Source organism: Pristiophorus japonicus, chromosome 7, assembly GCF_044704955.1.
Source record: "Pristiophorus japonicus isolate sPriJap1 chromosome 7, sPriJap1.hap1, whole genome shotgun sequence".
In the NCBI taxonomy this organism is placed as follows: domain Eukaryota; kingdom Metazoa; phylum Chordata; class Chondrichthyes; family Pristiophoridae; genus Pristiophorus; species Pristiophorus japonicus.
Window position 1 is genome coordinate 191962775 of NC_091983.1, and position 283286 is coordinate 192246060.

Consider the following 283286-nt stretch of genomic DNA (forward strand, 5'->3'; position numbering starts at 1 on the left):
CCCACTTATTGAATGCTTACATCTTGTGTTTATAATACCGATGATTACGAGCGACGTGATGATTATATAATTGCTGCTCTTGAATCGACTTGCTGCTTTGTTCATTATGCCCCATCTGCATGGTGAGTGTTAATAAATCACAATAGATACTTCGGACATTAACCACCACCATCAGTGCTACTTGTGTCCAGTACAGTAGATCCCGCAAGGACTGCAGAATCCATATGCCAGTTATTTTAGAAACAGATATACAAGAACTGTATTTAACCACAGTCAACTGAGCGATTGAGAAACTCGGAAATTCGTCCCTGGTCATTAACTCGACACTGAGCTCTTTTCTCGAGTGCGAGTCTAAACCACCCATGATGAATTGCAGACACAGAAAAATAAAAAATATATTGCACTACTCTACAATATTTCATTCAGAGTCAGTGGCAGGCAATTCTGCTTTACTCGCGGGACATGCAGACACGTCCAGCACAAGTTAATGCAGGTCGCTGATCTGCCGTTACCGCTGCTGCTGTTCAATTTGTAACCTGAATTACTTTGCAGACCTAGTCAGTAATGACACAGCTACATTGCGCTGACAATACTAATCATGTTCGCAACAAAACTCCATGCATTTTTATTTTAAAACAAAATAAATGTTTTTTTTACATTTACAAAATCTCACACAAAGTTGGCAGGAATAGTCGGAGTTGGCGATAAGAAGAGCTTGGGGGGGGAGACTAAGAGGTGCCGATGGTGGGAGGGACAGGAACAGCCGTGACCCAAGGATTATTCACAGGATCCGGTGAAACACTCCCGTCTTCCTGGACCACAAACCACAAAAATCTACTTACCAGGGCCTTTTCGGGTACTCGAGCCTACCTGGTGCCAACATCCAGGCCATGAACATGGCGGGAACTCTGCGTCCGCCCGTCCGCAATATTAACTGTTCCCGCCACAGCACGGCCGAGTTAAAATCAGGCTTAGTAATTCAAATTCCAAAATTCCAGCACTAACATCCCTCACCATGATGAGCACAAAATTCACCAAGAAGAAAGTATTTAGTGGTCTGACCTTTCGTGTAACAGCTTTGTAAAGTCATTCATTATACATTGTACTTCACCGAGTGCTCAATAGCTGATGCTACAACTGTGGCCACAAACAATTTAAACCAGGAACAGCTTAAGAACATAAGAAATAGCACCAGGAGAAGGCCATACGGCCCCTCAAGCCTGCTCCGCCATAAATAAGATCATGACTGATCTTTGACCTGAACTCCACTTTCCCTCCTAATCTGCATATCCCTTGATTTCCCCCTAGAGTCCAAAAATCTATTTCAGCCTTAAATATACTCAACAGCTCAGCATCCACACCCCTTTGGGGTAGAGAATTCCAAATGGCTGGAACACATTTCCCTACTTCTTACTGGCGATGCACAAACAAACCCAGTTTCCCCCCACGATGAGAAAACGTTACATTTCATAGAATTTGTATCCAATTGCCTATGATGGGCAGCCTGTGAAATTTCTCCATATCAACTGGAGTATGATATGGAGAAATTCCCTTCCTATTGCCGAGTGCTCCATCAATGTTAGTTAGCATCAGACTGATGAGGGACAAATTTAACTCTGCCCACCTGGCGGGAAAAGGGACAGCGGCCCAGAAAACGCAGTGTTGCATGAACCGCCCCACTTCCCCACTCCGATCCCAGCTACCACCATTTTCCCAAAGATCTTTATATAGGTGACCCAGGCCCCCGCCTGAATCATGGCGGGAGGCTCGTTGCTATCAGAGTCCGATGAATACATGGGACCCTAACCAAATTTCGAGAGGCGTCTAAGCAGAGCGGGAGTCCTGCTCACTGCGTCCGGTTTTACCGAGACAGTGATGCAGAAAAGGCAAGTTCAGAATGGTTTTTGTGTGGCCAGGTGGAGCAGGGGTACTCCTCTGAGCTCCACAAGAACACTGTGGGCCACTGCCACCGCCCCCATTTCTCCCCCCCTGCGATTGATAACCTCCCCTGGGCCTAGCTGCCTGCCGACCTGGAGCCTGCGAGCTGCAGCAGGTTGCCTGTTTAGGTCATGGTAATGAGGCCAGGCCCTCAAAATGCCTCGAGCCTCACAGCTGCCCATCCGCTCCACACCTGGAGTTAAAATCTCGCCCATCGAGTAGGCCTGCCCAATGAAGCACGTGAACTAGTAGTGGGCTGCTGAATGCAAGGCTGGTTTCAACTATGATAATCTTTGACCATTTAACGCTTTGAGAGTAGGAAGCTAACAAGATCATAACACACGAAAGCACAAAAGGAAATTCGGGTAGCTACAGACAAACAAACTGAGCTTGTCCGATTATGGCAGATCCCAGCCCTTCAGGTCAGCCTCTTAGCGGATTGCCCGGGTGCACCATACCGCTCCAGTAATGGGCCGACTAATCCAGCTATAAGCTGATAATATTCATTGATTGAGTTCCAAGAACAGCAGGAGCTTAAAATTATCTGATGTGTTGAAATCGGTGGTGTAAAATACAGTACCCATGCCTACTGAATGAATGTAAAGTGCTTTTTGCGTACCTTTCGAATTAATGCTGTCTCTAAATGATTCTTTGCTACAGTTGCTCCCTCAACTTTACTCACCTCAGTTTTATAACTCCTTCATGGAATGTGATCGTTTCTAACTAAATGTTGTCCGCTACACACAAGTTGCGTCACCGTTTAGAGGCTGAAGGACTGATGTTGCTCTATTGGCAGATTTTTTTTCCCCAGTTAGGATCTGTCTCTGGAACATAGTCCTTCACAAACACCAGCAGCCACAACACGCCCTTGCCAGCCACGTGGAAACCTCCATACTGCTGCAGAATGTATGAGCGGAACTTTCAACTGCAGCGGGCGTTATGTAACGGGCAGCAACGGATCAGGCGCCTGTTATACACCCCGCCTGATTTTCCCTTCCTCTTAATCGAGGAGCACTAACTGGCAGAAGGGATCCTAAAGAAACGGCAACAGGCCGATAATAAAATTTGCCAACAAGGTTAAACAACACAACACAGTGGAATATAATTTGCTATTGGGCATCTGTATAACATTTACCGATGAATAGAAAAAGGAGTGGGGAGAGGGGAACTTAGTTTTCAATATTACGTGGTTTGACAATGAATTGTAGCAGGCAGCAATTTTGAATGGGCCGTGCATTGGGGGAGACAGCGCAGCTTACGGGGGATGTTGATTCACAAGAGAAACGCTGCACCAGTAATGGAACTGCTGAGGATTTTATAAGCACTTTGCATATGATGTGTAGCTCCTGTGTCGGCTACAGGGCTTCCAAATGCCTTCTACTTTAAACTGAAACCCATTTCTAAACGTGATGGGTGGATCATTCAACTTTCGGTGGGGGGTATCGGAAAGCGGGTGCTATGGGATTGGCCACCCGTTATACAACAGTCACCTGCCCATTTTGACAGGTTTATAGTGGGCACCCATTTTACACCCACTGAAGTTAAAAGTTCCGCTCAATATTTCACATAACTCACCAATTTTAATCACATGTTGTGCCTATTTGATGCTACAAATTATAGAAAGGCCACTAACTAGTTGATACCAGTATATACCCTGACTAATTCCACCAAGTTCCAGTATATACCTCATTGGTTACAGGCTCCAGTAAAAACTGACCAGTTACATCTAGTCCCCAGTGTACACTGACTAGTTAAACCCACTCCCCAGTGTACACTGACTAGTTAAACCCACTCCCCAGTGTACACTGACTAGTTAAACCCACTCCCCAGTGGACTAGTTAAACCTACTCCCCAGTGTACACTGACTAGTTAAGCCCACTCCCCAGTGTACACTGGCTGGTTAAATCCACTCCCCAGTGTACACTGACTGGTTAAACCCACTCCCCAGTGTACACTGACTAGTTAAACCCACTCCCCAGTGTACACTGGCTGGTTATCCCACTCCCCAGTGTACACTGGCTGGTTAAACCCAGTCCCCAGTGTATACTGACTGGTTAAACCCACTCCCCAGTGTACACTGACTGGTTAAACCCACTCCCCAGTGTACACTGACTAGTTAAACCCACTCCCCAGTGTACACTCGCTGGTTAAACCCACTCCCCAGTGTACACTGGCTGGTTAAACCCACTCCCCAGTGTACACTGACTGGTTAAACCCACTCCCCAGTGTACACTGGCTGGTTATCCCACTCCCCAGTGTACACTGACTAGTTAAACCCACTCCCCAGTGTACACTCGCTGGTTAAACCCAGTCCCCAGTGTACACTGACTGGTTAAACCCACTCCCCAGTGTACACTGACTAGTTAAACCCACTCCCCAGTGTACACTGGCTGGTGACAACTGTTGTATTTTTTTGTATCCTGGTTCAGTTTTGACTTCTCTTTTACCCCTCACTGTTTGTTTTTTTAAATCAGCCTGATGGGTATCAGGACTTCAATTGGCCTGTTCTGTTGAATGTTAAGAGAGCTCGAGAAGATTACCCATTTAAAAAAATCCACAGAAATGTATCTCATCAGTTTCAATCAAAGCCTGTCACCTTGTGTTTCGCTGTGTTTTGTGGTGTTTTATAAAGCTACAGTCAATGCTCTTTGCTTGAGTTTGTTCCCAGCTATCCCGGATTCAACCCAGAACAGCTCAAGTCCTTCAGTTCAATAAACATATACAGCTATATACCTGCGTCCACTCTTCATGTATTATATACACAACATACAGAGTGTCAAAGATACACTTCTGGAAAATAAGATACAAACTCTATTTTGGCATTTTCTGGAAGCTTCCAACACTTAATCGTTTTGTAATCTAGACATCACATACAGAGTTTCATGGAGTTTGTTAAGTAAAACATTAACCTTTCAGTAGCAGAGGAGAATTATACACTTATTTACACAGTTCAATATAACTTCTTAAAGGCAAAGCCATACATCTTAAAACTCAAATTAGATTATGCTTGTACTGTACACGTTACATAAAGGTTATTGTTTCATTCAGTCTGGCATTTGTACAATAATGATTTACACCCACTTACTCAATGCTACCTCCAGATAATTTAGTCCATAATGAGGAGACGGGGTCAGACAAAAGATCTACACGGATTATACCTCAGGTATTTTCTCTTGAATCCCGGGTATGAAAATCGCAATACTGACATTTGTTAGGTTTTTTTTGTGCGCGCGGAAAGAAACAACAAATGAAATCACCCACAAATCAGCCTTTGTGTGTGGTATTGCTCCAGGTGTCGAGTTACTTCGAGCTCCTCTTTGCCACATGTACCAGAAGAATACTGAACTACTTCAGTAGGGGGAAGTGTTTCCGAGTGCTGGTGCACCTTCACAGAAAGAAAGCAAAAACAAAACAAAAAACAAAATGACTTGTCATCCGTTTGTACTGTTCATGTTTAGCCCTGGGGTTAGTATTTGCTCTGCTTCAGTTTATCAATGTGGTAGCAGAGCTTCAGGGCTGGGCCCAGCTTCAGTCCCATGTACTTCATTATCATGTCACTCTTCAGCAAGATCAAAGCATTGCCATCAATCTCCTGAAAAAACGGGGAGGGGGAGAGAAGCACATCAACTAGTGAAAAAGTGGCTTACTTTTACCAAATGTGACTAATACACCACTGAAGTGAAAACAGGAGATGTTTCCGAGTACAAGGTAGGTCCTTCAATATGTTTGAAGAGAAATGAAGAGTCTGAGTTCTAATGATGGGTCCAACCTGAAACACTGATCTATCGTTTCATCTTACAGAATCTAACAGACCCAGCTGTATATTTGTGCTTTCATTCAGATTTCCAGCTTTTGCAGTTTTTTTTCTTTCCTGCCTTTTGTATATTTTCAGTGTCCCATCCAGGTTGCTGTGATCACAACCCCCAAGCACCATTGAGTTTAGATCTGCCAACACAGCATTGCTATTGAGTCTACTGGCAGGAGGCACAAGGTGGTAGCCTGTCAATGGAATAGCCTTGTGTCGGTCCCAGTCTAATATCAGAGGCTGGCACAGTGCCCTATTGTCCATTGTGTGCCATTGCCACCATGTACCTAGATAACAGAAGTCCAGTTTCTTGGGTCAAATCTGATGGTGCGCTCACAGATAAGCTTCAGGTTGGCCAGCAATACAGGCAGCACATTCAGACGTGTTGCACTGCACATGTATGTGCATGAGCACACACAGTAGTGTTCAGAACAAGGAGAGGCGTATGCATTGAGAGTATTGACTTCTCATTTCAAGTTAAATATAACAGCAGCTTAAATTCATCTGATTGTAAATCAGGCTAACTGCGAGCAAACGTGACTAACCACTAACAGCACAAGTCATATTGTAATCATTAACATTGCTGTGCATCCTACAAATGAAATTACCATGTGTCTTTAAGGGGCCTTTGCCACCTCATTAAATGTCATGCAAGCCAAGTGGAGTCTGTGAACTTAGATGGGCCAAATGGTCTTCCTCATCTGTGCCTAGCTTGTGAAAAATTAAACAGTGGTAGGTTGACACACTCAGATGTTCAAACCCACTACTGTAAAGACTTCTGGAAGCTAACAAACTAAATGAGTTGGCCTTGTTTTTGCCTGATCAGAAAGGAAAGCTCGGCTTGATGTATGGTTACAGAAGCGAAGCCAAACATTTATGTTTGTAGCCACCTCACAGTCTTACACTTACATGCTTCCTGAAAAGCTCAGCATGCGGACCCAGAGCCTGAGGGTCAGATTCCCTGACAAACCGCATTACATCTTCCACAGTCCAGGTAGATGGATGCCTGCTAGACGATCGTAGAGAGTCCTGAGAAAGCATGTGTCGGTCAGGGCCTGAGGCAGGACTCGATGCTAAAATGATGCAAGAAAGACTTTTTTTTAAAACAGCAAAATTATTTCAATATTAACCATTAAGCAAATGATTTTATTTTACCAAAAGTTAAAACAAAATAATTAAAACCATGATATCTTTAACATATACAATTAACAGAAATACTGGGCCTGTTCTGAATTTTGTCGCTTTTTAATGGCATTTCGAATATTTATGCTATTTGCTATTAAAGCCATGTTCTTCAATATGAAAGCTTGACGGTGTTATCTTTCACTGTAAGCTTCTGCAATGGACAAATCCTCACTACCTTTGTAACAAACTAACCACATATAGGCAGAAGATTTAATACCCAATAAACTAATGATGGATATTGTTCAAATTGGCATATATTTCTTATTCAGTTCTTCTATATCTGTGCTTAGGAGCAACACAGTCCTTTAAATTATTTTCCTGTATTACAGACTCCCCCACGCAGTCTCTTTTGTCTGTCTCTTTCCCTCCTCCCCCAGCTCCAATTTAGTGGGTAAACAGAAATGTTTTCCTCTCCTTACGTGCAGACATTCGAGGGTATAAAGATGTAAACAGCAAGACAAGTCTGCCAATGTTGTCTGAAATGCAGATTCTGGTTTCCTCTGTAATCTAACATCACAACAACAAGCTGACCCTTTCTCCCAACCCCGACAACCAAAACCAAACTGAAACACTGAGGCCTTGTTCTCGGCAGCACCAATGAAAACCTCAAGAAAACACGAACTTCCTGCTCTCCGCAGCAATCAGAATCAAACAAGGCTGACCTACAGTGTGGACACGTTCACAGATCTAAAAATACATTGCTTTTTTTAATTTAACTGCATACACAGCCCAGACTGCTTTTCCATGAGCTCTAAAAGATGTTTGTGTGCAGCAATGCATAAGATTACATAGGATATACTGCACAGAAACAGGCCATTCGTCCCAACCAGTCCATGCCGGCGTTTATGTTCCACTCAACCTTCCTCCCGTCTTTCCTCATCTAACTCTAAAGCATAACCCTCTATTCCCTTCTCCCTCGTATACTTATCTAGCAGCGCCTTAAATGCAGCTATACTATTTGCTTCAACCATTCCCTGTGATACCAAGTTCCACACTCTCACCACTCTCTGGGTGAGGAAGTTTCTTCTGAATTCCCTATTGGAATTCTTGGTGACTATCTTATATTGATGGCCTCTAGTTTTGCTCTTCCCCACAAGTGGTAGTACTTATTAAAAAGCCTGTCTGGAGGAGGGCACAGTTTGGAGCAATCTGGAGTTCTGATTCAGTTACAGAAACATTCAAAGTTGCAGTGAGGCAATGTGGTGGCGAACCATTCTACTGATGGTGGTGATGGGGGGGAACGGGCAATGGGGAACTTGGGTTCTATCCTTCATGCCGTCCACTTCCTAATCTCAGCAGCTCTGGTATTGGGAGGCCTGGGGTTTTATGGCGAAACCAAATTGAGAAAGAGTCAATGATGAGGCTCTGCCACTTGACAGCTCACAGCGAGCTCAGGTAGAGAAAATGCTGGACACTCTCGGCAGGACAGGATTTAAGCTGGAATCCATGTGGAATGAGTCAGAGCCGCAGACAGTTGCTGAGAAAAAAGATGTGGCTGTGACAGTGAGTATAGGAGCAGGAAGGTCTTACTGCAGTTGTATAGGGCCTTAGTGAGGCCTCACCTGGAATACTGTGTTCAGTTTTTGTCTCCTAATCTGAAGAAGGATGTTCTTGCTATTGAGGGAGTGCAGCGAAGGTTCACCAGACTGATTCCTGGTGTAATGTCCTTACTCAATGGCACAAAACCCACACGAGGCACATTCTATGGACAAGGTCACTCTATGACCTGAACCTTTATTCACAGGACCAAGAAGTGATGATCCTGCGTGGGACCTCCCTTTATATACCTGGATGACCAGGTAAGGAGTGTCTCTCATAAGTTCACCCCCTGTGGTCAAGGTGTGCATTGCTTAAGTATATACAGTATACAGTATTGCAGTGGTGTTACATAGAGGTTACGTACATGACATCACCTCCCCGCCAAAGTCTTATTGGGATTATAGGTTAAGTCTTTCAGGTGGCTTCATCGCGAGGGGATTTGAATACAAGGGCAGGGAAGTGTTACTACAGTTGTACAGGGCCTTGGTGAGGCCACACCTGGAGTATTGTGTACAGTTTTGGTCTCCTAACTTGAGGAAGGACATTCTTGCTATTGAGGGAGTGCAGCGAAGGTTCACCAGACTGATTCCCGGGATGACGGGACTGACATATCAAGAAAGACTGGATCAACTGGGCTTGTATTCACTGGAGTTCAGAAGAATGAGAGGGGATCTCATAGAACCGTTTAAAATTCTGACAGGTTTAGACAGGTTAGATGCAGGAAGAATGTTCTCAATGTTGGGAAAGTCCAGAACCAGGGGTCACAGTCTAAGGATAAGGGATAAGCCATTTAGGACCAAGATGAGGAGAAACTTCTTCACCCAGAGAGTGGTGAACCTGTGGAATTCTCTACCACAGAAAGTTGTTGAGGCCAATTCACTAAATATATTCAAAAAAGAGTTAGATGTAGTCCTTACTACTAGGGGGATCAAGGGGTATGGCGAGAAAGCAGGAATGGGGTACTGAAGTTGCATGTTCAGCCATGAACTCATTGAATGGCGGTGCAGGCTCGAAGGGCCGAATGGCCTACTCCTGCACCTATTTTCTATGTTTCTATGTCTACGCTCCCTTGTGGAGTGCCGCAGTTGGGGCTCTGGTTGTTGAGTGTCTGTCACCTGTGGTGATTCCGGCCTGTCCGGGCTGACCGCCGGGACTGTGCATGCTGCTGAATGTTCTTGTTGCTCGTTCACTGGCGGTGGTGTGAGCACCATCTCATGATCTTCCTCTGGTTCATCAGTGTCCATGCTGAACCTTTTTTTAAAACTTGGTCCAGATGCTTGCAGCATATCTGCCCATTGTTAAGTTTAACCACGGTGACCCTGTTCCCCTCTTTGTCTATTACAGTGCCCTCAAGCCATTTTGGCCCCACGGCTTGATTGAGGACAAATACGGGGTCATTTATTTCTATACATCTCCCCCTTGAATTTCGGTCATGGTACTCGTTTTGGGACTGGCGCTTGCCCTCAACTATGTCGGTCAGGACTGGGTGAATGAGGGACAACCGAGTTTTGAGTATTCGTTTCATAAGTAGCTCAGCAGGCGGGAGCCCCGTGAGTGTGTGCGGTCGGGACCTGTAGGCCAACAAGAGGCGCGATAAGTGGCATTGAAGGGAGGGTCCTTGAATCCTGATCATGCCTTGTTTAATGATTTGGACCGCACGTTCCGCCTGGCTTGAACGATGCTGTCCTGACATGGTTGATGCCATCTCCCGACATGAACTTCCAGAATTCGTAGCTCGTGAAACATGGGCCATTATCGCTAACAAGGATGTCCGGCAAGCTGTGGGTTGCAAAGACACACGTAGACTCTCCACAGTGGTGGATGGCGTGCACAAATTCAAAATGATGCACTCGATCCATTTTGAATATGCATCTACCACAATGAGAAACATTTTTCCCATGAACGGGCCCTAGTCTACATGAATACGTGACCATGGCCTGGTGGGCAGGGGCTGAGCGGGGCCTTCCTGGGGGCATTACCCAGCTGGGCACACGTCGTGCACCTACGAACACAGTGTTCCAGGTCTGAATCAATTCCCGGCCACTAAACATGTGACTGGGCAATGGCCTTCATCAGAATGATGCCAGGATGCTCGCTATGGAGTTCCCTGATGAATGCCTCCCTGCCCCGCTGGGGCTTGACTACCCGGCTGCCCCATAGTAGGCAGTCGGCTTGGATGGAGAGCTCATCCATCTGCCTGTGAAATGGTCTGACCTCCTCAGGGCATGTTCCGTGTGCTGGCGCCCAATCCCCAATCAGGACACATTTCTTAATCAGAGATAGGAGGGGATCTCTGTTTCTCCAGATTTTGATCTGGCAGGCTGTGATGGGGGAGCCTGTGCTGTCAAAGGCATCAACGGCCATGACCATCTCAGCGCTTTGTTCCGCTGCCCCCTCGGTGGTGGCCAGTGGAAGCCTGCTGAGTGCATCAGCGCAATTTTCGGTGCCATGCCGGTGCCAGATAGAGTAGTCTTAAGCAGCCAGCGTGAGAGCCCATCGCTGTATGCGAGCTGACGCATTGTCATTGACAGCCTTGCTGTCTGACAACAGGGATGTTAATGGCTTGTGGTCCGTTTCTAATTCGAACCTGCTGCCAAAAAGTACTGATACATTTTTTTTACACCATAGACACATGTGAGTGCCTCCTTCTCAACCATCCCATATCATCGTTCTGCTTGAGCGCGCAACCTGGAAGCATAAGCCACAGGTTGTAGTTGGCCCTCAGCATTACTCTGCTGCAACACACACCCAACCCCATAGGATGATGCATCACATGTCAGAACCAATTTCTTACAGGGGTCGTACAGGGTCAATAACTTATTTGAACAAAGTAGGTTCCGCGCCCGATTGAAAGCCCGTTCTTGACAGTCCCCCCAAAACCAATCATAACCCTTATGCAGGAGCATGTGAAGTGGCTCCAACAATGTGCTCAAGTTCGGCAGAAAGTTCCCTAAATAGTTCAAGAGTCCCAGAAATGAACGCAACTCCGATGGGCGCTCGTCGAATCGCCTCTGTTTTGGATTTGGTGGGCAAAATCCCATCTGCAGCAACCCTCCCGCCCAGGAACTCAACCTTAGGAGCCAAAAACACACATTTAGACTTCTTGAGTTGCAGGCCTACCCGGTCCAGTCGGCGTAGCACCTCCTCCAGGTTGTGGAGATGTTCCTCGGTGTCACGACCCGTGATGAGGATGTCGTCCTGAAATACGATTGTTCCAGGAATGGATTTGAGCAGGCTTTCCATGTTTCTTTGAAAAATCGCGGCCGCTGATCGAATGCCAACGGGCACCTGTTGTAAACAAACAGTCCCTTGTGCGTAGTGATGGTGGTCAGTAGTTTAGATTCGTCGGCCAGTTCTTGGGTCATGTAGCCTGAAGTGAGACCCAACCTGGTGAACAGCTTGCCGCCTGCCAGCGTGGTGAAAAGATCCTCTGCTCTCGGGAGTGGGTATTGGTCTTGTAGGGACACCCGATTGATAGTGGCCTTGTAGTCGCCACAGATCCTGACAGAACCATCCGCTTTTAGGACGGGAATGATGGGGCTTGCCCAGTCGCTGAATTCAACGGGCGAGGTGATGCCCTCTCTCAGCAAACAGTCCAATTCGCTCTCAATTTTCTCCCACATCACATACGGCACCGCTCTGGCTTTGTGGTGCACTGGTCTGGCGTCCGGGGTGATGCGTATCACTACTTTGGTACCTTTGAACATCCCGACGCTAGGTTGGAATAGTGACTCAAATTGTTATAGGACTTGTGAGCACGAACGTTGCTCCACAGATGACATTGCGTGCACATCCCCCCATTCCCCCCATTTCCAGTTCATCTCAGCTAACTAGCTCCTCCCCAACAGTGCGGGACCATTGCCTGGAACACTCGCTCTCCAGAGTAGCAGCCAGTTCACTGATCCATTGTGTGCGACAGCCAACATTGCACTGCCTAGTACTGGAATGATTTCTTTGGTATACGTCCGTAGTTGTGTCTCAATGCATTCTAGTTTGGGTCTACTGGCTTTGAGTGGCCATAGCTTTTCGAATTGTTGAACGCTCATGAATGACTGGCTGGCCCCCGTGTCCAGCTCCATGCGTACAGGGATGCTGTTTAATAAAACCTTCATCATCATTGGTGGCGTTTTGGTATATGCGCTGTGACTGTTTGCCACATGAACCCACTGAACTTCAGCGTCCATTGATTTGCCCCAAGAGTCATCCTGCCTCACAGACCTCTCTTCTGGTCCATCCGCCTTGTAAATTAGCCTGGTTACAGGCTTCCTGTACATTCGAGCTAAATGGCCACTGATGTTGCAATTTCTGCAGGCAAATTGTTGAAACCTGCAAGTTCTGGCAGAGTGTTTACCCCCACACCTCCAGCATGAGCTGAGATTCCCATTGTTGTGAACAAAGGAGCTATGACCCGGCATTCCTTGCTGATTGTCCCTTTGACTGCTCTTGAGTACCCTGTTAGTGGGTGTCAATGGCACCATCTCGGACCGCATTGTCCACTGGGATGGCATAAATGTCCGTTCAGCCTGCCATTGTCTCTGTTGAAAACCTAATCTGGGGTCTATTGCTGCCTGGGGTGTGTCGAACTGACCTTGCCTGCCTGCGGGGCTCTGAGTCGCGTTTATGATATTGACTCCCTGATCCCCCGCCTTGTTGGAGGCAGAATTGCGCGCGTATATTGTTTTGGTTTCCTCCTCCCCCACCATGAAAGTCTGAGCCATCAGCGCCGCAGCTTCCAAAGTCCTTGGTCTCAATTAACTTTCGGAAAATCCCCGCATGACCGATGCCCTCAATAAAGAAATCCCTTAACATCTCCCCCCTACAGGCATCTGTGAACTTACAGAGGCTGGCCAAAAGCCAGAGGTCCGCAACGAAGTCTGGTATGCTCTGTCCTTCACGACGTAGGTGGATACAGAACCTGTGTTGGGCCATGTGTACGCTGCTCGCCGGTTTGAGGTGCTCACCGATTAGTTTGCTGAGCTCTTCAAAGGTTTTGTCCGCCGGCTTTTTGGGTGCTAGTAGGTCCTTCATGAGCATGTAAGTCTTAGGTCCGCAGCTGGTCAGCAGATAGGCCCTTCGCTTGTCGGCCGCTGCTCCTCCCAGCCATTCTTTCATGACAAAACTTTGCTGGAGCCTCTCAATGAAATTGTCCCAGTCCTCACCAACCCAGTACCGTTCTTCTGTGCTACCGGTGGCCATTCTCGTGGGTTGTTGATTCCCGTTTCTCGTCGCCAATGTAATGTCCTTACTCAATGGCACAAAACCCACACGAGGCACGTTCTATCGACAAGGTCACTCTATGACCTGAACTTTTATTCACAGGACCAAGAAGCGATGACCCTGCGTGGGACCTCCCTGTATATACCTGGATGACCAGGTAAGGAGTGTCTCCCACAAGTTCACCCCCGTGGTCAATGTGTGCATTGCTTAAGTAGATACAGTATTGCAGTGGTGTTACATAGAGGTTACATACATGACACCTGGGATGGCAGGACTTACATATGAGGAGAGATTGGATCGACTGGGCCTGTATTCACTGGAGTTTATAAGGATGAGAGGGGATCTCATAGAAACATAGAAAATTCTGATGGGACTGGACAGGTTAGATACAGGAAGAATGTTCCTGATGTTGGGGAAGTCCAGAATCAGGGGACATAGTCTAAGGATTAGGGGTAAGCCATTTAGGACTGAGATGAGGAGAAACTTCTTCACTCAGAGAGTTGTTAACCTGTGGAATTCCCTACCACAGAGAGTTGTTGATGCCAGTTCATTGAATATATTCAAGAGGGAGTTAGATATGGCCCTTGCGGCTAAAGAGATCAAGGGGTATGGAGAGAAAGCAGGAAAGGGGTACTGAGATGAATGATCAGCCATGATCTTATTGAATGGTGATGCAGGCTCGAAGGGCCGAATGGCCTACTCCTGCACCTATTTTCTATGTTTCTATGTTTCTATAGCAGAGACCTGGGAGCAAGACAAGGCAATACAGTGTGGATCATCTCTTCAATGCTTTATTTGGGACATTACTTCAACATATAGATATTTACTATCCTCAAATCACTAAATTGATTAAAAAACAAATGCCCAGGAAACCCTAGTTGCAAGCACTGATTCCAGAATCACATGGTTTCACTCTTCATAGCTTTAGAGGATGTAAACAATGTTGGACCAAGTAGCTCCACCTCAGAGGTAAGACCGAACAAGAAAAAAATTATTTGGTCCAACAATCCATTCCTGCTGCAAACCATGTAAAAGAAAGGAAAAATAACTTACATTTATATAGCGCCTTTCATGACCTCAGGACGTCCCAAAGTACTTTACAGCCAATTAAATACTTTTGAAGTGTAGTCACTGTTGTAATGTAGTGAAATATGGCAGCCAATTTGCGCACAGCAAGGTCCCACAAACAGCAATGAGATAATAAACAGATAATCTGTTTTGCTGATGTTGGTTGAGGGATAAATATTGGTCAGAACACCGGGAAGAACTTCCCTGCTCTTCTTTGAAATAGTGCCGTGGGATCTAAGAGGGCAGACAGGGTCTCATTTTAATATCTCATCTGAAAGATGGCACCTCTGGCACTGCAGCAACCTCAGTACTAAACTGAAGTAACAGCCTAGATTTTGCACTCGAGTCCTGGAGTGGGACTTGAACCCATAGCCTTTTCACTCAGAGGCGAGAGTCCTACCACTGAACCAAGGCTGGAACCTAATGTACATCCCACTCCGTGCCCTGGGGGTCCTTGGTATTTTTAAAGTCCCTGGACAAGGAATTGCTCAGACCCATCTGGTGTTCTGTCTGTAGTGTGCTCATCTAATCATACGAAGGACATTATTACCCTTGAGTGGTACAGAGGCAGCATCAAAGATGATTTCAAGTATCAGAATGTAAGTTATGAGGAAAGGTTAAGGAAGTTGTGCTTGTTTTCTTTGTAAAAGATGTGATTTTGAGATGATCTAACTGAAGGTTCCAAGTTTGTCGGTGGTGCCATCTTTCGGATGAGGCATTAAACCGAGGCCCCGTCTGCTCTCTCAGGTGGACGTAGAAGATCCCATGGCACTATTTTGAAGAAAAGCAGGGGAGTTATCCCCGGTGTTCTGGCCAATATTTATCCCTCAACCAACGTTTAAACAGTTTATCTGGTCATTATCACATTGCTGTTTATGAGAGCTTGCTGTGTGAAAATTGGCTGCCACGTTTCCTACATTACAACAGTGACTACACTTCAAAAAGTGCTTCATTGGCTGTAAAGCGCTTTGGGGCATTTGGTGGCCATGAAACAAGCTACATAAATGCAAGTCTTTCTTATCTGAAAAAGCTGAGCAGGAAGCAGCACAGAGACACTGGGTGTTACAGCCTCTGGTTCATGTCTACTCCATGCCTTTTCTGATCTGAACTGTGCTGCATCAAGAAGGGCCTGTTCCAGCAAGGGTAGGAAGGATTAGAGGGAAGATGTACAACCGGGCAGCTTGAGACGTCTTCTAGCATCCAGTTACAAGGCGTGTTGTCGACAGCTTTGGAGCAGGTTGTACATCTGAATTGCCCTCTCGGTCACATGGTGTCAGGGCAGGCAGGCAGAGAAAAAAACAAAAGAGGGTAAAGATAACACGAGAAGAGAAAAGAATGAAAATATCCCCAATGGATTTGCTATTTCATAGAATCACAGAAGGTAACAACAGAGAAAAAGCCCATTAAGCTCAGTACGCCTATGTCAGTTCTAATTAGTACTGCGGGAGCAACGCGAGCGGACTTTTGAGGGGGGGAAAAAAGAAAAACAAATCAAAGTGTGACGTCACAGGAAAGCAGGTAAGTGATTGGTTGGTGAGTATGAGGAAAGTGAAAAGAGTGTTTGAAGACCAGGCCCTCAAATCTGCCACCAAGCTCATGGTCTACAGGGCTGTAGTGATACCCACCCTGCTGTATGGCTCAGAGACGTGGACCATATACGGTAGACACCTCAAATCGCTGGAGAAATACCACCAACAATGTCTCTGCATTATCCTGCAAATCCCCTGGGAGGACAGATGCACCAACGTTAGTGTCCTCGATCAGGCCAACATCCCCAGCATCGAAGCACTGACCACACTCGACCAGCTCCGTTGGGCGGCCACATTGTTTACATGCCTGACACAAGACTCCCAAAGCAAGCGTTCTACTTGGAACTCCTACACGGCAAGCGAGCCCAAGGTGGGCAGAGGAAATGTTTCAGGGACACCCACAAAGCCCCTTTGATAAAATGCAACAACCCCACCGACACCTGGAAGTCCCTGGCCAAAGACCGCCCTAAGCGAAGGAAGTGCATCCGGGAGGGCGCTGAGCATCTTGAGTCTCGTCGCCGAGAGCATGCTGAAACTAAGCGCAGACAACAGAAGGAGCATGCGGCAAACCAGACTCCCCACCCACCCTTTCACTCAACGACTGTCTGTCCCACCTGTGACCAACTCTGTAATTCCCATATTGGACTGTACAGTCACCTAAGAACTCATTTTTAAAGTGGAAGCAAATCTTCCTCGATTTCGAGGGACTGCCTATGATGATGATTTCTCTCTTTTTTTCTAAACTTGGGGATTGGTTTAAATTACAAGCCATGATTACAGATTAAAAGCTACACATAGGTAATTGATATTTCAAAACTTGAAAACCTAATTAGTTAAATAAAGTACAATTAAGATGGCAGTTCAGATGATGTGTTGCAGCTGTAGTATGTGGGAGCTGATGGACACCAGTGTGATCCACGGCGACCACAACTGTATTGGACGCTCGAGGAACTTCGGCTTGGAGTTGATGAGCTGGAGCCCGAGCTTCAGACACTGCAATACACCGGGGAGGGGAAGAGTTACCTGGATGCTGTGTTCCAGGAGGCAGTCACACCCCTTAGGTTAAATACTTCAAATTTGGTCAGTGTCAGGGACAGGAGGGTGTGACCATGAGTGAGGCAGGTATGCGGATCTAGAAGGTCGCATTGGAGGAGCCTCAGCCCTTGCACTTGTCCAACAGGGAGGATGAGTAAACTGACCACAGCACCATTGTACAGGGGGCCATTCAAGTTGGGGGAATAAAAAGAAACGTAGTAGTGGTAGGGCGATAGATACTGTTCTCTGCAGCCGAGAGCGTGAGTCCCGAAGGCTGTGTTTCCTGCCCGGTACCAGGGTTAAGGACATCTCCTCTGGGCTAGAGAGAAACTTAGAGTGGGAGGGGGAAGATTCATTTGTCGTGGTCCACGTAGGGAAACTGTGGTTCTCGTATTGGACTGTACAGCCACCTAAGAACTCATGCTAAGAGTGGAAGCAAGTCTTCCTTGATTCCGAGGGACTGCCTATGATGATGATGAGTGACATAGATCGGACAAAGAAAGAGATTCTGCTGAGGCAGTATGAGCAGCTAGGGGCTAAATTAAAAAGCAGAGCCACAAAGGTAATAATCTCTGGATCACCACCTCAGCTACGAGCAAATTGGCATAGGGTAAATAAGATCAGAGAGATGAATGTGTGGCTCAAAGATTGGTGTGAGAGAAATGGGTTTCAATTCATGGGGCACTGGCACCAGCACTGGGGAAAAAGGGAGCTGTTCCGTTGGGACAGGCTTCACTTGAACCATGCTGGGACCAGTGCCCTGGCGAATTGAATAACTAGGGCTGTAGATAGGGCTTTAAACTAAATAGTGGAGGGGGAGGGTTCAGGAGAGGGGAAATTTACAAAATCAAAGAGAAAGGAGAAGGCAATAGAGCAGGGTAGCGATAGGGGAAATGATAACCAGAGTGTGACAGGAAGGGGCAGAATGTATAAACATAAGAGTGTCTCAGAAAGTGGGATCAATGCAGGGAAAAATGGTAAAAAGACAAAATTAAAAGCTCTTTATCTGAATGCACGCAGCATTCGTAATAAGATAGATGAGTTCACGGCACAAATAGAAATAAATGGGTATGATCTGATCGCCATTACAGAGACGTGGTTACAAGGTGACCAAGGCTGGGAACTGGGTATTTGACATTTCGGAAGGGTAGGCAGAAAGGAAAAAGAGGTGGGGTAGCTCTGTTAATAAAGGATGAGATCAGTACAGTAGTGAGAAATGATACTGGCTCAGAAGATCAAGATGTAGAATCAGTTTGGGTGGAGATAAGAAATAATAGGGGAAGAAGTCACTGGTGGGAGTAGTCTATAAGCCCCCGAACAGTAGCTAGAACAGATTATAAATCAAGAAATAATAGAGGCTTGTAAGAGAGTAACAGCAAAAATCAAAGTGATTTTAATCTTCATATAGATTGGACAAATCAAATTGGCAAAGATAGCCCTGAGGATGAGTTCATAGAGTGGATTCAGGATGGTTTCTTAGAACAATACATTGTGGAACCAACCAGGGAGCAGGATATTTTAGATCTGTAATGAGATAGGATTAATTAATGATCTCATAGCGAAGGATCCTCTAAGGAAGAATGATTATAGCATGATAGAATTTCAAATTCAGTTTGAGGGTGAGAAAGTTCGGTCTCAAACTAGTGTCCCGAACTTAAATGAAGGCAATTACAAAGGGATGAAGACAGAGTTGGCTAAAGTGGACTGGAAAAATAGATGAAAGGGTAAGATGGTAGACAAGCAGTGGCAGACATTTAAGGAGATATTTCATAACTCTCAGCAAAGATATATTTCAGTGAGAAAGAAAGACTCTAAGAAAAGGATGAACCATCTGTGGCTAACAAAGGAAGTTAAGGATGGTATCAAATTAAAAACAATGACATAAAATGTTGCGAAGATTAGTGGTAGGCCAGAGGATTGGGAAATTTTTAGAAACCTGCAAAGGACGACTAAAAAAAAAATAGAGAGAGAGAAGATACATTGAGAGTAAACTAGCAAGAAATATAAAAACAGTCAGTAAGAGCTTCTACAGGTATATAAAAAGGAAGAGAGTAGCTAAAGTAAACGTTGGTCCCTTAGAGGATGAGACGGGAGAATTGATAATGGGAAACAGGGACTTTGAACAAATATTTTGTATCGGTCTTCACGGTAGAAGACACTAAAAGCATCCCAATAATAATAAGATAATCAAGGGGCTATAGGGAGGGGGGGAACTTAAAACAATCACCATCACTAAAGAAGTAGTACTCAGTAAAATAATGGGACTAAAGCTGGACAAGTCCCCTGGACTTGATGGCCTGCATCCTAGGGTTTTAAAAGAAGTGGCTGCAGAGATAGTGGATGCATTGGTTGTAATCTACCAAAATTCCCTGGATTCTGGAGAGGTCCCAGCGGATTGGAAAACCGCAAATGTAATGCCCCTATTCAAGAAAGGAGGGCGACAGAAAGCAGGAAACTATAGCTAAGTTAGCCTAACATCTGTCATTGGGAAAATGTTGGAGTCCATTCTTATTTAGTAGCCGGACATTTAGAAAATCATAATACAATCAAACAGAGGCAGCATGGTGTTATGAAAGGGAAATCCTGTTTGAGAAATTTACTAGAGTTCTTTGAGGATGTAATGAGCAGGGTGGATAAGGGGGAACCAGTAGATGTAGTGTATTTGGATTTCCAGAAGGCATTCGATAAGGTGCCACATAAAAGGTTACTGCACAAGGTAAGAGCTCACAGGTTTGGGGGTAATATATCAGCGTGGATAGAGGATTGGCTAACTAACAGAAAACAGAGTGTCGGGATAAATGGATCATTTTCAGGTTGGCAAACTAACTAGCGGGGTGCCACAGGGATCGGTGCTGGGGCCCCAACTATTTACAATCTATATTCATGACTTGGATGAAGGGACCGTGTGTAATGTAGCCAAATTTTCTGATGATACAAAGATGGGTGAGAAAGCAAGTTGTGAAGAAAACACAAAGATTCTGCAAAGGGATATAGATAGGCTAAGTGAGTGGGCAAAAAAATGGCAGATGGAGTATAATGTGGGAAAATGTGAGGATGAATAAAAAAGCTAATTATTATTTAAATGGAGAGAGACTACAAAATGCAGCGGGACAGAGGAATCTGGGGGTCCTTGTACATGAAACACAAAAAGTTAGCATGCAGGTACAACAAGTAATTAGGAAGGCAAATGGAATGTTGGCCTTTATTGTAAGGGGGATGGAGTATAAAAGCAGGGAAGTCTTGCTAGAGCTGTACAGGGAGTTGGTGAGACCACACCTGGAATACTGTGTACAGTTTTGGTCTCCTTATTTAAGGAGGGATATACTTTCATTGGAGGCAATTCAGAGAAGGTTCACTCGGTTGATTCCTGAGATGAAGGGGTTGTCTTATGAAGAAAGGTTGAGCAGGTTGGGCCTGTACTCATTGGAGTTTAGAAGAATGAGAGGTGATCTTATTGAAACGTATAATATTCTGAGGGGGCTTGACAGGGTAGATGCAGAGAGGATGTTTCCCTTTGTGGGGGAATCTAGAACTAGGGGGCATAGTTTCAGAATAAGGGGTTGCACATTTAAAACGGAGATGGGAAGGAATTTCTTCTCTCAGAGGGTCATGAATCTTTGGAATTCTCTACCCGAGAGAGTGGTGGCAGCTGGGTCGTTGAATATATTTAAGGTGGAGATACGCAGATTTTTGAACGATAGTGGAGTTGAGGGTTTTGGGGAGCAGCAGAAAGTGGAGTTGAGGTCAAGATCAGATCGGCCATGATCTTATTGAATAGCGGAGCAGGGTCGAGGGGCCAAATAGCCTACTCCTGCTCCTATTTCTTATGTTGTTATGTTTTTTGCCCACTCACTTAGCCTATCTATATCCCTTTGCAGAATCTTTGTGTTTTCTTCACAACTTGCTTTCTCACCCATCTTTGTATCATCAGAAAATTTGGCTACATTACACACGGTCCCTTCATCCAAGTCATGAATATAGATTGTAAATAGTTGGGGCCCCAGCACCGATCCCTGTGGCACCCCGCTAGTTAGTTTGCCAACCTGAAAATGATCCATTTATCCCGACGCTCTGTTTTCTGTTAGTTAGCCAATCCTCTATCCACGCAGATACACTGCTTTGGGTACTGTTGAGGGGGATGACTCATCAGGGGAGGGCAGCAGCAGCCAAGTTCATGGCACCGTGGCTGGCTCTGTTGTACAGGAGGGCAGAAAAAAGAGTGGGAGAGCGATAGTGATAGGGGATTCAATTGTAAGGGGAATAGATAGGCGTTTCTGCGGCCGCAACCGAGACTCCAGGATGGTATGTTGCCTCCCTGGTGCAAGGGTCAAGGATGTCTCAGAGCGAGTGCAGGACATTCTAAAAAGGGAGGGAGATCAGCCAGTTGTTGTGGTGCACATTGGTACCAATGACATAGGTTAAAAAAAGGGATGAGGTCCTACGAAACGAATTTAAGGAGCTAAATTAAAAAGTAGGACCTCAAAAGTAGTAATCTCGGGATTGCTACCAGTGCCACGTGATAGTCAGAGTAGGAATTGCAGGATAGCGCAGGTGAATATGTGGCTTGAGCAGTGGTGCAGCAGGGAGGGATTCAAATTCCTGGGGCATTGGAACCGGTTCTGGGGGAGGTGGGACCAGTACAAACCGGACGGTCTGCACCTGGGCAGGACCGGAACCAATGTCCTAGGGGGAGTGTTTGCTAGTGCTGTTGGGGAGGAGTTAAACTAATATGGCAGGGGGATGGGAACCAATGCAGGGAGACAGAAGGAAACAGAAAGGAGGCAAAAGAAAAAGACAGAAAGGAGATGAGGAAAAGTGGAGGGCAGAGAAACCCAAGGCAAAGAACAAAAAGGGCCACTGTACAGCAAAATTCTAAAAGGACAAAGGATGTTAAAAAAACAAGCCTGAAGGCTTTGTGTCTTAATGCGAGCAGTATCCGCAATAAGGTGGATGAATTAACTGTGCAAATAGATGTTAACAAATATGATGTGATTGGGATTACGGAGACATGGCTCCAGGATGATCAGGGCTGGGAACTCAACATCCAGGGGTATTCAACATTCAGGAAAGATAGAATAAAAGGAAAAGGAGGTGGGGTAGCATTGCTGGTTAAGGAGGAAATTAAGGCAATAGTTCGGAAGGACATTAGCTTGGATGATGTGGAATCTATATGGGTAGAGCTGCAGAACACCAAAGGGCAAAAAACGTTAGTGGGAGTTGTGTACAGACCTCCAAACAGTAGTAGTGATGCTGGGGAGGGCATCAAACATGAAATTAGGGGTGCGTGAAATAAAGGTGCAGCAGTTATAATGGGTGACTTTAATATGCACATAGATTGGGCTAACCAAACTGGAAGCAATACGGTGGAGGAGGATTTCCTGGAGTGCAGAAGGGATGGTTTTTTAGACCAATATGTCGAGGAACCAACTAGGGGGGAGGCCATCTTAGACTGGGTGTTGTGTAATGAGAGAGGATTAATTAGCAATCTCGTTATGCGAGGCCCCTTGGAGAAGAGTAACCATAATATGGTGGAATTCTGCATTAGGATGGAGAATGAAACAGTTAATTCAGAGACCATGGTCCAGAACTTAAAGAAGGGTAACTTTGAAGGTATGAGGCGTGAATTGGCTAGGATAGATTGGCGAATGATACTGAAGGGGTTGACTGTGGATGGGCAATGGCAGACATTTAGAGACCGCATGGATGAACTACAACAATTGTACATTCCTGTCTGGCGTAAAAATAAAAAAGGGAAGGTGGCTCAACCATGGCTATCAAGGGAAATCAGGGATAGTATTAAAGCCAAGGAAGTGGCATACAAATTGGCCAGAAATAGCAGCGAACCCGGAGACTGGGAGAAATTTAGAACTCAGCAGAGGAGGACAAAGGGTTTGATTAGGGCAGGGAAAATGGAGTACGAGAAGAAGCTTGCAGGGAACATTAAGACGGATTGCAAAAGTTTCTATAGATATGTAAAGAGAAAAAGGTTAGTAAAGACAAACGTAGGTCCCCTGCAGTCAGAATCCGGGGAAGTCATAACGAGGAACAAAGAAATGGCGGACCAATTGAACAAGTACTTTGGTTCGGTATTCACTAAGGAGGACACAAACAACCTTCCGGATATAAAAGGGGGCGGAGGGTCTAGTAAGGAGGAGGAACTGAGGGAAATCCTTATTAGTCGGGAAATTGTGTTGGGGAAATTGATGGGAATGAAGGCCGATAAATCCCCAGGGCCTGATAGACTGCATCCCAGAGTACTTAAGGAGGTGGCCTTGGAAATAGCGGATGCATTGACAGTCATTTTCCAACATTCCATTGACTCTGGATCAGTTCCTATGGAGTGGAGGGTAGCCAATGTAACCCCACTTTTTAAAAAAGGAGGGAGAGAGATAACAGGGAATTATAGACCGGTCAGCCTGACATCGGTAGTGGGTAAAATGATGGAAACAATTATTAAGGATGTCATAGCAGTGCATTTGGAAAGAGGTGATATGATAGGTCCAAGTCAGCATGGATTTCTGAAAGGGAAATCATGCTTGACAAATCTTCTGGAATTTTTTGAGGATGTTTCCAGTAGAGTGGACAAGGGAGAACCAGTTGATGTGGTATATTTGGACTTTCAGAAAGCTTTCAACAAGGTCCCACACAAGAGATTCATGTGCAAAGTTAAAGCACATGGGATTGGGGGTAGTGTGCTGACATGGATTGAGAACTGGTTGTCAGACAGGAAGCAAAGAGTAGGAGTAAATGGGGACTTTTCAGAATGGCAGGCAGTGACTAGTGGGGTACCGCAAGGTTTTGTGCTGGGGCCCCAGCTGTTTACACTGTACATTAATGATTTAGACGAGGGGATTAAATGTAGTATCTCCAAATTTGCGGATGACACTAAGTTGGGTGGCAGTGTGAGCTGCGAGGAGGATGCTATGAGGCTGCAGAGCGACTTGGATAGGTTACGTGAGTGGGCAAATGCATGGCAGATGAAGTATAATGTGGATAAATGTGAGGTTATCCACTTTGGTGGTAAAAACAGAGAGACAGACTATTATCTGAATGGTGACAGATTAGGAAAAGGGGAGGTGCAAAGAGACCTGGGTGTCATGGTACATCAGTCATTGAAGGTTGGCATGCAGGTGCAGCAGGCGGTTAAGAAAGCAAATGGCATGTTGGCCTTCATAGCGAGGGGATTTGAGTACAGGGGCAGGGAGGTGTTGCTACAGTTGTACAGGGCCTTGGTGAGGCCACACCTGGAGTATTGTGTACAGTTTTGGTCTCCTAACCTGAGGAAGGACATTCTTGCTATTGAGGGAGTGCAGCGAAGGTTCACCAGACTGATTCCCGGGATGGCGGGACTGACCTATCAAGAAAGACTGGATCAACTGGGCTTGTATTCACTGGAGTTCAGAAGAATGAGAGGGGACCTCATAGAAACGTTTAAAATTCTGACGGGGTTAGACAGATTAGATGCAGGAAGAATGTTCCCAATGTTGGGGAAGTCCAGACCCAGGGGACACAGTCTAAGGATAAGGGGTAAGCCATTTAGGACCGAGATGAGGAGGAATTTCTTCATCCAGAGAGTGGTGAACCTGTGGAATTCTCTACCACAGAAAGTTGTTGAGGCCAATTCACTAAATATATTCAAAAAGGAGTTAGGTGAAGTCCTTACTACTAGGGGGATCAAGGGGTATGGTGAGAAAGCAGGAATGGGGTACTGAAGTGCATGTTCAGCCATGAACTCATTGAATGGCGGTGCAGGCTAGAAGGGCCGAATAGCCTACTCCTGCACCTATTTTCTATGTTTCTATGTTTCTATGTTCTAATTATATTCCGATGTCACACTTCTAACAACAAAAGTTAAATATGTATCTAAAAAATGCAGCGGCTAGCGTAAAATGTACCTGCGTTACCGCTTCCTTTCCCTTCATAAAAGCTTCCCACTCCACCCGGGCTGGATGAGAGCCGCCGCAAGCCTGCTGAGGGGGGCCCGCTGGAAGACTGGTAGGACGTGCGATAGTTGTAGGTGGTTGTCCCTGAGCTTCTGTACTCTCCAGAGTTACGCCTTGATGGACTAGGGGGGTTCATTGAGTGCAGAGGAGAATCCATCGAATCCACACCATATCTGTTTTCTACAGCTCCAATGAGGTCATCTTCTGGTATCACAGTTTCTGCAGTGGAAATCATTATAGAAAGGATGTCATACCATAGGCTTATATTTATACGTACGTTTTTATTTCGATATTCTGTGACATTGTATAAGAATCATAGAATAAAACCTGTGGTGCAGCTCTGCCAGCAGCGGTAAGTATGAAGACCTGCAAAAAAGGTAAGTTGGTAAGGGTTTTGTGAGTGGTTTTTTTTTGTTGCAATTTTTTTGTTGCTTTTCCGCCCTCAAGGCCTCGCTTGCAGCGCTACCAGCCCCGGACTAAAGTTGCCAAAATTCACAGTTTGCGCCGTGAATCCGCGTGCAACGCCGATTTTTACTGCTGCGCAAATTAAAGGTCGAAAAGCGGGCCTAAAAACGGTAGCGAAGCGAAAATGGTAATTTTGGCGCAAAACTACCGTTTTCAACCGAAATTCCAGCCCTGACTCTTCAATAATTAAATATGAACTTTAAAGAAATTGAATTCATACCACAGACTAAGTCTACTTTGATTTCTCCATCGTTTCAACCAGTATGTCCTGGTCTTGTACTGCTGCATTGGGCAATGGGAAGTTCCAAAATGTTACATAAATTCTGGCATACACGAGCCAGAAATTTATGTCGTGAAAAGTAAACTAGGAAGACCCCTGTAAATGTCCAAAGTTATTGCAGAACATGTAGCCACCAACCACATGTCACGTCCCCACATAAAATGTTCAGGAGTGATTTCTACGTCTATGACAGCAATCTGGTTAAAAAAAAAATGGTAAGTTATAAAGCTTCTCTGCTGGGATCATCTACATAAGAGTGGATGCATTGGTGATCATTTTCCAACAGTCTATCGACTCTAGATCAGTTCCTATGGACTGGAGGGTAGCTAATGTAACACCACTTTTTAAAAAAGGAGGGAGAGAGAGAAAACGGGTAATTATAGACCGGTTAGCCTGACATCAGTAGTGGGGAAAATGTTGGAATCAATTATTAAGGATGAAATAGCAGCCCATTTGGAAAGCAGTGACAGGATCGGTCCAAGTCAGCATGGATTTATGAAAGGGAAATCATGCTTGACAAATCTTCTGGAATTTTTTGAGGATGTAACTAGCAGAGTGGACAAGGGAGAACCAGTGGATGTGGTGTATTTGGACTTTCAGAAGGTTTTTGACAATGTCCCGCACAAGAGATTGTTCTGCAAAGTCAAAGCACATGGTATTGGGGCTAATATATTGACGTGGATAGGGAACTGGTTGGCAGACAGGAAGCAGAGAGTCGGGATAAACAGGTCCTTTTCAGAATGGCAGGCAGTGACGAGTGGAGTGCCGCAGGGCTCAGTGCTGGGACCCCAGCTCTTTACAATATACATTAACGATTTGGATGAAGGAATAGAGTGTAATATCTCCAAGTTTGCAGATGACACTAAACTGGGTGGCGGTGTGAGCTGTGAGGAGGATGCTAAGAGGTTGCAGGGTGACTTGGACAGGTTAGTGGGCAAATGCAAGGCAGATGCAGTATAATGTGGATAAATGTGAGGTTATCCATTTTGGGGGCAAAAACACGAAGGTAGAATATTATCTGAATGGCGGCAGACTAGGAAAAGGGGAGATGCAACGAGACCTGGGTGTCATGGTTCATCAGTCACTGAAAGTGGGCACGCAGGTACAGCAGGCGGTAAAGAAGGCAAATGGTATGTTGGCCTTCATAGCTAGGGGATTTGAATATAGAAGAAGGGAGGTCTTACTGCAGTTGTACAGGGCCTTGGTGAGGCCTCACCTGGAAAATTGTGTTCAGTTTTGGTCTCCTAGTCTGAGGAAGGACGTTCTTGCTATTGAGGGAGTGCAGTGAAGGTTCAACAGACTGATTCCAGGGATGGCTGGGCTGTCATATGAGGAGAGACTGGATCAACTGGACCTTTATCCACTGGAGTTTAGAAGGATGAGAGGGGATCTCAAAGAAACATATAAGATTCTGACGGGACTGGACAGATTAGATGCGGGAAGAATGCTCCCGATATTGAAGAAGTCCAGAACCAGGGGACATAGTCTTAGGATAAGGGGTAGGCCATTTAGGACTGAGATGAGGAGAAACTTCTTCACTCAGAGAGTTGTTAATCTGTGGAATTCCCTGCCGCAGAGAGTTGTTGATGCCAGTTCACTGGATATATTCAAGAGGGTGTTAGATATGGCTCTTACGGTGAAGGGGATCAAGGGGTATGGAGAGAAAGCAGGAAAGGGGTACTGAAGGAATGATCAGCCATGATCTTAGGGCCGAATGGCCTACTCCTGCACCTATTTTTCTATGTTTCTATGTTATAGTATGGAAAAAAGCCATTTGACCAGTTGAGCCTGTGCTGGCTCTCAGCTAATCCCATTCCCCTGCCCTTTCCCCGTAGCCCTATGATTTGTTTTCCTTGAGATTCTTATCCAACTCCCTTTGGAAAGATAAAATTGAGTCTGCCTCTACCACCCTTTCAGGCAGTGCATTCCAGATCTTAACCACTCGCTGCATGAAAAGGTTTTTTCTTACGTTGCCTTCGGTTCTTTTGCCAATCACCTTAAATCTGTGTCTTCTGGTTCTCGACCTTTCTGCCAATGGGAACAGTTTCTCTCTTACTACTCTGTTCAGACCCCTCATGATTTTGAACACCTCCATCAAATCTCCTCCCAATCTTCACTGTTCCAAGTAGAACAACCCCAGCTTTTCCAGTCTATTCACTGAACTGAAGTCCCTCATTCCTGGAATCATTCTTGTACACCTTTTCTGTACCTTCTCGAGCCTCCACATCCTTCCTACAGTATTCATGTTGGGGCCAAACCAGTGTTTTATACAGATTCATCATAATTTGCACACTTTTGTACTTTGTACCTCTATTTATCCACTAAGCCTTTTTAACCGCTTTCTCAAACTGCCCTGCCACCTTCAACAATTTATGCACACATACCCTCAGGGCTCTCTATTCGTGCACCCCCTTTAGGATTGTACCATTTAGTTCATATGTCCTCTTGTCATTCCTTCTACCAAAATGCATCACTTCACATTTTTCTGTGTTAAATTTAATCTGCCACCCGAAATGGGGTGCATCTTCTGTTTTTTAAAGTTTTTCTCTGTTGCAACCCATGTGACGGAGACGGCCTCGATATTCGTCACTTTGAGGTTTTTTTTATAGCTCGGGGTGGAAGTCGTGGCGGCTGAGGGGCAAAATGGCCATGCAGCAGGCCTGCTGCCCCGACCAGTCATCAGCATTGCGATGCTGCGTCACAACATCGCTCCCCTTCAGTTAAAGGGACAAACCGCTGCGAGCTCTACATACTTTTAAGTTAGGTCCACCGGGCCACCAGTGTGGGTTTCGGCCAGGCCAGCGGCTTGCCACCCAAGAAGGGGTGCTAGGCTGCCTGTTGGCGGCCCAGATGAACCTCGGACTGACTTGGCTGTTGGCTGACAAAAGAAAATAACATGGCAGCTGCAGCAGTGCACCCTCCCCATTAAGGGTAGCCGGGCCGCCATGCCAGAGAGAGAGTACCGACAGCGGGGCAATACCGGGAAAGGGGCCATTTCCCCAGGGGCAATTTCTCGAGAGGGTTCTCGCCAGTCAGTAAGGGGTTAACGCATGCACTCTGCAGTGGGAAAATGGGCGGAGTGGTCCCGGGCACTGCTCCAAAGCTCACCAAGGGCAATTTACAAAATGCAGGGAGTCGCCAGCCATTTCCCATCGCTCCATGGCCGACGCTTTCAGGCAGCCAGAGGCCTCATCGGGGGTGGGGGGGACAATTTTGGCCCCATGTCTTCCTGAAGTCGATCACTCTCCTCATCACTGTTCACTATACTTCCAAGTTTTGTGTCATTTGTAAGTTTTGAAATTGTGCCCTGTATGCTCACATCCAAGTCATTAATATATATCAGGAAAAGCAGTGGTGCTAGAACTGACCCCTGGGGAATACCACTGTATACCTTCCTCCAGTCCGAAAAACAACCGTTCACCACTACTCTCTGTTTCCTGTCACTTAGCCAATTTCATATCCAGGCTGCCACTGCCCCTTTTATTCCATGGGCTTCAATTTTACTTGCAAGCCTATTATGTGGCACTTTGTCGAACGCCTTTTGGAAATCCATGTACACCACGTCAACCACATTACTCTGATCAATCCTCTCTGTTACCTCATCAAAAAACTCGATCAAGTTGGTTGAACACAATTTGCCTTTAACAAATCTGTGCTGGCTTTCCTTGATTAATCCACCTCTATCCAAGTGACTGTTAATTTTGTCCCCAATTACTGTTTCTCAAAGCTTCCCCACTACTGAGGTTAAACTGACTGGCCTGTAGTTACTGGGTTTATCTTTACACCCTTTTTTGAACAATGGTGTGACATTTGCAATTCTCCAGACCTCCCTCGTATCTATAGAGGATTGGAATATTATAGCCAGCACCTCCGCGATTTCCGCCCTCAATTCCCTCAGCATCCTAGGATGCATCACATCTGCTCCAGGTGATTTATCTACTTTAAGTACAGCCAACCTTTCTCAGAACTCTTCTTTATCAATTTTTATCCTATCAAGTGTCTCCACCTCTTCCTCCTTCACTACAAGGACATAGCCTTTTTCAAATACTGATCCTGTTCCTGTTATTATGGATTCTGCTTCCATCGCTGTTTTTGGTAGGGAACTATATGTCCTAATAGCCCACCATGTAAAAAATATCTTCTAATTTATCCATTTGTTTTTTGATGATGATCTTAAAGTATGTCCTCTCGGTGCTGAGTCACTTCCTTGGAGAAATAGTTTCTCTCAAATTACCCTATCAAAACCTCTCAGAATTTTGTTTGAACACTTCTATTAGATCTCCACTCAACCTGGTTTATTCTAGTTCTAATTCTAATTCTCCAGTCTCAGGTCCTTGGTATCATCTTCTGAATTCTCCCCACAGCTTTGACATCCTTCCGAAAGTAAGGTGCCCAAAACAGGATACATTATTCTAACTGCAGCATAACCAATTATTTGCACAATATGTCCATCCATTTAATCTAATAAAACAGCAAACGTACACATGTTGCACTCATCACACTCTGGGTTTCATACTTTGTTACAAAGAGGGAACTTGTTTTAGTGCTGGATACTTCTAACCTGAAGCCAATCTCCACAATCCCATCACCAAACAACTAAATTCTTATTGGCCTGAAGCTGTAGTATAGATACAAAACAATCTTGGGGAAAAAAGTCAGTCATTTAATGCTGGTTGCTACTGGCCTGGACCCCAACAAAACATTAACTAAATTCTGATTGACCTGAAACTCTAATCAACAGTTGTGGTGGTTGGAGGCCAATCATCTCAGCCCCAGGACATCGCTGCAGGAGTTTCTCAGAGCAGTGTCCGAGCCCAACCATCTTCAGCTGCTTCATCAATGATCTTCCCTCCATCATAAGATCAGAAGTGGGGATGTTCGCGATGATTGCACAGCAATTTTGACACCTGGTCATTAGAGCAGCTCAATACTATCCAGGACAAAGCAGCTTGCTTGATTGGCACCCCATCCACCACCTTAAACATTCACTCCCTGCACCACCGGTGAACCGTGCCTGCAGTGCATATCAACTAAAGGATGCACTGCAGCAACTCGCCAAGGCTTCTTCGACAGCACCTTCCAAAGCCGCCACCTCTAGCACCTAGTTTGATGAGCATAGTTGTTCATACATACACATAAATGGAGCAATCTCATCCTCAAAGATAAATAATATCCAATTTGAAACAGAGGCAGTAAATCAGAAAATTTGCAAGTCATTAAATAATTCCAAATACCATCAGCTGTAATGACCAATCAGCACTCATATCTATCAGGGATTTACCATGGTGACTGAAATAAAAATGACAAGAGTTTAACTGTTACAAATTGTTTTGCCTGCATTAGACATCGGCTTTGTATATCAAGAATGATGTTTCACTCCCTCGCCCAGCTAATTTAAAATGAACAATGTTCTAAAATAGTGGGTTTGTTAAAAATGATTAAATAGAAAGCAAACACATGCCCTTAACTACATAAAATACAGGCAAAATAAAAGATCTATTCTCAAGGCTTGCAATGTCTGTTGTGCACCAAGCCACAGAAGAAGCATAACAAATACACAGTGTTCCTATAAACCGCCAGTGTTTAAAAACTGTTAGGGAAGTTGACAGTGTTTGCTGAGCCACTGCCACCTCAAGAGCAATGACATGTTGGGCTTGTGTTAAAGAGCATCAGATGTTGATCAGGATCACCGGACACCTGTTACAAAGGAAGTGGCTGGCATCTCTGCAGTCAGCACAGCGCCCTCTGCAGACTCCTGCTGGCTCAGCCAGTGATGAAAGCACTGCCACAGATAAGGGCCGGATTTTCAGCTTTCGGGGTTTTTTGACGAAAATGGTAGCGATACATGAAAATTACCGTTTTCGCTGCACTACCGTTTTTCGGCCGAACTTTTGGCCTTTGGGGTCTGCCGGTAAGGGAGGTGTTCCACGATTATTCGTGGCACAAAACATGAGTTTGGGCAACTTTCGTCCAGGATCGTTTGCGCTGCGAGAGAGGCCTTGGGAGGGGGGAAAAAAACATTGCAAAAACATTACCAACATCCTTAACTAATTAATTGCTGCAAAAAATTTAAAAATAAAAACTTTAACTTACCTTTTTTGCAGGTTTTCTGACTTACCCCTGCTGGTAGGCGGTATTCTGGGCGCGGTGTACGGGTCAGGACAGTGCCGAAACTCAATCACAAATGCAATTCGAGTCATTGCACGTCAGCGCACCTCTCGACAGTGGTACTCGGAAGCGCCGCCGCAAACAGATACCCGAGGATCCCGCCCGGGCTTTGTGACCGGGTTTGTGCCGCGGAGGGTCAAATCGCGGTGGAAAGCCGGTCACAAACCTCTCGAAAATCCACCCTAAAAATGTAAAGTGGTAATCACTGGGTTTCAATATATGTAATTAGTTATGCAAAGCAATTTAAGGTATTTTGATATGATTGCAGATATCTTTTTATTTTTTATTATTAAAGTTGCCTTTCTGCAGATGAAAATTGATCTTTTGATCAGTGTACAGTATATGATTCAATCTCTGCTTTGCCATGTGTAAAGTGCTGTATTTATAGAATCATAGACTGTTACAGTACAAAAACAGGCCTTTCAGCCCAGATTCCTTAATTGGGTGTCGTCAGCAAACCTCAACCCTTCTTTGGCCTGATGTCCATTTTTACCCTTTACACTTCTGTGATGCGCTTTAGAATGTTTTTACTATGTTTAAGGTGTTATATAAATGTAAGTTATAAATGTTGTTGTTTCCTTTTTTATGGCTTTGTGTACTTATTCTGTCACCTTTAGTGACCTGTGTTTTTGCTTCTCTACTCCATTTGAAATCTTACAATTTAAGGTGCACTTCCTTCCCTTATTCTTACTTCCACAATATATTACTTCACACTTTTCTACATTGAACTGTATCTGCCAGCTATTAGCCCATCCCACTAGCCTATGTCCTCCTTCAGTCTTTCACATTCTTTGCTACAATTTGCCATATTCCTCCATTGGATGCCATCAGCAAACCTCAATATTGTTCCCTCAAATCCCAAGTCCAAATAACTCACATATGCAGTAAATAAGAACAACCGAGGTGGGCCCCATTTGTGCTGGCCAGGAAGCCAACCCAGTGATGAGGGACCTCAGTTATGTGGAGAGACTGGAGAAGTTGGGATTGTTCTCCTTAGAGCAGAGAAAGTTAAGTGGAGATTTAATAAAAATGTTATATATTATGAGGGATTTTGATAGAGCAGATAGGGAGAAACAGTTTCCACTGGCAGGCAGGTCGGTAACTAGAGGACACAAATTTAAGGTAATTGGCAAAGAACCAAAGAGGAGAGGAGGAGAAATTATTTTACGCAGCGAGTTATTATGATCTGAAATGCATTTCCTGAAAGGGTGGAAGCAGATTCAATAGTAACTTTCAAAAGGGAATTGGATATCTACTTGAAGGGGTGAAACATTGTAGGACTATGGGGAAAGAGCAGGGGAGAGGGACTAATTGGATGGCACTTTTAAAGAGCCGGCACAGGCACAATGGTCTGAAAGGCCTCCTTCTGTGCTGTAAGATTCGATGATCTCCTTTCACCCAGCAAATCCCAGGTCAGATAATGAGGAACTTCCCAGGCTGGGGTGGCCCTCCCCTGGAGGCACCCCCTCTAAAACAGGGAACCGTTTTTGAGGCAGATGCATGTTCTCAGCCAGACCAGATCCCATGGAGAGGAGCAGGGCAGGTTGGGACTTGGTGTACTTGGGCTCCAGGCTGAGTGATGGCAGGGGGATGGGAATTTATGCAGGGAGACAGAGGGAAGTAAAATGGGGGCAGAAGCAAAAGATAGAAAGAAGCAAAGTAAAAGCGGAGGGCAGAGAAACCCAAGGCAAAAATTAAAAAGGGCCACATTACAGCAAAAGTCTAAAGGGACAAAGTGTGTTAAAAAGACAAGCCTGAAGGCTCTGTGCCTCAATGCGAGGAGTATTCGCAATAAGGTGGACGAATTAACTGCGCAGGCAGCTATTAACGAATATGATATAATTGGGATTACGGAGACATGGCTCCAGGGTGACCAAGGCTGGGAACTCAACATCCAGGGGTATTCAAAATTCCGGAAGGATAGACAGAAAGGAAAAGGAGGTGGGGTAGCATTGCTGATTAGAGAAGAAATTAACGCAATAGTAAGGAAGAACATTAGCTTGGATGATGTGGAATCTGTATGGGCAGAGCTGCAGAATACCAAAGGGCAGAAAACGCTAGTGGGAGTTGTGTACCGACCACCAAACAGTAGTAGTAAGATTGGGGACAGCATCAAACAAGAAATTAGGGATGCGTGCAATAAAGGTACAGCAGTTATCATGGGCGCCTTTAATCTACATATAGATTGGGCTAACCAAACTGGTAGCAGTACGGTGGAGGAGGATTTCCTGGAGTGTAGGAGGATGCTTTTCCAGACCAATATGTCGAGGAACCAACTAGAGGACTGGCCATTCTGGTGATGTGTAATGAGAAAGGACTAATTAGCAATCTTGTTGTGAGAGGCCCCTTGGGGAAGAGTGACCATAATATGGTAGAATTCTTTATTAAGATGGAGAGTGACACAGTTAATTCAGAGACTAGGGTCCTGAAATTAAGGACAGGTAACTTCAATGCTATGAGAAGTGAATTTCTTCTCCCAGAGGGTTGTGAATCTGTGGACTTCTCTGCCCAAGGAAGCAGTTGAGGCTAGCTCATTGAATGTATTCAAGTCACAGATAGATAGATTTTTAACCAATAAGGGAATTAAGGGTTACGGGGAGCGGGCGGGTAAGTGGAGCTGAGTCCACGGCCAGATCAGCCATGATCTTATTGAATGGCGGAGCAGGCTCGAGGGGCTAGATGGCCTACTCCTGTTCCTAATTCTTATGTTCTTATGTTCTTATGAATTGGCTAGAATAGACTGGCGAATGATACTTAAAGGATTGACAGTGGATAGGCAATGGCAAATATTTAAAGAGCACATGGATGAACTTCAACAACTGTACATCCCTGTCTGGAGTAAAAATAAAACGGGGAAGGTGGCTCAACCGTGGTTAACAAGGGAAATTAGGAATCGTGTTAAATCCAAGGAAGAGGCATATAAATTGGCCAGAAAAAGCAGCAAACTTGAGGACTGGGAGAAATTTAGAATTCAGCAGAGGAGGACAAAGTGTTTAATTAGGAGGGGGAAAATAGAGTATGAGAGGAAGCTTGCTGGGAACATAAAAGTGACTGCAAAAGCTTCTATAGATATGTGAAGAGAAAAAGATTAGTGAAGACAAGTACCTTGCAGTCAGAATCAGGTGAATTTATAATGGGGAACAAAGAAATGGCAGACCAAATTGAACAAATACTTTGGTTCTGTCTTCACGAAGGAAGACACAAATAACGTTCTGGAAATACTAGGGGACCAAGGGTCCAGCGAGAAGGAGGAACTGAAGGAAATCCTTATTAGTCAGGAAATTTTTTCAGGAAATTGATGGGATTGAAGGTCGATAAATCCCCAGGGCCTGATAGTCTGCATCCCAGAGTACTTAAGGAAGTGGCCCTAGAAATAGTGGATGCATTGGTGGTCATTTTCCAACAGTTTATCAACTCTGGATCAGTTCCTATGGACTGGAGGGTAGCTAATGTAACACCACTTTTTAAAAAGGGAGGGAGAGAAAACGGGGAATTATAGACCGGTTAGCCTGACATCAGTAGTGGGGAAAATGTTGGAATCAATTATTAAAGATGAAACAGCAGCGCATTTGGAAAGCAGTGACAGGATCGGTCCAAGTCAGCAGGGATTTATGAAAGGGAAATCATGCTTGACAAATCTTCCAGAATTTTTTGAGGATGTAACTGGTAGAGTGGACAAGGGAGAACCAGTGGATGTGGTGTCTTTGGACTTTCGAAAGGCTTTTGACAAGGTCCCACACAAGAGATTGGTGTGCAAAATTAAGGCACATGGTATTGGGAGTAGTGCATTGATGTGGATAGAGAACTGGTTGGCAGACAGGAATCAGAGAGTGGGGATAAACGGATCCTTTTCAGAATGGCAGGCAGTGACTAGTGGTGTGCCGCAGGGCTCAGTGCTGGGACCACAGCTATTTACAATATACATCAATGATTTAGATGAAGGAATTGAGAGTAATATCTCCAAGTTTGCAAATGACACTACGCTGGGTGGCTGTGTGAGCTGAGAGGAGGATGCTAAGAGGTTGCAGGGTGACTTGGACAGGTTAAGTGAGTGGGCAAATGCATGGCAGATGCAGTATAATCTGGATAAATGTGAGGTTATCGATTTTGGGGGCAAAAACACGAAGGCAGAATATTATCTGAATGGCGGCAGATTAGGAAAAGGGGAGGTGCAACGAGTCCTGGGTGCCATGGTACATCAGTCATTGAAGGTTGGCATGCAGGTGCAGCAGGCGGTGAAAAAGGCAAATGGCATGTTGGCCTTCATAGCTAGGGGATTTCAATATAGGAGGAGGGAGGTCTTACTGTAGCTGTACAAGGCCTTGGTGAGGCCTCACCTGGAATATTGTGTTCAGTTTTGGTCTCCTAATCTGAGGAAGGATGTTCTTGCTATTGAGGGAGTGCAGCGAAGTTTCACCAGACTGATTCCCGGGATGGCAGGACTGACATATGAGGAGAGACTGGATCAACTGGACCTGTATTCACTGGAGTTTAGAAGAAGGAGATCTCATAGAAACATATAAAATTCTGACGGGACTGGTCTGGTTAGATGCAGGAAAAATGTTCCCGATGTTGGGGGAATCCAGAACCAGGGGACACAGTCTGAGGATAAGGGGTAAGCCATTTAGGACCAAGATGAGGAGAAACTTCTTCACTCAGAGAGTTGTTAACCTGTGGAATTCGCTTCCGCAGAGAGTTGTTGATGCCAGTTCGTTAGATATATTCAAGAGGGAGTTAGATATGGCCCTTACAGCTAAGGGGATCAAGGGGTATGGAGAGGAAGCAGGAAAGGGGTACTGAGGTGAATGATCAGCCATGATCGTATTAAATGGTGGTACATTCGAAGGGCCGAATGGCCTACTCCTGCACCTATTTTCTATGTTTCCACCAGACACCCTCCCAACTTACAGTGGGAGTGTGCCGGGGGGTCTATGAGATTTTGGGGTCACATTGTTTTACTGAAATAAAATTGTTTCACTTTAGCCACAAGCAACTCTATTTCCAGGACTGAAAAGATTTTTCACTTTGACACAATGAGCACACAGGCTGCAGCATTTTTCAGAATTGTTTCTTCAGATGCAACAGATGTGCTTATTTTTTTAAATTTAATTAATGTTGTTTTTGAAACTTATTTTGGGGAATTTTTGAATTGTAACGTAATAGTTACAATATGGAAACAAAATACCCAACTAAAGAAAAATGGAATGAATAAAAAAGTTCAACTTCACTCCATATGTAACATAATACCAAACTAAAGCACAAGTTCATAACAGTCAAGCGCCTAAGGCAAGATTAGGCGATCTTTAGTAAACTGGAAAGATGATATAAACTAAGATAGTAAGTATTGTTGTGAAAGCCTCAAGGACTAAGAGGAAATCAGGGGACACTTACTTGAGCCCGATAATACGAGTGGCGATTATTTTATTTTCTCTCACTCTCTTCCCCCGCACCCCCCTCCCCACTCCTCAAAGTATTCCTGCAGCACATGTTATTCTCTGATTGAGCACAGATTAACAGCATGTTCTCAGGCCTGTGCTAACGTGCCATATGGGTCCAATTGATTCAGCCACCCATCTTATTGTCCCAATGGTGGCTCCTGCTCTCCACTCTATGCCTTCCCTAAGGACATGACCGGTGTTTAGGAATTTGTATTTTTATACCGCCTTTAGCATAGTAAAACATCCCAAGACATTTCACAGGAGTGAATATCAAACAAAATTTGACACCGAGCCATATAAGGAGCTATTAGGACAGTTGACCAAAAGCGTGGTCAAAGAGATAGGTTTTATGAAGCATCTTAAAGGAAGAGAGAGAGGTAGAGAGGCAGAGAGCTTTTTTAGGGTGGGAATTCCAGAGCCTATGGTCTTGGCAGCTAAAGGCATGGCCGCCGATGGTGGAGTGAAGAGAATCTGGATGAGCAAGAGGCCAGATTTGGAGGAACACAGAGATCACAAAGGGTTGTAGGGCTGGAGGAGGTTGCAGAGATAAGGAGGGGTGAGGCCATGGAGGGATTTGAGAAAAAGGATGAGAATTTTAAAATTGAGGCATTGCTGGACCGGGAGCCAATGTAGATCGGCGAGCACAGGGATGATGGTGAATGGGACTTGGTGCAAGTTAGGATATGGGCAGGAGAGTTTAGGATACGCTCAAGTTTACAGAGGCTGCAAGATGGGAGGCCGGCCAGGAGAGCAGTGGAATAATCGAGTCTAGAGGTCAGTTCAAATCAGTTCAAAGTTAAGCTTACTGCACATGATAACTATATCGATGCTCAGCATGAAGAGGAACCAGGTAGGAAACAGACAAGAATGAATAACTTTAAGAAATTAGATGGGAGACCTTTAAATTGCTTTTATGTAAATGCAAGGAGTGTTAGAAGCAAATTGTTAGAATTGCAAACCTATGCTGTGTTGGAGAATTTAAACATACTGTATTCTGTATTTCTGAGACATGGCTAGATGACAATGATGGCACAGAAATTCACCTAAAGGGCCACAAGGGTTTCAGAAAAGATAGGGTAGGTCAAAGGGGAAGTGGGATTTCTATTTTTATCAGTGAGAATCTAAGAGCTAGAGAGAGACTTGATATTGCCTTATCAGGTACAGCTGAAGCTATCTGGGTTCAAATGGACCAAGCTCACAGGCAGGGATTAATTATCGGTAATTGTTATAGGCCCCCGGGTCAGACACTTGAACATGATGAGTTACTATGAAAACATAGAATCATAGAAGTTTACAGTACATAAGAACATAAGAATTAGGAACAGGAGTAGGCCATCTAGCCCCTCAAGCCTTCTCCGTCATTCAACAAGATCATGGCTGATCTGGCCGTGGACTCAGCTCCACTTACCCACCCGCTCCCCATAACCCTTAATTCCCTTATTGCTTAAAAATCTATCTATCTGTGATTTGAATACATTCAATGAGCTAGCCTCAACCGCTTCCCTGGGCAGAGAATTCCACAGATTCACAACCCTCTGGGAGAAGAAATTCCTTCTCAACTCGGTTTTAAATTAGCTCCTCCGTATTTTGAGGCTGTGCCCCCTAGTTCTAGTCTCCCCGACCAGTGGAAACAACCTCTCTGCCTCTATCTTGTCTATCCCTTTCATTATTTTAAATGTTTCTATAAGATCACCCCTCATCCTTCTGAACTCCAACGAGTTAAGACCCAGTCTACTCAATCTATCATTATAAGGTAACCCCCTCATCTCCAGTATCAGCCTAGTGAATCGTCTCTGTACCCCGTCCAAAGCTAATATATCCTTCCTTAAGTAAGGTGACCAAAACTGCACACAGTACTCCAGGTGCGGCCTCACGGAAGGAGGCCATTTCAGCCCATCATGTCCATGCCGACCAAAAAGAGGCTATCTAGCCTAATCCCACTTTCCAGCTCGAGGTCCGTAGCCCTGCAGGTTACGGCACTTCAGGTGCACATCCAAGTACTTTTTAAGGGCTCCAAATTGGCCAGGAGTTGCTCCATTTTTTTTGGAGCAACTTGATTTTTCTGGAGTATCTTAAAAATCCCTATTTTGCACATTCAATTTGCGCCAGTGTAAGTGAGTTAGTTAAAATTTTTCTTAGTTTAGTTTAGTTTTTCTCAAAAGGGGGCGTTACCAGCCACCTACGCCCGTTTTGGCCATTTAGGCCATTTTGGCCAGCTAATAGTTACTCCAAATATACTTAGGCCAGAATATGTGGCCACTTCAGAAAACCCTTGCGGAGAGTTAAGAAATCAGCGCAGGTAGGTATATCGGAGGCCAGCAGAACTTAATGACTTGACTAAAGAATGTGAATAGGATCAAACAGCTATACAGGACATCATATGACAAACTTCGCAAAGTTAATTTACTATACAACAGAAGCATTTATGGAAGTTTAAACTACAAAAATAAAAGAAGTAAAAGATAGTTGAATTAAATTGCCCTAATCACACAATTAATTTAAACAACTATTTGTTTGCAATGATTATATTGGGCCAAAATTGAACCCATATTATCTAAATAAAGTCTACTTCAATAAATAAGATATTATCTCAGTGTTCCTCCGTCACTTATATTCTTCTTTCACAATAACACCAGGTGAATAGGCTTGACAAATGGTCACCACTATTCACAAGAGACAAAACATATTCACATAATTTTTTCAAAATATCCAAAAGTCCAGGAAAATGACAAGCAATTAAGAAAGTTCAAAAATAGCTACAGGTGCATAAAATTTCAGACCTGAGGTCGATCGCACCGGGACGCCACTCGGAGGGCATCGGGTCCCACACACAGCGGCTGCAGCACGCACACAGAGAGGCTGGGGTCGAGGAGCTACTGCACATGCGCTGACACTCCACTGCGCATGTGCAGACGTCCCAGCACTGTTTTCAGCGCAGGACGCTGGCTCTGCCCCTGACTTGACTGGCCACGGTGCGCGAAGACCGAGGAGAGGCCGGGCAGCGGCCAAAGTGGGGAGCAAATTTTTTGGCGCACTTATCAACGGAGAAAAGCGGCGCATCTCCAGTAAGTGTGCCAAAAAAAGGGGTGTGCCAAATTTGACCCCTAAATGTGGTGAGGGTTTCTGCCTCTACCACCCTTTCAGGCAGTGAGCTTCAGACCCCCACAACCCTCTGCGTAAAGAAATTTCCCCTCAAATCCCCTCTAAACCTTCTACCAATTACTTTAAATTTATGTCCCCTGGTTGTTGACCCGTCTGCTAAGGGAAATAGGCCCTTTCAATCCATTATATCTAGGCCCCTCATAATTTTATACACCTCAATAAGGTCTCTCTTTCTCCCCCCCCCCACCCCGCCTCCCCTAGGCTCTCTCTCTCTCCCGGCTCTGTCTTTCTCCCTCTTCCCCCCCCCCCCCCACAGCTCTCATTCTCTCTCCCCCTCCCCACACAGCTCTCTCTCTCTCTCTCTTCCCCCCTCCCCCACATAGCTCTCACTCTCTCTCTGCCCCCCTCCCCCCACAGCTCTCTCTCTCCCTCCCCCCCCCCCCACAGCTCTCATTCTCTCTCCCCCTCCCCACACAGCTCTCTCTCTCTCTCTCTTCCCCCCTCCCCCACATAGCTCTCACTCTCTCTCTGCCCCCCTCCCCCCACAGCTCTCTCTCTCCCTCCCCCCCCCCCACAGCTCTCTCTCTCTCTCTCTCCCTCCACCCCCCCCGCCACCCACAGCTCTCTCTCTCCCTCCCTCCCTCCTCGCCCCCCCCCCCCCCAGCCGCCCGCCACTGCCACTCAACGGGAGACCCACTCGCTGGAGGAGCAACAGGCCCGGTAGAACAACCCATGGAGCAACAACGTGGTTGGACTGATTGCAGGGTCCCACTTCCAGTTTGGGGTGGGAGGCATCGGGGGCGGAGTCGCGAGAGGACGCAGGTGCAGAAGGACAGAAAAAGTGCAGTATAAATAGTCAGTCCCTTTCCAAAAAGCTTTTGACAAGGTACCGCATATGAGGTTTCTCTATAAGATCGGAGCCTTGGGTATTAATGGAAATATATTGAGCTGGATTCAGAACTGGCTGGCAGTACGCAGGCAAAGAGTAGTTACAGATGGATTTGGATCTGTTTGGAGACCGGTGTCTAGTCGTGTCCCGTAGGGATCAGTGTTGGGACCGTTGCTTTTTACTATTTTTATTAATGATCTACATTCAGGGGTTGGTGGCACAATTTGTAAATTTACAGATGATACATAGATCTGTGTGAATGCTAGAACTGTAGAAGAGGCTCATCTGATTCAAGCAGATCTTAATGTGTTGGGAGACTGGGCTCAAGACTGGAAAATGATTTATATCTTAGATAAGTGCAGAGTTATGCATGTGGGCAGGGCAAATGCTCAACATTTATAAACCCTTCAGGGAAAGGCATTAAAGATGGTAGAATTAGAAAGAGATTTGGGTATTCTGGTGCATACATCCTTAAAGGTATATGAGCAATGCCGAGCAGCAATAGCTGGAGCAAATACAGTGTTGGGATGTATCCATAGGACAATTGAGTATAAGACGAGGCGTACTGTTTTGTCCTTGTACAAGACCTTAGTCAGACCGCACTTGGAATACTGAGTCCAGTTTTGGTCTCCTCACATGGTGGGTGATATTGAGGCTCTGGAAAGGGTGCAGAAGAGGGCCACTAGATTAATTCCAAGTCTAAAGCATCTTAGTTATCAAGATAGGCTAAAAGAGTTGGGACTCTTTACCTTAGAGCAGCACAGACTTAGAGGGATATGATTGAGGTTTATAAGATAATGAAGGGAATAGACAGTGTACCAGCTGACAGTTTATTTCAATTAAATAGGTTAGGCAGGACCAGGGGGCACAAATTTAAGTTGTTTAAGGCTAGATCTGGGTTAGATGTCAGGAGGTGGTTCTTTTCACAGAGAGCAGTAGACCTCTGGAACAAGCTGCCCTTTCATGTGGTGGATGCAGATTCACTGAATCTCTTCGAGCAAAAGCTGGATTTGTTTCTGGCTGCGGCAGAGATGAACTCTTACAAAAGGTCGGTACTGCTGGGAATTTAATGGACAGGGTGATCTTTTGGACTAGTTTCGATCACCTAGAAGGGTCAGAGAGGAATTTCCCAGACTTATTTTCCCAAAGTGGCCTGAGTTTTATCAGTTTTTTTGCCTCTCCCAGGAGATCACATGGTTTCGGGTAGGGGGGAGCGTATATGTTGTGATACACAATTGTGTGGCACAGATGTAATGGACCAGATGGTCTTTACCTGTTTGTCATTTTTCGTATGTTTGTAAAGGCATGGATGAGGGTTTCAGCAACAAATGAGCTGAGACAGGAGCAGAGACAAGCGATATTACGGAAGTGAAAGCAGGCAATCTTGGTGATGGAGTGGGTATGGGGTCGGAGGAAGCTCAGTTCAGGATCAAATACAACGCCAAGGTTATGTTCAGTCTGGTTCGGTCTTAGACAATGGCCAGGCAGAGGGATGGAGTCAGTGACTAGGGAACTGAGCTTGTGATGGGGACTGAGGACAGTGGCTTTAGTCTTCCCAATATTTAATTGGAGGAAGCGTCTGCTTATCCAATGCTGGATGTTGGGCAAGCAGTGTAATAAATCAAAGACAGTGGATGGATCAAGAGAGGTGGTGCTGAGGTAGAGCTGGGTGTTATCAGAGTACAACCTGACGTGTTATTGGATGATGTCACCAAGTTGCAGCATGTAGATGGGAAATAGGAGGGGGCCATGGATAGATCCTTGGGGGACACCAGAAGTAATGATGTGGGAGTGGGAAGATTCTCTAAGTGCACATGATTCTCTGGCTATGACTTGATAGATAGGAATGGAACCAGGCAAGGGGCAGTCCCACCCAGGTGGACAAAGGAGGAGAGACACTGGAAGAGGATGGTGTGGACAGGCACATCAAAGGCTGCAGTCAGGTCCAGAATGACGAGGAGGGATACTTTACTGCGGTCAGTCACATAGGATGTCATTTGTGACTTTGATGAACGCTGTTTCAGTGCTGTTTCAGGAGCGGAAACCTGATTGGAGAGGGTGAAACATGGAGTTGTGGGAAAGATGGGCTTGGATTTGGGACAACACGCTCAAGGAGTTGAGAGGAATGGGAGAACATAAGAACATAAGAAATAGGAACAGGAGTAGGCCCTACGGCCCCTCGAGCCTGCTCCGCCATTTAATACGATCATGGCTGATCTGATCATGGACTCAGCTCCACTTCTCCGCCAGCTCCCCATAACCCCTTATCCCCTTATTGTTTAAGAAACTGTCTATTTCTGTCTTAAGTTTATTCAATGTCCCAGTTTCCACAGCTCTCTGAGGCAGTGAATTCCACAGATTTACAACCCTCTGAGAGAAGGAATTTCTCCTCATCTCAGTTTTAAATGAGCGGCTCCTTATTCTAAGATCATGCCCTCTAGTTCTAGACTCCCCCATCAGTGGAAACATCCTCTCTGCATCAACCTAGTCAAGCCCCCTCATAATCTTATATGTTTCGATAAGATCACCTCTCATTCTTCTGAATTCCAATGAGAAGAGGCCCAACCTTCTCAACCTTTCCTCATAAGTCAACCCCCTCATCTCCAGAATCAACCTAGTGAACCTTCTCTGAACTGCCTCGAAAGCAAGTATATCCTTTCGTAAATATGGAAACCAAAACTGCACGCAGTATTCCAGGTGTGGCCTCACCAATACCCTGTATAGCTGTAGCAAGAATTCCCTGCTTTTATACTCCATCCCCTTTGCAATAAAGGCCAAGATACCATTGGCCTTCCTGATCACTTGTTGTACATGCATACTATCCTTTTGTGTTTCATGCACAAGTACCCCCAGGTCCCGCTGTACTGCAGCACTTTGCAATCTTTCTCCATTTAAATAATAACTTGCTCTTTGATTTTTTCTGCCAAAGTACACGACCTCACACTTTCCAACATTATACTCCATCTACCAAGTTTTTGCCCACTCACTTAGCCTGCCTATGTCCTTTTGCAGATTTTTTGTGTCCTCCTCACACATTACTTTTCCTCCCATCTTTGTATCATCAGCAAACTTGGCTACGTTACACTCGGTCCTTTCTTCCAAGTCGTTAATATAGATTATAAATAGTTGGGGTCCCAGCACTGATCCCTGCGGCACCCCACTAGTTACTAGTTGCCAACCAGAGAATGAACCATTTATCCCGACTCTCTGTACTGTGTTAGTTAGCCAATTCTCTATCCATGTCAACCCTACGAATTTTTATCTTGTGCAGTAACCTTTTATGGGAGGTTGGAGATGGGGCGTTAGTTGGCAAGGACAGAGGGGTCATGGGTAGGTTTTTTGAGGAGGGAGTTGATGAGGGCAGATTTGAAGGGGACAGTACATGAGGAGAGGGAACTGCTAATATGGGGGCCAGGAAAGGAAATTAGGTAGTCAGCAGTTTGCTGGGAATAGGGTCGAGGGAGCAGAAGGTAGGTATCTTGGACACAATGAGCTCGGAGAGACCATGGGGGAGATAGGAGAGAAACTAGAAACTAGAGAAAGCTGTGAGTTCAGGGCTAGGGTAGGGGGGCATCTTAAGGGAAGCTTGGCTTGGTGGGCTGGGGGAAGGAAGGGAAGCAGCATAGGCAGCTGAAAGTATAGTTTCAACTTTAGTGACAGAAGTCCATGAACTCCTCGTATTTGTTGGAGGTGATGATGGAGGGGGTTGGGAAGAGGGGTTTAAGATGGTGATTGATTTCTTCATCCTCAATCCTAACTTGTATTCATCAATTAGAGTTATGCTGCGTTCTTGTCTGGACCATTAGGCACAATGTGTCAAGTATCACATCTGGAATTTGCTTTTTCAATGTGCACTTTACTATTGTTTTTGGATCAATTAATGGGATACTTAAATGTGAAATAAAATAAAACTATAAAGATGCTGTGAGTAGGTTCATCAGTTGGTTCATCAGTAATGAAATAAAGGTCTTTATCTGAAACATTAACCTGTCTTTTCTGTGCTTCCAGCATTTATTTTTACTTCAGGTTTCCAGATTTATTTTTATCTCTACCAAGGTGAGAATTGAGTCCAAGGGACCCGTATTTAAATCTCATGGGTAGGAAGAAGCTAACATACATGCAAGATTATCTTCATCGAATTCACATCATCAAACTGCGGGGGGAGGGGAAGAGCTGTAAACAGATCGTTGTGACTTATGAGTTTCGGTAACAATACCAGGAGCAAGCTGGCGCTCTTAAACTACATGCCTAATTTGAGAATGCTACTTGCTCTAGTGATAGTGGTTAAAATGATTTCTTCATCCTCAATCCTAACACTGCTTCAGTACTGAACTATTGGACACTTGTATAGAGGGGTCTAGACTGAGTAGATAGTGAGAAATTGTTCCTATTGGTGGAAGGGTCGAGAACCAGAGGACACAGATTTAAGGTGATTGGCGACATGAGGAATAACTTTATGCAGTGAGTAGCTACGATCTGGAATGCACTTCCTGAAAAGGTGGTGGAGGCAGATTCAATCGTGGCTTTCAAAAGGGAGTTGGATAAGTACCTGAAGGAAAAACATTTGCAGGGCTGCAGGGAAAGGGTGGCGAGTGGGACCAGCTGAAGTGCTCTTGCAGAGAGCCAGCATGGGCTCAATGGGTCGAATGGCCTCCTTCGGAGTTGTAACCTTTCTATGACTTTATGATTCTAGTTAGAGTTACGCTGATTTACTTTACTTATCTGTACCATTAGGCACAATGGGCTAGACTTTCCACTTTCTGGCTAAGGCCGAAAAAAATGGGCCTTGTTCCAGCGATGTGGGACCTATCGCCCATGCTGATCGCCGGCTCAAAGCCCATTTTTTTTTTTGCGATTTTCCACTCGGCCTTAGCCCAGCGATGTCAAATGGGCAATGTCATTTCTCGGCGATCTCACGATCGCCCAAAGAAAACGGAAGTGAATTAAAAAAAGAGCAACGCATTACTGCGCATGGGCAGGTTGATTTTTTTTTCAGGTTGATGTTTCTTCCCACGTTTTGAGCGGTCAAGGGTCTTCACACATGCTCAGAAGCTCTGAGTGGGTCTGGGAGGGAGAGAGCGAGAGAGAGAGGAGAAAGGAAGCATGTCAGAAAGTCTTATCCAAATTACAGATAAATTTAAAGAATGGAGGGAGCTGCAGGAAAGAGGCCCTTGTAAATGCAGTAAGCTCCAGGTGGGAGGATCTGACACGGGGTGGGCAGGGGAAACCTCCACCCCGTGCATATCGCAGGATTTGGTCCGAAATAGCCGACGTAGTCACATCGGCCTCCAGTGAAACGCGCACAGCAGACCAGTGCCGCAAACGGTGGAACAGCCTACTGGCAACTGCGAGAGTAAGTTGAAATTTACATTTATGTATTATTTAATGATCTAAATAGTAACTAGAATCTACAATGTTATTGGGTTACATTTAAACATAACTAAATTTTACGCAACCCAGCATAAAGTTAAATGTTGTAGTGCGAAATATGCAATGTAATGCTAATTTGTAATAGAGCATTTAAATCTGTCAGTTTTAAATGTCTTCAATGTCTTAAATTGCCTGATCCATTTGCTTATGCCATGCAATGTTATCGTATCATTTACAGAAGAAGATTTCAATTAATAATCGGGAGCAACGGAGGACGGGTGGGGGTGCTGCCATGATGCACACACTAAGCCAATACGAGGAGCTCGCGGTGTCCTTGGTGGGGCCAGAAAGCCGTTCGGTCACATCCCGCGGTGTGGCCGAACCCACCCTTGAGACATGTGAGTAATGAGAAATGTGCATTGTGCAATCTGTGAATCATTAGTAAATATTGAAAATATCGTAGTTACGCATGTAATGTTATGCAATTATAATATAATCTGATATATAATTGTGATGTACTATAGATCGTCGAATGAGGTCATGTTAGGTCATGTTAAACCTTGTGATCACTTGTACAGATGGGGTAATGGAAAGCATTGCAATGTTTTCAGTTGGAGAAAAGTTGTAATGTAATGATTTGAATTGTTAAACGTTGTTTATCAAATTAAAGGTCAAGTGGCCGTCGAGTCGGTGGAATCCACTACCACCACTGAAACTTCGCCGAGATCGCAGGAGACTGAGGAGGAAGGGGAGCCACTGCGGACTCCTGCTTCTGTGGTATATCAGCAGGAGGAGGAGCAGATTGACGAGACGGAAGAAGAGAAAGAGATTTTTGTGGGGGGGGCGGGGGGATCAACCTGCGGCCATCTCGGTTGAGATGGAAGAAGCACCGGGACCAAGCGGTGTGTAGGTGGCGATGCCAAGGCACATCATATTGCAAACACCGACCCCACGGAGGTCCGGTCAGCGTGGCGAGCAATCGCCTACCTTGGAGGGCCAGACAGAGAGCTTGATTTCCCTGTGCAGGGAGACGGTCGCGATTGGTCGCGACCTTATCCAGGGGTTTGTGGGATTCTCTGCGAACTGGAGCCAGTTTCCAGCATCCTGGAGCAAGTTCTGCCAGAACTTCTCGAACTGGTCTTGTGAGCAGTCACAGACTGCTCAGGAGACGTTGGAGACGATTCGGCAGCAGACAGCCGCAACCAATGCCCTATGGCATGCGTTGCTGGCTGGATACGGCGTTGCACCCCAAGGTGTCGTGTCTGCTCGCAGCGAGACCCCTAGCACGCAAGCCAGTACGGAGGACACAGTTCCTCCAGACTCGGAAGTAGAGCCTCAGGCTTCCGCTTCCTCGCCATCACCTCCACCTCGGCAGGAAGTCTTGACATCCCACTCTGCACGACGTCTTGGTGTCGGTTTGCGTAGACCAAAATGGGCGGGTGGGGTGTGAACACGGGGTGGGATAGGATCTGGAGGGAAACGTGGTCGCAGGTAGGGAGGGGGAGTGCTTCTCTATAGTTCACCTGTTTTAAAATGTTCACTTGTTATTACCAATTTATTATACTCTTGTTATTGTTATTGTTACTAAATTGGTCAATTGTATTCAATAGTTAAATTTTCACTTGTTCACTTGTCATTACTTAACTGTTCCCTTTCCATTCTTTCTGAAATGGCCACTTGTTGGCATGACTGTAGTGGCCACTTGTTATCATCACTGAAATGGCCACTTGTTATCATCACTGAAATGGTCACTTGTTATCATCACTGTAATGGTCACTTATTATCATCACTGTAATGGTCACTTGTTAGCATGATTGAAATGGTCACTTGTTAGCATGATTGAAATGGTCACTTGTTAGTATGACTGAAATGGCCACTTGTTAGCATGACTGAAATGGTTACTTGTTGGCATCACTGTAATGGTCACTTGTTAGCATGACTGAAATGGTCACTTGTTAGCATCACTGTAATGGTCACTTGTTGGCATGACTGAAATGCTCACTTGTTATCATCACTGAAATGGTCACTTGTTGCTTTGACTGAAATGGTCACTTATTATCATCACTGAAATGGTTACTTGTTGGCATCACTGTAATGGTCACTTGTTATCATGACTGAAATGGTCAATTGTTATCATGACTGAAATAGTCACTTGTTGTTATGACTGAAATGGCCACTTGTTCTGTAAAATGTTAATTTCTTCTTCTTGAAACGTTTTGGGGATTTTGAGGGAAGGGTGGGTTTGTGCGGGGGGTGGGGGGTTGGAGGGAGGGTGTTGTTCATTAGTTCTTTGTTTGTTCATTTTAAAAAAATTCTACAACTTTTGAACCTTCTCTCTTACTTACATAAGTTTTACAACGTACAGTTCTTCATGCATATTTGTTTGTTTATTCTGTTTCCCCACGGAATATCATTAAATAACTTCACTATGTAAAAGCTATTTAATAAATAATTCCAATATATGCATAAATAAGGTGGTAATGCCTATTTATATTCCCTGTCCCAATTTTACTCTCTAAATAACTCAGAACAATTCTCCACCCTTCCTCAGAGGCTAAAAATGGTGTCTGTACTGCCCATTTCCCTCGCTAAGGCCCCGAAAAAGCAACTATTTTTGAGCACTCTTTTGGGCCTTGCATTGGCCCAGCGAAGTGCATGCTAAGTGCTGAAATTTGGGATGGGCCTTGTGTGGGCGATCATCTCAGTGATCAAAGTGGAAACTTGGAGGCCTATTTTTCCGGCGATATTTTGGGCCTAGTTTCCACTTTTTGCTCAAAATGGGCGATAGAGGCCCATTTTGGGCCATAGATGGGCCTTAGATGGGCGATGTGAAGTGGAAAGTCTAGCCGAATGTGTTTCAATGACATCTCACAAAGCATAATAAAAAAAATAGCTTAATGACACATGGAAAAGACATTTGGACGTCCAAGCCTGCTCCTTTCACAGGTCACTGTTATCTAACTTGCAGTACTATTGGAGACACTACCCCACTTTTTAAATCTTTTGCAGGAGGTGAATAACCACAGGGAGCACCTTCGAGAAGATAAAGCTCGTTAACATCTCTCTCCGATCAACAAGTGTGTCTAATAGTCCGCAGACAGAGAGAGTCTCTGTCCATCAAGCTGGACTCGATTCAGATCTAGATCCAAGAGGTTTCCCCTTGAGATATCAGTCCAAATTCCGGGACTTCAGTCTAACATTACAATTCACAATACCTAGCCCTGTGGGGTTATATTCCCTGAATGATTCCCTCAGCCAGTTGCTGGCTGGGGTCATCGTGCATTCACGCCTTCAGTTGGACCACATACAGCGACAAGGGGCTGCGACAATGTAAGAAATCTTAATTGGAGCACATAAGATACACGGCATTTCATCCATGGGCTTATTTGTAATCCCTCACCCTCCTCTCACAAATTTTCTCCCCATCCTTGTCTCCTGAAGGCACTATGGGGTAGAACCTCCACTTTTTTTGCATGCTTAACGCCCACTTAATGCCCATTTTACCACTGAAATTACGTATAACGCCCTTATATCGCCATTTTGGCACAAAATGGAAACTGACGGGCATTTTTAGGAGACTTATCGGCGAGCGTTACTTTCCCCATGTGCTTAACGCCGGGAAAAAATATTAACACCCGCCCACTTTTTTTGGGCAGAATCATCAGAATGGGCGAAATCAACAACCATAATATCGCCCAGCGTAACTTTCCACATGGAAATAACGCCGAGATTCAATAATACCGCCCGCCCACTTTTTTTTTGTCGTAAAGAGCACATCTGGCAAAACTAACACCCAGGAGATCACCCACCATCACTTTCACCACCTCGCACACATATTGCCACAATATTGCTCGCCCAAAAAACCGCCCAGAAAAAGTGGAACTCTTCTGAACGAACGGCAGTGGTGTGGCTGGCATTTTCGTTGATGTGAGTGACAACGCTGACACACTGCTGTGTGTGTGCAGCTCAGACATCAATAGTGCCCATCATCTTGGTGCCAGTTAAATTTTACGTTGCTTGATGTTAAGTTGTATTTAACCCTTTCATGTTAAGGAATCACCAATGTGTAATGGTGTAGCCATCTGAGACAATGCGCAACAAGGTTATATTCAATAACAAAAATGTTATACCAACATTGGTCTGAAATCATAAGTATCACAGCCAATAACACCCAACCCCCGCACACACCCCACTTTTTCCACCACTGATATCAATCAATTGTTCAACATGTCCAGCAACACAGAATACAAAGGCAAAGGAGGAGGGTGGTCCCCTCCCCCATACATTACAACAAATTGCACACACCCAGATGGAGATATATCACAGCCATCACCTGTGGACATGCACCTCACTTTCCTTCTCCCCTCCCCTACCTCTTCCCCTCCTTGCTCCACGGCACCTGGCCGAGGAGCTCCTCAGGCGGTGCCTCATTGAGGGGGATGAAGGCAGATGCAGTTGTTGCACGGGTACGGGAGCGGGGGGTGCCAAGGGAGAACATTCTCTGATGCAGAAGCAGGATCTTGGTCCTTGCTATCATCTGTCGTTCGCAGTGGTGGTGCGGAACCCAGGGGTGGGAGTGCCGTGCCCGGAGACCACTGGGAGGTCTGTGGTAGCAGCGTTCCAGGCTATCGCATCCAGGGCCTCCGCCATCCGCGGAATGTACTCAGTCATGATGGCCAGCTATCGGGAAATGTCCCCCAATGCTTTGATGAGCTGGCCACCAATGTCTACAGTCCTCCTGGACAACTGTACCATCTCTCCGCTGTCATGTGAGGCTCATGGAACAGACCTGCCGCGTCCACGAGACCTCCGCGGGATCGGTGCCATCCTGGGGACAAATGGGGTGCCCTGGGGTGAGGTGCTTGTGGCCGGTACCTCCAGAGTGGAGGCAGGAATGACCAGAGGACCATTAAATAGCCTTGGGGTGGAATGGCTTCTGGAGCGTGGCGATGCAGGTTCCTCGAAGTCCGCGCTCTCATCCGTGGAGAACAGACCCAGCGGATTGACGGGCGACAATCGGATCTCCTCAGCACCAGATGTAGGATTGTCCACCGACTCCTGCCCCGTGCCCCCACCTTCTGACCTCTGTGGTCTTGCTTTGGGACGCGCTGCTGGCTGAGCTGCAAGACACAAATGAGGTTATTAGATGAGAAGGGGGTGCTATGATCACAAGGTAAGTCCAGCGCTACACACAGCATATGCACGACAAAAGCACCACCGCTATCAAAATCATCACAGACATCACATTTCATGACCATCAACATATTTGCATTGCAATGATTTTCATTAGGCCAGCATTATTTCTATAACAATTTTAGAAATCATCTAACATATATGATTGTTCGGATATGAGTTGGTGTGGCATCTATTGACTTTACATCAAGCAATGGTGTAAGCTTTACTCACGTTGCATCACTTCAGGGTCTGCAAATGCATCCGTGGCTGTCCCGGGGGTGCTTCCCCACGAATGTGGGCACCCGCTCCTCCATCTCAGTGATGTCGCTGGGGACTGGTGGCCCTCCCACCCGTTCGCCTCTGCACGGACCTCATTGTCGATAGCTTCTTCTGTAAAAGGTGACAGGATGACATGGCATGAGATCATTGCGTGATATCATTGATAGGTACTGTCACAGAGACTGATACAATACATAACCGACAGATGTAATCATTATTATTATGAAAATTATCATTCTTTACCTAAAGATGTACACCGTGACCGCAGGCTTTGAGTAAAACATTCCCGGTAAAAGTGAAAGACCTCATATCTGATGATAGTCACTCATGACTGTTACAAATCAAATTATATAAATGCATAAGTACATGTAAATAAATGTAATACTTACTGTTGCGGATCCCATAAGGTTGTTCCATCGTTTGCGGCATTGGTTGCCCTCACGAACCTCATTGGTCACCGACGTGACCACCTCTGCTATCTCGATCCATATCCTCTGATATGCCTTTGAGGTGGGCCTCCCACGGCCTCCCTGTGTCAAATCACCCCAGCGTAACTCGACCTCCTCCGAAGGAGGGAGGCATTTGCCTTGTCCGAGAACCTCCTGGCTCTATTGCGTCCTCCAAAGTGCTCCTCTCCCAACTCACTGCTCTCTCCAGCGTCAGTCTCCACAGCGTACTGAGATGCCTCCTCCTCTCTCTCCATTATAGGACAAATTCGGGCAAATATGTGGCTGTGAAGCTCTAAAGTCTACTTGCTGTGAAGCTCTAAAGTCTCCCTCCTTCCTCCCAAAGTAGCCACACCACACCCAGACATGCCTTCAGTCCCTCTGAGCTCCCTCTTTCTCTGTCTCCTCTTCTGCGCATGTCATGATGACCCTTGGCCTCCTGAATCGTGGGAATCGAGCGTTGCCATGCCGTTGCTAAGGATGGCCACACTTTACGGCAGAAGGTCAAAAAAATTTACCGCTACCGCCCATTTTATATCACTCGCGGTAACGCCCATTTTCAAAAATGGAGACTAGGTGCTTTGAGAATGGGCGAGAAGCCGGTGATCTGAAAACCCTTTTTAACGCTCACGCTGGAAATATGGTCCATAACCACAAAAAGTGGAGGTTCTAGCCCATAATCTTACTGGTGCAAAGTTCCACTGAAGTCCTCTGGTCCAATACCCAAGTAGCTATTTTTCATGATCGAGCCCAGGTAATTAGGGATCAGCAGGCTGTTCAAATGAGCGTTTAGCGCAATCGAATACTGCCCTATTCTCATCTAACACCTAAAAAACATGCACACACACTCGTACACACACACACTTTGCAGTAGCCCCCACCCCTACCCACCCCCACCCAATAATCTCTGAACAGTGATTAAAGCATTCTTTGTTAGTCTAGGACTGCTTTATCCATTCTGGTTGCCTTACTGCCTCCTCTGCTGACATATCACAGACTATGGCTCAAACCGGGACTTTTCTGGCCTCCGTGTCTCAGTTCCACAGTAGGCCGGGGCCATGGGAGGGAGCAGCGTGCGGCGGTTCGGCCCGGAAATCGGCGCGGTCCCGGTCAGCAAGACCATCAGCAGATCAGGGCCATTGGAAGGAGCAGCGTGTGCTGCTGCAGGAGGGTGACGGCTACGAAGTCAGGTCGCTGATTGCAGTGCGGGCAGGCACAGCAGGAGGGGGGAAGGAGCGGCAAGAGTTTGTAGAGGGAAGTGACCGGAGAGGCGTGAGTCTGGGGCCCAGAAGAGGCGAGGTGCCCAGGGGCAGCACGGGCCAGCCCACACTGCGATATGTGTGTGCGCTCGGTCTGTGCAGCAGAGCAGGTCTCCAGTTAGTCTTGGGTAATCCTTGCCACTGGACCAAGACCTAGCTCTGTCAAGCCCGTGTGATGGCTGGTGTACAACGGTCACCACACGCTAAAAAAATCCAAGCACAGGCATCTTCCACCCTTCATGATGTAGTTCGGGATCCGGGATCCGGAATATTAGGTCCTTCATTGAAACACCTGTGAACGCATCCCTTTTTGGCGTGGAAGCAAGTCATCCTCACTTCGGGGGACTGCCTATGATGATGAGGAAGCTACTATTTGTTTTTAAACACTTTATCAGAAGTTTATGTTACTGAATAAACCACTGAACCTCTTGGTCATTATCTGTGTTTTAAAAACTCCAAAGATATGCAGATCATAACTGGAAGAACTCAGTGGACAGAACAGTGTATTACAAATGAGTATCATCACAAATCACAGAGTACAGTACACTCCAAGGCATTCCTTCATTAGCCCCATTCCTTCAGATTTTATGATTTAACCGTTTCTTTTTTTAAACAACATGAGGAAATGCATCAGTAGCTAACAAAAATGATCAGGAATGATAATAGATAGATTCGTTAGTACTCATGAAAGGCATGTTTATAGTGACAGACCTGCGTGCATCCTCTCGTTTTCATATTCCACGGGCGTCTGAGAAGTTGCATTATATATGGTGAAGGGCTGGCTGCTGAACAGGTTATCACAGTGCAGGCTGTGGCACAAGTTCTCCAGGAAGCGCAGGATGAAGACAATACTGTTGACAGCTGGCAGGCTCAGTGTGTGCTGTTCCCCATCAAACGTAGCTAGTGAAATAGAAAGTACAACTCAAAAAGCACTCGCAAAGATGATAAACTTCTCATCAATTTCATTTTTTTTTAAACTATGTTTTATTTTATGAATTTTTTGTAGTCATCAAACAGAGAGATGTCAGTACTGGAAATGGAACACTTTCCCTTTTAAGCACCCAGTATCAGCATTAAGCACTTGCAGGCCAGATATGGCATAGGTTAGATGCAGTGCAAAACTCTTTATTCTGCCCGAAAAATATCCCTCAACCCAACCTTCAGAAGAGCACCCACTACTGCACCAGTGTGGCAATTTTCTGGATTCTATACCAGCCACCTTGTTCTCTTTCTGCATGAGATTGGCAACTTAGTAGAACCGGATTGAAGCTGTCTGTGTTCATTTCATATAAGCCCCTTATAGTCAATCCTTCCATCCATTAATCAAGGGGTTGGGAGGACTCAGGAAAGAGTAAATTTAAAAGCAGCAAGACAAATGTCAAAATGTTTTGGGTAAAAATAAGCAGAGTGGGTCAGGAAGGGACAGAGAGAGTAACAAACGTACGAGGGGATCAGTGACTACGATGACATCAGGGAAAAATAGAAAAAAGTCAAGCTAAAGGCACTATATCTGAATGCGTGAAGCATTCGCAACAAAATAGATTAATTAATGGCGTAGATAGAAGTTAATAAGTTTGATCTAATAGCCATTACGGTGATGTGGTTGCAAAGTGACCAAGGTTGGGAACTAAATATTCCAGGATACTTAACTTTTAAAAGAGATAGGCAAAATGAAAAAGGAGGAGATAGCCCTGATAATAAAGGATGGAATAAAGACAGTAGAGAGAAAGGATCTTAGCTTTGAAAATCAAGACGTAGAATTAGTTTGGGTGGTGCTAAGAAACAGCAAGGAGCAGAAAACATTGTTTATAGGCCCCCAAACACTAGTGGTAATGTAGGGCACAGTATAAATCAGGAAATTAGAGGTGCATGTAACAAGGGTAATACAGTAATCATGGGAGACTTTAATCTACATATAGACTGGGCAAACCAAATTCACAGTAATAATGTGGAGGACGAATTCATGGAATGTCTCCAAGATAGTTTTCGAGATCAGTATGTTGAGGAATCAACTAGGGGACAGGCTATTTTAATCTAGTATTGTGCAACGAGAGAGGGTTAATTAATAACTTTGTAGTAAAGGGGCCTTTAGGGAAGAGTGACCATTATATGATAGAATTTTATATTAAGTTTGAAAGTGATTTCGTTCAATCTGAAACTAGAATCGTAAATCTAAACAAAGCAAACTATGTAGGTATGAGGGGTGAGTTGGCTAAGGTAGATTGGGAAACTACATTAAAAGGTATGATGGTAAACAAGCAATGGCTAGCATTTAAAGAATTAATAAATAATTTATAACAAACATACATTCCTTTAAGGCACAAAAACCCCACAGGAAAAGTGGCAATACGGTGGCTAACGAGAAGTTAAAGATAGTATTAGATCAAAAGAAGAGGTTTATAACGTTGCCAAAAAGAGCAGTAAACCTGAGGATCGGGAGGGTTTTAGAATTCAGCAAAGGAGGACCAAGAAATTGATAAAGAAAGGGAAAATAGAATATGAGAGTAAACTAGCAAGAGACATAAAACAGACTGTAAAAGCTTCTATCAGTATGTAAAAAGGAAAAGATTAGCAAAAGTAAATGTGGGTCCCTTACAGGCTGAGACAGGAGAAACTATAATGGGGAATAAGGAAATGGCAGAGAAATTAAACAAATGCTTTGTGTCTGTCTTCACGGAAGAAGCAATGAAAAACTTCCTGGAAATAATGGAGAACAAAGGATCAAGTGAGAATGAGGAACTGAAAGAAATTAGTATTAGTAAAAAAAAGTACTGGAGAAATTAATGGGACTGAATGCCGATAAATCCCCTGGACCTGATGGCCTACATCCTAGGGTTTTGAAAGAGGTGGCTATAAAGATAGTGGATGCATTGGTTGTCATCTTCCAAAATTCCATGGATTCTAGAACCCTTCCTGCAGATTGGAAGGTAGCTAATGTAAGAAAGGAGGGAGAGAGAAAACAGGGAACTACAGACCAGTTCACCTGACATTAGTAGGAGAAATGCTAGAATCCATTATTAAGGACGTGGTGACAGGGCACTTAGAAAATAATAGGATTGGGCAGAGTTAACACGAATTTATGAAAGGGAAATCATGTTTGATACATCTGTTAGAGTTTTTGAGGTTGTAACTAGCAGAATAGATTAAGGAAACTAGTGGATGTGGTGTATTTGGATTTTCAAAAGGCATTCGATAAGGTGCCATACAAGAAGTTATTAAACAAAATTAGGGCTCATGGGATTGGGGGTAATATACTCGCATGGATTGAGGATTGGTTAATAGACAGAAAACAGAGAGTAGGAATAAATAGGTTATTTTCGGGTTGGTAGGCTGAAACTAGTGAGGTGCCACAAGGATTGGTGCTTGGGCCCCAGCTATTCACAATCTGTATCAATGATTTGGATGAGGGAACCAAATGTAATATATCCAAGTTTGCTGATGATACAAAGCTAGAATGTAAGTTGTGAGGAGGATGCAAAGAGGCTTCAAGGGGATATAGACAGGCTAAGTGAATGGGCAAGAACATGGCAAATAGAATATAATGTGGAGAAATGTGAAGTTATCCACTTGGGGAAGAAAAATAGAAAATCAGAATATTTTTTAAACGGTGAGAGATTGGGAAATGTTGGTGTTCAGAGGGACCTGGGTGTCCTTGTACACGAATCACTGAAAGTTAACATGCAGGTACAGCAAGCACTTAAGAAAATAAATGGTATGTTGGCCTGTATTACAAGAGGATTTGAGTATAAGAGTAAAGACATCTTACTGCAATTATATAGGGCCCTGGTGAGACCGCATCTGGAGTATTGTGTACAGTTTTGGTCTCCTTACCTAAGGAAGGATATACTTGCCATAGAGGGAATGCAACATAGGTTCACCAGACTGATTCCTGGGATGGGGGAATTGTCCTATGAGGAGAGATTGAGTAGACTAGCCCTATATTATCTAGAGTTTAGAAGAATGAGAGGTGATCTCATTGAATCATACAAAATTCTTACAGGCCTTGCCAGGGTTGATGCAGGGAAAGAAAAAAGACTTGCATTTATATAGCGCATTTCACGACCACCGGACGTCTCAAAGCACTTTACAGCCAATGAAGTACTTTTTGGAGTGTAGTCACTTTTGTAATGTAGGAAACAAGGGAGGATGTTTCCTCTGGCTAGGGAGTCTAGAACCAGGGGTCACAGTCTCCGCATCAGAATAAGGGTCAGCCATTTAGGACTGAGATGAGGAGAAATGTCTTCACTCAGAGGGTGGTGAATCTCTGGAATTCTTTACCCCAGAGAGCTGTGGAGGCTCAGTCATTGAGTATATTCAAGACAGAGATCGATAGATTTTTGGATATTAAGGGAATCAAGGAATATGGATAGTGCAGGAAAGTGGAATTGAGGTAGAAGATCAGCCATGATCTGATTGAATGGCGGAACAGACTCAAGGGGCCGAATGGCCTACTCCAGCTCCTATTTCTTATGTTCTTACATTCTTATGCGGATTAAAACCCAGGTTCAGAGGTGAAATCGCAGTATCTAACCCACTACACTAGTTAGCTCTATTCAGTTTTGGGTCTATTTTGTGCCATTGCACACTGAATATAGAGTACATTTTCTCCACCGTGCCCCAACCCTACCTCAGCTGAGTACTTCTACAACAGCACACTGGTCATCTTGCAGCCTTCTCGGAGTAACATTGCAAATTAGGTCCCACTCATTTCTGAATTTGGGACAGTTTTGTGCTGTCCCCACTTAAACTGTATTGATATTTCCTGAACTCAATTTATGTAGGACACTCAGAACCAACAGAGATTTTCAAAACATCACTCTGGACTGGATTTCAACCCAGATCACAAGGATGGAAGACCAGTGCCCAAACCAGTACATCACCCATTCCCAAAAATAACTAGATTTTCATCCATTTGTAAGATCATGCTGAGAGTTTTTTTTAAAGTGAACATACTTTTCACACACTGGTCAAGACTATAGAAACAATCCCACTTACAGAATTGAAAACATTCAGTAAAAAATATAAAGAGATAATCAAATTGTGAGATTTGGCAGATCAATCACCTTCCTGACTATACCCATTGGTTATAAAGTGCGGATTGTGGAGTTAACAGACGTAGCCCCTGAACTGAATGGAACTGAAAATGCAGTATGGATGCCATTAAGGGATACGTGTGATGGCTAGGGACTCTCACACAGTGTCTTACACTCACTTAGTTTACCTGATGTTTCATGCACTCAGTTGATTGCATCAAATTAATCAGATATGATGTGCACTGTGGTCTTACAGTGTGACAGATCAATTGAAAATTCTCGACCAGGCCAACATCCCCAGCATCGAAGCACTGACCACACTCGACCAGCTCCGCTGGGCAGGCCACATTGTTCGCATGCCTGACACAAGACTCCCAAAGCAAGCACTCTACTCGGAACTCCTACACGGCAAGCGAGCCCAAGGTGGGCAGAGGAAACATTTCAAGGACCCTCTCAATGCCTCCTTGATAAAATGCAACACCCCCACCGATACCTGGGAGTCTCTGGCCAAAGAGCGCCCTAAGTGGAGGAAGTGCACCCGGGAGGGCGCTGAGCACCTCGAGTCTCATCACCGAGAGCATGCAGAAATCAAGCGCAGGCAGCAGAAAGAGCGTGCGGCAAACCAGTCCCACCCACCCTTTCCTTCAACCACTGTCTGTCCCACCCGTGAGAGAGACTGTGATTCCCGTATTGGACTGTTCAATCACCTAAGAACTCAGTTTTAGAGTGGAAACAAGTCTTCCTCGATTTTGAGGGACTGACTATGATGATGATGATTGCTGTTTATAAGAACATAAGAACTAGGAGCAGGAGAAGACCATACTGCCCTTCGAGCCTGCTCCACCATTTAATACAATCATGGCTGATCCGATCATGGACTCAGGTCCACTTCCCTGCCCGCTTTCCATAAACCCCTTATTGTTTAAGAAACTGTCTATTTCTGTCTTAAATTTATTCAATGTCCCAGCTTCCACAGCTCTCTGAGGCAGCGAATTACACAGATCCACAACCCTCTGAGAGAAGAAATTTCTCCTCGTCTCAGTTTTAAATGGGTGGCCCCTTATTCTAAGATTATGCCTCCTAGTTCTAGTCTCCTCTATCAGTGGAAACATCCTCTCTGCATCCACCTTGTCAAGCCCCCTCATAATCTTATACGTTTCAATAAGATCACCTCTAATTCTTCTGAATTCCAACGAGTAGAGGCCCAACCTACTCACCCTTTTCTCATAAGTCAACCCCCTCATCTCTGGAATCAACCTAGTGAACCTTCTCTGAACTGCCTCCAAAGCAAGTATATCCTTTCGTAAATATGGAAACCAAAACTGCACACAGTATTCCAGGTGTGGCCTCACCAATACCCTGTACAACGACAGCAAGACTTCCCTGCTTTTATACTCTATCCCCTTTGCAATAAAGGCCAAGATTCCATTGGCCTTCCTGATCACTTTCTGTACCTGCATACTAACCTTTTGTGTTACGTGCACAAGTACCCCCAGGTCCCGCTGTACTGCAGCACTTTGCAATAACAACTTGCTCTTTGATTTTTTCTGCCAAAGTGCATGGCCTCACACTTTCCAACACTATACTCCATCTACCAATTTTTTGCCCATTCACTTTGCCTGTCTATGTCCTTTTGCAGATTTTTTGTGTTCTCCTCACACATTGCTTTTCCTCCCATCTTTGTATTGTCGGCAAACTTGGCTACGTTATACTCAGTCCCTTCTTCCAAGATGTTAATATAGATTGTAAATAGTTGGGGTCCCAGCACTGATCCCTGCAGCACCCCACTGGTTACTGATTGCCAACCATTTATCCCTACTCTCTGTTTTCTGTTCATTAGCCAATCCTCTATCCATGCTAATATATTACCCCCAACCCCGTGAACTTTTATCTTGTGCAGTAACCTTTTATGTGGCACCTTGTAAAATGCCTTCTGGAAGTCCAAATACACCACATTCACTGGTTCCCCTTTATCCACCCTGTTCGTTACATCCTTAAAGAATTCTAGCAAATTTGTCAAACGTGACATTCCCTTCATAAATCCATGCTGACTCTACCTGACCGAATTTTGCTTTGTGTATAATGAGGTCGCACCATGACATTTGAAGTTCACTTCCTCATCGCTGTTTTCATTCTCCCAACTTTGTTGGTTGCTATACCATGCACCCTTATCCTCTGAGTCTTCCATTTAGTTTACCCCCTAGTCTTCAAGCTTCCTCTCTGCTCTTCAGTATCTGCTGCGTTGCTTTCTTTATCAGTCTTCCCTTCCTCAACCATATTCTTGTCTCTCAACCACACCTAAGTTGCTTTTTCTGAGTACAGTACACTCCTGTTATAACGAAATACGTGACTGATTGCACAATGTCTTAACCACTGCGGGGTAAACAAAGTGTGCAGTAGTACAAAAACAAGTTGAGATTTATACTGGCCAGATTCCTTGTGACAATTGAGCATTTCACAGATTAGCATTTAAACATAAAAACATAAGAAATAGGAGCAGGAGTAGGCCATTTGGCCCCTCGAAGCTGCTCCATCATTCAATAAGATCATGGCTGATCTGATCGTGGCCTTGACTCCACTTCCCTGCTCGCTCCCCATAATCCTTGACTCCCTTATCCTTCAAAAGTTGACAGTGAGGTTGTGGCCTGCAAACAACAAACCTGCCTTCTGTACACAATTGAAAGAATAGAATTTGCATGCTGTAGAAATGAAAGAATAAAAATATTAACTGTTGAAAAACAACATCAACGTAAGGGGAGTCAACAGTGCAGGATAGGGATCTGTGGCAAGGCTGGAAGCTTTATTGAACATAAATTCTTCCAGATCCTTTCCTTACTAGCATTACTAATTCTCTTTTCCAATTTAGAATTTATTAATCGTGTTGGTAATTACAACAATGTATAAATACCACACATGTACATTTAACTGAACTATAGTTACATGTTTGACCAGACTAACAATTATTTTCTTCTAGTCCTTATTTTTTGCCAGCATTCCAACATCCATTCCGTTTCCAAGGATACCACCACCTGCCAATTCTTTCCAAGTTCCGTGCCATAACCAGATCTACGAGACAGATCCCCTATGTTGCTGCTTCCTGTACAGACTTCCAGCTATACTCACATAGGGTTAGTTTCCCTTTCACCTTTGGCTGTAAAACTCTCAATTATAATATTTATTTTGATCAATCAATTACAGGAATGTAGAGTTCCCCACAGGTGTAGTCCTTCTCCCGAGTTGCCTCATCTCAGCTGAGGCACCAACGAGAGTGTTAAGGTTAGGATTAGGCTTCTGTGCCCCTCAAGCTAAGGAGGGAAATAATAAGTCACAGTTACCAATTTTGAGTGCATCAAGTGCACATGTATGGACGTTAGGTAAGAGCAGGAATGGGCTTAACTGCAGTGACTTCCGCTCCCACGTAGTTGAATTATGTTGGCTCATGCATGAGGAATGGCCATTTTGGCAAGGCTTAGCCTACACTCAGAGACCTGCATTCCAGCAAAGGTCACCACTTTCAGTAGCGAAAGGGAGAACATTGGAACAAAAAGAAGCATGCAGAATCACAATCTTCACAAGTTAACCATCATTTTCAATACCAACACCGAGCAATCGAAATACAATTAAAAAAATAACATTCTGGGGAGGGGTCAGAGACAACATAACCAAAATAAGGACTCGCTGGTCAATCATGGTGACTTCACTGCTGTTTTTTCAGCTGCAATGTACAGCAGTATATCCGAGCTGGTGTGCTCATGTTCTTAACTTTCAGATAAAGACAGTACAAAATATAGTCTTGTAAGTGAATTTGTAGCCAGTTCATTTTTTTAAAATCGTAGTTAGTTACCCAATAGCATTAAACTAGCTTTTCTGTTTTTGATCCTGACACACATACTACGTATTTGCTATGATTTGTTCCTAATGTCGGATCTGTAGTTTTTTCTTTTTATCTAAAGGTTCTCATGTTGACTAGTGGGAGCGCTCCTGCTGTTGTACTGCACTGCTTCGTATTTCCGAGGGCCAGCTCAAAGATCACAGCATTGTTAATAGTTTTACTTTCATTTCGCACAAGCATTTTTGTGCTGCCTAGGCTTTGTTTCTAAATATTAGTTCCCAAATTGTCAGCTCAATAGACAGAAGTTGGCCAATCAGCCCCTTGAGTCTGTTCCATTATTGTATACATAGCTGATCTGCCGCTCAACTCCATTTACCTGCCTTGGATATCCTTACCCAACAAAAATGTATCAATTTCAGTCTTGAAAATTTCAATTGACCTAGCATCCAAAGCTTTTTAGGAGAGAGAGTTCCAGATTTCCATTAACCTGTGTGTGAAAAGGGTGCTTCCGGATTTCATTCCTAAATACTAAGGTCTCATTTTATTATACAAACATATATAGGAATATAGGAACGCAGGAACAGGAGTAGGCCATTTAGCCCGTCGAGCCTGTTCCGCCATTCGATGTGATCATGGTTGATATGTGGCCAACTCCATCTGCCCCCCAGTTGTGTATTTCCCTACCAAAATAAATAGTTTCTCTGACCTATCCTATCGGATTCCTCGATCATTTCCATTATATCAATCCTTAACTTTCTAAACTCATGGGAATACAAACCAAGTTTATACAACCTGTCCTCATAATTTAAATCTTTAATCCCTGGTAACATCTGTTTAATCTGCACTGCACTCCCTCCAAGGCCAATATATCCTTCCTAAGGTGAATGCAACAACAACAACAACTTTAACATAGTGAAACGTCCCAAGGTGCTTCACAGGAGTGGAAAGACAAAACAAATACATTTAACACGGAGCCATATAAGAAGAAATTACGGCGGATGACCAAAAGCTTCGTCGAAGAGGAAGGTTTTAAGGAGCGTCTTAAAGGAAGAAAGAGAGGTAGAGAGGCGGAGAGGTTTAGGGAGGGAGTTCCAGAGCTTGGGGCCTAGGCAGCTGAATGCAGTACTCCAGATGAGGTCTGACCAAGACTTTGAACAAGCATAATTTCCCCACCTTTGAACTTCAAAACCCCTGAGATAAAGGACAATTAATGAGCCTTTTTGATTACGTTTGTACCTTCACAGCTCCAAGCCTCGCACCATTAAGAAAACATTCCAATTTGTCTTTCTTGGATTCATATCCCCACAGAACTCTGTCTGCCACAGCTTTGCCTGCTCACTTAATCATGCTAAGTCATTGTAATGTTCAGTATAAGACTTTTTAATTGAGAACATTCTGGAATTGATATGTCCTGTCTAACTGCTATGTCAGTAACCTATATACCTCACTTAAATATGCAAACAAATGAATTAGATTAAAGTGAATGTAGAAAAGCAAAGTAAAAAATTCAACCTCCATAATTTAAGGCTTCTATTATTTCTTTATTAACATCACTCTATAAGAGACATATATACACAAACACACGTTAAACAAGGATATACCGAACATTACAATAATCTAATTCTCAGCATGTGACATAATTATGCCTGCCTTTTCATGAGATATGTCGAACATTTCTTTGTTCCAGTCCTACTCGGGTCCCCTCCCTCACCTATTTTTCCAGAACGTTGATGACTGTGTCGGTGTCGTTCGGTGCTATTTCCTACTCTCGCCCTGAACTAGCAAATTTAATTCACTTTACTTTCAATTTCCACCCTTTCCTCACCTTCACATGGTCCATCTTGAACTCCTCACTTCCCTTCCTTGACTTCTCTGACTCCATTTCTGGGGATAGGCTATCGACAAACATCCACTATATGCCCACTGACTCCCACAGCTACTTGGACTACATTTCCTGTAAAGACTCTATTCCATTCTCTCAGTTTCTCTGTCTCCGTCGCATCTGTTCTGATGATGCCATATTTGATACTAGTGCTTCCGATATGTCTTCCTTTTTCCTCAACCGAGGATTCCCCTCCACCGTGGTTGACATGGCCCTCGACCGTGCCTGTTCCATTTCCCGCACTTCTGCTCTCACCCCTTCCCCTCCCTCCCAGAACCACGATAGGGTTCCCCTTGTCCTCACCTTTCACCCCACCAGCCTCCACTTTCAACGGATCATCCTCTGCCATTTTTGCCACATCCAGCGTGATCCTCCCACCAAACACATCTTTCCCTCCCATCCACTTTCAGCATTCCAAGGGGACCGTTCCCTCCGCAACACCCTGGTCCACTCCTCAATCAGCCCCAGCACCACTCCATTTCCCACTGCACTATCCCATGCAAGTGCAGGAGATGCAATACCTGCCCTTTTACCTCCTCCCTTCCCACCGTCCAGGGCCCCAAACACTCCTTCCAGGTCTTGCAATTTAGTATATTGTATTCGCTGCTCATGATGCGGTTTCCTCTACACTGGGGAGATCAAATGCGGATTGGGTGACCGCTTTGCGGAGCACCTCCCTTCAGTCCGCAAGAGTGACCCCGAGCTTCCAGTTGCCTGTCACTTTAATTCTCCGCTCCACTCCCACTCCGATCTCTCTCTACTCCGCCTCTTACACTGTTCCAACGAAGCTCAACATAAGCTCAAGGAACAACGCCTCATCTTTCAATGAGGCACTGTACAGACTTCTGGACTCAAGATCGAGTTCAACAATTTCAGGCATAATCTCTGCCCCTGTTTTTTCACATGGCAGCTGTTGATGATTCTGCCATTTGCATTTACACCTCTTCCAGACTCATCTTTTGTTTCTTTACTTGTCCCATTACCATCTCCTTTTGCTTTGTACTATCATACTTTTTGTCATTTAATCACTCCTGCCTTCCACCCTGTCACAGGCATTTTATTTTGTTCTTTCCTCCCCATCCCACTTTCTCTGTCCCTGTACTTTCTTAAAATCTGTTACATCTGTAACTTTTTCCAGTTCTGATGAAAGATCATTGACCTGAAACGTTAACTCTGTTCCTCTTGCCACAGATGCTGCCTGACCTGCTGAGTATTTCCAGCATTTCCTGTTTTTATTTCAGATTTCCAGCATCCGCAGTATTTTGCTTTGGTACACCAAAACATTACAGTTCTTGACTGGTTGAGGGAGAAGGGAGGTTGTTGTGTGAAAAGCTATTTCAAGATCACAGACTTTTTACTTGGTCTTACAAGGAACACTCTTTCAGTCGCTATTTTGTATGACCTTGATTGTTAGTTAAGCATTGCAAGTTAGAATTAAATATTTAAATGTTCATTGTATAGCCTGTTCTGTAAAGTAAAGAAGCATGACTCAAAGTTTCATTGTGTGAAACAGTTGCCATTTCATTTCTCTTTGGGTTCTGTCACTTTCAATAATTGACAGGCTTTGCTTCCCTTGAATAACCAGATGGAAGATGTCACTTGTCATACTTATCAAATCTAAGCTCCTTTATCAAATAATGGGATGCAATTTCATTCCTAATCAAGTACTCTGGCTGATAACTGCCACCTGGGCTTTTATTTCTCCTGGCACACCAGTACAAGGGGAAAAGCTTAGTCTGCATCATTAATGAAAGTTAATGAAGACGACCAAGAGGGCGGAGAGTGGGGAGGGGGGGTGAGGGGAGGGGATGGGAAGTGGGGCAAGGGGAGGGGGGAGGGGAGGGGGAAGGGGGCGCGAGGGGAAGGGGAAGTGGGGAAGGGGGGCGAGGGGAAGGGTGCGGGGCGGGGGGCGAGGGGAGGGGAAAGGGAAGTGGAGCGGGTGTGGGGGCAAGGGGAGGGGGAGATGGGGGTGAGGGGAGGGGGGAAGGGGGCGAGGGGGGGAGAGAGTGAAGGGAGGGGGAGTGGGGAAGGGGAGGGGGAAGTGAGGGGAGGGGGACAGGGAGAGGGTGGGGGAGGGAGAAGGGAGGTGGAGGGGGTATGGGAGGGGGAGGAAGGAGGAAAGGGTGGGGGAGGGGGAGGGAAGGGGGAGCGGGAAGGAAGGGGGGGTGGAGATGGAAGGGATGGTGGAGGGTGATGGGGAGGGGGAGAGGGAAGGGGGGAGGGGAGGGGGGAGGTGAGAGGGGGGAGAGGGAAAGGAGGAGGGGAGAGGGGGAAGTGGAGAGGAGGGGGTGAGGGGGGAGGCGAGGAGAGGAGGTTGCGGAGGGGGGTGGGGAGAGGTGGCGGGGGGGGGAGGGTGTTATAAATTTGTTAAAATTATATCCATTGGATTTACTGTTGGCTTTGATAATATGCTTGCTTGGTTATGTTTATTTCATTTATTTTTATTTACGAGCCAGACACAGTGTGGAAAATCATAAAGAATGCCAGAAGATCAGGCCTACAAACAGGCCGACTCTCCGACATCACCCTGCAGGAAGAGGAAAGGTGCAGTGTTATAAACCATGGCCCTGAAGTTCCATGGGGATATCTCCACCGGCCTTGAGCCCTGAGTCAGGATGCTGGCCAGCTCTGAACTCGACATAAAGTGCAGGGTCAGCTCATTTAAATATCCATTGGTGGTTCAGGAGCAACACTCCCATCTGCATTTAGGAGAGATTAGAAACTGTGGGTGCAGCTTGTAAAAAGCCAATATTGGCATACGATTGCTGCGGCAGCAAGTAATTTGGATGTGTGTTTGGCGCAGTGGACTGCATGCCGGGTAGATATAATGAATGGCTCATGTGTGATCCTGTGCCACTTTTAAAGCATGTCTTCAAGTGGAGGACCTGGCAGAGGAACCCAAAGGAGGATGCAGAAGAGGTGGAAACCAGCTAAAAAGAGCACAAAAAAGAGCCACAGCTGGAGTACGGCATCACCACATTACAGGAAAGATGTGATTACACTAGAGAGATTACAGAGGAGATTTACGAGGATGTTTCCTGGACTGGAGAATTTTAGCTATGAGAAAAGATTGGAGATGCTGCGTTTGTTTTCTTTGGATCAGAGGAGGCTGAGGGGAGACCTTACTGAGGTGTATAAAATTATGAGGGGCCAAGATAGAGGTGGTAGGACGGACCTCAAAGGGGTCAAAACCAGGGGTCATAGATTTAAAGTAATTGGTAGGAGGTTTAGAGAGATTTGAGGGGAAATTTCTTCACCCAGAGGGTGGTGGGGGTTTGAAACTCACTGCCTGAAAGGGTGGTTGAGGCAGAAACCCTCACCACATTTACGAAGTACTTGGATGTCCACTTGAAATGCCATAACCCACAGGGCTACGGACCAAGAGCTTGAAAGTGGGATTAGGCTGGATAGCTCTTTGTTGGCCGGTGCGGACACGATGGGCTGAAATGGTCTCCTTCCGTAGCAACTTGCTACGATTCTATGAATTTCCATGAGACTGGCCGAAGGACTACCCCTTGGCGATGGGAGGAAACTGCAGAAAAATGTCCCACGTGCCATGTTGAGGAAGCTGGCGGTGGTTCACTTACCTGCTGTTCTGTCGACTAGTGCCAGGAAAGGTTCAATGACCTGACGAGAATGGGCAAGGTAACACACCACCACTGTCGCTTTTCCCCCTTGGGTGTTAACTCGCCTTTCAACCTCCAAAATTAATGGCTGCACAAGTAACCCTTCACACTGCTCTGCGGCTGAATTACTAACTCAGGATCTTGTAGTACGTGTCGCCATCTCCCAACCAATGCCGACCTGCGCGTAGAACTTTAAAACCCCTTCCTTCACTTAGACAGCAGTTCCCTTACATCCATCATCATCAACTGTCTGATGTTATCTGGGAGACATCCCTCAAATGCTAGTCTTTGAGTGGGTGGCACCCCTTCCTGTTAAGAGAGTTAACATTAGGAACTTGCAATGCTGCATGGGTGCCATCTGTTGCACTCTGCACCTTGGGAAAGCCAGCACAGTGCTAATACTTGATATCTCCATCATGCTACTGCACTGCTGCCATGTCAAACTGCATGAATTCCCCATCACTCCTGAAAAGTATGTCAGTGACCTGACGGATGCATTCCTGATGGTCGCCCGGGTGATTTTGCACAGATTCCCCAGGAGCTGCGTGAAATGAGCCTGCGGCATAAAGGTTGAGCGCAGTCGTCACTTTCACAGTCTGAACTGTCTGGGGGATGATTATAGTTGCAGGTCTTCCTTTCGCACCTGGCACAGCTCCCCTATTGGCTCTTTGCTGAAGTGCATTCGTCTAACGCAGAGTTCCTCACTCAGATCTGCGTGACATGTAAATTCCTTGGGCAGGGCAATATCTCCTCAAATACAGACTCATTTTCTTATCCTCCATCCTGCTCCTCCTCCAGTGTCAGCTGAGGCTCAGTGGGTAGCACCCTCGCCTCTGAGTCAGAAGGTTGTGGGTTCAAGTCCCATTCCAGGAACTTGAGCACATAAATCTAGGCTGACACTCCAGTGCAGTAATGAGGGAGCACCGCACTGTTGTAAGTGCCGTCTCAGCTGGACGTAAAAGATCTCACGCCACTATTTCGAAGAAGAGCAGGGGAGTTATCTCCAGTGTCCTGGCCAATGTTTATCCCTCAATCAACATAACAAAAACAGATGACCTGGTCATTATCACTGAGGAGCTGCTGCACTGTTGGAGGTGCCGTCTTTCAGATAAGACATTAAACTGAGGTCCCGTCTGTTCTCTCAGGTGGATGGCACTATTTCGAAGAAGATTAGGAGAGTTATCCCTGGTATCCTGGCCAATATTTATCCCTCAATCAACATAATTAAAAAAAAAAAGATTATCTGGTCTGTTATGTATTTAACCCCTTGTAACCTGCATCACACCTGTCCACCAGAGGGCCTACCTGTTGGAGTCCCAGGGGATCCCAGCATCCCTTGGGAACACCGTATATAAGCAGGCCACCCACAAGGTACCTGCATTCTGGAACTACAATAAAGGAGTTAAGGTCACACTTGCTCATTACACACAGTACTCGGTCTGACCATTTATTATGAGTAAAACAATTGGCGGTGAGGTAACGACCGCACAAAAATGCAAAGAACAGTTGGCATCCTGGAGAAGTTCTCAGAATGGGACAATTGGGAGGCCTTCGTGGAGAGACTTGACCAATACTTCGTGGCCAACGAGCTGGAAGGGGACAAGAACACGACCAAACGAAGGGCGATCCTCCTAACTGTCTGTGGGGCAACAACCTATGGCCTCATGAAGAATCTCCTGGCCCTGGCTAAATCAACAGAGAAATCCTACCAAGAACTGTGTACACTGGTCCGGGAGCATCTAAGTCCTAAGGAAAGTGTTTTGATGGTGAGATATCGGTTATACACGTGTCAACGATCGGAGGACCAGGAAGTGGCGAGCTACGTCGCCGAACTAAGGCGCCTTGCAAGACATTGTGAATTTGAGGGATTCCTAGAACAAATGCTCAGAGACACTTTTGTACTGGGCATCAGACATGAGACAATCCTTCGCAAACTGTTGACTGCAGAAACTTCGAATCTGAGTAAAGCCATAACAATAGCCCACGCATTTATGTCCACCAAGCAGATTTCGCAGAACAAAGAAGTTTCGGCCAGTACTGTGCATAAAGTAACATAGAAACATAGAAAATAGGTGCAGGAGTAGGCCATTCGGCCTTTTGAGCCTGCACCACCATTCAATGAGTTCATGGCTGAACATGTAACTTCAGTACCCCATTCCTGCTTTCTCGCTATACCCCTTGATCCCCCTAGTAGTAAGGACTTCATCTAACTCCTTTTTGAATATATTTAGTGAATTGACCTCAACAACTTTCTGTGGTAGAGAATTCCACAGGTTCACCACTCTCTGGGTGAAGAAGTTTCTCCTCATCTCGGTCCTAAATGGCTTACCCAGCACAGAACCTTGCGGTACCCCACTAGTCACTGCCTGCCATTCTGAAAAGTACAGATTTACTCCTACTCTTTGCTTCCTGTCTGCCAACCAGTTCTCAATCCACGTCAGCACACTACCCCCAATCCCATGTGCTTTAACTTTGCACATTAATCTCTTGTGTGGGTTTTGTCGGTTTTGAGCAGAAAAGTGCAGGGCAGAATGTAAACGCCGGCTGCTGTGGCCCGACCTCAATTGACCCAGAGTCCTCCATCATCTATTAATGCGAGACAGTTAAGACTCTGTTGGCGCTGCGAGGGTGATTATCGACCCCATCAATGCCGCTTTAAGCACTACGAGTGCAATGGCTGCAGAACAATGGGACACCTCCAACGAATGTGCAGGCGAGCTGCAAACCCTGCAAACCACCATGTTGCAGAGGAAGATAGGTCCACAGTGGATCAGATGGAATTGGAAACTCGTACGGAGGAGGCAGAGGTGTACGGGGTACATACGTTCATGGCAAAACGCTCACCAATAATGTTGAAAGTTGAACTGAAAGGTATTCCAGTGTCTATGGAGCTTTTCACAGGGGCAAGCCAGTCCATAATGAGTAAAACGGCCTTTGACAGGCTGTAGTGGAAGAAGGCACACAGGCCCAAGCTCAGCCCCATTCACACCAGACTAAGGATTTATACAAAGGAACTAATCCCTGTAATTGGCTGAAGTCAAAGTCTCCAATGATGGAGCAGTACACGAACTCCTGCTGTGGATTGTGCCAGGGGATGGCCCCACGTTGTTTGGCAGAAGCTGGCTGGGGAAAATCCGCTGGAACTGGGATGACATCTGAGCGCTCTCGTCAGTCGACGACACCGCATGTACCCAGGTTTTAAGCAAATTCCCTTTGTTGTTTGAGCCAGGCATTGGAAGTTTCTTGGGGGCAAAAGTGCAGATCTATTTGGTTCCCTGTACACGACCCATCAACCACAAGGCACCGTACATGATGCATGAAAAAGTGAAAATTGAGTTGGACAGGCTGCAATGTGAAGACATCATCGCGCCGGTGGAATTCAACGACTGGACCAGTCCGATTGTTCCGGTACTCAAGGAGGACGGAAGGGTTAGAATTTACTAGGACTATAAAGTAACGATTAACCGTTTTTCGCTGCAGGACCAGTATCCGCTATCCAAGGCAGATGATCTATTCGCGACCCTGGCTGGAGGGAAGATGTTCACCAAGCTGGACCTGACTTCAGTCTCCATGACACAGGAGCTGGAGAAGTCTTCGAAAGGCCTCACCTGCATCAACACGCACAAAGGTCTGTTTATTTACAACCGGTGTCGCTTCGGGATTTAGTCGGCTGCAGTGATCTTCCAGCGGAACATGGAGAGCCTGCTAAAGTCGGTTCCTTGCACAGTGATCTTTCAGGACGACATATTGGTTACAGGTCGGGACACCATAGAGCACTTGAAGAATCTGGAGGAGGTTCTTGGTCGGTTCGATCGTGTGGGGCTCTGGTTGAAACGCTCGAAGTGTGTTTTCCTGGCACAGGACGTCGAATTCTTAGGAAGGAGGATCGCAGCAGACCCACCATTGCCAAGATGGAGGCCATCAAGAACGTGCCGCGACCACGAAACGTGACGGAGCTGTGGTCGTTCCTGGGACTCCTTAACTACTTCGGTAATTTCCTACCTGGGTTAAGCACCCTGCTAGAAGCCCTACATGCGCTACTGCGCAAGGGAGACGACTGGGTATGGGGGAATTCACAAGAGGCTGCCTTTAAGAAAGCCAGAAATTTACTGTGTTCTAACAAACTGCTTGTTCTGTATAACCCATGTAAACGACTATTGTTAGCTTGTGATGCGTTGTCATACGGGGTCGGGTGTGTGTTACAACAGGCTAATGAAACTGGAATTTTGAAACCAGTTGCGTATGCATCCAGGAGTTTGTCCAAGGCCGAAAGGACCTACAACATGGTTGAAAAAGAGGCTCTGGCGTGCGTAAAAAAAATGCACCAGTACATGTTTGGCCTCAAGTTCGAGCTTGAAACTGACCACAAGCCGCACATATCGCTATTCTCGGAGAGCAAAGGGATTAATACCAATGCCTCTGCCCGCATCCAAAGATGGGCACTCACGCTGTCTGCATATAACTATGTAATTCGCCACAGACCGGGCACAGAGGACTGCGCAGATGCTCTCAGTCGGTTACCATTGCCCACCACCGGGGTGGAAATGGCACAGCCAGCGGACTTGCTTATGGTCATGGAGGCATTTGAGAACGAGAAATCCCCCGTTACGGCCCTGGTAAAAAATTGTGTCCTCCAAGGGAGCTGGTCCAGTGTCCCAGTGGAGATGCAGGAAGCGATTAAGCCATTCCACAGATGCAAAGATGAGCTGTTACTGCAAGCGGACTGTCTCTTGTGGGGCAATCGTGTGGTCCTGTCCAAGAAAGACAGAGCCACATTTATTTGTGAACTATACAACACCCACCCAGGCATCGTGATGGTGAAAGCCATAACCAGATCCCATGTGTGGTGGCCAGGCATCAACTCAGATTTAGAGTCATGCGTGCGCCAGTGCAACACTTGCTCTCAGTTGAGCAATGCACCCAGAGAGGCACCGCTAAGTTTATGGTCCTGGCCATCCAAACCGTGGTCGAGGATCCATGTAGACTATGCGGGCCCATTCCTAGGTAAAATGTTTTTGGTTGTTGTGGATGCTTACTCAAAGTGGATTGAATGTGCAATAATGTCTGTAAGCACGTCCACGGCCACCATTGAAAGTCTAAGGGCCCTGTTTGCCACGCACGGCCTGCCCGATATCCTAATCAGCGACAATGGGCCGTGTTTCACCAGTGCCGAATTCAAAGAGCTCATGACCCGCAATGGGATCAAACATGTCACATCTGCGCTGTTCATGCCCGCATCCAATGGCCAGGCAGAATGGGCAGTTCAGACCATCAAGCAAAGCTTGAAACGCGTGTCGGAAGACTCCCTGCAGACCCGGTTGTCCCGAGTACTGCTCAGCTACAGCACCAGACCCCACTCATTCACAGAGATTCCCCCAGCCGAGCTGCTCATGAAAAGGCCGCTTAAAACAAGGCTCTCTCTGGTCCACCTTGATCTACATGATCATGTGGAGGACAAGCGGCATTTACAAAGTGTGTACCATGACCGCGCAAACTTGTCAAGCGATACTGAGATCAATGATCCTGTGTTTGTGCTCAATTATGGACATGGTCCCAAATGGCTCACTGCACGGTCACAGCCAAAGACTGTTTCAGGTCAAACTGACCAATGGACAAATGCACAGAAAACATTTGGACCAACTTAAAGTGCGGTTCACCAACAGCTACGTACAACCTGAAAAGGACACCACCAACTTTGACCTTCCAATATACACACAAGTGGCAACTGACATCACAGTTGACCACAAAACAGAACTCATCATCCTCAGCAGCCCGGCATCCCTTGTACCGAAACGATCGACAAGGGAGCGCAAAGCCCCAGATCGTCGCACCTTGTAAATAAGTGTATTGTTGACTTCACGGGGAGTGATGTTATGTATTTAACCCCTTGTAACCTGCATCACACCTGTCCACCAGAGGGACCACCTGTTGGAGTCCCAAGGCATCCCAGCATCCCTTCGGAGCGCAGTATACAAGCAGGCCACCCACGAATTTCCTGCACTCTGGAACTACAATAAAGGAGCTAAAGTCACACTTGCTCATTACACACAGTACTCGGTCTGACCATTTATTATGAGTATAACATGGTCATTATCAGATTTCTGTTTGTGGGAACTTGCTGTGCACAAATTGGCTGTCGTGTTTCCAACATTAGAACAGTGACTACACTTCAAAAAGTACTTCATTGGTTGTAAAGCACTTTGGGACGTCTGGTGGTTGTGAAAGGCGCTATATAGATGCAAGTCGGGAGCAGCGGGAGGTCGCAGATCGGGGCCTATAAAAGGCCAGGAGCAGTGGCAGTCGGAGCAGCTGTCAGGTGCAGCAGGAGGTCAAGGATCGAGGCCTATAAAAAGCCAGGAGTTCGGGCAGTCGGAACAGCAGTCGGGAGCAGCTAACTGGTGCAGGGACAAGAGTAAACAAAGAAGTAATAAGAAATCGAAGTGTGACGTCACAGCCAAGCGGGTAAGTGATTGGCTGGTGGATTGGTGAGTATTTAATCTTTTTCGTTTTCTTTTACTTTTCTTATCAACAGGTAACCTTTGGCATTGTTGCCACGTTAAGTTAATTTAAGGGTTAAGTCATGGCAGGAGAGCCCAGATCCATGTCATGCTCCTCCTGTGCTATGTGGGAAGTCAGAGACGCTTCCAGTGTCCCTGACAACTATGTGTGCAGGAAGTGTATCCAGCTGCAGCTCCTGACAGACCGTATTGCGGCACTAGAGCTGCGCATGGACTCACTCTGGAGCATCCACGATGCTGAGGATGTTGTGAATAGCACGTTTAGTGAGTTGGTCACCCCGCAGGTAAAGGTTACATAGGCAGATAGAGAATGGGTGACCATCAGGCAGAGCAGTGGAAGGTAGTGCAGGGGTCCCCTGCGGTCATCTCCTTCCAAAACAGATACACCATTTTGGGTACTGTTGGGGGAGATGACTCATCAAGGTAAGGCAGCAGCAGCCAAGTTCATGGCACCATGGGTGGCTCTGCTGCACAGGAGGGCAGGAAAAAAGAGTGGGAGAGCTATAGTGGTAGGGGATTCTATTGTAAGGGGAATAGATAGGTGCTTCTGCGGCCGCAATCGAGACTCCAGGATGGTATGTTGCCTCGCTGGTGCAAGGGTCAAGGATGTCTTGGAGCGGCTGCAGGGCATTCTGGAGGGGGAGGGTGAACAGCCAGTTGTCGTGGTGCATATAGGTACCAACGATATAGGTAAAAAATGGGATGAGGTCCTACAAGCTGAATTTAGGGAGCTAGGAGTTAAATTAAAAAGTAGGAACTCAAAGGTAGTAATCTCACGATTGCTACCAGTGCCACGTGCTAGTCAGAGTAGAAATAGCAGGATAGTTAAGATGAATACGTGGCTTGAGGAATGGTGCAAGAGGGAGGGATTCAAATTCCTGGGACATTGGAACCGGTTCTGGGGGAGATGGGACCATTACAAACCGGACGGTCTGCACCTGGGCAGGACCGGAACCAATGTCCTAGGCGGAGTGTTTGCTAGTGCTGTTGGGGAGGGTTTAATCTAATACGGCAGGGGGATGGGAACCTATGCAGGGAGACAGAGGGAAGTAAAATGGAGGCTGAAGCAAAAGGTAGAAAGGAGATAAAGAAAAGTGGAGGGCAGAGGCAAAGGCAAAAACCAAAAAGGGCCACATTACAACATAATTCTAAAAGGACAAAGAGTATTAAAAAAATGAGCCTGAAGGCTTTGTGTCTCAATGCGAGGAGCATTCGTAATAAGGTGGATGAATTAACTGCGCAGATAGCTGTTAACGGATATAATGTAATTGGGATTACGGAGACGTAGCTCCAGGGAGACCAAGGCTGGGAACTCAACACCCAGGGATATTCAATATTCAGGAAGGATAGACAGAAAGGAAAAGGAGGTGGGGTAGCGTTGCTGGTTAAAGAGGACATTAACGCAACAGTAAAGAAGGACATTAGCTTGGATATGGAATCTGTATGGGTAGAGCTGCGGAATATCAAAGGGCAGAAAACGCTAGTGGGAGTTATGTACAGACCACCAAACAGTATTAGTGAGGTTGGGGATGGCATCAAACATGAAATTAGGGATGCGTGCAATAAAGCTACTACATATTGATTGGGCTAACCAAACTGGTAGCAATACGGTAGAGGAGGATCTCCTGGAGTGTATAAGGGATGATTTTCTAGACCAATATGTCGAGGAACCAACTAGAGAGCTGGCCATCCTAGACTGGGTGATGTGTAATGAGAGAGAATTAATTAGCAATTGTAGGGGAGGACGAAAACCCCCTCATTTTACCCAGAAGGAAAAGGGCTGTGGGATCAGTCTGTGCTGTGAATTGAAACCGATACGGTTTGACCTTGGCAGAGCAGTGATTGGACGGGGGAGGACACCGGAGGGCCAATGGTGGGACAGAGTCAGCCCGAAGCATGGGGCTTTCAAGCCAATGGGAGAGCACTTGCTCGAAAACTGTGGGACTGACTCACAGCCATTATCAGACTATTGTCTTCCCCATGTTTACACTATGGAGGGAAATTATGCAGACCTTTTGAAAACTAGGGAACCCAAAACAAACCCAGGGCCTACACAATGGCTACAGGAGGCCAATGCAATCAACACCCATTCAAACCTTGAGTCGGTTAACATCAGTGGAAAAAACCCGCAATAATCTAAAACTGCAGCATTTTTCAAAATCACAAAGCCCGCCAATGGGAAGAATCGATTTCAGCAGGAGAGGCGGACTGGATAATCTGGCTATAAAAAGGGGTTTCTGACGTAGTGTGTGTGGTTTCCCCGCCCTCGTGATCCAACAACCAGCAAGCCCCTCGACACTGAAGGAAAACCAGTGTCCGAATACACCGAAGATAGAAGAAACAAACCACCAGACTTGCAGAAGGCACAGTAGTGAGTATAACCTCTCGTCCCCAGATCTCCCAACTCAGTTAGGCCAGGAAAGGTGGGAGGTTGGGTATTGTACTGCTAAACTTGTGTAAAGATTTTCGTTGTGTCCGTTTAGTGGGATTTAGGGGGATTGTTTTGTTGGTGTATTGCTGTTTGTTGAGATACACCTTGTCAAATAAATTGGAAGCCTAAGTTCCTCTTGGAATCACCTTGTCTCAGTTCTATTGTATTACATCTCCTGATCGTGAGTCTTATGTCAGAACAGTGTAAGGGAAGCTAGGAGCGCCTCGAAAACGCTCAACTGTATGTCACAGGTTAGGGAAGAAGGGGTTAGGAGTGTTTGACACTCACAGGTGCCTCACAGGCTAGGCATAAGCTGTGGGGACGCACGAGTCTCAAAACCCCCTTCATAAGCTGTGGACACAGTCTCTCCAGGGGTGCTCTTGCAGCACTCAGGGTACCTCACAGGCCAAGCATAAGCTGTGAGGGCAGAAGCCCAGAGAGAGACACCCAAGGCACAACAACACTCCCTGAAAACCCCTTACACAATCATGTTGTGCAAGGCCCCTTGAGGAAGAGTGACCATAATATGGTAGAGTTCTTCATTAAGATGGAGAGTGACACAGTTAATTCAGAGACTAGAGTCCTGAACTTAAAGAAAGGTAACTTCAATGGTATGAGACGTGAATTGGTTAGAATAGACTGACGAATGATACTTAAAGGGTTGATGGTGGATAGGCAATGGCAGACATTTAAAGATCACATGGATGAACTTCAACAATTGTACATCCCTGTCTGGCGTAAAAATAAAAAGGGGAAGGTGGCTCAACCGTGGCTAACAAAGTAAATTAGAGATAGTGTTAAATCCAAGGAAAAGGCATATAAATTGGCCAGAAAAAGCAGCAAACTGGGAGAAATTTAGAATTCAGCAGAGAACAAAGGGTTTAATTAGGAGGGGGAAAATAGGGTATGAGAGTAAGCTTGCAGGGAACATAAAAACTGACTGCAAAAGCTTCCATAGATATGTGAAGAGAAAAAGATTAGTGAAGACAAATGTAGGTCACTTGCAGTCAGAATCAGGTGAATTTATAATGGGAAACAAAGAAATGGCAGACCAATTGAACAAATACTTAATTCTGTCTTCACTAAGGAAAACACAAATAAGCTTCCAGAAATACTAGGGGACTGAGCGTTTAGCGAGAAGGGGGAACTGAAGGAAATACTTATTAGTCAGGAAATTGTGTTAGCGAAATTGATGGGATTGAAGGCCGATAAATCCCCAGGGCCTGATAGTCTGCATCCCAGAGTACTTAAGGAAATGGCCCTAGAAATAGTGGATGCATCGGTGGTCATTTTCCAACATTCTATAGACTCTGGATCAGTTCCTATGGATTGAAGGGTAGCTAATGTAACCCCACTTTTTAAAAAAAGGAGGGAGAGAGAAAACGGAATTATAGACCCGTTGGCCTGACATCGGTAGTGGTGAAAATGTTGGAATCAATTATTAAAGATTTAATAGTCCGGCATTTGGAAAACAGTGACAGGATCGGTCCAAGTCAGCATGGATTTATGAAAAGGAAATCATGCTTGACAAATCTTCTAGAATTTTTTGAGGATGTAACTAGTAGAGCGGACAAGGGAGAACCAGTGGATGTGGTGTATTTGGACTTTCAAAAGGCTTTTGACAAGGTCCCACACAAGAGATTAGTGTGCAAAATTAAAGCACAAGGTATTGGGGGTAATGTTTTGACATGGATAGAGAACGGGTTGGCAGACAGGAAGCAACGAGTAGGAATAAACGGGTCCTTTTCAGAATGGCAGGCAGTAACTAGTGGGGTACCACAAGGTTCGGTACTGGGATCCCAGCTATTTACAATATACAATATACATTAATGATTTAGACGAAGGAATTGAGTGTAATATCTCCAAGGTTGCAGATGACACTAAGCTGGGTGGCGGTGTGAGCTGTGAGGAGGATGCTCAGAGGCTGCAGGGTGACTTGGACAGGTTAGGTGAGTGGCCAAATACATGGCAGATGCAGTATAATGTGGATAAATGTGAGGTTATCCACTTTGGTGGCAAAAACAGGAAGACAGAATATTATCTGAATGGTGACAGATTAGGAAAAGGGGAGGTGCAACGAGACCTTGGTGTCATGGTACATCAGTCATTGAAAGTTGACATGCAGGTACAGCAGGCGGTGGAGAAGGCAAATGGTATGTTGGCCTTCATGGCGAGAGGATTTGAGTATAGGAGCAGGGAGGTCTTACTGCAGTTGTACAGGGCCTTGGTGAGGCCATACCTTGAATAGTGTGTACAGTTTTGGTCTCCTAATCTGAGGAAGGACATTCTTGCAGCGAAGGTTCAGCAGACTGATTCCCAGGATGGAAGGACTGACATATGAGGAAAGACTGGATCGACTAGGCTTATATTCACTGGAATTTAGAAGAATGAGAGGGGATCTCATAGAAACATATAAAATTCTGACGGGATTGGACGGGTTAGATGCAGGAAGAATGTTCCCGATGTTGGGGAAGTCCAGAACCAGGGGTTACAGTCTAAGGGGAAGGGGTAAGCCATTTAGGACTGAGATGAGGAGAAACTTCTTCACTCAGAGAATTGTGAACCTGTGGAATTCTCTACCGCAGAGAGTTGTTGAGGCCAGTTCGTTAGATACATTCAAAAGGGAGTTAGATGTGGCCCTTATGGCTAAAGGGATCAAGGGGTATGAGAGAAAGCAGAAAGGGGGTACTAAAGTTGGAAACATGATGAGCCATGATCTTATTGAATGGTGGTGCAGGCTTGAAGGGCCAAATGGCCTACTCCTGCACTTATTTTCTATGTCTCTATGTCTCTATGTTTAATTCTTCGCTATTATAGTTGCACACAAGGGGAATGGCCATAAGGAACCCCATACCTGGTACTCATAACTCATACTGTGTGGGCGGCTGTCGAGCTGAAATTACTCCACGTATAGTGTACCACTCATGACGACAGCATCAATGTAATAATATTAAATTTTATCTTAAAGAATCAAATCAAGGGCCTAGAAATTTAGGTCCTTTGTGCCTCCCGTAGGCACCCGCGTGGGGTGGGGGGGATGGGGGGGGGGGACGCTAACGGGGCACAAACGACTTTTCGCCCGGGTGCAGCACTGCTAACGAATCGTGCTAAATTCCGTGAGAGTTTAGCGGCGGGGCGGTGGGAACCCGTAGCGCTCTGCTCCACTGCGCTGGCGATGACATCATCATCATCGTGCATAGTGCCCCGGACCCTAAATTGGGTATCGCCCCCTGAAGCTGCGCCAAGCGATGGCAGCGAATTAGGGAAGAGCCCCTCCTACGCGGCAGCACTACGCGGCCCAGTGTGTAGCGCTGCTCCTCGCTCCCAACACGTCCGCCCCACTACCGCCCCAGAAAGGAAGTGGAGCGCATTATTTTATGCTCCACTTCCTTTCGGGGGTGGTAACCCCAAATTCTCACGAGAGGCGAGACTTTTGCGCCTGCCGCAAAGTCTCGCACCTTGCGAGTGTTACCGTCTCCCGACAGCGCGCAACGGAATTTCCCCTCCAAAAACTCATAACTTTTCATTGCTTGTGATCATTTTATCCCACAAAACAAATCCTTCACTGGGTAATGAATGCATGTCATTTTTTGACATTTCTAATTTTAAACATTAGGGAGGTTATTTTGGGGAAAGGGTGAAAACAGTCGCTAAGTGGGCGCTGTGCGAATAAAACACGCCTGTTTAAAAGTCTTGGGGCTACTGGATTGCACTCCTAGCATGTTCTATGGAATGGCAAAGTGCTACGATAGAAGCTCAGGCAGCTGCCATGGTGGTTCTGGGCTAATCAATGGAAAGAGGCTTGTGGAGTGTCTCAGCTGCCCAGAGATCTGTCCTCCAGCTGGCTGAACGGACGCCTCAAGGACGAGGTGTTGGAATCATGGAAGCAGAAACCTAAAGGCCTCTCTCCGGATGCCAGCATTGTTGCTCCCTCCCCACCACTCCACTATTGCCCCTACAGTCAGGCTGCCCAGACTGCTGAAGCCCGTGCTGAGATGGTGCAGTCTGAGGCGGGGCCATCACGGTCCACAAGCTCTCGAGGCCTCCCAGGAGGACATCTGAACTGCCCTCTTCAGATTCCCAGAAGCCATCCACCTCGGCTGCTGCTGCCACTCAGGATGCACTTCGTAGAAGCACCAGAGTAGACAAGAGCACTTACAGGATCGCCACTGGGGGTAAGCACCAGCATGAATAGTTTAATATTTGTAAGTGCTGTTGGTTGTTAGAATGATTTCATTGTTTGTTTTTGGTATAGATCAAGAGTGATTAAGGTAATTGGTGGCATTGGTGGTCTTTTTATTGTGTTTTCATGGGGAAAGGGTTGAAAGGATTGAATGCAGACAGTGAACTTCTTGATGGATCCTCAGTCATGGAAGGAAAGGCATGTGGCAACAGTGCTCTAAGGTCTGATGGTAGAGGTCGTCTCTCAAAAGCAGTCTTCAATTAGATGGCGGTGAGCATCCCTCCCAGATATGGACCATCTACCTGGAACCCTCTAGAGTTCCCCTTAGTCCCCCTCATCTTCCTCCTCTTTCTCAACCTCTTCCTCCTCCTCCTCTTGTGGCTCCTGACCTTAACCCTCTTGGTCAATCGCTAGTGGTAACGACAGAATTGTGGAGTATGAGGCAAGTCAGCACAAATCTGGAGACCTTCTCGGCCGAGTACTACAGGGCACCTCCTGACATCTAATCCCAGTGCTCTGCTCAATGGCAGAGTGACTCTCATTGTATGAATGCTCAGCTGGTGTCAGGGGCTCTCTCAGAGGAGTGATGAGCCATGGCATCAGAGGGCATCTCTCATCACCCACTAGCCAGCCATGCACATTGCACATTGCATTGGGGCTCAAAGATCTGTGAAACCGATGACTGTCTCATTATGAATACATCATGGCCGCTCCCTGGATAGCAGGCATCCACCTGCATGATGCGCTGCTGGCGATCGCACACGAGCTGCACATTGAGGGAATGGAATCCCTTCCTGCTCCTGAACACCTCCGAGTTTAAATGAGGGGCTCACATGGCCACATGTATGCAGTTAATGTCTCCCTGGACCATGGGGAATCCCGCAATTCTGTTGAGTCTTAAGCGATCTCTACCTCTGGTCTTCTCGGACAATAGGGAAGGATATATAGTCATTCCTCAGAGTGTATAGAGACGCAGTGACCTCCCTTATGCAGAAGTGCACAGAGAATTATGATATGTGACTGACATCACCTGTGGCAGCTTGGAAGGTTCCAGTAGCATAAAAGTTGAGTGCTGCTGTGACCTTGGCTGCCACAGGCAATGCACTCCTGGCTGTGCTGCAAGGTCCAAGTCTTCCTTCCACGAGGCCACAGATGTATCTCTGTGATTACCTCCTTGGTGAAGCATAGCCTCCTCATGCACTGGTCTTGGGTCATGTGAATGTAGGACTGGTGCTCTCTGAAAACCCTTGGTGGATCAGGCCTCCTGCCAAGAGCCTTCCTCACCTTCCTGTCCCTCTCTCCTCCAGCAGCTGGTGCTGCTCTGTCAGGCTTCATCTCCTCCTCCCATTCCTCGTCCAGACCAAGGGGGACCCCTAGCAAGATGCCCATGACCAACCACTCGCTTTCTCCTGGTGACTCCTATAAGGCCTTCAGTAAGATGGAACAGCACAGCACAGCACTCACTCTTTTTAGATGAAGTCCTCAGAAAATTTCTGGAATAAATTATTGATAAAGTGTTGCTGAAGTCTTGAGAAAGTGTGCCAGAAAATCTCCCGCTGTGCACCAAACGGTCCATTTAAACACGGTATAGTCAGTCAATCAGCAAGTGAGCAGTGAAAGCCAAGCATGGATTTAAGTAGTGCTCGTAATCCTTACCAATGATGTATTTACTCCTGTTCAGAAGGTCGCTGTTAGGAGAGCTCGCTAATTTCAGCCTCTTTAATGAGTGTTAGGAGCCAATGTAATTGTTAATCAGAGTGGTAATTATCCTCGGAGCGGCTGCGCTTAGTGTGCGAGTAAACTCCTTTACCAAGATGGCGTCTTATGCGAAAGGTGGGCTAAACCGGCGCTGCAGCTCAAGACACTTCAGAGGCTAAACTACCGGCGCTACAATGGGGATAATAGCCCTCTAGATCGTTAATGCCATCTATAAATCTGAACATATCCATCTCGGCTACTTTAACTCACAACATGCCTTTTGCAAGTCACTAATCTATTATGGCCATTCATGCCAATGTATATAAATTAAGATTGTTATAATGCCAATAATGAGAGCTGATTAACATCATACTGTTGTGCTAATTGTCTTGCTGACTGTTATGTGCTCTGTTACAGCATCATATTCATACATTAATCTTAAACATATGTGCAGACCTCTAGCTGTATGTGAACGTTTGAACCATGCAGCCTAATGGTTAATACCTATCAAGAACACATCTGCTCTGACATTTTACTTAATAAACATGAATTAGTAATGTTTAGCTTGACTTATACAGTCTGGCAGTACGATAGTTGAGAGAGATCTGGAAGATCTGATGCACTGGCCATATTATTTACATTATTTCTGGTGCACATCCCAGTGTAGAAAGCTTCATTGTTTGCCCTGTGGCAATGTTATCCCATAAGATCAAGTTTCAAGTCGTAGAAAGCGTGAACTTACCAATGGAAACTGATTTTTGCAGACTGCGTGAATGAGGGGCTTTGGGAAGTTATCTGAATGGTAATAAAAGGTTTAGGCAGGACTTCACTAAGTTTGCTTGAAAACTTTCTGCTAGATCATGAATGTGAAGAATTTCTTTTTAATTGTCTCGTGGCAGGGTGTATTGACCAACAAAGCATCTAGGTAACTGTCAGCAGAACCAGAAGAGACTGGAGAACAATACTGCCGGAGATATCCTGGGCATTGCAGATACCTTGGGTTTCTCACTTTGTTTTGCACTGCGACGTCAAGGTTCAGAGAAAACAATGGCCTCAATTATCGATCAGTGCTCCCTTGGCTAAACGTGCCAAAATATGGATGTCAGGTGAAGACAGGATTGGACTCAGCTGTGATTCTCTTTGTGGTTAAAATATCTGCCAACACTCACTATCTATTTTCTTCTTGCACTCTCTTTAGTCATAGAAATACATAGAAGTTACAAGATGGAAACAGGTAATTTGGCCCAACCAATCCGTGTTGGTGTCTACCCGCCACACAAGTCCCCGATACTATGCAATATTTGCAATAGAGAGCATGGGTAAAAACAGCCCTCTCCCAGACCTCTGCCAATCTTACTCTCTTACTTGACGTCATGAGGTAAACAAGAGAATCTAATTACCTGTCAGTTTTCTCTTCCTCCTTACGGAGAAACATTCAGTTGTCTCATGATGACTTGACCATGTGGGAAATTGTGATGCAGACCTGCGCCTCAATATTCACTGACCCACTGACTCGGTGCACTCACTGCTGGGCTACCTGCAGCTTTGCTGGTCACACCAAACTCCGATCATTACAATCACCAGGAAGAATGTAAGTAAACAGAGAATCATAAATCTGTTATAAACAAATGTGCGAGTGATTGTAAAGAATGGTCTGCTCGAGCAGGTAAGGAGGATGATCTTATTAACTATTTATGCAAAGCTTGAATCTTTGTAACTGTCAAATTAGCTCCTTACCTTAAATAAGGGTCTTGAAGTCACTTCAACTCTCTCTATATATTTATAGATACAAACTAGGCAATCTCCAGTGGTGTAGCCAATAAAGAGTTAATACCAAGGGCTAGACTTTCGGCACCACATTGCCCATTTAGCGCCCATATAAGAGCTGAGATTCAGGCTATTGCCTATATTTGTTGAAAAGTGGAAACTATCGCCTGATTATAGCCCATTTATCGCCGGCCCAACTTTTGGCACTGCTGAATGAGCTGCATCACTTGGCCTACTTTAAAAAAAAAATTACGTTATCCTCGTGCAAGGCCGAAAATAGTGCTTATAGTGAAAACTTGCGCCCGATTATGGCCCAGATTATCGCCGAGCGCTACTTTTGGCATTTCGCCCACAATTCGCCCAAATGATCGCTGGCCCAAAAATAAACTGAAGAAAAGCTGCAATAACTCGGTACTACAGGGAGGATCCGTAGTAAAAGGCTGTCAGGAGAATCAACTTGTGAGTGATTTTAAGGGTGTTTTTGACACTTGCCTATCTTTTAAATCACATTTGTATTTGTTGAGGACAAATTAAGGGGATATAGAGATTTATAGTGATGGGATCTATCATTTCTCAACCAGTATTGATCACTAATCACATGCTGCAGAATAGAGATGGGAGAATAAAATGAGAAAAGTTACATACAAGTACATTTCTGTAATGTAAGGGTTAATAAATCATGGATTTTCCCCCACTCTGGTCCACAGTACAAGTAGAAGCAGAACTAGTGTATGTCATCCCATGAGGAAGGAAATTGAGTTCACCTCAGTTGGCTGATAGATTTTATTTCATAAAGCAACAGGGGCTAGAATAAAAGAAAGATTCTATAATGTTATTGATGGGGACCAGGTCCCCTGTTCTCTCTGTCAACCCCCATGGGAAAAGTTCTTTGCCTGGTAAAAAACCGCACAGGCGCAGAATGCCCATTGCTGTGGATGCCAGCCTTGCATGACTGTATACATCGCTAAGGTCCATTTCACATCGCTAAGGCTATCGCCCAAATTAAACAGGCGAAACTAGCGGTTTTTAAAATAGCCGATATTTCAGTGATCCTGAAAAATAAAAAAAATCACTAAGGCCGGAAATATTGCCCATTTTTGGCCGATAGCGACCATAGTGGAAAGTTTAGCCCTCAAGTGTAGTCTCTGGATGAAGTGGAGTTAAGGTGGGGGATAATTGGGCAGAGCTGGCAAATTTAATTCAGTCCCCATGTTAAAGTCATACATTCTGTCCTTAATTTTATATTTTCATTATTAATTGTTTTGCCCACATTTTAAATGGAAACAGCCTATGTAAACTTCTCACGGTTTAATTCCAGCCTGCTGGCAGTGGTGACGCTGCCTCTAACTGGGGTGAGGGGGTAATTCGAGTGGTAAGTTCACATTGGCAATTTCCATCATAAATGTTGACATAGGAAGTTAACATTGAGAAAATTGACAGGAAGTGCACACAGATGTACATGTTTATATATATATTGTAGTCTAGTTGAACTCCCGTGACGTTGCAGGTAGTAAATCAGGTGGCTTGGTCTCACTGTTGTTGCTCCCGTTGCCTTCATGTTGTCTTTTCTCTTCTATTTCTGTCACCGTGCAACGGTCACCACACGTTAAAAAAAATCCATGCACAGGCACCTTCTACCCCTGGAGTTCAGGACTGGAATATCGGGTCCTTCATTGAAACATCTGTGAACTCATGTGGAAGTAAGTCATCCTCGTTCAAGGGACCGCCTATGATGATGATGATTTCTGTCACCCTGATATTAACCGGGGGGGGGGGGGGGGGTTGGGGAGGTGTGGGGAGTCCAGTAGCTGACAAAGAATCTGGCAAGGCTGGGAGTGTGGAGGCCCTGCTGATCTTAATGGCAAGGCCTCATTTAAATAAATCAATGCAGACTCCCACCCAAAGGCCAGGCAGATTGACAGCCTGGTCGGTGGGTGGGAGCAGCTATGAGCGGCAGGAGACTGAAGCCAGGGACCTGTGGGGACCATCCCTGGTAGTTATTGGGGAGGGGAGGGAAGGGTCTAAGCTGGGATTGGGAAGGAGGGGAGGTCCTGAGAGTTCAGGGCTGGGGAAGAATTGCTTGTGAGGCCTTGGGTGGAGGGAGGGGAGTACTCCTGGCCCACAAGGAGCTGAAAAACAGGCAAAGTTGTAAAACGTATCTCAGCCTCTTCTGGCCAGTCGGCACCTCCCGCCCTGTAGCTGTTCCTGGTCAACATTGTGAGGGACTGCCCCTGTGGTGAGGTTAAAAATAGGTTGTGGCACTGATGACATAATCGGGCAACAACTAATGATTCTTAAGTATGCCCCTCCTGCTGTTAGTAGACTTTCAGCCAGGGCCTGAATTGCCACCATAAATATTATGGTGGCCGGGAATGGGAGTCAGGTTGGGGTCGGGTTGCTCGATCCCCATCTTTTAACCCCCCTCCCTCCCCTCACCTGTCCATTGGGGTGGGGTGGGGGTAAAATCGAGGCCATTTTTCTCTTTTCTTTGGCATCTCTCTCCCCCTAACTTTTCCTTTTGCTTCTCTTGCTGTCTTTATTTTCTTTCCTTTTAGGCGGGAGGTTGTTGTGGTTAGCCATAATGTAGCATGTAAAGGAGCCATCACCGCCTGCATTTGAGAGGGATTGTGGGGGACACGTGGCCCTCAGCAGCTCCCTTCCTATCCCTTCCCTCAATCACATGTGCTTCCCATACTCCCTTATTACAACTGAGTCTCCTAACCATTTACCTTCCCACTACCTCTTCTGACCATCAACTCCCTCCCATCTCTACCTCGAACTCTTCCCTTTTGAACTACACGCTAAACCCCTTTACCATCCATCCCCTCTCCCTTGCCAGTGTCACTTAGCTCATTGATCTCCCCAAGCACTTCCTCCCACTCCCACCAAGGGCAAGTAGCTAAAAGTCAAAAGTGTCCACATCCTACAAGATTTTTAATAAGATATGGATACCTATAACTCCAACAAATTGAATTGTATGTGGATAAAAATGTTTTATTTTGATTGGGAGTCAGTGCATTTCTGGTTGTTAATGTGCCCTGTTATTTTCATTGATGGGTTAATGACTGAGGAAACATTATTACAAGTTTAGTAAGAAATCATTTTACGTTGAGTGCTTGTAATTCTGTAACTATATATAAATTATTATAAATATATATATAATTTATTTACTACATATATATAATGAATGTATTTTGGCGAACTAATCACATGGAACATAAGAAAGGTTAAAATTCATAGGTTTATTCATTTATATTTCCTAATTTATTGTATCAATCCGGGCCCCTTATATGGATGGTATAACAGTTTGAGATTAGTTTCACAAACTGCCACTAGATAGAGCTCTAAGTTTGTGTTTTCTCATCTATCAGTCAAATACCAACTTAATGTCATGTGAATCAAGGTCTATTTGGGATCACAAAATTACCAATTTTGATGATTGATTGTTTTGCGATTACTGTCCATTGACTTTAAATGCTTCCTTGCACGTATAAACAGGGTAATATCAAACAGATACAATGACTTTAAATAATGTACAAAAAAATAACTTGCAGTAAACACTCAAAGAAACTACTAGAAAACACAGAATATTTTAAGTGATGCAAGTCATAAGTGCACCAAGTTGATTATTAAAATTGTTTTAAAGCAGCGGACCTTGAAACATTGGCCTCAATTTTCCCGGGTCATTTGCACCTTTTTTTGGCGCGCGCCGTTTTTTCTGGCATGTTAATTTAATTCAAGTTTCCCCTGGAATCTGCGCCGACGTAACTGCTTTAGTTACAATTTTTCTAAGTTAGGTTTTTTTGACATCATAGTCTGCGCCAGTTTTCAGCATTTTTCGCAAATATTTGCCCAAATTTTTTTAATCCTAGGTTGGCATATCTGGCCATTCCCAAAGAACCTTCTGGTGAGTTAACAGAAAGCAACAGAAAATAGAACATTGAAAAATCAGCACTGAAAGACGCCATTGTTTCTCATCAAAGTTTGTGGAGGGTGTCTCTAGCACTTGAAATATCCATAATAAAGTTCAACTTTTTTTTTAACCTTTCAACGGAGAAATGAAAGTTTCTTGGATTTCTGAAGTTTTCATGCTTTTTTTACTCGGACGCCACCACCAAACGTTTTCAAGCAGGGCTGGAGGGGAATCGTAGCGTCGGCCGTCAGAATCGATCCCGCGCCCGGACACACGGGATCGGCTGGAAAACAAGGGGGGGCGGGGGGGAGGGAGGTGGCGATCGGAAGGCTGCTGCACTAGGCTCAAGACTGCAATTAGTTGGGGGAGAAGTCACAAGACTGCAATTATTTTTGGGGGGAAAAGAGTAAGGAGAAGTCACAAGACCTGGGTGTGGTCCATCCATACAGACCTTGGGGAAAGAGAACAAAGAACCTGTCCTGCCTGCCTTCCTGCCATTTTGAACTTCTTGCAAAGGTAAAATTTAACTATGGGGGCAATACTGACCTCGTTCGAGCCTTCTGCATGATGGTACAACGTAGGAGACAATTGATTCTATGCCATTGCATGAGAAACATCAGAGCTCGTAGGGTACTGGGCAGGAGGCCTTACCCACGTCGGGAATATCAAGACAGACACCCGAGTGATGCAGACTGTGTCAGAAGGCTGCATTTCTGCAAAGAAGTTGTAAGTGAGATCTGTGAGTTGGTGAAAGCAGACCTGCAACCTAGAAGTGTCAGGAGGACTACTGTGTCAGTTGAAGTGAAGGTTGCAGTTGCACTTTCATTCTATGTCTCCGGATCGTTTCAAGCTGCAACTGTGGATGGGTGGGCCATCTCTCAACATGCAACACATGTCTGCATTTGGCAGGTGACAGCTGCAGTATATGCACAGAGGAATGACTACATAAAGTTCCCCATGACCGCCCAAGCAATGTGTAACAGTGTTGTGGGCTTCTCCAGGATTGTTGGTTTTCCCAAAGGTACAGGGCTGCATTGATTGTAAGCCACATCGCCTTGCGAGCACCTTTGGAGAATTCCGAGATGTACAGGAATAGAAAAGGCTTCCACTCCATTAATGTACAGCTCATGTGTGACGACATGCATCGCATCATGTCAGTTGATGCAAGATAACCTGGGAGCACCCATGATGTGTCCATCCTACGCATCTGCCATGTTTCAGCAGCAGCCAGAAGGGCAGAGCTAGCTACTGGGAGACAAAGGGTACGGCCTTGCCACCTGGCTCATGATGCCCCCACTTGTAACCCAGATGGAAGCTGACCGTGAATACAACATGTCGCACATTGCGATGCGCAGCATCATAGAGAGGACCATTGGCATCTTGAAACAGCGTTTCTGATGCCTGGATCATTCTGGAGGCTACTTGCTATACTCCCCTGAGATTGTCGGTCAGTTCACTGTTGTGTGCTGCATGCTGCATAACTTTGCCATCATGAGACAGCACAGCTGGTAGGAGAAGATCCACCTGTGGTGAGAGTGACTGATGATAATGATGAGGAAGATGCAGATGATGAGCAGGAGGATGAGGATGAGGACGAGGAAGCCATGCAAGTACCTGAACCCGAAGCACGATGGCGGAGGAGGGTGGGCCATTGTGCCCCTTTAACGATTGTTCGAGCCTTGCGCCAGCAGCTCATCAATGAACACTTTGCTGACTGAAGGCTCAGCGACAACTATTCCACATGGACCATGTTTACTGTTTGGATCTGTTCTGTAATGTTATGTTGTGTTAATGCAACAAATAATGGAAATGATTCTTCCTGAGTTCAAAAAGTTGTGTTAAGAATGGAACAAATAACGAAAATTATTCAGATTTAACGTAAAATATATTTTATTCAAAAGTTTAACAAACAGGTCTTTGTACTTAACTTTAATAAAATTATTCTTGTATCAAACTTTAAAGTTTTCAGTTACGATCACTTACAAACTTTAAGATCACTTACAAACTCTAAGATCACTTACTAACTTTTAAACTTGTAAATTTACATAACTTACAAAAATCTTTTAATTTGGGAACAACAGTTACAACAGCAACAATATCAGCAGCAGCAAAGAAAGGCTGCACCCATCTCTTCTCCACCTTATTCTAAGACCGCCCGCTGCGCTTGTTCTTGGTGACTCCACCATTCCTGCCCTCAGGCGGTGGCGCAGTGTTTCTGGGGTTGGTAGCAAGCTTATTCTTTCTAAGATCTCGGGTAGTACGCACCTGTTGGGGGGGGGCAGGCGGCAATGTGGAAGACCCAGGTGGCAATGTGGAGAGCGCGGGCTTGGGCCTCTTCAGAGGCTGGTATGGGGATTGGAGTGGGAGTGGCAGTTGATTCTGTCAATGGGCGCGGGGTCTGGGAATATTCCCTTATTGCAGCAGCTAACTCTGACATGCCGTCCCTCATGCACCCTGACAGTGTCTCAATGACCTGCAACATTCCTTCCCTCATGTTGAGCAAAACTGTCTCAACTACCTGTGACATTCCCTCCCTCATGTTCAGTGATAGTATTTGCACCATCTCTGACATTCCCTCCCTGATGTTCACTGAGGGTTTCAGCTGACTGAGATATTCCCTCACTCATAGTCCCGGACATCGTTCCCATTTCTTGTGAGATTGTTGTTACTTCTCCCGACAGTCCCACTACCTCATCACCCACCCCACTGATGGTGTCCAGGAGTGATCATGTAAGCTCAATGCTCTCCTCACTCATTGCCACCATCTGAACCATATCTGTTAGATCCTGCATTTCAGGAGTGCGCAGTCGAGCTTTCCTGCCCCTCCTCCCCATGGGTGTGCCTCGCTGCGCCCCACACTGGAACCCACAGCCTCGGAAGGTGGGGTCCTGGTTGTGCCTCGCTGCACCCCACCACTGGGACCCGCAGCCTCGGACGTTAGAAAAACCATGGAATGTCCCACCAACACTCAAACCACTTGTCACGGAAGGGGCTGGCACCTCAATGGGCGGCACCTGCATCTCCACCAAAGTCAGTAAAACAGTGCGGGCTCCATCCATCTCCATCCCCTCCCCTCCCCTTCACACCCATGCTCTTGGTCTAGAGGGTGGGATTGGAAGATGTTCTCTTCTGGCTCGTCCTCATCTAAATTTTCTTCTGCATCATCAGGGTCAGCCCCAATTTCTGCAAAATATAACAGAACACAGACAAATGGTTAGCAGGAGAGGGAGCAGGGTGGGTGGCATGAGTAGGCTCACACAGCGCAGGCAGCAGGCTGATTTGAAGTACCACGATGAATGATAGCACATTGCATCAACCAAAGCGTAGCTGATAGAGACATCCCCATGAATCGAAGCACGACTAGCCCGCGCAGTACTTAACATTTAGCAAAGCCAGACTGTGGAATTTGCAGGACTTACCCTCTCCCTCGAGTGTGGGCCCAGCTTGTGCAGTGGTGGTTACTTTTCTCCAGGCAGGACCCATCAAAGCAGCGACCCTCTCTTCCAATGGTGTCAGTGGCTGCAGATTTGCCAGGCCTCCTCCTGTTCGAGTTCTTTTCCTTTTATTATGTGCCACCTTCCTCTGCAAAGATGAAAATGCAACTTTTCAGAGAGAGTGTCTTTCTTCTGAGTGCGATATATACAGCTGGTCACATTTACAATTGCAATTCCATTGAATAAATGAAAATACTACTTACACTAACTACTTGACCAAGGTCCTGCCATTTCTTTTTACACTGTCCTCCAGATCTCGTGGTGGTCACTATTGCACAGTAATCTTCTGCAACTTGGTTCCAGCGTTTCTTCATTTCTTTGGGTGGAACTTTTATGTGACCTCTGCTGGTGTCCAGCTCCTGCCATCTGGTCTCAATCACAGTAACTAGTACCTCCACTTCATCCTGTAAGAAATTCTTGGTCCTTGCACCGTGTTGCATTGTATATTGCTGCAGATCCGATTTTTCCAATACTCTCTCACAGCACTCCTTCGCACACAACTGGCTCTTTAAAAATGGCCGACTGCCAACCCGGAGCTGTACTGCCCATGCGCGTCCATTGAAATAACATCAACCCCTCCGCCAAATTTGAACTATTCAGCGGGGAAACTTTGGCAAAATATTTCTGGCACATTTCTGGCCTAGAAAAACGGGCATAACTCTGGCAATACGCCAGAAAACGGACTTGGGAAAAATTACGCCAATTGAATCTACTCTTGTAAACAATCCATACAACACCGAAAATATAACTAGATCCCCTTTAGGGCTCCCTGTGACACGCACCATTCGCTGGCTGAGGAAGCTGACTGGTGAGCTGGGCCTAGGCTTCTGCCAATGCCACGCTCGCAAGTTGACTTGTAGGAAGCCTGTGTTGACTTGACCTCTGGCATCCCTGCAATTCCTGAATGACAATGCCTGGCCCTTCTTGGTATCAACCCCCAACCCTTTACTACACATCATTTACTGCATAGATGCACAGTGACCCAATGCATTGAAATGTCAACATGCCACCGTGCCATCCCTTTGAAAATATCTGTTAATTTACATTTGTTAGAAAGTGCTTTTATCTTGTAAATATAGCTTTCTTCCAAAAAATGCACAATTTTAGTTGGTAAAACAACTGTTTGAAGATTTTTTTCATTTCGCCCATTACGATCAACATATCTCAGTTGCTCAGATTTCTGTCATATTTTGCCAACGTGCTAAAGGTGGAGGCAGACTCAATCTTATCTTTCAAAAGGGAAGTGGATAATTATGTGAAGGAAAATAATTCACAGGGCTACAGGGAAAGGGCAGCGGAGTGGGACTAGCTGAGAACTGACATGAGCTCGACGGGCCGAATGACCTTCTATGCTGTAACCATTCTATGATTCTATGCTCAATTGAATTATTTCCTTGTTTTAAAGCATCTCTGCAATCTTTGGGACCAGCTATTGTATGTCTGCACAGATAACGTGCATAAAATTCTACCTTTACTGATACAATGACTTATTTAAAGACACAAATAGGTTTCAGCAAAACAGATCACTTGGCTGCTGCTGCTGCTCCTGCAGATAAGTGAATACTGATCTCTGTGCAATCCCTACTAAACCCACATAATAGTCTGTCGTCGTTTTTAGACGGTCAGAGCGATTCGCTTTTACCAAAAATACTTTGCATTTGTTACGAGCTTGCGTAAATTATTTTGAGCACATTTAATCGCATACCTGATATCAGCTCTCCGCCATGCCCTTGCTTGAGACACGAGAAGACTGCCTTTTGCTGATAGGCACAGTCAATGCATGCTTGGACAGCCTGCTGCAGGACCATGGATGCTCTGGCAGGTCCAAAATGATCTGGTAGCTGCTGCAACTTCTTTTTGTCGAGATGTGGGCCGGCACAGGCATGCTTGTTGACATAAATGCAAACTACAAAAAAAGGAAGATCAGACATGTCAAGGAAATGTGGCGGCTTATGACAATGCACCAACTAGCTCAAATAAAAATCCAACTTGGTTGTTTCTCTTAAGAAATTGTTATTCAATTGCTTTCAACACTCTATGTAATGAGCATATCTAGCAGAATTTTCCACCTTTAGCTTCGGAAAGTGAAATTAACACTGTGAAATAAGAATTGCCCTGGTGCTTGTAGTGTAGCAATAACTCAAATGTGTTCCCGAAGATTTCCCCTGTTCAGTATTTGCAATGAAATAGTGAACACAAGGGGAAGTCTTCCCAAATATAATTGATAACATTGATTCAAAAGTCAACAAGGAATTCTGCCCTGCCGCCCCCCCCCCACCCCTGTTCCCGCTCCCCCCCACCCCCCAATCCCCCTTCCTCCCTACTGCCCCTCCCCTTAAAATGCTTTGTGAGGAAGTTGGGTTTATTTTTGGGAACAAAGGGAATTAAGGGATATGGGAATAGTGCAGGTAGTTGAGGGAGAAGATCAACCATGATCTTATTGAATGGCGGAGCAGGCTCAAGGGGCCAAATGGCCTGCTCCTGCTCCTATTTCTTATGCTCTTATTTTCTTTGGAAAAGAAAAAACATAGAGTTGATCAAGGTGAAGATTTTCAGATTGCAATGGGAATTAAAATGGACCCACACAAACTGTTATAGGGAAAGGTTCACTGATCAAAAATGAAGTCGTCAGAAGTAAGAAGGGAAGTCAGGCAAAACATTTCCTTCCAAAGGTCATGAGAGTCATGGAATAAGTTACCAGGGAAGTGGATGGTATCAATTGGTTCAAGAGACAATTGAATGCTTTCCTGATAAAGAGAAGGGCTTGAGGAATTTGATGAGTGATGGGAAGGTGAGGTTGGCCTTGAAAGAGGAGGCTTCTTGGGTCTAATGGTCTTTTCCAATTCTGAAGATTTCTTATGTTCTTATCATGTATTCAAGATTTACGCACACAAGGACTATCCATAAAGTAAAGTCTTGTTGTTGAGGCACTGGTAATAAATTATAAATGTGTAAAGCTATATCAATAGTTTTCACTTTTTATCTAAGCATTGATTTTGTTTCTGAGAATCAAAGCTTTTAAACAAAGCTGGGATCAACTAGAGTGTTGACTAACACAGTGTTATCTGACATTTTGAAATAAGTAAACATCTTGCGTGTGGTCTGGTAATGCTTTCAATATCTGTGGCTCCTTCGCGCCTGCACCGCCATTCAATGAGTTCATGGCTGAACATGCAACTTCAGTACCCCATTCCTGCTTTCTTGCCATACCCCTTGATCCCCCCCTAGTAGTAAGGACTACATCTAACTCCTTTTTGAATATATTTAGTGAATTGGCCTCAACAACTTTCTGTGGTAGAGAATTCCACAGGTTCACCACTCTCTGGGTGAAGAAGTTTCTCCTCATCTCGGTCCTAAATGACCTACCCCTTATCCTAAGACTGTGTCCCCTGGTTCTGGACTTCCCCAACATCGGGAACATTCTTCCCGCATCTAACCTGTCCAGTCCCGTCAGAATCTTATATGTTTCTATGAGATCCCTTCTCATCCTTCTAAACTCCAGTGTATAAAGGCCCAGTTGATCCAGTCTCTCCTCATATGTCAGTCCAGCCATCCCAGGAATCAGTCTGGTGAACCTTCACTGCACTCCCTCAATAGCAAGAACATCCTTTCTCAGATTAGGAGACCAAAACTGAACACAATATTCCAGGTGAGGCCACACCAAGGCCCTGTACAACTGCAGTAAGACCTCCCTGCTCCTATACTCAAATCCCCTAGCTATGAAGGCCAACATACCATTTGCCTTCCTCACCGCCTGCTGTACCTGCATGTCAACTTTCAATGACTGATGAACCATGACACCCCGGTCTCGTCGCACCTCTCCTTTTTCTAATCTGCCACCATTCAGATAATATTCTGCCTTCGTGTTTTTGCCACCAAAGTGGATAACCTCACATTTATCCACATTATACTGCATCTGCCATGCATTTGCCCACTCACCTAACTGTCCAAGTCACCCTGCAGCCTCTTAGCGTCCTCCTCACAGCTCACACCGCCACCCAGTTTAATGTCATCTGCAAACCTGGTGATATTACACTCAATTTCTTCATCTAAATTATTAACGTATATTGTAAAGAGCTGGGGTCCCAGCACTGAGCCCTGCGGCATCCCACTAGTCACTGCCAGCCATTCTGAAAAGGACCCGTTTATCCCGACTCTCTGCTTCCTGTCTGCCAACCAGTTCTCTATCCACATCAGTACATTACCCCCAATACCATGTGCTTTAATTTAGCACACCAATCTCTTGCTTGGAACCTTGTCAAAAGCCTTTTGAAAGTCCAAATACACCACATCCACTGGTTCTCCCTTGTGCACTCTACTAGTTACATCCTCAAAAAATTCCAGAAGATTTGTCAAGCATGATTTCCCTTTCATAAATCCATGCTGACTTGGACCGATCCTGTCACTGCTTTCCAAATACGCTGCTATTTCATCTTTAATAATTGATTCCAACATTTTCCCCACTACTGATGTCAGGCTGACCATTCTATAATTACCCGTTTTCTCCCTTCCTCCTTTTTTAAAAAGTGGTGTTACATTAGTTACCTTCCAGTCCATAGGATCTGATCTGGAGTTGATAGACTGTTGGAAAATGATCACTAATGCATCCACTATTTCCATGGCCACTTCCTTAAGTACTCTGGGATGTAGACTATCAGGTCCCGGGGATTTATCGGCCTTCAATCCCATCAATTTCTCTAACACAATTTCCCACCCAATAAGGATATCCTTCAGTTCCTCCTTCTCACTAGACCCTCGGTCCCCTAGTACTTCTGGAAGGTTATTTGTGTTTTCCTTCGTGAATACAGAACCAAAGTATTTGTTCAACTGGTCTGCCATTTCTTTGTTTCCCATTATAAATTCACCTGAATCTGACTGCAAGTGACCTACGTTTGTCTTCACTAATCTTTTTCTCTTCATATATCTATAGAAGCTTTTGCAGTCAGTGTTTATGTTCCCGTCAAGCTTCCTCTCATACTCTATTTTCCCCATCTAATTTAAACCCTTTGTCCTCCTCTGCTGAATTCTAAATTTCTCCCAGTCCTCAGGTTTGCTGCTTTTTCTGGCTAATTTAGATGCCTCTTCCTTGGATTTAACACTATCTTTAATTTCTCTTGTTAGCCACGGTTGAGCCACCTTCCCAGTTTTATTTTTACTCCAGACAGGGATATACAATTGTTGAAGTTCATCCATGTGATCTTTAAATGTTTGCCATTGTCTATCCACTGTTAATCCTTTAAATATCATTTGCCAGTCTATTCTAGCCAATTCACGCCTCATATCATCGAAGTTACCTTTCCTTAAGTTCAGGACACTAGTCTCTGAATTAACTGTGACACTCTCCATCTTAATAAAGAATTCTACCATATTTTGGTCACTCTTCCCCAAGGGGCCTCGCACAAGATTGCTAATTAATCCTTTCTCATTACACATCACCCAGTCTAGGATGGCCAGCTCTCTAGTTGGTTCCTCGACATATTGGTCTAGAAAACCATCCCTAATACACTCCAGGAAATCCTCCTCCACCGTATTGCTATTAGTTTGGTTAGCCCAATCTATATGTAGATTAAAATCGCCCATGATAACTGCTGTACCTTTATTGCACGCGACCTTAATTTCTTATTTAGCGCTGTCCCCAACCTCAGTACTACTATTTGGTGGTCTGTACACAACTCCCACTAGCGTTTTCTGCCCTTTGGTATTCCGCAGCTCCACCCATACGAATTCCACATCATCCAAGCTAATGTCCTTCCTTACTATTGTGTTAATTTCCTCTTCAACCAGCAACGCTACCCCACCTCCTTTTCCTTTCTGACTATCCTTCCTGAATGTTGAATACCCCTGGATGATGAGTTCCCAGTCTTAGTCACCCTGGAGCCATGTCTCCGTGATGCCAATTATATCATATTCATTAATTGCTGCCTGTGCAGTTAATTCGTCCACCTTATTACGAATACTCCTCGCATTGAGGCACAGAGCCTTCAGGCTTGTCTTTTTAACACACTTTGCCTTTTGGAATTTTGCTGTAATATGGCCCTTTTTGATTTTTAAGTATTAACAGACAGGCTTCCTTGGTAAATGGCCAGCTTGCTTTTTCTACTTCAAGGTTACAACCATGCTTGTACATATTTCAACTGATACATCCCTGACGATACCTATCTGGTGGAATTCAGAAGTGCAAAGGATCACAATCCCACCCTTTCCCCCATCTTCTGAACAGATGAGACAGGCCCACACCATCCTATAAACTTGCTTTTACAAATAACAATGATGTTCAGAAGAACTTATGAAGGGAGGAGGGCTATATGAGCATCACTGACATCTTTAATCTAGGTGAGACTAAGCTTAATACTGCTATGATGTTTTATTCATTCTAATGCAAAACAATCTTTTCAGTGAGTTTATCGAGTGAGCTGTCAAGCCAGAGAGATTAGGAAGGTCGCAGGGTCAATCCCCTGTCTGTGCTGAATTCACTAAAAGGTGGGGCAGCAGCAGGGATTCTACAATTGTCCTTAGGTTAGGGAGGGAAAAACTAAACAGGGTTTCTGCTGTTGATCATTGGCCATGGACCTCTACAGGAGGTACATGAATGGCTATCAGGTGAGGACAGGATCAAACTCATCTGTGATTTCCCCTGTGGTCAAATAACCTTTCACCACTCAAAAGTGTTGAAGGCCCACACATGAAAAATAACAGTACCAGAAGGCACCCAGAGTCCATGGAGCTGTACTCCAGCAAGCAGTCAATCGATTCAGGAGAGAATGAATGAAGAGAAGATTAATGAAGAAAGATGTTACTATTTAAAAGTGCAGTGTTCCTGGATTTACATTGTTAGCCGGACAGCAGCTAATTACAACATTCTGTAATCCAATTAAATTATCACTGTCGCTCCAACAATGTCGCAGTTAAACGCACTGTCTGCTGTGGTGCTCTGTCATAAAGATCAGGATAGACTCAGGCTCAAACCCTCTTCTGTGCTAACTTAGATGGCTTGAGTATGAGTAGCAGCGTGGATGCTCCAATTGACCTCAAGTCAGCCCTTGATCGCTGCCTGGGGGCATCTTGAAATTAGATGTCACATGAGGACAGGATTTATCATTTGTCGCTCTACCAATATCACAGTTGATAAACTGGCAGTGAACAGGTTTAATCCTTATCTGTGCTGATTTAGCTAAGCTTAACCGGGGTGGTAATGGGGCACTGAACAATCAGCCACGATGTCCCCAGGCTAGGGAATGTGAAATTCAGACAGGCCTTCCACTCCTGATTGGAATTCTATGACTCTAGTCGGAAAGTGGAGAGTTGAATTGGTCGCCACTGCTCAATGTCTGGTTTAACATGTGAATGACCACTTGGTGGGGGGGGTTACTGAAGAGCACGTGACATTGTGAAACTGTATTCCAGCAAAAGTCCATGTCTTCAGGAGGAGAAGGAAGAAATAGGGAGACAACTAGAATTTTTGTTTTAAAAGCATTAAAAATGGTTTTAACATTTTTTCTGGTGTAGAATACACCTGTTACCCTGCCAGAGTTGATACCATCAATGCGGGTGCACTCAGAAAGCTGCAGCAGTAGTCTAACCCCGCTTCAGGCACCATAGGGTATGTTGACATATGCATTAACTATGCTAACATACGCGTTAACCTCACCACCACATCCTGTCATTCAGGGGAATCTGAGACTGGCCGAGTTAGAGATGCAATGAAGCAGCTCTTAAAAGACTGCTAAAGAAATACTCCAGGAAGAGTCCCTACGATGACTTTACTCTGAAAAATACATTTGTGTCTGTAAATAAATAAGAAAAATAATATTTTAGTTAAAATAAATAGAATCTACTATATTGTGACTGGGAGCCCCCATCGTCTCTGTGTGTACAACATAAGGCAGGGCTCATTTAAAAATGCAACAAATCCTCACATTTCCAGCCCAAGATTTGTAAACACAGCAACATCTGGGAGACCAGCACTCTCCTTGACAGGGGTCCATTTTTTAAAGAGGCATATTCCTCATTATAATTGTTATAGAAACTTATCTTTGAGCACGTCTTTGAATATTAGCAAATCTCCCATGGCAATGCTCAAAATGGGATCGGGGATATACTTCCCCCCCCCCCCCCCCCCCCCCAAGGACTGGAGCATTCTACCACCTAATGTACAATGTATTATTCTGCTCTGAAAATATAGTTGGGGAATAACATGGACTGTCCCTTTAAAGCTGCAAGGAAAAACAGCTGTGCTTTCAAGTCGTCAATTAGAGATCAGAAGAAGCCAACTAGAAATTGCTAGTTTTATTTATATCCATTTTTATGAGTGGCCCCTGAGGTCAATTAGAAGGCATTTTCTGTTGTGGGGGGAACTTTCTCTTGTATAAAGGAAATCGTTAGCTTTATTTTTCTCTTTTTAATACTTTTTAAAAAATAAATTGTGACAGATGCTTCTCAAAATTGATAAATAGCTGGACAGACATTTCGTCAAATAGAGACAGGAAGATGGACAGCCAGACATACCGATAATTTGTTTAAAAAAATGTCTCCCCCAGCAGCATAATAAACCCTCATCAATGACATGAGATTGATGGGAGAGGCTATATTATGCGGCTGAAGGGTACTTTTATAAACAAATTATCTGTCTATATTCCTGACTTTTTTTTTCTCCACTACCAACCATCTCTCCTCTGCCCTTCCACCCTTACCTCTAACAACAAATGTGAGGAATTCAGATTTTTTGCCACCAAGATAGACCATCCGTTTAGATGTTGCTGCCACTTATTTACTTTCCTCTTGCCCACCAAGCCAAACCTCCCCCACACCCTATTCCCTACCCTAGCTCTGAACCCACAACTCTCCAATTTCTCATACCTTCTCAGATCTTATCTCATTCATGGCACCTACATCCCAATTCCTTGACCCCATTTCCACTAAACCGTTGACCAACCAAATTCCTTCCTGACCTCCATGCTATCTGACATTGTAAATAGTTTCCTCTCCTCAGGCACTATCCCCGTCCCATTCTAAACCACAATCATCACTCCCCGCCTTCTCAAAAACACCCTCGACCCTTCTGTCCATGAACACTATTACCCCATCTTCAAGCTCCCTTTCTTCTCCAAAGTCCTTAAAAATGTCTCTCAGATTGATGCTCATCTCTCCTGCAACTCCGTTTGAATCTCTCTGACCAGGTTTCTGCTCCTCTCACAGCACCAAAAGTCACAAATGACATTCTCTGTGACCATGGTGCATTATCCCCCCTCGACTTCCTCAACCTTCAGTTCAGTGGAACTACCCTCACTTCATCCCACTCTTATTTATCTGATCATAACCAGAGCACCTTTACCAATGGCTTCTCTTCCCACCTCAGCAACGTTATCATTCACCCAGGTCATCTGAAGACATGACTCTGATGACACCGCTCTACTGTTCCATCACCATTCTTCATGCCTCCACTGCTTCGGAGATGGTCTGACATCCAGTCTTGGATAAACTGTAATTTCCTACAGCCAAACATTGAGAAACCTAAACCCATTGTCTTCTGCCCCTGCCACAAACTCGGTAACCTCACCACCCATTATATCTCCCTCGCAGGCTGAACCAGACTGCTCACAATTTAAGCAACCTATTTGACTCCAAACTGAGCTTCTGACGACATAACCTATCCAGCACAGAGACGGCCTACTTCCACCTCTGTAACACCGCATACCTCCACCTCAATCTCAGCCCATCTACCACTGAAACCCTCATCCATGCCTCTGTGACTTGCAGATTCAACTAACTCAAAGTTCTGTCTGCCGTAAAATTCAGCTCGTCCAAAGCTCCGTTGTCCATCAGCCCTGCCCTTGCTGATCTATATTGGCTCCCAGTCCCCCAGTGCCTTCAATTTAAAATTCTCATCCTTGTGTTTAAATCCCTCAATGGCATTGCCCTTACTATCTCAATACTTTCTCTATTACACTATAAACCCCGTACTTGAACTATATATTTTATTTTCTCTGGCCACTTATCCATTCCTCTCCCTCCCTTTGCCCCACCATTGGCAGCCGTGCCTTAAGCCACCTAGGTCCCACTCTTTGGAATTCTCTCCTTAAACCTTTCCATCACCCTCTCCTCCTTCAAGATCCTCCTTAAAACCCATCTCTTTCACCAAGCTAAAATAAAAACAGAAAATGCTGGAAATACTCAGCAGGTCAGGCAGCATTTGTGGAGAGAGAAACATTTTAGGTTGATGACCCTTTGTCAGACAAAGGGTCAGCGACCGGAAACATTAACTCTGATTCTCTCTCCACAGATGCTGCCTAACCTGCTGAGTATTTCCAGCATCTTTTTTTTTCAGATTTCGAGCATCCGCAGTATTTTGCTTTTGTTCTTTCACCAAGCTTTTGGTCACTCCTCCGAATATCTGTTTCTTGGGCTTGGCATCCATTTTTATGTCTGTTATGCACTGCAGGACATTTATCTATATTAAATACACTTTACAATTGCAAATATAGTCCCCACCGCTCACACCATCAACACGTATCGTGGGCAGCCATCTCTATCGGGCAAACCATTTACCATTCCACTGATTTCAATACCAAAGGCACCACTGTAACACATTAAGTGCGTTGGTTATTTCGAGCAGCGGTGAGTCAGACTTGTCATATTACATAGTACAAGTATACCAAATAACATACCTGGACCACAAGTCTCAAAACAGTCAACCCAGAAAAGATTTTGGACGACATCCTGCTGCTCATGACACCATGTGAGCCCTTTTCTGAATTCAAGCCTTGCAGCCTTCAGACACACTGCCTCGAAGGAGAGCCCTCACTACACCATTCTTGAAAGAGATGCAACAGGATGCTCCGTTTAACCCTCTTGCAGACATTGATCTTCTTTTGTAGCCTCCCTGGTTCCCTTAACACACACTGCACTCAGTACCTCCCTACCAGAGCCGTCGTAATAACCCGCAGCAAAGGTGCAGTTTCATTGTCCACTTCTTATAGTGGCCAACTCGCGTCAACACCAACACGCCTGCTATAAGCAGTGGGCACCATAGTTGCCGTCGTCATCGTCATGGGATAGAGTGCAGTTATAGACAGTTCCAAGGTGGTATCATATGGCACTTACTGTTCACAGGGCAAAGTTAGATTGGTTTAGTCCCAATACCCTGTACTGCTTTTCTGCTGGTCCGATGTTTGTGGTATAACTGGGCAAAAATTTCATCTGGATAGCTTGTCACCTCCTTTCTACCATATATTTTTTGTTCCATTTATTCGTAACCCGGGAAACTGCATTAGTTTGTTTTCAGCCCCCAAGACAGCAAGTGTCACAATGAAAATGTTAAGCCACATCAAGAGGACACTTGAAATACTTCCGTTCAGATGGCCTCACAAAACGACTGTTACCGTGGCAATATGTACTTCGGGGTGAACACTTCTCAAGTAGTCCTGTCTCTCTCTCTCTCCTGTGTGTAAACACATATTGGCTTGTTTTTGTTAAAACAGTTTGGTCTCAAGGTTTTACCCAATAGTGAACAGATAAAAGGGCAGAGGCAGTGCGATACAGAAGTAGATCAGGATGTGGTGAAATTAATTTAAAGTTGCTGCACTTTACAGGTGTAGGACCAAGAGAGTTTATTTTTTATATATCTGGCTTTACTTTTCAACAACATTAATAACATTTGGGTTCAATTATCTGAAGGTACACAGAAACCTAGGAACAGGAGTAGGCCATTCAATTAGATCATGGCTGATCTATATCATTTGGTTCCGTAACCCTCAATACCCTTACCTAACAACATTTTTAATGCTCAGTTTTGACATTTTCAACTGATCTCCAGCGTCAATGTTTTTTTGAGGGAGAGAGTTCCAGATTTCCACTAACCTATGTGTGAAGAAGTGCTTCCTGACATCACCCTTGAATGGCTGAGCTCTAATTTTAAGGTTAGGCCTCCTGGGTCTGGACTCCCCCAGCATCTCAAAGCTTCCTTCTGTGACTAAAAATGACAAACTTTGAATAAAGGCACGCTGTGACAGCTCCAACTGAACAACATTTACACCAGATGGTGCAGTGATGGATTGTCATTCTGTGTCTGGCAATCCCCGACTGGGTGATCAGATCCTGCATTCATCCATGCTGTCACGTAGCAATGTTAGACAATGTCAGGAAAAGCAGAGGTTGGTCAATCCAGACCACTATTGCACAACTCCAGACCGACAGCAACACTGTCAGGGGCCTGTGAGCCAGTCTACAGTCGCCCCCTTGAGCAGGGCGTGCTGGGCAGTACCAGGGGGCACAGAATCGGAAGAAGGGGAGGAAAAAAAAGCTCACAAAATGGAGATGGGGCGGGAAATACTTTTTAAGAATTCATGAATTTAATGGAACGTTAATGGCGGCAGCAGGGGACATTATTAATCTGCCAGATAATGAGTCAATTGATGTTCCTGGTTTAAAACTAATTAGCATTTTTCAGTGGTGAGGGTACTAAAATTGGCCTCAGCATCTCTGGCTATTATGTGGGGAAGGGGGAAGAGGAAATAAAGCCAGCCTGCGTCTCTGTTGCTTTCCAATGACTGCTGATTTAAAGAATCTAGGCTCACACATGAACAATGGCCACTTGGACGAGATATCAAAGGGCATTTGGTTTTCAGGGAACTGTAACCCACCACGATTCACGATCTACACAGAGGGGAGGGGAGAGGAGAGGAGAAGAGGGGAGGGGAGGGGAGGGAAAGGGAAGGGAGGAGAGAGGCGAGGATGTGTAGATGAACGAGGAAGAGGGGAGGGGAGGAGAGGAAGTGTAGAGGGGAGGAAGTGTAGAGGAGAGAGATGGGGAGGATGTATACAGGAGATGGGAGGAGGAGAGGAAGTGTAGGGGAGAGGAGGTGTAGAGGAGAGGGGAGGAGAGAAGGGGACAGGAAATGTAGGTGGAGAGGAGAGGAGAGAATCTGAAATAAGCTAATAGCGATTCCTTTACATAAGAACATAAGAAATAGGAACAGGAGTAGGCCATAAGGCCCCTTGAGCCTGCTCCGCCATTCAATAAAACCATGGCTGATCTGATCATGGACTCAGCTCCACTTCCCCGCCCGCTCCCCATAACCCCTCATCCCCCCATTGCTCAAGAAACTGACCTTCATCAGTTTTATATTTCTGCAATAATTGCTGTTACACTACTTAGACTGCATTTTAAAACCATCAAAGCTGAATCCCACAGAAGATATTGGTTCATCTTGATACTTATACTCCTCAAAATAACAGCTGCATTGCTGAATAGAGCAAGCACCCTTCTGTGTCCATATCTATAGGATCACTGATATTTTAAATGTAGCTTCATTTCAAAGGATTCAATCATTTAAAAGGGCAGCCTGAAACTGGTCAGTTACGGTGAAATGCAGACCAACATCAGGATTAAATAGGAGTGCAGTAATTAGAGCCCTTTAGAGCTTATAATCAGAGACTGATGTTCATGTAATACAGGATCCAATATCCTTGGGGAAGGGGCACATCCTTCTATTTTTACTGAGATGCCCCCATTGGTGACCTCCTGTGCCCTGCTAGAGTTTGCAGGGTTAGGGGGAGGTTACCCAATTACAAAGTTTGGAAGCGCACCCATGCCACTAGGGCCAATGTTGGAGGCGCCCTCTTTCAGATGAGATGTTAAACCGAGGCATACAAACCCATGGCATTATTCGAAGAAAAGCAGGTGTGTTCTCCCTAGTGTCCTGCCCAATATTTATCCCCCAATCAACATCACTAAAAAGCAATTTATCCGGTCATTATTGCATTGCTGTTTGTGGGAGCTTGCTGAGCACAAATTGGCTGCCGGGTTTCCTTCATTAAAACATTGACAATACTTCAAAGGTATATCATTAGCTGTAAGGCACTTTGGGACACGTGAAGGTGCCCTATAAATACAAGCTATTTCTTTAATGCTTTATCCCCGTTGTTCTGACTAATATTTATCCCTCAATTAACATAACAAAAAAAACAGATTATCTGGTCATTATCATATTGCTGTTTGTAGGAGCTTGCTGTGCGCAAATTTGCTGCTGCATTTCCCACATTGCATGAGTGACTACATTCCAAAAGTACTTCATTGGCTGGAAAGCGCTTTGAGAGGTCTGGTGGTCATGAAAGGCGCTATATAAATCCAAGTCTTTCTTTCTTTAAAGAAATAAAAAAACAAAGTGCCATTCACCCATCACGCCTGTGCTTGCTGACCTACATTGGCTCCTGGCCCAGCCCACTCCCACTTCCATTTCATCCTGGCTCTCCTGATGGTGGCAGTGTCGTAATCTCATATGGTCAAATTTATTTTCCCAGAAAGGGGTTGAAATGTAAATGTTTACAATATTTCCATTTGTGTAAATATTTAACATTTTAAATGATAACAATCCGCTGTATGATTGAGGTTAACAAAATGGGAAATAGGCAAACATGAATAAATGCTTCACCATACATGTCACTGTTTCTTGTTGCATGGCCTGGGACTCAGTGTTATAGAGTGAAGCTGGTAGTTTGTGAATTTTCGTCTTGATCTCAGCGGGGTCAGGTAGTGAGGTTACCATCAGCTTGCTTGACTAATGCAACAATTCTGCTTTGAATTTACTGCCCAAGTGTGCATGCAAGGAGCCTCCCCGCTTGTCATTCTCCTGATAGACGTTTGAACTCATATTAGAGTGGAAGTAAGTCATCCTCGACTCCGGGGGACTGCCTAAGAAGAAGAGAAATTTGATTCTAATATACCAGAGGAGCCTGTACTCCCACCCCTTTGGTCCTCTCCATTTGCTGCCTCCTGTACTGGGTTACTAACACTGTTATTTTTTTTTCCAAGTCTCACTGGGTTTGCAATCCTCCACAGATTTTAAGGGAGGTGAAAGTGATGTTTCGGGAATTTGTTTTTGTTGATTTTTCCACAGAAAGGATTTAGAAAAGAGTTGCATTTAATTGTTATTTTTAAAGCAAACTGCATTCACACAGGTTTAAAAAATAAACAGAGAGACAAAGGGTGGTTGTAATGTTACTGGGTTAGGCACTGAAGTTGTTTCCCCAAAGACTGAAAACAAAAAATGATTCATTAGCCTATCTGGGTAATCAATAAACACCAAGATGTTCGAAAATCCCTGTGGAGTGTTCAGCAGGGTTTGTCTGGTATAGACTTCCATTCAGGAGGTAAAAACAGGGACAGAAGCATTCATAGTACACCTTTAAACGGAAAGCAGCGAGAACAAATTTTGGCCGAACCCAGAAGGTTGGAATGCAGGAAAGTAGATCGAAGTTATTTTATTTAGAGTTGAGCAAAAGTACTTATTGATGTGGAGAAATGCAGCAAGTTGTACTGACTGAATTCAATGTGTCCAATCATGCGCTGTATATGTTCACTTGCTGGGAAATAAAACAGTTTAGTGATTTATATCTGGTCTTGACTTACCAAGGGGGCAAAATTGCCCCGTGCTCCGTTTGGGGCGCACAATTTGGCAAGATGGATTGCTAAATATCACTGTATTGGGATCTTTGTCTGAATAAAATGTGCAGGGTGGTATCGGGGGCATGATTCACCTCCGTAGGGCGTTAACCGGGCGCAAGCCCCTTGTAAACTCTGCAACCACTTTCCTGGCACCCACTTTGCCACCAGGGAGGGTTTCGGCCGGGCCAGTGGCCCGACACAGCTGCATGTTGGCGGCTCAGACAAACCAGTTGTTGCCATTGTCGGGCCGACTACAAAGTCAGCCGACAAAACAAATGGCGACTGTGGTGCAAGGCTCTCCCCTTTAACCTGCAGTTGGCATCGCCCCACGCCAATCTCGCATCCCGCAGGGCAATTTCCCCACGGGACACAAAGGGGTCGGCGAGAGGCGATAAGGGGTCGGCACGCACGGCAATGATATCATCAGCATGTGCGCCCCCTCCCCGGGCGAAAAGTAAGGGGTGCAGCGCAAACCTGTTTTTGCCTGCTGAACCCCAGGGGCAATTCCGGGCGGGTCACTTCAGCTGCTCGTCCCTGGGCAATAAATCATTAGCGCCCATTAAGGGGCAATTTCGGTCTGTAAGTGTTTTGCTGGTCCACCTTTGACTCTTCTGCTACTGCCCGAATCAGCTGCTAATGGATCAAACCGGGCTCCATCTCTCTTCAGCACTGATAATGCCAGTGATCCCTATCATTCATTCCATACAGCAGAGCAAGTCTCCAGTCAGCCTGGTTTACCCTTGACAATGCATTAAGGCCTAGCTCTGCAACAGTCATCACACGTTAAAAAAATGCACACACAGGCATCTTCCAGTCCTGGAGTTCAGGACTGGAATATCGGGTCCTCCATTGAAACATCTATAAACTCATCCCTTTTGGTCTGGAAGCAAGTCAGCCTCTTTCAAGGGACCACCTATGATGATGATGATGTTACTGTAGGTGGGAAGTCTGGTTGGAGCAGGAGTTCCTGTCTTCAGTACACAGTGACTGGGATCAATCACGTTAGTGGCACTGAGGAGAAAGAGACTCAAGTCCTGTACTTTAGCAGCTGGACTTGGGTAGGAGCGGAGAAGGAGATCGATGGCAACATAGAAACATAGAAAATAGGTGCAGGAGTAGGCCATTCGGCCCTTCAAGCCTGCACTGCCATTCAATGAGTTCATAGCTGAACATGCAACTTCAGTACCCCATTCCTGCTTTCTCGCCATACCCCTTGATCCCCCTAGTAGGAAGGACTACATCTAACTCCTTTTTGAATATATTTAGTGAATTGGCCTCAACAACTTTCTGTGGTAGAGAATTCCACAGGTTCACCACTCTCTGGGTGAAGAAGTTTCTCCTCATCTCTGTCCGAAATGGCAACATGAAAGGAAATGGATATCATTTGAAAGGATGCAGATGGATGGAAATGAAGGGGAGAGATAAGGGATCAATGAAGGAGGGAGGAAAATGGATGGCAGAACAATGGGCAGCAATGAGGAGCAGCAAGAAGGGAGAAAAGAGAGGATGAGGGAAGAGACAGAAGCTGGGAATGGTACTTTAGAGTGGGCAGGAAAGAGAGTCCCAGCATGAATACTGGTGAAGTGGGGAAAGAGACCGTTAACGCGGGGATGTGGGCGCGGGGGTGAGGGCGAGGGTGGAACAAGAGTACCAGCTTGAACAGATGGTGGAGGGAAGAATGGAGCCAGCTTGAATGCTGAGGTGATAACTTGAACTGGGTTATTGGGGAGGGGAAGAATGCCAGGTTGAATTGAGGGAGAGAGAAGGAAAAGAGTAGCACTCTAGAAGTGGGCGAATGGTGTGGGGCGGTGAAAGGATGGGCAGTTGGATGAGATGCAATGGGGGGAATTTTAACCCCCAGGACGGACGGAGGGGATTAGATAATGGGAAACACAACCCCAACCTATTACGCCTACTTCTGATATAACCGGGGCAGGTTGGGGGTCGAGCAAGTAATCTGGTCTCGAGAGTCTGGTATTATAATATTTAAATGATGCTGCGTGCCTCAGGTTTTAGCAGCCATGTGGATTCAACGGCTGCGGGCCAGGTTTCCCAGGGCTCAGGAAACCCAGCAGCTGAAGGGAGGCGAGAACTGCTGGATCCAGCTAGTAATTGCTGTATCAGCAATGCTTTAGGGCTCGAAGGAGCAGGAGTGCTTCGCCCCGGCCCACCAAGCTTATCTGCCGCAATCTGCCTCCCTTCTCGGTGATCCACACCACCTGATCTTCAGCCTCTCCGCAATCCAATGTTGACTTGCGGTCTCACGCCCCCTCCCCCCCATCCCCACCCCCCATAATCTCTTAAAGAAAAAAAAAACAGACTTGGATTTATATAGCACCTTTCATGACCACCGGACATCTCAAAGTGCTTTACAGCCAATGAAGTACTTTTTGAAGTGTAGTCACTGTTGTAACCCCACGATATCTCCCTCTCTCCGTTATCTCCTGCCCGCGATATCTCCCTCCCTTCCTCTCCGATCCCCGACCGCTTCTACCACAGACATTCCTGCCTGACAGCCGACCAGCCTCTCAATCTGGACAGTTGCTGGGTGGGAAATGGAGAAAAAAATTCAAACAAGGCCCAGCCGTTAAATTCAGCAGGACATCCATGTATCCTGTATTTCCAGGTTTCCTGGCAGCTAAAAGTCATCCCCGCTCCCTCCCCACAAATATCAGGGTTAGTGTTTCTGCAATTTGGGTCGTAGATGTTAGGCTGGGTCTGTGAACAGGATCGGGAGTGTTGAATATCATAAAGTGACTTTTACAGTAACTTTTGGGGAAAGATTGATCTGTTGAAAACCTAAATATTCACATTTAAAAAATTAAAAATCTATTAATTTGTGAGATATAAAAATGTTTAAAATTAACCTAAGTACATCATTTCTTTCTGTAACAATTGCGAATTTTCCATGGGAGCATGGCTCACACCCTTTAGAAACACACTACACACTTTGTGCCTTCAATGTGTTCATTGCCCCATCTGGCTCTCAGCTGTTGATGCTTTTTGTTCCCTGCATTGCATGTGAGGAAATGTTATATATACCTCCAGTTATACAGCCCATGTAATTACTTATTTTCACTTGTGAAGCTGTTGGTCAGCGTTAGTTAGTTTTGAAGTTAAACATGTATGGGACTCCTTTGGTAGTTTGGGGAGGTGTTGGGGTCCCCAATTCTTAAACTATTTAGTAGACTGGTGCTGCTTGTACAGAGGATAAGAATTCCCGGTCACCTGGGAGGGTGGATTGAGGTATCCATGCCCACATTTCTCCAGTTTTTCCTCATAACTCAGACCTCTAATACTGGGGATTAAATAATGCTCTTTGCACTGCCTCTAGCACTTGAACATCGCCCTTGTGCCTCAGAGACTAGTGCTGGGCACAGACTCAAAGTATGGTTTGACCAGACAACTGTACAGCTTGATCATGATCTCCCTCTGCCATATATTTTACTACTTTGGTTATGTAGTTCAATATTATTGGCTTTGTTGATTGTTTTTCTGCATTTGATTGGATATATTTAGTGTCGAGTCTACTAACATCCTATTTCACTTTCAGCTTCAAACTTAGCTACATCAACACTGTTCATGAAGTACATGTGTTTCTTATTTTTCCTTCCTATATACAGTCTGCATTAAACTTCATCTGCCATTTATCTTACAAATACTTATTTTGCCTAACTTACACTGTAATTTCTATGCTGGTTCTGAGGGAGTGAGGCACTGTCAGAAATGCCATTTTTCAGATGAGATGTTAAACTGATGTCTCAGTTGGGCATAAAAGATCTCATGGCACTATTCAAAGAGTAGGGAGTTCTCCTGGGTCCTGGCCAACTCAACCAACCCAACTAAAACAGCTAATCTCGTCATTTATCTCACTGATGCTTATGGAACCTTGCTGTGCTCAAACTGCTGACTCGTTTGCCTATATTACAACAGTGACTATACTTCAAAAATACTTAATTGGCTGTGAGGCACTTTGGGATGGTTTGATGAAATGAAACATGCTATATTAAAGCAAGTCCATTCCTTCCCCCAGTTTAATATCATCTACAAATTTGAAGACTTTGCATGAATCCGCGTTACTTGTTTAAATGAGAAATAATAATGACCTGACCCCTAATCCAAGAACTCATTGCACACCCTGTCGACATAACTCCACTAATCGTTTCATACCGGTCAGCCAGTTTTCTATCCATTCTTGGGATTTACGCTCGAGCTCTGTTGAACTCATGGCCTTTCATGTGGAACTTTATCAAATGCCTTTTCAAAGATTAAGTGCACCATATAGGCTGTCACTTCCTCAAAAGATGTTGAAGAGGTTGGCCAGGCAGCATCTTCTCCTTCTGAATCACTGCTGGCTACTATTTACTAGGTTATTATTGTATGGATAATGCCCAAGTTTACTTCTGATAATTGATTTTATTATTTTATAAAGAATTGAATTGAGATTAATGGATCTATAGTTGCCCATGTCTGTTTAACCGCCCGTTTTTGAATATGAGGACCATATTGGCCTGTTTCTAATCTAATGATATCTCCCTCAGTGTCAGTGACGCACTCATAATGGTTGTCTGTGCCTCACAAATCATACATTTATTCATCGCACAATGAATTTATATATCTCAATACATTTTTACATGAGTTTGCCTCTCATCTTCCCGTCCCTTCATCCTCCCTGTTGCTTTCCCTCCTTTAAGCTGGAAGAATACAACTCTCCTACTGAATGCCCTTGGGCTCTGGCTACGTATCTGTACATCTCGAAATTGCTCTTGTCATGTGCCCATTTAGTTTATTTTATGAACTGCATATATATGTATGTTTACTATTGCTTCTAATTCAAAAATTTGAAATATATTCTAAATGTTAATTTAACAAAATTCTCCACTCAAGATGTATGGAGCAATAAAGACTTCACATTTCCCAAATTAGGCAGATAGTATTACAAACAAAATGGCTAACTCAATGCAGTGAATGATCACTGCAGCTGTGCTCCAGAACATACATTACACAATAATATTATTGTTAGGCCTAAACTATTGGTATTGGTTGAAAAGTGTTTTAAGAACAGAAGAAAGAGGAGCTGGAGTCGGCCATTTGGCCCCTCGAGCCTGCTCCCCCATTCAATAAGACCATGGCTGATCTTCTTCAATACCCAAAACAGACACAACTGCACTCAGGACTCATTGCTCTGCATCAGAGTTGTGGCTGTGAAGTCACGAAAATCTTTCCATTGAATAGAGTGCTAGCAGTGGCAGGAGTATGGCACTCCTGTTATTGACAGCACTCTGCAACAGTAAGCAGGCGATCTCCAGGCCTCAAACAGTAGCCAAGACCCATTGACCAACAAACAGTGGTAGAAAAAAACAAGCGCCTCTTTTTACTGGCTCTCTAATAAGGAAGCAAGACTAATGGAGCAGTAAGAATCAGAGAACAGTGCTCAGGCGTTGCAAGTGCCCACTCAAATGTTGCTATCCCCACAGCTCCAGTAGCAAAATACAAGACAACCAAGGACAAATAAAGGGAAAATACAACAATGAGACTAACAACACATATCATCCTAATGGAAGGAAAATAATGGGCTCAATCGCCTCCATTCATCTCAGTTTCACTCTCCAGTGTTCTGTTTCCCCTCACGCATGCCAACCCATTCCCTGGTGTGCCCAAACCCACAGTAAATCCACACACTTTCCTTTTTTATTACCTAACGGCAGCATGCTACTAACATTAATTTTCATTGCTTGATCCTGTGAGGACGCCAGCAGTATTTTTTTTCCATTAAGTCAAACAGTACAAGATGTACATTTCTGTTGTTTTCAGAGTATACTACAAATATTTGCACATTTCACATGTCGTGTACTTTGTATTGTAATACTGGTCAGCATAAACGCTCCTGATACATTCCTTTTCTGACTTTAGAATTTTAAAACGCTTCCCTTCCCCTGCCCGGTTTTCTTCTCTCTCCTATAGGTAGTGATTATACTGGGGATACAGTCCCCCAGGGGCCAATGGTCCTCCAGTACTTTGCCTAAGTGGCAATCTTTGACATGTGAGCGCAGAGTGTTGCCATGCTATATAACTAGAGAAGGCAATTGGTCACAGAGACTCAATGGAGATATTCAAACCTACCTTGCAAATGGCACAGAGAAGAGCTGCAGGACTGACCCTTAGTGTCAGAACGCTAAGCTACCAGGAAAGACTGAAAATCCTGGGCTTTTCTGTCTCGAAATGAGGATACAAGAAGATAATAGATAATATAGAAAATTACAATCTACTTCAAGCTAAACCATGACATTAAAATAATGCAGCACAGACTCAAACTACCAGAAGGCAAATTTAGGACTAAAGTCAAAAAGATTTACTTCCCAAAGACTGATCACATGGAATGGAATTCAGGTAGAATCATCTGAGAAACAGAGGCTATGATGTTTCTTTTTGGGGGGGATGAACTGAGATGATTTGGATGGCCTTCCTCATCCATATCTATCATGTGATCACAGCCAAGTCTAATTCAGTTTTCACTCAATCTCCAGACTTTCCAACAGATGTGACTGGATAATCACTACCTCAGAAGCAGGAGCCCTGGCTGATTTTTCTTCTTCTTAGATTGCAGACACTGAGCCCCCTCCCCCACCCCCCTCCCCACCCCACACCGAGATGTCTGCGCTCCTCTAATTCTGTCCTCGAGCAACACTGATTATGATCGCTCAACCATTGGTGGCCCTGCCTTCTGTTGCCTAGGCCCTAAGCTCTGGAACTCCCTGCCTAAACCTCTCCACCTCTCTTTCCTCCTTCAAGACACTCCTTAAAACATAGCTCTTTGACCTGGTCACCTGCACTAATTTCTGCTAATGCGGCTCGGTGTCAAAATTTTTGGCGCATAATATTCCTGTGAAGCGCCTTGGGACGTTTCACTGCGTTAAAGGCGCTATATAAATACAAGCTGTTGTTATTGTAGATCCCCCTGCTATCGCCCCTGTCTTCTCTACCGAGGACTCTGCACAGAGTAGGACAGAAGCTGGGACCTTCCTAGTCTGCATGGATCAACATAACACCACGTAGTGAAATTACTCATTGACTGCTTGCTGAGTTAGTATCTCTGCAAATGTGAAGAAAGTGTGTAATTCATATCATACCAGTCTTTGGCAAAGAGGAAATTGTACACTTATCACACAAATACTGAAGGGAGTCATCAGAAAGGAGCAATAAACTACAGACCACACAACCACCAAAGTGATTACAAGCTTATAATTATATCATCTTGCAATTAAGGACACCTGGATTTTAATGGGCATCAAGTTCTGTGATATTGTAACTTTGGACTTAAATATAAAAAAAAACAGGGTGGGTGAAATAACTCCGCGCCCCATTTGGAGGCAGTAACATCCGGGAGGTGTGACATTTTGCAGACGGCGCAGAAATCCCGCCCCGCTCGAAAAATCAGGGTTACCATCCCCGAAAGGAAGTGGAGCACAAAATAATGCACTCCAGTTCCTTTCTGGGGCGGATGCATTGGAGCGGGGAGCAGCGCTATGCACTGGGCCGCATAGCGCTGCCATGTAGGAGGGGTTCTTCCCTTCTATTGTGTTCCTAACACAGATGAGACTGCACACAGGGAGGTTAAAGTAACCTCAGTCTTTAATAAGAGTGAGGAACAGGCCTTAGGGGCCGGCTTATATACAGTGCTCCCAAGGGATGCTGGGATCCCTTGGGACTTCAGGGGATGAGCTCCCTGGTGGTGGAACATGGGAGTGCATGCTTTAGAGATACACAACATCACTCACCCCCCAAAGTCAAAGTGAAAACTATTTACAAGGTGAGGCAGTCGGGAGCCTTTCTTTCCCTGGTGGACTGCCTCAGTACAAATGTTGTTCCGGTGTGTTTGCTGTGCCCTCGCTGGGCTGGCGTCTTGTTGGCCCTGCAGGGCTGCTGGGTGAGCCTGGCATTGCTGGGCTGTTGGACGTGATGGGTTTGATTTCCTGGTCCGGCATGGTGTCGTTGATCCTTTGGGTGTGTGTTGTGGGCTCGAAAAAGCTGGTGTCTGCTGTGGGTTGTTCAGCGCAGTCTGTGAACCGCAGCCTCATTTGGTCCAGGTGCTTTCTGCAAATTTGTCCATTGTCTAGTTTGACTACAAACACCCTATTCTCTTCTTTAGCTATCACCGTGCCCGCGATCCACTTGGGACCATGTCCATAGTTTAGCACATACACAGGGTCATTCAGATCAATTTCCCGTGACACAGTGGCGCGACCATCGTTTACATTTTGTTGCTGCTGCCTGCTCTCTACCTGATCATGCAGGTTGGGGTGAACCAGCGAGAGTCTGGTTTTAAGTGTCCTTTTCATGAGTAGCTCAGCCAGGGACACCCGTGAGCGAGTGGGGTCTCATGCGGTAGCTGAGCAGTACTCGGGACAGGCGGGTTTGGAGTGAGCCTTCTGTGACTTGTCTAAGGCTCCGTTTGATGGTTTGGTACTGCCCGCTCTGCCTGCCCTTTGGAGGCAGGTTTAAACGGGGCCGAGGTGACATGCTTGATCCCATTGCAGGTCATGAATTCTTTAAATTCGGCACTAGTGAAACATGGCCCGTTGTCACTGACCAGTATGTCAGGCAGGCTGTGGGTGGCAAACATGGCCCTCAGACTTTCAATGGTGGCGGTGGCGGTGCTCCCGACATTATTTCACATTCAATTCATTTTGAAAAAGCATCCACCACCACCAGGAACATTTTACCGAGAAACGGGCCCGCATAGTCGACATGGATCCTTGACCATGGTCTGGAGGGCCACAAACTTAGCGGTGCCTCTCAGTTGCTCAACTGAGCACACACGCTGCATTGCCGTACACAGGATTCTAAGTCAGAGTCGATACCGGGCCACCACACGTGGGATCTGGCTATCGCTTTCATCATTACTATACCCGGGTGTGTGCTGTGGAGATCCGAGATGAACATCTCCCTGCCCTTTTTGGGTAGCACTACGTGGTTACCCCACAACAGGCAGTTGGCCTGAATGGACAGCTCGTCCTTTCGCCGCTGGAATGGCTTAATTGGCTCTTGCATTTCAACGGGGATGCTGGCCCAGCTCCCATGCAGTAAATAGTTTTTTTACTAGGGACAGCAGAGGATCTTGGCTAGTCCAAGTCCTAATTTGGCGGGCCGTGACAGGTGATTTATCATTTTCAAACGCTTCCATGACCATCAACAAGTCTGCAGGCTGCGCCAACATCAGCAAGTTTGCAGACTGCGCCATTTCCACCCCCGTGGTGGGCAATGGTAGCCAACTGAGAGCATCCGCACAGTTCTCGGTGCCTGGCCTGTGGCGGATGGTATAGTTATACGCTTATAGCGCGAACGCCCACCTTTGTATGCTGGCTGAGGCATTAGTATTTATCCCCTTGTTTTCAGTGAACAGGGATGTGAGGGGCTAGTGATCGGTATCCAGCTCAAATTTGAGGCCAAACAGGTACTGATGTATTTTCTTTACCCCGAACACACACGTTAATGCCTCTTTCTCAATCATGCTGTCGGCTCTCTCGGCCTTAGACAAGCTCCTGGAAGCATAGGTGACAGGTTGCAACTTCCCCGCAACGTTAGCTTGTTGTAATACACACCCGACTCCATACGACGACACGTCACTACTAGCACGAGTCTTTTACACGGGTTATACAATACAAGCAGCTTGTTGGAGCATAAAATGTTTCTGGCTTTCTCAAAAGCAATTACTTGGTTATTTTTCCCATACCCAGTTCTCACCTTTGCGCAATAACACATGTAGGGGCTCTAAGAGGGTGTTTAACCCCGGTAGGAAGTTACCAAAATAGTTGAGGAGTCCTAGGACCGACCGTAGCTCCATAACGTTCTGTGGCCTGGGTGCGTTCCTGATAGCCTCTGTCTTGGTGTCTGTGGGCCGAATGCCGTCCGCTGCGATCTTTCTCCCCAAAAACTCCACTTCTGTTGCCATGAAGACGCATTTCAACCTCTTCAGCCGCAGCCCTACGCGATCTAGTCGCTGGAGGACCTCCTCCAGGTTTTGTAGGTGTTCGGCGGTGTCCCGACCCGTGACCAATATGTCGTCCTGAAAGACCACCGTGTGTGGTACCGACTTGAGTAGGTTCTACATGTTTCTCTGGAAGATCGCTGCAGCCGACCGAATTCCAAACGGGCATCTGTTGTAGATGAACAGTCCCTTGTGCGTGTTGATGCAGGTGAGGCCCTTCAAAGACTCCTCCAGCTCCTACGTCATGTAGGCCGAAGTCAGGTCGAGTTTGGTGAACGTCTTGCCTCCTGCCAGCGTCGCAAATAGGTCGTCTGCCTTAGGTAGCGGGTATTGGTCCTGTAGCGAGAAACGATTAATAGTTACTTTATAATCGCCGCAAATCCTGACCATGCCATCACTTTTGAGTACTGGAACAATCGGGCTGGCCCACTCGCTGAATTCCACTGGGGAGATGATGTCCTCGTGTTGCAGCCTGTCCAGCTCGATTTCCACTCTCTCCCTCATCATGTGAGGTACAGTGTCGCGCCTTGTGGTGAATGGGTCATGCCTCTGGGACCAAGTTGGTCCGCACCTACGCCCTGGAAAAGTTTCCAATGCCTGGCTCAAAAAGGGAAGGAAATTTGTTAAGAACCTGGGTACATGAGGCCTCATCGACATATGATAGCGCTCGGATGTCATCCCAGTTCCAGCGGATTTTGCCTAGCCAGCTCCTTCCAAGCAATGTGGGGCCATCGCCCGGGACAATCCAGAGTGGCAGTTCGTGCACCGTGCCCTCGTAGGTGACCTTGACCATGGCGCTGCCCAGGACAGTGATAAGCTCTTTGGTGTACGTTCTCAGTTTCGTGTGGATGGAGCTCAGGGCTGGTCTGAATGCCTAGTTGCACCACAGTCTCTCAAACATCTTTTTACTCATGATGGATTGGCTAGTGCAGGTGTCCAGTTCCGTGGCTATGGGTAGCCATTCAATTTTACTTTTAGCATTATAGGTGGACATTTCGTCAAAAATGTGTGCACCCAGTGTACTTCAGCATCTGCCTCCTCTCTGAGGCTCGAAATTGCTTTGATCCACCATGGACCGATCTTCCTCTGCCACGTGGTGGTTAGCAGGTTTTGCAGAGCCTGCAGTTCGTTTACAAGCTCGTTGGAGGTGCCCCATTGTTCCACAGCTCTTGCAAACATACCCTTTGAAGTGGCATGAATAGGCTGAATGGAAGCCTCCACAACGCCAACAAGGTGTGAATTGCCTTGCATTCATCCTTTTTGGGGACTCTGAGTCATCTGGGTCACCTGAGGCCTGCTGGCAGTTGCAGACTCGTGGGTTCTGCCCTGTACATTTCTGCTCGCAAACACAGTTCCGGTTAATTTATGAACATTGCTAGCACTTGTGTGCTGAGAGATTTGTTTGGTGTTATTACTGGTGGACATAAAACGCCCGTGCTATCGCAATGGCCTTACTGAGGGTTGGTGTCTCTACCGTCAAAAGTTTTCGTAGGATAGTCTCGTGGTCAGTGCCCAGTACAAAAAAGTCTCTGAGCATTTGCTCCAGGTAGCCATCAAACTCACATTGTCCTGCAAGTCGCCTTAGCTCGGCGACGTAGCTCGCCACTTCCTGACCTTCAGATCGCTGGCACGTGTAGAACTGATACCTCGCCATCAGCACGCTCTCCCTTGGGTTAAGATGCTCCCAAACCAGTGTATACAGCTCCTCATAAGACTTATCTGTGGGTTTCACCAGAGCCAGAAGATTCTTCATGAGGCTGTAGGTCGGTGCCCCGCAGACCGTGAGGAGGACCGCTCTCCTTTTTGCAGCGCTTCCTTTTCCGTCCAGCTCATTGGCTACAAATATTGGTCTAGCCGTTCGACATAGGCTTCCCAGTCCTCACCCTCCGAGAACTTCTCCAGGATGCCCACAGTTTGCTGCATCTTTGCGTTGGATTCGTATTCTCGTCGCCAGTTGTTGTGTTCTTAACACAGATGAGACTGCACACAGGGAGGTTAAAGAAACAGTGACTTCAGTCTTTAATAAGACACTCCAGAGTGAGGAACAGGCCTTCGGGGCCGGCTTATATACAGTGCTCCCAAGGGATGCTGGGATCCATTAGGACTTCAGGGAATGAGCTCCCTGGTGGCGGAACATGGGAGTGCATGCTTTACAGATACACAACACCTTCATTAAAGGGAAGGGCCCAAGCTGCAAACTCTGCAGTGAAGAAATGGGCCTCCCTGGACCACCACGGAGCAGGAATGCCATGCCAACAGCCGGGCACTCAAGCAGAGTGTCGGCCTGACCAATCGTGGCTCGGACCCCGCAATCAAAGCGCCAATGGGGTGCAGAAGAAAGACAGCTGATTGTTTTGTTTTTAAAATGGCCGCCACCTCCCCTTTAAATATTGCTCCGCAAGTGGCCTTCAGCCCGGTTCACGTCTCCTGAAGCTGTCACAGGCATCACCTGGCGCAGCTTTTGGGGGCGCTCCCCAATTTTTGTCCCGGGGTGATAATGGGGTGCTGACATGGTGATGATGGCATCGTCAACAGAGTGGGGCGCTACGGGTTACTGGCGCCTCTAAACTCCAGCGGAATTTAGTGGGAGTTGTTAGCGGTGCTGCACCCGGGAGAAAGGTTGTTTGCACCCGTGCCCCTGGGGACACTAACGGGCGGGCGCAAACGACCCGAATTTCTAGGCCAGGATTTTTTAAACCCATTTTTGCAATGTCGCAGAAGATCAACTAGTGTATAATATATACATATTTCTAATATTATATATAATTTATATTTGAATATTTTATATAACGTGCGTGTATTTAATACGTGCATTATGGGTTATTTTGTATATAAATTAAATAAAATTTTATATTTATGTGTGTCACTTTGTGGGCTATAGAAGGTTGTGATCATGTTAGTGATTGTCAAACAATAGGTGTGTCATGAGGCAGGAAGTGGGGACGAGGGGTCTGATTTCAAACTGTAGCATGGTGGGTGGGTGAAACTGAGTGCGTGGAAGTGCTAATCAAATATCGGGTGCTAAAGTTACAGGCCCAATTTGCAGCTCACTCGATTTTCCACCCACTGCACGAGCTGCAAGGCAGGCGTACTAATCTTTGTGCCCAATATTTTGACTAGCGCTCCTGTCGAGCAGAGCTCAGTGCTGGAAGCACTACATCATACAATCTGCTGCGATGCCCCAACTGTCTGCGTCATGACACGCCCAACTCATAGGGACACAACCAGTTGCACATTGCTGCCATTCAGCAGCAGAATAATACATTATATATTAAGTATTAATTGTACCCTGGATGAAACAACATATCCTCTGATCTATCATAAGCAACATCATGAAAGGGCAGCTGAGTGACTGGAGTTTAGTGTGGGTTGGAGTGTACGCTAAATTATATCGATTGATTATTTTACTGTTAGAATGGTTGTACTGTGGTTGTTTTTGCAAGTGCTGACTGTTCTGGATGTTAGCTATTAATTCGGTTTGAAATAATGATGGCTGGTTGCAATTTTGATTGATTGGCTGTTTTGAAAGTGGTATCTGTATTGCAGTTGACTGAGTGTGTTGTTTTGGAAGAGGTTAAGTAAACCGTACAGGTGAGAGGCAGTTAAGTTGTGAGAGGCTAGCAAAGTAAAAAGGCAGGTGAGAGGGAGGTTTGAGAAAATGAAAGCAGTAGTTATAGGGAATGGGGGTTACTGCTTTTGAGAGAACTAGATAACCTTTTCTGCCACTAAGATCAGGAGTCCCTAGCTGTCTCCTGGCTGCCAGGGTAAGGAATGTAACAGAGTGGCTGTGGGCACTGGAAAGGGAGGGTGAGCAGCTGAAGTCGTGCTTTAAGTCGGACGTAACGACATAGGGAGGATGGGATCTTGCAAAGGGAGTTTGCGGAATTAGGTCCTAGATTAGAAAACAGGTCCTCTCCAGGGTAATATCAAAATGACATCCAGTGATACACAGCAACCGATTACACAAATGAACACAGGGATTGACAGATAGTGTAAAGGTGAAGTCCTCAGATTTCCAGGGCATTGGACGAGTTCTGTGGCATGGGGAAGCTGTGTATACGAGATGGGCTTCACTCAAACAAGACCATTACCAATGTCCTCTCTCAGAAGGAAAATAGAGCAGTAGGGATTTAAGGTGGTGAGGTGTGAGGAGGAGCAAATGAGGGAAAGACGTTAAGTATGGTGGAGGGGCAAAGAAGTTCCCAATAGTAAGCTCAGGGGGATATGGAAAAGGGAGGAAAAAAGGGTACTGACGAGTCAGGGTTGCAATAGTTATACGAGAAAGTGCAAAGCATCAGCAATAATCCTGCAAAACTAGAACTAATTAAAATTGTGAGGCAGAAACTTAACTTTAGCCAGGTCAAGACTGGGAACTAACTATTCCCACTATTTTCCCACTAAGTTTCAGGGAAAATGCAGAAAAAAAAGCAGGACCATAGAATTTCAGGCTCAATACTTTTATTGATGATGTCCTCGGAGACATTCTGTCTAGGTTACAAAATAATAAGGGATCTATTACCATATTGGGAGTAGATTATAGACCATCAAATAGGGAAAGAAATCAAAGATGAGATTTGTAGGCTACTTAACCCGGTTAGGAAGTTACCGAAATAGTTGAGGAGTCCCAGGAACGACCGCAGCTCCGTCACGTTCTGTGGTCTCGGCGAGTTCTTGATGGCCTCCGTCTTAGTGTCAGTGGGTCTGATGCCGTCTGCCGCGATTCTTCTTCCCAAGAACTCGACCTCTGGTGCCAAGAAAACACACTTCGAGCGTTTCAACCTGAGTCCCACGCGATCCAACCAACTAAGAACCTCTTACAGATTCTTGAAGTGCTCAATGGTGTCTCGACCTGTAACCAGTATGTTGTCCTGGAAAACTAGGGTGCGAGGGACCGACTTTAGCAGACTTTCTATTTTCCGTTGGAAGATTGCCATGACCAAGTGAATCCCGAACGGGCATCTGTTATAGATGAACAGACCTTTGTGCGTGTTGATGCAGGTGAGGCCTTTCGAAGACTCCTCCAGCTCCTGCGTCATGTAGGCTGAGGTCAGGTTCAACTTTGTGAGCGTCTTCCCTCCAACCAGGGTCACAAATAGGTCGTCTGCCTTGGGTAGCGGGTACTGGTCCTGCATTGAAAAACGGTTAATCGTTACTTTATAGTCCCCACAAATTCTGACCGTGCTGTCACCTTTAAGTACCAGGACAATTGGACTGGCCCACTCGTTGAATTACACCGGCACGATGATGCCTTCTCGCTGCAGCCTGTCCAGTTCAATTTCCATTTTCTCACGCATCATATACGGTACTGCCCATGCCTTGTGGTGGATGGGTCATGTACCCGGAACCAAATGGATCTGTACTTTCGCCCTAGAGAGGCTTCCAATGCCTGGCTCGAACAACGATGGAAATCTGCTCAGAACCTGGGCACATGAGGCGTCGTCGAAGGATGAAAGCGCTCGGATGTCATCCCAGTTCCAGCGGATTTTTCCCAGCCAGCTTCTGCCAAACAGTGTGGGGCCATCCCCTGGCACAATCCACAGAGGGAGTTCGTGCACTGCACCATCACTTTGACTTTGACTTCTGCACTGCCAACTACATGGATCAGTTCCTTGGTGTAAGTTCTTAGCTTGGTGTGAATGGGGCTGAGCTTGGGCCTGTGTGCTTTGTTGCACCACAGCTTGTCGAAGGCCTTTTTGCTCATTATGGACTGACTCGCCCCCGTGTTCAGTTCCATGGATACTGGAATTCCATTGTTCAACTTTCAACATTATTGGTGGACATTTCGTGGTGAAGGTGTGTACCCTGTACACCTCTGCCTCCTCGGTTTGAGTCTCCAATTCAGCCTGATCCACAGTGGATCAATCTTCCTCTGCAACGTGGTGGTTTGCAGGGTTTGCAATTCGCCTGCACACTCGCTGGAGGTGTCTCATTGTTCTGCAGCCGTTGCACGCATAGTTGAAGCGGCATTGATGGGGCCGATGATCACCTCCACAACGCCAACAAGGTGTTAACTGCCTTGCATTAACGATTGATGGCGGACTCTGGGTCATCTGAGGTCGTGCAGCAGCCGGCGTGTATGTTCTCTGTCATGTATATTCCTGCTCAAAAACGATGTTACTTTATGCACAGTACTGGCCGAAACCTCTTTATGCTGCAAAATTTGTTTGGTGTTGTCGCTGGTGGACATAAATGCCTGGGCTATCGTTATGGCCCAGATTCGGTGTTTCAACTGTCAATAGTTTGCGAAGGATTACCTCATGACCAATGCTAAGCACAAAAATATCTCTCAGCATTTGTTCTAGGAATCCATCAAATTCGCAATGTCCTGCGAGGCGCCTTAGTTCGGCGACATAGCTCACCACTTCCTGGCCATCCGACCGTTGACACGTGTAGAACCGATATCTTGCCATCAAAACACTTTCTTTAGGATTTAGGTGCTCCCAGACCAGCGTACACAATTCTTCATAGGATTTTGTTGTTGGAGCTAGAAGATTCTTCATGAGGCCATAGGTTGTTACCCCACAGACGGTAAGGAGGATCGGCCTTCGTTTGGCAGCGTTCTTGTCCCCTTCCAGCTCGTTGGCCACGAAGTATTGGTCAAGTCTCCCCACGAAGGCCTCCCAATCGTCCCCTTCTGAGAACTTCTCCAGGATACCAACTGTGCTTTGCATTTTCGCGCGCTTGTTCGTTATCTCGTTGCCAATTGATACGCTCACAATAAAGGATGAAACTGAGTACTGAGAGCAATGATTAAGTATGACCTTAGCTCCTTTAATAAGAATCAAGTGCAGGTACTGAGTGGTTGGTCTGCTTATATACAGTGCTCCCAAGGGATGCTGGGATCCCTTGGGACTCCAACAGGTAGGCCCTCTGGTGGTGGTGTGATACAGGTTACCAAGGATTAAATACATAACACATCTGATCTTGGATAATAAAGCGGGACAGGCAAGTGGCCTGAAGGTAGAAATCGGGGAAAGCAAGGGGTGATTCTTTGATTTCACATTTCCAGCAAGGACCTGTGACTGCAGGGAGTGTGGGTCAGAAAATCGAGGCTACAATGTTGTAACACTATCTCCGACCTACTCTCTCTGTTCAAATGTGGCTTCCCTGCTAGAAGCGCAGGATCACAGAATTACCCTTGACGTGATCATAACCTAATTAATTTCATATTTTAAATAGATACAAGGAAAAGAGTCCAAGAAAAAGATGTTCCACTAGGAAATTAGCCAACTTCAGTGGGATGTAATGGGACGTAGGCCAAAATAATTGGTTCGGAATAATTACTGGTCAAACAGCAAACTAGCAATGGGAGATATTTAAATTCAAAATGGATAGGGTACCGGTTAATTACATTCCAATTAGGAATGAAGGGGGTATATCAAAGGCCAGGTTCCATGGTCACATGAAGTGCTTAGAGCAAAAATGGGCTTTATACAGAGGTATATATGATAAATATAAAGGTCATGATACAGAAGAAAATATGAGAAGTAGAAAAGTAACTAAGAATTGCGTTAGGAATGCGAAGAGGGTACAGGAGAGAAGACTAGAGGGCAACATAAATGGAAACAGCAGGAGTTTTATAAGAACATAAGAAGTAAATGAATCGTCAAATAAGGAGTGGGGCCATTTAGAGATAAAGGGGCCTGTGAAACGTTAACTCTGTTTCTCTTCACAGATGCTGCCTGACCTGCTGAGTATTTCCAGCATTTTCTGTCTTTAATTCAGATTTCCAGCATCCGCAGTATTTTGCTTTCATTTCACTTGTACTGAGTGGGGGAATGTTTGATCAGTATTTTGTTAATAGTTTTTACAGACTATAAGAGTACCTAAGGAGAATGTAGGAGATCCACTTAAGAGTCTTGATGGAATTAGCGAACTCTAAGTAAAGAATGGATGATAGTCGGTATGGATTTGTAAAAGGCAGATTATGCTTGACTAAGTGAATTGAACTTTTAGACAATATCACGGTGTAAAGATAAAGAGATATGATGGATTTTATACTAATGGATTTTCAAAATGCATTTCATAAGGTGCCACGTGAGATGCAGTCACATGGATAAAGAACTGGTGAGGGGCAAAAAGCAAAGAATAGGAGGTAAAGGAACATTTTTCTGAATCGCAGGATATGTGAATGGTGGAGCTGAGGGATCTGTGCTGGGACAGTTTCATTTCTATAAATCATTGTGACATATGGGACAAGAGAAATGATAATAACTTATGTCTTTAATACTCTTATGAATGACTCCACGAGGCCTAGCATTGCACTTGAGCTGTTGTGACCTTAGTCCCATTTATTGTAAGTCCAGAGTGAGGCACAAGCATGGTGGGCAGCCTTTTATACTGGGCCCTGCACACCTATGCAGGTGACCCTCAGGTCTCCCACCACAGTGCCCTCTGGTGGCACACCTTATGTGACTATACAGTTAGTATACATGGTCTACATACATGACATCACTTCTGCCCCAAGTCTTTAATGCAACTTGACTCATACATTGATGCTGACCTGGGCTTTGCTCTTCCTGGTTGACCATTTGAGGGTAGCTTCTAGCTTGGGTGGGTTGGTAGTGAGATTTGTTGCCAGTGGAGGTCCCAGTGGTTTCTGGTTGTAAATCCATGACTACTCCATTCTCCCCCCCACACAGAGATCATGCTAAAGGCCCGTTACATGCAAGTTACATTCAAGTTCATCACATGGATTTTACATTTACATCTTGGTACATTTGTTGGGTGAATTACAGTTGTGTTTCTTTTTGTGTGGCACATTTACATGATCAGTACAGGTATATCAGTACAGGTACACAAGGACAGTCTAGTTCCAGCACAGCCGGATGAGATCCGGGTCGTCTGGTGGCGGCGCAGCGCCCCATGCTCGTGGGTCTGTGGGCGAGGTGAGCTCATGTTGCTCGAGTTGCCGGAGCTCAGGGCTCTTGCCGTTACTCCTAGTGTCGGGCAGGCCGAAAGATATCTGATGTGTCTGTGACCATCCTGTCCTTTTTGTTTGCACAGTTTCGCTGCTGCTCCCTGGGAAGCGGTCTGAGTGAGTGAGCGTTTCGTCTAAGCGACGGTGGGGCTGCCTCGTCTTGTCGAGCAGTTCGCAGGGGACTGCTGACTCGCTTTCCTTGAGGGCACCGTTGTGAGCACTCTCTAGTTTGGGATCCTGGCTGGTCCAGGTCCCGTTCGGAGGAGTCATTGCGGGTGACCCTTTGCTCTTGGGCTTTGCTGTGGTGGCGAATGGGTTGTGGGCTGCGCCTTTTCCACCCGGGTGGTGGGTGACGGTAGCAGACTGCGAGCATAGGCGCAGTTTATTGTTTCTGGCCCGTGGCGGTTCATGCCATCGGGTGCCTGTAATGTTACATAGAAACATAGAAAATAGGTGCAGGAGCAGGCCATTCGGCCCTTCAAGCCTGCACCGTCATTCAATATGATCATGGCTGATCATGCAACCTCAGTACCCCATCCCTGCCTTCTCTCCATACCCCTTGATCCCTTTAGCCGTAAGGACCACATCTAACTCCCTTTTGAATATATCTAACGAACTGACCTCAACAACTTTCTGTCGCAGAGAATTCCACAGATTCACAACTCGCTTGGTGAAGAAGTTTCTCCTCATCTTGGTCCTAAATGGCTTACCCCTTATTCTTCGACTGTGACCTCTGGTTCTGGACTTCCCCAACATCAGGAACATTCTTCCTGCATCTAACCTGTCCAGTCCCGTCAGAATTTTAAACGTTTCAATAAGATCCCCTCTCATTCTTCTAAATTCCAGTGAGTATAAGCCTAGCTGATCCAGTCTTTCCTCATATGTCAGTCCTGCCATCCCGGGAATCAGTTTGGTGAACCTTCGCTGCAAAAATGTCCTTCCTAAAAAAGTGGGGTTACATTAGCTACCCTCCAATCCATAGGACTGATCCTGAGTCCATGGAATGTTGGAAAATGATCACCAATGCATCAACTATTTCTACGGCCACTTCCTTAAATACTCTGTGATGCAGACTATCAGGCCCTGGAGATTTATCGGCCTTCAGTCCCTTCAATTTCCCTAACACCATTTCCTGACTAATAAGGATTTCCCTCAGTTCCCCCTTCTCGCTAGACCCTCGGTCCTCTTGTATTTTCGGGAGGTTATTTGTGTCTTCCTTAGTGAAGACAGAACCAAAGTATTTGTTCAATTGGTCTGCCATTTCGTTGTTCCCCATTATGAATTCACCTGATTCTGACTGCAAGGGACCTATATTAGTCTTCACTAATCTTTTTCTCTTCACATATCTTTGAAGCTTTTGCAGTCAGTTTTTATGTTCCCTGCAAGCTTACTCTCATACTCTATTTTCCCCTTCCTAATTAAACCCTCCTCTGCTGAATTCTAAATTTCTCCCAGTCCTCAGGTTTTCTGCTTTTTCTGGCCAATTTTTATGCCTCTTCCTTGGATTTAACACTTTCCCTAATTTCCCTTGTTAGCCACGGTTGAGCCATTGTCCCTTTTTTATTCTACCACACAGGGATATACAATTGTTATAGTTCATCCATGTGATATTTAAATGTCTGCCATTGCCTATCCACTGTCAACCCTTTAAGTATCATTCTCCAATCTATCCTAGCCAATTCACATCTCATACCGTCGAAGTTTCCTTTCCTTAAGTTCAGGGCCCTAGTCTCTGAATTAACTGTGTCACTCTCCATCTTAATGAAGAATTCTACCATATTATGGTCACTCTTCCCCAAGGGGCCCCGCACGACCAGATTATTAATTAATCCTCTTTCATTACACAAAACCCAGTCTCGGATGGCCTGCTCTCTAGTTGGTTCCTCGATATATTGGTCTCAAAAGTCATCCCTTATACACTCCAGGAAATCCTCCTCCATATTATTGCTACCAGTTTGGTTAGACAAATCAATATGCAGATTAAAGTCACCCATGATAACTGCTGTACCCTTATTGCACACGTTCCTAATTTCCTGTTTGATGCCATCCCCAACCTCCCTACTACTGTTTGGTGGTCTGTCCACAACTCCCACTAACGTTTTCTGACCTTTGGTGTTTCGCAGCCCTACCCATATAGATTCCACATCATCCAAGCTAATGTCCTTCCTTATTGTGTTAATCTCCTCTTTAACCAGTAACGCTACCCCATCTCCTTTTCCTTCCTGAATATTGAGTTCCCAGCCTTGGTTACCCTGGAGCCATGTCTCCGTAATCCTGATTACATCATATCCATCTATCTGTGCAGTTAATTCATCCACCTTATTACAAATGCTCCTCGCATTGAGACTCAGAGCCTTAACACTCTGTGCTTTTAGAATTCTGTTGTAATGTGGCCCTTTTTGATTTTTGCCCTTGTTTTCTCTGCGCTCCACTCTTGCTTTTCTCCTTCCTATGTTTTGCTTCTGCCCTCTTTTTACTTCCCTCTGCCTCCCTGCATAGATTCCCATCCCCCTGCCATATTAGTTTAACTCCTCCCCAACAGCACGAGCAAACACTCCGCCTAGGACATTGGTTCCGGTCCTGCCCAGGTGCAGACCGTCTGGTTTGTACTGGTCCCACCTCCCCAGAATCAGTTCCAATGTCCCAGGAATTTGAATCCCTCCCCCTTGCACCATTCCCCAAGCCACGTATTCATCTGAGCTATCCTGAAATTCCTACTCTGACTAGCATGGCAGGGTATCGCTACCGGTGCCTCTGCTCTCCGGGGATCGTTTACTCTGCGGCTTGTCTACTTTTGTCAGCTGTGGGGACACTTTATGATACATTGTTCTGGTCCCGGGGATGCAGGCTACAGCATTGGGTAGCCCGCTGGACCTGTATACGACCGTTAGGTGTTCACTCGCTACATTGGCTGATTGCAATTTGCACCCGACATCACGCAACAACATTTTGCTCGTTACAGCTGGACTTTTACATTGGTTCCCAATTTCAAGCAGTTCATTCAAAAATGGCGGGTTGCTGACCTTCTTTAAAATGCCCTTATTACTTTTACCCCAATCGTCTTCCTTGCATGGAACCACATGTCGTTGCTCCATTAGTGCTGCATCTCGTGTTTTGGACGCCACCCTGTCCATGATGTCGACTGCCGCGATCTTCTTTTCCAGGGATTCTGCCACTGAAGCTGGGAAGGCGCCCTCGGATCCAATCTTCCTCCCCAGGAGTCCTGCCACTGAAACCGGGAAGGTGTGTTCGGGTCGTCTTGGCCGGATCATCGCCATGCAGTCGTGATGAGCGGTCTGTGCCTCGGGGGCTGCGCGGATCTGCTCTTCGGTGTCTGGTCCAACTGAAGGTGGGGGCTTGCTCTGCCTCGAAGCACGGGGGACGTCGATCACTGGGGTGATGAAGTCTTCCCAGTTCCAATGAATCTTCCCCATCCATTTTCTTCCAAGTAGCGTTGATCCATCATCTGAAACAATCCACAATGGTAAATTGTGCACTGCACCATCATGGGATACACTTACATCCGCACTACCAACAACTGATATCAGTTTCTTGGTGTAGGTGCTCAGCTTTGCCTGAACCAGGACCAGCTTGGGTCATTCAGCTTGATCGTTCCATAGCCTCTCAAAGGCTTCCTGGCTCATTACTGACTGACTCGCCCCTGTGTCCATTTCCATGAAGACTGGAACGCCATTTATCTCTACTTCCATTATCACTGGAGGACAATCTGTGGTGCAGGTATAAGCTCTATACACTTCGTCCTGGGAATGAGCTGCCTCTCTAGCCATCTCCTCGTAATCCGCGCTGGATTCACAGCCATCTGATGACTCCTCTTCCACGTGGTAAGTCACTGCTCTTTTGCACATTCGCTGGAGGTGGCCCTTTGTGCTGCAGCCTTTGCACACATAGTCTCTGAACCAACACTGATGAGCCCTGTGATTACCTCCGCAACACCAGCATGGTGCTACTCGACTTACGTTTGCACCCCTCGGCGGACTCTGAGTTAAAGGATTCGGGGGCCCGTACGCTCTGCCCTGGGCAGATTCACATTTAACAGTTCTGCCTCTGAAAGGCGCCATTCTATTTACAGCACTTGGCGGGTTTGAGTCCTGAGAGTGAGTCATCATCTGCTTGGAGCTCCCGCTTGAGGTCATGAACGCCTGGCTGATACTGATGGCCTTCTGCAGAGTGACGGTGGTTTTGGCAGACAGTAGCCTGCGAAGAAGGGCCTCATAACCGATGCCAATTACGAAGATGTCCCGCAATGAATCGGCGAGGGATGCGCCGAATTCACACGGTCCTGCCAGCCTCCTGAGGTCGGCAGCATACTTCGCGATTTCCTGGCCCTCGGGGCGGCGGTGTGTATAAAATCGATGTCTGGCCGTGAGGATGCTCTCCTTCGGTTTGAGTTGGTCCCGAATTAGCACTTTCAGCTCCTCGTATGACTTGGTCGTTGTTTTCTCTGGTGCAAGCAAGTCCCTGACAAGGCCGTAGACTGCGGGCCCACAACTGGTCAACAGGACAGCTCTGCGCTTATCTGCCAGCGTGGCTGGATCATTGCCTACCAGGTCGTTTGCTGCGAAATATTGGTCGAGCCGCTCCGTAAAGGCTTCCCAATCTTCACCCTCAGAACTTTTCTAATGCACCAACGTTAGTCATTTTTGCGTGAAAGTTCATAATCTCATCGCCAGTTGTTATGTCTTTAATACTGTTATGAATGACTTCACAAGGTCTAGTATTGTACTTGAGCTGTTGTGGCCTTAATCCCATTTATTGTAACTCCAGAGTGAGGCACAAGCATGGTGGGCAGCCTTTTATACTGGGCCCTGCACACCTATGCAGGTGACCCTCAGGTCTCCCACCGCAGTGCCCTCTGGTGGCACACCTTATGTGACTATACAGTTAGTATACATGGTCTACATACATGACAATAATGGTATCAAATTAGGTGGTATGGCAAACTGTGAGGAAGAATCTAGAAGACTGTAGGAGGGAAAAGAGAGGTTAGCGGTGGATGCAGATCACTGCCGAGAAACGTGAAGTACATTTTTGGAAAAAGAACAGTGAACATAAGAACATAAGAAATAGGAGCAGGAGTAGGTCACCTGGCCCCTCGAACATGCTCCGCCATTTAATAAGATCATGGCTGATTTGATCATGGATTCAGCTCCACTTCCCTGCCCGCTCCCCATAACCCTTTACTCCCTTATCGCTCAAAAATCTGTCTATCTCCACCTTAAATATATTCAATGGCCCAGCCTCCACAGCTCTCTGGGGCAGAGAATTCCACAGATTTACATCCCTCAGAGAAGAAATTTCTCATCATCTCAGTTATAAATGGGTGGCCCCTTATTCTGAGACTATATCCCCTAGTTTTAGTTTCCCCTATGAGTGGAAATATCCTCTCTGCATCCACCTTGTCGAGCCCTCTAATTATCTTATATGTTTCAATAAGAATTAGGTGGATCTGCACTTTTGCTCCTTGGAATTTCCCGATGCCTGGTTCAAACAGCGAAGGGAACTTGTTTAAGACCTGGGCACATGAAGTGTCGTCAGCGGGTAATAGTGCTCGGATGTCATCCCAGTTCCAACGTATCTTTCCCAGCCGGCACCTGCCAAGCAGGGTGGGACCATCGCCCGGTACCACCCAGAGTGGTAGCTTGTGCACCGCTCCATCGTAGGAGACCTTTATGGTAGCACTGCCGATTACGGAAATCAGTTTTTTTTGTGTAAAGTTCTTAGTTTCGTACTAATTGGAGTTAAGACTGGCCTTGAGGCCTTGCTGCACCATAATCTTTCGAAAGTCTTTTTGTCCATGATGGACTAGCTCGCTCCCGTTTCTAGCTCCATTGACACTGGGAGTCCATTTAGTTCAACATTTAGCATTATCGGGGGACAATTCGTGGTGAATGTGTGCACCTCCTCGGTCTGAGGCTCTGGTTCGTCGTGATCCTCCGTGGATCTGTCCTCCTCTGCAACATGGTGGTTTGCAGGTTTAACAGGATCTGCACATATGTTGGAGGTGTCCCATTGTTCCACAGCCCTTGCAAACGTACCCTTTGAATCGGCATGAATGGAAACGATGATCACCCCCGCAGCGCCAACAAGGTGTTAATGGCCTTGCATTCATCATCCTTGATGGTGGACTCAGACATCTGCGGACATGCAGTTGCAGGCATGTATGACCTGCCCTGTATGTTACGATTTGAAAACATCACTTTGTTCACAGTATTTGCAGCAGCACTTGTGTGCTGAGAGATTTGCTTAGTATTGTCACTGGTGGCAATGAACGCCTGGGCTATCGCTATGGCCTTACTCAAGGTTGGGGTCTCTACAGTTAAAAGTTTGCGAAGTATGGTTTTGTGGCCAATGCCAAGTACAGAAAAGTCTCTGAGCATGTGCTCTAAATGTCCTTCAAATTCGCAATGTCCTGCAAGGCGTCTTAGCTCGGCGACATAAATTGCCACTTCTTGGCCTTCAGACCTTTTGTAGGTGTAGAACCGATACGTCACCATCAGAACACTTTCCTTCGGGTTCAAATGCTCTTGGACCAGTGCGCACAAATCATCATACGATTTCTCCGTGGGTTTCGCTGGAGTAAGCAGATTCTTCATGAGGCCATACATTGGTGCCCCACAGACGGTGAGGAGGATCACCCTTCGTTTGGCAGCATTTTCTTCCCCATCTAGCTCGTTGGCAACGAAGTACTAGTCGAGTCGCTCCACAAAAGTTTCCCAATCATCTCCCTCCGAAAATTTCTCCAGGATGCCCACCATTCTCTGCATCTTTGGGTTCGCTATCTGTATCTCATCGCCAGTTGTTATGTATGGAGAAAGAGTCAGACTGAACACAGAGCTCAAAGTAACGTGTGACCTTAGTCTTTTATTGCAGGTCTCCAGAGTGCCTCTCCAACCTGTGAGGCCTCCTTAAATACCTGTGCTCCCAAGGGATTATGGGATCCCTTGGGACTCCAGGGATGAGCTCTCTGCTGGCTGTACAGAGTATATACAAGTTTACATATATAACACTATCGTTTTGTGTTTCATGCATAAAGACCCTAGGTCCCTCTGTACTGCAGCACTTTGCAATTTTTCTCCATTTAAATTATAATTTGCTTTTCTATTTTTACTGCCAAAGTGGATAACCTCACATTTTACCACATTATACTCCCTCTGCCAAATTTTTGCTCACTCACTTAGACTGTCTATATCCTTTTGCAGATTTTTTGTGTCCTCACAATTTGCTTTCCCACCCATCTTTGTATCATCGCCAAACTTGGCTACATTACACTCGGTCCCTTCATCCAAGTCATTAATATAGATTGTAAATAGTTGAGGACGTAACACTGATCCCTGCGGCACCCCACTAATCATTGTTTGCCAACCGGAAAATGACCCATTTATCCCGATGCTCTGTTTTCTGTTAGTTAGCCAATCCTCTATCCATATATTACTAGACTAATATATTAGCCCCAGCCCCGTGAGTTTTTATCTTGTGCAGTAACCTATTATGTGGCACCTTATCGAATGCCGTCTAGAAATCCAAATACACCACATCCACTGGTTCCCCCTTATCCACCCTGCTTGTTACATCCTCAAAGATCTCCAGCAAATGTGTCAAATATGATTTCCTTTTCACAAAACCATGCTGACTCTGCTTGATTGAATTATGCTTTTCCAAATGACTCGCTACTGCTTCCTTAATAATGGACTCCAGCATTTTCCCAACGACAGATGTTAGGCTAAGTGGTCTATAGTTTCCTGCTTTTTGTCTGCCTCCTTTTTTAAATAGGGGCGTTACATTTGTGGTTTATGCAGTGAAATGAAGTGCCTGTATACCCTAATGGATTCTTCATAGAATGGAGGAGCAGATTCATAGATCTTTAAAGGTGGAAGTGCAGATAGACATGGCAATAAAAAAGGCAAATTGGATTCTGAGTTTTATACATAGAGCATTGAATATAAAAGCAAGGAATTGACATTGAATTTGAACAACACATTTTTTCAGCCAGAGTTAGTGTATCGCATACACTTTTAGTTTTGTATTTGTTCTTGAAATGTGGGCATCACTGGCAAGGCCAGAATTTATTGCCTCTCCCTAGTTCCCCTAATCTGATAAAGCTGAGTGGCTTGCTCAGCCACTTCAGATAGTTAAGAGTTAACCACCGTGGTGTGGGGCTGGAATCACATATAAACCAGACCGGGTAAGGATGGCAGGTTCCCTTCCCTAGAGGACATTACTGAACTCGTTAGGTTTTTAGGACAATCCGATAGTTTCGTAGACACATTTTCCACTGGTACCAGCTTTTATTTATTTATTTATTTTTAAACATCCAGATTTATTTTTTAAACTGAATTCAAATTTTCAAACTCCCATGGTGGGATTTAAACTTACATTTTCAAAATTATTAATTCAGATTCTGGGTTACTCAGCCAGTAACATGACTATTGCACTACCATACCTACATTTCATTATAGAAAATATATCAAAGCCATGGAAAGGATATAGTGAAGATGCATTAGAATGAGAGATGGAATACTTTACTGCAAGCAGCTATTGAGGCAGAGATTATAACATAATTTAAAAGGGAATTCGATAAGTACTTTAAAATGAATAATATAAAAGGATACAGGAAAAAGGCAAGAAATGGGATTAAAGTAGATAGCTCCAGTTGAACAGTTGGCACCAGTATAGATTCAATGGGCAAAATGACCTCCTATGCTGTAATTTCCATGATTCTATATATGTTTCTTAAAATACTTAGGCCACTGAATACCTTTGGTGCTACTTGCGCTGTGTGTATAAAAAAACAATCATGGTCCACATTATATGAGTGTGTACACCCCCACGTCATTACCTCTGGTGTCCCCCAAGGATCTATCCTTGGTCCCCTCCTATTTCTCATCTACATGTTGCTCCTTGGCGACATTATCCAAAAACACAGCATCAGTTTCCACATGTACACTGATATCACCCAGCTTTACCTCGCTACAACTTCTCTCGACCCCTTCTCGGTCTCTAAATTGTCAGACTGCTTGTCCGATGAGTAGAAATTTTCTCCAATTGAATATTGGAAAGACCAAAGCCATTGTTTTTGGTCCCCACCACAAACTCCATTCTCTAGACACTGACTCCATCCCTCTCCCCAAGTCCCAATCACCCATCACCCCTGTGCTCGCTGACCTACATTGGCTCCCGTTTAAGCAATGCCTCGATTTCAAAATTCTCATCCTTGTTTTCAAATCCCTCCATGGCCTCATCCCTCCCTATCTCTGTATAAAGACTCCAGCCCCATAACTCCGAGATGTCTGTGCTCCTCTAATTCTGCCTTCTTGAGCATCCCAGATTATAATTGCTCAACCATTGATGGCCGTGCCTTCTGTTGCCTAAACCTCTCCACCTCTCTCTACTCCTTTAAAACACTTCTTAAAACCGACCTCCTTGACCAAGCTCCTGCCCTAATTTCTCATGTGGCTCGGTGCCAAATATTTGTCTCACAATACTCTATGAAGCGCCGTGGTATGTTTCACTACATTAAAGGTGCTATATAAATACAAGTTGTTGTTGTTGACTAAATATATTACATGTCCTCACAGCTGAGATTTACAGCTTTAGCTTTTTTAGTTGCTCCAATTATAGTGCGGTGATGTTCTGACAATTTATACATGCTAATCTGCATTAAATGGCTTATGTGTTTTATATTAAAATGACAGATGACTTGTAAAAAATAAAGCATCTACTTAAGTATGTAGTATCAGTTTTGTTTTATCATGTACATTTAAAATATGAATAAATGTCTCAGCTAAGAACCCACTATCATATTTATATATACATATTATAGGTAATTTTCCTAACTTCACGCTACCAGCGGGGGGCTTCAGCTGCCAGGAGTCTATATCAGAAATTTGGATGTACACTGCACAACAGTGGCACCTTATCGAATGCCTTCTGGAAATCCAAATTAAAGGCTTAAATATCATGCACAGTAGCTTTCTGACCTTGTATGCAAGCAACATTGCTGGAATCATGAAGTAGAAAATTCACCCCTATTATATGTACGGTATAAATATATATATATATATTTAAAACTCTTCAAATTCATACTCGTTGAGAGTTATTTTATGTAGGATTTGATCTTAACTGATCTCACTACGGTTTTAGTCTGATCAAATGAAGAATGATGCAAAACCTATTTTATATCATAGACCGCATTGTTTAGCCACAAAATAACAACTATGAAATACCATTTGCACAGAGTTATGGTTGTTGCATTATAACAGAATGGATTCTTTGTCTAAACTCTGTGTTGCAGAGTAAATCATGTGCTAACCAACAAATGTTTCCCTATGAACTGCACAGAAGACCATGGCCCAGATTTTGCTGAGAAAATAACAGCTTGTGAATGACGCATGCCATTATTAATGCACAAATCAGCCAACAGCTCATGGCGAGGAAGAGATACCCTGTGAATTGCAAATTGCCACAAGTTTCTATCCGATTTACTGCACTCCGCCGTTAGCTTTGCAAAAACAGCATCTCACCCCAACGTAAACTAGAGGTGATCCAAAAGTCAGCTGCCCATGTCCAAACTCACACCAAATCCCGCTCACCCATCACCCCTGTGCTCGGTGACCTACATTGGCTTCCGATAAACAACACCTCGATTTCAAAATTCTCATCCTTATTTTCAAATATCTCCATGGCCTCACCCCTCCCTATCTCTGTAATCTCCTCCAGCCCCACAAGCCCCTGAGAAGTCTGCACTCCTCGAATTCTGCCTTCTTGAGCATCCCTGATTATAATCACTCAACCATTAGTGGCTGTACCTTCTGTTGCCTAGGCTCTAAAAATCCTTGCCTAAAACTCTCCGCCTCGCTACCTCTCTTTCCTTTTTCAAGACACTCCTTAAAGCCTACATCTTTGACCAAATTTCTACTTATGCGGCTCAGTGTCAAATTTTTTATCTCATAATATTCCTGTGAAGCAACTTGGGATGTTTAACAATGTTAAAGGCGCTATATAAATACATATTGTTGTTGTTAACCTCCCTGTGATTTTGATGAAGTTGGTGTATTTGCATATTAATTGCCTATTAAATGTGCCACATAAAGTTAAATCTAGTAATTAACAGAGCAAGTACCCTTTTAACAGTATGATAATCGTTAATGGCTGCCAATCAACATCCTAGAAAGTGAACAATTAAATGTGTGGCGTCTCATTCCTTCAGGTTGTGAATTGTTGTTGGAGATTTTAAAAATATAAAATTTTTACTTTTTTCTTACTAATTCTTCTTGGCTCTGTTTTCCCTCTCTCGTAATCCAATCTTTCTTTACATCTCTTTCTTCTCCTTCTGTATCTGATTTGTAATTGAATTCACCCGCTCTAATTCAAACTTCATTCTCAGTCCTTCCTCTGTTTATTTCTCAATCCTTTAATCTCATTGGTTAAGGAGATACATTGTTTGTCCCGTGGTTCACCTAGGTCCCACATGCCCTGTTGCCCTCATCGCGTCGTTATCAGCTTGCACTTCCAGCAACATTGTGGACAAAACATTTTTGAGCAAGCATCCAGGAACAAGTCTAACTATTATTAGATACCCCGCTCCAGCAAATTCTATATGTCACATTATCACCACCTGAGGTAAGTAGGCCAATGCTCATTATCTTTCTTTAATCTTCTGTAATACTTCAAAAGTATGTGTTTTATTTCTCTCTTGTTAAGGCTCCTGGAATGAAATTGAAAATATCCCTCAGACTTAGGATTGTCTGCATACCCAATATGTTCAAATCAAGACTCACTGCACCATCACTTAGAAGAACATAAGAACGTAAGAAATAGAAGCAAGAGAAGGCCATACGGCCCCTTGAGCCTGCTCTGCCATTTACTACGATCATGGCTGATCCGATCATGGACTCAGGTCCACTTCCCTGCCCGCTCTCCATAACCCCTTATTCCCTTATTAAGAAACTGTCTATTTCTGTCTCAAATTTATTCAATGTCTCAGCTTCCACAGCTCTCTGAGGCAGCAAATTCCACAGATCCACAAACCTCAGAAGAAATTTCTCTTCATCTTAGAATAACGGGCCGCCATTTAAAACTAAGATTATGCCCTCTAGTTCTAGTCTTCCCTATCACTGGAAACATCCTCTCTACATCCACCTTGTCAAGCCCCCTCATAATCTTATACACTTCGATAAGATCACCTCTCACTCTTCTGAATTCCAATGAGTAAAGGCCCAACCTATTAAACCTTTCCTCATAAGTCAATCCCCTCATCTCTGGAATCAACCTTATGAACCTTCTCTGAACTGCCTCCAAAACAACTATGTCCTTTCGTAAAGGATGTACTTGCTTTGGAAACAAAAACTGCATGCAGTATTCCAGGTGTGGCCTCACCAATACCCGGCACAACTGTAGCAAGACTTCCCTGCTTTTATACTCCATCCCCTTTGCAATAAAGGCCAAGATTCCATTGGCCTTCCTGATCACTTGCTGTACCTGCATACTAACCTTTTGTGTTTCATGCACAAGTACCCCCAGGTCCTGCTGTACTGCAGCACTTTGCAATCTTTCTCCATTTAAATAATAACTTGCTCTTTGATTTTTTCTGCCAAAGTGCATGACCTCACACTTTCCAATATTATACTCCATCTGCCAAATTTTTGCCCACTCACTTAGCCTGTCTATGTCCTTTTGCCGATTTTGTGTGTCCTCCTCACACATTGCTCGTCCTCCCATCTTTGTATCGTCAGCTACGTTACACTCAGTCCCTTCCTCCAAGTCATTAATGTTATGTCTCAAATAAAGCAATGTGACTGAGTACTGTAGACTTGAGTAAGTGTGATCTTAGTCTCTTTATTCTGACTCCAGAATGGCGGCACAGCATGGGAGGCCTGCTTATATGCAGTGCTCCCAAGGGATGCTGCAATCCCTTGGGACTCCAACAGATGCGCCCTCTGGTGGCGGTAGAATGCTGGTTACAAGGTGTTGCCTACATAACAGTTAATATAGATTGTAAATAGTTGGGGTCCCAGCACTGATCCCTGCGGCACCCCACTGGTTACTGGTTCATTCTTTCCAGAGCTTGAAGACCATGAAACTCTTTACCCAACACTGGCTCCCGCCCCCCCGCCCTGTCACTCTATCCTGGCGCCAACAATCTACAGGGTTTTAAAACCCGAGCTTCGCAAGATCTGGCTACTGCTTCTTGATTCATCTCATTGTTATTGAACGGATTTGTATCTCGGTGGTGTCCTGCACTATGGGCCTTGGCGCTTCACCTTGGCTTCTCAATTTAAAAAGGAGACCAAAGTTTACTCATGATAATTCAAGGTAATCTTTTACACTAAAAAAATGAATTAAGCATTGTAAACAGCGCAGAAAGATGGGATCGCCCTTCGCGCATAATTATGGGGTAATTTGAATTAAGCAGCTTTGAATTAGGAGGAGCAAACTGCACAATATTTATCCAAAAGAGGAGCTGGTGTGGTTGCGTCTTCCTTCTTTGGTTGGCTTCAGGCAAGTATCATCTACTTTTCCAAGTGATGTTTTCTGCGTTAACAAGGAATATCTGTTCTTATCCCTATGGGGACATGATATTGAATTGATTTTTGGACAGGGAGCTGGATCAGGGGCATGCCCCGTCCACTCCATGCACCGACCTAGTATTGCAATATTTCCAGGAACGGTGCAACTTCGCCTCTCGGTCTTTTGGCCTAAGATCAAACACATTGGCGCAAAGTGATCTTTGGCGTTAGAGTTGATCTGGAACGAAATTGGATTTAAAAAAAAAAGGAATATTTCCATGTTATAGGTTATTTACGGTTTTGAAATAGCCAGGGTTAATAATGGGGACAGTGTATGGGAGAACAGGCCAAATTGATTGATCTGGTCATTTACCAGCTAAAGGGTGCTTTGCTCTAAAAATTTAGCATAAAATATGACCTCCGTGGATGTGAGGCTCAGGTAATGTGTGTCAATTTTCTCATTACGTTGTGCAACAGCTCTTTGTATAGTGTCTGTGATCTTGGGTAATGAAACCTGTCCTTGCGAGTCCCAGTGATTGTATAAGAGCTATGGGTTTTTCCTGTGATCTTTAGTTCAGTCTACGTACAGCAGGGCTCTGTGCTATGGGCAAGACTTTCACATTGTCCACACGTGTCATTGCATAAGGAAGTCTTTTTAATCCAAAGACTCACAAATTGTACTAAAGGAACCAAGGAATGTGGGGACAGTGCGGGAAGGTGGAGTTGAGGTAGAAGATCAGCCATGATCTTGTTAAATGACGGAGCAGGCTCGAGGGGCTATTTCTTAAGTTCTTATTATTGAACTGTGTAAAAAATATATATACTAAAGAGGAAATTTTAAATTCTTGTGGATTGATTCTAATGTTAACTGTTTTCTCCGTATTTTTATTTTATTCGTTCATGGGATGTGGGTGTCGCTGGCAAGGCCAGCATTTATTGCCCATCCCTGATTGCCCTTGAGAAGGTGCTGGTGAGCCACCTTCTTGAACCACTACAGTCTGTGTGGTGAAGGTACTCCTACAGTGCTATTAGGGAGGGAGTTCCATGATTTAGACCCAGTGACGATGAAGGAACAGCGGTTATACTTCCAAGTCAGGATGGTGTGTAATTAGGAGGGCAATGTGGAAGTGATGGTGTTCCCAAGTGCCTTCTCTCTTTGTCTTTCTGGTAGAGGTCATGGGTTTGGGAGATGCTGCCGAAGAAGCCTTGGAAGTTGCTGCAGTGCATCTTGTAGATGGTACACACTGCAGTCACTGTATGCCTATGGTGGAGCAAGTGAATGTTTAAGGTGGTGGATGGGGTGCCAATCAAGTGGGCTACTTTGGTTTGGATTGTGTTGAGCTTCTTGAGTGTTGGAACTACACTCATCCATCATGATGATGATGAAGATGATGACTCATCCAGGCAAGTGGAGAGTATTCCATCACACTCCTGACTTGCACCTTGAGATGGTGGAAAGGCTTTGGGGAGTCTGGAGGTGAGACACTCGCCGCAGAATACCCAGCCTCTGACCTGCTCTTGTTGCCACAGTATTTATGTAGCTGGTCCAGTTAAGTTTCTGGTCAATGGTGACCCCCAGGATGTTGATGGTGGGGGATTCGGCGATGGTAATGCTGTTAAATGTCAAGGGCTGGTGGTTAGACTCTCACTTGTTGGAGATTGTCATTTCCTGGCACTTGTGTGGCGAGAATGTTACTTGTCACTTATCAGCCCAAGCCTGAATGTCATGCAGGTCTTGCTGCAAGTGGATATGGACTGCTTCATTATCTGAGGAGTTGAGAATGGCACTGAACACACTGCAGTCATCAATGAACATCCCCACTTCTGACCTTATGATGGAGGGAAAGTCATAAATAAAGCAGTTGAAGATAGTTGGGCCTAGGACACTGCCCTGAGGAATTCCTGCAGCGATGTGCTGGGGCTGTGATGATTGACCTCCAACCATCTTCCTTTGTGCTAGGTATAAGTCCAGCCAGTGGAGAATTTTCCCCCTGATTCCCATTGAATTCAGTTTTACTAGGGCTTCTTGATGCACACTTGGTCAAACGCTGCCTTGATAACAAGGGCAGTCACTCTCACCACACCTCTAGAATTCAACTCTTTTGCCCATGTTTGGACCAAGGCTGTAATGAGGGTTGGGGCCAGGTGGTTGTGGCAGAATCCAACTGGGCATCAGTGAGCAGGTTATTGGTGAGCAAGTGCAACTTGATAGAGCTGTCGATGACACCTTCCATCATTTTACTGATGATTGAAAGTAGACGGATGGGGCACTAATTGGCCGGAATGGATTTGTCCTTTTTGTGGACAGGACATAACTGGGCAGTTTTCCATATTGTTGGATTGTTGCCAGTGTTGTAGCTGTACTGGAACAGCTTGGCTAGAGGCATGACTAGTTCTGGAGCACAAGTCTTCAGCATGACAGCCGGGATGTTGTCTGGGCCCATAGCCTTTACTATATCCAGTGAATTGAATTGGCTGAAGACTGGCTTCTGTGATGGTGTAGACCTCAGGAGGAGGCTGATATGGATAATCCATTCAGCACTTCTGGCTGAAGATGGTTGCAATCGCTTTAGCCTTGTCCTTTGCACTCACGTGCTAGGCTCTACCATCATTGAGGATGGGGCCTCCTCCTCCCATTAGTTGTTGAATAGTCCACCATCATTCATGACTGGATGTGGCAGGACTGCAGAGCTTTGGTCTGATCCGTTGATTGCGGGATCACTTAGCCCTGTCTATGGCAGGCTGCTTCCACTGTTTAGCATGCATGTAGTCCTGTATTGTAGCTTGCGCAGGTTGGCACCACATTTTTAGGTATGCCTGGTGCTGTTCCTGCCATGCTCTTCTACACTCCTCATTGAACCAGGGTTGATCCACTGGCTTGATGCTAATGGTAGAGTGAGGGATATGCTGGGCCATGAGGTTACAGATTATGGTGGAATACTGTTCTGCTGCTGCTGCTGATGGCCCACAGTGCCTCATGGATGCCAAGTTTTGAGCTGCTAGATCTGTTCTGAATCTATCCCATTTCGCACAGTGGTAGTGCACACAACACGATGGGGGGTGTCCTCAGAATGAAGACGGGACTTCGTCTCCACAATGACTGTGTGGTGGTCACTGCTACCAATGCTGTTATGGACAGATGCATCTGCGACAGGTAAATTGGTGAGAACAAGGTCAAGTAGGTTTTTCCTTTGTGTTGGTTCTCTCACCACTTGCCACAGGCTCAGTCTGGCAACTATGTCCTTCAAGACTCAGCCAGCTCAGTCAGTAGTGGTGCTACCAAGTCATTTTTGGTGATGGACATTGAAGTCCCCCACCCAGAGTACATTCTGTGCCCTTTCTATCCTCAGTGCTTCTTCCAAGTGGTGTTCAACATGGAGGAGGACTGATTCATCAGCTGACAGAGGGCGGTAGGTGGTAACCAGCAGGAGGTTTCCTTGCCCATGCTTGACCTGAAGCCATGAGACTTCATGGGGTCCGGAGTCAATGTTGAGGACTCCCAGGGCCACTCTCTCCCGACTGTATACCACTGTGCCACCACCCCTGGAGGAGTCTGGGACATTGGCTGAAAGGTATGATTCTGTGAGTACAACTATGTTAGGCTGTTGCTTCACTAGTCTGTGGGACAGCTCTCCTAATTTTGGCACAAGTCCCCAGATGTTGGTGAGGAGAACTTTGCTGGGTCGACTGGGCTGTGTGTGCCAATGTCGTGCCCTAGCTGGGGCCGAGGTCAATGCTGAGTGGTCTATCCGGTTTCATTCTCTTATTGTTTTTCATTGTGATTTTGTTACAGCTGAGTGGCTTGCTCAGCCATTTCAGAGGGCAGTTAAGAGTCAACCACATTGCTGGCAGAGGAAATGTTTCAAGGACACCCTCAAAGCCTCCTTGGTAAAGTGCAACATCCCCACTGACACCTGGGAGTCCCTGGCCAAAGACCGCCCTAAGTAGAGGAAGTGCATCCAGGAGGGCGTTGAGCACCTCGAGTCTCATCGTCGAGAGCATGCAGAAATCAAGCGCAGGCAGCGGAAAGAGCGTACAGCAAACCAATCCCACCCACCCTTTCCTTCAAAGACTGTCTGTCCCAACTGTGACAAATACTCTAATTCCCATATTGGACTGTTCAGTCACCTAAGAACTAATTTTTAAAGTGGAAGCAAGTCTTCTTCGATTTCGAGTGACTGCCTATGATGATGGTTTCTGCCTGTATTTTGCTATTCCTTATTGCTTCTGTATCTACACTTAATATAATGTACACAATTCCATTCCACAAAACCATATTTCCTGTTCATATTTCTTGTCAATTTTTTTCCATTATAAATTCCTGTCTGCATTTATAACGTGAACTACCTACTTGAATGTATCATTCTGCAATGCCTCTGCTTTGTGACTCCCACCTCCTCAGTCTGCACTAGAGAAACCTATGCTGCAACCAACTCTACTCTGCTTCCCAAATTGGCACACGTTTTGCTTCTAAACTATAAGTAGTATAATAATATCGATCAGAATGTGTCAGTTTAAAATGCGGACTGAATTACAATATGCGTGCTCTTCTCCAATTATTGCTCCCCCCGCCCCCTTACCTCACTTCACCTGAAGACTGTACTTGATCTTGACTTCTCATATGGACTTCTATGGGAGATCAACTGGTTTGTAAATTCTTCTATTAGTTTTAACATGAACATGAAGGCCTGACATTATTATATTTACTGCCATTAAAAATAAACTGGAGACCATGGTGGACCATCCCAAGTGTTCTCCGGTGCAATATCCCATAGTGATGGAGTAATTTAGCATGCTAGCCTCTCACAGCAGGTGTAAGAGTTTCAATTCATGGGTTTGATTAAGGGAACTTTCTTTTCACTGTGGGCTCAAAAATGTTTGTGATGAAGTCTGAACTGTAACTGACAGAGGGCAAGGAAATTAATGTGAAATCACTGGGTGCAAAACACTGTATTTCACACAACAGTGCACGGAGATCTTTTTTTCAATCAATTGAGTAAGCTTCAACTAGATTTAGACTTCGCCATGTTCTTGTTAAGTGGGCATACATTAAGTATGTGCTTTGATAAATATTTATAGCAGACTTGATATTGTGAAGTAACAATATGTTTTTTCAAAGCTTCACTGAGAATGCTCTCAGAAATGAGATAATTGTAGAATATACTGTAAAGGGCAACTTGAAACACAAAGCTTCTGAGTAGAATGAGCCCTCCCAACCAGAGTAGTAGCTGCAAAACAATTCCTGCGCTCAAAGTAGAAAATTCACGATCCTGATGGTATGCATCCTAGGTTGCTGAAAGAATAAGGGTGGAAATTGCAGAGGTTCTGACTACAATCTTACAATCCTTCTTTGATGTGGGAGTGGGGCCAGAGGGCTAGAGAATTGCAAATGTTGGACTCCTGTTCAAAAAAGGGGAGGGGGATAAACCAAGCAACTACAGGCCAGTCAGCCTAATGTCAGTAGTGGGGAAACTTTTAGAGACAATAATCAAGACAAAATTAATTGGCACTTGGAAAAATATGGGTTTATAAATGAAAGCCAGCACAGATTTCTTAAAGGCAAATTGCATTTTGACGAACTTGATTAAGTTCTTTGATAAAGTTAATGAGAGCGGTTGATGTTGTGTATATGGACTTTCAAAACGTGTTTGATAAAGTATCACATGGTGGTGCAGGCTCGAAGGGCCGAATGGCCTACTCTTGCATCTATTTTCTATGTTTCTATAGTTGTTAACCTGTGAAAGTCCCTACCGCAGAGAGTTGTTGATGCCAGTTCATTGGCTATATTCAAAAGGGAGTTACATATGGCCCTTACGGCTAAAGGGAACAAGGGGTATGGAGAGAAAGCAGGAAAGGGGTACTGAGGTGAATGATCAGCCATGATCTTATTGTATGGTGGTGCAGGCTCGAAGTGGTGAACGGTTGTTTTTCAGATTGGAGGGACGTGTGCAGTGATGTCTCCCAGGGTTTGGTGTTGGGACCATTGCTCTTTTCATATATATTAATGATCTGGACTTGGGTATAGTGGGCATAATTTTAAAGTTTGCAGATGACAGGTAACTCAGAACTGTAGTAAACAGTAAGGAAGACATAACCAGACTGGTGAAATGGGCAACGCATGGCAGATGAAATTTAATGCAGAGAAGTGTGAAAGAGGCTATTCGACCCATCATGACTGTGCTGGCTCTTTGAACCAGCTATACAATTAGTCCCATTCCCCTGCCATTTCCCTATAGCCCTGCAAAATGTTCCCCTTCAAGTATTTATCCAATTCCTTTTAGAAAGTTATTATTGAATCAATGTCCACCACCCTTTCAGGCTGTGCATTCCAGATCATAACAACTTGCTGCGCAAAAAAAATTCTCCTCATCTCACCTCTAGTTCTTTTGCCAATTACATTATCTCTGTCTTCTGCTAACCAATCCCTCTGCCTTTGGAAACAGGTGCTTCTTATTTACTCCATCAAAATCCTTCATGATTTTGAATACCTCGAATAAATCTCCCCTTAAACTCCTCTGCTCCAAGGAAAACAACCCCAGTTCCTCTAGTCTCTGCATGTAACTGAAGTCTTTCATCCCTAGTGCCATGCTCAGTAATCTCCTATGCACCCTCTCTAAGGCCTTCACACTCTTCCTAAAGTGTGGTGCCCAGAATTGACCACAATACTCCAGTTGGGGCTTAACCAGTGTTTTATACAGGTTTAGCATAACTTCCTTGCTTTTGTACTCTATGCCTCTGTTTATAAAGCCAACTTTGCTTTTTAACAGCCCTCTCAACTTGCCCTGCCACTTTCAAAGTTTTGTGTACGTATACCGCCAGGTCTTTCAATTCTTGCACCCCTTTTAAAATTGTACCTTTCAGTTTACATTGCCTCTCCTCCTACCAAAATGCATCACTTTGATGACCAAAATAACCAGATAATCTGCTTTTTGTGAGTTGTTGATTGAGGGATAAATATTGGCTAAAATGCTGGGTGAAACCCCCTGCTCTTCTTTGAATAATACCATGGGATCTTTTGTGATTTAACATCTTATCCGAGAGATGGCACTTCCAACAGTACAGCACTCCCTCAATACTGCGTTTATGTGTTAGCCTAGTTATGTACTCAAGTCCCTGGAGTGGGCCATGAACCCAGGACCTTCCGACGCAGATGTAAATGGTACCACTAGTCTAAGCTGACACATGGAAAAGGATGTATGGTTGGAGGAGGTGACAGAGAGGCATGAGGTAATGGAGGGATCTGAAGATTAAAAACAAGATGTATAGGGAGACAGGAAGTAAGTGTCAGCCAGCAAGGATGGAAGTGATGGGCAAGTGGCACTTTGTGTAGGAAGGACAAGTCAGGGTTTATTATGGAGGCCAGCAAAGGGAACTTTGGAATAATCAAGTTTGGAGGTGACAAAAGTGAGGATAAGAGTTTTGTATGATAAGGGGGAGGTTGAGGTAAGGTGGACAATCTTGCAGGGATGGAAGGAAGCTGTCTCAATGATGGAGAGGGTGTGGGGCATGAAGCTCAGCTCAGAGTCGGACACAATGCTGAGTTGATGTGGTTTTATTTAGCCAAAGTGAATGGCCAGGGAGAGGACTCCATCAGTGGTAAAGAACTGAGTTTACGTTGGACACCAAAAACATTGACTTCGATCTTCCCAATGCTCATCTGGTGGAGATTGTGACTTATCCAGGCTTAATATCAGACAGGCAATCTGACTGCACTGAAATGGTCATGATGCCAAGAAAATTGGTAGAAGTACAGCTGAATGTCATCAGCATATATATGAATCTGACCCTGCATTTGCAAATAATGTTGCCAAACAGCAGTATATAGATAAAGAAGAGGAGGGGACTAAAGGTAGGTTTTGTGGGATTCCAGATGTGCTGTAGATGGAAGATAAGCCAGTGCTAGAAATCTTCTGGTTTAGACAAGCTAGGTAGATGGGGAATCTTGCAACGACATACCCATGGAGCTGGACTGTGGAGGAAAGGTGGAGGAGGAGGATGGCATGGTCAACCGTGTCAAATGTGCAGAGAGTTCAAAGAGAAGGAGGAGGGATAATGTACCATGGACACCTTCATCTGGTGGAGATTGTGACTTATCCAGGCTTAATATCAGACAGGCAATCTGACTGCACTGAAATGGTCATGATGCCAAGAAAATTGGTAGATTATACATTAAAACTCAATCTTTGATTATCAATCGTTACAAATAACCACTATGCTTCTGGTACGGTAGCATCGTGGTTATGTTACTGGACTAATGATCTGGGGCCATGAGTTCAAATCTCACCACAGCAGCTGGGAATTTAAATTCAGTTAATTACATTTTTTTTAAATCTGGGAGCTGAAATTGACCTTTTCTTTAAGATCCGTGATGGCCTCAAAACATTTCGGGCACGAGCGGACCCTCTTTCTACCCCATGTGGGAAATTGCCTGTGGGAGTAGATCGGCCACCGGTCGGTGCCCCCGACAGCTTTCCCCGGTGGGAAGCTATGTGTGGCTGGGCGTCGCGTCTGCCCTTAAAGAAGAGGGCGCACTGCCGCGGACGCCATTTTATTTTATTTGTTAGCCGTCTGCCAGGTCAGCCCGACAATGGTGCCCACGGGTTCGGCCAACAGGCAGCCCAGCACCCCCTCTTGGGTGCCAGGCCACTGGCCTTGCCGAAACCCTCCCTGGTGGCCCCAGTGGACCTAACTAAAATATATGCAGAGTTCGCAGCGGCCCTCCCCTTTAACTGAAGGGGAGGGACGTTGTGACGCGTCAACGCAACACAGCACGTCCGTGTCGCGCTGACATCAGCACAGCGCTGATGACAGGGACAGGCAGCCGACCTGACCGAAGGCCACTTCTGCTCCGCACCCGCCCAGAACACCGCCCCACTGGAAATAAGATTTCTCAGACCTGAATTTCTGTCGGAGCTCTACCCCATGGATTGGGGCAGAGAAAAACTTTAAAAAACAGTGAGTGCGCCTCGTTTGGGGCGGGGCTCATTTTCGGCCCCCTGGAATTCAAAGCTAGTATCAGTAATGGTGACCATGAAACTACCGGAGTGTCATAAAAATGCATCTCGTTCACTAATATCCTTTAGTTAAGGAAATCTGCCTGTTCTGGCCTACCTGTGACTCTAGACATGTGGTTGACTCTTAACTTCCCTCTGAAATGGCCAAGCACTCAGTTGTATAAGGCAGTTCACTACCACCTTCTGAAGGGCAATTAGGGATGGGCAATAAATGCTAGCCTTGCCAGCGACGCTCATATCCTATTAACGAATATATTTTTTAAAAATCCAAACACATAAATAATTTTTCCCTTATTCTTCTCTCCTTTCCTGAAGACAATCATGTTGGGAGAGAGGTCCATGGCCTCGTGTGTGAAATTAAACAGTGAGTGTCCGCACACAGGCAATTTTATCATGGGGACATCATGGCCATATTCAATCCTGTCTTTGGGACCTGCATCTATGTTAATGGTGCTACACAAACTTAAGTTGCTCTCATCTTCATTTGAAGGTCACACAGTTGTACTTTGCAGTATTGCAACCAAAAGTGGCGAGTCGTTCCTCTCCCTAGTCCTGGAATATTAAGACCAACTGTTGTCACCTTGGCAGAGATGCGCTAACTCGGCACAGACCAGAGATGGAAACTAGAATCACTATCACACCACGTGGTGCATTTACCCACTGAGCCATCTGGGGTCCCAGGATTGGCATCCAATATGCTGGTATCTATTTCTATGTATTGTATAATCTTATAAAGGATGCAATGAAATAACAACTGCAATTCTGGGAACGCACACTCTGATTTCAATAATGCCATTTGATAGGGATATTTTTCTGCTTGCCTCTTATTCGCTCCTCTGTATCTATGCCCTGCTACTCAGTTGGGCTAGTTGGATGGTCCTGCTTAGTGATAGCTCAATGTTGCTCTTTGGCCAACTTGACTGAAGGTGTACGTGAGTCGTTAAGCAAGGCACCTTTGCCCCCCACTCCCCCTCGCAGCTCTATTTCCCTTAGGAACATAGAAACAGGAGTAGGCCATTGAGCCCCATCAAGCCTGTTCTGCCATTCAATGAGATCATGGCTGATCTGCGACCTAACTCTTTGGGCCTTTGGCCAATATCCCTTATACCTTTGGTTAACAAAAAGCGATCAATTTCAGATTTAAATTTAACAATTGATCTAGCATCAATTGCCGTTTGCAGAAGAGAGTTCCAAACTTCTACCACCCTTTGTGCGTAGAAGTGTTCCTTAATTTCACTCCTGAAAGGTCTGGCTCTAATTTTTAGACTATGCCCCCTCGTCCTAGAATCACTAACCAGCGGAAATAGTTTCTCTCTATCTACCTGTCTATCTGTTCCCCTTAATATCTTGAAAACTTCGATCAGATCACTCTTTAGCCATCTAAATTCTGGGGAATACAACCCTAATTTCTGTCATTTTTCCTTGTAACTTAACCCTTGAAGTCGGAGTATCATTCTGATAAATCTATGCTTTACTCCCTCCAAGGCCAATATAGCCTTCCCAAGGTGTGATGCCCAGAACTGCTCACAGTGCTCCGGGTGTAGTCTAACCAGGGCTTTTTATAGCCGCAGCATAATTTCTATCCCTTGTATTCTTGTCCTCTAGATATAAAGACCAGCATTCCATTAGCCTTTTTGATTATTTTCTGTACCTGCTCATGACATTTTAATGAGCTATGTACCTGGACCTCCCAAGTCTCTTTGGACATCCACTGTTTTTAGGTTTTCACCATTTAGAAAGTACCCTGTTCTATCCTTTTTAGGTCCAAAGTAGATGACCTCACATTTGCCTACATTGAAATCCATTTGCCACAGTTTTGCCCATTCACTTAATCTATCATTATCCCTTTGTAATTTTATGCTTTCATCTGCACTGTCTACAATACTGTCTATCTTTGTGTCATCGGCAAATTTGGATACAAGGCTTTCTATCCCGTTATCAAAGTCATTAATAAACACTGTGAATGGTTGAGGCTCCAACAAGCCCATGTGGGACACCACTAGTCACATCCTGCCAATTTGATTACCTATCCATTATCCTTACTGCCTGTCTCCTGCCACTCAGCCAATTTCCTAACCAGGACACTAATTTGCCCACAATTTAATGGGTTTCCACCTTAGTTAACAGTCTCTTATGTGAGACTTTATTAAATGCATTCTGGGAGTCCATATAAGTAACATCCATAGACATTCCCCTGTCCACTACTTTAGTGACCTCCTCAAAAACTCAATCAGGTTTGTCAGGCATGACCTACTTTTCACAAATTCATGTTGGCTCTCTCTGATCAACTAAAAAATTGAGGTGTTCAGTCCATGAAAATCTCAATTCAAATATGGTGTGTAATTGATGCTTAATGTTCATGTCAGTTAAGATTTTACTCTCAGTGATGAACAAATTACACCAGCCGTTCATTACACTTACACTTGCCCACAGACTTTCTATGGGCTGTTGCACTGGAACATGCCAGGATTAGAAAGCCATTTCGGTGCAGTACCCTCTACAGGTGATCTTGAACCTGCGTGAACAGGGCAAGAAACTGTGTAGCTCCTTAACCAATCAGATTGAAGAATCAGTACTGAGCAGTGCAGAGTCTGAACCAGGAAGTGTAAGTTAGAATAGTTAATGTAATGCCAAAATCATGTACAGAAAGAAAAATAACGAGAGAGAGAAAGAAAGAGAGAGGGAGATAAAAGAGACAAAGAGAAAAAGTTTTATTAAAGTATTAACATTTTTAAAAAAAATCTCCAACAATAATTAAAAGTTGAAGGAGTGAGACTCCATACTTGTAAAAGTTAATTTTCAATGCCAAAGCGGTTGTTTGGCAGGAATTAAGACTTATCATGCCATTAAAAATGTACTTATATGGAATGGACAAGCCCTAACTTTTTCTGGTGAGTTTAGTGTGAATCTATTACTCTCAGTGGCGAACGAAAGGCACCATTCATTACACTTACACCGTCCCACAGACTTCCTATGGGCTTTTGCATTGGAACGTGCTGCGATTAGAAAGTCATTTCAGCTTTAACGGCAATTTCATGTCCTTTCATGGGTTTTGATGCCGAGTCGCTCAGCGAGATACCAGTAGAGTACAGCTTCTGGAGGAGCAGGCACCTCGGACAGCATCTTCCTTAGTTGCTGTCGGATTTACTCTTTAATAATGATGAGCGCTGTTAGCTGTTGTACAACAAAATCAGGTCCAATGAATTCCAGAACCTGGCTGTGCCACTATTTTTGGCACTTCGCATGTCCTGTAAGGTTTTAATATAATTAAAAGGAATACGGTAGCCTAATGGTTATAGTCACTCTCACTCACTCATAGGCGCTCTCTCGAAACGAGGATGACTTGCTTCCACACCAAAAAAAGGATGAGCTCACAGGTGTTTCGAATGAAGGACCCGAACTACATCCTCAAGGGTGGAAGATGCCTGTGCGTGGATTTTTTTAACGTGCGGTGGCCGTTGCCATTGCATACCAGTCACCACACGGGCTTGACAGAGCTAGGTCTTGGTCCAGTAGCAAGGATTACCTAAGACGACTGAAGACCAGTCTGCTGCACGGACCTAGTGCGCACACATATCGCAGTGTGGGCTGGCCCGTGCTGCCCTTGGGCCCCTGGCCCCAAACTCACGCCTTCTCTGGGTCCCGATCACATCCCTCCACAGTCTCTCGCCTCTCCTTAGCCCCGACCTCGCTGTTCCTGCTGTATCTGCCCACATTCCAATCAATGGTTATAGTACTAGACTAGCAAATCAAAGGCCGTGACTTCAAACCCCGCCATGGCAAATTGTGAATTATATGCAATATATCTGATAATGTTTGGTTGGCACCAGAACAAAGACCATGAAAGTAGCTGGATTATTATGAAAAGCCAACTGGTTCATTAACGTCATTCAGGGAAAGAACCCGTCACATCTAACCGATCTGGCCTACATGTGACTCCAGTCCCAAGTGATCTGGTTAATCCTTAATGCTCTCGGAACACCTAGGATGGGCAATAAATACTACCTTCCAGTGCCAACTGCATCCCGACAACATTTTTTTTTTATAAACGTGAGCTCGGTTGCCTAGGTCATAAACGGACACAGCTCAACTGTGCGAGTGTACACCTTCTACTAATTTCCAATGCAGAGAGATGAACTTTTATTTAAAGTACAAGTATGGATTGAATTAATAAACAAATCAGGACCAACATCAGTTAAAACATATCCAGATGCTTCTAGCAAAGTCATGAGTCACTGGTTTAACAAATTAACTGTACCTGTTGTTTAGCAATTACCTTTTATAATACAATGAATTAATTACTGAACAGTGATCATCACAGCGGCTGTGTATTAATGAATTACATAATTGTAATTTCATTTGAAATCGATCCCATTCCTGAAACTGCCATTGGCAACCCATAGTTGTCAGTTTGTTTCTCCTCCTACCTGTCAATGCTTGGGAGATTGCTGAACTGGGAACAGTCGCTGCATCCTGAGGAACAGTGCTGGTGTCCGGTTCTGGAGTGCTTAAGGTGGGCGAGATGGGTGGAGGATTTTGTGGAATTCGGGGCTTCCTCTGCCATAACAAGAAAGAATTTGAAATGACTGGTGAAATTTTCAAGAAGAATCTGATTAATTTTGCCTGCAATTATTATACTCATGAAGACTTCATTAATTACTTGTGAAGGAGCAGCTAATTTAAAAGAAAGAACTTGCATTTATATAGCACCTTCCACGACCTCAGGACGTCTCAAAGTGCTTTACAGCCAATGAAGTATTTTTGAATACACATTAGAAATAATACCAAAGAAACAATAAATTGCTTTTCGTTCGACCGACATTGTCAGCTGCAGAGCTCTGTTACACCATTTACTATCTTAGGACTAAAAATGCTCATAGGCCTAAAATACCCATTAGCTCATTCTACTGACTATATAAGATAAATTATGAAGGCCAATAAGATAAAATTTACATTCATACAATTTATATTCAACAAGGGCATATAATTGGCAAATGAATTTCAACACAGATAAATGTGAGGTATTACATTTTGGTAGGAAGAATAGGGAGGTCACTTATTACATGGAGGGTGAGAGTCTGGGTGGGATTTCAGAGTACATATACACAAATCACTAAAAGCTGCGACACAGGTTAACAAGGCCATAAAAAAAGCAACCCAAGAACTAAGGTTTATTACTAGAGGGATAGAACTGAAAAGTACTGAACCTTGGTTAGACCACACTTGGAGTACTGCATGCAATTCTGGTCGCCATATTATAAAAAGGATATAGAGGCACTGGAGAAGGTGCAGAGAAGAATTATAAGGATGATACCAAAAATGTGAGAGTATACCTATTGGGAAAAGATGAACAGGCTGGATTTCTTTTTTCATAAAGAGAGAAGGCTGAGGGGTGATCTAAGAGACGTCTTTAAAATTATGAAAGTTTTTGACAATAGATACCAAGAGAATGTTTCCACGAGAAATAGTGGATGCATTGGTGATCATTTTCCAACAGTCTATCGACTCGGGATCAGTTCCTATGGACTGAAGGGTAGCTAATGTAACCCCACTTTTTAAAAAAGGAGGGAGAGAGAAAACGGGTAATTATAGACCGGTTAGCCTGACATCAGTAGTGGGGAAAATGTTGGAATCAATTATTAAAGATGAAATAACAGCGCATTTGGAAAGCAGTGACAAGATCGGTCCAAGTCAGCATGGATTTATGAAAGGGAAATCATGCTTAACAAATCTTCTGGAATTTTTTGAGGATGTAACTAGTAGAGTGGACAATGGAGAACTAGTGGATGTGGTGTATTTGGACTTTCAAAAGGCTTTTGACAAGGTCCCACACAAGAGTTTGGTGTGCAAAATTAAAGCACATGGTATTGCGGGTTATGTACTGACGTGGATAGAGAACTGGTTGGCAGACAGGAAGCAGAGAGTCGGGATAAATGGGTCCTTTTCAGAATAGCAGGCAGTGACCAGTGGGGTGCCGCAGAGCTCAGTGCAGGGACCCCAGCTCTTTACAATATACATCAATGATTTGGATGAAGGAATTGAGTGTAATATCTCCAAGTTTGCAGATGACACTAAACTGGGTGGCGGTGTGAGCTGTGAGGAGGACGCTAAGAGGCTGCAGGGTGACTTGGACAGGTTAGGTGAGTGGGCAAATGCATGGCAGATGCAGTATAATGTGGATAAATGTGAGGTTATCTACTTTGGGGGCAGAAACACGAAGGCAGATTATTATCTGAATGGCAGCAGATTAGGAAAAGGGGAGGTGCAACGAGACCTGGGTGTCATGGTACATCAGTCATTGAAAGTTGGCATGCAGGTACAGCAGGCGGTGAAGGCAGAAAATGGTATGTTGGCCTCCATAGCTAGGGGGTTTGAGTATGGGAGAAAGGTGGTCTTATTGCGGTTGTACAGGGCCTTGGTGAAGCCTCACCTGGAATACTGTGTTCAGTTTTGGTCTCCTAATCTGAGGAAGGACATTCTTGCTATTGAGGGAGTGCAGCGAAGGTTCACCAGACTGAGTCCCGGGATGGCAGGACTGACATATGAGGAGAGACTGGATCGTCTGGGCCTGTATTCACTGGAGTTTAGAAGGATGAGAGGGGATCTCATAGAAACATATAAAATTCTGACGGGACTGGACAGGTTAGATGCAGGAAGAATGTTCCCGATGTTGGGGAAGTTCAGAACCAGGGGACACAGTCTAAGGATAAGGGGTAAGCCATTTAGGACTGAGATGAGGAGAAACTTCTTCACTCAGAGTTATTAACCTGTGGAATTCCCTACCGCAGAGAGTTGTTGAAGCCAGTTCATTGGATATATTCAAGAGGGAGTTAGATATAGCCCTTATGGCTAAAGGGATCAAGGGGTATGGAGAGAACCAGGAAAGGGGTACTGAGGTGAATGATCAACCATGATCTTATTGAGTGGTGGTGCAGGCTCGAAGGGCCGAATGGCCTACTCCTGCACCTATTTTCTATGTTTCTATGTTGTGGGGTAGAGAATCAATTATTAAGGATGTCATAGCAACGCATTTGGAAAGAGGTGACATGATAGGTCCAAGTCAGCATGGATTTGTGAAAGGGAAATCATGCTTGACAAATCTTCTGGAATTTTTTGAGGATGGTTCCAGTAGAGTGGACAAGGGAGAACCAGTTGATGTGATATATTTTGACTTTCAGAAGGCTTTCGACAAGGTCCCACACAAGAGATTAATGTGCAAAGTTAAAGCACATGGGATTGGTGGTAGTGTGCTGACATGGATTGAGAACTGGTTGTCAGACAGGAAGCAAAAAGTAGGACTAAATGGGGACTTTTCAGAATGGCAGGCAGTGACTAGTGGGGTACCGCAAGGTTCTGTGCTGGGGCCCCAGCTGTTTACACTGTACATTAATGATTTAGACGAGGAGATTAAATGTAGTATCTCCAAATTTGTGGATGACACTAAGTTGGGTGGCAGTGTGAGCTGCGAGGAGGATGCTATGAGGCTGCAGAGCGACTTGGATAGGTTAGGTGAGTGGGCAAATGCATGGCAGATGAAGTATAATGTGGATAAATGTGAGGTTATCCACTTTGGTGGTAAAAACAGAGAGACAGACTATTATCTGAATGGTGAGAGATTAGGAAAAGGGGAGGTGCAACGAGACCTGAGTGTCATGGTACATCAGTCATTGAAGGTTGGCATGCAGGTACAGCAGGCGGTTAAGAAAGCAAATGGCATGCTGGCCTTCATAGCGAGTGGATTTGAGTACAGGGGCAGGGAGGTGTTGCTACAGTTGTACAGGGCCTTGGTGAGGCCACACCTGGAGTATTGTGTACAGTTTTGGTCTCCCAACCTGAGGAAGGATATTCTTGCTATTGAGGGAGTGCAGCGAAGGTTCACCAGACTGATTCCCGGGATGGCGGGACTGACCTATCAAGAAAGACTGGATCAACTGGGCTTGTATTCACTGGAGTTCAGAAGAATGAGAGGGGGTCTCGTAGAAACATTTAAAATTCTGATGGGTTTAAACAGGTTGGATGCAGGAAGAATGTTCCCGATGTTGGGGAAGTCCAGAACCAGGGGTCACAGTCTAAGGATAAGGGGTAAGCCATTTAGGACCGAGATGAGGAGAAACTTCTTCACCCAGAGAGTGGTGAACCTGTGGAATTCTCTACCACAGAAAGTTGTTGAGGCCAATTCACTAAATATATTCAAAAAGGAGTTAGATGAAGTCCTTACTACTCGGGGGATCAAGGGGTATGGCGAGAAAGCAGGAATGGGGTACTGAAGTTGCATGTTCAGCCATGAACTCACTGAATGGCGGTGCAGGCTAGAAGTGCCGAATGGCCTACTCCTGCACCTATTTTCTATGTTTCTATGTTTCTATAACTAGAAGCCTTAAATATAATATAGTCACCAAGAAATCAAATAGGGAATTCAGAAGAAACTTTTTTACGCATAGAGCACCGAGAATGTGGAACTCGCTACCGCAGGGAGTGAATAGAAGAGATGCATTTTAGGGGAGGTTAGATAAGCATATGAGGGAAAAGGGAATAGAGGGTTATGCTGATAGGGTTAGATGAGGAAAGAGGGGAGGAGGATCAAGTGGAGCATAAACGCCGGTATGGACTGGTTGGGCCGAATAGCCTGTGTCTGTGCTGTATATCCTACGTAATCCTCTGTAATCCTATGTAAGTGGAATTGTGGCCTGATAAATCACAAAGTACGAAGTTATTATGGTCTCCATGTCTCTTGGGATAGAAATCGTATATGAGACGTCATGATGTACTCTGTTTATACAATATTTTAAAGATCAGGTAAAATGATTTAGTGATGCAATATATTCTACTGTGGTTCGGTCTCAAAACTAATTACTAAACTGTTGGGCGGTGTGATGTTAGAAAGTTTACATTTCAATAATGTTTTCAATCCACTGTTGTGCAGTGCAGTTTAAAAATATTTATATAATTCGGTTATTGGTTGAGACGGAGAGTAGGAATAAAAGATTAGTTCCTGATTGGCGGAATGTGACAAGGGGTGTTCCCCAGGAGTCTGCAAAGATATGCAAAACAGGACTGAGTTAAATGAACCATCTCGCCGAGATTCTGCCCTGTACTTGCAACTTAAAACTATGTACATGCCCTGAATCCATTTGCCAACATGTTGCTTTGAAACAGAGAGTGAAACAACAACAACAACTTGCATTTATATAGCACCTTTAACATAGTGAAACGTCCAAAGGCGCTTCAAGGGAGTAGTGAGAGATAAAAAAATTGACACCAAGCCGCATAAGTAGAAACTAGCGCAGGTAACCAAAAGCTTGGTCAAAGGTATGTTTTAAGGAGTGTCTTGAAAGAGGAAAGAGAGGAAGAGAGGCGGAGAGGTTTAGGCAAGCACTTCGCGAGCTTGGGGCCGAGGCAACAGAAGGCACGGTCACCGATGGTTGAGCGATTATAATCAGGGATGGTCAAGAGGGCAGAATTAAAGTGCAGACACCTCGGGGGATTGTGGGGCTGGAGGAGATTACAGAGATAGGGAGGGGTGAGGTCATGGAGGGATCTGAAAATAAGAATGAAAATTTTGAAATCGAGGTGTTGCTTAACCGGAAGCCAATGTAGGTCAGCGCACAGAGGGGTGATGGGTGAGCAGGACTTGGTGCGAGTTAGGACACAGGCAGCCAAGTTTTGGATCACCTCTAGTTTACATAGGGTAGAATGTGGAAGACCAGCCAGGAGTGCATTGGAATAGTCAAGACTAGCGCTACAATGGCATGGATGAGGGCTTCAGCAGCAGATGATCTGAGGCAAGGGCGGAGATGGGTGATGTTACGGAGGTGGAAATAGGCGGTTTTAGTTATGCTGCAGATATGTGGTGGAAAGCTCATTTTAGGGTCAAATATGACACCAAGGTTGCAAACAGTCTGGTTCAGCCTCAGACAGAAGTTGGGGAGAGGGGTGGAGTCAGTGGCTAGGGAACGCAGTTTGTGGCGGGGACCGAAAACAATGGCTTCAGTCTTCCCAATATTTAATTGGAGAAAATTTCTACTCATCCAGAGCTGAATGTCGGACAAGCAGTCTGACAATTTAGAGACCGTGAAGGGGTTGAGAGAAGTGGTGGAGAGGTAGAGCTGAGTGTCATCAGCATACATGTGGAAATTGACACTGTGTTTTCTGAATATCTCGCCAAGGGGCAGCATATAGATGAGAAATAGGAGGGGGCCAAGGTTAGATCCTTGGGGGACACCAGAGGTTACGATGTGGGGGCAAGAAGAGAAGCCATCGCAGGTGATTCTCTGGCTACGATTAGATAGATAAGAATGGAACCAGGCGAGTGCTGTCCCATCTAGCTGGACGACAGTGGAGAGGCGCTGGAGAAGGATAGAGTGGTTAATTGTGTCAAAGGCTGCAGACAAGTCAAGAAGGATGAGGAGGGATAGTTTGCCTTTGTCACAGTCACAAAGGATGTTATGTTTCGGTACTGTGGCAGGCGCGGAAACTGGATTGGAGGGATTCAAACATGGAATTGCGGGAAAAATGGACATGGATTTGGGAGACGACAAAATGTTCAAGGACTTGAGAGGAAAGGGAGATTGGAGATGGGGTGGTAGTTTGCAAGGACAGAGAGGTTCTCAGGTTGTTTTTTTTGAGAGGGGTGATGACGGCAGATTTGAGAGAGAGGGGGACAGTACCGGAGGAGAGAGAACCTTTAACAATATCAGCTAACATGGGAGCCAGAAAAGGAAGTTGGGTGGTCAGCAGTTTGGTGGGAATGGGATCAAAGGAGTGGGAAGTGGGTCTCATGGACAGGATGAGCTCAGAAAGGTCATGAGGGGAGATCGGAGAGAAACTGTGAGATCAGGGCTAAGGCAGGCGGCTTCCTTAGAGGAAGTTTGGCCCGGTGGGCGAGGGGAAGGAAGGGAAGAGGCAGAGGTGGTTGAATGGATGGTCTCAATCTTTGAGACAAAGAAGTCCATGAACTCCTCGCACTTATTGTCAGAGGTGAAACCAACATAAAACAGGGAGTAGTGTGCTCATTTCACAATTCTATACAGTAATCTACACATTGCATAACTATACATTCTACAGACAGTGGTACTGGATGGGACACTCCTACTAAGACCAGAGTCTCATGGTCGGGATCATGAGTTCCCACTCTCCCATCCAAGGATTGCATGTTATTTATTACTCCACTGTGTTAATAAATCCCAGTTTTGCAGTGTTCAGTTGCTTCCTCCTGCTGGAGAGAGAGACTGTATTGTGGGTGGACGCATAAGAACAAACTGGAAAGAGACCACTGGCAGCATTCATGGGGATAGTAAAAGATCTGTATTAAAACGGTGTCGTTTTAATGGGGCAGGGGGGTTCCAATTGTGCAAAGAACATTTGGAAACACCCACTTCCCTAAAGTTATTTTGCTAACCACAGTTCGGCAGAAGGCAGAAATAGACAGGAGAGGGGAGGGGAACAGAGTAAAACATAGGGAGAATTGAAAAAGTACATTTAAATTTGGACTAAATTTTGCCCGTTCATTGTCAATGGGTGGAAAATCTAGTTCTATCAAAAACCTTAGTTAAAAGACTGAAAGACAGAGAAAACATGATACGAGAGGAGATAAATATATATTACTACTACCGTTATATTGCAATGAAGGATGTGGCATTGGCTCTATTTTTGCAATGATGCAATGAGAGCCATGTTTTCACTGCCTGCTCACGTTATTGAGTAGGTACAGAAGGCGGAACTCCGCACATAGTACTCGAACTCATGCAAGGAGCGCTGCTCAATGCCTCCCAACTCCAGTATCATTTTAATGACCAAAAATAGATGACAGATAGTCAGTTAAAGCATTAAAATGTGAGTGGCAATTTGTCTCAAGTTTGAAACCTCTGCCCTTTTGACAGGCCTTTCCACCAGTTGTTTTTACTACTGCAACCAATGATATTCCTTCCCAGTATGAGATCACCTCTCACACATGATTTCTGATAGGAGGTTGTCTGGAAGCTCTTCTGCCAATAATCTGTGATCAGTCACTCTAAACGAGAACTGAAGAAAATCAGTTACTCAAGGCAGCCACATGAGCAGTAATAGGACAGTGAACCCAGGCTGTATCATAGACTGACTGTCCCCTGTGACTGGTATGATGGACATAGCATGCTACTTTTAGGTGTGAGGCAATGTCTCGAGTATGCAGTTGACTCATAACTGAAGACTCATGCCTAGGATTTGCCTTATGGGGTAGAGAGAAGGCGGAAAGAAAACCAACATAAAACAGTGAGAGAGGGAGAAATAAAACTAAAGGAAAAAAACAGTGGGAAAAAAAAGATTGCTTTAACAAAGAGTATAAAACAAATAATAATGCTTTATTTGTTTGTAAATTGGAAAACCTATTTCTATTAAATACCAACAATCATCTTCCACAATTGCTCTAAATATAACTGTTTTCAGGGATGGATTTTGTAAAGTGTACTGTCTTTAATCATGTCTGGGTTAAACTGTTCGCTTGCCAAGAGACAGGTGCACTTCAGTTCCAACCTTTTTTGCACACCCTTAGCTGAAAGTCAATGAACATTTTTTTTTAAAAAGACTAACAACTGCAATATTTTTCACCACAGTTATTGTTATTAGATTAGGGAAGCAGAATGCTACATTGTAACACAGCTGCAATGTTACATTAATGTTGCGTCTCTCCATTTCAGAGTTGGCTGTTTACTGGTATTTTACTTCTTGCAAATTTTTGGAAAATAAGTTTAAAACAGTCAAGAAGAAAAAAAAGAGCACTTCATTTTAATCTTCAATTAGAAATACAAATCCGTACAATGCTTTTTCAACACTTAGAGATATTTTTGATAGGTTCATATTGTAGTCATGTCATTTTCTCTTTTTGGTAATTTCAAAATTAAGGAAGGCTGAGGGACACCAATAATAAAAAATATGTGGAGTTAATTTTTAATCTTTAACAAAATCTGTTAATTCAGAAGACCATCCTCAAAAAGGGTTTGTTCTTTTCACCTTAATGCAAAGCTAACCTCGACTTTCGGCAGAGTAAACATGGTCGGGGAAATTTATTCTGTTTGCTATTTGTAGCAAATTCATAAACATGTTCTTTGTAAACAATAAATAGGAAAATCTTCCCCTGTAATCACCAATGTGTCTCGTTTAAATCAAATAAAGATAATAAACCTGTTTGTTCTCCTTGGCCATTCTATCAATGAAATACATAATACAAGGTGATACAGTGAAACATTTCTTTAATAAGTCACAGTAATCAAACAAAATCTAAAGACCTGAGCTCTATGTCATATTGAAAGCTTTTTTGTTTTTTTAGTTGTTGCAGAAACACAGTGGAACGGTTAAGGCCGACAGTCTCTGAAAATTAAAATACCCTGTTTCCTTAGTAACAAGTATGTGAGAGATCATTAATATGCACACACAGAATGGAGAAAAAATATTAAACAGATTTAACATAGTCAGTGCTAAGCCTGACAAAGCTCAAAGTCACTGTCCTCCCCTGCCGTATACTATTTTTTCAGATTCTTTGTGAACTGAAGTTACTGGGAAGCTATAACGAGTTTCTTGTTATTGCAGTTATTTATTTCATGCTGTATTAGAATTTCAGTTTTTGAACCTTTTTTTGGGGGGAGGAGAGGGGGATTTAATGTCCAACTCAATGCATTACAAGAAAGATTGGCTATTTAAGTGTTAAACAAACAATGTTAAGAACATTATAATAATAGCATTCAATCCCGATTGAGAACATTATATTTGCCATGAGCTATTATCATTTGACGAGTGACAATCAACAGATTACAATTTAGCAACATCCTCACCACAGTTTTCGAATCATCTGGGTCACCCCATGAAATCATATGTAATCCCTTGTGTAATCCATGCTAATCACAGAATACATCCTGATTTTACATAATTGGAAAAGTAATGAATAGGTCTTTACAAATTTTGAAACAAAATTTTGCAATAAATATTTACATTGTGTGTCTCAACACGACAGCAAATTTTGTCATTTCTGCTTTTCGTAAAAAGGAGATTGGAACTTGTAAGCTTAGGTGATGGCTCTTCCTGAGACATGTCTGCGTGACTTTACATACTTAGAGAATTTGCACATGCACAGTGCATCCCTCACACTACAGAGATAGCACAAAGCTACTGCTTTACCTTGCTTCCAGGCTTTGGTCCTCTCTTTTTGGGTATTTTCAGCGGTAAGACAGTTTTAGATGGAGCCGCCACAGCACTTTGCACGGCCAGTTTGAAAGCTGACTGAAGGAGCTCCTGTCTTCGCTTTCTTCCTGGTTTCCTTCCTCTTCGCCCTGGTGTATGCTCTGAAGCTACTTTCATTGCAGACTGCATTTCACTCTCTTCAGATTGTGGTGGTGAGGGAGTAGCAATGCTGTTCAGGATAGCAACTAACAGAACAGGTGACAAAACGAGAGAGAGGAATTTAAATGACAGTAAAAAAAATGATCTAAAAAATTCAGTGAATTTCGCAAATTTTTAGTAGTACGTTATAGATTTTTATTCTCTTATTCTTAGAGACATTCCTTTTGCCAGTTTAAACTATTTTATATATATTTAAATCGTCCAACAAACCAGCTTCATAATAATGTCACTACCTGTACATAACAACATAGGTCTTTAAATTACACATGGTAGAGTAGAATTTGCTTGTATTGCTCGATGTTACTAAACCACGACTTCTTAAACGAAGAATTACAACCATGCAGACAAACCATTCACTAGTTCTTAATACCTGGTTAGCTAGACTACAACATTAAACCTCTAAAGTAGCCGAGGCAGGAACACACTTATTGCACATGCACAATAAACTGGCAAAACCCATCTTTGCAATGCTTCTCCTTGTAAACTAAGACTCCAGCAGCCTAGTGTTCCAGCTGCAAACATCTCATTAAACTAATGCATTCAAGGCAGAGCAGAAACTCGATTTGCCATGGCTACAACAGTGAATTTCCATTACGATGACAGCTTAAACCACATCATGTCCGGAAACCAACCAACCCTGTGCTTTCAGAAGAAAAAAAAACATATTACATGCACAAAATGAAGTCTGCATACGGTATATCTTCCTTCCTCTCAATCAGCTCAACAAGAAAATATACTGTCAAGCGAGAAGGGAGAAAAAAAATGTATTCAACAAAAATGTCAAATAAATAAAACAAATTTAAAATACAACCCACAAAAATAAATCAAATATGTGGCTATGAATTAACACAAGCTAAAATGTTATGTATTCTGTATCCTTTTTCTCCTTATGACTTAAAGGTGGAATATTGTAGAATTCCAAATTATTGTTTTTTTCCCCAACTCTCTGCTATTGTTTCAACAACGTTTGCTGAAGCACGCTGTTTCATGGTACTTGAAACACAATGGTTCTCAATCAGGCATTTTTCTAGTGTTACTCTTTCAGGCTACCCTATTTGGACCTCCTCCACTGTTTCCATGGAAACCACACTGAAAATGTCAAGTCAGCACTCCACCGTCTGTCACTAACATAACTTGCCCTCCCATTCACATATGGGAAGCTGAATGTGTGGCAACACATTCTCGCAGGCTCACACAACAGTGGGCAGCGCTGCGGGTTAAACGAGCGACAAGATTCCCTCGAAGGTTCACAGAAAGTTATGAGTGAAGTGGCTTAGCCCGTCAGATCGTTGCATCAGAGTAACCAAAATAGACGAGGATCAACTTTTGTGAGGCAGCTGTTCTGCATGGGAAGAAAAATCATCAATGCTGACTTAATGTTGGCCTTGTGAACTTCAACAGTGACATTTTAAAGCTATAAATGACAATGCATATTTAACCACTCAGTGTTTTACATACAGAACGCTGCATTATCGGGAAAACAAGCCTGCAATTAAATTCAGTGATTCCGTTACATTGGAATCTAGAAATGTAATCTGTTTGAAATATCATTTGGCTGCACTCACCCCTCCCCCACTTGAATTATGCTATTTAATTAATATATAAAACCTTTACCTTTGTTTTTTTTAAATAAACAATGTAGTTTTATTACTATTATGCCCAGGCAGGTGGGCTGAGTTAATGTGACATAGGACCTCGGGAAGTACTGCTATCTTTTGAAACATGACCTGAAGTATACAGCATCCTGTGACAGCACTGTAGTGGTAAAAAGTTGTGCCTAGTTCCTCCCAATTTTTCACTTAATATCTTATGTCCTGAAGAACCCATGCTGGGGCTGCAGTTCCACTGGTCCGAAGGTGAGCTATGGAGGACTTCACAGCAGAGCCCAATCTCATGTTCAATCTCGCTGCACGTCTGGCATTTGCAGCCATTGCTGCAGGATAGCGATCAGGAGCAAGAACTCTGGCTTATGCTTTTCTCCTCCCTAGATCAGAGACAACTGCAATGCAGACAGCCACCTCGCCTGCCACAACCACAGGGGGGACCAGGAAGAATAAACACAGAATCACATCAGTCACACAATGTCAGCAAGGGGTTGCAAAGAGTAGCAGTACAGAATGATTAAATATAGGGAGATAAATGTTGGTCTCACTTCAGCTGTACTGTGTGCAGAGAGTATTCAAGTACAAGTGGCATATTTAGCAATTCAGTTGGAAGGGAAGACGATATAGGTGAAGGCACAGTGGTTGAGAGCATTCTAATCTCTCGCAGCAGGCAAAGAGGTTTTATTTGATGTACCTGCTGCCTCATCCATGTTACCTCCTTGTTCAGGTTCATTGCTCACCTCCTTGAGGTGCTCAATGTTCAGTCTATTGTATAGCAAACCACAATGATGCTTGGCACATTGGCCAGACTGTACTATAGAGAACCTTGAACTCTGTTAGAGCTCCTGAATCGCTGCGTCACCACACTAAGTGATGGCTTTCGTTGATGCACTCATTCGGGTATACCTGGTTTAGTTATACGCAAATGCTGTACAGGTGTCACAAACCCAGGGCCCAGCCTCGACTACCAAAGACCCAATTTAGCACATTATTGTCAGGGTAAAATAATGTAAGCATGGTGGATTGCCATAAAATAAAGACATTGTGATTAATGTCAGGAAAATGGGCATTCACCTACAGGATCCTGATCACAGACAAGTTGGATACTGATCACCTGAATCCCTTGCCATTTATGAAGCCTCCATTATTGTGAAAAGCTATCTCCACTGATTGGTGTAACCAGAGGGCATAAATTTAAGATCATCACCAAATTAACAAAGGGAGAGACCAAGAGAATTGTTACTACACAGGTAATTATTAGGACATGGAATCTCCCACTAGAAACAGTGATGGAAGCAGAATCAATAACAGCTTTTAAAAGGTAATTGGATAAATATTTGAAAACAGAAAGGTCTCTCAGAGAATGGGGAATGGGGGAGGAAATGGAAGCACTTTGAGAGCCAGAAATGGTGCAATGGGCCAAATGATCTCTTTCTATGCTCTTCTAGGATGTTATTGTATGTTGGAGCATGTAGGGCTGCATGTGTGCAATAAATGATTCCTGGACTTTGGTAAATCTTGCAATTTGGAAAAGACCCACGCACAGTCCCCTTATGATGTACCTGCATTCTTCCTCCTCTTCTTTATCCAAGTAAGACAAGCAAGAAAGTCCTACTAACATTCCTTCATGTACAACGTTTATAACAACAACAGAAAATCAGCAAAAGATGGGAAAAAAATTAAAATTGTAACTGCAAGTTGTTGGTTTTCTCTTTAAACTCCTTAGTATGGAAAACGAATCCAGCAACCTTTATGTGGGACAATCTTCAGTCTGCACACGTGTAAAACAAGTGACCACAGCAGCTGCGTACTTCTGGCTTAAAGACTGCAAAACGACATCACTTCCCCACACGATATTATAATCAAGCTGCAAACCTATCACTGGTGGGAGCTTCAGCCACCAGGAATTATCCCAACTGGAAATTTGTATCAGATGCCAAATGGATGGAAATCCAACATCATTGTTCATTTTCCACTGCATTATGCCTCATGTGTGCCAATTTACATAGAAACATAGAAAATAGGTGCAGTAGTAGGCCATTCGGCCTTTCGAGCCTGCACCACCATTCAATAAGATCATGCCTGATCATTCCCTCAGTGCCCCTTTCCTGTTTTCTCTCCATACCCATTGATCCCTTTAGCCGTAAGGACCATATCTAACTCCCTCTTGAATATATCCAATGAACTGGCATCAACAACTCTCTGCGGTAGGGAATTCCACAGGTTAAAAACTCTGAGTGAATAAGTTTCTCCTCATCTCAGTCCTAAATGGCTTACCCCTTATCCTAAGACAGTGTCCCCTGGTTCTGAACTTCTCCAACATCGGGAACATTCGACCTACATCTAACTTGTCCCGTCCCGTCAGAATATTGTATGTTTCTATGAGATCTCCTCTCATCCTTCTAAACTCCAATGTATAAAGGCCCAGTTGACACAGTCTCTCCTCATAGGTCAGTCTGGTTAACCTTCGCTGCACTCCCTCAATAGTAAGAACGTCCTTCCTCAGATTAGGAGACCAAAACTGAACACAATATTCCAGGTGAGGCCTCACCAAGGCCCTGTACAACTGCAATAAGACCTCCCTGCTCCTATACTCAAATCCCCTAGCTATGAAGGCCAACATACCATTTGTCTTCTTCACTGCCTGCTGTACCTGTATGCCAACTTTCAATGACTGATGAGCCATGACACCCAGGTCTCGTTGCACCTCCCCTTTTCCTAATCTGCCGCCATTCAGATAATATTCTGTCTTTGCGTTTTTGCCCCCAGAGTGGATAACCTCACATTTATCCACATTATACTGCATCTGCCATGCATTTGCCCACTCACCTAACCTGTCCAAGTCACCCTGCAGCCTCCTAGCGTCCCCCTCACAGCTCACACCGCCACCCAGTTTAGTGTCATCTGCAAACATGGAGATATTGCACTCAATTTCTTCATCCAAATCATTGATGTATATTGTAAATAGCTGGGGTCCCAGCACTGAGCCCTGCGGCACTCCACTAGTCACGACCTGCCATTCTGAAAAGGACCCGTTTATCCCGACTCTCTGCTTCCTGTCTGCCAACCAGTTCTCTATCCACGTCAATATATTACCACCAATACCATGTGCTTTGATTTTGCACACCAATCTCTTGTGTGAGACCTTGTCAAAAGCCTTTTGAAAGTCCAAATACACCACATCCATTGGTTCTCCCTTGTCCACTCTACTAGTTACATCCTCAAAAAATTTCAGAAGATTTGTCAAGCATGATTTCCCCTTCATAAATCCATGCTGACTTGGACCGATCCTATCACTGCTTTCCAAATGTGCTGCTATTTCATCCTTAATAATTGATTCTAACATTTTCCCCACTACTGATGTCAGGCTAACCGGTCTATAATTACCTGCTTTCTCTCTCCCTCCCTTTTTAAAAAGTGGTGTTACATTAGCTACCCTCCAGACCATAAGAACTGATCAAGAGTCGATAAACTGTTGGAAAATGATCACCAATGCATCCACTATTTCTAGGGCCACTTCTTTATGTACTCTGGGATGCAGACTATCAGGCCCCGGGGATTTATCGGCCTTCAATCCCATCAATTTCCCCAACACAATTTCCTGCCGAATAAGGATATCCTTCAGTTCCTTCTTCTCACTCGACCCTCGGTCACGTAGTACTTCCAGAAGGTTATTTGTGTCTTCCTTCGTGAAGACAGAACCAAAGTATTTGTTCAATTGGTCTGCCATTTCTTTGGCCCCCATTATAAATTCACATGAATCCGACTGCAAGGGAGCTACGTTTGACTTCACTAATCTTTTCCTCTTCACATATCTATAGAAGCTTTTGCAGTCAGTCTTTATGTTCCCGGCAAGTTTCTTCTCGTACTCATATGAGGCATAATGGAGTCTAAAATTGGCCCCCATGGTTTTTTTTGAGAAGAATTTTGATTTTGATTGATGGAGCCAGAAAGCTACTACAGTACTTTGAAGTAAGCACAACACACCACGGGAGAGCACAAGTTCAACCATCGAATTTCCTCACACAGTGAAATGTTGATCACACCTGGTGCATGGGAGGTGGAGGAAGGGTATTGAGTTTGGTCCATGTCTCCAGACAGAAGATAACATGGAGCTCGGAAAGGAGTTAATGACTTTGGTTCCATGTCCTGATAAACCATACTGCAGATTTAGGTAAGCGATTGAGTTTTGTGCTCCTCTCTTGATCGTGTGGGTTTTGTGGAAGGAGAAAATGCCAAATTTAACCCACACAGCCTGAGAGGAGAGTGTAGATCTGGGGAAGACTGATGGGTCTTAGTTTTGTCCATATCTCCTGACACAGGATAGCATATATATAGGTACTGGGGGAGAATTTATATTTTTAAAAGCAAAAATAAAGAGTAAATGGCACATCACATCGTCACTGGGACAAAATCCTGGAACTCCCTCCGTAACAGCACTGTGGGAGTACCTTCACCACACAGACTGCAGCGATTCAAAAGGCTGCTCACCACCATCTTCTGAAGGGCAATAAATGCTGGCCTTGCCAGCGATGCCCACATCCCATGAACTAATTAAAAAAAAATTTAAATCACAGTGTGAGCTGAAGATTGATTCAAGACTGTGATTGAGTTGGCTGGGGAAGGTGACAAGCAGACAATAGTTGTTTACCCATAGGAAAAGAGGGAGGTAGAATTGAAGAGTGCTTTTCCACGAGTCCTGTTCACAGTTCTTGAAGAGAGACATTGACGCATTTATTTTTGATAAGGAGTAAATAAGAAGCTATTTCCAGTGGCCGATGGGTCGGTAACCAGAGGACACAGATTTAAGGTAATCGGCAAAAGAACCAGAGGTGAGATGAGGAAAAAAGATTATGCAGTGAATTATAATGACCTGGAATGCACTGCCTAAAAGGGTGGTGGAAGCAGATTCAATAATAACTTTCAAAAGGGAATTGTATAAATACTTGAAAAGTAAAACTTTTCTGGGGCTTTAGGGAAAGAGCAGGGGAATGAGACTAATTGGATAGCTCTTTCAAAGAGCACAATGGACTGTATGGCCATCATTCTATGATTCTACAATTGCCAGAGGCCTGAAAGCAGGTCACCCATTCTACTAGGAAATAGTGCATGGACAGGGAAGATGTAAAAGAACAGATGAAAAACTAAATCAGAGTTGAACAAAAATCAACAGAATGAATGCAACATAACACAAGAAGACATTAGAAAATTTGCAGACTGGACAATTAAGTGGCAAATGAAGTTTAACGTAGAAAAAATATGAACATCAATTACACCTTAGAAAGTAAAAAACTGAATGGGGTAAAAGAGCAAAGATATCTTGGGATACAGGTGAGCAAATCATTAAAAGCAGCATCGCCAATCCGCAAAGTAACTACCAATCCTAACAAAGCACTGGGATTTATTTGCAGGGGTATAGATTTCAAAAGTAGTGACGTTATGTTAAACTTAAATAGGACCCTGGTCAGGCTGCACTTGGAGTACTGTGCACAGTTCTGGTCCCCATACTATAAAAAGGACATAGAAGGACTGGAGAAAGTGCAACAAAGATTTACAAGGATGGAACCAAAACCGAGGGATTACAGCTATCGGGAAAAGATTGAACAGGTTGAGGCTTTTTTCTTTAGAAAAGAGATTTAGAGGTGACCTGATGAAGGTCTTTAAAATGATGAATGGACTGGTCAGGGTAGATGTGGAGAGACTGTTTCCACTTTGGGAGAATTGAAATCTAGGGCCATAAATGCAAGAAATAAGGAGAAATTCCTTTACTCAGATTAGAATGTGCAACCCGCTACCACAGGAAGTGGTTGAGGTAAATAGCTTAGATGCTTTCAAAAGGAAACTAGACGAGTACATGAGAGAAAAGGGAATAGAAAGATATGTTGAAAGGCTGAGATGAGGCAGATGGACTGGAAGGAGACTCGTGGTGTATAAACACCAGCAGACCAGTTGGGCCAAATGCCGTGTTTCTGTGCTGTATATTGCATGTCATTCTATAGGAAAACTGGCCATGGTCAGTATTACAGGGGTGGGGAAGGCAGAAGTACTGATCTGGCCAAAGACCCACTGCCATTGTTGCAAAGAAGAAAATCTGCCAATTTGTACGTGAAGTGCTGTTATAAAGGCTAGTCCAGTCCTGCTTTATGCTATATGCTAGAAGAGAAAGATTCAAATCCTTCGGTTGTCTGAAATTTTAACTCCAGCTTCCCCAAAGGCTAGGTTACCAAGTACAGCACCATCAGGAGACAGGGGGCTCACTCTAGTGGAAGAAAGAGCAAATGTTCGGCATCAGGATACATATTTGCACCCTCCACCAGTTAGCAGCCTGCTTTTTTTCCTAAAAGATCACAAGATGATTACAGATGAGGAAGATCACTTGGCCAATCTTAATTCAACCACTCAGAGATCCTACATTTCCCCATTGTCGTATCCAATTGTTTCTCAAATGATTCCAAGGTTTTTGTCTCCACTACTCTATCTGGAAGTTTATTCCACAGGTTGATCATTCTCCGGGGTAGATATTGGCCCAGGATTTGCTAGGAGAATAAAGGCGAGTTTAATGCCGCTCTTTATTAGTGTAAATTGTCCTGCAATTTGTGGTGAGGAAGAGATATCCCGTGAGTTGCGAATCACCACAAATTGCTGGATGATTTGCGCCCCTCCGCCGATAGCCTCATGAAAATAAGAGCTCGCCCTCAACCTCCCCGTGAGTGTCAACAAATTGCTTCATTTGCACAGTAAATACTAAGTAAACTTACCACAGAAAATTAGGGCCAGTACTTAACTGTGTAAGCTCCCTTTTAATAACAAGATCATAGAAACATAGAAAATAGGTGCAGGAGTAGGCCATTCGGCCCTTCTAGCCTGCACCGCCATTCAATGAGTTCATGGCTGAACATGCAACTTCAGTACCCCATTCCTGCTTTCTCACCATACCCCTTGATTCCCCTAGTAGTAAGGACTTCATCTAACTCCTTTTTGAATATATTTAGTGAATTGGCCTCAACAACTTTCTGTGGTAGAGAATTCCACAGGTTCACCACTCTCTGGGTGAAGAAATTCCTCCTCATCTCGGTCCTAAATGGCTTCCCCCTTATCCTTAGACTGTGTCCCCTGGTTCTAGACTTCCCCAACATTGGGAACATTCTTCCTGCATCTAACCTGTCTAACCCCGTCAGAATTTTAAACGTTTCTATGAGGTCCCCTCTCATTCTTCTGAACTCCAGTGAATACAAGCCCAGTTGATCCAGTCTTTCTTGATAAGTCAGTCCCGCCATCCCGGGAATCAGTCTGGTGAACCTTCGCTGCACTCCCTCAATAGCAAGAATATCCTTCCTCAGGTTAGGAGACCAAAACTATACACAATACTCCAGGTGTGGCCTCACCAAGGCCCTGTACAATTGTAGCAACACCTCCCTGCCCTTGTACTCAAATCCCCTCGCTATGAAGGCCAACATGCCATTTGCTTTTTTAACTGCCTGCTGTACCTGCATGCCAACCTTCAATGACTGATGTACCATGACACCCAGGTCTCTTTGCACCTGCCCTTTTCCTAATCTGTCACCATTCAGATAATAGTCTGTCTCTCTGTTTTTACCACCAAAGTGGATAACCTCACATTTATCCACATTATACTTCATCTGCCATGCATTTGCCCACTCACCTAACCTATCCAAGTCGCTCTGCAGCCTCATAGAATCCTCCTTGCAGCTCACACTGCCACCCAACTTAGTGTCATCCGCAAATTTGGAGATACTACATTTAATCCCCTCGTCTAAATCATTAATGTACAGTGTAAACAGCTGGGGCCCCAGCACAGAACCTTGCGGTACCCCACTAGTCACTGCCTGCCATTCTGAAAAGTACCCATTTACTCCTACTCTTTGCTTCCTGTCTGACAACCAGTTCTCAATCCATGTCAGCAGACTACCCCCAATCCCATGTGCTTTAACTTTGCACATTAATCTCTTGTGTGGGACCTTGTCGAAAGCCTTCTGAAAGTCCAAATATACCACATCAACTGGTTCTCCCTTATCCACTCTACTGGAAACATCCTCAAAAAATTCCAGAAGATTTGTCAAGCATGATTTCCCTTTCACAAATCCATGCTGACTTGGACCTATCATATTACCTCTTTCCAAATGCACTGCTATGACATCCTTAATAATTGATTCCATCATTTTACCCACTACCGATGTCAGGCTGACCGGTCTGTAATTCCCTGTTTTCTCTCTCCCTCCTTTTTTAAAAAGTGGGGTTACATTGGCTACCCTCCACTCCATAGGAACTGATCCAGAGTCAATGGAATGTTGGAAAATGACTGTCAATGCATCCACTATTTCCAAGGCCACCTCCTTAAGTACTCTGGGATGCAGTCCATCAGGCCCTGGGGATTTATCGGCCTTCAATCCCATCAATTTCCCCAAACACAATTTCCCGACTAATAAGGATTTCCCTCAGTTACTCCTCCTTACTAGACCCTCCGACCCCTTTTATATCCGGAAGGTTGTTTGTGTCCTCCTCAGTGAATACCGAACCAAAGTACTTGTTCAATTGGTCCGCCATTTCTTTGTTCCCCGTTATGACTTCCCCTGATTCTGACTGCAGGGGACCTACGTTTGTCTTTACTAACCTTTTTCTCTTTACATATCTATAGAAACTTTTGCAATCCGTCTTAATGTTCCCTGCAAGCTTCTTCTCGTACTCTATTTTCCCTGCCCTAATCAAACCCTTTGTCCTCCTCTGCTGAGTTCTAAATTTCTCCCAGTCCCCGGGTTCTCTGCTATTTCTATCCAATTTGTATGCCACTTCCTTGGCTTTAATGCTATCCCTAATTTCCCTTGATAGCCACGGTTGAGCCACCTTCCCTTTTTTATTTTTACGACAGACAGGAATGTACAATTGTTGTAGTTCATCCATGCGGTCTCTAAATGTCTGCCATTGCCCATCCACAGTCAACCCCTTCAGTATCATTCGCCAATCTATCCTAGCCAATTCACACCTCATACCTTCAAAGTTACCCTTCTTTAAGTTCTGGACCATGGTCTCTGAATTAACTGTTTCATTCTCCATCCTAATGCAGAATTCCACCATATTATGGTCACTCTTCCCCAAGGGGCCTCGCACAATGAGATTGCTAATTAATCCTCTCTCATTACACAACACCCAGTCTAAGATGGCCTCCCCCCTAGTTGGTTCCTCGACATATTGGTCTAAAAAACTATCCCTTATGCACTCCAGGAAATCCTCCTCTACCGTATTGCTTCCAGTTTGGTTAACCCAATCTATATGCATATTAAAGTCACCCATTATAACTGCTGCACCTTTATTGCACGCACCCCTAATTTCATGTTTGATGCCCTCCCCAACATCACTACTACTGTTTGGAGGTCTGTACACAACTCCCACTAACTGTACCGCTCAACCTCTCCGGCCTAGAAAGGAAATAGTTGAAACTATGGAGTCTCATTCCTGCAGGTAGCAAATTGTTCATAGAGGTTTTTAAAAAAAATTTTAATACATTTTCTTACTTTTCCTTTGGCTCATTTTTTTCTCTTAACCCAATCTTAATTTCCTCTCTATTTCTCTTTCTATATCTAATTTGGTTCTAATCCACCCTATTTCCATCTCAGTTGTTCACTCTGTTTCTTTCCCCATTTTTAACACTTATTGGTTAAGGAGATAGACTGTTGGTCCCGTCATTAACAAGGCACTGTTGCCCTCGCCGCGCCGTTATCAGCTCACATTTCCAAAAATTTGTGGCGTAAAAAAATTGAGAGCAAAGGGGTGAGTAAAGAAATGGGGCACATCGCGAGGTGCCACGCTCCAGCAAATTCTGGGAAACTGTGTTTGTGCGATAGTGTAAGACGGGTGATTGCAAGTCAAGCGGCCCATTTATATCTCTCCCAATTTTTGCCATTGTCCTTCCTAGGTTGGCATCATCTGCACATTTGACCACTATGCATTGAGTTTCTGAATTCAAGTCAGTTATGTAAATTATGGTCCCACCTCCAAGCCCTGAGGTAGTTCATTCAGCACTTCCTCCTACTCTGATAGAACACCTTTTCCTACCCTCCAACCAGTTTCTTATCCACTGTTAACCCAGAATCCAAACATCATTGAGTTTAATTAATACCTTTCATGTAGAACTTTATCGAAAGCTTTTTGTAAGTCGAGGTAGACCACATCAAATAACTTCCCCCAGTCCACTCGGGTTGTCAATGAGGAGGTTAATCAGGTAGGTTCACCCCTTCTCAATCTATGCTGACTGCAAAAACTAGGTTACAGTTGCACAGATGATCCTTGACCTTACTCTTGAAAATGATTTCCATTATTTTACGTGAAATGGAAGTAATACTGTTTATCAATTACTGGTCTGTGGACAATATTGGTAAGCCAATATTTTGTGCCCGTCCCTAGTTTCCCTGAGGACATCGAGTCAACACATATGGTGGGACTGGATTCACATGCAGACCAAACTGGGTAGTAATAGCAGCCTTCACATTCGTGAACCAGTTGAATTTTTATTCTTTTCATGGTTATTTATTGGTGCTAGACCATTGTGTTCATTAGATTCAATTTCACAACTTTCGATGGTGGGATTTGAATTCACAACTCCTGGGTTGTTGGTTCAATACCAGAACCATTAGGTTACCAAACTCTTATCAGCCCACAGTACCAGAAGGACAGAAAATGGGCTTGGTATTTCTAGGAATTTGCGCCCAAAAATGCATGAAATTGAAGCAGAGAGACAATTTCCAGCATAAAAGTTTCAGAAAATTCAGGCGTGTGTTATGCACGCACTTACGGAAATTCCTTGATCTTTTACGGCCATTCATCGAGTCCTGCGCAAAGATGCATTATAATGGTTCCACTCCTGTGATAGAGTGGCAAGCGTGAATTTCCTACAAGTACATTGACACAAAACGGGTGTAAAATTACGCCCAGAATTTTAGGCGCAGTCGGAAACAAAATCATATTTCTAGAGTTTTATTGCAATTTTTTTAAATTTATCCTCAGAGACCTGCACTGTATTTTCTGTTTCTTTGAATATATTTTTATGGCATTAGCAGGAGCTATAATTTGGAAAGCTTCCATGATTGCATTTTGTTAAAATTGCTGTGCCTAATGTGCATAAATGATGGTAAGATGGCTTCAAACTTTAATTTTCATACTTAAGGAAGGAACATATGGTGTGAGCTCCACGATCTCCTTGGGCCCATGATTGTTTATGCTGATTTCCGCTTGATTATGCAAATTTTTTATGTTCCGGCATATGCTAATAAGATTGGCAGGATTAACAGGTGTAAATTACTGTCAGCAAAATATGAGTAACAAGGGGCGTAAATGTCTGCGTAACTTGCTGATTATGCCCCCACACAAAATTCCAGGCAATGGTGTTTTCTTTAAATAAAGCTCTATCTATTGTTTGTTCTCTTAGGTTTTGCACAATTGGTTCTCATAGCTTATGGTGTCACCTGTACTGTTTAATTCAACTGTTGCCTTGTACATGATTGCTGGAAGACATATTTTATCCCACGCAGAATGGCATTTTACTCCCTGAGATTTCTTACAATAAGTTTTCAGTATTTTTTTCATCTAACCCATTAACCCAATCAAGTGTTTGAACTGAATAACTCAAGAAAGAAAATGAATCAACAGACCCTGCTGCTGGTAAAGTGTAAAAGAGTTGCATTTCTTTACATCTTTCTTAAACCTATCAGGGTAATTGTTAATGTGGATTTAAAACATAACTAATAGAGGGAGTAATGTAGTTAACACACTCATGATTCAAGCCTAGTTTCCTGCCTCATCGGGTCTTATCTTTAACTCACTGTGTGAACCAACATGGTTTGAAACTGTACAGAATAACACCCAGTTTCAGAAGACCTTGACAAGTGACCAAACAACCAACTCGAGCATCTGGTAGGCAGCCAAAAACACATTGGTATTTACAACAGGTTCAATGTTTGCAGACTCAATAGTGGGAAGTGAAACTTGAATGTGTGAACAAATTTAACAATTACGCATCCATACAGAAAAATCAGCCACTAAACTATTTTCAGGCAAATTGAATTGTTTTGTGGGGAGGGGGAGGGTGATGGAGATACAAGCCTATAGCTTTAATATTTATTCTGTGTGCAAATGCTTTCAATGTGATCTCTGAGCGCAGTTTTTAAAACTGCCTAGTATTAAGGAATTATTTCAACTTGTACACGTTTACTCATGTTTATTGGTCTGAAGTGTAGGTCTTTAAAAAAATTAATATGTACCATCATTGTAAATAGTGTCACATTCTGTTCTTATTTAATCCTCTGCTCCCATAATTTTCCAGGAAAAAAATCTTTAAGAATGTTTCTTACCCGTTGGTTTGATAAATAAATCAAGATATCTGAGCAACTCTTTTGTAACCAGCATTCAGCTGCAACAGCAGCCTTCTGCACTCTGCCAGATTGGACGTCAAAGAACTGAAGCATAAAAACTTGCTTAGAGCTTTCTAAACAGCCTTGTTCTTTAATTACATAACTGTTATGCAGGAACATGGGTTTGCATTAATGCAGTAAGTTCAGGAGGCTGCCTTTGATGCTGTAAACCAAGAGCAGGCCGGCGTTACGTATACACATGCCACATTTTCATCTCTGTTAACTTTGGCAAAGACAAAGCAACAAAATGAGTAGAAAGCAGTAATGAACTTTTTATTTGTAACACTACTCTGTCTTACTCTCATCCTAAAACGCATGGGAGAAAAACCTTTTTGCTTGTTAAGACACATCTCGTGCTTATTAAAAGCCAATCAAGGGTAAACCCATGGATTATTAAATGGGGAAGAAGGAAATAAGCAAAATAAAAGTCAGTCCTGAATAATGATTCACATCAACACATGCATCCCAGAAAGTATCCGTGACGCTTTCAAATGTGGCACAACTCTTTGAAATGGGGCTGAAATTCTGGCCTCCCCGGGTCCGTACCGAATGTGTACAGACCCGGGAAGGCATCGCAAAAGCCGTTTTTTAGTGCACAATGCGCACGCGCCGAAAACCAGCTTTTCCGATCGGTCAAGTTTCTGGCTTGACAGATCCAACGCATCTCGGCAGCAAGGACATTCGCATGGGCAAGATTGCGGTATTTGCCCATCTCTTGCCCAGCGAATGTCCTTAAAACTATTGAAGAGTTTTAAAACATATCAAAAATATAGAAAGATAAAATTTAAACTACATATTTATGTTAAAAACACTGCCCACTCCGGTAATTTTATTTTAAAACATAATTAAAACTTTTCTTTTTAAATCGGCAAATATTTTTTTTCGAAAACATTTCTATCAACTTTCATTTCTATAATGTATTTATGTGAGATGTTTAAAAAAAATTTTTATGTAGTATTTGGGTGTTTGGGGTGTTTCTCATTCATAGTAATAGGAGTTTCAGACTTACGAAACTCCTATTATTACGAATGAGAAAATACTTTACTGTGATTGGGTGTCCAGGCCCACGTGACTCCTGCGGACGTCCCAACGTGAATGCGCTCCGTTGCGCAAGAAGAGGAGGCCTCGAGTCCGGAATCTCTGATGACCAAAAGGTAGGTGCGCATCTTTTCTCCTATTTTTAGTCGAACGCCCGTGGGAAGAAGAAACCGGGATTTCAGGCCCGAGAATGATAGAAGTCTGGCTCCTCAAAAATACATGGTAGGTGCTGTAACCATAGCTGTAGGCCACTCTGGCAACTCCATACCACAGCAGAGAATAGATATAACAAGCCACATGGGTGAATCGAGTACCTGGCTGAGCAAATATATGGGGTGCTAAAACAATGTAAACTTGTTGGGGGAGGCCTTAAAATATGTGCCAAAGCAGTCAATAGTATTATAATAATATGCTGGATTTAATTGCTATGAACAGAGACCTCACCAAGGGCTTGAATGAGGAGCAGTAGCAAACCATGGAAGGCAAGGATGATGATGCTGCATAAAGACATCAGCGTCGAGCAGTCACTGCATCCAGCGACTCTGGTGTGTGAGGGTCTCATCGCCCAGTTCTTCTGGTAAACCGTGCTCTCACTTTCTATTGGAATCATGCTAGTTTCTTTGCCTGTTTAACTCTTCCTCAGAGCTACATTTATTCTATTTGCGGATAATGATTTCTTTTGTGCACAATGTCAGACTGCATGATATATTAACAATTAAATGATTGTATTCACTATTTCAGTGCGCATGGTGTGCATGTTCAATGTGTTTTTTCCTCTTGTGTTCTCCCATTATGATTTATGAAATTCTCTGCATAAACCTGGTTGATGTGCCTTATTCTCAAGTGCTTCCCTAGCTGATGGAGAAGCAATGATGGTGTGCTACACGGCAAACAGAAGGTCACCAAATTGTAGTTCTGACTAACATTGCTATAGCGTCTGGAGTTTCTTTTGCTGTAGTCAGCGGGAAATCATTGCTTTTGGATGTGGTGCCTATGATCACTGGTGCAAGGATAAGTCTTGGCATAGAACTGCTGTTGATGTGTGTGCAGCCCCTGCATTGAGAACATAGCTTGACAAGGCCCATTGATCTGTGTGAGCACAAAACACTTGGCATCTCTGAGGTCTCTCAATCTCTCCCTCGGGGCTGACTATAACTATTTTCCAAGCAACTTGAAGCTGGGCTGTACAGTTTCTTGGAGTTTGGAACCAAAATACGCACAGCAACAGTGGAAGCATTCACGAGAGATGTTCCTACCACTGTGTCTATGGCCCATATTACTGAAGGCACCACCAGTGTTGCTCTCTGCTCAATGACAGACTGCAGTTCGTCAAAAAATAGTCAGACCTGGCACCAATGTTCTCTTTAAACTGTGCGACCGCGCAGTGCTGTAGAGGTCCCACGCAGCCGGTGAGCCAGCTTTTATATTGAACAAAACGCACATGCGTGGAATTTTGAATGGGCTGCACAACCAAAAATAAAATTAGAGGGAACATTGCCTGGCACTGCCATGTGTCTGGAGTCAACCAATTGCTCAACACAATCTATGTGTTGTAACATCCTCCATTAGAAAGCAGGTCCACTAAGTCTACATGCCCAGAGGGGTGGTTGGCACACTGGACCTCTGCTCTGCTCACTTTTCTGCCACCCCTTCCTCACCAGTATCCTTTGCGTCATGTATGTATGCTTGGGGTTACTAGCCACCAGGTGGCGCCACTGTTGGAGGTCATTGGGCTGTACGCACATATGTGCGGCCCAGGTGTAAAAGGCAAACCATCATGTAATGTAATCACTTTGGGCCCTAATAAGGCAGAGCCAGGTTTGTACCTGTGTTAGTTTACAGTATTCAGTCTATCGAGTTATTGCTTACATAACATTTGGTGACGAGGTAACTTAAGAACCTTCGCGTGCAAAAATGAGCACAATTGGAATTCTGGAGAGATTCGTGGAGGGAGAGGACTGGGTAGATTTTGTAGCTCGCCTGGACCAGTACTTTGTGGCCAACAAAATGGGAGGAACCCACTGACACATTTAGGCGCAGGGCGGTCTTCATCACGGTTTGTGGTCTGAAAATCTATGGACTCAAAGAATCTTCTCTCACCTGCAAGTCCAATGGACAAGGACGATGAGGAATTGTGTGCTCTGGTACGTGACCATCTCAAACCAGAAGGCAGCATCATCATCTCACGATATCGATTCTACACGCACGTTCATTCTGAGGGCCAGGATGTGTCGGAATTCGTTGCCGATCCAAGACGTCTAGCTGAACCGTGTAAATTCAAAAACGCGTTGGGAGACATGCTGCGGGACTTCTTTGTAATCGGCATCAACCCAGGAGGTGATCCTGCGTAAGCTACTGGCGAAGACGCTGGATTTGAGCAAGGCCATCACGATTGCCCAGGCATGCATGACGATGGACAAAAACTTAAAGCAGATATCATCAAAAAATCGGAACTCAGCAGACACTGTAAACAAGATTGTATTGTCGTTTGGCAAAGCTGCATATGGCAGGGTCTACTCGACTGCATATGTGAAATCTGTGGCTGCCCAAAGTGCGCCAACGGGAATGAATCCGATTTCACCGTGTTGGCGTTGTGGGGGCAATCATCGGCCTCATCAGTGTCGATTTAAACAGTACATTTGTAAATGCTGTTCAAGACTGGGGCATCTCCAGCGCATGTGTCCGCAAATGAGCAAGCGTGCTGCGACACACCATGTGGAGGATGATGACCAGTATAGCGCGGATCCGAATATGCAATCCGAGATACCAAAGGAGGAAGTGCATGGACTGTATTCGTTCTGAACAAAGAGCCAACCGATAATGATTTATGTGAAACAACGGTGTGCCGGTACCGATGGAATTGGACACGGGTGTGAGTCAATCAATAATGAGCCAGAGGACATTCGACAAGCTGTGGGATACTAAGGCTGTAAGACCTAAGCTGAGTCCAGTCAATGCCAAGTTGCGTACCTACACTAAAGAATTCATAACGCTAATTGGCAGTGCGGTAGTCAAGGTGTTGTATGATGGTGCGGTTCATTATTTACCATTATGGATTGTTCCAGGCAATGATCCAACGCTGTTCGGCAGGAATTGGCAAGAAAAAATCAAATGGAATTGGAACGATATCAAAGCGTGTTGTCAGAGGATGATACTCCATGTGCTGAAGTACTGAGCAAGTTCCCCTCGCTGTTTGAACCAGGCATCGGCAATTTCACGGGAGCCAAGGTGCAGATCCACGTGGACTCGGATGCAAGACCCGTCCATCATAAAGCTCGGGCGGCTCCGTACATGATGAGGGAGAAGGTCGAAATCGAACTGGACAGACTCCAGCGTGAAAGGGTCATATCACCGGTCGAATTTAACGAATGGGCCAGCCCCATTGTTCCTGTGTTGAAGAGTGATGGCACTGTCAGGATTTGTGGAGACTACAAGGTTACAATCAACCGAGTTTCGAAACAGGATCAATATCCATTACTGAAGGCTGATGACCTGTTTGCAACGCTAGCCAGGGGGAAGTCGTTCACTAAACTGAATCTGATGTCAGCCTACATGACACAGGAGCTGGTCGAGACATTGAAGAAACTTACGTGCATCAACACTCATAAAGGACTGTTTATCTACAACAGGTGTCCTTTCGGAATTCACTCGGCTGCAGCCATAGTTCAGAGGAACATGGAGAGTGTACTGAAGTCCATCCCTAGGACCGTCGTGTTCCAAGATGACATCCTGGTCACAGGTCATGACACCGCCGAACATCTGAACAATCTGGAAGAGGTTCTACTTCGTCTGGACAAAGTGGGACTCAGACTGAAACGTTCGAAGTGCGCCTTAATGGCACCGGAAGTCGAATTCTTGGGGAGAAAAATTGCTGCTGACGACATCAGGCCTACGGTCTCGAAAACCAAGGCCATCAAAAATGTAGCCAAGCCTCAGAATGTGATGGAGCTGCGTTCGTTCCTTGGTCTACTCAACTACTTCGATAATTTCCCACCTAGATTGAGCACTTCATTAGAGCCACTACACATGCTGCTCAGAAAAGGCGACAACTGGGTTTGGGGTGCGTCTCAAGATAGAGCTTTTGAGAAAGCTACTAATCTGCTTTGCTCTAACAAGCTGCTGGTACTTTATGATCCATAAGCGTCTAGTATTGGCCTGTGATGCTTCGTCATATGGAGTTGGTTGCGTGCTCCAACAAGTTAATGAGTTGGGTAAATTGACTGTTGCGTATGCTTCTAAAAGTTTGTCAAAGGTGGAAAGCGCCTACAGCATGATAGAAAAAGCAGCATTAGCCTGTGTGTATGGGGTTAAAAAGATGCATCAGTACCTGTTTGGTCTTCAGTTTGAACTGGAAACAGATCATAAGCCATTTATTTCATTGTTTTCGGAAAACAAAAGGTATCAATACCAATGTATCGTCCCACATCCAGAGGTGGGCGCTGACATTATCTGCCTATGATTATGTCATTCGCCATATACCTGGCACTGAGAATTGTGCCAATGCACTGAGCCGTCTGCCATTGCCCACACCGGAGGTGGAAACGCTACAACCTGCAGACCTACTGTTAGTTATGGATGCTTTTGAAAGTGAAGGAACCCCTGTCACGGCTCAACAAGTGAAGACCTGGACCAGCCAGGACCCGATATTATCGGTTGTGAAACGTTGTGTCCTTAGTGGTGATTGGTCTGCCATTCCCAAGCAAATGGGTGATGAGACCAAACCTTACAACCGTCGCAAAGACGAACTATCCAGTCAGTCAGATTGTTTACTGTGGGGTAATCGTGTTGTTATGCCTAAGAAAGGCAGAGAGAAATTTGTACATGATCTACATAGCACTCATCCCAGTACTGTCATGATGAAAGCCATTGCCACTCATGTATGGTGGCCTTGAATTGACTCTGATCTGGAATCATGTGTGCATCAGTGCAACACTTACATGCAGCTAAGTAAAGCACCAGCGGAATCGCCGCTGAGTCTGTGGTCGTGGCCATCTAAACCATGGTCCAGGATCCACATCGACTTTGCAAGTCCCTTCCTGGGAAAGATGTTTTTAGTTGTGGTGGATGCATATCCCAAGTGGATAGAGTGTATAATCATGTCATCCAGTACATCCACAGCTACCATTGAGAGCCTTCGTGTCAAGTTTGCCACTCATGGCCTGCCCGACATCGTTGTAAGCGACAACAGACCTTGCTTCACTAGTCTGGAGTTTCAAGAGTTCATGAAACTCAATGGCATCAAACATGTGAGATCAGCACCATTCAAACCCACATCTAATGGTCAAGCAGAGAGTGCTGTCCAAACCATCAAGCAGAGTATGAAACGTGTAACTCAAGGTTCACAGCAAACTCGCTTGTCATGCATATTGTTTAGTTACAGGACAAGACCCCACACGCTTACTGGGGTCCCCCGTGCTGAACTATTGATGGAGAGGTCTCAAGACCAAGCTCTCTCTTGTCCATCCTGACTTGAACGATCATGTTGAATACAAACGTCAAAGTCAGCAGTGGTATCATGATCACGCTGCTGCGTCACGCGACATTTCTGTTAACAATCTTGTGTATGTACTAAATTATGGTCAAGGTCCTAAGTGGATCGCCGGTCCTGTTACAGCCAAGGAGGCTAACGGAGTGTTTATCGTCAAGCTCAAGAATGGACAGACATGCAGGAAACATGTTGATCAGTTAAAGCTGCGGCACATGGATGAACCGGAACAGTCTGAGGAAGACACAATCAGTGACCAGCCAACCTACCCTCAGTCATCAGAGGACTCCGCTGTCATCAGTGAATCTGGACTTTCAATCCCTGACATGGTCATTGCCACTCCCATCAGATCGGCTACCCAGCCCCCAGTCATAACAGACTCAGAACGCTCGCCCAAGGCTGGAATTGAACTGAGACGATCAACATGGAAGCGGAAAGCCCCAGACCGTCTCAATTTGTAAAAAGACTGTTACTAATATCTTAGAGGGATATTATCATGTATGTATGCTTGGGGTTACTAGCCACCAGATGACGCCACTGTCGGAGATCATTGGGCTGTATGCACATGTGTGTGGCCCAGGTATAAAAGGCAAGCCATCATGTAATGTAATCACTTTGGGCCCTAATACAGCAGAGCCAGGTTTGTACCTGTGTTAGTTTACAGTATTCAGTCTATTGGGGTATTACATACATAACACTTTGCTTCACCCTGTGCTTGCCCATTCACTTGACTATTTATTTGTCACTAAATTCCTCTATCTGTATTATTTAATTCAAGTGTATTGTGAAGGATGGTTCTCTGGCGATTGTTCCTCTGCAGCTGTGTACTGAATGTCACTGTATCCTCCTTGATCTGTGAAAACAGCAGATGGGACATTATGAGTGCACAAGCATGCTTATCCATTTAGGTATTGTATTGTCATTACATGAGCCATTAAGAACTGCGCAGTGTGTCTGGATATGTTGTTGTAACATACGGTGCAAATCATTGAATATACACACCAATTGGTCTGCACAACCGTCCAAATTCCTCAGGCCTACGAAAATGTCCCTTCCGCTAAATTACACAATTCCTACTTCACGTTCAGTTAAAGTTTTCACCTGGGAGAGTCCACCATTTGTTCCATTCCTTAGCTTCATAATATTGGTGAATTAAGCTGTTAAACCTAATAAGTGAAGGTTGAGACAGGTGATTAAGCCTGTGGAAATTCCTTTCTATTATACATTCTCTTTGCGATTTAGGCGTGTAGTGTAACTTGCTCGCTATTTTACATAGGATATACGGCACAAATACAGGCCATTCAGCCCAACCAGTCCATTTTCACTTGTACTACTTTGTTACTTCTTTCTCAACATTTCTTTGTGTGAGTACTGAATTACTTTGTATACACCTATAACAAATACTTAAGTTCATATCCATATCTGCTCTGTGCTGCTACTTCACAATAATATTCTTGCCTTACCTTGGTACAGTTATCCAAATAGAAGGATATGCTGATAGGGTTAGATGAAGAAGGGTGGGAGCAGGCTCATGTGGTACACAAACGCCAGCATAGAGCAGTTGGGCCGAAATGCCTATTTCTGTGCTGTAGACTCTTTGTAATTCTATGAATCTTCTTCCAGATCTCCTGCCTGGTTGTCACAGTCACAGTAGTCAACCTCTGGATCGAATGCTGCTTGCCTCCAGCGCACGCTTGTGATTCACCCGCCAGACCAAAAAATATTCTCACATTTCTCTATGATGCAGTCTACAAGGACCTCTTCAGGCCAGTTCAGTGAAGCGGATTCTACGACAGCGTCACTAAGCTACTTCCCCGGAATGCTGTGCACTCCACAGCTGCAGTGACAAACTTCTCATCAGTTAATCAGGCTAAGTAGCTCATTAGCTGCCTGAACAGTGCTTAATGATTGTTATAGTTGTTTCGTGATTGGCAGATTTTTTACTGCATCTTAATTCCGGCAACATCGGGACTGAGACCGTGACGATTTTTGGATTTTTACGGATTTCGGACAAGAAAATCAAGAGCGTACATACGTTACCGAGACAGACAAAGTAACAATGGTGGCATGGGACAGGTCGGGTCGGGTCGGGCCAGGTCGAAGATCATTCAGCAAGGCTCAGACCAATCGCCGCCATTTAAAACATAGTGGCGAAGCTGATAACTAGTCCGGCCCATCAGTTTTTGGACGATAATTCCACATTTTATTTTACTGATTATCAAATGGAATTTTCTCAAAATGTCCGGTTTTCAGACAATTCCGACTTTTGGACAGCCAGATTTGAGATCTTGTCTCAATAACAAGATCATGTTGCATGAATTTGACTACCATTTTGATTGTGCACCATTAAAATCTATGGATAGAAAGCATTTAACCTCTTTTACAAGCCAGAGCACAATATGACCCTCATCCCTAAATCTGTATGTGAATATTTCCAGGGGTTATATGAAACAGAACATTGACGTTACATGCTTATCCTTTTTTACAGAAGCCTACAATAGCCCATCATTGATGCAAGATGCTCACACTTATTTATTGGCCTTTGTCAAAACTGTAGAAAAATACCAAGAGTGAGAGAGCAATGGAGGGAGTGAAGAGACAGAGGGAAAAGAGAGAAAGCTATCTCAAAAAAACAGCAGATAAAGATTTCATGCTGCCACCATTGTGTTCAAACAGTAGCCATCTCAGTGATAGCTTTCAATATTAGTTTTCCCAGTTGATTGATTTTATGCACTTATTTAGTTCAAGCATGTGAGTGGCTAATAGCTGCTGCCAAACATGTCTTAATACTGCCTGGTTGTAATGAGATATTGATGCATTGAGACTCTTGTGAAATTATTTGAATGGGAGGCTGATTATATTGTGGATACTCTGTTGGTTAAGGTTTCTTGCACAAAAATTTTTGAAAATGGAAAACGCAAACATTGAAAACTATCACTGAGATGGCTGCTGTTTGTACAAGGCAGCAGTTATTAGCTCCTCACATGCTTGAACTAAATACGTGCATAAAATCAACTCAATAGGGAAAAGGAATCTTCATAATAAACCAAAGACAACGTAACAGAAGCAATGACTTACAATTCTCTCGATCACATTGAAGCACAGAACAATATTGGAGTTGGATACGCGGGAAGTGACCCTTTGCTGTACAAAAGTCCTGTTGTCTGTAAGCTGTACTAATACAGTGGAATGCCTTCCCTTCAGCTTCAGAATGTTTCAAATAGCAGCAAATAAGGAACATACGCACATATGAAAAGAAAGGCAAGACAAAACGATCAGGCACATCAATGCTCACAACTATCCATTAGATGGTGTAACACACCTTCCCAAACTGCTATAATGCTAACTTCAAAGGGAAGGCAAAGAACGGAGATAATCAAGCCCGTGGCAAAGTTCAGAAACAACATGTACTTTGCAAAATTGAAGAGAACTCCCAATAACTGTACTTCAACAATACACCCTGCACACGAACAGACAAGTTAACTGTATAGCTTTCAAGAGGGAGGTTACCGTTTGCACCCGGTGGCTGCAGGTTGTCCCCGGTCAGCTCGCACCATCCGACTGGGAAGATGTCTCGAGAATCGTAGCGACACCAATAATCAAAGGCCCCTTTCCATCCGTCGAAGGTTACCAGAATTTCGTTTCCTCTAACCTGCCCAATGGTAGCTGGACAAATGAAATGGGGATTTTTTTTGTCCACTGCCTCCAGCTTCATTCCAGCTTTGAAGTGGTTCTGAGGAGGAGTCAGGGGTTCCTATATAGGTGAAAAGTGCAAAGTTACCTGGCTGATATTTTAAAAACAAAAAATTGGGGGTTAATTTTCTTTTCCTCACACTGATGGATGTCAGTACTGGGGAGTGGAACATTTCTACCAATTGAGTGCCAGCTCAAGTAGAGCACAGCCAATTGCACAACAAAGTGCCCTTTACACCAACAATATGGTTTCACCCCAACCACAGGAAAGCGCAACCCGACTGCACCTGTGCAAATGTTTCTACTTCCCACAACGACCATTCTTCTGACTAAGAATCTACACCTGAAACGTTAATCTGTTAAAACCTCCTCCTAATTCAGGATCATCCTGGAGAGCAAAGGCAACTCCTGGCTTCTGTTCTCCGTTACCAACCATCTCGTCAAATTCCTCTCCCATGCCCCATCCACTCATCTCCATCAACCTGTGCGAGGAGCTCAAGGTCTTCTTTTCACTAAAAATGAGACCATCCGTTCAGCTAACTCTAATGCTATCCCCCTTCCCCATGCCTATTCAGCCAAACCCTCCACCCTAGCTCTCTCCTGCCCCACCCCTGATCTCACAACTGTTACTAGTTTCTCTCCGATGTCCCTGCATGCCCTCTTCCTCATCTTATCCAAGAGACCCACCACCTGCTCCCATGTCCCCATTCCTACTAAACTGCTGACCACCAACTTCCTTTCCTGGCCCCATGCCAACTGATAGTATCAAGGGTTCCCTCTCCTCAAGTATCATTCCCCTCCCTTTCAAATCTGCCGGCATCACCTTCCTCTTCAAAAATAACTCCGTCCTTGGAAATTAGCGTCTCATCTCCAATCTGCCTTTCCTCTCCAAAGTCCTTGAATGTGTTGTCGCCTCCCAAATTCGTGCTCATTTTACCTGAAACTCCATGTTTAAATCGCTCCAATCAAGTTTTTTCCCCTGCCAGAGTAGTAAAACAGCCCTAATCAAAAGGCACAAATGACATCCTCTGTGACTGTGACTGTGGTGCATTTTCTTTCCTCGTCTTCTTCGACATCTCTGCAGCTTTTGACATGGTTGACTAATGTTTCCTGTAAGCTGCATGGCTGTGCAGTGCTCTGGAGCTTCGGCGCAGCTGGAACACCGGATTTTAAATGGGAAAAATACTTGCACAGTATTTTGAATGGGTCGCGCAGCCCCTTAAAGAGGCCACGCACCCAAAAATAAATTAAGGGGCCCGTTTCAGTCGACCATGCCATCCTCCTCCAATGCCTCTCCTCTGTTGTCCAGCTCAGTTGGTTTGCTCTCGCTTGGTTCCATTCTTAACTATCCAATCGTAACCAGAGCTTCTCTTCCCCTTGAAAACATCATCCAAAGAGAGGAGGTCAACTTCCACAGGTATGCTGACAACACACAGCTCTACCTCTCCACCACCTCTTTCAACACCTCCACTGCCCACCATGTCTGTGCTGTCAGACCACTCGTCCAACATCCAAGTCTTGAATGGGCCACAAGTTCCTCCAGTTAAACATTGGGAAGACCAAAGCCATTGTCTTTGGCCCCTGCCAGAAACTCAGTACCCTTGCCACCAATTCCATCTCCTTCCCAGCCACGGTTCCAGGTTCAACCAGGGTGTTCGCTAACCCGAGTTGACCTTCCAACCCAGATTCTTTTTATCTCAAAAACCGGCAACCACCACTTCCGCGACATTGCCCACAGCCATCCCTGCCACAGATCATTGGCTGCTAAAACTCTCATCCACGCTCCACACTCCATTATTCCAATGCCCTCATCCTCCACCATCGATAGATTTCAGCTCATCTAAAACTCTGCTATCCATGTCTTATCCTGCACAAAGTCCCATGCACCAATGAGCCCTGTCCTAGCTGACCATCACAGGCTCCCGCTTCTCCAACACCTCCAATTTAAAATTCCCATCCTTGTGTTTAAATCCCTTCATGGCCTTGTCCCTCCCTATCTATAACTTCCTTCAGCCCTATAATCTCACTTCCCATTCCTTTGACTCGGGCATTCCTCCCTCCCTTCGACCCACCAATGGCGACGGTCTTCCCAATGTTTACCTGGAGGAAATTGTGGCCCATTCAAGACTTGGATGTTGGATGAGTAGTCTAACAGCACAGACGTAGTGGGCAGTGGATGTGGAAGTCTCTCACTAAACGCCTCCGCCTCACCTCCTTCAAGACTCTTCTTAAAACCCACCACCTTGACCAAGCTTTTGGTCATTCCTCCTGGTATCTCCTTCTCTGGCCCAGCAACCATTTTTTCCCGGTTACACCTCCCAGAAGTGCTTGGGGACGTGTTTCTACATTAAAGGCACTATATAAATGCATGTTATTGTTGTTAATCTGTCTTTTCCCTTTACAGATGCTTGATGGAATGGATGTGTATTTCTGCATTTTCTGTTTTTATCTCAGATTCCCAGCATCCACAACTTTCTTTCCTATTTCGAACTGGGTTAAGATTGGTAAAGTATTTTCACATGGGCCTTCCATCCAGCAGAGAGAGGAGACTTTCATACCACCATGCTGAGCTAGACTCAAAATGAGATGCCAGAGATAAACGACAATGCATGACCTCATGGCCCACTTAAACCAGCAAGCAGCACATTTTAAAGAGAGCATGTGAACAAGTTGTAATCAACAACAACTTGTATTTATATAGCACCTTTAACATAGTGAAACATCCCAAGGCGCTTCACAGGAGTATTATGAGATTTTTTTAAAATTGACACCGAGCTACATAAGGAGAAATTAGTGTTGGTGACCAAAAGCTTGGTCAAAGAGGTACGTTTTAAGGACCGTCTTGAAGGAGGAAAAAGAAGTAGAGAGGCAGAGAGGTTTAGGCAGCCGGGTTTTGGATCACCTCTAGTTTACATAGGGTAGAATGTGGGAGGCCAGCTAGGAGTTGGTTGGAATAGTCAAGTCAAGAGGGAACAAAGGCATGGATGAGGGCTTCAGCAGCAGATGAGCTGAGGCAGGGGCAGAGATGGGCAATGTTACAGAGGTGGAAATAGGCAGTCTTAGTTATACTCCAATCAATACAATACAACAGCAGCGAGGAGCCTGCAGAAGCAATTTTAGTCAATGTTTCTGAAAGGTGCAACTTATAAAAGGAAAGTGTTAAATAATTCACAAACAAATTATTTTCTTGCTGCTGGTTCTTTAGACAAGGAGACTGGATTCTACACCCATTCGTTGCTGATTTCTCAGCAGACTAGAGTGGAGAATTGCTCGTAGACTCATCTCTCCATGTCGCCACCTTGCTGCATTCTCCCCAATTTCTCCTCTTTGGGGGCAAAAATACGAAGGCAGAATATTATCTGAATGACGGCAGATTAGGAAAAGGGGAGGTGCAAAGAGACCTGCGTGTCATGGGACATCAGTCATTAAAAGTTGGCATGCAGGTACAGCAGGCGGTGAAGAAGGCAAATGGCATGTTGGCCTTCATAGCTAGGGGATTTGAGTATAGGAGCAGGGAGGTCTTACTGCACAGTTGTTCAGGGCCTTGGTGAAGCCTTACCTTGAGTATTGTGTTCAGTTTTGGTCTGCTAGTCTGAGGAAGGACGTTCTTGCTTTGAGGGAGTGCAGCGAAGATTCACCAGACTGATTCCCGGGATGGCTGGACTGACATATGAGGAGAGACTGGATCGACTGGGCCTTTATTCACTGGAGTTTGGAAGGATGAGAGGGGATCTCATAGAAACATATAAAATTCTGATGGGACTGGACAGGTTAGATACAGGAAGAATGTTCCCGATGTTGGGGAAGTCCAGAACCAGGGGACACAGTCTAAGGATAAGGGGTAAGCCATTTAGGACTGAGATGAGGAGAAACTTCTTCACTCAGAGAGTTGTTAACCTGTGGAATTCCCTATCGCAGAGAGTTGTTGATGCCAGTTCGTTAGATATATTCAAGAGGGAGTTAGATGTGGCCCTTATGGCTAAAGGGATCAAGGGGTATGGAGAGAAAGCTGGAAAGTGGTACTGAGGTGAATGATCAGCCATGATCTGATTGAATGGTGGTGCAGGCTCGAAGGGCTGAATGGCCTACTCCTGCATCTATTTTCTATGTTTCTATGTTTCTATTCCCAGAGTCAGGTACAGGCAGTACACCCACCCATGGATATATTTCCCTCCATTTGTGTCGCTACTACACTGGACACTAGAGGATTCAGGCTTCCAGCGCAACAAAGGCAGAGGAGGGAGGCTTGTGAATTTTGTTATGGCTACAGAGCCTGTGAGTACAAAATGTGTTCCACTTTATGGGGAGCACAGAGGCTGCCTGCACACCAGAGCTGTGCCAAACCTCGGCGAATACTGAAATAGAAGCTTTTTCCAGTTTACTATTAAAGCACAGTTTAATTGCTAGCCTGTTAAAATGATAAATTACGAGATCCCCCTCTCTCCCCTGCCCCAGCCTGCTTAAATATGTTTTCTGTTAATGTCAGCTTAGTGCGGTCTGTTTAGCTGTCCACAGGCTGACTCATTTCACTCTCTGCGCTGATCAGTACAACATGAATCTAAAGATCGCAGGACGGGGCGGGAGAGTATAGCAGATTATTCTAAAGATAAAGTGACTAAAAAACTAAAACAACACTACTGAAGAAGTTAGTAGTGAATTCACTGTGCAGGTCCCCTACCTTGTCCAGCGTGATCAGGTACGGATTATAATGCTGGCACTTAAAGCTTCTTTTAAAACTGTATTGCTGTGTAACCAGCTGTTAGGAGTTTCAAGAGAATAATCTGAGGTCAGCGCCCTCTGAATTTCTCTCATCCCCGCTTGGGAGAATGAACCTTCACTCTGCATCTATCCCACCCAGTGACCTAGCCAAGACTTCTATATGGTGAATCCCAAGCATGAGCCCACTCAATGCCATAGCTGTTTAGAAAGAACTAACTTGAATTTATACCACGCCTTTCACGACCTCATGATGTTCCAAAGTGCTTTACAACCACTGAAGCATAGTCACTGTTGTAATGTAAGAAACGCAGCAGCCAATTTGTGCACAGCAAGGTCCCATAAACAGCAATGGGATGGTGACCCAGTGCACTGTAACATACTGTCACTGGACCACTTAAATGACATGGCTTACAGCTGAATAATATCTGCTTGGTGAAAATGTATAAAGCAATACCTTGAGAAAAGTTCTTGCTGGTGCCATCTCTGCTCCACTCAATGTTTTCAGAAGAAACATCGGCCAACAGGAAACATTCAGTCGAAACCCTTGAATACACAGAAATATTAATAGGCATTCGGTCTATAAAGCAAGGATCAAAATATGAAGGAAAATGAATAAGGACTGAATCATTGTGGCATTATTTCAGTACAGATCTGTTCAGGAATTGGGTCCCCTGCACTTTCACACTACATGAAATAAGTTTGCAGTTTGTCATTCATCTTTTTAAAAGTGAAACAGAAGGAATTGTCACTAAATTTGTAACATACTGTTCGTTTAAAAAAAAAAATGACAGGCATATGGAATTAAAGAAATATTTTTTTAACGAGGAATAATGCCTCAACCCTTCCCACAATATGATAATTATTTATCTCAGCTTTGAGGAAATGTTTCCTCTGCCCTGGAGCAGTTACAGTCTATCGACAGATGAGAGACCACAGATGTAGAGAGTGGTTTAGTCAATGGGTGCTTCGGTTTCCAAAAGCACATGGTGGCATTGTTTCCCTGAACAGCAATCTTCAGCTCCAAAAACCATTTCAAGTGTTAATACTCTCCCAGTTAGGGCTCACTCTAGCTTTTTAATCATGCCTTTTGTTGACATTGGTAGGAGATATTGAGCCCAGTAGTACAGGTAAGCTGAATAAATATCAGATGAGGTACGGCCATTAATCTTCAGTTTCACGTGCAGAGCTAACCACACTGGATAAAATCTGTGAGGCTATGACTCACGGAAACAATATAAACATAGTTAAAAATGGCAAGTTGTGTTCATCATCTGAGTGAAGTAACATTAAATTATTCGTCTCACCCTCTATCTCTACTGTGTCCTTCTCTTCATTTTCTCTTTTTCTGTCATTCTTATTCTTGCTTTGCAACTGGCCTGGCTATGGAACTTGTGTCAGCAGGCAAGAGACAGCTATTGAAGTGGATCTTTCCAATTCATCTCTTGTGGTAGTGAAAGATCTCTATTAGAACTATAAAGCCTGTAATTTTTATAGGGAACTTTCATTACCATTCTGGGATAACCCACGCTCCATGGTGTTCTCTTACCCTCCCACAAGCTAAAAACAAGGGTCATGTCGGGATTTGTCAGCACAGTCCAAAAGCCTGAGAGATTGTGATCGTTAAGCAGTAGAATGAGAGATAATGATTTCACAAGCAGGCCTCCTACCCGGTTGCATAGAATTACAAAATGAAAACAGATCCAAGCAGTCAGAGTTGGTATTTATGCTCCACACGCACAAGGGCGACTGGACTGATGGCACTGGAGTCCAGGCAGCCCACTGGAGCGGCGTCCGAGCCTAGCCTAGTCTGGGATCTGGGCCCAGCAGGAGAGGAGGTCAAGCCCAAATGGGGGCTGAGAGCCGGGCCCAGCGGGGGGCTGAAGGCCTGGCGCAGAGTGGGGCTGAGGGCCGAGCACAGTTTGGGGCTGAGGACCGGACCCAGCGGAGGACTGAAGGCCGGGCCCAGCAGGGGGGCGATGTTAGATGGCCAGCGAGGGAGGCCCAGCGAGGGGCGGCATTAAAGCCCAGCGAGGGGGCAGAGGTAGATCCAAGTGCAGCATATAACGGAGAGATCGTGGCCCAGGAGCGGCGCAGCATTTAACAGCAGCGGGATCATGGCCCAGGGGAGGCGCAACAGAGCTTGGTCTCCAGTCGTCTTGGTCAATCCTCACCACTGGACCAAGACCTCGCTCTGTCAAGCCCCTGTGGTGGCTGGTATGCAACGGTCACCACACGTTAAAAAACTCCATGGACAGGCATCTTCTACCCTTTAAGATGAAACTCATCGTAACACCTGTGAGCCCATCTTTTTCTAGTGTGAAGAGCGTCATAGAAACATAGAAAATAGCTGCAGGAGTAGGCCATTCGGCCCTTCGAACCTGCAGCACCATTCAATATGATCATGGCTGATCATGCAACTTCAGTACACCATTCCTGCTTTCTCTCCATCCTCCTTGATCTCTTTAGCTGTAAGAGGCACATCTAACTCCCTTTTGAATATAACTAACGAACTGGCCTCAACAACTTTCTGTGGTAGAGAATTGCACAGGTTCACATTTCTCTGAGTGAAGAAGTTTTTCCTCATCTCAGTCCTAAATGGCTTACCCCTTATCCTTAGACTGTAACCCCTAGTTCTGGACTTCCCCAACATCGGGAACATTCTTTCTGCATCTACCTGTCCAATCCCGTCAGAATTTTATATGTTTCTATGAGATCCCCTCTCATTCTTCTAAATTCCAGTGAATATAAGCATAATCGACCCAGTCTTTCTTCATATGTCAGTCCAGCCATCCCGGGAATCAGTCTGGTGAACCTTCGCTGCACTACCTCAATAGCAAAAATGTCCTTACTCAGATTAGGGAACCAAAACTGTAAACATTATTCAAGGTGTGGCCTCACTAAGGCCCTGTACAACTGCAGTAAGACCTCCCTGCTCCTATACTCAAATATCCTCGCTATGAAGGCCAACATGCCATTTGCCTTCTTCACAACCTGCTGTATCTGCATGCCAATTTTCAATGACTGAGGTACCATGACAGCCAGGTCTCATTGCACCTCCCCTTTTCCTAATCTGTCACCATTCAGATAATATTCTACCTTCCTGTTTTTGCTACCAAAGTGGATAACCTCACATTTATCGACATTATACTGCATCTGCCATGCATTTGACCATTCACCTAACCTGTCCAAGTCACCCTGCAGCCTCTTAGCATCCTCCTCACAGCTCACACTGCTACCCAGCTTAGTGTCATCTGCAAACTTGGAAATATTATTCTCAATTCCTCAGTCCCAGCACTGAACCTTGCGGTACCCCACTAGTCACTGCCTGCCATTCTGAAAAGGACCGGTTTATTCCTATTCTTTGCTTCCTGTCTGTCAACCAGTTTTCTATCCACGTCAATACATTACCCCCAATACCATGTGCTTTAATTTTGCACACTAATATCTTGTGTGGGACCTTGTCAAAAGCCTTTTGAAAGTCCAAATACACCACATCCACTGGTTCTCCCTTGTCCACTCTACTAGTCACATCCTCAAAAAATTCTAGGAGATTTGTCAAGCATGAGTTCCCTTTCATAAATCCATGCTGACTTGGACCGATCCTGTCACTGTTTTCCAAATTCTCTACTATTCCATCTTTAATAATTGATTCCAACATTTTCCCCACTACCGATGTCAGGTTAATCGGACTATAATTCCCTGTTTTCTCTCCCTCTTTTTTTTTTTTAAAAAGTGGGATTACATTAGCTACCCTCCAATCCATAAGAACTGATCAAGAGTCTATAAAATGTTGGAAAATGACCACCAATACATCCACTATTTCTCGGGCCACTTCCTTCAGTACTCTGCGATGCAGACTATCAGGCCCTGGAGATTTATCGGCCTTCAATCCCATCAATTTCCCTAACACAATTTCCTGCCTAAGAAGAATTTCATTCAGTTCCTCCTTCTCGCTAGACCCTTGGTCCCCTATTATTTTCGGGAGATTATTTCTGTCTTCCTTAGTGAAGACAGAACCAAAGTATTTGTTCAATTGGTCTGCCATTTCCTTGTTCCCCATTATGATTCTGACTGCAAGGGACCTACATTAGCCTTCACTAATCTTTTTCTCTTCACATATCTATAGAAGCTTTTGCAGTCAGTTTTTATGTTCCCTGCAAGCTTCTTCTCGTACGCTATTTTCCCCCTCCTAATTAAACCCTTAGTCCTCCTCTGCTGGATTCTGGATTATAACCTGGTATATTTAGTTCCTAGTCCTGACCGTCTTGCAGCCATGTTTCAGCTACCACGTCATACGCTCCAAGTTGAGTTTGCGCCTGCAGTTCATTGAATTTACTCCTTATACTCTGTGTATTTGTATAAAGAACGCTTATTTGAGCTACACACACTAGCCTGTCCTTCAGCTCTAATGTTTCACTCATGTTTTTTATTTCTCTCTCCTGGTTTAATTACTTTGTCTTAGTTTAGTTTTCGCTTTACCCGTAGTGCCTAAAGCACTATTTCTGACTGTTACTCTACTCTCTTCTCTTTCATTTGTTTTTGAACTATTATTTATACTACATTTTCCACATGAGCCCTCCCTGCCATTTCCTAGTTTAAAGTCCTTGTGCCCACTCTATTTATCCTTTCCGCTCGGACCCTGGTCCCAGACCAGTTCAAGAGGAGCCCGTCCCAACAGTACTGTTCCTTCCTGTCGCAATAATGGTACCCCACTTTCCCATACCACTCCTTCAGCTACATGTTCACCTCCCTAATCTGCTTATCCCTACGCCAATTTGCACATGGCTCAGGTAATAATCCAGAGATTATAACCCTTGAGGTCCTGCTCTTTAATTTAGCTCCTAGATCCTGGTACTCCCCAAACAGGATCTCTTTCCTACTCTTCCCCATGTTGTTGGTCCCAACATGGATCACAATGACTGCCTCCTCCTCCTCCCTCTCCAACATCCTTTCAAGCCGGTTCGAGATGTCACCCTAACACCAGGTAGGCAACATACCATGTGGGACTTTTGATCTCGCTTTCAAAAGATGCAATCTGTCCCCCTAATTATAGAATCTCCTACAACTTTCACATTACGCTTCCCATCCTCCTTTCTTTGGTCAGTGTCCTGCTCCAAGGTGCCATGGTCCGCAGTCTGGCTGTCCTTCCAACAGTCTTTATCCTTTTTTTAATCCTCACACACAGCAAGTACATTGTACTTGTTGAATAGGATAAGGTTCTGTGGATCCTCATTCTCTATCTCACCTGGATTCCCCTTACTCTGCATATTTTGGTCACACCAACCCCGTTCTGAACCTGCACCTTTCTACGAGGTGTGACCGAAGTCTGGAGCAAAATGTTCCGATACTGCTCCCCCTCCATAATGTATCACGCTGCAGCTCAATGACTCTGAGCTGGAGAGATTCGAGACACAGACATCTACTGCAGATGTGTTCACTCAGGACAGTGTCTCTGTCCACAAACTCTCCCATATACAGTTCAGACACGCAACCTACACTGCCATATCTGAGCATAGATTATTTATGATATTTATATCTACTGAAGTTTTTTTCTTTTTTTACGCACTAACTTGCACTAAGCACTAAAACACTGGCGTTTCTTTTAAATGCTTTTATTTATTAGACTACTAATTAGGATTACATTGGATGCATAGGATATATAGGATATATGACACTGAAACAGGCCATTTGGCCCAACCATTCCAAGTTGGCATTTATGCTCCACTCGAGCCTCCTCCCATCTTTCCTCATCTAAATCTATCAGATTAACCCTCTATTCCCTTCTCCCTCATATGCTTGTCTAGCCTCCCCTTAAATGCATCTATACTGTTTGGCTCAACCACTCCCTGTGGTAGCAAGTTCCACATTCTCACCACTTTTTGGGTAAAGAATTTTCTTCTGAATTCCCTATTGAATTTCTTGGTGACTATCTTATATTGATGGCCCCTAGTTATGCTCTTCCCCACAACATTCTCTCTGTATCCACTCCATTTTCTCTATATCTACTTTCTAAACTTACCAGAAATCAACTTAAGACTTGTTCCTGATCTGATCTGGAAAAGAAAACACTCACCAATCAGCTCCTTCCGTTGTACTGACGTCACTTTAGGTGCTTTTACCTCTCTCCCAGATGCTCGCGCTCCCTCACCTCCGGGCTCTCTGATTCTTCAACTTAAAACTCTCAGATTCTGCTGCTTCTCCCTTAGAGTGCTCAGGTTCTATGGCTCCACGCCTCCTTTTGAGTTGGATGTGAGAAACTGCCTTCCTCCTTTCTACCAAATTTCTACAATCATCATCATCATAGGCAGTCCCTCGGAATCGAGGAGGACTTGCTTCCACTCCCAAAGTGAGTTCTTTGATGGCTGAACAGTCCAATACGAAAGCCACAGTCCCTGTTACAGGTGGGACAGACATTCATCGAGGGAAGGGGTCGATGGGGCTGGTTTGCCGCGTGCTCCTTCTGCTGCCTGTGCTTGGCTTCTTCATGCTCTTTGCGTTGAGACTCGAAGAGCTCAACGCCCTCCCGGATGTACTTTCTCCACCTCGGGCGGTCTGCGGCCAGGGTCGCCCAGATGTCAGTGGCGATGTCGCACTTTACCAGGGAGGCTTTGAGGTGTCCTTATAACGTTTCCGCAGTCCTCCTTTGGCTCGTTTACCATGAAGGAGCTCCCCATAAAACATTTGCTTAGGGAGTCTCGTATCTGGCATGCATGCTATGTGGCCTGCCCAGCGAAGCTGATCACTTGTGACCCACTCGGCTCGGTCTCCAAGCTCTGTGCTCGAGCTCTCAGTTCCTTTCTCCCTCAGGTATTTATCTAGTTGCCCTTTAAACATTTGTAATTCCATACACAAGCAATGAAGCTTATTCAATGTTTATTTTAAGGCTGTTATTGCATTCAGACAGTTCAAGGCAACTCAATAACAAATGCAACTGAAGTTTAATTTGAAAATGCGTCTGCCACCAGTTTAAAGGACTTGCATAGAAATCTACACCGGTACAGATCTACAATTTGTAACCAAGACCTTGACAACGCTAACTTGGAGACACATAAATCCATTACTCTCTTCCGCCTCTGAAACCCTCATCCATGCATTTGTTACCTCTAGCTCTCCTGGCCAGCCTCCCATCTTTCACCCTCCATAAACTTGAGCTCATCCAAAACTCTGCTGCCCATGTCTCAACTCGCACCAAATCCCATTCACCCATCACCCCTGTGCTCACTGACCTAAATTGGCTCCCGGTTAAGCAACACCTCGATTTTAAAATTCCCATCCTTGTTTACCTCCATGGCCTCGTCCCTCCCTATCTCTGTAATTTCCTCCAGCCCCACAAACCGCTCCCCCCTGCCCCCACCGCCCCACCTCCCAGACTGCCAGCCTGAACATTTTGAGCTTCTTTTTCTACCATATTGTAGGCTCTTTCTGCCGACAAACTTTTGGATGCATACGCGACAGGTTGAAGTTTCCCCAACTCATTGGCTTTTTGTAACATGCAACCAATTCCATATAACAATGCGTCACAGGCCAAAACTAAATGTTTACATGGGTCATAATGTACCAGCAGCTTGTTAGAGAAAAGCAGATTGGTGGCTTTCCCCCAAAGCTCTGTCTTGCAATGCGCCCCACACCCAGTTGTTGCCTTTTCTCAACAGCATGTGCAGTGGTTCAAGTAAGGTGCTCAATTTAGGTAGAAAGTTACCAAAGTAGTTGCGTAGACCTAGGAACGAACGCAGCTCCATCATGTTCTGCGGCTTGAGTGCATTCTTGATGGCTTTGGGTTTCACGTCAGTAGGTCTGATGCCATCAGCAGCGATTTTCCTCCCGAGGAATTCGACCTCCGATGACATGAAGACGCACTTCGAGCCTTTAAGTCCGAGTCCCACTCTGTCCAAACGCAGTTGAATCTCTTCTAGGTTATTCAGATGTTCCTTGGAGTCATGATCGGTAATCAGGATGTCATCTTGGAACACGACAGTTCTGGGAACGGACTCCAGTAGACTTTCCATACTCCTCTGGAATATTGCTGCAGCCGAGTGAATTCCAAACGGGCAACTGTGGTAAATAAACAGTCCTTTGTGCGTTAATGCACGTAAGTCTCTTCGATGTCTCAACCAACTCCCGCGTCATATAGGCAGACGTCAAGTCCAGTTTTGTGAACGACTTCCCACTGGCTAGCATCGCAAACAAGTCATCAGCCTTCGGTAAAGGAAACCCTGTCAATCGTAGCCTTGTAGTCTCCACAGATTCGGACAGTGCCATCACTTTTCAGCACTGGAACAATGGGGCTGGCCCATTCATTAAATTCGACCGGTGATATGATCCCTTCAAGCTGGAGCCTGTCCAGTTCAATTTCGACCTTCTCCCTCATTATATACGGCACTGCTCGAGCTTTCTTGCATCTGAGTCCACATGGATCTGCACCTTGGCTCCCGTGAAGTTGCCGATACCCGGTTCGAACAGCGAGGGGAACTTGCTCATTACTTGGGCACATGCATCTTCCTCCAACGACAACGCCTTTATGTCGTTCCAGTCGCATCTGATTTTCTCCAACCAGCTCCTGCCGAGCAGCGTTGGGCCATTGCCTGGAACCGCACCGTTATACGACACATTAATTTGTGCACTGCCAATCACCTTTATCAGTTCTTTGGTATATTTGTGCAGCTTGGCGTTAACAGGGCTCAGCCTGGGCCTCACAGTCTTAGTATCCCACAGCTTATTAAATACTCTCTCGTTCATGATCGATTGACTCGCCCCTGTATCCAGTTCCATCGATACCGGTATCCTGTTAAACTTCACATCATTCAAAATTGGTTTACTCTTGGTTATGAAAGAGTACAGTCCATACACTTCCTCCTCTGGCATCTCGGATTGCATATCCAGATCCGTGCTAGTCTGACTCTCATCCTCCATGTGATGAGCAAGCGAGTTGCGACACATCTGCGGACACTTGTGCTGGAGATGCCCCACTCTCAGACAGTCTTTGCAACTATATTGCTTAAATCGGCACTGCTGGTGCCGATGATTTCCCCCACAACACCAACACGGAGGAGTCGGATACATTCCCGCTGGCGGAATTTGGGCAGTCACAGGTTTTGCAAACGCAGCCGGATAGGCCCTGCCATGTGCTGCTCTGCCGAACGCTGAATCAATTCCATTTACAGTACTTGCATTTACAGTTCGGTTCTTCACCGATATTTGCTTTAAACTCCTGTCCATCATCATACACGATGGAGTGACCTGGATGGCCCTTTTAAAATCCAACTCCTCCACCGCCAGAAGTTTGCGCAGGATCACCTCGTGGTTGATACCGATAACAAAGAAGTCCCGCAGCATGTCTGCCAACACTGTCCCGAACTTGTACGGTCCCGCTAGACATCTCAGGTCGGCAACGAATTCCGCTGCGCTCTGGCCCTCCGATCAAACGTCTGTATAAAACCTGTATCTCGAGATGATGATGCCGTCGTCTGGCTTGAGGTGCTCCCTTATCAAGTACACAACTCCTCGTACGTTTTCTCGTTGGATCACTCGGCATGAGTAGATTCTTTATCAGACCGTAGATCTTGGAACCGCAGACAGTGAGGAACACAGCCCGGCGCCGATCTGCATCGTCGACCCCCTTCATTTTGTTGGCCACGAAGTACTGGTTCAAAGGGCTCACAAAGTCTGCTCAATCTTCTCCCTCCACGCAACGCTCTAAAAATCCAATTGTGCTCATTTTGCAAACAAAGGTTCTTGTATTCTCGTCACCAAATGTTATGTATGTAATAAAGGTACAAACTTAGTACTGTTTAGCTAAGCAAGGCACAACCTTGGTTCTGCTTTATTACGGCCCAAAGTGCTTGACTCACAAAATGGCTGGCCTTTTATACCAGAGCAGCACCATGTGCGTGCTGCTCAGTGGCCTCCAACAATGACACCATCTGGTGGCTACAAACAGCATGTACATACATGACAAAAACATTGCATCACAAGGGAGGAAAATTGCTGGGTGTGATGTATAATGGTGTTGGGCAACATGACGACTATGTGTATGCTCCCCACTTTCCTTCCCTACCCTCCCAACGACCCTGACTTTGTCACTGGGGCATAGTTCCATGACTGGCAACCATCTTCCCTTACATCTTCCAGTAGTCATTATTTACACATGATCCTTAAAAGTGAGCTCAGGAAATGGAGACTTCAGCCTTGAGGGAGTTGTGGTTACAAAATTTTTAAATGGGGAACACGCCTCCAACCCGCTGCGTATGCACCCGTTGTTATTTTGACGGAGACTGGTTTCTTGTCGTGAGAGTGTCTCACCGTGGGGAGGTGGGACTCTTCATTAACATATTTAAATCTGGCTCCCACTGTGCAATTGGGAGCTGGATGTAAATTTAATAGCTGCTGCGCGGGTTTCCCAGGGCAGCGAAATGGAGGCAGGAGCTGCCGACTCCAGAAGGTAAGTGCCTTTTACAGCACTCCTTGTGGGCCAAGAGGATCAGGTATGCTTCCCCCTGGTCCCTCAAGGAAGCCTTCAGCCTCTCTTCTGTCGATCGAGGCTGCTCTTCCCAACCCCTCCCCCCGCCAACCCCGCGCTATCAACGACCTCCCCCCACGCTCTGATGTCTCACTCCCTCCCTCCCTACGACAAGCCTCGATTTCTCACTCCCATCACCCTCCTCCTGATTTATGGGGACGGTCCCCAAGGGTTCCCGGCTACGGCCTTCTGCCACGGCTTTTCCCGCTCAGCAGCCAGCCAGCCGGTCAACTTGCCTGGAAGAAAAAAATTATAATGAGGTCCTGCCATTAAATGCAGCAGGATGTCCGCGCTCTCGGCCTTGCAGGGTTTTCCATGCACTACCGTGCTCCCCTGCACCCTCTCCACAAATATCAGGGCCATTATCTTAGATCTTGTTATGTTTCGAATAACTCCACAAGACTGAGTACTGTAAGCTTAAACTGACGTGACCTTCATCTCTTTAATAAAACTCCAGAGTGCCAAAGCAGCATGGCAGACAACCTTTTATACTCGCTCACATGAGGTGTGCAGGTGACCCTTGGGCCCTCTGGTGGCAAGTCTTACATAGTTATAATGTTTACATGCATAACAGATCCATTGTTGGGGGGGGGGGGGGGGGGGCGGGCAAAGGGGAGGATCAGAAAATTCTGAGAAAAATACCGACCCTCCCAAAGATCATAATAGTCTAGTAGATGTGCGCGGGTTTATAGACAGTTGTTGAGGCTCTCTCCTGTGTTACTGAATTGGAAGGCATCAGCTTTGCGGTCTTATAGTACAATGCAAAATGAGGTAGATAAGAGGTCACAGAGGTCACCACATAGAGTAATCATCATGAACTTGTTATTATTAATACACCCAGGGGAGGAAAGGACCATTTCAAGAGTCAATAGCTTACAATTTTATGTTTAGTATTATTAATGTTTAAACCACTGTTTCTCAGAAATTATACATCCTCAAGTGGATTGCTCCATATGACAATTTGTTAGCAGGGTTATCAGGCACAGGGGGCACATTCCAGTTCACTGCTGCTAGTTTCTCCACCATAGAGATTTATGCAGTATACATTCCCACAAATGTGACTGTATTGCTCCCAGTAGGTTAGGGCTAATGTAACAATGTACAATGGGGTAGATTTTACAAATTAGTGCTCCTGGCGCACAGAGCGTAAAATTAATGGATGGATTATCCTGGTAGTCTGACCTCCATACCTAAATCCCCTTACTGCTTCCCCATGAACTGAAGCTCTGGGCTTAGAGTGCTAAACTAGCCCAACACATGAATATTATTTTATCTTGGGCTTGACCACATTTCCTGAGAGCTTTATTCCTGTAAGCAGTTTGTGAAGATTCTGGTTTTGTAAATTTGCACCTCAACCAATTGATATTTATTTGTGCCCTTGGTGTTACTTACAAATTGTTCCTCATTGCCAAAGGCCTCCTCTGCTGAGCAGCCACATCGCTGGAACTATTTTAATGATGGGATTCAGCAGGGGGGGGGGAATAAAGTGCATTGCGTTCACTGGCTCAGTTGATGAGTGAATTGGCCAGTGTGGTATTCAACCACACAGGCCTCCTCCTGAGGTTCCCACCAGAAGCCAGTCTTCAGCCAATTCAGTTCACTCCACGTGACATCAAGAAACGGCTGCGCGCACTGAATACAACACAGGCTATGAGCCCAGACAACATCCCCGCTGTTGTGCTGAAGCCTTGTGCTCCAGAATGAGTCGCACCTCTAGCCAAGCTGTTCTGGTACAGCTACAACTCTGGCATCTATCTGACAATGTGGAAAACTGCTCATGTATGTTATGTCCACAAAAAGCAGGACAAATCCAATCCGGCCAATTAGCACCCCATCTAGTCTACTCTCAATCATCAGCAAAGTGATGGAAGGTGTCGTCAACAGTCCTATCAAGCGGTATTTACTCACCAATAACCTGCTCACCGATGCCCAGTTTGACTCCACCAGAGCTACTCAGTTCCAGATCTCATTACAGCCTTGGTCCAAACCTATTTTCTATATTTCTATTACTACTAGGGGAATCAAGGGGTATGGTGAGAAAGCAGGAATGGGGTACTGAAGTTGCATGTTCAGCCATGAACTCATTGAATGGCGGTGCAGGCTAGAAGGGCCGAATGGCCTACTCCTGCACCTATTTTCTATGTTTCTATGTTTCTAAGAGTGTTGAATTCCAGAGGTGAGGTGAGCGTGACTGCTCTTGACATCAAGGCAGCAATTGACCGAGTGTGGCATCAAGGAACAATAGTAAAACTGAAGTCAATGGGAATCGGGGGGAAACTCTCCACTGGCTGGAGACATACCTAGCACAAAGGCAGATGATTGTGGTGGTTGGAGGTCAATCACCACAGCCCCAGGACATCGCTGCAGGAGTTCCTCAGGACAGTGTCCTCGGCCCAACCATCTTCAGCTGCTTCATCAATGACCATCCCACCATCATAAGGTCAATAGTGGGGATGTTTACTGATGACTGCACAGTGTTCAGTGCTATTTGAAACTCCTCAGATAATGGAGCAGTCCATGCCCGCAGGCAGCAAGAGCTGAAAAACATTCAGGCTTGGGCTGATAAATGGCAAGTAACATTCGCGCCACACAAGTGCCAGGCAATGACTATCTCCAACAAGCGAGAGTCTAACCACCGCCCCTTGACATTCAAAGGCATTACTATCACCGATTCCCCCACCATCAACATCCTGGGAGTCACCATTGACCAGAAACATAACTGGACCAGCCACATAAATACTGTGGCAACAAGAGCATGTCAGAGGTTGGGTATTCTGCAGCAAGTGTCTCACCTCCTGACTCCCCAAAGCCTTTCCACCATCTCATCATCATAGGCAGTCCCTCGGAATCGAGGAGGACTTGCTTCCACTCTTGTGGATTAATTCTCTGGTTGGCAACCAGTAACTAATGGGATGTCGCAGGGATCAGTACTGGGATCCCAACTATTTACAATCTATATTAACGACTTGGAAGAAGGGACTGAGTGTAACGTAGCCAAGCTTGCTGATGGGAGGAAAAGCAATGTGTGAGGAGGACACAAAAAATCTACAAAAGGACATAGACAGGCTAAGTGAGTGGGCAAAAATTTGGCAGATGGAGTATAATGTTGGAAAGTGTGAGGTCATAAACTTAGGCAGAAAAAAATCAAAGAGCAAGTTATTATTTAAATGGAGAAAGATTGCAAAGTGCCACAGTACAGCGGGACCTGGGGGTACTTGTGCATGAAACACAAAAGGATAGTATGCAGGTACAGCAAGTGATCAGGAAGGCTAATGGTATCTTGGCCTTTATTGCAAAGGGGATGGTGTATAAAAGCAGGGAAGTCTTACTACAGCTATATAAAAGGTATTGGAGAGGCCACACCTGGAATACTGCGTGCAGTTTTGGTTTCCAAATTTACAAAAGGACATACTTGTTTTGGAGGCAGTTCAGAGAAGATTCACTAGGTTGATTCTGGGGTTGAGTGGGTTGATTTATGAGGAAAGGTTGAGTAGGTTGGGCCTCTATTCATTGGAACTCAGAAGAATGAGAGATGATCTTATTGAAACGTATAAGATTATGGGGTGGGCTTGACAAGGTGGATGCAGAGAGGATGTTTCCACTGATAGGAGAGACTAGAACTAGAGGGCATGATCTTAGAATAAGGGGCTGCATAAAACAGGGATTAGAAGAAATGTCTTCTCTCAGAGGGTTGTAAATCTGTGGAATTCACTGCCTCGGAGAGCTGTGGAAGCTGGGACATTGAATAAATTTAAGACAGAAATAGACAGTTTCTTAAACGATAAGGGGATAAGGGGTTATGGGGAGCGGGCGGGGAAGTGGAGTTGAGTCCATGATCAGATCAGCCATGATCTTATTGAATGGCGGAGCAGGCTCGAGGGGCCATATGGCCTACTTCTGTTCCTATTTCTTATGTTTTTATGTTCTTAACATGAGTTCTTAGGTGGCTGAACAATTCAGTACGAGATAGTCGTTGAGGGAAGGGGTGGGTGGGACTGTTTTGCCGCCCGCTCTTTCCGCTCCCTGCACTTGATTTCTGCATGCTCTCGGCGATGAGACTCGAGGAGCTCAGCGCCCTCCCGGATGCACTTCCTCCACTTAGGGCGGTCTCTGGCCAGGGACTCCCAGGTGTCAGTGGGGATGTTGCACTTTTTCAGGGTAACTTTGAGGGTGTCCTTGTAACATTTCCTCTGCCCACCTTTGGCTCGTTTGCCGTGAAGGAGTTCAGAGTAGAGCGCTTGCTTTGGGAGTCTTGCGTCAGGCATGCGAACAATGTGGCCTGCCCAGCGGAGCTGATTAAGTGTGGTCAGTGCTTCAGTGCTGGGAATGTTGGCCTGGCCGAGGACGCTGATGTTGGTGCGTCTGTCCTCCAACGTGATTTATAGGATCTGTGGCGACATCGTTGGTAGTGTCTCTCCAGCAACTTGAGGTGTCTGCTGTACATGGTCCATCTCTCTGAGCCATACAGGGGGTGGCTATTACTACAGTCCAGTAGATCATGAGCTTAGTGGCAGTTTTGAGGGCCTGGTCTTCAAACACTCTTTTCCTCAGGCGGCCGAAGGCTGCACTGGCGCACATTGAATCTCGTCGTCAATGCCTGCTCTTGTGATAAGAGGCTCCCGAGTTATGGGAAATGGTCCACGTTGTCCAGGGCCGCGCCATGGATCTTGATGACTGGGGGCGGGGCAGTGCTGTGCGGCGAGGATAGGCTGGTGGAGGACTTTTGTCTCACTGATATTTAGTGTAAGGACCATGCTTTCGTACGCCTCAGTAAAAACGTCGACTATGTCCTGGAGTTCAGCCTCTGTATGTGCGCAGACGCAGGAGTTGTCCGCGTACTGTAGCCCGATTGGACCTGGCCTGGAGACGGCGAAGGTTGAACAGGTTCCCACTGGTTCTGTAGTTTAGTTCCACCATCTACAAGGCAGAAGTCAGGAGTGTGATGGAATACTCTCCACTTGCCTGGATAAGTGCAGCTCCAGCAACACTCAAGAATCTTGACACCATCAAGCAGCCTGCTTGATTGGCACCCATCCACCACCTTCAACTTTCACTCCCTCTATCACTGGCGCACCATGGCTGCAGTGTGTACCATCGACAAGATGCACTGCAGCAACTCGCCGAGGCTTCTTCGGCAGCACCTCCCAAACCCGCGACATCTACCACCTAGAAGCTATGGCAATGAATGGACCCAATGCACACACATCTCCCCAGCCTGTGAGGAAACACAGATTGATCTAGGAAACAAAAACATGCACACACCCATATCTTTTGTACCCAACCAGATGTGCTTCCCACCAACTAATACACTGTTAAATGTCAATAATCCCCTTACTGCCCTCATTATTTGCTTTTATTATCACCTTCTGAATATTTCACACATTAGCCCAGATTTTTCACTGGTGATAGCCCCACCATTATTCTCAATCACTATTATTGAGTAAATTGGAGAGCAACTTTTGGAGTCCATACTAGTGCAGTTAAATGCAGAAATCTAGACGTTGCTATCCAAGTTACTCTGTTCTGCCAAAGGCTACATCGTAACAGTATCTCGCAAAAAAACTCGGCATTGAAATCAATGGAAGGGCGTGAAGTTGCTGTACTTACCAACTAGTTAGCCACTAAATATGTCAGAAAAAGTTAGGGTTAGGGCTGGTGCATTCAGGTGTAAGTGAATTTTTAACGCTGTGATCAATTAGAATTACTGCCAAACAACCTCTCTGGCCCTGAAAATTTAATTTTACAAGTGTGGAGTCTCATTCCTTCACAAGTTAATTAGTGCTGGAGGAGATTTTCTTTTTAATGTAATTTTCTTTTACTTTTTCTAACTGTCTCTTTTATATCTCTCTTTCGTAATCTCATCTTTATTTCCCAATCTTTATTTTGCTTTCTGTACATGATTTACATCTAATTTATAATTCCTTGTCTGTACTTCCTGGTTTAGATTCTGTGTGTCTCAGTGAAGATTCTTCAATCTGATTGGTTGAAGAGCCACGTTGTTTCTTGTCAAAAGTCCGTGAAAATTCTCTGGGCAGCTGTCAGCGTGGTGAACAGTGAGCGCCATTCCTTCTCCGCTGACTGCAAAATCCGGGCCAATGTTTCAGCCCATCGGGCTAGGAATTACATCATTTATCACACTATGGAGTGCAGGTACATACTGAATATGCCTGGACAATGACAGGCAACAAATTTCATACCTGGTGAATGACAGGTAACACATTTCGTACCTGGGCTAATGGCAGGCACAGAATGTCACACATGAAGCAATATCATGCATGGGATTTTACATCTGGAACAATGGCTGAAACAGCATAAAGGGCAGAAAAGGTACAAAAGGATTAATTGGCTAAACATCTAATTATCAAAAATCCAATTAACTGCATCTAACTAATCACCAGCAGTTTAATCATCTTGCCATTTTTCTTTGTATACAAATAGAATTTGCAAACCTCAGCGAGAATAAAATGGAGAGGAACAGCGTGGCTTGCTTGAATCAGATGATAGCTGCATCAAATGTTCATCAGCCCACAATCGGCCTGCAGTGAATAGCCCTGCTCTAAACTTGCACATAAAGAATTTCCACCTGGGCACAGTGCCAGAACAATTGGCACCTGTGGAATTATATGCCAGTGAGAGGCAGTGCTGAAAGCAACAAAGAGAATTGAGGGCAGGAGAAAGGTAAAGAGATCAAAGTAAGATCAGGAGATGAATCTCAGATGCATCCCTCAGCGGGTAATTTTTGACTTTGTGGGAGTGTAAAATGAGCGTTAGCAAATCAACAGCCCATTTTACATCTCTCCCCACTTTTATTTTTATTGAAGTAATTGGAAATAAAAATCAGGGAGATATAAAGCAGGCTCCCAATTCACCATCATGCCCATTTCATATTATCGCACAAAGCTAAATGATTCCTTTAATGTTTTGTGGTCAATTCAGAGTAATATGGGTCTGTAAGTTGCCCCAGAGCATTGTAATTTTGCATATAAGTAGTGAATAAAAGTAAGTGGCAGCAGAAAATGCATAGCCGAGCACCACTGAAGCATCACCCCAGTTCGGTCTTCCTACCTAAGGGAGGTTGCAGCATTTCACCACTTCGCTCGCAGCTCCCAATTGTTTGAATGTCAGACGAATCCACCATTCTCCAGAAGTCATTTTTATTGTCGCTTCCATCCAGCCGTAACCGCAGCCTCACCCCAGTGACACCCACAACACTGGCAATGCACATTGATGTGGAATTTCGAGGATCCTTTGCTTCGAGTTTCATTCCGATCTTAAAGTCGTTGATGAGTTGAGTACAAGACTGAAACCAATAACAGGAGCATACTGTGAAAATAACCCAAAGGAAAGAGAGCAACACATGGTTCAGCAGCCTCTTTTTAAAGATAAGTTGCTCAAAAGAGTTAAGGTTAACGCTCAACACTCCTGTCACATATTCCGCACCTTTTTCTGCTCACATCCCCACTGTCTTTGTAACCTTGCTCCACATCCTACCTTAACCACGAGGAAAGACGAGTGACTTATTCCCAGGCTTCTCTCACTGCTGTTCGAAACAAATTGTTGGAAGGTGCAAAAAAAATTGTTGTGGCTTATCTCATCCTCCCAATTAGAAAAAGAAACACTTGAATTGAATAGCAACTAATGACATTGTCATGCGCTTAACACAATGATAGGTATAACCTATCAGGAAAGGATGAACAGGCTGGGTCTCTTTACTCTTGAAAAGAGAAAGCAGAGGGGTGATTTAATAGAGGTCTTTAAAATTATGAAAGGTTTTGAAAGAGTAGATAGAAAGAGGGGCCGAAGCTCGGTAGCGCCCTGTTAAAGGGGAAGGAAAGCTGCGAACTCTGCAATGGGGCGAGGGCCCAACTATTTCTCTACGGGGAGCCAGGTGCCATGGTAGCAGCCTGGCACAGAAACAGAGTGCCAGGCTGCAACATGGCAGGACACGAGTTGCACAAGGCAAGGCTGTGACCGGTAAGTCGGCCATGGAAAAAGAAATGTGCGACGCGCATTCTCTTTAATTTTTGCAGTAGGCAAATGACGCGAATTTCTCTCCCAGGTTGTTCCCACTTGTGAGGAAAAGCAAAACTAGTGGGCATCGATATAAGCTAGTTACCAAGAAATCAAATAGGGAATTCAGAAGAAACCTCTTTACTCAGAATGCTGAGAATGTAGAACTCGCTACCACGAGGAAGGATGGGAAAAGACTTGAGTGGAGCATAAATGCTGGCATGGACTGGTTGGGCTGAATGGCCTGTTTCTGTGCTGTATATCCTATGAAATGCTTTAGGCGTGCAATGACTGTTGTTAAGCAAGCAACTTAACAGCAAGCAACACCCACAAAAGGCAATGATATAAATGGCCAATCAATGTGTGGGTGTTGGTGTAGAGAGGGTTGTTGGGCAGGACACCAAGAGACACCCTGTTTACCTTGAGTAGTGAATTGAGATCTTTAGTGTTCATCTTTTTCTTCCCTTCGGGGAAGTGATTTGCAAGCACTTTTTAAAAATGGTGCACGGGTAATATCCAGAGGGCATAAAACTCAGCAATAAAATCAGGCCTATCTCCTATCAGAAAGTTTGAAAGTATTTTTAAGCATTACTTAGTTTGGAAGAGTGGGAATTCCATGTACTGAACGTACTTACCCTCCACCTCACAAACACACAATCCACATAAGAACTACGAAGAGAATGAATCATATTCTGTAATAGAGGACGAGACCGGGGAATTAGTAATGGGGAACATGGAGACGGCAGAAACTCTGAATAAATATTTTGTATCAGTCTTTATGGTAGAGGACACTAACAATATCCCAACAGTGGATAGTCAAGGGGCTATAGCGGGGGGGGGGTGGGGGGGGGGGGGGCGGGGAAGAGGAACTTAACACAATCACAATCACTAAGGAGGTGGTACTCAGTAAGGTAATGGGACTAAAGACGGATAAATCCCCTGGATCTGATGGCTTGCATTCTAGGGTCTTGAGAAGTAGCGCAGGGATTGTGGATGTATTGGTTGTAATTTACCAAAATTCCCTGGATTCTGGGGAGGTCCCAACAGATTGGAAAACTGCAAATGTAACGCCCCCATTTAAAAAAGGAGGCAGACAAAAAAGCAGGAAACTATAGACAGTTAGTCTAACATCTGTGGTTGGGAAAATGTTGGAGTCCATTATTAAAGATGCAGTAGCAGGACATTTGGAAAAGCAAAATTTGGTCAGGCAGAGTCAGCATGGGTTTGTGAAGGGGAAGTCATGTTTTATAAATTTGCTGGAGTTTTTGAGGATGTAACGAACAGGATGGATAAAGGGGAACCAGTGAATGTGGTGCATTTGGACTTCCAGAAGGCATTTGACAAGGTGCCACATAAAAAGTTACTGCACAAGGTAAAAGTTCATGGGGTTGGGGGGAATATATTAGCATGGATAGAGGATTGGCTAACTAACAGAGAACAGAGAGTCGGGATAAATGCTTCATTCTCAGATTGGCAACCAGTAACTAGTGGAGTGTCGCAGGGATCAGTGCTGGGACCCCAACTATTTTTAATCTATATTAACGACTTGGAAGAAGGGACTGAGTGTAACGTAGCCAAGTTTGCTAATGATACAAAGATGGGAGGCAAAGCAATGTGTGAGGATACACAAACAATCTGCAAAAGGACATAGACAGGCTAAGTTTGTGAGATGGAGTATAATGTTGGAAAGTGTGAGGTCATGCACTTTGGTAGAAAAAAAATCAAAGAGCAAGTTATTATTTAAATGGAGAAAGATTGCCAAGTGCCGCAGGACAGCAGGACCTGGGGATAATTGTGCATGAAACACAAAAGGATAGTATGCAGGTACAGCAAGTGATCAGGAAGGCCAATGGTATTCTTGGCCTTTATTGCAAAGGGCATGGAGTATAAAAGCAGGGAAGTCTTACTACAGCTATATAAGGTATTGGTGAGGCCACACCTGGAATACTGCGTGCAGTTTTGGTTTCCATATTTACGAAAGGATATACTTGCTTTGGAGGCAGTTCAGAGAAGGTTCACTAGGTTGACTCCGGGGATGAGGGGTTGACATATGAGAAAAGTTGAGTAGGTTGGGCCTCTACTCATTGGAATTCAGAAGAATGAGAGGTGATCTTATCGAAATGCATAAGATTATGAGGGGGCTTGACCAGGTGGATGCAGAGAGGATATTTCCACTGATGGGGAGACTAGAACTAGAGGGCATGATCTTAGAATAAGGGGCCGCCCATTTAAAACAGAGATGAGGAGAAATTTCTTCTCTCAGAGAGCTGTGGAAGCTGGGACATTGAATAAATTTAAAACAGAAATAGACAGTTTCTTACATGATAAGAGGATAAGGGGTTATGGGGAGCGGGCGGGGAAGTGGAGCTGAGTCCATGATCAGATCAGCCATGATCTTATTGAATGGAGGAGCAGGCTCGAGGGGCCATTTGGCCTAGTCCTGTTCCTATTTCTTATGTTCTTATTTTCTTATGTTCTAAATCCTTCACGTTTCATGGAATTGATGTGAAGGGATGGATATGTTTGTTAAATAAGTTATTTGTGACATATGCATTGGGCTATATATACTCAGTGTGTAAAGTTAATATAAGAATTACTTTGCTAAATTGTCATTAGTTTATAAAGGAAATTCAACATTGTTAAATAAATATTTTTTCCTGTAAAGAGGCATCAACTCCTTTGAATAGTTATATGGAAATAAATGCCCACTGTTTTGTAAACACACACCATGTTAACTTAATTCATATGAAGAAGTATCTTCACATTGCTTGAATATGGTATCATTACAGTGCATATTGTACTTTCCTTCTCATAATGGTGGCATCTTCCCTTACTAAAATCTCCTATTTTTCAATAATTTTATTCTCCATTTATACTTCCCTCTTGGGAACTTTCTGCTCACCTCATTGTCATATTTCTGCTGTCGACAGGAACGGTAGGATAGTTAGGCTGTAAATTAATGGAATAGCTATTATCTATGACATTCTGTGATTAGCTAAGAGCGCACATGGGTCCAGGGTGTCTGGTTGTGGATAACTGAGCACTACGTTCTCATTTTTCAATCTGATAGCACTTACAATATCTTAAACTGTAATTGAAAGCCATATTTACTCCTGTACTGGCGCACATATAATTGAGTAAAAATATCACAATGAAAGTGATTCTTATTTTTAAAAAGGTCTCATTAATATTTTTATTGTGCATGACAATGCAGAAAAACAAATTCAATATTACAGAAGTTCTGCTGAAAAAACCCTTTTCATGTCACTTTGGCAGAAAAAGATGGTGCACAACAATAGGGTCCACTTATGGTTTGCAATTCCAGATGACTATTGTGATCCCAGGATTCAATCTTGCAAATCCCACGTAGGGGTTTCTCTTTCAAATCCAGCGTAGGGTTCAGGATTGTGATTTGGCAAAGGAAGACATGGGTGGTGGACTTATGCAAAGTGTGATCTAACGGCAAAACCCTCTTCAACAGCAGCCTGAGTGGGCAAGCGCAGGAGCAATGGTCTGAGAAAGGATTTTGGCGTAAGCTCTTTAAGGGTACCTCCAAAAGCAGAACACCCGCAGTGACCCAAGTATAGGAGCTCCAGGAATTGATGAAAGGACATCAGGAAAAGCCGAGCATCTGAGGAAAAATATTGCTCCCCAATGTCGGGCCAATCAGAATAAATGGCACCACACCCATCAGTGCATGAGTCACAGGTGGTGGCAAGGATACTAGGAAGACACACTTAGGAACAAATGCCCTGTCCCATTTTCTGCTGTTGGATCTTTGGTATGTTTTTCTTCCTGCTAGCCACTCTCTTTTGACTGCCTTTCATGCCTGCTAGGTCTCTGTCATTTGAGACAGTGCTGTGTATGCAATTTTTACAGGGTAATATGGCCTATTTGAGTATTCCAAGCATTTGAGCACCCTTGTTCTGGCATAGGATTGACAGGCTAGAAATTGTTGGCATGTTAACAGTAGGATTTCCCCCCTCCCCCACAAAGGGGGAGGCACGAATGGGGAGTATAATTACTTAAAAACAAATTGGAGAATTTATGAGAGAGAAATTGCCACCGTTTTGGGAAGGCAACTACTATATGCACTTCAATGATATCATAGGCAGGCAACGTGATGACATTTCTTGATAGGAATGATCTTGTTTACAAACACGAGACTCACTCATATGGCATTCCACTGTTTTAATATAGACATTAACACTTTTATTTCAATTACAATTTAGTAAAAAGAATTTTCTTTAGTTTTACACAAAGAGCAATCTGTGGGAGGAAATGAAAGTCAGCAAGTAAAGGCATCACCTTCTTCAAACTAAAGTGAGCACCAACCGTTTCTATGCAAAATGATTCAACAAGCACACTTCCAACATTAACGGGTAACGACCCAACGAGGTATTTTTTCCTTCCAAATATTTCATTCTTGACGTATCAGCGCTTGTTGAAGAAATCAACCTTAGACAATAATACTGCAGTTTTAAAGGAATTTACAAAAGCAAATGTCTTCACCAGTTCAGACAATGGGAAAAACATAAGGGTAAATTTTCCGCCCCTGGCGCACAACTGCACCCACTGGGAGCATGTATTGGGAAATGGTGCCTGAGCATCCTGTGATTTTTCATCCATCACTATGAATGCACAATAAATCACAGCTGCATGTGTTCAATTTCCTAATATGTGGTTTCGTCGGGAGCAGTTCCTCATCAGGAGTTAGGATCAGAAAACTTACCCTATAGATCAAGATCCTAATATTGTAAACTAAAGAATGCCCTCCTTTACAATATGCGAGGCATGTAACTATAGCCCTGATCTATACAACACTATTCTCACAGCTCCTGTAAGAAATGCACTATGAAACAATTAAATTGGAGTTTTCCATAAATAACATGCAACCATCCCAGTCATGTGGTATCAACATGTCAATAAAAATCTAAATGAGTCTAAATAAATATAAATAAACGCTCACTGCACATTGCTGTGTTTGCAGATTGAAATCATGAATCAATATAATGTTATATTATATAAATCATTACTGTTCTGGAGACGAGATGACCAGAGGAGACTGAAAATACGATGAGATTTATTGGGTAAGACTTTTCTTTCAGGCAACTTTCTCTAGCAATGGCTACATGACCGTACGGTGCCCATTTATTTTCATTTATGGTTAGCATTACTTCACTCGCAAGTTAGTCTAATATTATTAGAGTATACTGTTACCTCCAACCAATTGAGATCAAAGCACTTGCAGCCAGACTTTCAGAATGTGCAATTGTAAAACAGAATGTACAGGCAATGGTGAGGGAAAGAAAGCCATAAATAACAATTTAAATTTTTGCTGGTAATATGTCTCGCTCTTTAGCATAATGGAGGGAAGCGTTTGCAACACTGTAACTACAATGGGTATGTGGGCATTTTATATATATACAAATTTAAAAATATTAAAGAAATATATCTGAATATAATATATACACGTGCATACACATATTGTAGTTGCAGCGTTGCAAATGCTTCCCTCCAGTATGCTAAAGGGCAAGACTATATATCTGGCCTCCAGAGCCCATTAAAAAAAATAACATGGGAAGGGGAGTGAATCTTGGGCAAAAACGCAAACTGGGTGTTAGCGAATTGGCAACCCATTCTACACCCACACCATTTTTTTTCCTGTTCTTTTCTATTGACTTCAATGGTAGTCGATCTGCAAAAATGTTTTTCAATCTACCTTTTGTTTTAGATAAATCGAGGTGAGGAGGCCATCCAGGCTGCTTGCATGGCCAGGACCCCACTATTGAAGTCCATGTGTGCCCTTGTTGAGGTCAGTACACCTGCACTCACTCAGGACACCAGCTTTCACTAATCCGTCATGTCCCCTGAGGAGCAGGAAGTCCAAATGTAGGGAATCCCCGCTCCCAGTTCCATCCCCCAAATGACATTTGCCAAGCAAGGGGGAGGTTCTGGAGCCACCTCTGCTATTTTCATGAAGGTTATGCCGGTCATCCGTCGGAGGTACGGCAGGAAACCAGTGGACCCCCGAGGAATCTTTACACCTCCGTGGACACATTGGAATTCCCTCAGGCCACATAATAAGAAATGCCACTGTCCTTCCTCTTCTCTCCCTATTCTGAGAGGTTGACACCTGACTCCAAACTTCCAAATATCACAGCTGATGATACAATACAAAGAGAGAACTTGCATTTATATAGCGCCTGTATAAAAGGACGTACCAAAAGCATTTTTCAGCCAATGGAGTACTTTTGAAGTGTAATCGCTGTTGTAATGTAGGTAACGTGGTAGCCAATTTGCACACAGCAAGCTCCCACAAACAGCAATGTGATAATGACCAGATAACTCTATTTTAGTGAAGTTGATTGAGGGATAGATATTGGCCAGGGCACAGGGGATAAATCCCCTGCTCTTCTTCCAAATAGTGCCACAGGATCTTTTACATCCACCTGAGGAGGCAGACAGTTTAACGTCTCATCCAAAAACGGCACCTCCAACAGTGCAGCACTGCATCGGTATGTTAGCTTAGATTTTGTGCTCAAGTCTCGAGAGCGGGACTTGAACCCACAGCATTCTAATTCAGAGGCGAGAGTGCTGCCACAGAGTGAAGGCTAACATGTATATGCAGTCAAAGACCTGCAATGTGGAACCACAGAGGATCCTCGCCAAATCTATGAAGCTCTCTGGCCTTGAATTGATGCTACTGAACTGACACAGAAGTGAAATTCTTCCAACACAAACTAGACCAGGCACCCATCTCACTGGTCTAATCAACTACAATTGCACTGATGCAAGGAAAGCAACTCCACCCAATGCATATCCTACAGGTGAATATCCCTTCTCCGCAGTAACAATAATGCTCAATGAGCCAAACAACCTTCTCTTGTCATTGAATGTTCTTATAAAATATTAGCTAAAATCCGGGTCCACAGACAAGATCCTATTACTTTTCAGAGACATTTACAATTTTACAATTCATTCGAACTATTACTACCACTATAAATCTGAAGCCAGATTCAAAATCTTGACAAATAATATACATGCCTCGACACTTTACATCTCCCCGACACAGAATGACTGATAACGAAAATCACAATTATAGATCCCAAATACAATTTTATTTTACAACACCCACCACTTTCATTTTTATCGCAGACTTGAGAAACAAATTACAAATCAATAAGAAAAAATAAAGAGAAATTAAATAAAGCCCTAGTTATTGTACGAAAGAGGAGATAGCACTGCCTTCTTGTTCTCCTGTTGTTTTGTGTGTGGTGTAATTTAGCTTTGCATCCCTGCACATTGACGCTACAAGCTGATCGATTGTTCCAGTCAAGTTCAGCTGGCAGAAACTCACACTTTGGGTTCCCATTCACCATGCACATGAACCCAGTCTACACCTCACACAGCTGACTCTCCATTACATAGAATGACAGAGTCTGCATCACAGAAACAGGCCATTCGGCCCCACTGTTCCTGGTCTGGGTTTATGCTCCACACAAGCCTCCTCCGAACCCTCTTCATCTAACACTATCTATATAACCTTCTATTCCTTTCTCCCTCATGTGTTTATCTAGCTTCCCCTTAAATGCATCTATGTTATTTGCCTCAACTATTTCTTGTGGTAGCGAGTTCCACATTCTGACCACTCTCGGGGTAAAAGTCAATATTTTCATTAGCATTTTTTTTACATTTTTACCTCCTCTATCACCACTTTGTTTCTTCCCCTCACCCGTCACATTGCCTCTGTTTAATTTAAGCACCAGTCACGATGGCAGCAGTCAGCTTTGCCCCACTACTACTACTTCTTTATTGAGTACATGAGCCGGGTGCAGCCAAAATCTTGGTCGAGATGGTTGTGACCATCCACTGGTCACTCCAGGGTGCTGTTTTATAACAATAAGAGCATTATATCATGTAACACACAGTGCATTATCCTGCTGCTGAGGAGTAGCTATGTTGACCTGGCCTGTTTCTATAAGGTGACAAAGTCTAATTGCTGTAAATTAGTACAAGCCTAAGGTCAATTAGAGTTTAATTACCGTTGGGTGAGGGAAGTTTGCAAATTGAAAGGCGCTTGTAAATTTTTGACTCCACTTCAGAAGAAGCCAGCGAGAAATGATTGCCGCTTTAATAAGCCACCACCATTAAAGTACCCACTCGGAGTATTAGTGGATCATCCCAACAGCTACTTGAAGGTAAATCATTGTTGGAACAGGGGGAGGCAAGGAGGAGATCTGGAGAGCTCAGGCCAAACATGTGCCCTTAAAGAAAAAGGGTGGGAATGACAATTCTAGAGCCCCCTCGGGACTTACAGGGAGGATAAAGAAAAAAAATTAAGCTTATGTCATATACCGACAGCTAAATATTGTAGAATCTCTGGAGGAATATAGAAAGTTCAGAGGTGAAATTAAAAAGGATATTAGGAATGCTAAGAGAGAGCATAAAAAATTCTTGGCAAGTAAAATCAAGGAAAACCCAAAGGTGTTCTATAAATATATTAAGAGCAAAAGGATAACTAAAGAAAGAGTCGGGCCTACTAGAGACCATGAGGGTAATTTGAGTGGAGGTGGAAGATGTTGGGAGAGTTCTTAATGAATACTTTGCATCTGTTTTCACAAAGGAAAGGGGCAATGCAGATACTGCTATCGAGGAAGAGTGTGAAATTCTGGATGAAATAAACAGAGAGAGCGGAAGTATTAAGGGGTTTAACAGCTTTGAAAGTGGATAAGTCCCCAGACCCGGATGAAATGCATCCCAAGCTGTTGAGCGAAGCAAAAGAGGAAACAGCAGAGGCCTTGACAATCATTTTCCAGTCCTCTTTGGATTCAGGCAAGGTGCCGGAGGACTGCTAATGTGGTACCCTTGTTTAAGAAGGGATAAAGGGACAGGCCGAGTAATTACAGGCCTGTCAGCCGAACCTCAGTGGTGGGAAAATTATTGGAAAAATCCTGACAGACAGGATAAATCTACATTTAGCAACAAGGATTAATTTGGGACAGTCAGTACGGATTTGTTAAGGGAAGATCGTGTTTGACTAACCTGATTGAATTTTTCGAGGAGGTAACCAGGAGGGTCGATGAGGGTAGTGCGTACGATGAAGTGTATATAGACTTTAGCAAAGCTTTTGATAAGGTCCCACATGGCAGACTGGTCCAGGGCAAAGTGGTAATTTGGATCCAAAATTGGCTTAGAGGTAGGAAGCAAAGGCTAATGGTTGATGGATGTTTTTGTGACTGGAGGGATGTTTCCAGTGGGGTTCCGCAGGGCTCAGTATCGGGTCCCTTGCTTTTTGTGGTATACATCAATGATCTAGATTTGAATATGGGGGTATGATTAAAAAGTTTGCAGATGACACTAAAATTGGCTGTGTGGTTGATAATGAGGAGGAAAGTCATGGACTGCATGAGGATATCAATCTACTCGTCAGATGGGCAGAACAGTGGCAAATGGAATTTAATTCGGTAAAGTGTGAGGTAATGCACTTGAGGAGGGCTGATATGGAAAGGGTATACACATTAAATGGTAGGCCACTTAGAAGTGTAGATGAACAAAGGGACCTTGGAGTGCATGTCCACAGATCCCTGAAAGTAGCAGGCCAGGTGGATAAGGTGGTTAAGAAGGCAGACGGAATGCTTGCCTTTATTGGCCGAGGCATAGAATACAAGAGCAGGGAGGTTATGCTTAAATTGTATAATACACTGGTTAGGCCACAGCTGGAATACTTCGTGCAGTTCTAGATGCCATATTATAGAAAGGATGTAATTGCACTGGAGAGTGTGCAGAGGAGATTTACAAGAATGCTGCCTGGAATGAAGAATCTTAGCTATGAGGATAGATTGGATAGGCTGTGTTTATTATCATTGGAGGCTCACAGGAGGCTGAGGGGAGACCTTATTGAGGTGTATGAAATTTTGAGGGGCCTGGATATAGTGAATAGCAAGGGCCTATTTCCCTTGGTGGATGGGTCAATTACGAGAGGGCATAGGTTTAAGGTGGTTGGTGGAAAGTATAGGGGGGATTTGAGGAGAAACTTCTTCACGCAGAGGGTTGGGGGGGTCTGGTACTCTCTGCCTGGAAATGTGGTGGATGCAGAAACCCTCGCCACATTTAAAAGGTGCTTGGATGGGCACTTGAAGTGCCGTAACCTGCAGGGTTAACGATCTAGAGCTGGTAAGAGGGATTAGACTGGATAACCACTTGTTGGCTGGCGTAGATACGATGGTAAGTACTTCAGGGAATCTAATAAGGCCAGAGTGGTCTCCTGGACCATTTTCGATCACCTGAATGGGTCGGAGAGGAATTTTCCCAAACTTTTTTCCCAATTTGCCTGGGTTTTTATCTGTTTTTTTGCCTCTCCCAGGAGATTGCATGGCTCCGGGTGGGGTGGAGTGTAAAATGTTGCAATACATGGGGTATCGCAGTTGTGTGGGCGGACTCGTTGGGCTGGATGCTCTTTACCTGTCTGCTATTGTACATAGCTTTATATGTAACCTTCAGGGCTGCTGACCGAGAGCCATGTGGCTCTTTGTCGGCCGGTGCGGACACAATGGGCTAAAATGGCCTCCTTCTGCGCTGTAAATTTCTATGTTTCTGTATTATTTCACTAACATTTATAATTCAGTTAGTTGCTCACAAAATCAATAACTTACTAGATTTAATTTTCTCACAAAGGGTTTCTTTATCCAAAGGGTTATCAACACTTATATCAAGTTACCGGCTCGTTTGGTGAGTTTGCTGCTACAGTTCAAAAAGGAGCTGGACAGGTTCCTTGCTGTGACACACAAAAGGTAGATGAGATATTGGATATGCACCACGCAGTCACCGCGATGTCCTGAACTTGTTTTGGTTGCTTTAAGTGGCTGGAGAGCAATATCATCAACTTTTTCCTCGAGCTCCTTTAGGGTTTTTTTACATCTGTTTTTTTTTTACCTCTCCCAGGAGATTGCATGACTAATGTTGGAGGGAACACTGGGAGTCGTGATCCTTTTGTGAGTCGTGCCCGTTTGGGACAGGCTCAATGGACCAGTGACTACACTTCAAAAGCGCTTAATTGGCTATTCCGATCCGTCTTTCCTTATGTATGTATGCTTGGAAATGCGAGAGGATGGTCTGAGGTAAGTAGTCCTGTGATTTTCTTTCCACCCCTGCCCTCTGCTCAGTGCCTCACCATGAGGTTGGGAGCTCATAGTTAGTGCAGACTATCAATATGTTACCATTCCACAGCAAGTCATGTTGGAATGTCAACACACTATACTCCCATGTCACCTATAAAATAAAACACTTTCTTTTTTATCCTTATCTATGGGAAACCATAGATAGACACATGAGGAAGAAAGGAATAGAAGGTTATGTTGGTAATGTTAAATGAAGAGGGGTGGGAGGAGGCTTCTGCGGAGCATAAACACCGTGTGGACCAGTTGGACCGAATGTCCTGTTTATGCTGTAAATTCCATCTAATTCTATGTAAATCATCTAATTAGGACTCCAAAGCGCTACCTATGCCTATCTGGTTATTGATTTCATTGCTGTTTGCGGGACTTTGCTGTGCACACATTGTAATGTCTGGAAACATGGCAGCCAATGTGACTACACTTCAAAAGAATTTAATTGGCTGCAAACTGCTTTGGGAGGTTCCCAGGTCATGAAAGGTGTTTTATAAATGCAAATTCTTCCCTTCTTTCATCTTACCTGTCCAACTATGCATTTGCTTCTCAGAAGTACATTTGATCATTATATTTGATAAGAATTAGATGATACCTATTTAACCAAATCTAAAACTTTTGGCCCTGAATTTCTCTTGATTTTATCACTATAGTCACCAACTAAAAGGGGCCAAAGTGGTCAGAAACGTGCAGGATAGTTGTTTTATTTTACCTGCTTGAAGCAACAAGGTGGCGCCATACTAGAATCTGTAGCCTTCAGGTACTCGCCCCAGTTAAAACTACCTGCGAGAAATAGAAGCCTTAGATCTGAAAGTTGTCAGTTTTAGAATGAGCGATGTAGAGACACAAGACACAGCAAATACAAAAGACAGATTCAAAAGTGGCTGCACATATCCACTGTATGCATGACATTTGAAAGGAGTGGTAACCCAAGGCATTTATCTCATTTCTTTTATTATTGATGGTATGAAATTTCTCTATTTCACTCACTTTACAGCATGGCAATACATAAACGAATGCGCAGTGATGTGATCTATCACCAACATGATTTTATCAACGTACAGTATTACCAACCACATGATGAAAATATTTTTTTTTGGCTCTGATAAAGCTCAAATATGAAATATACATTGAAAAGTTTTCACAGCGGCTTGGCACCTGACTTTACAGTCATAGGAACTCAGACTGTCCTAATTGGCCCTTTAAACTAGAGAATGCAAAGGACGGCTGTAGTCTGACCACAGATTTTTCGTTATTCATTTAGGGATATGGGCGTCGCTGGCAAGGCTGGCATTTATCGCCCATTCCCAGTTGTCCTGACAGTTAAAAGTTAACCACTTTGGTGTGGGACTGGAGGCACATATAAGTCAGGCCAGTTAAAGTTTCCCTCCCGAAAGGACATTAGTGACAATCCAACAGCTTCATGGTCGCTTGTACTGATATGAGCTTTTTATTTCCAGATTTATTTATTGATTTTGAAACGGAATTGAAATTCTCAAACTGCCATGGTGGGATCTCGTTCTCTGGATTAATAGTTCGGTAACAGAACCGCTATGCTACTGTACCTGGTAGGGTATGTACATCAGTGTCTAAACACAGATTCTCTCTGATGTCCTGACAAATAACGGTTACTTTATGATTTAATTTATCTCCATGATCGGTGAAAAACAAGAGACAGATAGAATTCAATTTAATAATCTACCTTTGATTGGTTTAAGATGTTTACATCCAGCCACTCAAAACCCAGAATTAACCCGAGGGGTAAATATTGGCAATATTAATTTAGAAAGGTTGATAAAAGGATCTCAATTGATTTAACTGGTATGAATTGCTGTTTCTTATATGACATGGTATTTCTATCAGTGTTCAAATGAGGAGCTGGACACTGATTGGAGTTAGCATTGTGTGCTTACATTGGGGCAGAGTGTGTATGGACCCAGGAAGGCATAGCAAAAGTCGGTTTTCAGCACACAATCAATGCGCATGCGCTGTAAACCGGCTTTACTGATCTGTCAAGCTGGAGCTTGATAGATCTTCCGTATCTTGGGAGCCAGGACATTTGCATGGGCGAGATTGCGGTATTTACCCTTATCTTGTCCAGCAGATGTCCTGAAAACTCTTGCGCCTGATAAAAGCAGGCGCATAGCCTACTTTTACAAGTGTAAGAGTTTTAAAACACACTTAAAACATAAAAAATAAAATGTTAAAAACACATTGTATTTTTTAAAACCTTTCCCACTACATTAAATTTATTTTAAAGCATAATTTTAAAAACTTTTTTTAAAAATTCTGATTTTTAAAAGATACATAAATAACGTTAATGTAAATTAATATTAAATATGTAGTGTCTTTTTTTATTACTGTTTTATGTTGGGGGGGGTTCTCATTCATAATAATGGGAACTCCAACTTACGAAATTCCCATTATTATGAATGAGTATATACTTTACCTGATTGGCTGTCCAGAGCTATGTGACTGCAGCTGCAGCCCTGCACACGTCCTGACGTGCAGTCAATGGAGGCCTCAGGGCCGGGAACTCGCGTGGGTGCAGCAGCTTCAGGTAAGTGCGCTTCTATTTTAAGTTTTTTACCCAATCGCCCGTGGGAAGCAGCCGGCCGGGATTTCTGGGCCACTATGTTCGATCACATTGTACAGTGCAGTAAAAAGCAGTACTCAGGATATCACTTCTGGAAGCCATAACATTGAAAGGAGGTGGTCCACCAACTGTTCTAACCAAATGGCCTACTGATTAATTAAATGATTAATTAAAATATTCTGGCACATTATTCGCTCGTAAAAATGTTACAAGTTCCTGATTAAATGGTGCACTCAGCATCGTGCATTACTAATATATTAGTGTCACACTGGAAAGTTACAGCTTGTTCAGATTTCCACCTGTCACCCCATTAAGAAACAGAAAACAGAGTGAGGCAGATTTTACAATCCGTGACACCCGATTTACAGTCACTAGTTGAATGAATCGGATTGGAAAAGTGGATCTCCAGTATTTTCAGCAGTATGTCTGGGGGCGGGGTGGAAAGCGAGGGGAGGAAGCATGGGTCTGAAACACGCTGTGGCTTTGTATTTGAATTGGGGGGGGGGTGGAGGTGGCATAAGTGACATAAGTTGCACACAATTTCCTGATGTTTCTCTACCGCCCACCCAAGTACCATAAAATGTTATCGCCGAGACATCTTCAATGCTTTCCTCCCTCTGCACCGAACAACTTCACTTCCTCAACAATTCATCATGCTCTCTGTCTTCTGAGTTCACGACCCTCCTGTCCTCCCTTAATCTCTCCCTCTATGTAAACTCTCCAACCCAAATTCATGGCCACCCCCTCGACCTTGCCATTTCTCACGGCCTCGCTACTCCCATCGTGTCAATCGCAAATAAGGCCATCTCTGACCATTTCCTAGTTTCGCTCTCCACCCACATCCCCTTTCCACCTCCCTCCCCAACTCTAATTCCTTCTGTGTCCACCCCTGGATTTACTCTCTTCCGACTCTCTAACAACTACACTTATCAACTCCCAAACTGTCCAGCCTTTGGCCCTCCATTCACCATGACATCTCTGCAGCTGTGATCTGCTCAATCACACCCTCACCACCATCTTTGATGTCCTAGTCCCTGTTAGAACAGCTCTGCCTGTTCCCCCTGGTACAGCCTTGATCTTCGCTCCCTTAAATCCAGGGGACGTAGACTTGAGCAGATGTGGCAGACAACTGGTTTAGCCATTCACTGCCAGATCTGGCTGGGCCACAAAAAGCACCATCAGGTCCTGCTCTCGTCTGCCAAAAATCGCTCATTATTCCAGAATCATTCTGGAATATAAAGATAAACCTCAGCTTCTATTCTCCCCTGCTAACTGTCTTTTTAAACCCCTCTCCCCATTCTCCACCCTCACCTCCAACAATAAGTGTGAGGAGCTCATGGACTTCTTTGTCTCTAAGATTGAGACCATCCGTTCGACCGCCTCTTCCCTTCCTTCTAAGGAAGCCCCCTGCCCGAGCCCTGACCTCACACCTTTCTCCAGTTTCTCTCTGATCTCCCCTCAAACCTTTCCGAGGTCATCCTGTCCATGAGACCGACTTCTTGCTTCCTTGACCCTATTCCCACCAAACTGCTGACCACCCAACTTCCTTTTCTGGCTCCCATGTTAGCTGACATTGTTAACGGTTCGCTCTCCTCGGGTACTGTCCCCTCTCCCTCAAAGCTGCCGTCATCACCCCTCTCCTCAAAAAAACAATCCTCGATCCTTCCGTCCTTGCAAACTACCGCCCCATCTCCAATCTCCCTTTCCTCGCCAATGTCCTTGACTGTGTTGTCCCCTCCCAAATCCGTGCCCATCTTTCCCTCAACTCCATGTTCGAATCCCTCCAATCCGGTTTCCGCACTTGCCACAGTACCGAAACGGCTATCATGAAAGTCACAAATGACAGCTTTTGTGACTGTGACAAAGGCAAACTAACCTTCCTCGTCCTTCTTGACTTGTCTTCAGCCTTTGACACGGTTGACCACTCTATCCTTCTCTAATGTCTCTCCATAGACATCCAGCTGGGTGAGACTGCATTTGTCTGGTTCCATTCTTATCTATTTAATCCTAGCCAGGGAATCACCTGCAATGGCTTCTCTTCCCGCCCCCACATCGTTACCTCTGGTGTCCCCCAAAGATCTATCCGAAAACACAGCGTCAGTTTCCACATGTACGCTGATGACATGCAGCTCTACCTCAATCCAACTTCTCTTGACTCCTCCACAGTCTCTAAATTGTCAGGCTGCTTATCCGACATCCAGTTCTGGATAAGCAGAAATGTTCGCCAAGTGAATATTGGGAAGACCAAAGCCGTTGCTTTCTGTCCCCACCACAAACTCCATTCCCTAGCTACTGACTCCATCCCTCTCCCCAACTTCTGTCTGAGGCTGAACCAGACTGTTCACAACCTTGGTGTCATATTTGCCCTTGAAATTAGCTTTCGACCACATATCCGCAGCATAACTAAGACCGCCTTTTTCCACCTCCGTAACATCACCCGTCTCCGCCCTTGCCTCAGCTCATCCGCAGCTGAAGCTTTCATCCATGCCTTTGTTATTTGACTATTCCAACACACTCCTGGCTGGCCTCCCACATTCTATGCTACATAAACTAGAGGTGATCCAAAATTCAGCTGCCCGTATCCTAACTCGCACCAAGGTCCGCTCACCCATCACCCCTGTGCTTGCTGACCTACATTGGCTTCCGGTCAAGCAATGCTTCGATTTCAAAATTCTCAACCTTATTTTCAAATCCCTGCATGGCCTCGCCCCTCCTTATCTCTAATCTTCTCCAGCCCTACAACCCCCGAGATGTCTGCGCTCCTCTAATTCTGCCCTCCAGAGCATCCCTGATTATAATCGCTCAACCACTGGTGGCTGTGCCTTCTGTTGCCTAGGCACCAAGCTCTGGAACTCCCTGCCTAAACCTTTTTGCTTCTCCACCTCTCTCTTCTCCTTCAAGATGCTCCTTAAAACCTACCTCTTTGACCAAGCTTTGGGTTACATGCGCTAATTTCCACTTATGCACCTCAGCGTCAAATTCTTTTCTCATAATACTCCTGTGAAGCACCTTGGCACCTATGTTAAGGCGCTATATAAATACAAGTTGTTGTTGTTTGTGCACGCAGGGCACTAAATCTTCTGGATGTTGAGGAATAATGGGTATCCGGGCTATAGGCGCTGAGCTGAATGTGAAGTCAATTTAAAGAGCCCAGTAAAAAGATGATTTCTGAAAAAAAAAAGTTTTTCCTCTCTTGCTGATTAGCTTTGTGACACTGCCGCTGTGCCACGGTGGATATTCCCATTGGAAGCACCCCTGTATCTCTATTTGTTGGGAGAAATGAAGGAGCAATGAAGGGACGCCAGGCAAAAGTGTTGCATGCCACCCATCACGCCCACAGACACAGGTACCACATACCTCCCTTTGGATCAGTGCATGTGGAGGGGCCCAAGGGAGGCTGTGACAGCAGACCCAATGAGACAAAAATCACAAGACCAGTATCCTCACGGGAGGGTTTACTAGTGCTGTTGGGGAGGATTTAAACTAGCTTGGCAAGGGAATGGGAACCAGAGAATAGATTCAGTAGGGAGAGAAGCAAAGCTGGAATTGGGAGAAGAAAAGTAGAAAGTGAATTTGGAAGGTAGAAGAAACAAGGACTGGAAAATAGACAACAAGGGAGTTTCGCACCACTAAATGGTATATACTTCAATGAAAGGAGTATAGGAAATAAGGCAAATGAGCTGAGCACACTTAGACATGTGGGAGTATGATATTATAGCTATTACAGAGACATGGCTGAAAGAAGGGCAAAGTATGGCAGCTCAACGTTCCTGATTACAGGTTTTTCAGACGGGATAGAGAGGGGTTTAAAAAAGGAGGGGGTGTTGCAGTATTAATTAAAGAAACAATTACACCTGTGAGAAGGGATGATATGTTAAGAGGGGTCATCAAACGAGGCCATCTGGGTTGAATTGAAGAACAAAACAGGGGCAATCACACTACTGGGAATGTGTTATAGACCCCCAAACAGTCAGAGGGAGATAGAAGAACAAATATGTGGGCAAATTGCTGTAAAGTGCAAAAACTAGAGAGTTGTAATAGGGGGGGATTTCAACCACCCTAATATTAACTGGGAAAAAGGTAGTGTGAATGATAAAGTGGGTGTGGAATTCCTAAAATGCATTCAGGAGAACTTCTTTAGCCAGTATGTAACAAGGCTTAACAAGGGAGGGGGCGGTTCTGGACTTAGTTTTGGGGAATGAAGAGGGGCAGGTGGAAGGGGTATCAGTGGGAGAGCATTTTGGTGCTAGTGATCATAATTCAGTAAGATTTAAGGTCGCTATGGAAAAGAACAAAAGTGGACCCCAGGAATAAAAGCTCTCAATTGGGGTAAAGCCAATTTTGCTGAGCTGAGATGGGATTTGGCCAAAGTGGACTGGAAACGGCTACTTGATGGTAAATCAGTGTCAGATCAGTGGGAGGCATTCAAGGAGGAGATCCTAAGGGTACAGAGCAAGTATGTTCCCTTAAAGAAAAAGGGTGGGGCAAACAAATCTACAGCCCCCTGGATGTCAAAGGACATACTGGGTAAAATAAAGAAAAAAAGGGAAGCTTATGACAGATTCCGAGAATTCAATACTATAGAAACAGTAGAGGAGAATAAAAAGTTCAGTGGTGCAATTAAAAAAGATATCAGGAAAGCAAAGAGAGAGCATGAAAGAATGTTGGCAAGTAAAATCAGGGAAAGCCCAAAGATGTTTTATAAATACATTAAGAGCAAGAAGATAACTAGAGAAAGAGTAGGGCCTATTAGAGACCATAAAGGTAGTCTGTGTGTGGAGGCAGAAGACGTGGGTATGATTCTAAATGAATACTTTACATCGGTTTTCAAAAAAGAGGGGCAATGCAGACTTTGCAATGAGGGAGGAGGAGTGTGAAATATTAGGAGAGATAAACACAGTGAGAGAGGAAGTAAAAAGGGACTTAGCAGCTTTGAAAATGGATAAATCCCCAGGCTCGGATGAAATGTATCCTAGGCTGTTAAGAGAAGCAAAAGTGGAAATAGCAGAGGCTCTGACCATCATTTTCCAGTCCTCTCTGGCTACAGGTATAGAGCCAGAGGACTCGAGGACTACTAATATTATACCTTTGTTAAAAAGGGAGAAAGGGATTGACCAAGTAATTGCAGGCCAATCTGCTTAACCTCGGCGGTGGGAAAATTATTGGGAAAATTCCTGAGGGACAGGATAAATCTACATTTGGAAAGACATGGATTAATCAAGGACAATCAGCATGGATTTGTTAAGGGAAGATTGTGTCTGACTAACTTGATTGAATTTTTCAAGGAGGTAACCAGAAGGGTCGATAAGGTCAGTGCATATGATGTAGTGAATATGGATTTTAGCAAAGCTTTTGATAAGGGCCCACATGGCAGATTGGTCACAAAAGTCAAAGGCCATGGGATCCAGGGCAAATTGGATCCAAAATTGGCACAGAGGCAGGAAGCAAAGGTTATTGGTTGATGGGTTCTTGTGACTGGAAGGCTGAATCCAATGGGGTTCCGCAGGGCTCAGTGTTGGGTCCCTTGCTTTTTGTGGCATATATCAATGACTTGGACTTGAATGTTGGGGGTATGATTAAGAAGTTTGCACATGACACGAAAATAGACTGTGTGGTTGATAATGAAGAAGAAAGCTGCGGACTGCAGGAAAATATCAATGTACTGGTCAGGTGGGCAAAACAGTGACAAATGGAATTCAATCTGGATAAGTGAGGTAATGCATTTGGGGTCATCTAACAAGGCAAGGGAATACACATTAAATGGTACGACACTAAAAAGTGTAGAGAAACAAAGAGATCTTGGAGTATAGGTCCACAGATCCCTGAATTTAGCAGGCCAGGTAGATAATGTGGTTAAGAAGGCATATGGAATGCTTGCCTTTATTAGTCAAGGCATGGAATACAAGAGCAAGTATGTTATGCTCCAACTGTATAAAACACTGGTTAGGCCGCAGCTGGAGTACTGTGTGCAGTTCTGGTCACCACATTACAGGAAAGATGTGATTGCACTGGAAAGGGTGCAGAGGAGATTTACAAGAATGTTGCCTGGACTGGAGAATTTTGGCTACAAGGAAAAATTGGAGATGCTGGGTCTGTTTTCTTTGGAACAGAGGAGGCTGAGGGGAGATCTGATTGAGGTGTATAAAATTATGAGGGGCCTAGTTAGAGTGGATAGGAAGGGCCTGTTTCCCTAGAGCGGTCAACAGGAGGCACAGATTTAAAATAATTGGGGGGCAAGTATAGAGGAGATATGAGGGGTGTTGTGTATCTGTAAAGCATGTACTCCCATGTTGCGCGACCAGGGAGCTCATCCCCTGAAGTCCCATGGGATCCCAGCATCCCTTGGGAGCAATGTATATAAGCCGACCCCTAAGGCCTGTTCTTCACTCTGGAGTGTCTTATTAAAGTCTGAGATCACAGTTACTTTAACCTCCCTGTATGCAGCCTTATCTGTGTTAGGAACACAACAACTGGCGATGAGAATACGAATCCAACGCAAACATGCAGCAAACTGTGGGCATCCTGGAGAAGTTCTCGGAGGGTGAGAATTGGGAAGCCTATGTCGAATGGCTAGGCCAGTACTTTGTAGCCAATGAGCTGGACGGAGAAGGAAGCGCTGCAAAAAGGAGAGCAGTCTGCGGGGCACCGACCTACAGCGTCATGAAGAATCTTCTGGCTCCGGTGAAACCCACAGATAAGTCGTATGAGGAGCTGTGTACACTGGTTTGGGAGCACCTTAACCCGAGGGAGAGCGTGCTGATGGCGAGGTATCGGTTCGACACATGCCAGCGATCTGAAGGTCAGGAAGTGGCCAGCTACGTCGCCGAGCTAAGGCGACTTGCAGGACAATGTGAGTTTGATGGCTACCTGAAGCAAATGCTCAGAGATTTTTTTGTACTGGGCATTGGCCACGAGACTATCCTACGAAAACCTTTGACGGTAGAGACACCGACCCTCAGTAAGGCCATTGCGATAGCACAGGCTTTTATGTCGACCAGTGATAACACCAAACAAATCTCTCAGCACACAAGTGCTAGCAATGTTCATAAATTAACTGGAACGGTGTTTGCGAGCAAAAATGTACAGGGCAGAACCCACGAATCTGCAACTGCCAGCAGGCCTCAGGTGACCCAGATGAGTCAGAGTCCCCAAAAAAGGATGAATGCAAAAAGTCAATTCACACCGTGTTGGTGTTGTGGAGGCTTCCATTTAGCTTATTCATGCCATTTCAAAGGGTATGTTTGCAAGAGCTGTGAAACAATGGGGCACCTCCAACGAGCTTGCAAACGAGCTGCAAGCTCTGCAAAACCTGCTAACCACCACGTGGCAGAGGAAGATTGGTCCATAGTGGATCAAAGCAATTTCGAGCCTCAGAGATGCTGAAGTACACGGGGTGCACACATTTTCGGGGTGCACAATGCTAAACGTAAAATTGAATGGCTTACCCGTAGCCATGGAACTGGACACTGGCGCTAGCCAATCCATCATGAGTAAAAAGATGTTTGAGAGACTGTGGTGCAACAAGGCACTCAGACCAGCTCTGCATCCCATCCACACGAAACTGAGAACATACACCAAAGAGCTTATCACTGTACTGGGCAGCGCCATGATCAAGGTCACTTACAAGGGCACGGTGCACGAACTGTCACTCTGGATTGTCCCAGGCGATGGTCCCACACTGCTTGGAAGGAGCTGGCTGGGCAAAATCCGCTGGAACTGGGATGTCATCCGAGCGCTATCACATGTCGACGAGGCCTCATGTACCCAGGTTCTTAACAAATTTCCTTCCCTTTTTGAGCCAGGCATTGGAAACTTTTCCGGGGCGAAGGTGCGGGTCCACTTGGTCCCAGAGGCACGACCCATTCACCACAAGGCACGAACGGTACCTCACATGATAAGGGAAGAGAGTGGAAATCGAGCTGGACAGGCTGCAACGCGAGGACATCATCTCCCCAGTGGAATTCAGCGAGTGGGCCAGCCCAATTGTTCCAGTAATCAAAAGTGATGGCACGGTCAGGATTTGCGGCGACTATAAAGTAACTATTAATTGTTTCTTGCGACAGGACCAATACCCGCTACCTAAGGCAGACGACCTAGGTGCGACGCTGGCAGGAGGCAAGACATTCACCAAGCTCGACCTGACTTCGGCCTATATGACGCAGGAGCTGGAGGAGTCTTTGAAGGGCCTCACCTGCATCTACAACAGATGCCCGTTTGGAATTCGGTTGGCTGCAGCGTTCTTCCAGAGAAACATGGAGAGCCTACTCAAGTAGGTACCACACACGGTGATCTTTCAGGACGACATATTGGTCACAGGTCGGGACACCGCCGAGCACCTACAAAACCTGGATCACGTAGGGCTGCGGCTGAAGAGGTTGAAATGCATCTTCATGGCAACAGAAGTGGAGTTCTTTGGGAGAAAGATTGCGGCGGACGAAATTCGTCCCACAGACACCATGGAGCTGCGGTCGTTCCTGGGACGACTCAACTATTTTGGTAACATCCTACCAGGGTTAAGCACTCTTTTAGAGCCCCTACATGTGTTATTGCGCAAAGGTGAGAACTGGGTATGGGGAAAAAAAACAAGTAATTGCTTTTGAGAAAGCCAGAAACATTTTATGCTCCAACAAGCTGCTTGTATTGTATAGCCCGCGTAAAAGACTTGTGCTAGCATGTGACGCGTCGTCGTACTGAGTCGGGCGTGTATTACAACAAGCTAACGTTGCGGGGAAGTTGCAATCTGTCGCCTATGCCTCCAGGAGCTTGTCTAAAGCCGAGAGGGCCTACAGCATGCTTGAGAAAGAGGCATTAGTGTGTGTGTTCGGAGTAAAGAAAATGCATCAGTACCTGTTTGGCCTCAAATTTGAGCTGGAAACAGTTCACAAGCCCCTCACATCCCTGTTCGCTGAAAACAAGGGGATAAATACTAATGCCTCAGCCCGCATACAAAGGTGGGCACTCACGCTATCAGCGTATAACTACACCATCCGCCACAGGCCAGGCACCGAGAACTGCGCGGATGCTCTCAGTCGGCTACCATTGCCCACCACGGGGTTGGAAATGGCGCAGCCTGCAAACTTGTTGATGGTGGGGCAGCCCGCAGACTTGCTGATGGTCATGGAAGCGTCTGAAAATTATAAATCACCGGTCACGGCCCGCCAGATTAGGACTTGGACCAGCCAAGATCCTCTGCTGTCCCTAGTAAAAAACTGAACTGCATGGGAGCTGGGCCAGCATCCCCATTGAAATGCAAGAGCCAATCAAGCCGTTCCAGCGGCAAAAGGACGAGCTGTCCATTCAGGCAGACTGCCTGTTGTGGGGTAACCACGTAGTGCTACCAAAAAAGGGCAGGGAGACGTTCATCTCGGACCTCCACAGCTCACACCCGGGTATAGTAATGATGAAAGCGATAGCCAGATCCCAAGTGTGGTGGCCCGGTATCGACTCTGACTTAGAGTCCTGTGTACGGCAATACAGCGTGTGTGCTCAGTTGAGCAACGTGCCCAGAGAGGCACCACTAAGTTTGTGGTCCTGGCCCTCCAGACCATGGTCGAGGATCCATGTCGACTATGCAGGCCCGTTTCTCAGTAAAATGTTCCTGGTGGTGGTGGATGCTTTTTCAAAATGGATTGAATGTGAAATAATGTCGGGAAGCACTGCCACCGCCACCATTGAAAGCCTGAGGGCCATGTTTGCCACCCATGGCCTGCCTGACATACTGGTCAGTGACAACAGGCCATGTTTCACCAGTGCTGAATTTAAAGAATTCATGACCCATGATGGGATCAAACATGTCACCTCGGCCCTGTTTAAACCAGCCTCCAATGGGCAGGCAGAGCGGGCAGTACAAACCATCAAACAGAGCCTAAAACGAGTCACATAGAAACATCGAAAATAGGTGCAGGAGTAGGCCATTCGGTCCTTCGAGCCTGCATTGCCATTTAATAAGATCATGGCTGATCATTCCCTCAGTAGCCCTGAACTGCTTTCTCTCCATACCCCTTGATCCCCTTAGCCGTAAGGGCCATATCTAACTCCCTCCTGAATATATCCAATGATCTGGCATCAACAACTCTCTGCGGCAGGGAATTCCACAGGTTAACAAATCTCTGAGTGAAGAAGAAGTTTCTCCTCATCTCAGTCCTAAATGGCCTACCCCTTATCCTAAGACTATGCCCCCTGGTTTTGGACATCCCCAACATCGGGAACATTCTTCCCGCATCTAACCTGTCCAGTCCCATCAGAATCTTATATGCTTTTATGGGATCCCCTCTCATCCTTCTAAACTCCAGTGAATAAAAGCCAATTGATCCAGTCTCTCCTCATAGGACAGTCCAGCCATCCCTGGAATCAGTCTGGTGAACCTTCGCTGCACTCCCTCAATAGCAAGAATGTCCTTCCTCAGATTAGGAGACTAAAATTGTACACAATATTCCAGGTGTGGCCTCAACAAGGCCCTGTACAACTGCAGTAATACCTCCCTGCTCCTATACTCAAATCCCCTAGCTATGAAGGCCAACATACCATTTGCCTTCTTCACCGCCCGCTGTACCTGCGTGCCCACTTTCAGTGACTGATGAACCATGACACCCAGGTCTCGTTGCACCTCCCCTTTTCCTAATGTGCCGCCATTCAGATAATGTTCTTCCTTCGTGTTTTTGCCCCCAAAATGGATAACCTCACATTTATCCACATTATACTGCATCTGCCATGCATTTGCCCACTCACCTAACCTGTCCAAGTCACCCTGCAACCTCTTAGTGTCCTCCTCACAGCTCACACCACCACCCAGTTTAGTGTCTTCCGCAAACTTAGAGATATTACACTGAATTCCTTCATCTAAATCGTCAATGTATATTGTAAAAAGCTGGGGTCCCAGCACTGAGCCCTGCGGCACTCCACTAGTCACTGCCTGCCATTCTGAAAAGGACCCGTTTATCCCGACTCTCTGCTTCCTGTCTGCCAACCAGTTCTCTATCCACGTCAGTACATTACCCCCAATACCATGCGCTTTGATTTTGCACACCAATCTCTTGTGCGGGACCTTGTCAAAAACCTTTTGAAAGTCCAAACACACCACATCCACTGGTTCTCCCTTGTCCACTCTGCTAGTTACATCCTCAAAAAATTCCAGAAGATTCGTCAAGCATGATTTCCCCTTCATAAATCCATGCTGACTTGGTCCGATCTTGTCACTGCTTTCCAAATGTGCTGCTATTTAATCCTTAACGATTGATTCCAACATTTTCCCCACTATTGAAGTCAGGCTAACCGGTCTATAATTACCCGTTTTCTCTCTCCCTCCTTTTTTTAAAAAAAAGTGGTGTTGCATTAGTTACCCTCCAGTCCATAGGGACTGATCCAGAGTCAATAGACTGTTGGAAATGATCACCAATGCATCCACTATTTCTAGGGACACTTCCTTAACTACTCTGGGATGCAGACTATCAGGCCCCGGGGATTTATCGGCCTTCAATCCCATCAATTTCTCACTCCAAACCCATCTGTCCCGAGTACTGCTCAGCTACCGCACAAGACCCCACTCGCTCACAGGGGTGCCCCCGGCTGAGCTACTCATGAAAAGGACACTTAAAACCAGACTTTCGCTGGTTCACCCCAACCTGTATGATCAGGTAGAGAGCAGGCGGCAGCAACAAAATGTAAACGATGGTCGTGCCACTGTGTCACAGGAAATTGATCTGAATGACCCTGTGTATGTGCTAAACTATGGATATGGTCCCAAGTGGATCGCAGGCACGCTGATAGCTAAAGGAGGGAATAGGGTGTTTGTAATCAATCTAGACAATGGACAAATTTGCAGAAAGCACCTGGACCAAACGAGGCTGCGGTTCACAGACTGCCCTGAACAACCCACAGCAGACACCACCTTTTTCGAGCCCAAAGGTTCAACGACACCACGCCGGACGAGGAAATCGAACCCATCACGCCCAACAGCCCAGCAAGACCAAGCTCACCCAGCAGCCCTGCAGGGCCAACAACACGCCAGCCCAGCGAGGGCACAGCCAACACACCAGGACAGACATTTGTACTGAGGCGGTTCACCAGGGAAAGAAAGGCTCCCGACCGCCTCACCTTGTAAATAGTTTTCACTTTGACTTTGTTGGTGGGGGAGTGATGTTGTGTATCTGTAAAGCATGCACTCCCATGTTGCGCCACCAGGGAGCTCATCCCCTGAAGTCCCAAGCTATTCCAGCATCCTTTGGGAGCACTGTATATAAGCCAGCCCCCAAGGCCTGTTCCTCACTCTGGACTGTCTTATTAAAAACTGAGGTCGCTGTTACTTTAACCTCCCTGTATGCAGCCTCATCTGTGTTAGGAACACAATAAGGGGATAGCTCTTTGCCCAGAGGGTGGTGGGGATCTGGAACTCACTGCCTGAAAGGGTGGTAGAGGTAGAAATCCTCACCACATCTAAAAAAAATAGTTGGATGTGCACTTAAAGTGCCATAACCTACAGGACTACGGTCCAAGAGCTGAAAAATGGGATTACGCTGGATAGCTCTTGGTCGACCGGCGCGGGCACAACAGGCCAAAATGGCCTCCGTCTGTGTTGTAAATTTCTATGATTCTATGAAAAACAATATGCGAGTGCCTGATTAACTGTAAAGAAGGCATGCCGGAAATCAAAAGATGGATAGCCTGACTACTTGCGCTAAATTTTCCCCCAATCATTTCTATAGGCCCTGATACACCTACATGGTAACAACTGCAACTGACAACTGTTGCAATGTAGCGGGTCTGGATCAGCCAAGAATCAGATTGAAAGCTGGGCCAACTGCTATAAGATGATCTACAACTAATGTGCACCATAGGGATGGCCGTAGTATCAGCAATAATGAGCTGCGGCTTCCAATTTCCTTCCACTTCCATCCGGGCAATCTATGAGGGTAATGCCATGGTGTGGCAAAAAGAGCCACTCGCTGCCACCTCAGCAGCCGAGTACTGGGCTGCTTCATCACTTGTCTGCACAATGGCTTTCCTTTCCCTGCCATATTTTAGTCTTCTCCTCCTTCAGTCTCGGCAATCGCTAACAAAAGGTCCACTTGCCTTTTGAATTTTTCCTGAGGTTGCGAGGAATATTTGTTCCCTGTTCTGCCACTTGCCTTGAACGGTCCTTCATTTTTAACAATTTTTCTTTTTATTCGTTCACGGAATGTGAACGTCACTGGCAAGGCCAGCATTTAGTGCCCATCCCCAATTGCCCTTGAGAAGGTGGTGATGAGCTGCTTTCTAACTGAATGGCCTGCTAGGCCATTTCAGAGGTCGGTTAAGAGTTAACCACATTACTGTGGGTTTGGAGTCACATATAGGCCACACTGGGTAAGGACGGCAGATTTCCCTCTCTAAAGGATATTAGTGAACCAGATGGGTTTTATGGCAGATGGGGTGTTAACATTGGTCACAACATCCTTTGGTTAGGTAGAGGGGAAATTGGTCCGGTTTTCCACTCCAGATCACCATTGCAAGTGCACGGAGTGTCAGCAGACCAAGCTCAGCTGTAATCCCCCCCCCCCCCCATCAATGAGTAAGTAGGTTGGCAATGCTCACAATCTAGGCTCACACATAGAGAGCACAGGCTAGGAATCAAACCAAGTCCAAGCTGTTGTTATGACAGTGTGAGACTACACATTTACCATGTAGAGAACACCCATTCTGTGGAGGAGTACACTGGAACACTTCTGTACTGTGCCACCACACCACATGCTTTCAGTGATAAAATAGTGTGAACAGACTTCTGTTAAATGGGACTTGACTGATTAAATCAAAAGGGTGAATTTTCGTTTCACAGCTGTCATTTTTCCCAAGTACTGACCTGATGTGATTTCCAATGGTTGTTGCATTTTAATTACTTAAATTTATTCAGCAAGTCCACATTGAAAGTTTGTTGGAGGGGGGAAAGAGGGGAGTGGGGGAAGTGGGAAATTATTTAAGCGTACTGACAGGATACCCTGAGTAAATTCAAAGGTTTTTCAGCCCCTTAGAGATACGTAGCTACACAATTGGGCACAACTTTTGTTAGTTTTTTTAAATGGTTGCAATTAGGTTGTATGCAAAATTTCAACCAGACTTTCCAAAAGTTGTTTGGGACAAAAACAATGGCAGGCAAATCCCAATAGCTGACACAATTGTGTGCTGCGGCAGTAAACAGTCCACGGGCTAATGACAGCAGTATGAAGTGGAGATGCTGTTGCACAAGGTGGGTGCGAGGAGGATTTCCCCTCTGTTAATCCAGAGAATCCTGCCCAGAGAACAGCAGGGCAGCATTTCCTGGCACCTATCGACAGTCTACTCAATGTTGCACGCCCAATGTGCAAGGCCTGGAAACAGACATAGAGGAAGATGGCGCACCCTTGAGGAAAGTTGTCATGGTAACCTATGCAACCATTCCATTGATCAGGCCCGTATCTGCATGCCGCAAAGTGCTGCTGCCAGTCAACCTGTTCTACGCTTACAGCTGGCCCATTCCAAGCTTTCAGCTGTGGCTCAGTTAGTAGCAATCATTGGCACTGAGTCAGAAGGTAGTGGGTTCAAGTCCCACTCTAAAGACTTGAGCACATAATCTAGGCTGACATAAGAACATAAGAACTAGGAATGGAGTAGGCCATACGGCCCTTCAAGCCTGCTCCGCCATTCAATAAGATCAAGGCTGATCTTCAACCTCAACTCCACTTTACCGCCTTTTCCCCGTATCCTTTGATTCTCCTAGAGTCCAAATATCTATCGATTTCTGTCTTTGTGCAGACTTGTATAATGACCCCCCCCCCTATTTCTCTCCTTGCACAATAAGTTGGTATCTTCCAATAGGGTAGAGAAATCGAAAGATTCACACTCCTCTGAGTGAAGAAATTTTTCTTCATCTCAGTCCTAAATGGTCGACCCCTTATCCTGAGACTATGACCACTAATTCTAGACTCTCCAGCCAGGAAAAACAACCTCCAAGTATCCACCCTATCAAGCCCTAACAGTCCAGTGGAGTGCTACACTGTCGGAGGTGCTGTTCTTCAGATGGGACGTTAAACCGAGACCCCATCTGCTCTCTCAGGTGGATGTAAAAGATCCCATGGCACTATTTCCAAGAAGAGCGGAGGAGTTCTCCCGGTGTCCTGTCAAATATTTATCTCTCAACCAACTTTTCTGGGCATTATCACATTACGCAGGCTTGAGGGTCAAATGGCCGACTCTTGCTCCTATTTCTTATGTACTGTTTGTGGGACCTTGTTGTGCGCAAATTAGCTGCCACATTTCCTAATTTACAACAGTGACTACACTTCAAAAGTACATCTTTCGCTGTAAAGTGCTTTGGGGGATCCTGAGGTCATGAAAGGCACTATATAAATGCAAGTCTTTCTATTATTGCTGACAGTGCCATAAGTTACACAATGCAGCTGTAACTTAAAACTGAAAGCCTTGGAATATTCATATCATACAAGGGATGCCTACATAAGAGCATTGCTGATCATGAAATGGTCAGAAAATCGCTAGCAATGTGTGCCTGAAATTTCGATATGCACTGCTTGTGGGCAAGGCTTTCCAGCTCCCGTGCAAACTTGTATAGTGTCCTCCCTATTTCACTCCTTGCACAACAAGGTGATATCTGACACTAGGGAACAGACCTAAACTGGTAACTTTGTCACTGATAGTGCCAATCTTGTGGTGTAGATTGACTGCTGATGTCCTTGTAGTGGGTGGCACTGCCCGCTTCCCAATGGTCACTGATGGCTGGTCTGACTTTCAACGGAACAACTGAGCCTTGCTGATGCTCCAATAATGCAGCATGAACTGAAACGTTAAAGTTGTTCCACCCACTGTCTCCAGTGCTGTTTTGTGTCAGTTCTCTGCTGTCTCCACTGCTTTAACATGATCTTCATAGCAACCTTCATTAACACAATGTCAGCTGGAAGTGAAGCATGTGAAAATTTACATGTTCACCTTTAATTGGTGCTTAACTATTCCTTGACAATCCAAAAAATCATTAACATTGTGTCTGTGCATTCAACTCCCCAGAGGAGCTTTGGGAAAATAGTATATGCTCCATTATTACCAAACGCAGAGAGGAATTTCACCCCCTCACTCTCCGTATTAGTACAACCCTTCAGCGATGAAATTAAATTAACTGGAATTTCACCAGTGCCTGTTATAACCACATTTAGCACCTCATAGTACGGAGTTCTATGTATTATTATGTGGGGAAGGGAGGGGGAAGAGAGTAATCATTCCTAACACCAATGAACATCCTTTACCTTGATAAGATGATGAAAGATTTGCTGGATGTCCAGGACGATGCCGTTTCCCCTTTTTGCCATATTTCCACTCTGGCAAATAAAGATTTAGAATGAATACACAATGCAGCTAATTAAGCCGTTAGACTGCTGCACCACACAAATTATCTTATCACAGTCACATTACTGAAGCAAAGTCAAGTGCCTACCTCCTTTGAAGGATTAGAAGGAAAAACATTGCAGGGCTACGGGGAAAGGGCAGGGGTGTGGGACTAGCTGAAGTGCTCTTGCAGAGAGCCGGCACAGGCTCGACAGGCCGAATGGCCTCCTCCTGTGCTGTAACCATTCTATCTCAATATAGGGTTAGGAAGAGGCCCCGAATACCTGTTGTTCCTGCTCTGCTGGGATTGGGGTTTTTTGTGGTGCAGGTCGGGCCCCAAGTACACACAGCTTCCCGCAGAGGAAAATGGTCAGTGGCACCGACTGGCAGCAGCACCGCTCCCGCGGGGCAATTTCCCGCGTGGGGCGGAAAGGGTGTCGCCCGCACGTGCCCGACAGGAGCGGTAGCAATTACCGCTGGAAAACCCAGGTAGGGCAATTTCAAAAAAGGTCTTTATTCCACACCAGATAGGCGGAGAGTCATTACTGACCTGTGGCTACCTCTTTGAGGCAGTCACGGCTCTTTAAAAAAAAAGGGGAGGCAATTTCGGCCCCAAAAAGTTTTTTAAAAAGTTACAATTTTTTAATTTGACATTTTTAATATTTTTAATAAGGCAGGGGCAGGGAAAGGGGGGAGGGGATGAAGTTCGGATTTTCATTAAATTCAACCATTTCAGATCATAAGCTCTGCCCCCATTTTTTTCGGACAGTAGCTGTTGCTGATGATTCTGATAATCCCATTTATACCTCCTCTAGACAGACCTACATTTTGTTTCTTTACTTGTCCCATTACCATCTCCTTTTGCCTTGCACCATCAGTCCTGTATTCTACCAATCATGGACCTTCCCCTTTTGTTCTTTCCTCCCCTCCCCACTTTCCCTGCCCCTGCACTTGCTTAAAACCTGTTACATCTCTAACTTTTTCCAGTTCCGATTAAATGTCATTGACCTGAAACGTTACTCTCTTTTTCTTTTCGCAGATGCTGCCTGACCGGCTGAGTATTTCCAGCTTTTTCTGTTTTCAGTTCCGATTCCCAGCAGTATTTTCTGCTCTGGGGTTTGTTTGCTTTGTTTGTTTGTTTTCGAGCTGAAAAAAACAGCCTTCACTATTCAATGTTCCACAAACTGTTCCTATTAATTAAGCGGGCGTATTCTTTATTTGTCACCAGCTAATATTGTGTAAAACAGGGTGCATTACAGCTGTAGAGCCCAAGCTTGCCGTGGTGATAGGGCGGGAAAAATGTTACACAAATAATATCCAACAGTTGAACTTTCAGCAATTAAGTTAAAACAATGGATTTTTAAGTGAATTCGGAAAAATGTATTAATATTTCTATTTCATTTCAAAAGGTCATAACCAGACCTAAAAAATCAATATAAGAAGCACAAGATGTGGTTCCAGTCCTGAAATATCATACTGAGACTTAACAACACAAAAGCTTTGGGGGATTGAGGACAAAGGGGAATATATTTGACAAGGTATGTTTATTTTCCAGTCAAGAATAAGGCTCACATTCCAAGATATGTTAAGCCCTAGCTTAAGGACATTTCAGGGCCACTAACACAGTATTTGCAAGGCTGGGGTCTTTTGTCTGCCCTTTATCCCAGAAAATATATTTATTTTATTTAGGGTTAAGGATTTATGAGTAGGGCTCACTGGAGTCCGTGTCCATGAGAATTTATAAGAGACCAACGCTGTTAAATGATTGCATATCATAGAATGCATTTCATTTCACCCAGTGTAACTGCTATGATTTTATTTTTGTATAACAGTCCTAAATAAATCTAATGTTAAAATGTTCATTTTAAACTTTTATTTTTCCATTTTACCCCCAGGCACAGAGCAAGAACCAGTGATACCCACAGTATGGGCAGTTCACAGAGTTCCAGACGCATCTCGCTAATGAAATCGTTGCTAAAAACATAAGGAAGTGTGGATGAGTAACCTATTATTCCGATCATAGATCTCCTTTCATGGACAACCGTGGGCTCTACTCCATCTGATTAAAGTCCTGAATGGACTTTCTACATAAATACTCCCTGATCGCTAAAGGTAATTAAGCAAAAGGTCAGAGTATTCACCCATCCCCACAGGTGCACAACTCAACTCTTGCTTGTTAGATTATAGACATTATTCCCCACCTCTGCTCATCAGCACAGCAATCATTGGGTCCCGTGGAGCATTTGATTATCTCTGTCTATACCTATCTTCCAAACCTTCAATCCCATTGCTAATCAGATAGCTATCAACTCTTTGAAGGAGTTCATTAATAAAGTATCAACTGCTTTTGTTAAGAAGCTTTTCCACACAGTCACAAATGAATGATATGAAAAGTATTTTTCTAATATCTAATCTCACTTGAGGCTCGTTAAATGTAATTAGGTGTTTTCTAGTTCTGTTCCCACAGTTTACTCAAATAGCTTGCTTACATCGACATCCACATTTTAAAAACCTAGAACTGGTGTCTCTCAATTCTTTTTTTTTCAATAAAACTCGAATTCTGTGAGTTTCTCCTCCCACAATGCCCTAGATTCCAAATCATCATTGCCGTTCTGTGAACCCTCTGCATTTTTGAAGATAGTGCCCAGAACTACGTACACAATATTCCAAATGCAGTTTAAAATAGCTTCTTTCAATTTATAGTCAACTGCCCTCAAAATGTATCTTATAATTTGATTAACTTGTTGGTAATGACTTCATACTGATTGAAAACTTGCAGTGAATTTCAATATCTACACCCAAATCCTTCCCATTTCCAGCTTTTCTAATTCATTCCGTGCTGCCAAAATTTCTAACCATTGCATATATGTTCACTGACGCCAATATTCCCAACCTTTCAATGCATATGTAATTGCCGTAAACATTCTCACACTTTTAATTGAATATTTGTTCAGTGTTGCCAACATCTGCAAACTTCCAAAACATATATTTTCTGCCCAACCTTCTCAACCTTTCATACGTGTACAATGCCATCAATGTTTCCAACATTTCAATCCATATAAGTTCAGTGCCGTCAACATTAGCACTTCACATGTTAGCTTTGCGATTTGTGCGGGTTTTTTAATCCTGCAGTTCATGTAGGAAACTTAAACAAAGCTTTCTATGTGTTTAAATGTCCTGCATTAATTTCAAGTACTAAACTAATCTAGGCAAATTGCAGGAACCAGAGATGAGGTGTAAATGTTGGCAAAGCTCCCTATTTGCACTATCTTGTACTTATCTCTGTTAAAATCCATTTGCAATTCTTTATCCATCTGGCCGTGCCTTCAGCTGCTTAGACCCTAATCACTGGAATTCCACATGTAGATGTAAGCAAGCTATTTGATACAGATTTGTTTTTAATGCTCTATATCTTCCTATATATTTTCTCAATTAGATCGGTTTAGTTGGACCTGGTGGCGATATATATATATTTTTTAAAACAGTATTAAGATTAGGAACATAGTATTGGACAGGAACGGAAAAGACCATTTTGGTCTATTTGGTCAGCCCCAGAGATGAAAATCAGAATACAAAGTTCCCTTCTACATCTATTCCCTCAATTGATTTTATTTTTGCCAAATGCATGTCCCATATGAAATTACTGCTGTTATGAACCTCAATCATTTCCCTGGGCAGTCAATTCCAAACATTCACCTGTATGTGAAATACTTGTATCTGATCTGTCCATTCCCTTTTCTGAGCTCCATCCCATACCCCCTTGTTGTCATTTTCAGATAAATGTTTTCTCAAGTTCAACTTATTGATACACTTAAGAATCTTAAATAACTCGATAAGATCCTCTCTGCATTCTCTAGCGTAAACAAACCCAGCTTCTGTAGATACTCCTTGTAGCTTCGCTGTCTGATTTATCCAGTTATCAGATGGGTAACCCTTTGCTGCAACTGTTCTAGTGCCATGATTTCCCTTCTGTAATGTGCTTATCTCTGTAATCTCCTCCAGCCCTACAACACTCCTCTACTTCTGACCTCTTGAACATACCCAATTTTAACCGCTCCACCATTAGAGGCCGTGCCTTCAGCTGCTTAGACCCTAATCACTGGAATTCCTTCCCTATACCTCTCTGCCCCTCTACCTCGCTTTCCTCCTTTAAGATGCTCCTTAAAACTACCTCTTTAACAAAGCTTTTGGTCATTTGCCCTAATATCTCCTTATGTGGCTTGGTGTCAAATTGTCTTTGATAAAGTTCTGGTGAAGTGCCTTGGAACGTTTTACTACCTTAAAGGCACAATATAAATACAAGTTATTGTTGACCAGAACCAAACACATGGGCCTCCAAGTTTCCACACGCGGCAAAACAGGCACCCCTCCGAGCTGGGCGCCCGTTTATCGCGCCGGAAACGGCGCCTGAAAAAAAATGCGCTATTCTCGAGCGCTTTGCAGCTCGATGTCTGCTTGGGGCAGAGCCTACCACTCGCGCCGATTTTGTAAGTAGGAGGGGGCAGGTACAATTTAAATGAGTTTTTTTCGTGCCGGCAACCCTGCGCGTGCGCGTTGGAGCGTTCGCACAGTCTGAAGTAAACATTGGCACTCGGCCATTTTAAAAAGTGCTGCAGAAAAAGTGAAAATTTGTTTATTGAACCCTTGCAAAGGCTTGTATTTTAATTTTCTTGATATTTCTGTGTGTGAGGGTGAGGGAGTGCATTCTGTAATTAAAGATAGACTGTGATAAATGGGACACATGCACTTGTTTGAGACTATTCAAATTCTTTGTAGCTGTTCAATTTTTAAAATTTTTTAATAAAACCACATTGCCCTTCCATGATCAGCACTGAGGCTTCCTGCAGCCTTCTCCCTCCCTCCCTCCACCCCCCCCCCTGCTGTCGGTCGGGCCCGACGGCAAACGGCTGCCTCAAGTAATGAGGCTTCCTGCAGCCTTCTCCCTCCCTCCCCCCCACCCCCTGCCGTCGGGAACAGCTGCCTAAAAGGCCTGCCTGAAGCACTTTCACACAGGTAGGAACATGGTTTATTTAATCTTTTCTTTGCTTATAAATTTTTATTCAGGTTGGATTTATTTGTGTAATATTTGTATAAGTATAACTAAGGATTTATTGTAGAATGTAATGACTTCCCTTCCCCCCCCTCCCCCCACCTCGTTCCGGACGCCTAATTTGTAACCCGCGCCTGATTTTTTAATGTGTAGACAAGGTTTTTTCAAGCCTACAAAAATCTTCACTTGCTCCATTCTAAGTTAGTTTGGAGTACGTTTTCACTGTGGAAACTTTCAAATCAGGCGTCAGTGGCCGGACACGTCCCCTCTTGGAAAAAAAAATTCTGTTCAAAAGTGAAACTGTTCTACCTGACTAGAACTGCAGAAAACTTAAATGTGGAGAATTCCGATTTCTAAGATACTCCGTTCTCCACCAGTTGCTCCTAAAAATCAGGAGCAAATCATGTGGAAACTTGGGGCCATGGACACGGTGTACCAATGCTCTATAAAGGCTCAACATCACATCCTGTAATCTGTAATCTAGTCCATGTGCAATACAACCCAATATCCTATATGTCTTCTTTACCACAGCTGTATACTGTGCAGATTGTTTCAATAAGCTTTCCACCAAAATCCTCAAATTCTTTGTGTTGAATCCTATAAAGTCATACCATTTAGTTTATAGTTCTGATTCTTCTCTATCATCATTTCATGCCTGTCGCCATTGAATTTAATTTGCCACTTCCCAATCTATCTAAATTACTCTGCAACTTATCAGATTGCTCTTACACCCCACCCCCACTCCTTCATATCATCAGCAGAGTTTAACAGTTTTGTTGCTAACCCGCTTACAAATTGTGAATATACAACGTAATCAGCAATGGTCCCAGCAACGATCCTTGGAGCAACTAGTCATTTCCTGCCACTCTGGTGCTGCTCGATGTATTCTATGCCTGCATTGATACAGCCAGTTGCCAATCCAATGGAATAACTGCCCACCTATTTTGTGTTTCTCTACATTATGGACCAAACTCCTGTGATTGGTCAATGTAATCAAAAACACAAGAGTTTGAAACGCCTGATTCCAATTCCCAGAGGGTTTGGTAAACTCTTTAAAGTTAACTTAGTATTTTTATTCTTCATCGCTAAGAGATAAAATACAGATCTTTCCAAGTTGAGTTTGTGTAGTCCTACACCAAAATCTGAATCCAAGGATAAATTAGTTAATATATGCAGTTTGATTTTAAAAGTCTGGTAACTGGGGGTATAACTGCTATATTATTTCTAATTGATACCACTAACCCTCCTCCATTGCTTCCTTCCCTATCCCTCCTGAAGGTTTTATATCCAGGAAAATTAATTGCCAATTCTGACCAGCTGCTGTCAGATTTCAGTTTTTCTTTATTTGTTCATGGGATGTAAATGACACTGGCAAAACTGCCCATCCTAATTGTCCTGAGAAGGTCCTGGTGCTTTCTCCTTGAACCACCTGCATCCTAGTGGTGAAGGTGATTCCACAATGGTATTAGGTAGGGAGTTCTAGCAATTTGACCTATGACAATGAAGGGACAGTGATATATGTCCAAGCCAAGTTTGTGTGTGTGACCTGGAGGGGAACTTGGAGGTGATGGTGTCCCAACAACTTTTATTTATATAGCGCTTTTAACATAGTAAAACGCTTCAAGGCACTTCATAGCAGTGTTATAAGACAAAACAGATAAATTTGACACCCATGATATTGCTGCTCTTGTCCTTCTTGATGGTCAGAATCATAGGGCCCAAGTTTCGGCATCTGGTGAAAACGGCGCACCTCCGAGACTTACGTGACCTGCCTGGGCTCGAAAGTGCGCCGGAATATTCTGCAGCAATTTGCTGGTCCTCCTGGAGCGTGACATGGTGCAGCATTAGTCTCCCTGGGGAGGAGCAAGCCGATCACAGCCTGCAGGGGGGGCGGGGCAAGGGATCATGCCTTCTTTTCAGTGCCAGCAGCGTTGTGCAGGCGCATTGGAGCGTACGCGCCTGCGCAATGGCTTGGGGGAGCGTGGGTACCGGGGGGGGGGCACGTGGGTACTGGGGGATGGGGGAGCTTGGGGAGCGTGGCTAGGGATGGAGGGGGAGCGTGGGTACCGGGCTGGTGAGGGGGGGAGGGGAGTGTGGCAACAGAGATGGAGGAGCGTGGGTTGGGGACACTCGAAATGATCGAAGGGCCGGAGGAGAGAGCAAGGGTGCCTCCTTCCAGCCTCCCCCTCCCCCCACACATACCCCCTCCCATTCCCCCCCCACACACACACTGCCTCCCATTCCCCCACACACACACCGCCTCCCATTCCCCCACACACACACCCCCTCCCACTCCCCCACACACACACACACCCCCTCCCACTCCCCCACACACACACACACCCCCTCCCACTCCCCCACACACACACACCCCCTCCCACTCCCCCACACACACCCTCCCACTCCCCCACACACACACACACACCCCCTCCCACTCCCACACACACACACACCCCCTCCCACTCCCCCACACACACCCTCCCACTCCCCACACACACACACACACCCCCTCCCACTCCCCCACACACACACCCCCTCCCACTCCCCCACACACACACCCCCTCCCACTCCCCCACACACACACCCCCTCCCACTCCCCCACACACACACCCCCTCCCACCACCCCACACACACCAAACACACCACCCCTCACTGTCAGATACAGAGAGAGACACTGACAGAGACACTTTCCCTTCACATAAAGGTAGGACTTCTATTTTTTATTGATTGATTGCTTATTACTTTGGTCTTGGTGCTTTAGGTGCAGGGTTCCTTCTATTTTTTATTAATTAATTGCTTATTACTTTTTGTGCTTTGTTTAGTGCTTAGTGCTTTAAATGTACTTTGCTTCTTTAATGTTGTTGTGAAGGTGTTTATGGAAAATCCTCTAACTTCTCCCCCCTTACCACCTCCACCCCTCCCCCTCCACCACCTCCACCTCCCCCCACCCCCCTCCACCCCACCCCCCCCTTCCCTCCCACCCCCCCCCCTCCACCCCACCCCACCCCCTTCCCCTCCACCCCGTCCTCCCCCCCCCCACCCCACCCCCTCCACCTCCCCCCCGTCCTCCCCCCCCACCCCCTCCACCTCCCCCCCGCCACCCCCCCTCCTCCACCCCCCTCCACCCCACCCCCTCCCCCTTCCCCCCTCCCCGCCCCCCCCTTCCCCCCTCCCCGCCCCCCCCTTCCCCACCCCCCCCTTCCCCCTCCCCCTACTTCCCCCCTCCCCCTACTCCCCCCCCGCCCCCCACCCCCCCATATCCCCCCACCCCCCCCCTCTCCCCCCCCACCACCCCACCCTCTCCCCCCCCCCTCTCCCCCCCCTCTCCCCCCCCACCCCCCCCTCTCCCCCCCCTCTCCCCCCCCACCCCCCCCTCTCCCCACCCCCTCCCCCCCCCCACCCCACCCCCTCCCCACCCCCCCCTCTCCCCCCCCACCCCCCCTCTCCCCCCCCTCTCCCCCCCCACCCCCCCTCTCCCCCCCTCTCTCCCACCCCCCCTCTCCCCCCCCCCCCTCTTCCCCTTTGTGTTTAATGCTTCCCACCCTTCATCTCTGGTTGTGCCTGCACTAAACTTAACTCTCGGTAAGATTTTTCAGAACTTACAAAAGTGGACACTTACTCCATCCTAAGTTAGTTTGTAGTAAGTTTTCACTGCCAAAACTTGCAAAACAGGACTGAATGGATGAACACACCCCCTTTTGAAAAAAAATACCTTATCTAAAGCCAACCTAAACTAACTCACTAGAACTGGAGCAAACTAATATCCGAGAATTGCAATTTCTAACATACTCCAAACTAAACTAGTTGCTCCAAAAAACTAGGAGCAACTCCACCCGAAACTTGGGCCCATAGAGCTGGGAGGTTCTATCAAAGTAAGCTTAGTGAGGTGCTGCAGTGCCTTACGTCATTAGGTTATGATTTTCTATTTTAATCAGTAACTCCAGTTCCCTAATTTCTTTCTTATAGTCTGTACATTAACATACATACATTTTGGTTTGTATTCCCTTAGCTTTGCAATTTCTCTCTTTTTTTGGTCTGCATAATCTCTTTCAAACTTTCTAGCTCCTTATTTCCTGTACAGCTAAAGCATATTTCCCCTTCCAATCTATCTACTCTACTCTCTTGCTTTTCCCTTATCGCCAGCCATATAAGTTAACCCTCCCCCACAGATCTAGTTAACCTCCCTGCAAGAATATTGGTTCCAGTCTGCTCAGGCACAGGCCATCTCATTAGCATAGTGCCGACTTGCTTCCACTCAGCTCCCATACATTATCGATTTGTTACTCTCAAGGATGGTACATGCTGCCGATTCACTTACCCTCTTATAATTCATAGGAACATAAGGAGCTGCAGTGGCAGAAAACTCCGTGCAGTCTATCTGGCTGGTCCCGAAAACCAGTACCACCCAATTTCCCACTCCCTCAGATATCTATTCAAGATTGGTCAGCTTTCCAATCATCTTATACCCAAAGATGGGGACTGTCCCTCAGAAAATCTAACCGAGAAATGTTATTTGTAAGTTGCAGCCTTAATTTTGACAAGCAATCGTTTCAGCATGCAAAGTGTGCTTGTTTTTGGTTGGGGACAGTAAGACATTAATCCTATTATATTTTGAACATTTTGGTATGATTTAAAATGCACAGTTCCATTCATTCTTTGTGAACTTACAATGACAAGCTTCAGAGTGGAACAATTATATTACACCATTAGCAGCAAAAGTATAATTGAAAAAGACACCAAAAAAAAAATCACTCTTTACTTAAAAACCCTGAGAATGAAATATTAGGCAGATGCCCAGAACTCATGCCTAATTATATGTCAGGATTTGTAGATTAAGATGATACATCAACTTTACCGTGCCTTTTTTAAATTAAAAAGAGGATTTTTATTCAGCTTTGACATTGAAAAGACATAAAGGACATTTCACAGCACAGTATTAAGAATAAGGGAATATTCGATATTTTATGTGTAATAAACACAGAGTGCTGTATGGCCCTAAATAATGGAAAACTGAAGTAATCTACGTATACATTCAGGCCACTATATACCCTGTGGCAATAATCTGAGACTTTATCACTAGAACTGCTGCTTAACCCCTAAATCCAACTGAAATTTGCTTCCATTACTGTCAGTTCCAGTCCCAGGGATTGAATCGCAGGTGGCTTAAAACAGACAGGATAGCAGCTGTCATCAGAAACACTTAAACTACTAGGAGAGAGTCTGAATTGTGTGTAGATTCCACTGAAAACCTGCATCACTGTACCAGTCTGCTGTTGGCCACGTTTGCTGTATGGGATTGATTTACACACAGCTGTGTTCATAAGTTTCTTGGACCAGATATCAAAAAGATGATGCTTCATTTTAATTTTTGAGGTAGGTACCAATTTCAGGATCTCACATAAAGGAGAAGCCTATTTTACTGATCTGTCACAGAACTTTAAATGTTATAATCTGGACTGCACCTGATGTCACTCAGCCTTACAGATCAGAAAGTCCCAGGTTTGATTCCGAGGTTGCGCTGAATTAGCTGATCCCAATTATGGCGGCACTAGAGATTTCAGAATTAACCTCAGTTCTAGGGAGGAAAAAAAGTCAGGCAGTGTGTCCACTCCCATCATTCATCAGTACTCTCTGGTGCAAATTGTGTGAGTGTTGGATAAGGATATGATCGAGCTTGGCTCTGAGCCAATATATCAAAACTGAAAAACAAGAGGACCTAATTCCAAACTATAAAGGTAAGGCTTAGCACACACGCCAGAAACTTCTGCGTTACACAGAAGCTGATCAACAGTTGGAATGGGCTGTCCGCAGAGGTAGTTGAAGGTAGGACACTGTACTAATTGAATCAGAAAATAGTAGTGTTGCTATTGTAGAAAGGTGAGGTCAAATGAGTTGAAGGACCTTCCAAGCCAATCCTCTATTGTTCTTTCAAAGGGATAGCATGTTATATTGCAGATACCGGTTGACTTGTATAACATGTCACTTCCAAGTATGAATTATAGCCTTCCTGACCAATCACAAATTGACCAGGACTAGATTATTCTTTTTTTCTGAAGGTGTAAAATATTTCCATTTTTCTCCATATGTCTGCACCAACTGAAATAAAGATGGTCAACTGTCAGCCCCCTACACTGGGTGCCATTATAACATTCCAGCACAGGCTAGTGTGGTATTCACATAGGAACATAAGAAATAGGAGCAGGAGTAGGCCATTTGGCCCCTCAAGCCTTCTCTGTCATTCAATAAGATCATGGCTGATCTGATCCTGACCTCAACTCCACTTCCCCGCCCGCTCCCCATAATGTTTGACTCCCTTATCATTCAAAAATCTGTCTATCTCCACCTTAAATATAGTCAATGACCCCGCCTCCACAGCTCTCTGGGGTAGAGAATTCCACTGATTTACAACCCTCAGAGAAGAAATTCCTCCTCATTTCTGTTTTAAATGGACGACCCCTTATTCTTAAACTATGGCCCCTAGTTCTAGATTCACCCATGTGGGGAAACATCCTCTCTGCATCTACCCTGTCAAGCTCCCTCAATATCTTGTATGTTTCAATAACATCACCTCTCATTCTTTTAAAATCCAATGAGTATAGGCCCAACCTGCTCAACCTTTCTTCATATGACAACTCCTTCATCTCAGGAATCAACCTTGTCAACCTTCTCTGAACTGCCTCTAATGCAAGTATATCCCTCCTTAAATAAGGAGACCAAAACTAGGCGTGGTCATAGTTGGAGCAAGACTTCCCTACTTTTATACGCTATTCCTCTTGCAATAAAGGCCAACATTCCATTTGCCTTCCTGATTACTTCCTGTACCTGTATGATAAGTTTTTGCGTTTCATGTACAAGAACCCCCAGATCCCTCTGTACTGCAGCATTTTGTAATCGTTCCCCATTTAAATAATAATTTGCTTTTTTATTTTTCCTACCAAAGTGGATAACCTCACACTTTTCCATATTATAGTCCATCTGCCAAATTTTTGCCCATTCACTGAGCCTATCTATATCCCTTTGTAGATTCTTTGCGTCCTCCTCATAACTTGCTTTCCCATCTATCTTTGTATCATCAGCAACTTTGACTACATTACACTTGGTCCCTTCATCCAAGTCATCAATATAAATTGTAAATAGTTAAGGTCCCAGCACTGATCCCTGTGGCACCCCACTAGTTACAGTTTGCCAACCTGAAAATGACTCTGTTTTCTGATAGTTAGCCAATCCTCTATCCATGCTAATATATTACCCCGAACCCCGTGAACTCTTATTTTGTGCAGTAACCTTTTTATGTGGCACCTTATCGAATGCTTTCTGGAAATCCAAATACATGATGTTATATATGTAAACTTGTATTTACTCTGTACAGCCACCAGAGGGCTCATCCCTGGGAGTCCCAAGGGATCCCATAATCCCTTGGGAGCACAGGTATTTCAGGAGGCTTCACAGGTTGGAGAGGCACTCTGGAGACCTGCAATAAAAAACTGAGGTCACACTACACTTTGAGCTCACAGTGTTCAGTCTGACTCTTTCTCCATACACAACAATTGGCGATGTTGGTTCCACAACGTATTGTTCCAAGAAACCATCCCGCATTCACTCTATGAACTCTTCCTCAAGGCTACCTTTGTCAATTTGATTTGTCCAATCAATATGAAGATTAAAATCGCCCATGATTATTGCTGTACCTTTCCTACAATCACCATTATTTCTTGACTTATACTCTGTGCTACAGCATGGCTACTGTTTGGGGGCCTATAGACCACTCCCACCATTGACTTCTTTACCTTATTATTTCTTATCTCCACCCAAACTAATTCGAAATCTTGATCTTCTGAGCCAATATTCAACTATTTATATATCAAACAAATATATATTGAGGGGGGGGGGGGAGAGGGGTCGGGGCATTGTATGCTGGAATAGAGGGGAAAAGATTGCAGTTACCCAGACCAAAACTCCAACAAATGACTGACTTGATTGTTTAGTTATGTGATTTGCTGTTACCTTTTTGAAATGCCCTTCTCTTCATTTTATGCTGTAGGTTCTCTTCTTCTGCTGAGAATTGTTAATTAATGTATCATTCCAATAAGTCCAACATGACATGAACTATACAAAAAAGGAAAAAAACAGATGTTAACTTTCAGTATCTATAATATCCAAATGAAAAAAAGCCTAAATTTATACAATGTATGTCACTATTAACCACATGGAATAAAATAGGCATAATCACGTGCCAATTTTCATCCCATCAGTGACGAAGACCTTCATGGTTCATAGATGAGTTTCAAAGTTTCTCATTGTTCGATTCTTTGGATATTCTATTGATAAATTATTTTGCTTTTCAAAAATCATTTTTTTCTCCTTTTGTTAGTTATTTCCCACTATTTTGGTTGCCTCCTGTACCATTTGCATTTCCCAATTTAGCAGGAAGGCAGATCATCGGCTCTGTACCTTCTTCAATAATCTTCCCTGACCAGCCATTATTAGCTATAAAACAATGGCCAACACTGGTGTGCAAAGCAATTTCTTTGCCTCTGCTCAACACTTCTCAGAGTCTGAACAAGATGAGCAACTTACCATGTGGGAAATACGGACCTGAATTCTACAACTCAGTGGCGCAATGCATTGATGTACAACTGATTGACACATAAGTGATACTGTAACATGTTACATTTTGGCAGTTCAGGAGTCTGGTAACATTAGTATTTGCCCTTTCATAGAAACATAGAAACATAGAAAATAGGTGCAGGAGTAGGACATTCGGCCCTTCGAGCCTGCACCGCCATTCAATGAGTTCATGGCTGAACGTGCAACTTCAGTACCCCATTCCTGCTTTCTCGCCATACCCCTTGATCCCTAGTAGTAAGGACTACATCTAACTCCTTTTTGAATATATTTAGTGAATTGGCCTCAACAACTTTCTGTGGTAGAGAATTCCACAGGTTCACCACTCTCTGGGTGAAGAAGTTTCTCCTCATCTCGGTCCTAAATGGCTTACCTCTTATCCTTAGACTGTGACCCCTGGTTCTGGACTTCCCCAACATTGGGAACATTCTTCCTGCATCTAACTTGTCTAAACCCGTCAGGATTTTAAACGTTTCTATAAGATCCCCTCTCATTCTTCTGAACTCCAGTGAATACAAGCCCAGTTGATCCAGTCTTTCTTGATAGGTCAGTCCCGTCATCCAGGGAATCAGTCTGGTGAACCTTCGCTGCACTCCCTCAATAGCAAGAATGTCCTTCCCCAAGTTAGGAGACCAAAACTGTACACAATACTCCAGGTGTGGCCTCACCAAGGCCCTGTACAACTGTAGTAACATCTCCCTGCCCCTGTACTCAAATCCCCTCGCTATGAAGGCCAACATGTCATTTGCCTTCTTAACCGCCTGCTGTACCTGCATGCCAACCTTCAATGACTGATTACCATGACACCCAGGTCTCGTGGCACCTCCCCTTTTCCTAATCTGTCACCATTCAGATAATAGTCTGTCTCTCTGTTTTTACCACCAAAGTGGATAACCTCACATTTATCCACATTATACTTCATCTGCCATGCATTTGCCCACTCACCTAACCTATCCAAGTCACTCTGCAGCCTCATAGCATCCTCATCGCAGCTCACACTGCCACCCAACTTAGTGTCATCCGCAAATTTGGAGATATTAAATTTAATCCCCTCGTCTAAATCATTAATGTACAATGTAAACAGCTGGGGCCCCGGCACAGAACCTTGCCGTAACCCACTAGTCACTGCCTGCCATTCCTACTCTTTGCTTCCTGTCTGCCAACCAGTTCTCAATCCACGTCAGCACACTACCCCCAATCCCACATGCTTTAACTTTGCGCATCAATCTCTTGTGTGGGACCTTGTCGAAAGCCTTCTGAAAGTCCAAATACATCACATTAACTGGTTCTCCCTTATCCACTCTACTGGAAACATCCTCAAAAAATTCCAGATTTTTTCAAGCATGATTTCCCTTTCACAAATCCATGCTGACTTGGACCTATCATGTCATCTCTTTCCAAATGCGCTGCTATGACATCCTTAATAATTGATTCCATCATTTTACCCACTACCGATGTCAGGCTGTAATTCCGTTTTCTCTCTCCCTCCTTTTTTAAAAAGTGGGGTTACATTGGCTACTCTCCACTCGATAGGAACTGATCCAGAGTCAATGGAATGTTGGAAAATGACTGTCAATGCATCCGCTATTTCCAAGGCATCCTCCTTAAGTACTCTGGGATGCAGTCCATCAGGCCCTGGGGATTTATCGGCCTTCAATCCCATCAATTTCCCCAACACAATTTCCCGACTAATAAGGATTTCCCTCAGTTCCTCCTTCTTACTTGACCCTCTGACGCCTTTTATATCGGGAAGGTTGTTTGTGTTCTTAGTGAATACCGAACCAAAGTACTTGTTCAATTGGTCCGCCATTTCTTTGTTCCCCGTTATGACTTCCCCTGATTCTGACTGCAGCGGACCTACGTTTGTCTTTACTAACCTTTTTCTCTTTACATATCTATAGAAGCTTTTGCAGTCCGTCTTAATGTTCCCTGCAAGCTTCCTCTCGTACTCTATTTTCCCTGCCCTAATCAAACCATTTGTTCTCCTCTGCTGAGTTCTAAATTTCTCCCAGTCCCCGGGTTCGCTGCTATTTCTGACCAATTTTGTATGCCACTTCCTTGGCTTTAATACTATCCCTGATTTCCCTTGATAGCCACAGTTGAGCCACCTTCCCTTTTTTATTTTTACGCCAGACAGGGATGTACAATTGTTGTAGTTCATCTATGCTGTCTCTAAATGTCTGCCATTGCCCACCCACTGTCAACTCCTTAAGTATCATTCGCCAATCTATCCTAGCCAATTCACGCCTCATACCTTCAAAGTTACCCCTCTAAGTTCTGGACCATGGTCTCTGAATTAACTGTTTCATTCTCCATCCTAATGTTCAATCAAGGACCAAATGTCTACCATGATGGAGTTACAGTTCAACGGTGTAACCGTTAAGAGATTGGGTTTGTTGAAAGTGGAACAAAATTCTTGAATGTCTTTTTAACTTTAATAGAGTTGTATCTTGATTGTAACTGGTCTTTATTATGTATTCTACTCATGAATTAAATTGCTTTGCAAGTTGGCAGCTGATTCCAGTTATATCATTTTGAATCATTTTCCCTTCATACAATACATGTTATTAATTATATCTCTCAACAAAAAAATGACTGACACTTTTGGAATAAAGATATATTATCACTGAAAAGATGGCTTTATGCTGTACAGTTGAATTGGCATCAGAGTATAGTAACATTTTTCCTATATGTATTCAGAATGAGCAAAGACTACCCAGAGTTGTTGTAATTGACTGTCATTCTACAAGTTTAGACTCCAGAAATGTGGAGTTTTAAAACTGTAATTATACTGAGGTAATACATAGGCTGAATGTGTTACAAAAAGTAGCACATCAAGTGGTTGAGGTTACACTATAAGGTTATGCATTTTATCATCTCAGCCCAAAAGGCATATTACTATCAAGGCTGTTATTTCATCTCCAAATAAATACAGATGAGGAAGGCCATTCTTCTCATCTTAGCTCATCTATCTAGAAAATCCTTGTCACCCCTCACGACATTCAACTATCTCTTAAATGTCCCATAACCCTGTCCAGAAGTACATTCTAAGTGTTGATCATTCTTTGCATGACCTTCCTGTATATGAGTATTATATGTGCTTACCACCAATTTTAATCTCTATCCCATTTTCCAAATGTCAAGGTTTATCTTGAAGCAGCACTCAGAATTTACGAAAGTATTTAATATCTTATATACTCCTGTAAGATCCTCTCTCGGATGTTTCTTTTTGAATCCCAGTTTCTCCAGTCTTTCTAAACAGTAGGGATCTGTCCCATGGCTCTTCTCTGCAGTGTCTGTATGTTTTGCTTGCGTCCTGGTAACCAAACATAGACAGAGCGTTCAAGATGTTGCCTGACCAGGGCACTGTACAATTTCAGCAATGACATCTAATGATTCACAAATCTACTGATTTAGCAAAATAGTTGAGTATTGTATGTTCTTTGTCAATTTCAGCTCCATGTGACTAGATAGGTTAAATGTTGAGTCTACTAATGCCTCTAGATCCCTTTCAACTTCACCCTTAGCTAGTTCAACATCTTCGTAGAGTATCTGGCCCCGATTTTAAAGGGAGTGTGGGTAGAATCATACAGCACATAAGAACAACATTTTGAAAGAGCTATCCAATTAGTCCCACTTCCCTGCTCTTTCCCTATAGCCCTGCATATTTTTCCTTTTCAACTATATATCCAATTCTCTTTTGAAAGTTACTATTGAATCTGCTTCACTACTTGCCCGCCCAAAGTGAGCGGCACACTTGGGGGGGATGTGGAGGCCCAGCCAATCTTAACGGCCGGATCTCGTGACTGTAGATTTTCTCCGACTCCTGCCTGAACTCGGTCAGATCCACTACCTAGCCAGTGGGCAAGAGCAGGAATTCAGCAGCAGCAGGCCGCAGCCGGGAGAATGTGGGATCGATCCAGGTTGGCAGCAAAGTAGTGGGGGGGGGGCGGGGTGAAGGGGGGCCTTTGGATGCGATCGGAGGTGCGGGTTGAGGAGCCCGGAGCAAGGGAGGCCCAAGGCTTCCTTGTGAGACCCAGAAGAGCACACCTGCTCCTGCTGTCCCACAAGCAACTATCTGCTCTCTTCACCGACAACAGTACCTCTATCACTGAGTTTAGTCCACTGAATAAAGGCATCTGTGGAGCTGAGAGTTATGGTTACAATAGTTCCCTCATGAGAACATTGGCAGATTGCAATTACTATAGAGGTTAGGACTTACTAGCATCCACTATTGAAACACAGAAACATAGAAAATAGGTTCATGAGCAGGCCATTCGGCTCTTTGAGCCTGCACCGCCATTCAATATGATCATGGCTGATCATGCAACCTCAGTACCCCACCCCTGCTTTCTCTCATTACCCCCTGATCCCTTTAGCCGTAAGGGCCACATCTAACTCCCTTTTGAATATGTCCAACAAACTGGACTCAACAACTTTCTGTGGTAGAGAATTCCACAGGTTCACCACTCTCTGGGTGAAGAAATTTCTCCTCATCTCGGTCCTATATGGCTTACCCCTTATCTTTAAACTGTGACCACTGGTTCTGGACTTCCCCAACATTCTTCCTGCATCTAACCTGTCCAGTCCCCTCAGAATTTTATAAGTTTCTATGAGATCCCTTCTCATTCTTCTAAATTCCAGTGAGTATAAGCCTAGCCGATCCAGTCTTTCCTCATATGTCAGTCCTGCCATCCCGGGAATCATTCTGGTGAACCTTCGCTGCACTCCCTCAATAGCAAGCATGTTCTTCCTCAGATTAGGAGACCTAAACTGCACACAATACTCAAGGTGTAGTCTCACCAAGGCCCTATACAACTGCAGTAAGATCTCCCTGCTCCTATACTCAAATCCCCTCGCTATGAAGGCCAGCATTCTATTTGCTTTCTTTACTGCCTGCTGTACCTGCATGCCTACCTTCAAATGTACCATGACACCCAGGTCTCGTTGCACCTCCCTTTTCCTAATCTGTCATCATTCAGATAATATTCTGCCTTCCTGTTTTTGACACCAAAGTGGATAACCTCACATTTATCCACATTATACTGCATCTGCCATGCATTTGCCCATTCACCTAACCTGTCCAAGTCCCCCTGCAGCCTCTTAGCATCCTCCTCGCAGTTCACACTGCCACCCAGCTTAGTGTCATCTGCAAACTTGGAGATGTTACATTGAATTCCTTCGTCTAAATCATTAATATATATTGTAAGTAGCTGAGGTCCCAGCACTGAACCCTGTGGCATCCCACTAGTCACTGCCTGCCATTCTGAAAAGGACCCGTTTATTCCCACTCTTCGTTTCCTGTCTGTCAACCAGTTCTCTATCCACATCAATACATTACCCCAGTATCATGTGCCTTAATTTTGCACACTAATCTCTTACGTGGGACCTCGTCAAATGCCTTTTGAAAGTCCAAATACACCACATCCACTGGTTCTCCCTTATCCACTCTACTAGTTACATCCTCAAAAAACTCTAGTAGAAGATTTGTCAAGCATGATTTCCCTTTCATAAATCCATGCTGACTTGGACTGATCCTGTCACTGCTTTCCAAATGCGCTGCTATTACATCTTTAATAATTGATTCCAACATTTTCCCCACCACCGATGTCAGGCTAACTGGTCTATAATTCCGTGTTTTCTCTCTCCCTCCTTTTTTTAAAAAGTGGGGTTACATTAGCTACCCTCTAATCCATAGGAACTGAGCCAGAGTCCATGGAATGTTGGAAAATGACCACCAATGCATCTACTATTTCTAGGGCCACTTTCCTTAAGTATTCTGGGATGCAGACTATCAGGCCCTGGGGATTTATTGGCCTTCAGTCCTTTCAATTTCCCCAACACCATTTCCTGACTAATAAGGATTTCCCTCAGTTCCCTCTTCTCGCTAGATCCTCGGTCCCCTAGTATTTTCGGGAGGCTATTCGTGTCTTCCTTAGTGAGGACAGAACCAAAGTATTTGTTCAATTGGTCTGCCATTTCCTTGTTCCCCATTATGAATTCACTTGATTCTAACTACTAAAAACCTACATTAGTCTTCACTAATCTTTTTCTCTTCACATATTTATAGAAGCTTTTACAGTCAGTTTTTATGTTCCCTGCAAGCTTACTCTCATACTCTATTTTTCCCCTCCTAATTAAACCCTTCGTCCTCCTCTGCTAAATTCTAAATTTCTCCCAGTTCTCAAGTTTGCTGCTTTTTCTGGCCAATATATCTGCCTCATCCTTGGATTTAACACTTTGCCTAATTTCCCTTGTTAACCAAGGTTGAGCCACCTTCCCCATTTTATTTTTACACCAGACAGGGATGTACAATTGTTGTAGTTCATCCATGTGATAAATAAATGTCTGCCGTTGCCTATCCACCGTCAACCCTTTAAGTATCATTCTCCAGTCTATCCTAGCCAATTCACATCTCATACCATCGAAGTTACCTTTCCTTAAGTTCAGGACCCTAGTCTCTGAATTAACTGTGTCACTCTTCATCTTAAATGAAGAATTCTACCATATTGTGGTCACTCTTCCCCAAGGGGCCCCACACAACCAAATTGCTAATTAATCCTCTCTCGTTATACAAGACCCAGATCTAGTCTCGGTCTTTTTATTTTGCTAATCATGAACCAAAGGGCGAAATAGAATTCCAATTAGACATCACACCAAAAACTCTACACTGCCTTTATTTTACAAATGTTTTACATTTCCACTATTTTCTGCATTTTTAAATTTAGTTTGAGGAGCTAGATAGTTCTATGAACTTGGCCCAATTGTTCTTAGGCTAAGCTTCTTTCATGTAAGAAAACTATTTTCTGCAATATTTCATTTTTTGACCATCAAAGTAAAATGGGAGAATTCCAGCCAGGATCACTGGTTCTCCATCAATGCATTATAGAATGACAGTGGGAGATGGATGCAATCATACTTCCAAGTGGATACCGGTTTCAGCTGTGTCCTTGTAGGGAGCTACTGAGTGGACTGGACATCAAGCACTTCCCCACAGAGAAAGAAAGAAAATCACGAGACTTGACCTAAATTGCTCTTGCCCACTTTCTCGTAGCCAATCATGAGGCATTTTTACACAACAGGAATGCAGCAAAATGTACAGGGCTTTCTCGGTCAGCTGCACTCCATAGTTTAAGCAAGCCCAGGTTCCAGGAGCCAGCAGCACATATGAAAATATTGTTCCGCAATTCTGTTGTAGGAATTGAGAGATCTGGTTTCAGTTATGTAAGTGTAGGAAGATGGTCCCTTGCATTTGCTTTCTGAGTCCCTGTTATCAAATCAGAGTCTGAATGTAAAAATAGGAGACTGGTGCATGGAAGTCACTTTCCAAAACAGAATGCAATGTTAGCCCACCTGCTGCTGAAACCCACATCCATGCCTTGGTTACCTCCAGACTCAACTATTCTAATGCTCTCCAGGCCGGCCTCCCACCTACCACTCTCCATAAACTTGAGCTCAACTAAAACTTTGCTGCCCATATCCTAATTCGCAACAAATCTCTCTCACCCATCTTGTGGTTGCTGACCTTGGCTCCTGGTCTTACAACACCTTGATTTAAAAATTCTCATTGTGTTCAAATCCTTTCACGTCTTCAGCCCTCAGGAATTCCCTCTCTGCTTCTCTCTCCTCCTTTAAGTCGCTCCTTAAAACCTACCTCTTTGACCAAGCCCTGTTCGAACATCTCTGTGTCTCGGCATCAAATTTTGTCTGATAATCACTCCTGTGAAGTGCCGTGGGACTTTTTAATTACTTTAAAAGGTGCTATATAAATGTAAGTTGCTGTTGTTGTAAAAGTTCATGTTAAGCAATACAAGAACACAAGAATATAGATCCGATAGCAGCTCCTCTGCCTACTCTCTCAGCTAGAAGCGCTATGTGGCAAGTGATATAAAAAATAAATGCCATAAAAATCAAAAATCAAAGCAAAACAAAAACACAGAAATCTCTTAAAGCCGTGATACGCTTGTCTCCATGGGTTAAATTTACTGAGAGTAAAACTGAAACATGCTCCAATGTATAAAATTAAAATGTGGTTGTATGCCAGGATAAACTGTGATCCCGCTGTCACTCCCGTTTCACACCTCGAAAAATACTCAGCATAACAGGTAACACAATTCGCTGACGAGATGATGATTATTATTTCTGTAATGGCTTCTGTAAATGCTTAACTACCAGCTAGGTAAACCACAATTATTAATTACTTCACTGTAGAAAATAATCCAAGTTTAGATTAAAGTGATTTATATTAGCTTCCAGGCATGATGTTAGCTGCTAAGATTATTACATAACCATTTGTTATTTATTGTGGACCAACAGACATTCCATGCACAATTAAATGAAGCCTCTGTGTCAAAAACCGATTGCACAATGTTAAACTGCACAGGAAAAGCTGAAGTGTAATGGACCAACATTAAAAAAAAACTAATTTAGATGTAATTTATGCACAGGATACTCAATACTAAATCATATATTTAACCCATCAGTTTGTAGAATGTGAGAAATCCAGTCTCGATAAGTTGCTGCCTCATGCTGAAGGATTGGGGTTTTTTTGCGGGGGGGGGGGGTGGCGGTATTCTCACCTGTAATATTGCGACAGGCAGTCGGGGATGTGAGGCCTCACAACTCGCCAAGCCTGTCTGTCTGTGTGAAATGTATTTAACTCTTCTTAACGTAGTTATAACCCAATAGAAAAACATCACACAAGGGATGGACTCATCTTCCTCGACGCTTCTCCCCAGCTGCTCCATGTAGCGGCCTCTGGGGGTCAAGTGCTGAGCTCAGAGCCTGAAGGCTGCTGTCACTCCCGCTTCTTCACACCTCAAAAAATACTCAGCATAACAGGTGAGCAGGAAGATAACGATGACACAATTAGCTGAGGTGATGATGATTATTTCTGTAATGGCTACTTGCTGTTCATGACACGGCGAAAAGCAGAGAGAGGAGAGGGAGGGATGCAGAGTTGATGAAGGCGGATGGGGTGTGAAATGACCAAACAAAAGATGGCATCTGTTCAATATGTTTTAGTTTATTGGGACAACGTCTCCTCGCAGTGGAAATATTGTCGGGCACTTACTTCAGCGTTGCACAATCACATTTCTTTCCGCCATGTTTTGGTGAGTAGGGGGGGTGAAGGGATTGTGGTTTAAAGGGGCCGCCCGATGCTCGGCGGCAGCAGCAGCAGCAGCATTCTCTCTGTCTCCTGCACTGGACTTGCGCTCTGCGGGACAGTGCAGTGAGCGTAGGCTGGCTACGTAAGTGCTCTTCGCGTGATTATCCATCGGATAATGCACAGGTAGCATGCGCTGTGTGCAACCTATGGGATTATAAAGGCTATAGGAAGATACAGTCTGCAGCGGGTGTTTGCGCTTTATAGGTTTGTGTGCGTACAATCTATAGGAATATACAGCATAAGGCGCTTGTAGCATTTAAGATTAATACAGGTTATCGGATTGTATACAATCTATAGGAGTATACAATATAGGAATATACAGAATATTTTGTGGTATTGAAGATTAACGCACAGTACAATATATTCAGAGAAATAGGTGATCCTAGATGTTTTACCCATTCATAGTACAGAGAGACCAGGGGGTCCTTGTGCATGAAACACAAGAAGTGAGTATGCAGGTACAGCAATTAATCAGGAAGGCAAATGGAATGTTGGCCTTTATTGCAAAGGGTTTAGAGTATAAAAGCAGAGAAGTCCTGCTACAACTGTATAAAGTATTGGTGAGGCCACACCTGGAGTACTGCGTACAAAGACCCGCCTGGAGACGGTTCTGCACAAAGGGATTGCCGCTGCACTGGGCGCTTCTGCCCGTCACTGCAACTGGCTGCAACCTTTGTTGTTGTTTGGCTGGTTCTTTCCTTCACATTAGACACATTAACCCAGAAATCGGCACGGTCCCGGCCTGCAAGACCATCAGCAGGCCGGGGCCATTAGAGGGAGCAGCGTGCGGCGGCACACCACTTCAGGGAGCAGTGCATGCTGCTGCAGGAAGGCGACGGCTGACTGCAGTGCGGGCAGGTACAGCAGGGGCAGCGAGGTCCAGGTGAAGGAGTGGCAAGAGTTAGTAGAGGGATGTGATCGGGGCCCAGGAGAGGCGAGAGTTCGGGGCCCAGAAGAGGTGAGGGCCCAGGGGCAGCACGGACCAGCCCACACTGTGATATGTGTGCGCACTAGATCCATGCATCAGAGCTTGGTCTCCAGTGTCCTGATTAACCCTTGCCACTGGACCAAGACCTAGCTCTGTCAAGCCCGTGTGGTGGCTGGGGTGCAACGGCTACCACACGTTAACAAAATCCACGCACAGGCATCTTCCACCCTTCAACGTGTAATTCGGGATCCAGAATATTAGGTCCTTCATTGAAACACCAGCGTGGAAGCAAGTCACCCTCATTTCGAGGGAGTGCCTATGATGGATGACTGCGTACAGTTTTGGTCTCCGTATTTAAGGAAGGATATACTTGCATTGGAGGCTGTTCAGAGAAGGTTCACTAGGTTGATTCTGGAGATGAGGGGGTTGACTTATGAGGATAGGTTGAGTAGATTGGGCCTATACACGTTGGAGTTCAGAAGAATGAGAGGTGATCTTATTGAAACATATAAGATAATGAGGAGGCTCGACAAGGTGGATGCAGAGAGGATGTTTCCACTCATAGGGGAAACTAAAACTAAGGCACATAGTCTTAGTATAAGGGGCCGGCCATTTAACACTGAGATGAGGAGAAATTTCTTCTCTCAGAGGGTTGTAAATCTATAGAATTCTCTGCTCCAGAGAGGTGTGGAGGCTGGGTTATTGAATATATTTAAGGCGGAAGACATGATTTTGAATGATAAGGGAGTAAAGGGTTATGGAGAGCGGGCAGGGAAATGGAGCTGAATCCATGATCAGATCAGCCATGATATTGAATGGCGGAGCAGGCTCGAGGGGCCAAATGGCCTACTCCTGCTCCTATTTCTTATTCCTGTGGCCGCCTCCTCCGACTCTCGGGCCTTTATATAGGCCGCTCTACTGCCCGAACTCCCACTCCTGTAGAGAGAGCTTTACTATGTATCTAACCCCATGCTGTACCTGCCCTGGGAGTGTTTGATGGGACAGTGTAGAGAGACCATTACTCTAGATCTTACCCGTGCTGTACCTGCCCTGGCAATGTTTGATGGGACAGTGTAGAGGGAGCTTTACTGGTTATTTAACCCGTGATGTAACTTATATTTGATGAGGCAATGTAAAGGGTGCTTTAGTTTGTAGGTAGCCCCTATTGTGGGACAACACACAGTGGGCCCTGAGCAGCCAGCGGGAAAACAAACAAACGTTGCCTTGCAGTTGCCGAAGGGACCCCGTGCCGGCCCGCTTCTATCCCGGGCCAAAGGGATCCCGGACCAAAGGGACCCCGCGCCGGCCCGGGGCCAAAAGGACTCTGCACCGGCCCGCTGCAATCCCGGGCCAAAAGGACTCCGTACCCGCCCGCTGCAATCCTGCGCCAAGGGACAGGCCCGCACACATCCCGGGCTGAAAGAACTCCACACCTGCCCATGCCTGTCCCTGTGGTCGCACACCAGCTGTTCATTATGCTAACAGATTTGGGGGGACGTCGAACCTGCCGAAGGGACTCCGGGGACGTCGAACGGCCGAAGGGACTCCGGGGACGTCGAACCTGCCGAAGGGACTCCGGGGACGTCGAACGGCCGAAGGGACTCCGAGGCCAGCATTCAACTGGCCGAAGGGACACCGTGCCAGCTCTGAACCAGCCGAAGGGACCGAGGCAGCAGCGTTCAACCCAATATTTTAAACTCCAAATCAACTTTTAATCAATTTTTAAACTTTTAATCAAATCTTAAACTTTTTAAACAATTTGGGTGAACTTTAAAAACTTACATTTTAGACTTTTAATCGAAATACTTTTAAACACCTATTATTGATCTACATCTTTGACTTTTAACAACCTTTAGAAATTTTTTTAATAAATTGCGAATTTTTATCAACTTTTAGTCAACTCTTAATCTTTTTAAACAATTTGGAAATACTTTTAAACTTCTAAAATACATCTTAAGACTTTTTAACAAATCTTAAAAATTCCCAATTTGTTTTAAAACTTTTTAAGAGTTGTTAACAAGTCTAAGATGTATTTTAGAAGTTTAAAAGTATTTCCAAATTGTTTGAAAAGATTAAGAGTTGTCTAAAAGTTGATAAAAATTCGCAATTTAATTAAAAAGTTTCTATCAATTTTTAACTCTTAAAATAACTTTAGAAGTCACCTTCCTAATGTCTGCCCCCCCAACCTAGCCTCGGGCCATCTACCACCAATGGCGCTACTGGGCACCGAGCTTGCGGCCAACACTTCGCCGTAGGCAAGTAGGCTTATCGAGCTGTGCCTAGTCTCCAGTTGTCTTGGACCCCCTTGCCACTGGACCAAGACCTTGCTCTGCTAAGCCCGTGTGGTTGCCGTTGTGCAGCGGCCACTCCACGTTAAAAGAACTCACGCACAGGTATCTTCCACTTCATCAGTATGAAGTTCGGGACCTGGAATGTCAAGACCCTCATGGACAATTCCAACAGCAACAGGCCGGAATGCCGCACCGCTATAGTTGCCCGGGAACTCAGACGTTTTGACATTGACATCGCCGCCCTAAGCGAGACCCGGCGGGCAGGGGAAGGCCAGTTGAAGGAACATGGTGGAGGTTATATCTTTTTCTGGAAAGGAAAACCAGAGGAAGAAAGCCGCCTTCATGGAGTTGGCTTTGCCGTCAAGAATGAGCTGGTCAACTGCCTCAAAGACTCCCCCTGTGGGGTCAACGAATGCCTCATGACTCTTCGTCTTACTCTATCCCGGAACCAATGCGCCACAGTTAATAGTGCATACGCCCCTACACTCGATGCAATGGCTGAGGCTAAAGAAGGTTTTTATTCCAACCTCGAGACATCCTTGTCCCGCGTCCCAACGGACGAAAAATTGATCCTGCTGGGTGACTTTAATGCCAGGGTCGGCAAAGACACAGCCCTCTGGGGAGGCGTCATTGGCAGAGAGGGTTAGGGAAAGCCAACTCCAGTGGTACCCTACTCCTGACAAAATGTCTAGAACATGAACTCCTCATCACCAATACCCTGTTCCGCCAGAGGGACAAATACAAGGCATCATGGCAACACCCTCACTCCAAACACTGGCATCTGCTTGACTATGTCATCGGCCGAGCCAGGGATTGCAAGGATGTGCGCATCACCGGCGCCATGACAGCAGCTGACGACTGCTGGACGGACTACCGTCTAACCCGATCCATCATCAATATTAACATAGCCCCAAAGCAGAGGGGACAGCAGAAGCAGTGCTGCAAAAAAGTTAATGCCGGGGCACTGAGAGACCCAGCTAAGAGAGCCCGATACAGCCAGCGCCTCACAGCCAATCTGGCGGGCCTTGATGACCCTGAGATGCTGAATGCCTACAGCACTTGGTCTGCCCTCCAGGCCTCTATAACCAGTGCCTGTGATGAGACACTCGGTCATTCAACCAGAAAATATCAAGACTGGTTTGATGAAAATGATAAGGAGTGAAAAACTAATAATTCGCAAGCACAAAACATTTCTGAGCCTCAAGCAACAACCCAACTCGAGAGCTGCAAAACAACATTATAGATGGCTCAAGACTCCGGTCCAACAAAAAACCCGGGACCTAAAGAACAGGTGGTGGATGGAGAAGTGAGGTTGGGGACAGCATCAAACAAGAAGTTAGGGATGCATGCAATAAAGGTACAGCAGTTATCATGGGCGACTTTAATCTACATATTGATTGAGCTAACCAAACTGTAGCAATGTGGTGGAGGAGGATTTCCTGGAGTGTATTAGGGATGGTTTTCCAGACCAATATGTCGAGGAACCAACTAGAGGGCTGGCCATCCTAGACTGGGAGACGTGTAATGAGAAAGGACTAATTAGTAATCTTCTTGTGCAAGGCCCCTTGGGAAAGAGTGACCACAATATGGTAGAATTCTTTATTAAGATGGAGAGTGACACAGTTAATTCGGAGACTAGGTCCTAAACTTAAGGAAAGGTAACTTCGATGGTATGAGACGTGAATTGGCTTGAATAGACTGGCAAATGATACTTAAAGGGTTGACGATGGATAGGCAATGGCAAACATTTAAAGATCACATGGATGAACTTCAGCAATTGCACATCCCTGTCTGGAGTAAAAATAAAACTGAGAAGGTGGCTCAACCATGGCTAACAAGGGAAATTAAGGATAGTGTTAAATCCAAGGAAGAGGCATATAAATTGGCCAGAAAAAGCAGCAACCTGAGGACTGGGAGAAATTTAGAATTCAGCAGAGGAGGACAAAGGGTTTAATTAGGAGGGAGAAAATAGAGTATGAGAGGAAGCTTGCTGGAAACATAAAAACTGACTGCAAAAGCTTCTATAGATATGTGAAAAAGATTAGTGAAGACAAACATAGGTCCCTTGCAGTCAGATTCAGGTGAATTTATAATGGGGAACAAAGAAATGGCGAACCAGTTGAACAAATACTTTGGTTCTGTCTTCACGAAGGAAGACACAAATAAGCTTCCGGAAATACTAGGGGACCGAGGGTCTAGTGAGAAGGAGGAACTGAAGAAACTCTTTATTAGGCAGGAAATTGTGTTAGGGAAATTGATGGAATTGAAGGCCGATAAATCCCCGGGGCCTGATAGTCTGCATCCCAGCGTAATTCAGGAAGTGGCCCAAGAAATAGTGGATGCATTGGTGATCATTTTCCAACAGTCTATCAACTCGGGATCAGTTCCTATGGACTGGAGGGTAGCTAATGTAACACCACTTTTTAAGAAAGGAGGGAGAGAGAAAGCGGGTAATTATAGACCAGTTAGTCTGACATCAGTAGTTGGGAAAATGTTGGAATCAATTATTAAAGATGAAATAGCAGCGCATTTAGAAAGCAGCGACAGGATCGGTCCAATTCAGCATGAATTTATGAAAGGGAAATCATGCTTGACAAATCTTCTGGAATTTTTTGAGGATGTAACTAGTAGAGTGGACAAGGGAGAACCAATAGATGTGGTGTATTTGGACTTTCAAAAGGCTTTTGACAAGGTCGCACACAAGAAATTGGTGTGCTAAATTAAAGCACATGGTATTGGGGGTAATGTACTGACGTGGATAGAGAACTGGTTGGCAGACAGGAAGCAGAGAGCCGGGATAAACGAGTCCTTTTCAGAAGAGCAGGCAGTGACTAATGGGGTGCCGCAGGGTTCAGTGCTGGGACCCCAGCTATTTACAATATACATTAATGATTTAGATGAAGGAATTGAGTGTAATATCCAAGTTTGCAGATGACACTAAGCTGGGTGGCAGTGTGAGTTGTGAGGAGGACGCTAAAGGCTGCAGGGTGACTTGGACAGGTTAGCCGAGTGAGCAAATACATGGCAGATGCAGTATAATGTGGATAAATTGTGAAGTTATCCACTTTGGTGGCAAAAACACGAAGGCAGAATATTATTTGAATGGCGGCAGATTAGGAAAAGGGGAGGTGCAATGAGACCTGGGTGTCATGGTACATCAGTCATTGAAAGTTGGCATGCAGATACAGCAGTCGGTGAAGAAGGCAAATGGTATGTTGGGCTTCATAGCAAAGGGATTTGAGTATAGGAGCAGGGAGGTCTTACTGCAGTTGTACAGGGCCTTAGTGTGGCCTCACCTGGAATATTGTGTTCAGTTTTGGTCTCCTAATCTGAGGAAGGACGTTCTTGCTGTAGTGTCCTTACACTTCATTATAGAATCACATGAGGCATGTATTGCAGACACAGTCACTACATGACCTGAACCTTTATTCCCAGGACCAAGATGTGCTGACCCTGCGTGGGAACTCCCTTATTATACCTGGGTGACCAGGTGAGGAATGTCTCCCACAAGTTCACCCCCTGTGGTCAAGGTGTGCATTTCACAGTTGGTACAGTGTACAGAATTGTTACATAAAGGTTACAAACATGACATCACCTCCCCCCAATGTCTTTGGGTCAAAGATTGAGTCTTTCAGGTGGTCGACGCTCTCTCGTGGAGCGCCACAGTTGGGGCTTTGGTGGTTGAGCTTTGGCATGCATCTCTGTCGCCTGAGGTGATTTCGGCCTGTCTGAGCTGGCCGCAGGGACTGTGCATGTTGTCGAATGTCCTTGTTGCTTGTCCACAGGCAGTGGTGTGGGTAACATCTCATGGTCATCCTCCGGTTCCAAAGTGTCTATGCTGAACCTTTTCTTTACTTGGTCCAGATGTTTGCGGCATATCTGCCCATTGTTAAGTCTGACCACTATGACCCTATTCCCCTCTTTGCCTATTACAGTGCCCTCAAGCCACTTGGGTCCCAAGGCATGATTAAGAACGAATACTGGGTCATCGATTTCTATGTATCTCCCCACTGAGTTGCGATCATGTCACTTGACTTGGGACTGGCACTTGCGCTCAACAATATCTGCCAGGGCTGGATGAATGAGGGCCAGCCGCGTTTTAAGCGTGCGTTTCATGAGTAATTCCACGTGCGGGACTCCCGTGAGCGAATGCTGGCGGGACCTATAGGCCAGCAGGAGGCGCGATAGGCGGTACTGAAGGGAGGGACCCTGAATCTGGAGCATGCCCTGTTTTATGATTTGAACCGCACGTTCCACCTGGCCATTGGAAGCCGGTTTGAATGGTGCTGTCCTGACGTGTTTGATACCATTACCCGACATAAACTCCTGGAATTCATGGCTAGTGAAACACGGGCCATTGTCGCTAACCAGGATGTCCAGCAAGCCGTGGGTCGCAAAGACCGTGCGCAGACTCTCCACATTGGTGGATGTCGTGCACAAATTCAATATGATGCACTCGATCCATTTCGAGTATGCATTGACAACGATCAGGAACATTTTTCCCATGAACTGGCCCGTGTAGTCTACGTGAATGCATGACCATGGCTTGGTGGGCCAGGGCCACGGGCTGAGTGGGGCCACCCTAGGGGCATTTCCCAGCTGAGCACATGTCGTGCACCTGCGAACGCAGTGTTCCAGGTCTGAGTCAATTCCTGGCCATCATACATGTGACCGGGCAATGGCCTTCATCAGCACGATGCCAGGGTGCTTGCTGTGGAGTTCCCTGATGAATGCTTCCCTTCCTTTCTGGGGCATGACTACCCGGCTGCCCCATAGTAGGCAGTCTGCTTGGATAGAGAGCTCATCCATCCGTCTGTGAAACAGTCTGACCTCCTCAGGGCACACTCCATGTGCGGGCGCCCAATCCCCAGTCAGGACACATTTCTTTATCAGTGATAGGAGGGGATCTCTGTTGGTCCAGATTTTGATCTGACGGGCTGTGATGGGAGAGCCTGTGGTGTCGAAAGCCTCAACAGCCATGACCATCTCCGCGCTTTGCTCCGACGCCCCCTCAGTGGTCGCTAGTGGGAGCCTGCTGAGCGCGTTAGCGCAATTTTCGGTGCCTGGCTGGTGCCGTATGGTGTAGTCATACACAGCCAGCGTGAGGGCCCACCGCTGTATGTGAGCTGATGCATTGGTATTGACAGCCTTGCTGTCGGACAGCAGGGATGTTAATGGCTTGTGGTCCGTTTCTAATTCGAACCTTCTGCCAAAGAGGTATTGGTGCATCTTTTTCACCCTGTGTACACATGGTGCACTGGTCTGGCGTCCGGGGTGATGCGTATCACTACTTTGGTGCCCTTGAAAGTCCCGACACCTGGTTGAAAAAGTGACTCGAATTTCTGTAGGACCTGTGAGCATGAACTTCGCTCCACAGATGAAATAGTGTGTACATCCCCCCCATTTCCAGTTCATCTCGGCTAGCCAGCTTCTCCCCAAGAGCGCGGTACCATTCCCCGGGACAATTCAGAGTGGCAGCCAGTTCGCCGATCCGTTGTGTGTGATCACCAAGTTTGCACTACCTAGCACTGGGATGATCTCTCTGGTGTACGTCCGTAACTGCATGTCAATGCGTTCCAGCTTGGGCCTGTTAGCTTTGTGTGGCCATAATTTTTCAAATTGTTGGGCACTCATGAGAGACTGGCTAGCTCCTGTGTCCAGCTCCATGCGTACTGGGATGCCATTTAGAAGAACTTTCATCATCATGGGTGGCGTTTTTGTATATGAGCTGTGAATGTCTGCCTCATGAACCCTCTGGACTTTGGACTTTGGCATCCATGGCTTTGCACCAAGCGTCAATCTGCCTTGCAGACCCCTCGTCTGGTTCCTCTGCCTCATAAACTAGCCTCGCTATGGGCTTTCTGCACACCCTGGCCAAATGTCCACTTAAGTTGCAGTTCCTACAGATAAATTGCTGGAACCTGCAGGTTCTCTCAGCATGTCTGCTACCGCACCTCCAGCATGAGTTGAGGTTGTGGTAAACAAAATTCCTCTCTGATTGTCTCTTAGATTGCTCCTGAGCACTCTTAGTGAGTGTCAATGGTCCCATCCCGGGACGCATTGTCCCTTGTGATGGCGTGAATTGCCGATCCCCCTGCCATTGTCTCTGTTGCTGGCCCATCCTAGAGTCTGTCGCTGCCTGGGCGGTGTCGAATTGCTCTTGCCTGCCTGCGGGGATCTGTGTCGCGTTTACGATGTTAACTCCCTGGTCCATCGCCACGTTTGAACCAGGGCTGCACGCGTAAATTATCTTGGTCTCCTCTTCCCCTGCCATGAATGTCTGAGCTATCAAGGCTGCCCTTTCCAAAGTCAAATCCTTGGTCTCAATGAGCTTCCTAAAAATCCCGGCATGACCAATGCCCTCAGTGAAGAAATCCCTTCACATCTCCCCGCTGCAGGCATCAGTGAACTTACACAAGCTGGTCAAATGCCGAAAGTCCGCAACAAAGTCCGATATGCTTTATCCCTCCCGACACCGGTGTATATAGAACCAGTGCCGGGCCATGTGGATACTGCTCACCGGTTTGAGATGCTCACCGATTAGTGTGCTGAGCTCCTCAAAGGACTTGTCCGCCGGCTTCTCAGGTGCAAGCAGGTCTTTCATCAACGCATACGTCTTGGAGCCACAGCTAGTCAGTAGATGCGCCCTCCGCTTGTCAGCCGCATCCGCTCCCAGCCAGTCCTTCGTGACAAAACTCTGCTGGAGCCTCTCAACGAAATCGTCCCGGTCCTCACCTACACAGTACCGTTCATCTGTGCTACCGGTGGCCATCCTCGTGGGTCGTTGATTCCCGTTTCTCGTCGCCAAATGTAGTGTCCTTACACTTCACTATAGAATCACAAGAGGCATGTATTGCAGACAAGGTCACGACGTGACCTGTACCTTTATTCCCAGGACAAAGAAGTGAATGACCCTGCGTAGGACCTCCCTTCTTATACCTGGGTGACCAGGTGAGGAATGTCTCCCACAAGTTTACCCCCTGTGGTCAAGGTGTGCATTGCACGGTTGGTACAGTGTACAGAGTTGTTACATAAAGGTTACAGTTACATGAAGGTTACAAACATGACCCTTGCTATTGAGGGAGTGCAGCGAAGGTTCACCAGACTGATTCCCGGGATGGCAGGACTGACATATGAGGAGAGACTGGATCGACCGGGCCTGTATTCACTGGAGTTTAGAAGGATGAGAGGGTATCTCATAAGAACATAAGAACATAAGAATTAGGAACAGGAGTAGGCCATCTAGCCCCTCGAGCCTGCTCCGCCATTCAACAAGATCATGGCTGATCTGGCCATGGACTCAGCTCCACTTACCCGCCCGCTCCCCATAACCCTTAATTCCCTTATTGGTTAAAAATCTATCTATCTGTGACTTGAATACATTTAATGAGATAGCCTCAATTGCTTCCTTGGGCAGAGAATTCCACAGATTCACAACCCTCTGGGAGAAGAAATTCCTTCTCAACTCGGTTTTAAATTGGCCCTCCCGTATTTTGAGGCTGTGCCCCTTGTTCTAGTCTCCCCGACCAGTGGAAACAACCTCTCTGCCTCTATCTTGTCTATCTCTTTCATTATTTCAAATGTTTCTATAAGATCACCCCTCATCCTTCTGAACTCCAACGAGTAAAGACCCAGTCTACTCAATCTATCATCATAAGGTAACCGCGTCATCTCCAGAATCAGCCTAGTGAATCGTCTCTGTACCACCTCCAAAGCTAGTATATCCTTCCTTAAGTAAGGTGACCAAAACTACACACAGTACTCCAGGTGCGGCCTCACCAATACCCTGTACAGTTGCAGCAGGACCTCCCTGCTTTTGTACTCCATCCCTCTCGCAATGAAGGCCAACATTCCATTCGCCTTCCTGATTACCTGCTGCACCTGCAAACTAACTTTTTGGGATTCATGCACAAGGACCCCCAGGTCCCTCTGCACCTCAGCATGTTGTAATTTCTCCCCATTCAAATAATATTCCCTTTTACTGTTTTTTTTCCCAAGGTGGATGACCTCACACTTTCCGGCATTCTATTCCATCTGCCAAACCTTAGCCCATTCGCTTAACCTATCCAAATCTCTTTGCAGCCTCTCTGTGTCCTCTACACAACCTGCTTTCCCACTAATCTTTGTGTCATCTGCAAATTTTGTTACACTACACTCTGTCCCCTCTTCCAGGTCATCTATGTATATTGTAAACAGTTGTGGTCCCAGCACTGATCCCTGTGGCACACCGCTAACCACCGATTTCCAACCCGAAAAGGACCCATTTATCCAGACTCTCTGCTTTCTGTTAGCCAGTCAATTCTCTATCCATGCTAATACATTTCCTCTGACTCCGCGTACCTTTATCTTCTGCAGTAACCTTTTGTGTGGCACCTTATCGAATGCCTTTTGGAAATCTAAATACATCACATCCATCGGTACACCTCTATCCACCATGCTCGTTATATCCTCAAAGAATTCCAGTAAATTAGTTAAACATGATTTCCCCTTCATGAATCCATATTGCGTCTGCTTGATTGCACTATTCCTATCTAGACGTCCCGCTATTTCTTCCTTAATAGTTTCAAGCATTTTCCCCACTACAGATGTTAAACTAACTGGCCTATAGTTACCTGTCTTTTGTCTGCCCCCTTTTTTAAACAGAGGCGTTATATTAGCTGCTTTCCCACCCGCTGGTACCTCCCCAGAGTCCAGAGAATTTTGGTAGATTATAACGAATGCATCTGCTATAACTTCCGCCATCTCTTTTAATACCCTGGGATGCATTTCATCAGGACCAGGGGACTTGTCTACCTTGAGTCCTATTAGCCTGTCCAGCATTACCACCCTAGTGATAGTGATTATCTCAAGGTCCTCCCTTCCCACATTCCTGTGACCAGCAATTTTTGGCATGGTTTTTGTGTCTTCCACTGTGAAGACCGAAGCAAAATAATTGTTTATGATCTCAGCCATTTCCACATTTCCCATTATTAAATCCCCCTTCTCATCTTCTAAGGGACCAACATTTACTTTAGTCACTCTTTTACGTTTTATATATCGGTAAAAGCTTTTACTATCTGTTTTTATGTTTTGCGCAAGTTTACCTTCGTAATCTATCTTTCCTTTCTTTATTGCTTTCTTAGTCATTCTTTGCTGTTGTTTAAAATTTTCCCAATCTTCTAGTTTCCCACTAACCTTGGCCACCTTATACGCATTGGTCTTTAATTTAATACTCTCCTTTATTTCCTTGGTTATCCACGGCTGGTTATCCCTTCTCTTACCGCCCTTCTTTTTCACTGGAATATATTTTTGTTGAGCACTATGAAAGAGCTCCTTAAAAGTCCTCCACTGTTCCTCAATTGTGCCACTGTTTAGTCTGTGTTTCCAGTCTACTTTAGCCAACTCTGCCCTCATCCCACTGTAGTCCCCTTTGTTTAAGCATAGTATGCTTGTTTGAGACACTACTTCCTCACCCTCAATCTCTATTACAAATTCAACCATACTGTGATCACTCATTACGAGAGGATCTTTTACGAGGAGATCGTTTATTTTTCCTGTCTCATTACACAGGACCAGATCTAAGATAGCTTGCTCCCTTGTAGGTTCTGTAACATACTGTTCTAAGAAACAATTCCATATGAATTCTATGAATTCCTCCTCCAGGCTACCCCGTGCGATTTGATTTGACCAATCGATATGTCGGTTAAAATCCCCCATGATTACTGCCATTCCTTTTTCACATGCCTCCATTATTCCCTTGATTATTGCCCGCCCCACCGTGAAGTTATTATTTGGGGGCCTATAAACTACGCCCACCAGTGACTTTTTCCCCTTACTATCTCTAATCTCCACCCACAATGATTCAACATTTTGTTTATTCGAGCCAATATCGTCTCTCACAACTGCCCTGATATCATCCTTTATTAACAGAGCTACCCCATCTCCTTTCCCTTCTTGTCTATCTTTCCAAATTGTCAGATACCCCTGTATGTTTAATTCCCAGTCTTGGCCACCCTGCAACCACGTTTCTGTAATGGCCACCAAATCATACTCATTTGTAATGATTTGTGCCATCAACTCATTTACTTTATTTTGAATGCTGCGTGCGTTCATAGAAACATATAAAATTCTGATGGGACTAGACAGGTTAGATGCAGGAAGAATGTTCCTGATGTTGGGGAAGTCCAGAACCAGGGGACATAGTATAATGATAATAGATAAGCCATTTAGGACTGAGATGAGGAGAAACTTCTTCACTCAGAGAGTTGTTAACCTGTGGAATTCACTACCACAAAGAGTTGTTGATGCCAGTTCATTGGATATATTCAAGAGGGAGTTAGATGTGGCCCTTATGGCTAAAGGGATCAAGGGTATGGAGAGAAAGCTGGAAAGTGGTACTGAGGTGAATGATCAGCCATGATCTTATTGAATGGTGGTGCAGGCTCGAAGGGCTGAATGGCCTACTCCTGCACCTATTTTCTATGTTTCTATGTTTCTATGAAAGCACAGGAGATACAACAACTGGCCGACAGCCATGATATGCGAGGATTCTTCATTGCAGTCAAGGCCACCTACGGTCCAAACTCCCAAGGCCCCACCGCACTCCTGGCGAAGAACGGGGAAACACTATATCAAGGACACCGAGGCTGTCAGGGCCCAATGGAAGGAGCACTTTAAAGATCTCCTCAATTGAGACTCTGCCTTTGACTTGAGTGTTCTCAATTCCATCCCGCAGCAAGCGACCTGCCACCAACTCAGTGAAACTCCAACGTTGTACGAGGTAGGCAAAGCCATAAAACAGCTCAAGAATAACAAGGCTACGGGAGCGGATGGAATCCCTGCTGAGGCGCTAAAGTATGGCGGAGAGGCGCTGTTGGCGCGGATACATGACCTCATCTCTCATCTGGAGGGAGGAGAGCATGCCGGGAGATATCAGAGATGCAGTGATTGTGACCATTTTTTAAAAAGGGGACAAGTTCAACTGCGGCAACTACAGAGGAATCTCCCTGCTATCAGCCATTGGGAAGGTTGTCGCTCGAGCTCTCCTCAACCGTCTTCTCCCTGAGGCTGAGGAGCTCCTCCTGGAATCACAGTACAGATTTCGTCCCCTACGGGGCACAACGTGACAGCTCCCTGAAAAATGCAGGTAGCAGCGCCAGCCCTTATATATGGCCGCCTTCGATTTTACAAATACCTTTGACACTGTCAACCGTGAGGGTCGATGGAGCATCCTCCTCCGTTTTGGATGCCCACAAAATTTTGTCAACATCCTTCGCCTGCTTCACGACGACACGCAGGCCGTGATCCTTACCAACGGATCCATTACAAACCCAATTCACGTCTGGACCGGGGTCAAACAGAGCTGCGTCATCGCTCCAACCCTCTTCTCAATCTTCCTCGCCGCCATGCTCCACCTCACAGTCAACAAGCTCCCCATTGGAGTGGAACTAAACTACAGAACCAGTGGGAAGCTGTTTAACCTACGCCGCCTCCAGGCCAGGTCCAAGATCACCCCAACCTCTTGTCGTTGAGCTGCAGTATGTGGACGACGACTGCGTCTGCGCACATTCTGAGGCTGAACTCCAGGATATAGTCAATGTATTCACTGAGGCATATGAAAGCATAGGCCTTACTCTTAATATCCGTAAGACAAAGGTCCTCCACCAGCCTGTCCCCGCCGCACAGCACTGCCCTCCAATCATCAAGATTCACGGCGCGGCCCTCGACCACATGGACCATTTCCCATATCTCGGAAGCCTCTTATCAACAAAGGCAGACATTGATGCGGAGATTCAACATCGCCTCCAGTGTGCCAGTGCAGCCTTCGGCCGTCTGAGGAATAGAATGTTTGAAGACCTGGCCCTCAAATCTACCACCAGGCTCATGGTCTACAAGACTGTAGTAATACCCACCCTCCTGTATGGATCAGAGGCATGGACGATATATAGAGGGCACCTCAAGTCGCTGGAGATATATCACCAACGATGTCTCCGCAAGATCCTGCAAATCACCTGGGAGGACAGATGCACCAACATCAGTGTCCTCATCCAGGCTAACATCCTCAGTATTGAAGCACTGACCACACTCGATCAGCTTCGCTGCCACATAGTTTGCATGCCAGATATGAGACTCCCTAAGCAAATGCTTTATGTAGTGCTCCTTCATGGTAAACAAGCCAAAGGTGGGCAGCGGAAGCTATGGTGTCCCTGCACCTTGCTACAAAATCACACGAGACATGTACTGCAGACACAGTCACTACGTGACCTGAACCTTTATTCCCAGGACCAAGAAGTGCTGACCCTGCGTGGGACCTCCCTTTAAATACCTGAATGCCCAGGTAAGTAGTGTCTCTCACAAGTTCACCCCCTGTGATCAAGGTATGCATTTCTAGGATATAGTGTGCAATGGTTACATGAAGGTTACAGTTACATGAAGGTTATAGTTACATGAAGGTTACCGTTGTATGATGGTTACAAACATGACATCACCTCCCCCCTCACGTCTTTTTGTGTCAAAGTTCAAGTCTTTCAGGTGGTCGACGCTCTCTCGTGGAGCGCCGCAGTTGTGGCTCTGGTGGCTGAGCCTTGGCATTGTCGCCCTAGGTGGTTCCGGCCTGTTCAGGCTGGCCACAGGGACTGTGTATGCTGTGGACTGTCCTTGTTGCTCGTCCACTGGCAGTGGTGTGGGTGACATCTCGTGCTCTTCCTCAGGTTCCTCAGTGTCTATGCTGAACCTTTTCTTTACTTGGTCCAAATGTTTGCGGCATATCTGCCCACTGTTGAGTCTGACCACTATGACCCTATTCCCCTCTTTGCCAATTATGGTGCCCTCAAGCCACTTGGGTCCCAAACCATGGTTAAGAACAAATACCGGGTCATCCATTTCTATACACCTCCCCCTTGAGTTTCGATCATGACACTCGGTTTGGGACTGGCGCTTGCCCTCAACAATATCTGCCAGGGCTGGATGAATGAGGGACAGCGCGTTTTAAGCGTGCGTTTCATGAGGAGTTCCGCTGTCGGGACTCCCGTCAGCGAGTGCGGGCGGGACCTGTAGGCCAGCAGGAGGCGGGTTAGGCGGTACTGAAGGGAGGGTCCTTGGATACGGAGCATGCCTTGTTTTATGACTTGGACCGCACGTTCCACCTGGCCATTGGAAGCGGGCTTGAACGGCGCTGTCCGGACGTGTTCGATACCATTACCCGACATAAACTTCTGGAATTCATGGCTGGTGAAGCACGGGCCATTGTCGCTGACCAGAATGTCCGGGAAGCCGTGGGTCGCGAAAACCGTACGCAGACTCTCCACGGTGATGGATGTCGTGCACGAATTTAATATAATGCACTCGATCCATTTCGAGTATGCATCAACAACAATCAAGAACATTTTTCCCATGAACGGGCCCGTGTAGTCTACATGAATATGTGACCATGGCCTGTTGGGCCAGGGCCACGGGCTGAGTGGGGAGTGGGGCCTACCTGGGGGCATTGCCCAGCTGGGCACACGTCGTGCACCTGTGAACACAGTGTTCCAGGTCTGAGTCAATTCCCGGCCACCATACATGTGACCAGGCAATGGCCTTCATGAGCACGATGCCCGGGTGCTCGCTGTGGAGTTCCCTGATGAATGCTTCCCTTCTTTTCTGGGGCATGACTACCCGGCTGCCCCATAGCAGGCAGTTGGCTTGGATGGAGAGCTCATCCATCCATCTGTGAAACGGTCTGACCTCCCTCGGGGCACGCCCCGTGTGCGGGCGCCCAATCCCCAGTCAGAACACATTTCTTTATCATGGACAGAAGGGGGTCTCTGTTGGTCCAGATTTTGATCTGGCGGGCTGTGATAGGGGAGCCTGCGGTGTCAAAAGCCTCAACGGCCATGACCATCTCCGTGCTTTGCTTCAACGCCCCCTCCGTGGTGGCCAGTGGGAGCCTGCTGAGCACGTTAGCGCAATTTTCGGTGCCTGGCCGGTGCCGTATGGTGTAGTCATACGCAGCCAGCGTGAGAGCCCATCGCTGTATGCGAGCTGACTCATTGGCATTGACAGCCTTGCTGTCGGAGAACAGGGATGTTAACGGCTTGTGGTCCGTTTCTAACTCGAACCATCTACCAAAAAGGTAATGGTGCATCTTTTTCATCCCGTACACACAAGCGAGTGCTTCCTTTTCGACCATGCCACATCCACGCTCTGCCTGGGAGAGTGACCTGGAGGCATAAGCCACCGGTTGGAGTCGGCCTTCAATCATTGCCCTGCTGCAACACGCACCCAACCCCGTAGGATGATGCATCACACGTTAAAACTAGTTTTTTACAGGGGTTATACAAGGTCAACAGCTTGTTAGAACAAAGCAGGTTCCTCACCCTATTGAAAGCCCATTCTTGACAGTCCCCCCAAAACCATTCATAACCTTTACACAGGTGCACGTGTAACGGCTCCAACAATGTGCTTAAGTTCGGCAGAAAGTTCCCGAAATAGTTCAAAAGTCCCAGGAATGATTGCAACTCCAATGTGTTGCCGGGCCTGGGCGCACGATGGATCACCTCCGTTTTAGATTCGGTGGGCCGGGTCCCGAATGCGGCAACCCTCTTGCCCAAAAACTCGACCTCTGGGGCCAAAAACACACACTTGGCTTTTTTCAGCCTCAAGTCTACCCGGTCCAGTTGGCGTAACACCTCCTCCAGGTTGTGGAGGTGTTCCTTGGTGTCTCGACCCATTATTAGGATGTCGTCTTGGAATACGATTGTTCCAGGAATGGATTTGAGCAAGCTTTCCATGTTCCTCTGAAAGATAGCAGCTGCCGAACGAATGCCAAACAGTCACCTGTTGTAGATAAATAACCCCTTGTGCATCGTGATGGTGGTCAGAAGCTTGGATTCTTCAGCCAGTTCTTGAGTCATGTAGGCCGAAGTGAGGTCCAACTCAGTGAACAGCTTGCCACCTGCCAGCGTGGCAAAAAGGTCCTCCGCTCTCGGGAGCGGGTATTGGTCCTGCAGTGACACTCGGTTGATGGTGGCCTTGTAGTCGCCACAAATCCTGACCGAGCCATCCGCTTTAAGGACAGGAACGATGGGGCTTGCCCAGTCGCTGAATTCCACGGGTGAAATTATGCCCGCTCTGAGCAGCCTGTCCAATTCACTTTCAATTTTCTCACGCATCACATACGGCACCGCTCTGGCTTTGTGGTGCACTGGTCTGGCGTCCGGAGTGATGCGTATCACTACTTTGGTGCCCTTGAAAGTTCCGACACCGGGTTGAAACAGTGACCTGAATTTTTGTAGGACCCGTGAGCATGAACTTCGCTCCACAGATGAAATGGCGTGCACATCCCCCCCATTTCCAGTTCATCTCGGCTAGCCAGCTCCTCCCCAAAAGCACGGGGCCATTTCCCGGGACAATCCAGAGTGGCAACCGGTTTGGTGAATGAGCTGTGGACGTCAGCCACATGAACCCGCTGGTTTTGCCCCAAGCATCCTCCTGCATTGCAGACCCCTCGTCTGGTTCCTCTGTCTCATAGATTAGCCTCGCTACAGCCTTTCTGCACATTCTGGCCAAATGTAACACCAGTGGATGATTCCCACAGATAAATTGCTGGAACCTGCAGCTTTTCTACCCCCGCATCTCCAGCATGAGCTGAGATTGTTGTCAACAAAAGGACTGTTACCAGACATTCCTCTCTGATTGTCCCTTTGGTTGTTTCTAAGCACTCTGATGGTGGGTGTCAATGGTCCCATCATGGGACGCATTGTTCCTCTGATGGCGTGAATTGCTGATCCCCTTTCCATTGTCCCTGTTGCAGGCGCACCCTAGAGTCTGTTGCTGCCTGGGCGTTTTCGAAATGCCCTTGCCTGCCTGCGGGGTCCTGAGCCGCGTTCACAATGTTAACTTCCT

At 44.9% G+C, this 283286-nt stretch overlaps 1 protein-coding gene and 1 pseudogene across 1 annotated transcript; one reads left to right on the forward strand and one right to left on the reverse strand.

The window, feature by feature from the left end:
• Positions 1-4676: 4676 nt before the first annotated feature.
• Positions 4677-223171, reverse strand: scml4 (Scm polycomb group protein like 4). The gene is made up of 13 exons (XM_070884244.1): positions 223135-223171; positions 210310-210544; positions 193183-193271; positions 187827-188070; positions 163546-163880; positions 153825-153954; positions 94213-94413; positions 61438-61461; positions 54842-55030; positions 25212-25478; positions 7348-7428; positions 6653-6816; positions 4677-5530 (listed from the first exon to the last, which is right to left on the reverse strand). The coding sequence occupies exons 1-13, from the start codon at positions 223159-223161 to the stop codon at positions 5405-5407; spliced, it is 2112 nt and encodes a 703-aa protein (XP_070740345.1). The 5' UTR covers positions 223162-223171; the 3' UTR covers positions 4677-5404.
• Positions 140402-140555, forward strand: LOC139267582 (U2 spliceosomal RNA; annotated as a pseudogene).
• Positions 223172-283286: the final 60115 nt, after the last annotated feature.

Coding starts and splice junctions, on each gene's coding strand:
- scml4 (XM_070884244.1), bottom strand. CDS start 223,161: ATGGCGCCACCTTGTTGCTTCAAGCAG. Junction 193,272..210,309: donor AATGCTGCAACCTCCCTTAG/GTAGGAAGACCG, acceptor TGTGTATTCAAG/GGTTTCGACTGAATGTTTCC. Junction 163,881..187,826: donor GCAGCCACCGGGTGCAAACG/GTAACCTCCCTC, acceptor CGTACTACTAAA/AATTTGCGAAATTCACTGAA.